Consider the following 282,480-nt stretch of genomic DNA (forward strand, 5'->3'; position numbering starts at 1 on the left):
ACACACACACAGTTTGAATGACATTAATTGAAAGTCGACAAATCGATGCAGCTGAAGCAGTTCAAGCACCAGCTACAACTAAAACAACAACAGCAACAACAATAATAATATGATAGGCCTGGCATGCGCCAAAGAGTTCAACTATATGCAATAACCTTGAAACCTATTTATATACAGCTAGCGGAACTGGGGCTGGCTTTGGCTGGACAGTTAAGTGCGACCTTCGCTGGGTGCATCAAGCAAGGAATCAAGATTCGCACAGACTCCAGCGTAGAAACCGTTGTTTAAGCCACATAACTGGATCTCTCTCGGTCTGTCGCTCTGCCTCTCTCTCTCAGAGGCATTGTGTTCTGTGCTCTATAATAAAAGAGCTAATACAGGGCATTACTGAATGCAATTATGCCAGCACAATTATGCAGCCACAGCGTAGCCTCAGCTCAGCTCAGTTCCCAAGCCAAGGCAAAGCAGTCTCTATTCTCTTCTACTACTACAGCTGAGAACTTGAGTCTAAAAGTTTTCAATTCGTGTCAAAGTTGTTTTTTATGTCGCTGTACTTAAACCTAAAATCCAGTCTAATAGAAAGTTGTCCAGACGCTCTTCTTCTTCACGAAAACATCTTTACTTCAATTTTAATAGTCAAAACAAAACATTTTATGGTCACAGTGAAACTTAGCCATGAAAAGCCCAAAAAAAAAGGTTGCTACAATCATTTGAATAATGTTGCTAAAAACCAAAATGAAAAAAAAACCATAAACTTATAATTTATTAGCCAAAAATTTTAACGTTTTGTTGCTTTTTATATTTATTATTTTTTATGTCCTAAACTCATTGAAAATGGGTAAACAGGGTACATTACTTTGGTTAAACTGTATGTGACGGGTAGAAGGAGGCGTGACGAAGACATAAAGTATAATAAGAATGTCTGAAGATTTACGACTGAAGCCTGAATCAGACTTTAGCTGTCTCCTCTTTCTCTTTCTCTCTCTTTCTCTTTATTTTGTTGTCTATATTCTAATGCCCTAGAATCAACATATTTTGGTAGACAAAAAAAAGTACATGAAGTTGTCCCTTTGAATATCTTTCTAAATACTTCTATAACTATAAAGATACTCATTTTAAATAGGCATGTCATATTCTTTAGGGTATCTCCTAGCACTCTTATTTTTTATTTAATTTTTGTTTTCGTTTTTATTGTCTTTTCTTTTTTTCTTTGAGTACTTTGCACTGTTTTCTTATTTAGGCCACGCGGCTGTCACCAAGGCTTGCGTTCAATTCAAATTATTTGGCAAGTCGAGCACGCAGCCCATTTCAAATTTTCAACGCGCGCGTATTCCCTCCACATAAGAAATACCCAAAAAAAAAAAAAAAATTAAATAAATATATAAAAGCCAAACAAAACTCAACTTTATTTGGTTGATAAATTCGGCAGCTGTTTAACAGTTTATATTTTGGGTGTCAAGCGGCAGCCACAGAAACAACTACTAACTGTTCCGCAAATCAATTAGGCATTATAAAATACATAAATAGTTTGGTTTATGGCCTCAAAGCACGCGCCACATTTGTTTGAATTCATTCATCAATCATAAGGCTTCTATCATGCAGTCTCAGAGCATTTAGCTTCTGCCATAAATTCGCTAGAAGACCTAAACTAAGACCTAATCTGTGAATCATATGATTATGTTTTCTATTTCGTGAGCAATGGGGATCAATATTTCCACGACCTTCTAGCATCGAGTGTCATAGCAATCAGCTTTTGTCATGCAGTTGTATTATCATTATATCTCAAACATTCACTGAAAGAGTTTAGCACAGTTTCATAATCATTCATAAGGCTATGCCTAGATGTACAGATGTACCGAGTGTCATATCATTCAGCTTTTGTCATGCAGTCTCAGATCATTTTGCTTCTGCCAGACATTCGCTGAAGAATCATATGATTTCTGTGAATCATATGAGTATGTTGCTTATTTCGTAAGCAATGAGGATCAATATTTACACAACCTTAATATTATTCAGTCTTTGGCAATGATGTAACTTTCAGCTAGTTTCATAGCAATCAGCTTTTGTCATGCAGTTGTATTATCTCAAGTTTCATGTTTTGTCTCTCAATCATTCTTCTGCTGAAGAATCATATGATTTCTGTGAATCATATGATTGTGTTGTCGAAATATTAGTCAATCTTTGGCATTTATGTACCTTCTATTGAGTCTCGTAGCATTCAGCTTTTGTCATGCATCTGCCTTAGCTCAAGATTCAAGTTTCGTTCGATAATAGTTATCGAAACCGATAAAAAGTTTTCGAAACCGATAACAAAGTTATCGAAGCCGATAACAAAGTTATCGAAACCGATAACAAAGTTATCGAAACTGATAACAAAGTTATCGAAACCGATAACAAAGTTCTCGAAACTGATAACAAGTTATCGAAACCGATAACAAAGTTATCGAAACCGATAACAAAGTTATCGAAACCGATAACAAAGTTATCGAAACCGATAACAAAGTTATCGAAACCGATAACAACGTTATCGAAACCGATAACAAAGTTATCAATATTATTTCTTATGGAACTCGATTGCTCGATTGCATATGAGAATGGGTCTATTTCGTAAGCAATGAGGATCAGTATTTACACAACCTTCATATTATTCAGTCTTTGGCAATGATGTAACTTTCACCTAGTTCCATAGCAATCAGCTTTTGTCATGCAGTTGTATTATCTCAAGTTTCACGTTTTGTCTCTCCATCATTCTTCTGCTGAAGAATCATATGATTTCTGTGAATCATATGATTGTGTTGTCTATTTAGTAAGCAATGAGGATCATTACAAAGTTATCGAATTACAAAGTTACCGAACTGAGGGCTTGATGGGTTGATCTAGCTTACATCAAGTTCATTCGCTGAAGAATGATATGATTATCAAAAATCGATAACAAAGTTATCGAAATCGATAACAAAGTTATCGAAATCGATAACAAAGTTATCGAAATCGATAACAAAGTTATCAAAATCGATAACAAAGTTATCGAAATCGATAACAAAGTTATCGAAACCGAACTGAGTGCTTGATGGGTTGATCTAGCTTACATCAAGTGTCATAGCAATCAGCTTTTGTCATGCAGTTGTATTATCTCTCAAACATTCACTGAAAGAGTTTAGCACAGTTTCATAATCATCCATAAGGGTATGCCTAGATGTACCATCCACCGAGTGTCATATCATTCAGCTTTTGTCATGCAGTCTCAGAGCATTTTGCTTCTGCCAGATTTCGCTGTTCATTCGCTGAAGAATCATATGATTATCAAAAATCGATAACAAAGTTATCGAAATCGATAACAAAGTTATCAAAATCGATAACAAAGTTATCGAAATCGATAACAAAGTTATCGAAATCGATAACAAAGTTATCGAAACCGAACTGAGGGCTTGATGGGTTGATCTAGCTTACATCAAGTGTCATAGCAATCAGCTTTTGTCATGCAGTTGTATTATCTCGCAAACATTCACTGAAAGAGTTTAGCACAGTTTCATAATCATCCATAAGGGTATGCCTAGATGTACCATCCACCGAGTGTCATATCATTCAGCTTCTGTTATATAGTCCAGAGCATTTGCTTCTGCCTTAAATTCGCTAGAAGATCTAATCTAAGAGCATCTATATATCAGTGATCATGAATATGTTTTCTATTACATGAACAATCAATTCATATTATTCGAGTCTTGTCTACAGTCTACATCAAGTCTTGTAGCATTCAGCTTTTGTCATGCAGAGTCTCGTAGCAATCAGCTTTTGTCATGCAGCCGCCTTAACTCAAGTTTCGAATTTTGTTTTTATTCACTAGAAGAGTTAAGCACAGATTAAGAAATCATTCATAGGGCTATACCTTCTATTTAGCGAGTAAATCTGATCAATATTTCCACAAGTTGCCATAAATTCGCTAGAAGATCTAATCTAAGAGCATCTATATCAGTGATCATGAATATGTTTTATATTTCATGAACAATCAATTTATATTATTCAGTCTTTGGCATTGATGTACCTGATCGAGTCTTGTAGCATCCAGCTTTTGTCATGCAGAGTCTCGTAGCACTCAGCTTTTGTCATGCAGCTGCCCTAATTTAAGTATTGTTTTTGTTACATTCACTAGAAGAGTTAAGCCAGTTAATCACACGTTTCATATGACTATGCCTTTTATTTAGCGAGTAAATTCTGATCAATATTTTCCCAAGTTGTAACATCTACAAGTTGTGTAGGATGTACCATTCATCGAGTGTCATATCATTCAGCTTTTGTCAGTTATCTTCTGCCATAAATTCGCTAGAAGATCTAATCTAAGAGCATCTATGTATATATCAGTGATCATGAATATGTTTTCTATTTCATGAACAATGAACTATATTATTCAGTCTGTGGCATTGATGGCATTGATGAGCATAACCGATAAAAAGTTATCGAAATCGATAAAAAGTTATCGAAACCGATAAAAAGTTATCGAAATCGATAACAAAGTTATCGAAATCGATAACAAAGTTATCGAAATCGATAACAAAGTTATCGAAATCGATAACAAAGTTATCGAAATCGATAACAAAGTTATCGAAATCGATAACAAAGTTATCGAAATCGATAACAAAGTTATCAAAATCGATAACAAAGTTATCGAAATCGATAACAAAGTTATCGAAACCGAACTGAGTGCTTGATGGGTTGATCTAGCTTACATCAAGTGTCATAGCAATCAGCTTTTGTCATGCAGTTGTATTATCTCTCAAACATTCACTGAAAGAGTTAGCACAGTTTCATAATCATCCATAAGGGTATGCCTAGATGTACCATCCACCGAGTGTCATATCATTCAGCTTTTGTCATGCAGTCTCAGAGCATTTTGCTTCTGCCAGATTTCGCTGTTCATTCGCTGAAGAATTATATGATTTCTGTGAATCATATGAGCATGTTGCTTATTTCTTAACCAATGAGGATTTTGTCTTTGATGTAACTTGCATCGAGTGTCATAGCAATCAGCTTTTGTCATGCAGTTGTATTATCTCAAGTTTCAAGTTTTGTCTCTCAATCATTTTTCTGCTGAAGAATCATATGATTTCTGTGAATCATATGATTGTGTTGTCTATTTAGTAAGCAATGAGGATCATTACAAAGTTATCGAAATCGATAACATGAGGATCATTACAAAGTTATCGAAATCGATAACAAAGTTATCGAAATCGATAACAAAGTTATCGAAATCGATAACAAAGTTCTCGAAACCGAACTGAGTGCTTGATGGGTTGATCTAGCTTACATCAAGTGTCATAGCAATCAGCTTTTGTCATGCAGTTGTATTATCTCTCAAACATTCACTGAAAGAGTTTAGCACAGTTTCATAATCATCCATAAGGGTATGCCTAGAAGTACCATCCACCGAGTGTCATATCATTCAGATTTTGTCATGCAGTCTCAGAGCATTTTGCTTCTGCCAGATTTCGGTTCATTCGCTGAAGAATCATATGATTATTATCGAAATCGATAACGAAGTTATCGAAATCGATAACGAAGTTATCGAAACCGAACTGAGGGCTTGATGGGTTGATCTACAAGTTGTGTAGGATGTACCATCGAGTGTCATATCATTCAGCTTTTGTCAGTTATCTTCTGCCATAAATTCGCTAGAAGATCTAATCTAAGAGCATCTATGTATATATCAGTGATCATGAATATGTTTTCTATTTCATGAACAATGAACTATATTATTCAGTCTGTGGCATTGATGGCATTGATGAGCATAACCGATAAAAAGTTATCGAAATCGATAACAAAGTTATCGAAATCGATAACAAAGTTATCGAAATCGATAACAAAGTTATCGAAACCGAACTGAGTGCTTGATGGGTTGATCTAGCTTACATCAAGTGTCATAGCAATCAGCTTTTGTCATGCAGTTGTATTATCTCTCAAACATTCACTGAAAGAGTTTAGCACAGTTTCATAATCATCCATAAGGGTATGCCTAGATGTACCATCCACCGAGTGTCATATCATTCAGCTTTTGTCATGCAGTCTCAGAGCATTTTGCTTCTGCCAGATTTCGCTGTTCATTCGCTGAAGAATCATATGATTTCTGTGAATCATATGAGCATGTTGCTTATTTCTTAACCAATGAGGATCAATTTACACATCCTTCATATTATTCAGTCTTTGATGTAACTAGCATCGAGTGTCATAGCAATCAGCTTTTGTCATGCAGTTGTATTATCTCAAGTTTCAAGTTTTGTCTCTCAATCATTTTTCTGCTGAAGAATCATATGATTTCTGTGAATCATATGATTGTGTTGTCTATTTAGTAAGCAATGAGGATCATTACAAAGTTATCGAAATCGATAACATGAGTATCATTACAAAGTTATCGAAATCGATAACAAAGTTATCGAAATCGATAACAAAGTTATCGAAATCGATAACAAAGTTAAACACAGTTTCTTAATCATTCATAGGGCTATACCTTCTATTTAGCGAGTAAATCTGATCAATATTTCCACAAGTTGACATCTACAAATTGGTAGATGTACCATCCATCGAGTGTCATATCATTCAGCTTCTGTCATATAGTCCAGAGCATTTGCTTCTGCCTTAAATTCGCTAGAAGATCTAATCTAAGAGCATCTATATATCAGTGATCATGAATATGTTTTCTATTACATGAACAATCAATTCATATTATTCGAGTCTTGTCTACAGTCTACATCAAGTCTTGTAGCATTCAGCTTTTGTCATGCAGAGCACTCAGCTTTTGTCATGCAGCTGCCCTAATTTAAGTATTGCTTTTGTTACATTCACTAGAAGAGTTAAGCCAGTTAATCACACGTTTCATATGACTATGCCTTTTATTTAGCGAGTAAATTCTGATCAATATTTTCCCAAGTTGTAACATCTACAAGTTGTGTAGGATGTACCATTCATCGAGTGTCATATCATTCAGCTTTTGTCAGTTATCTTCTGCCATAAATTCGCTAGAAGATCTAATCTAAGAGCATCTATGTATATATCAGTGATCATGAATATGTTTTCTATTTCATGAACAATGAACTATATTATTCAGTCTGTGGCATTGATGGCATTGATGAGCATAACCGATAAAAAGTTATCGAAATCGATAAAAAGTTATCGAAACCGATAAAAAGTTATCGAAATCGATAACAAAGTTATCGAAATCGATAACAAAGTTATCGAAATCGAGAACAAAGTTATCGAAATCGATAACAAAGTTATCGAAATCGATAACAAAGTTATCGAAATCGATAACAAAGTTATCGAAACCGAACTGAGTGCTTGATGGGTTGATCTAGCTTACATCAAGTGTCATAGCAATCAGCTTTTGTCATGCAGTTGTATTATCTCTCAAACATTCACTGAAAGAGTTTAGCACAGTTTCATAATCATCCATAAGGGTATGCCTAGATGTACCATCCACCGAGTGTCATATCATTCAGCTTTTGTCATGCAGTCTCAGAGCATTTTGCTTCTGCCAGATTTCGGTTCATTCGCTGAAGAATCATATGATTATTATCGAAATCGATAACAAAGTTATCGAAACCGAACTGAGGGCTTGATGGGTTGATCTACAAGTTGTGTAGGATGTACCATCGAGTGTCATATCATTCAGCTTTTGTCAGTTATCTTCTGCCATAAATTCGCTAGAAGATCTAATCTAAGAGCATCTATGTATATATCAGTGATCATGAATATGTTTTCTATTTCATGAACGATAACAAAGTTATCGAAATCGATAACAAAGTTATCGAAATCGATAACAAAGTTATCGAAATCGATAACAAAGTTATCGAAATCGATAACAAAGTTATCGAAATCGATAACAAAGTTATCGAAATCGATAACAAAGTTATCGAAATCGATAACAAAGTTCTCGAAACCGAACTGAGTGCTTGATGGGTTGATCTAGCTTACATCAAGTGTCATAAATCAGCTTTTGTCATGCAGTTGTATTATCTCTCAAACATTCACTGAAAGAGTTTAGCACAGTTTCATAATCATCCATAAGGGTATGCCTAGAAGTACCATCCACCGAGTGTCATATCATTCAGCTTTTGTCATGCAGCCATCTTAACTCAAGTTTCGAATTTTGTTTTTATTCACTAGAAGAGTTAAGCACAGATTAAGAAATCATTCATAGGGCTATACCTTCTATTTAGCGAGTAAATTCTGATCAATATTTTCCCAAGTTGTAACATCTACAAGTTGTGTAGGATGTACCATTCATCGAGTGTCATATCATTCAGCTTTTGTCAGTTATCTTCTGCCATAAATTCGCTAGAAGATCTAATCTAAGAGCATCTATGTGTATATCAGTGATCATGAATATGTTTTCTATTTCATGAACAATGAACTATATTATTCAGTCTGTGGCATTGATGGCATTGATGAGCATAACCAATAAAAAGTTATCGAAATCGATAAAAAGTTATCGAAACCGATAACAAAGTTATCGAAATCGATAACAAAGTTATCGAAATCGATAACTTTGTTATTTTGTTTTTATTCACTAGAAGAGTTAAGCACAGATTAAGAAATCATTCATAGGGCTATACCTTCTATTTAGCGAGTAAATTCTGATCAATATTTTCCCAAGTTGTAACATCTACAAGTTGTGTAGGATGTACCATTCATCGAGTGTCATATCATTCAGCTTTTGTCAGTTATCTTCTGCCATAAATTCGCTAGAAGATCTAATCTAAGAGCATCTATGTGTATATCAGTGATCATGAATATGTTTTCTATTTCATGAACAATGAACTATATTATTCAGTCTGTGGCATTGATGGCATTGATGAGCATAACCAATAAAAAGTTATCGAAATCGATAAAAAGTTATCGAAATCGATAACAAAGTTATCGAAACCGATAACAAAGTTATCGAAATCGATAACAAAGTTATCGAAATCGATAACAAAGTTATCGAAATCGATAACAAAGTTATCGAAATCGATAACAAAGTTATCGAAATCGATAACAAAGTTATCGAAATCGATAACAAAGTTATCGAAATCGATAACAAAGTTATCGAAATCGATAACAAAGTTATCGAAATCGATAACAAAGTTATCGAAACCGAACTGAGTGATTGATGGGTTGATCTAGCTTACATCAAGTGTCATAGCAATCAGCTTTTGTCATGCAGTTGTATTATCTCTCAAACATTCACTGAAAGAGTTTAGCACAGTTTCATAATCATCCATAAGGGTATGCCTAGAAGTACCATCCACCGAGTGTCATATCATTCAGCTTTTGTCATGCAGTCTCAGAGCATTTTGCTTCTGCCAGATTTCGCTGTTCATTCGCTGAAGAATCATATGATTTCTGTGAATCAGATGAGCATGTTGCTTATTTCGTAACCAATGAGAATCAATATTTACACAACCTTCATATTATTCAGTCAGAATCATATGATTTCTGAGAATCATATGATTGTGTTGTCGAATAATTAGTCAATCTTTGGCATTTATGTACCTTCTATTTGAGTCTCGTAGCATTTAGCTTTTGTCATGCATCTGCCGTAGCTCAAGATTCAAGTTTCGTTCGATAAAAGTTATCGAAACCGATAACAAAGTTATCGAAACCGATTATTTCTTATGGAACTCGATTGCTCGATTGCATATGAGAATGTGTCTATTTCGTAAGCAATGAGGATCAGTATTTACACAACCTTCATATTATTCAGTCTTTGGCAATGATGTAACTTTCACCTAGTTCCATAGCAATCAGCTTTTGTCATGCAGTTGTATTATCTCAAGTTTCACGCTTTGTCTCTCAATCATTCTTCTGCTGAAGAATCATATGATAACAAAGTTATCGAAATCGATAACAAAGTTATCGAAATCAATAACAAAGTTATCGAAATCGATAACAAAGTTATCGAAATCGATAACAAAGTTATCGAAATCGATAACAAAGTTATCGAAATCGATAACAAAGTTGTCGAAATCGATAACAAAGTTATCGAAATCGATAACAAAGTTATCGAAATCGATAACAAAGTTATCGAAACCGAACTGAGTGCTTGATGGGTTGATCTAGCTTACATCAAGTGTCATAGCAATCAGCTTTTGTCATGCAGTTGTATTATCTCTCAAACATTCACTGAAAGAGTTTAGCACAGTTTCATAATCATCCATAAGGGTATGCCTAGAAGTACCATCCACCGAGTGTCATATCATTCAGCTTTTGTCATGCAGTCTCAGAGCATTTTGCTTCTGCCAGATTTCGCTGTTCATTCGCTGAAGAATCATATGATTTCTGTGAATCATATGATTGTGTTGTCTATTTCGAAAGCAATGAGGATCAATATTTCCACAAGCGTGTGGAAATATTGCAAATCTTTGGCATTTATGTACCTTCTATTGAGTCTCGTAGCATTCAGCTTTTGTCATGCAGTGGTATTATCTCAAGTTTCTTGTTTTGTCTCTCAAGCATTCACTTAAAGAGTTTAGCACAGTTTCACAACCTTCATATTATTCAGTCTTTGGCAGAGAAGTTGTGCACAGTTTCATACGTATATATTTATATATAGTAAGTCAGGGCTTCTGTGAGTTTGAGCAGAGTAAATAGAGATCGATAAATGCAGCAAATGTCTGCAAATATCCATTGTATAGATGAAGGATGCACAGATCTTAGAGGAAAGAAAGTGGACAGCATTTGAATATATTAACTTTCTGTGACCTTACTTAATACCTTAATACTTAATACCTGAATAGTCCTCATCAGTATAAAATCCTCATTATTTTTTGTCAAACTCTCGTTGTCAATTCAGACAAAAACAAATTACAATGAATTACCTTCAATTGGCTTAAAACGTTGAACGCTAACTAAAGCCAAAAATATTACTTTAGTTAAGTTAACAATGCACGTAATGTCGGTAGCTTCGATTGAGCTGAGAAGTCTTTATGGTTGACATAAACCCAAGTTCAGGAAATTGTCGAACTGCATTTGATTTTATTTGTCTAGGGACTATATACAACGAGTATATAGATTAATAGCTATGCAAGTTGTTGGCTGTTTGTTCCGTTGGCTTGGCCAAATTGCCGCCCATGACCACGAATCCAATGCCAGGGCCCGCCTTGTAGCTCAGCTCGTGATAGCCCGCATCATCGTAGTATGAATATTTGCCCAGCACAATGCCAGAGTCATCCGTGTGCTGGCTGTGGGACATGTGTTGAGTGCTAAAATCAAAATTCTGTGGCTGCCGCGGCGCTGGTGAAGGTGTTGGCGTTGGTGGAGGTGCTGCATCAGGCTGCAGCCAGCCCCACTTGGCATTCCGGGATAACGATTGCGTGCTGGCATATGGCCATTGCTGGGATTGTTGTCGTTGGTGTTGTTGTTGCTGCTGTTGGTATGCTGCTGGTATCTCATAGTTGGGTGACAGATCGTTTGTTTGCACAGCAACGTCCGTGTTGTAAGCGTAGCTCTGGCCATTCAACTCTATGTAAACCTGTGCGCCCTGCACTAGGCACAGCCAGCTGGTCAGGCAGAGCAAATGCAGCGAATGCAACAATCGGCGGCTCATTCTAAAGACTGAAAGTGAAGACAGCTGAGTGCTTCTTTATATATAACCCACTGTAACCACAATGAGCAACCACTTGGCATAGACACGCACAAATGTATTATGTATTTAGCATAAATAGTGTTACAGTTACAGTTACAGCTGAAACCACGCGCAACCGCAGTTGACACCGTTTCAGTTACTTATCTTAGTTGCGAGCACTTACTTAACTAACAACTATTAGCTATCCAACTACAACTAGTTATTGCCTTCTAGTGCTCCCTGGAGGCGGCCAGCTCGGCCATCTCGTCCTGGCGCAGTGCCTCCGATGGTGACAATGCGACTCGTCCGCCAAGTGGCAAAATATCTATGTTCTGCACATGAGCTCGGACACTTTGGCCTGGTGGCAGACCCACATACCATTTGCCCACATTCCTAATGATCGTGGAGTCGCGATGTCGTTGCACCCACTCTCGATCCCGATCAATTTCCAGTATGCGATGATTGGTGGTCACCAGCGGGGGCAGGGAGCCACCCACATCATCATCATTCAGATTGTAATTGTCATCCGGTCCACTAGCTGCGCTGCCTGATCCAGTGGCTATGCCTTCAGCGGAAGCTAAGCCACCTATACCTCCTCCTCCTCCTCCTCCACCAGCCCCACTAAATCTATTGCGATTTCTTGATCCACTTGCATTGAGGCGATTCGTGCTTGTGGCACCTCGATTTCTGCTGCCTGCAGAGCTGCTCTCTCTGTATCCACCACCGCCCCCGCCAACTCCACCGCCACCTCCGCTTCTACTTCCTCCTCCTCCATTATATCTACCTCCTCCGCCTCCTCCAGTTCCAGAATTTCCTCCTCCATCATATCTGCCGCCACCTCCACCTCCAGCTCCGCCTCCATTTCCACCACCTCCATCATATCTGGTGCTGCCTCTTTGCGAGCTGCCTGCCGCATAGCCTCTTCGATCAGACTTCACACCATCTGCAGTTGCAGATCCACCGGAGTTGCTGTTCAATTCAATGTCATCTTCAGCATTATCTAACCCGTTTCCAGCTACTCTTATATCTGTCTTTCCTCCAGCTTTTAAGTAATCTGTGCCAGCTCCTCCGCCGCCAATTCGCCCTCTACCACCACCTCCACCGTCACCACTTGGTCCACTAGCTCCACTTGTTCCTGAACCACCAATACCACTGGCACCACTGCCACTACCACCAACACTGCTCCCACTGCCACCACCGCCTCCGCCCAATTTCCCGCCCGCTCCCCGACCAAAATCATTAGCCAATCGGAAATCCGTGTCGCTTAGTCGAAAGTCCGCTACGGAGGGATTTATGTGAGTACCAGGTCCCACTCTATTTTTCACCACTCGGTAGCCAATGCCCGCCCCAGCTATATACTCCACAGTGCGCTGCACGCCTTTGTCGTCCAGGAAGGAGTAGGTGCCGCGCACTAATCCATCTGGAGCACGACTCTCGGCACGTCGATGATCCGGACCAGCTGCAATCAGCTTGTAGGTGCCCGCCGGACCCCGCTGTACGGACATTTTGCCACGAGTCTTGGGATGCGCCTTGTACAGCGGACTGGAGTAGCCGACACTAACGGGATTATCAGGTACCGCATTGGAAATCTCAAAGCCCGTTCCAGCGCCAGCAGCATAACGCACGCTGTGCCGCTCACCCACATCATCCAAATAGGAGTAGAGACCTGGATGAAAGAGTCAAAATATAAATGAGAAGCTCTTGTGCAGCTTACTCTACCTACCTCTTATTCTATTGTTGGCATCATTCTCCTCGCTGCGAGACTGATCCGACGAGCGATAGCTGAAGCTGTAGGAGGGATCATCGTAGGGATCGGCGAGGGGATCATCGGGACTGCCACGTGGAAGTACCGGATACTGTGCCAAATCCATTTTACGATGTATTTTCGGTCCATTCACGCGAAAGCTGTGAAAAATTCGACATTCAATTAGCTGCTGAGCTATGATTAGCTAATTGCACTGGGAATCAAGATGCCAGATTGGGTAACGGCCGGGCTGACTGCTAAAATCGCTCGCCTGCTCCCATAAGCAATAACAATTCTGAATGCTATCTGATAATCGTGGCAATCGAACTGATGACGTCTGCTATTACCACATGCCTCGTCGGGTATTCTCTATCAATTTCCATTCTACTTTTTATCTTTCGGCTGTGCATCTTAATGAATTTTCCGATTGCCATGTTTCGCTTACAATTTGTTAACGGCTTTTTGTATACTCGTTCGACAAGTAAAAAGATGTGTATATCGGTTTTACTAGTAAGTTCTATATGACTGTACGAATACTCATGATCGAATCTTAAGATTCAACAAACGAAGAAATTCAATATGTCTATTGCTGTTGACCCTCTCTATAACGAGAACCACATATCAACTGTTTTGGAAACATGAACGAGTATCGCACAGTCGTTTACTGATTGATCTCGTCTTCTGTTTCATTTGTTTGTTTTCCCAACTACCGGAGATTGCCACAAAACACCTTAAAATTGTATCGAACAAACGGCAACAACAAACGTTTAGGCAACCGACAACAACAACAGTTGAACGTTTTTTATTGTTTGCACTTCCCCTGACCACCGTCTATGGGCATCTCAAATGCTTTTAGAATCGACTCTGAGTGTGAAGCCCTCCCCTGGCCCCTTGGCACGCTTCAGTGGCGCTACGCCCGCTCGCACCTGTCGTATCGCTGATATACGAGACCGAGCAGATAACTTAACTTGGCTACCACACTTTAATTTAGCCAACTGCCAGCCACCTCCTACTTCTTCTTCCTCATCTTGTTTATGTGTTCGGCTTACTCACCCACGTGGTCCGGCTGTATAGACGGTCTCTTCGATCTGTCCGCTCGCTGGACTACGCGAACCATAACGACCTCGCACGATGTTGTCCGGAGTGCCAGAGGCGCTGTGATAGTAGCCGCCAATGTCATCATTTGCATGTCTATCCAAAACAGTAATTGCGTATGTTGCCCATGCGTGGTAAGGCAGAAAGAGACACAGAGAGATAGAGAGGGAGCGAGAGAGAGATAGGTAGAATAATACACAGCAAACAGTTACTCATTGCAAAATGGCATTAAAATAGGTGTTAAAGCTGGCAAAAGGAGCCAGAGCGTGATACGAACTTTACCTGAGCTAAGGTGTAAAAAACTATAGACTAAATGAGCTATACACTAAATATGCTAAACCCGTTGGGTAAATGTTTATAATAACTAAATTATTTATTATAAGTAATATTTAAAAATATAGATATGCATATGTATCGTTGGCAAAAAAATTTAAATATTTATTAAGATCAATTATCAAATCAAATTATTCAGATGACTGACCCACTTTCGAATGAAATATACAAAGCAGTGGATAATATTATTATGCACTAATTATTCTTTTCCATTGTTTCTATCCAGAGGGACTTACGAGTGGAGAGCTGTCAGTTCAATAAGTATAGTAATCAACATAGCTGCAAGCTTATTTTCCCTTCTCATTTTGAGATCGAACCTCATAATCAAGCAAGGTTAAAGCTTCACTTTGTTCTGATTCCCTAATTTCTTCTTAAAACTCATCTGTCGCTCGAAGCAGTGGCATCATTTCTCAAAACGCATAGCCGAGGCATACGAGAGTAGTCAGAAGAATGTGGTAATTTCACTAGTTGTTATGAATCATAATACAAATAATATAATTAATATTAATATTTTATTCTTCCATCTAAATTTGGAAGATTTTCTCATTCAATAATTATTCTACAAAAATTGCTCACAGAATTTTCACCAGCTAAATCACATTTCATTAGTCCACATGCTCATCGCACATTCTCTATCTTTCATCATTCTTTACCCAACACTTGGTAGAATTTTAAGAAACTATTTAATTAACTCATAATATTTTTACTACATATTATTTAAATATATATATTTTTTAATTGTCCTTAAATTCTCTTCACAGTTTATGTATTTTGGGCTATACCGAAATTGAAACGATCCATCGGCATTGATGGTATTATATTCGATTTCAGCTAAGACAGGATCACTGAATTGGCCAAATGCAGCGCATAAAAGCCAAAGCAGGCGCAACATTTCCATAAATTTTGCAATTCAAATGGCTTGCAGCTGGGCTAAACAACTATAAACGCCAATTAGACGCGCATCCTGCAAAGACACACGCGCACACACTGAGAGGGACACTGGTACAGGTAGTCAGCTGTATAATGGAAGCACGAAATGCAGCGACAAGAACAACACGACGGCTGGCGACTGAATGCGCCAGAGCGTTAGATCTTTGTATTTAAATACAATTCTCAGGCGAGGCAGCCAACGGTGGCCAGCTAAGCTCAACTCGGCAGCAGCAGTAGTAGTAGCACCAGCAGCAGCAGCAGCAGCAGCAGCACAAGCAGCTGCCACTTGTCTCACCTGACCACCCACCCACAAAAGTGGCAAGCCACGAAGATGAAAACAACATTTGTGTGCAAATTGCGTTACAAGACAAACAGAAGAGAGCAGAGGAGGGGAGAAGAGGGAAGGGTGAGCAGAGATATTGCAGGTGAGAGAATTTGTTCTAATGATGGACACGCAAGTGGATTGTTCTGTTAGCTGCTAGCTGCAAGCTGTAAGCTGCATGCCCGTTGCTTGGCCAACAATGCCTCGTCGAGTGTGCCTTGTTCAGTAAATTGCAGAACAGGAGAAGATTGGCAACAAAATAGAAAGAATAGTCGTGTCCAGCTGTCCACCTGTCTCTCTGTCTGTCAATTAGTTCTACGGCTGTTGCTGTGTCGTGCTTTGGCTTCCTGCTTGTTGACAATTTCTTCGGTTGCACGTGATCTATGCCACAAGCATTTCCTGTGCATTGAACCTGCCGCTGGCTGAGCGGGCAATTTGCAGTTGGGCCACGCCCACTCAGGCAGCCTCCATCATCTTTGGCCATTATAAATTTGCAGCGCTACGGAGTCTAGGTCAGTGTCTTAGCTGCAATTTTCTTTTCGTCTTGTTGCAATTAAAGGCAATTACGCCTTGGCCAGGGCAGGAAGAGTCTAGCCGCTCTGTAGTTCAAACACTTGCACAGTGGGACCATTCATTGAAATAGCAAAGATTTATAGAACTCTAAAGCACAGTGTGCAAGAATTCAATTTGAAATTCTCGTTCTTAAATTTAGGGGTAATAATTCTTATGCAAAGTGCTCCACTGTGCGGCTATAGTCACAATTTCCGCCTAGGATGTGCCCAAACCGAAAAAAAAAATGTTTATCCAACCTTTTTTAATGAGTCCAATTAGCGAGTGCCGTAGCTAAAACTAGTTATTGGCCATTGTTCTCTGTCTTACAAAGAGCAGCAGCAAAATATGTCAAACATTTTGATTAGAACTTTGGGCAGAGGGCGCAGCTAGAACGAAAGACTTAAGACACAAACGTGGCATCTTGGTTCGCTGCTCATGATTTACTGACCCACAAGCTGTCCAAATGTGTGTGTTATGACTGCCGCATGCGAACTCATATCTTGATTAGAGTTTAGTACGAATTCCATTTACTCTAGTTGAATATGCTAATTTTTGGTATGCGGAAGAGTTTTTGGCTCCATCTATTGACCAATTGTGCAGTCAAATGGAGCAGCAATGGGGGGAGGCAACAATGTGAATTGAAATGGAATATGAGCAGTTGATGGATGAAACAATGGAAATGAAACAATCGACGCCACTGAACGCCGTTAAGGACAAGTTGTTGACTGAAATGAATGAAACATTTGGAGGCAATTGCACGCATGGGAAATGTGCAACCAGTTGCAACTGTTGTTGTTGTTGTTGCAGTTATTGCCATTGAACCACATACCCATAGAGCAAAACTGGAAATTCATATGCGTTTTCACTGCCAACAACAACAGCCAGCAGCTGCAATCGAGAGGAAGGCCATCAGCCAGCAATCCTGTAATTTCTCGGGAAAGTGAAAATGCTTTCGTTTTCGTTGAAAATTTTGCCAGCCAGTCAATAGACAGCGAGTGGCCGAGGCGTTCAGTTCGATTAGAGCGCATCAATCAAAGCAGCATGAAAATTACACAACTCCTGCATATGCTAGCCGTAATAGCGTCCATTACGTCTTTGGAGTACGTGATACGCTATGAGGCGAAGAAGAAGCGCTGCTTGAACCCGCCACGCACGGCCAGGCGAGTGGAGTCGGTGATCAGGGACTGCCAAGACGAGGTCAAGAATAAGCTGGTGACAGGTAAGGCTTGCAACTGATGCCTGAGCATGTTGAGTGATATGAAACGCACTCCAATAGAGGCCTATGAGATACTGAAGGAGCAGGTGTCACAGGTGCAGCCACCGCTGCATACGGACGATGACAGCGTGGAGTTCATTGAGTCGATAGACTGGCCACCCGTCCACAGCGAAATACACTTACAGCACAGCTCCGAAGAGGCGCCACCCAATGCCAGCCACTACGAGTACATTGTCTACGATGAGCCCGAGCCCCGACGTCGCATGGCTCGGCTCGTGCGCAGTATCAAGCGTCTGGACGTGGCCAGTGCGGGCATCTATCATCCCACGCTGGTGCCACTCGAAGATAAGCGCATAGCGGGCGTAAGTACTTCGGATTCGACTTTTCATTAACTCCAACAGATTTTTGCATTACGGCAATTAAGTTCAATGGCAGAACAGACGAAGTGCAACAAACGCCACTTGCCATTGATTTGCCGTGTGCAATTAAAAGCATGTAAGAATTTGGCAAACGGGTATAGCCAACGGGGTGTTACACTGCTAAGGGTACTCTCTATAAAAAAAATTGAGCAGGATGAAATTTCAGTGGCGATATTTTTGTCGAGTTTAGCTAAGAATAATACCCAGGAAAACTAAAATGAATCACAGTGGACCCATATACTCTCTTTTATTTGAATAACAGAGAATAAGGAGACACAGCGCCTTCTTCATTCTCAACTGCCAAAATGTCAAATTCCTTAAAACCAATATACCCTCCTCACTATGGAGTGAGTGTACAAAAGTCAGGGTTGCTGCTGAAGCTAGACAATTGAAAGAAAAGCGCAGTTGCAGTCGTTGCCGTTGTCGTTGTCGTTGCTGTTGCAGTTGCAACTTTTTGTTCTCACACCGCACGCTAAATTTGATGGCTGAAAATTGGATTTTATGTTTGCATTTAATACACATTAGCTGCATTTTATGCATCAGCAAATTGAATGCGGCTTACGAATACATTTTTTGATTGTGTGTGTGTGTGTGGGTTTTTTTTTTTTTGTAATTTTCTTTCAGTGTCTGCTGCACTGCGTCTATGCGAGGAACAACGCCATTGACAAGAACGGCTGGCCGACGCTGGACGGACTGGTTGGCTTTTACTCGGAAGGCGTACATGAGCACGGCTTTTTTATGGCCACATTGCGATCCGTTAATCTCTGTCTGCGGGCCATGACCAATAAATATCACGTGAGTCGTCGCGATCTCCCGCAGAAAGGCGAAAGCTGCGATTTGGCCTTCGATGTGTTTGACTGCATATCAGATCAGATAACAGGATATTGCCTGGATCAATATAGTAAATATTAAGTGGACATTAAATTACTAAATGTTGGCTAGTTGTATAAGTATTTTGTTAAGTTAGTCTGAAGATTATATCATTTTCTCCAGCTTCATTTATTGCATATTGTTGAAAGCTATTAAATTATTATAATGGTAGAGCGCTTCTAAAAAATGTTTACCGTGCTTTAATGTGCCATAACAGAAAATGCGCATACATTCTTATTTAATTTATAATACATACAAAATTCAGTTTAATATATAAAGAAACAATATTATTTACTGTTTCGTTGCTTTTTAGTTTTAAACCTGTCTGTCTTTTGCTAGTGCCATCTATTGTATGTTGCCAGCAACTGCATATTGCACTATTGTATACAAGCGTTAGATGGCGCCAGTGTGTCTCCTAAGTATGCATAGTTTGCCGTCTGTGAGCTTGCCATAATAGGCACCACACATGAAAAATTCCATTTTATTTCTGTAAATTATATTGTTCAATATGTTACTTATATCATTACACTAAACTCACAATCGAAAAAAAAGTACCGCCATTCAACAGGGTGACCATTTATTCTAGTATTAAATTGATATTTTTGGTATATTCGTATTAGCTGCGTACGGTCACATAGGGCCGCGAGTTGGAACGCGAATTGTTTGGAGCTGGATTGTACGAAAAAGTAATAATTATAATTAATTGAAAAAAGTGAAATATATAGTGCAATATAGAAAAAATAACACAATTAAAATTCTGTTACTACGCCCTTTAAAGTATATACTACTACCACTCCTCAATTTCGACTCAAATCTGGTATTCATCCAATTGAGGTCAAATTCGTGGAATAACTGTGAAACTTCAGCAATTTTTATGTCCATAAATATTGCTGCAAGCCTGTTAAAATAGTGAACTGGAATGGAAAATCAAAATTTCAAGTGCAATGATGCAGCTTTAAGAATAATTTTCCTTGGCCCTCTACATAGAAAGCTTATATAATGCAAGTGGGCGTTTGTTTTTTTGCGCGTGCGCTTTCTTAAAATCCAGAAAAAGTGAAATTTCTCAATTGGTTCAACTGCCGGCCAATCTACGTCACATGTTTTCATAAAAGTCGTCTGTGAATATTGCAATGATGACGCAATTCTGCGTTAGTCAAATCGCAGAGTGCCGCGTGTGCTTTTTGTGCCCGTGAATCACCATGCTTAAAGCATTTACAGTCGTGCTTGTTGCTACTGCTACTGCTGTTGTTGCTTCCTTTCGTTTTGCGTAAAGAGCGGCAGCATGGTCAGCATTTTTGGTGTTCAGTATGTGTTTCTCTTGCTTATTGGAGATGCGCAACAATTATATGGTTTGCTATTGGTTGTCACTGTGAATGATAGCAACAGGTAGCGTGATCAGTCACAGCCAAGTCACTGACTCAGCTCTAGTTGGTGTTGCTCAATGAACGCACGCGGTCTGCTAAATTACAATTGCTAGCGGCTGTATGTGTATGCATATGTGTGTGTGTGAGTGTCGGAGTCGTCCTCTTTCAACTGAAGTTGTTTTGCATGTGCGATTGTACTCTCCAATTCTCTTTTAAGTTTGGGGGCTCGTCTTGTCTCCACTTGCCGCCGCAGCTGCAATTTGTCTGACCAGCTGGTTTGTGTCTTTGCTAGCTGATATATTTCTCCCATTGCCTACAAAAAGCAGCTGGCAAAATGCGCATTTGAACTTGAAATTTTTACTGATTAGCACGATAGGCGCCTACATGTATAGATTCCTGCATAGCTATATATGTAGTTTAATCAACTTTGATTAATATACCTGCATAATTATAACATACGGCGATAGTACCCTGTCTGACTCCGCCCTCCCTCTCCCTCTCTCATTCTCTTTCTTTCTTTCAAGCTTAGGCGGGCAATTTCAAAGGGTGACGAAAACTTTCGAATGAAGAGCGGACTTTGAAATGATTGTAAACAAAATCTTTCGGTAGAAAATGGAACCTAAACACACATACACATATTTATCTATATATAGGTGTCTGTTGGCGATGTGATAAGGGCATATTGAAGTACGATAAGTGATTATTATCAGTATGCGCTTGGCCCCTTTTACACACACACACACATATACACACACAACACAGATATAATTATATTTATTTGAATATATGTACGTATGTATAGGCACTTTTATCTATATCTAGCTTAGTTGCTTTTTGCGCTGTCATGTGCCTTTTTATCGCTGATTGTGTTTTTCTAACGTTTCGTTCCAACGTATATAAAACAACAACAAAAATTCGATTTCTACAAAAATGTTTCGAGTGTTGTTTTCTACTCTCTTCACTGCATACAGTTCGAGGTCTGGGTAATCTTTCGGCTGCTCTGCGCCTCAACGTTTAGTCGACGCGTAGCACTCAACACGAACAAACCGTTTGGCAGCGTATCTCTCAGATACGACGTGACGAGTAAATATCTCTATATATTCCGTTCGTTTTTCATTCCGAAAGGAAATTTTTCGTCAGCTACGCATAATTAAAGAGCTCAGTACATCAATTAATATTCATATAGAAAAGTAGCAGTGCGTTTGCAAATCGGAAATATAGCATTAAATTGTCATTAAAGCAACTATAAACATATATATGTATATATATATATATATAATCTTAATTAGCAGTAAATATATATATACATAATATATGTATTGTTACGCTATCATTATAAAATATATGACAGCATTCTATTTAGCTCTCACGCGAGTTTTTTGCACTTATGTAATCAGTTTTCGTAACCGAAACGTTAGCGTTGACGTCGACGTCGACGTCGACGTTGTTTGTGCGACAGACAAAAAGGAATTGCAAAGAAAACGAATAAAAAAAAACATTTTGTATGTGAAAAATAAAGCAAAATAAGCAAACAGATAAATAACGGCACACAAACCAAAGCAAACACACTCAGACATTGCCAATGCTAATGCGAGAAAGAGATGCAACTATTCGTTGCCGAACTAATTACAATCGATTTCGTTTGCTTTGCTGCACTTTCAAATATCTCTTAAGCTCTTATGTGAGCGTTTGGTGACCGCCACACTAAACCGGTTTGCATATACATATGCAAAGTACTGCAATGTTATGTGTGTGTGTGGTAATCGCTGACAAATTCGAGTGCCTGTTCAATGATCTAAATGATGTTTTATGTGCCCAGACACAGAGCTCGAGCTTAAAGTCAAATCAAACCACGCGTCGCTGATAAGCGCATGTGACCTGACTTTCGAGCCTTGCCTTCTGTTGCCGCGACTATCGCACGCGTTTCGCCTGCCTTATCGGGTCTCAAAAATGAATTTCATAAATTAATTGAAACATTTGCAAATGCGAGTGCCGAAAACGTTTTCCATTTGACGCATTTTCTTCTACTTGGCTTTAGATAACGTATGGGGGGCTGGTATTGGGGGTTGATATTGTTAATCTTATCCGATTTTTTCTCAACCAGGCCAGACAAATAAAGCAAATGATATACGATTGTTGTTTCACAAAATTATCAGTCAGGCTGACAATTGCGCAGCACAAAAAACTGAAAAAAAAAAAAAACAGAAAAAACAAACCGAAACAAGCCCAAAAAATTATAAATATATACACCTATGTATATGTTTATCTATATAATACATATGTAGAACATTTCACCACAGTGCAGATGACTGCTTTTTTGGCCATCTATCAAAAAGGCGAAAGCAAAGCGAGCGAACGTCAAGCAACCTACGTCTTCTCTTTGAAACGTCATCAGCAACTCAGATTGGGTCACGTGTCTGACCGAGAGAACGAGAAAGACAAACAGAGAGCTGTGGCTATATCTATAGCTATAACCCTGGTCTGGCCAGCAGTCTAGACTTTTATCTCATACATTTACATGCACATATGTATGTATTTGTATTAATCATAGACTTTGTTAACTTGTTTTCTATTTCATAATCACCATTAGTTGGCAACAAGTTTGCGATTTTTTGCGTGAAATGACGTCAAAGCCAGACATATTTTGGCACTATATATAAATTTGTCACTTTTCTTGCGCCGGACTGTGCATTATCTTATCAGGCTTACAAAATACGTTCACTGTCTACTGTCTGCCGCCTCGCTGCCTTGACTGCACAGCACTTGTCCAAACACAACAACAACAATACACACAAACAGCAACGAGTTTTACATTAGCTATTTGTCAACAAACAAGCTCTCAGTGAAGCCTAATTGAAAGCTGTTGCTGTAATTGCCTTATCAATAGAGCAAGTGTCATGCTCTCAGGCCTATTGCGTGTGTCAGTCTATTAATATGCTCTAATATGCTATTATAATTTCTATTTCCTTTTGCAGTTATATTTTGTAAAGCCACAAAATGCATAGAGCACACACGGCCTTTAGTCTGGCGTTATCGCCCATGGCGCATAAAAACTTTGCCACATGGCTGCTCAACAGCAGCAGCAGTCAGAAGGTAAGCGAATAATCATATAGAATATTTGAATTTGTATATATATTAATCTAATCATTTGATTATTCAATAGCTGATCAAGGCCAGCGCAGCATCGGCTGTGCGCACCTACAATTCAGCGGCTGCGGAACCTTTTGCCAATGGCAGCACCGCATCCTACGTGGAGGAGATGTACAACGCCTGGCTGCGTGATCCCAGCTCTGTGCACACTGTAAGTGGGAAGTTTATTTTAGAATGCATGGCAGTTCAACAGCCTTGGATCGTAAATTAAACATGTTTCTTTGCTTCACTGAATAAAAATAGAAGCAGGTGGAATTGGGAATATTGAACAGTCGACTTGCAGCTGGGCTTTATAAACTAAAAGTAAATTAAGCGCTAGCTAATGGCTCTATTTATAACACTTTCTGCATTTGAATACTTGAATACATCATATGCAGAAAAATGCCCAATTAATTAAAGCTTGAATGTGAAATAATTAATGATTTACTTATATAAGTAAGGATAAGTGATCCGAGCTTAAACTCATAAAATGTGAATTTAAAGAGAAACATGTTTATTTTTATAACTCGGTTCAGGTTATTGAACACTTTTACGACTACCTGTATGCATTTCTATATATACTTTGATTACAACATTTGTATTTGTTTCCCGTTGCAGTCCTGGGATGCCTACTTCCGTAGCAACTCGTATGTGAGCCCGCCCAATTTGGCGCCCGTGCAGGCAAACACGTTGCCATTGACGGCCTTTAATTTCGGTGGCGCTGTCAGCGCTGCGCCCGACTCCAAGACCATCGATGACCATTTGGCCGTGCAGGCCATCATTAGAAGCTATCAGGTATGATTGTGCTGGATCCATAGTACAACAACTGCTACCCCCTATAATAGAGTTGAACAGTTGAGATTGCAGAGCAAAGCGTATCTATTTGTTGGCGCTTTTCGTTTCCTTTTGTTTCGTGTACATTTCGTTGTTCTATTATAATTTTCATTTAGGTCTTAGTTTAATGTTTACGTTTATGGTTTTTATTAGAGCTGCCCGCCCACACATTTTGGACCAGTTTTCTGTGTTTCATCAAAAGCAGAGTAACACGCACACACTCACACACACCCGCATACAAGTAGCTTGAGAACTTTTATGTTATTCCCCCAACTCATTCCGATGCCCTATATACCCTTTCATTATGCGATTATTGTTTACATCTCCAGTAGTTCTCTTCTTTTGTATGTGTAATTAGTTTGTTTGGAAAGTTTGAGTACATCAAGAGTTGGGCATCAAAACTAGTTTCATCTCAGTTATAACTTATCTACGTTCATGATTAGTTGATGTTTAGGATTTCAAGTTTTATGTTCTTTGTCATTGATTTAGCACAGTTACTACAGTTTGCTCAGATCTCTGATATGGTAATCACTTGGCTTTATTTCCTTCCTATGCACCACATTTGATTTCCCTTAAACATATATTTTTCGTCTATTGATGGGTAGTTAGTTGAATACAGAACGACTTAATAACCATATTAAACTCTACCTATCTGTGTATAATCAAATTATAAATATATCTATGTGTATGAACATATGCATATGTATATATACTATATACTATATATATATAGTCACGTGGTCATTTGGCATCTGATCTGGATCCGCTTGGAATTTTAACACGCGAAAAAACCGTTTGCAAGGATGGTCTTGCACGTCGTGCTAATGAGGATGTGCTCAGGCAGCACTCTGGGTTTTTGTTTGGTAAATTCTTTTTGCAAAAATCTATACAAAAAATCAATTGCTAACATAGACACCCATTCCACGCCCTCAGTTGCACCCATCCAAACCATTTATACACACAACACGCTTTGAAGCCTACTTAACCCATTCGTTAATATACTTAAATATTACATGAAATTCGGAGTTGATGAAAAAGGCACCTAGGCAGGGCATAGTGAACTCTGTTATCTATATTATAGATCTTAAATTAAGTCAGTTGTCTCTCTCTCTCTATATATAGTCGAAATACGTTCTTCTTAAGTGTAAGTGTATGTAACTACGTCGGTGTTTTGGCTTTTTATTCTCGCAGTTATCTTTATCTATATATCTATCTGTTGTCCTAGTGCACTCCATAGAGTTTCGTTGCTCACTTCGCTTTTAATCGTTATATAATCGAAGTCTTTCAAACCCAAACATAACTAAGAACAAAAAAACATTTGCTACGCTTTAAATCTGCTTTCTTTGTTTTCTGTCAGCAATTTAATTTGTTTATGCTTTATTTATTTATTTTTTTTTTCGTTTTTTTATGCTATATACAATTAATTAATTTTTATTATATTTTTCATTTCATTTTATTTTTAACTGCTTTCTAACCCGCCCAAAAATGCAAAAATGCTATAAATATATATACGATATATAAAAACTGCAATCGAACGCAATTCGTCTATTCGTAACAAAATCAAAATTGAAACAAATCAAACGTTTAAACAAATTCAAAATTCTTTCTCTCTCTTGTATTATGTGTGTATTGTGCAAATTAAACAACAACAACTACTACGACACGTACAAAAAAAAAAAAAAAAAAAAAACTTAAATAATACCCTGTAAACATACACACACAATCAAAATGTAAACTCACACACGTTAGATTCGAGGACATAATATTGCTCACCTTGATCCACTCGAAATTAATACACCAGATTTACCTGGCAACAGCTCGACGAAAACCATTTACGCTAATTTCAGTTTTGGTAAGTAAGGCTTAGAGGCTTAATAAAAAATAGAAAACAACAAACACAAATGAAAAGACAGGCGGAATGCGTCCTTAATACGCCTAATCCGCCTCCGAACAACAACACACACACACACGCCACACACAACAGATATAAACAACAAATGAAAACAAAGAAAACAAATCATTGTCTTTTTGGTTTCTTAACTTGTGTTTTGTTCCTCTTATTTTTCGTACTATATATATATGTGTATAAAACCTGCCAATACAACGTTGTCTTGTGTACCATAGTAAATCCCCTTTCATTTTGTACCTTTCATGCACACAACCAAATTAAAAAACAAAATCAAATCAAAAAACCAAACTCCCCGATTTCTAGAACCAAGTAAATATCCAATAAAAATTAAATATATATACATATATTTACTATTATATATTGCTCAAAGTAAATTCTCATAAATTATTTTCATTATTATCATGCAAAACTTTATTTGTTTTCCTCCTTATTTTCCATCTTCAGTTTTCCGATTAGATTGCATGTCGTCAATTGTTAAGTGCATAAATAAATATCGCTATTGTTGTTAGCTAAAATCGTGACAGAAAGTGAACAAGTTATGTAATCAAACGAAACAAAAACCAACCAATATAAATATTTTACAAGGAATATGATGTCATGCATGCCTTGGTGTTAATCAGATACATACAGACATATATGTATATGTGTATATAATCCTAAGAACAAAGAACAAGCAGAGAACTTAATAAATATGTAAATACTTACATATAGGACAGATCAGCATGTATCTGTACATAATATATATATATATGTAGAATCACAATTTACAGACAATACAAATACAATCATTACACTCCGAATTTCAAAAAACGCCTACAAAAACTAATCAGCATCATTTAAAGAAACGTATCAAATCAAGTTCAATTACTAATAGTTTTATCCTCTATAAAAACAAATCCCCAACCCAAACCAAAAAAATAAACAGGTGAACAGGATATGGAACGTCAGTTCAAGCTGCCCAGCACCACCTTCATTGGTGGCGATGAGGCCTCTTTGCCACTCAAGTAAGTCGAATCACTAGACACCACTTTATATGCAGTCATATTCATCGTCCTCTTCCTTTTCAGGGAAATTCTGAATCGTCTGGAGAATGTTTATTGCAATAAAATTGGCGTTGAATTCATGTTCATCAACTCCTTGGAGCAGTGCAACTGGATTCGCAAGCGCTTTGAGACGCCGGGCGTCCTCAGCTTCTCGCCAGAGGAGAAGCGTTTGATTTTGGCCCGTTTGACACGTGCCACCGGCTTTGAAGCCTTTTTGGCCAAGAAGTACTCCTCGGAGAAGCGTTTTGGCTTGGAGGGCTGTGAGATCATGATTCCAGCCTTGAAGGAAATTATTGATGTGTCCACTGAACTGGGCGTCGAGTCTGTCATTATGGGTATGCCGCATCGTGGACGTCTGAATACATTGGCGAACGTCTGCCGCAAGCCCCTCAATCAAATCTTTACTCAGTTCGCTGGACTGGAAGCTGCTGATGATGTAAGTCTTAAAGAGAAAGTAGCATTTGCCAGCATGTCTTTAACTTTCCCCTTTCTTTCAGGGCTCTGGTGATGTGAAGTACCATTTGGGCACATATATTGAGCGCTTGAATCGTGTTACAAACAAAAACATCCGCCTGGCTGTTGTGGCCAATCCTTCCCATTTGGAGGCCGTCGATCCTGTTGTACAGGGCAAGACTCGTGCCGAGCAATTCTATCGCGGTGACCAGGAGGGCAAGAAGGTGATGTCCATTCTCATTCACGGTGACGCTGCCTTCTGTGGCCAAGGCGTTGTCTATGAGACGATGCACTTGTCGGATCTGCCCGACTACACGACGCACGGTACTATCCACGTGGTGGCCAACAACCAAATTGGCTTCACAACAGATCCACGTTTCTCGCGCTCCTCGCCCTACTGCACGGATGTTGCGCGTGTCGTCAATGCACCCATTTTCCACGTCAATGCTGACGATCCTGAGGCCGTGATGCATGTGTGCAAGGTGGCTGCCGAATGGCGTGCCACTTTCCACAAGGATTGTGTTATTGATTTGGTTGGTTATCGTCGCAACGGCCATAACGAGATCGATGAGCCGATGTTCACCCAGCCCCTTATGTACCAGAAGATCCGCAAGCACAAGAATTGCTTGGATCTGTATGCTGATAAGCTGATTGCTGAGGGTACCGTTACCGCTGAGGAGGTTAAGTCTGTGGCCGCCAAGTACGAGAACATTTGCGAGGAAGCCTTTGCGCTGGCCAAGACCGAGACACACGTCAAGTACAAGGATTGGTTGGACTCGCCATGGTCTGGCTTCTTCGAAGGCAAGGACCCACTGAAGGTGGCGCCTACTGGTGTCAAGGAGGAAACTCTGATTCATATTGGCAATCGTTTCTCTTCGCCACCACCCAATGCTGCAGAATTCGTTATTCACAAGTGAGTGAACCACACAAACTAATCCGTATAACAATTACCAACTGTGCTCTATTCCTTATTCAGGGGTCTTATGCGTGTTTTGGCTGCTCGCAAAGCCATGGTTGATGAGAAGGTCGCCGATTGGGCCTTGGGTGAGGCCATGGCCTTTGGATCGCTGCTGAAGGAAGGCATCCATGTGCGTCTCTCCGGCCAGGATGTCGAGCGTGGCACCTTCTCGCATCGTCACCATGTGCTGCACCATCAGCTGGTGGACAAAGCCACCTACAATTCGCTGCAGCACATGTATCCGGATCAGGCGCCCTACTCTGTATCGAACAGCTCGCTGTCTGAGTATGCTGTGCTGGGCTTCGAGCACGGTTACTCTATGACCAATCCCAATGCTCTGGTGTTGTGGGAGGCTCAGTTCGGTGATTTCTGCAATACGGCACAGGCCATCATCGATCAATTCATCTCCAGTGGCCAGTCGAAATGGGTGCGCCAATCGGGCTTGGTTATGCTGTTGCCCCACGGTATGGAGGGAATGGGCCCCGAGCACTCGTCGTGCCGCGTCGAGCGTTTCCTGCAGATGAGCTCCGACGATCCCGATTACTTCCCACCCGAGTCCGATGAGTTTGCCATCAGACAATTGCACGACATCAACTGGATTGTGGCCAACTGCACGACGCCTGCGAATTTGTTCCACATCTTGCGTCGTCAAATCGCTTTGCCCTTCCGCAAGCCTCTAATTCTGTGCACGCCCAAGTCGCTGCTGCGTCACCCGGAGGCAAAGAGTCCGTTCAGCGATATGAGCGAGGGCAGCGAGTTCCAGCGCATCATACCCGATCGCGGACCCGCCGGTGACAACGCCAGCAACGTTAAGAAGGTCGTCTTCTGCACAGGTCGTGTCTACTACGACCTGACTAAGACGCGTGCCGAGAAGCAGCTGGAGAAGGACATCGCCATCGTGCGTGTGGAGCAGGTGCGTCTTTGGGTTATTGACTTTATATGCATTTGAATTTCACTAAATTGAGTTTTCGCTTCATAGGTGTCACCCTTCCCCTTCGACCTGATCAAGGAGCAGGCCAATCTTTATAAGAACGCAGAGCTTGTCTGGGCCCAGGAGGAGCACAAGAATCAAGGCTGCTGGACATATGTACAGCCCCGTTTCCTCACCGCCCTCAACCACAGCCGTGATATCAGGTGCGTAGTTAGCATTAAGCAACCATCCTAGCTACACAGAGAAACACAGAAATCCGCCCCATATGCCACAAGTTGCACTCTCTTTACTCTGTTTTACTCTTGCTCTGTCTCTTATATTTCTCTCTATGGATTTGTAAGCTGATTTGTGCAGCTTTTTCTTTTCTTTCGTTGGTTTTCTGTGATTTCAAATAATTTAATTTCAATCTACTGCACTTAATGCATTCTGGTTATTTTATTATTTAGTCACTCTCATTAAGTGCTCTGAAGCACTCTCTCTCTTTTGGTATTCTTTGAATTTGATTTGGTTCTCTCGTAAATTTAAACTATTTCCAGTTGTTGCCTTAATATCACATTTGTTTTTAACATTCCTCATGCTCACCGCACTCAGCACTGCCATCGCTTAAGCTAATCTTTTTTCCAGCTTTTACTAATTTTCATTTAAGTATCGTAGCGTGTTCAGAGTATATCTATCTTTACCTCTTAGCTGCGATCCTTCTGTTACTCTCTTTCTCTCTATCTCTGTTCGAGCAGACCAACTCTTAGATCTCTATACAAAACACACACACACACACTCATAGTGCAACAGACTGTTACAAAAGTGACTCACGTGTGAACTAGTTCATTGGCTTTGACTTAAACCAACCAGACACAACACACACACAACAACACACGCACTTGCGCACACTCTTATACATACACATATCTCGTATCATATATTTTATAATTTGCATGGCTTCTTTAATTGTTAATTTCTTGATTTTTGATCTCGAACTATTATTATTTAGAGTTTTGTTATCTTATCTTATTTAACTGTTGATGTTACCTAAGATCAAGAGTGTTCTATTTTTGTTCCTTGATTTCCTTATATATCCCTTCCGTTTGTTTGAGTACCAATTGGCAAAGCAAATATACGTAATATTCAATGTTGAACAAAGAAAAAACAAAAAATCAAAAACCAAAAACTTGTCCTCTCTTTCTCTCTCTCTCTTTCTCTCTCTGTGTATGTGTTATTGTTACAGCCAAAGCGATGAACAATCCACCTTCTCCAATACAACTAATACTAATCAAGAATCCGATACCGATTCCGATTCTAACTCCGACAAAAAATCGAAACCCTGGCTAAGTCGCATGTTTGCCAGCGATAAAACTGATACCGTTACAACGGGATCGGGCACCGTTACGGGCGAGTTTAATGCCGCCAAGCATTTCGATTTAAAGAACGTACGACACGATTTCAATAGGCCCGCAGGCATTGCGGCCGCCCCCGGCGTGCGCATAGCAAAAACCGGACGTAAAATTAGGTGAGAGGGCAGAGATATCTCGTAATACTACTGCATACTCGATGCGCGTCAATTGAACTACTTAACCTGCCTAACTATAACTATCTACGATATCTATATCTATCTATCTACAATTATCTATCTATATCTATCTGCAAAATATAACAACCAACAATATGAACAACTCCAAATTCTAACTTTAATAGCCTCGTTACGAAATTTTTGGAGTATCTGCATTTTGTTTTTAATACACAATCCTTCCCCACCATTTGTACCATTTGCGTTTCTTCTTTGTTTCTCGTTTGCCGTTTCTCATTCAAGCGCAATTTGGCATGCCTTTTAATTTCATAAGCAAAACAACTCTGATACTCGTTTTGCTCTTATACTACTATCATTCTGTACTACTAATCCACTCTACTTTAGCACCCAAAAGTTCGTTCTTTTAATACTTACTATCTAACTTTATGTTTCTTATATTACTTTTACTTCTGTTCCAAGCACGCGCATTTTTTGTATGTTTTTTATTCACTGATATTACGTACCCCCAAGCTAAAGCCTTACTGATCCATAAACGTTTGTATGTTTGTTCAATGTTTATGTATAACCGGAGCAAACAGACATACACACATATCTACCTACGTATACATCACAAAATACAATATCTATATCGTCAAGTTACAAGACAGATCTGCATAGATACTGAAAACCTATTCATAGACTGAACTTCATTCAAGCAAAAGATGCTTATTGAATAATTCATTTGTTATAGTTTTTCCTCATAGGTCCTATGTTTACAGGCTATGTGTATATATTTATGTATCTAAGGGCTGGGCTTTTATTATTGTCGTTGTATTACTTCTTTTGTGGGCAGGTGATCCACTGATTAGAACTACGCTCCATTAATTTTGTTAATGCATTATTTCTAATATTTTACGCTGGCTTAACAAACTCATTTTCTCATGGCCTTTTAACTGAACTACCATATAAACACATATATAAATATGGAAGATCATAAATCTAGTGCATGTTCTAGTCTAACCAAATCAAATTTAGTCCAATTGTTATGTGTACTCACTGACTGATGTCGACTGGCTATGTTTTTTTACTATATATATTTATGATCCCAACTATCCTACAGCTATGCTGGACGTGCCTGTGGCGCTTCAACTGCAACCGGATCGAAGGCCCAGCATATTCGGGAGTTGAACGCCCTGCTCAATGATGCGATTTCGACTTAAGAGGAACATGCAAAGAACTTTTGGAATGTGGATCAAGCTGGATGATTAACTAGAGATGAAGTGAAATTGAATATTAATTATGATTATATATTTTGTAATAGAAACGTCTTTGATACGATTTTTTCTGACGATGAAATTGTTAAGTGCATATTGTGTGAAAGTAATGAAATTTTAAATATTAGTTTAGTCAAATTGATGAAAGTGAGCAAAAAACAAACAAACAACAACTAGAACACAAAATGTTTACAAGCTTAGCAATTAAAACAAAAAACCAACTGAAAATCCACACACCAAACAAAAACTAAAACAGAACAATCTTTAAAGTGAAGAATTCAAATTCTAGTAGTTAAAATACACAGTCACATACAAATACACACATCAGTTCTATATCTATATAGAAGAAGATAAAGCAAATACATTTTCAAAATGAATGTAATTTTATTTTATTTTTATGCTTAATTATTTATTTTATTGTATTATATAGTAATTACCTATCTCAAAAAAAAAAAAAAAAAAAAAAAAGAAAGTCTTTGAAGAAGAGAAGAGAGAAATTACTAAGTGTTTTTGTTTGCCTTTTGCTTAAGTTATACAATTTTGTTTTTAATAAACGTAAAGAACATATATACTTTATATATGTATGATGTATATATGCATATATGTTAGTTGACTCACGAGGGGCAGATCAACAAGATTTATCAGGGACTATTTTGCATCAGTTACTAAGTATATGGAGTGTATCAGAGAATGTAATTGGGGAATGCTTTAAGTATTTTTACTGTCACAATTTTTGAATATACTTAGTATTAATTGAAAAATGCGATACATATACATACATACAAATACCTATATAAATATATACATATATTTTTTGTTGGGTTGGTTCACTAGCCCGCCTACACTCTTTTTGCAGCACTTGTGCTATAATTGATTAATCGATTTAGTACTCATATTGCATGACATATTGCACCATTTTGTCGCACCAATATTTGATATTGAACGTAGAGTGATACTAAAAAAACTTTAAAACTATTTTACTCGCGAGAGAGAGTATATAAGAGAGTATAAGTGTGTGTCAACAGAACGAAATTAACTCTTCTACTCTATAAACCTTTTAATATTTCTAATCTAAAAAAAAAAAAAAAAAATAAGAAGAAAAATAAATAAAAATGAACCCCTACTTTGCACCAGCGATAAAACTTGCTAAAAGTCTAAAGTATAGTAAGTAGCATGTTAACATTTAAAATTTACTAACAGTTAAAAAAGAAGAGTATATGTGTAAAGCGGATAAAAAATAAAGAATATATATACAATTAAGCATAAACAAATGACTTTGATTGGGATTTAAAATGCAATAAATACAGAGGATTCCTCGGAGAGGAAGTACGCAGCTAGGCGTTAATTCAATGATAAGAAACAAACTGGCATGTTTTATCTGAAAACCTCGAGCTAATTATATTATAAATGCTATACTGCTTAAAATGACTAACACTAATTATGATAACAAAAACTTTACAGTCATGTCATGGAGCATGAGAGTGTCAAGAGATTTGTCAAAGTTTGTGTGTGGGCGAAGTTAAGTCTTGCTCTAAAGAGACTTATAATTATACTTGTACTTAATCGACTATTCAGTTTTCCGTTTCTGACAATATTAAGTCTTACCTCTCTTACTTGTAATTTTTCCCAGCTAGGAGACTTGTCAGCTTCTGGCCCTCCTAAGAAATATATTTATATACACTTAAACTCATTCGCTTTATAATACGACTCGTTGCCCTCCGATCTCTCCCTTTAATTTATATTAGCACTACTTATAAAACTATACAGATTTAACCTAAGGTTATGCTTATAAAATTCGTACTTCTTTCAAGACTCGTATTTTCTTAGTTTATGTTAAAGCAAACAAGCTTTACAGCTTATCAGTTAGCCTAGCCTTTTGGCTACAACAAGTCGTTTGTCTCGTCTAGATTTTCCGATTTTCCATAGGAACTGAAGCACGTTGCATTTTCCATCTTTCCAGTTTCCATTTTCACTGTCATTCTACATTCGCAGTATATTTGTATTCTCTGTGCGCCTCACTTTCACATTAACTGGAGCCTCTGCTATGATCGTCTTCTTCTTCTTCATCATCGTCGTCTTCTTCCTGTCTGACAACTTAGACAACACAAATTGGGCAAGTAAAACGCTCACTTTTGGCCAATTTCACACAGGTGGGCAGCAACGAACACTAGCCTACGGACACACACACACACGCACATACATACATTTATAGTTGTATGGACAGCCATTAAAGCAATTCCATTGAACATCTTCGAGCGTTTTACTTTACTTTCTAATGTCCGGCGCAGCATTTCTTGTTTGTGCTGATCGAGCCCCTTGGGCGATAAAAAGGCGAGAGTACATTGGTAATAACATGTTTTAAATTCTTTATTGGGTGAAGATTTTTTTTTTTTGGTCAAACAAATGGGAGCATCTGGCATGCATTACAGTGCTTGGCAGTATAAGGATGAACTTAGCCTGAAAGCTCTAGCTGCGTCACTGCTCATTGGCTGTGCTCTGTACACCCATACATTCTTTACTTAGCAGAGAGCTTCGCTCGCACACTCCAGAAATTGGTAAAAGCTAATTTGCTTCGCATTCAACACCCTGTGCTAAGCAATTACATATGTATGCGCATACTTCTTAATGCATAAGCATTCCCTCTTTAGTAGCAAGACAGCTTCAGCGACAGTGAACTTCGTGTGAAAGCTCTTACAGCAAAGCACGATAATTCGCTGCATTGGAAGTATGTAATTGCTTTAATGAAGTCTCTCTTCCCACTGACGCACTTAGCTGCAGCGCTGAATTTCTCCTGCAACCGAATTTATATGTTAATTCGCTTCGTTGTGTTACAAATAGTCGCAGCTAATTAATTGTCTCCGCGCTTACTTCTTTATGCACACAGTTGCTTCCCACTGACCTTCGGGATGCGCCGCAGCAACTGAGAACTTCGCCTGTAAGCTCTAGCAAAGCGACACACTAAGTGACTACTGGCCAAGCTTTTCAATGCCCATTTCTTTATTGTAGTGTGCCTTCGTGCGCTCTGACCTCGTCGGCACTAAAGCTTCAGCAGGCAACTTCGTATCGTCGTCTGCCGTTGGCAGCATGCGCCGCTTTAGCTTTAGGTATCGCTCACTTTTCAGTCTGTTTGTGCCCGCGAACGCGATCGTAAGAAAGCAAATAAAGCAGAAAAACGGGTCGCATTCGAACTGGGATTCCGAATCGGATTCGGACTCGCCTACGTTTTACGGTTTCGGTTCGCTTTTGTTATCGAAACCAATTGGAATTGTGCAACTGCGCTAATGATTGATCGAATGTGCTACGTTGCCTATTAAAACAAAAGTAAAAGTGTGCGCGCCACAAGATGTGGCAAATGCTGCGATGCTCATTGAAAGTGTATAAAAATTCGCATTAAAAAGCTTTTGTTGCTTTCATCTCCTATTCATATTGCGCGCTCAATTTGTGTATGAAAGAAGTCGCACAATACATAAAGTCTTTATATAACAAAGCAATAAATAAACAGTGAAGTGTTAGATTATTCATATCGTTTATCAATAGCCGTTACAGAAAAGCCGTCAAAATGTAAGTGCATTGATAAGAGTTTACTTTGATGACATACTAAATATTTAATATTACGAGTTTAAAACAAAGAGAGTTCTTTTTCGCCCCTATTTTTACAACTCTTAAATACAGCTGATAAATAGCTGCTCTTATCGTGCTTCTACAGAAGCGCTCATGTATATATATATACATACATATATCTTAGCTTCCTCTGATATCAAATGTCAATGGAAATTCTCTGATTCATACGAATTTGTTGTTCAGTTTTGCTCTGCTTTAATCTTGAGCCAGAAGACAGCCTCTCACACATATACATACATACGCAGAAAATTGATTTATTTGTTTGTTTGTTTTTTTTTTACGCCCCTCTTTCGCAATTTACGTACTTTAGAAAGCTGCTAAAGACAAATAAAGGCTGAAACTTCTGCGAGATGCGCTGAAAGTTTTGCCCGCCGGCTAAGATTCGATGTCGAATTCGAAGTCAAGCCCAAAGTCGTAGACTACACGCAATAGATCACTTGAGATCTGACATAAATCTTTGTCGTTGACTCTTTTCTATTCAATTGTTTGTTTGTATGTTTTTTATTTTATTTTTTTTTCTATTTATCTATTTATATACAGTTGATATTTGCTTAACATGTGTCAGTCGCAATCATTCAGCGCTTCCCGGTCGCATATATCTTTATGGTTATTGTCTTAAGTAGCTGAAAGTTCACTTGCGACAGTTGCAGTTGCATTTTGCAATTACACTGCGCAACAGCAATTTTTATTGCAAGTCTCTGAGCGAATATGTAAAGCTCCAGGCAGCATACGAATCAATGGGAAGCGAATAGCATAGTAAACAGAATGAATGAGGAAAAGAGAGTGACAAGAATCTAATGAGTGATTAATTTAGAGAGATAAAATGTCGATCGTCAGACCTGAAAGCTTTCAGGGTCAAATTGTTACACTCTATCCAAGTAAAAGTCTGCGAAATGGAAGGCAGAAAAATAATGATAAATCATCAAAAAATATGCAGATATCGAATTTCGATTAATCAATCAAAGTGTTAATTGTAATTGAGGCCATGAGAATCGCATAGAAAAGAGCAAAGCAAATAACAAAGAATAAACAGTAAGCGCAACGGGTTTGCTAATTGGGAAAACATTTGTAAACAAAATAGAGTTTATCAGACTTCATATTTCTCTGCCTGATTGTGTAGCCGAGTGTTGCTTACTTATTTAACAATTTCTTCCTGTCTCATTTCAAAAATAATATAAAAGACAAGCTGAGCAATATGGCAAACATGGGCAAGTATACGATGTTTGTACATAATCCATAAAGACAAATACAGAGACGTAAACTGGCCTTCATTTGGATGTTGTTTGTTTGTTAATGTCAATGTAATTCTGTAATAAAAACATTTGCCAAGTCTCCGTTGCTTGTCGCTCGTTGTTGCTAACAAGTGATCATAATAATATAATAATATAGTTAATAATATAGTTATGCAGGCAAATGATATAGTATGGACACGCACACGATATCTGACAAGACTTCACTTTCCATTTCCATTTGCAATGAAAGTCTCTTGGGAATGAGCACACACCAAATTTGTTCACAGCCTCTTTTCTTTTATTTTGTTTTTGTTTTTAATAATTATTTGGCTCAAGATTTGCATAACTATTCATGCCTGTTGAGAAGGCATGCATAGGGTATATAATATGCGAGCAGAAAAAAAGCGTATATATAAAAGCGGATATATATATGGTATGATTGATCATTATCGTTAGCAGAGTCGATCAAGCCGTAGTTACCCTTGTCTGTAAGAATCAGAATCACAAGAATTATAAGAACTAGAGATATGAAATTGCACAGCAAACTAACAACTTTTTTAACTACATCAAACTTTTGTTTTTGGAAGTTTTCAGACCATCTTCAAACCTCGTAAAAAAAAAGACAATGAAGGTCGCATTTCCACCTTCTTCAGGGTATCTTGCAGTCGTGTATAGCCCATTACCGCACGTTCAATTGTTGTAACTAGATTTCTTAAAGCATTATTGTTGCCTTATAATTTGGCGATGCTGTGGGCGTCGCATATTCGCATAATTTTGTTGTATCTGCATCTATGTATCTCATAGATGCAAAATAATCTAATAGTGGGCGCGCTGACACTTTTTATTGACTGACTCAACGTTCAATTTAAGCTCGAATTAGCTTTATGCTAACGATACACTGGCCAAAAAGATGGCACTGAAATTTCCCAGAAATCGGTCGCATATATAGGTATTCTGACTTGCAAAAATAACTACACGAAAAATAAGTCTAAAATATTGTGAAACAGTCCAAAGCGAAATAGCAAAAGCAGCACGTTTTTGTATACCAAAGTTAAGATTAAAACCAAAAAGAAACATTTAAGTCAATATGTCTATATGAATAATATGAGTAATAAGTATGTAGAAATATTGTATGCTAAAGAGAAGTTGTAGAAGAAACTATAAATATTGTCTTTCATGTAGTCAAAGAACAGTGTATAGGCTTTGTGCTCAGTGTAGAGTAGAAGAGTCAAAGTAAAACATAATGAGAGAAGAAATATATTGAGATTCGAAATTTAACAATCGATTTTTTAAGTGAGGTATTACTTTCAGTTAGACCTGTTAAATGAAAATTGTATATGGATCCTTTTAAAAGTAATATCCCAAGCCTGTTGGCGATTCCTAGATGTCAACCAGTTCTTACATACTTCTACGGATGTAAGCTCATTTTTACAGATTGAAAATACTTGACTTTGTTTTAAGATTTACAACCGACTCTGCTGCAAAGCTCAGTTAAGTTTTCCCTACGCTTTAGTATTTTCCCAGTTTATGTTATTTCCTCAATTTCTGTTGTTTTAGCAGTTCTTTTGGTGAGTGTAGAGACTGACCTGTTTTTCCCCAGTTCAACTTTAGTTTGTTTATTTTTTGTGACTTTTTTATTTGACTGGGCATTCCTGCGGCTGTGACTCATGATCATGATCATGATCGTGGTGCCGAAGAAAGCGAATCAAGTGCTGCATGCTGGACAAACTGTTTGCAAACCGGTCAGTTACAGTGCCTCACAGAAAAGTTTAGCCACGCCATGCCACGCACGTGGCAGCTGTTTTTCCCGCTCTCGAATTTTAATTTCGGATCCGTAAGCTCGTAAATTGTAGTAGTTGCCCATGTATTAATCGCACTTGTCAGACAATGAACTTTGCTTTCGCATACAATTCGCGTCAGCAATTTTTTACTAAGTGTACAGAAATATATATGTATGTATAAAAGTCTATATACGTATATATATATATATGTATATTTATGTGGATAAACACGTAATTGCTTTGACTTTTAACTAGTTTTTGTTATTTTACGAATTCCTAAATCAGCGACTAAATCCGATCAGCTGATTAACCTTTTAGTGATCATTTGTGCGTCAAATGATCAGTTCGGATCAAAAATTATTATTAATTTTGTGAAGCGTCTGTGATGAAATCTGCGAATGACAACTGATCAGTTCCTCTACTGATCATTAATCACTGCTGATACGGATCATTGATTGATTCGGCAAACTAATCTGTGATCAACTCTAATGTGATGATCGTGTTGACCGCCGAGCCCTTTTATTATTGGTCCTTTTAATGATCAGTGATCAGTTCTTTCACTATATCAATGACCAATTATGGGACTGATCCCTAATAAGTTCAGCTACTAAGCATTGATAATTCATCCCACTGTTCAGCGATCAATTGCCCGTCAGATCACTGATCAATCTCAGCTTTCATCACGTCTTTCGCTCTTATTCTAATTAAGTTGTCAGCCCCAATGATCATCAGGTGTTATTTTTATTCCTTTTCACAGTACTCAATTGATTTATGTTTATTTTTTGTGAAATTCCACATCGAAGTGGATTGTTTTTTCTGTGCTCATTGTTATGCATTTGGCATTTGGTTTTGGGCCAGTCGTGCGACAATGATTTCACATTGAATATATATGTATATAGTATAGTATTCTATATAGTTCAATGTTGTACAATTTGGCAGCTCTGAAACGATGTCAAATCGTGGGCGACTCAACTGTGGTAGCCACTCAGCTGGCCCAGAGAGTTCATTCAACGCGAACTAGTCATAAAGATGAGCTCACTCCACATAAATGGACACATATGCCGTCTAATCTATAGCACCACTTGATAGAGACAGGTATTATAAACTTTATAATCTAAATGTGTGCGTGTGGGAAGCCCAAATCTCAAGGCCGAACCTATGAATTGATAAGAACAGCGTTGAAAAAATATAAATATATATATGCAGCTCTATACTATGTAGTGCTGCATATACGGATGACTTCTTTGATTTGTATCGGCGGCGTATTTTACTTCGAGTCATGCCATTTATATAGTTTTGAATTTATGTGCTCCACGCGCTAATTAGCTGATTTTCTATCAACTTTCTTCTGCTGCTTCTTGTTCTTCGTCTTCGTCTTCGGCTTCCTTTTGCGATTCGGTTTCAGTTAACTGATTAATCACGAATCATTGACCGTTGATCGCGTCAAGTACGTGGCGCACGGTCTCTCGCTTCGAATTGGACACAAATCACGTTTGAATTAGGTAAAGCCCCTGGCCCTTCCCCTGCCTGCTTGATTTACCAGAGACAAGGTCGAGCGCTTAGAACTCAGCCACAGGTGAAAATTTGCCATATCATATTTAAGATTTTCAGTTCTCTGATTTCATACTTCTATTTCGATTCAGATACCCTCAGCTCAGAATGAAGTTGATTGTGTATATTATTTTGGGTGCTGTTTCATGTGGCTGATTTAAAACTAAGATAAGTTAAAACAATTCGTGAGTGAAGACTAACTTAGATTTACTTAATATGAATTCAACGAAATGCTTCTCCAGTCGTGCATACCCCACTAATAACGCGCCAATTTGTTGCATGCGACATTTGGAAAGTTGTTTTTCTCAACACAGCTGAAAGCTCGGATATATATTTCACCCGCTCAGCTGGGCAGATCTGAAAGAGTCTAAAATTAGACACCAAATGGAAATTGTGCACTTCGTTAACTAGACCAATTAAAAATCCAATTAGATATTATGTTTTAAGAAGAAAAATATTATTAGCTAAGTTTGAAATCATTATAGATAAGCTCAAGATGAACTATTGCTATATGATATATATATATCTGATCTATTAAAATACTAAAAATGTAGCTAAATAATTATCTCTGTTTTAGCATTAGCTTTTGTTTTGATTAGGGAAAAGTTCACGTGGAATTTGGTAAGTGTTAACAAATGGCAATAATTAAAGCTCCATTTGAATGCTTGTTTTTTTCTGCTCTTCTTTTGCTGCGAATGATGAATTGGCTGTGCTTCACATGTGGCAGTCGAATGGGCGGATGGGCGTGCAGGGCGTGGCGCAGATGTGGCGCACAAATGCAAATTAGTGAAGGGGCGTGGCCGAGAGGGGTAAAGGCGGCTAGCGAAGAGTGTGCAACAAGTGTGTGGCAACTGCAATGCTAGTCGTACTTGTCGTTATTTCTTGCCACATGCTGTGCCCCACATGCCACGCCCGCCTGCCGCCTCTTAGGCCTTGTTTGGCTGCTGTTTTTGCAGTCTGTTTGAATTGAATGAAAATGAAAACCAGGTTTGCAGGTCGCTGTCGCTGTTTGAAGCTTTGCGAAATGTTCGCACAGTTTTTTTCTGGTTTTCTGTATTTCTGTTTTATTTGGCATTGTCTACGCTTTTTGATGGGCCTACTTTGATGCTTGGCGCTGTTTGAGCGCGCCTGTTAAGTGCATTCCAATATTTCGGCCACCATAATAGCTTTAACAGCTCGGTATGGTCACCCTAAAACATGCTCTCTTTCGCTGCGTCTCGCTCGCACACAAGAAAACACACGAAAAAGCAAAAGCAATAAACGTTATATTGCTTTTGCGTTTGCGTTGTGTTTTTGTTTTTTGTGACGTTTGCTTTGTGCAGCTGTCCGTTGAACTTGGCAAGAACTTGCAAGTCGAACGGGTATTCGATTTTTTTATTTTCTTATTTTTTGTTTTTGTCGAGTCTTTAGCGCGCTCTTCAGTGTGTGGGTCTGTTTGTGTGTATTAGTTTTTTTTGGTGTTTGGCTTTCGTCACAAAACAAATCCCAAACTTGTTTCCGTGCGCGTCTCTAATGGGATTTACGCCAATTGTGCAGACACATTCCACAGAGGTGTGGTGCTTGAGATGGCAGCAGCTTTAAATCAATTAGAGTGCCCAGCGACTTAATTAAAATTTGTTAAGTTAATTAAAACGCTGATGTCTACAAGGCAAATGCCAATGAACGCAACACCAGCAATTGCCACAAAGAACAAGCGCTGTTTAAGCAGCAGTGCAACTTGCCAGTTGCCAGTTACAAGTTGCATCCGCTATGTGGGCTGATGAAAAGGGGTTGGAGGTGGCGTCGCATATTTGCGGAGAAATGCTGCGCAGCCAGCGCGGAGAGCATAAGCATAAGAATCAGAATAAAATGCAGCTAATGCACAGAGGAATGCGCAACGACGCAAGCGTAGACGTCGCGACGCATCGCAGCGACGCTCACAGCGAAGTTGGTCGTGCTCTCTTTGCAGCAAAGTTGGCTCTGCTCTGCTTGCGTCGCTGCTCAGCTACTCAACGGCGGCAGCGGCAGCAGCAGCAGCAGCTTCGCTAGTCAGTTGGTCTTGAGTCGTCGTTCGGTGCGGTCGTCGTTTCGTCAGTTTGTTAGGTCCGGGTGTCGCTTTTATGCGTGTGTTCGTTGTCGAGAGCTGCGCGCGCATATTAAACTGTTCATTTGTGTTTAATGTTTGTCTTCGCTATTGAAAATGATGTGCAATAATCGATGTAATCAAAATTTGGCACACACGTCGTATGTGTGTGTGTAAGGTGAAACGAAAGTGGCTGGCAAAAGTGAAACGCCCACAAAATCAAATTGAGCCAAGAATCTAGCCAAACCACTTGGCCACAAAAGCCCACACATATAAAAATAGTTACAACAACAACACCAACAGCTTCTGCACTACAAATTTCACCAAGAACAGGCTGTGCGTGTGTGTATGTGTGTGCGAGGCTTGCCAAGCCTGCCAATTTGAGCGCCTGCAAAGTGTTTTTCTCTCTTCTGCGCATATGTTTTGTCTTCTTTGTGCCTAGTTGTGGATTATATATGGCAGCTTCTGGTGCTACTGCTGCTGCTTCTTCTTGCTCAGCTTGTACAGCTGTGGCCTGGCTTAATGGTAATTAAATGAAATGAGACTTTTGCATTTTGGTGTTATCTTTTTTCTTGCTATTCTTTAACTGTAAACTGCTTAGCTGTGACTTTTTTTGTTGTCGTCTTCTTATGCGTTTGGCCTCTGATATTGACCTCTGCCTGGCCTATGGCTAACGCTGGCCGTGTTGTGCCTACAGCACAGCTGAGCTCAGCGTTCGTTCATCTAACTGTTAGGCGGCAGTGGGATAGGCAGAGGCAGCGACAGCGACAGCGCAGCTACCGTTGTGCTAGCAGCAAGAAAGAGAGATAAGAATAAAGAACAAAAACTTTGATTCTTCAACCATTGAATACGCTTCCTTTAGAATTTATATGGTATTTTTAAAATTAATTATATAATATATGTATATCGTTGAATGTTTTATGGAAATAGATATATATACATTCATATATAACAATCTCGCACTCAAATAATTGAAGCTAGAAGTATACTCCCTTTTGTGTTACATGTTTGCTAACAAATTAATAATACCCATATAATATATGTATATAGTTGAATGTTTTATGAAAATAGATATATATACATTCATATATAACAAATTCGCACTCAAATAATTGAAGCTAGAAGTATACTCCCTTTTGTGTTACATGTTTGCTAACAAATTAATAATACCCAAACTAAGGTTTTCCTTTACAAGCAACGCTAAGTTCAGTTTGCCAATGCTACACGATAATTACACGCCTCTGTGCCTTATGCGGTCTCTTAGACTGCCTTCAGCGCCCACCACGTCCCCTGCTCAACCGGCGCTCCCCTGACTGGCTTTTGTTGCGGTTCTTTCGGAGTTTTTGCGAGAGCTAGTAAAATGCTTGGAATGCAGTTAACTATATAGTATATACATAAATACATACCTACTGATTTACACACACATATGCACATTAGATAGATGCCAAAAACTTCAACTACAGATAAAATGCACTGGTATTAGCCCACAGCGTGTCTGGTTACAAATTGGAAATGTGAATAATTAGTTTATATCGGTATGTATATAATGTGTTTCGAAAGCACAACAAATAAACAAACATGAGTAATCCTTCACAGCTTATCAGTCTGTTTAGCTATTATACAGTTGTTCGATATGTAGATATATATTCATAGGAACAGAGTCTGTTTATATATTTGGAATGCGGTTTTGCGCAAGAAATCGCACATTGGGTTTACCTTTTTGTGTCCTTGAGTATAAACCCAACGAACTTTGAAATTGGATAAGGTAGACTTGTAAAATTTAGCATATATAAAGTTTTATTAAATACATAAAACTATTGAGTGTAACATTTGTACATGCACAAAGAGGTTATCGTTGATAATAGATATGTTGAACGCAAGGAATATAAGATCTGTATATATGTTGATTGGAGTTCATTTAGTTGGCATTTTTATATTTCATATATCTATTAACTTTAAGAATCTAGCTGATTTTTAATATGTACTGTATAACCTATTAAAAATACATAAGATAGTTTCATAAAACTAACTATGGACTCTATATAAATGTTGTCTTTGAAGCATATTTCTATATGCAAGATGAACTTTAATTTTGTTGATTGAATTCGCTTGAAGCAAGGCGAACTAGCAGACATAAGATGGATGAATATATAGTGAAAACAGACACCGATAATACACATACAAAGAAACATACTTCACCAATTCCAAATCGCACAAAGGGAGCCGCAGACAAACAGCGAGACTTATGGAGAGGCCAGCAGATGTATATAATAAACGAGCAGATGTCATGCAAATAGGAACAAGCCCCCCGAGTGAAGGCAATAATGAAAACTATCGACCGTTGAGCCAGTCGCCCTTAACTTTTGATATTTGTTTACGCTAATTCAATGTGGTGTAAATCATACGCCGTGTTGACCAGCCCCAATGCGCGGCATTGACGGCTTAGGGTTGAATTTCCTTCACCATAATTTTTAGGGGTTGCCAACGGCCAGCAGAGTCAAGTTTTTTAGTTAGTCGGGTGGTTGGTGGTTGCATTCACCGTGGATCGGTTGTCGGGGCAACCAACGTTACCAAAAACAAATGCAAGTTTTCTTTGAATACATTAGACAACAAATAGTTTTCAGTCGAAGGTCTTGGTTAGGCAGTGAGTGAAATGTGACGTAAAGTGTGGTTAAACAACAGTTAAAATATGATAAATAAATGAAAGAGAATTTAATATCAATTATGTGGAAACAAGCAGTTGGCAATTATACGCTACACTATAAATAGATTTCGTCAACTAGCTTAAAGTTAAAGGTCAGATATAATGGATTTACAGTCAAGTGTGCCTTAAATTCTATTGACTATAAGCATAATCTTTATTTGTTTGTTTGTATTATAACGTATAACTAACGTATTCGGTAAGCCTCATTTATGCTCTATATAAGAAAAAGAAAATTAAATAATTATACAAACCATTCCCTTTCAAGAACTTTCCTATGTAGACCTAACGTAGTCTGCTAACAGCATATTGTTAAGTATTAGGAAAACTAGGGAATAGAAGAGTAAAAGTGAATGCTTTAATCCATTTTAAATAATTTTCTTAGTTTTATCTGCCTTTCTTCCTTCTGTATTACTTGGAAAAGAAATTAAGTTAATATTCAAGCATTTCGTTGGTTTCTTAAATGCAAGACGTCATCTACACTAAATCTTTAGCGAGACAGTTCATTAGCTATCCGCAGTATTAGTCAAATAAGCCGAAAGATAGAAGAATAAAAAACAAAACAAAAGGCCCTAAAGAAAAAGAAAAGTAAACTTTCACAATTTTTAATGAGTATTTCTTCCAGTCAAACTTAAGAGTTTCAGATTTGTCTCAGCAGCTTCTTTGCTTTAGTATCAATAAATTGTGCCTGAATTAATTTATTGAAATTTCTATATATTATATATTTATATGTATATAGATTAATGTGTATAGGTATTTGTTTTATCATGTTGAATAATTCATACTTATCTTGGCGCTTTTTCCGCATTCATTCCGTTGCACAAAGCACGCTTATCTAGCCATTGATTGTTTCATTAGCCACCGCGTGCCTAATCGTCGATTCTTGGGCATTTTCTTCTTCTTCTGCATGGAATGATGAACAATACGATTATCAGTCATTGACTAGACATTAGGCTGCAGCTTGGCATTTGCATTTAGCTCATTCACTCAGCTATTTTCGTTTATTTATCTTTATCTTTATAAAAAAAAGGTGATAATTTTTTTTTTTACAACTTTTGTCACTTTCACCCAGCCCAGCCTAGCCTTAACTTTTGAATTGGTCAAATGCAAGTGTAACTGTAAAAATCTCACTTAAATTATGATCATGTTTTTGTTTGTTGTTGTTTTTATAATGCACATCCGTCTCATCTGCGTTTGTTTATGGGCGCTGCATCTTGACGGAGTCATTTGCATTACGACTACAGCATGCAAATGCTGAAAAACTATATAAAAGCAGCTTAAAAGTCACAGAGCTTAAACAGCAAATACCCTGTAAATAGCTGACTCTAAATAAAATAGAAGAAATTGCAGTTTTATAAATTTCTCTTTATGCAATTGAAGAAGTTGAACTACAGATACCCTGTAATCTAACTATCATTTGCAAATATCAGATAAGGTTTGTTCTCTCTATGTTGCATACTCACTTTCAATTTCAACGTTCCTTTCCCTTTGCATATGCAAAAATTACAGGGTATACGTATAAACAAAAAATTGTCACAGCTGCAGGTGCAGCACTCCATATATAGAGAGTGAGTCTCTTTGAAATATCTGCCAGGCTTTTGTTTTCATTCACATATATTTTATATGTTAGTTTTTTTTATGCATTTTACTAAAACTTTTGCATTGTTTACATTTTCCATTTTGGTTTATCGCTTAACTTTTTAATATGCAAAGCATTTGTTGCTGATTTTTTCTCTCTCTCTCTCTCTCTCTCTGTCATTCAAAGTTGGCTTTATTGTGCGCTGCTGGCCGGGCCCAAAAAGCTGTTCACCTGGCCTTAGTTTGCAACAGGTGACAGCCGCTGACATTGGCTGATCGAGCGATCCAATAAGGCAGCGGCTAACGCATTAAAATATCCATTTAAATGTGTTGCGACTGTTTCGAGTTGAAAACTAATTGATTTTTAAGCTGATTTTGCATGCTAATTCGGAATAAATATTTATAGACAAGGGATTTGGATTTGGAATTTATTCACGAGATCTCTGAAATTCACAGTAGATAAGAGAGAATCACACATTGAAATGTTATTTATAAATGTATATCTAGAAGAGGGTATGGGAAAATGAGATTTTGTCTGTTTTAATGCTTGTTCATGAGGTGAAAATCGAGCATATTAGCTTATGTACGTATATACAATAATGAGATAATGATGATGATATATATATTTTTTTCTGGGTAGCTTTGATCGAGAATTATGCAGTTATTGCTTATTTTTACTTAATGACAATTAGATTTTAATGAATTTTTATTTTTGCTTACTTACGCACGTGAAATTTGATGATAATAGAGTTTTGAGGCCATATTTCTATAAGCCACAAATGAAGGCAGTCAAGTGAATATGTATATATATTTGTACATAATTTATATTGCATATTGTATACAAATTTATATATCTATTCATTTGACTGTTTTTCTATATGGCTAATAAGCGTTTGCGTAATCAACAAATTTAGCTTCTTATTTACATTGCAATTGTCTGAGCGAGTGTGTGTGTGTGACAGTGCTGGTGTGTGAGTGTGTGTGTGTGTGTGTGTGTGTATAGCTGACTCTTATTTAATATTTTGTTTAAATACCATTTGCCATAGCGTTAAATTATTTTTGTTATTCGCAACGCGTTTGTCGCCGCTGCTGACAAGCAGCTGAAGGAGCCATTCGGGCTTGAGGGCCAGCAGCGGGATGGCAAGGTGGTATTAGAAGAAGAAGAAGAAGAAGCAGACAACTATGGCAGCCAACAAAAGCGGCTTAAAAAACTATTTTACAGTGAAGCAAAGAAATTTGTTGTACGCTTTTTATGTAATCGCTCATTATAATTGACAATTGTGTGTGAGTGTTAGTGTGAGTGAGTGTGTGTGACAAAAACGTGAGCTCCGGCAGGTGGGCGACTGGTCGGATCGGTGTGTGGGGCTGGCAACTGGCGAACAACGTGTGCGGCTTTGGCAGTTGGGCAAGCATTTCATTATATATATAAATCTTGTTTTTTTTATATCTTTTCCTTAACTGTGCGCAAGTTTTGATAAGATCGAATTGCCAAAAAACCATATCACGCATACGCAATGCTGTGTGAATGTGTGTGTGTGTGTGCGTAACTAAAACCCACTTAGTGTGGCATAAGCAAAGCTTAGCTGCAGCCAACAAATTGCGCATACGCCACGTTGCTCGTTCCAAAAGTATAATTTTGATGATATTTTAGCAATGAAATTTAGCTTAGCCAGCAGATAAGAATCAATACTTTAAATTTTATTTTTAATCATTTTGAACAGGTTTATGTATAGAATTTGATTGCTCTTAAGAATTATGCAGTTGTTATGACTTTGTCTGATAAAAATGTTGTTGCAATTCAAAAAGCTGTTCTACAATTTTGATAAACCCTGCAAATATATTTATATCAAACTTGATAAAAACTTGAATCAATAGATATAATGAAATAATCTAGCATAGTTAATATTTTGGTATATTTATATATGTGAATTATATCCGATCAGCTCTTAACTCTATTTGGTTATATAGTAATATATTTCTCTATTTATATCATTTATATCAGCTGAATAGCATATCAAATTCATTTAGCCCTCAGCTCTTAGTTCTGTTTGCGCATTCGTTAGTTCGCATATCTTATCTGGCTTTTACTCTTAACAATTTCATATTATTATTATTATTTACGTTATAACCTGAATTGCATTATCTTTGTTTTTTATCAATATTTACGGCGCGTTTGTCTTCAATTCACTTTGATTTAACGAGCTGCTGTGTGTTTAATCCCAACTTGTTTTGCTGTTTGTTGTTGTTGTTTAAGTGGCTCATTTCCTGTGGCGCATGTTTCATTTAGGCCAGCATCGCGTAGCTGTTGCTGTGTGTGCATAAAGCATGCCACTGTAAATGCCACGCCTCCTTGACAGCGCCCCTCTCCCCGCAGCTAATTTGCATACACGTCAAGAGTTTTTGGCCACTCAATTTGGAGATATTTCAACAATTTTCATGCGCTTTCACCACCTGTTGCTGTCTCATTTAAAATCTCTCTCTCTCTCTCTTTCTTGCTCTTTGTCTTTCAGGCCTGGAGGCGACGGCAGCTTCCATTTGAATTGGCCATCGGCCGCTGGCCAAGAGAGACGTCGCCGCCGAAGGCTTAATCGTAGCAATGCAGTTGTCAGCAGACGCCATGGCGACCTCATCTGGATCGAATATGGATGCGGCTGCAGCGCGCAGCGAATGCAATGGAAATGCAACAACAACAACAACAAATAGTTCGCCGCGTAAAGAAAAGACAATACTCGGTTGGCTGGTGAAAAGTGCAAGTGCGAACGATAAAGCTAACGATAACGATAACAATAACTGTAACGATAACGATACGTCTAACGCTAACAACAATCGCGACACTAGCAATAGAATCAACAACAACAATTGTAATTGTGAATCGCGCGCGTTTCGCGAATTCCGCGGCGTTCAAACTCTACGTTTGCTCTGGAGCAAGCGCATCTACAGCGCCAGCGTCGAGGCAGCGGAGTCTCAGGTACAACGCCAGGGGCTGGGCACCCTGCGCAAGCTAAACAAGTCGGTTAGCTGTTTGGTAAATGCGTTTAATAACGCGCGCGACTGGCCTAGCCTGACAAACGCGCACGAAACGCGCGCAAAACGCGCGGCCAGCTTACACAATCTACAGGAGACGCCGTCGGAGCAACAGGTGCTGCTGCAATTGCAACGGGACAAGGACAATTTCTACAAGTACAAAAACGCCGAACAGGCAAAAATGCTGCGACGCAGCAGCGACGCTAACGGTAATACGAACGCGACTTTTATCGCTGTCAAAGCGGGCAACGCGGCGGGCGAACGTCTGCAGTGGCCCAAGCGCGAGGACGTCATGGCCAAGTGCAGTCAATCCAATAATCAGCATGAGCAAGCCTCTGGCTGTGGGCGACTGGGGGAGCGAGCGGGAGAGCGAGTGGGTGCGAGCGAGCAGGTGAATCTTATCAGCGAGCAGTCAGCAGCAGCAGCAGCAGCAGCGACAGAGGCAGCAGCAGCAGCAGCGGCGAATTCAGTTCGCATTAGTCTCAGCGCGGCGAGCGGCCACAGCGGCAGCAGTGAATCGCTGCAAACAGTAAATTCTACAAATTCGCTCACTTCCATTGCGACCTCGGGGATAACTGTGACGTCACAGACGGGCGCGAATCGCAGTGCAGGCACACGCCGCAAATACAGTTTCAAAACACATGCGGGCAAGTCGTTTCACCAGCACCACACACCACGACGCATGTCCAGCCACAGTCACAGTCACATACACACTCACCAAGGGGGCGGGGCTGGTGGGGAGCTCAGCGGCGGCGGCGGTGTGGTACGTCAGCTGACGCAACAATTCAATGAGATCATACAGAAGGACGCGCGAGTGCTGGAGCAGGTGAAGCGCAAGAATGGCGTGTGGCTGTCGCGTGGCTCACATGTCTACAAGATTGTGGAGCGATCAGCTATGCAGCAACAGCAGCAGCAGCAGCTGGAGCGTGCGGAGCAGTCTAACTCGCCATCGCAGTCGCCGTCGCAGTCTCAGCGTAGCTCCATGGTGCAGCGCAATATTAAGAAATTCGAGAAACTGGATAAGCCGCTGGTGCCACAGAAAACACAGCAGCTGCTGCGCAAGCACCAGGAGCTGATGAGCCAGCGACCCAGCACACTGAGCCTCAGCAAGCAGATGAGAAACAAACGCAGTCGCAGCCAACAGCAGTTGATACTGGAGCTGGAGCAGCAGCAGCTGAAGCTGGAGGTGGTGAAAGAGGAGGTGAAGACGCCCGTGGAGCCGAACGCCAGCACGGATGAGGGTGTGCAATCGGATCTAGACGAAGCTACCAAGCCAAAGCCCACTGTGGATGAGCTGACGCCCGAAGAGCTGGAAGATGTGGAGGCGGAGGAGCGACAGAAGCAGCGCAAGCACAAGTACGCGACGATCTATGAGAAGCTGCGCCTGCTGCCTTTCATTAAGAACAAGAAAGCAGCCACGCCCCCGAATACGCCCACCAAAGCTATAGCTGAAAAAGAAGCAACAACAGAGCAGGAGCAGGAGCAAGAACAGGAGCACCAGCTGGAGCAGGAGATGCAGCTGCAGCAGGATCAGCAAGAGCAACAGCCGCTGCTGTCCCCTTGTGTGGAAGCAGATGCCAAGATTTTGGCTGCACTCGAGGTGTTGGATCAAAAACTGAAAATACTCGGAGAGCCGGCAAAGACTAAGGATGGGGAGCTGGTGATCGCAGCCAACGATGACTTTGAGCAGCGCCTGTTGCCCAACAACTCCTTCATCTATCAGGCGGCCAATAAGCAGGTGTCCAACAATCAGCTGCTGCTCAACCAGGCAGTGAATGTGACACTGGTGAATGCCATTGAAGGCGAGCAAATGATCATGGAGCAGAAGCAGCTGGCCGAGGAGGAGGAGAAGCAACTGTCGAAGGAGCAGATGCAGGAGGAACAGGAGCTGGAGCCCATGTATGAGCCCATAACGCCCTCGACGGAAATCAAGACTGAGCCACAGGCGTCGAGCCTGTACAAGATAACAAACCAAATGGATAAAGAGAAGGAGGCATCGATGCCCGTGGAGGACATCTATCAGACGGTGGAAGAGGCAACAACAACAACTATAATAATAACAACAGCAGCAACAGGAGTAGCAGCTGGAGCAGAAACAGCTGCAGCCAAGAACAACTGGCTGGAGGGCTACGAGTCCATAGCCGGATCTTCGGGAAACAGCGATGACTATGAAGCCTTCGCTGCTCCGGCCACGCCCACTACCCCAATCTCTTCAAGCACCGGCACCCTTGGGCGCAATACGCGCGATGAGCTGCCGGAGCTGCCCAAGCCAAAGCGAGTGTTGCCCAAATCTCCATGCGTTCTGCGACCTGCCCCGTCCAAGCCTTCACAGCCAACTCGACCTTCGGGCAAGGCCTGTGCCGCTCCAGCCTCGACGGATGAGGATGATGAAAACATCTATGACACCATCAAAGGCTGCTACGAGTCGCTGGCACTGCAGCGCAGCAAGACGGATGCCACTTCAATCAGCTCTAATTGCTATGAGAGCATCTCCAATTACCGCAAGAGCAAGAGCTCAGTTGGACCCAGTGAGGGAGTCGGATCGGGAGCAACAGCATCCGGCGTACACCTGTCTAGCAGTGGCTCAACGCTCACGCTCTCCTCGGATCATCGCACGAATAGTTTATATGAATCGTCGCTAGCCACGGGCCACATTGTCTATGGCAGCGGCTGTCGTTCCTCGCTCGCCAGCAGCAGCGCCGGCAGTGGCGCTGGCAGCGGCGTTGGCAGCGCAGCAGGCAGCAACGGCGCAGGCAAGCAGTGCGATAAGCGATCCTCCATTGCTGGCTCCAGTGACAACAGCGATGCCTGGGTGGATATATCCGATGGCGAGGCAGAGACAGCAGCTGCGGCGGCTACGTCCACAGCCATCGGCGAGACGCAGTTCGTTGTGTAAGTAAAAGGGGGTGAAAGAGGCAGACTGAGAGGATGAAGGAGAGAGGGCGATAGGAAGTGGGGGGTATTTATAACGAATTCTGCGTAGATTGCTGATTAGTTTGTTTGGGTTGGGCTTATCTTATCGGCGACTGCGGCCCGGTTGACGCCAATCGGTGCAGCGAGCAGAAGGGCGAGGGTTGCCCCAAGATTGTCCACAGTCGAAAATATCATAACAAAGTTATGAAGAAATACACTAACCCTAAAGAGAGATTGGGTCAAGGCAACTGCTTTTCAAGCATTTCCAATAAGGTAAAGGCAACTGCTTTTCAAGCATTTCCAATAAGGTTAATGGGTTAGTGGACATATAGAAAATTATTATTATAGAAAATTATTAAACAGCTAGTTGCAGTTGCGCCTAATCTTGGGTAGACGCTGAACTTAGATCAACCCGTTGATTGTCCCCCTTTTCCCAAGTGTAGCTTTTGCACTTTTTATTCAGTTATTGCTTTCTATATACTATACATGTTGGGGGCGATAAGATAGAAATCGGCAGTGGTTAGCGGTTTCTATACATGTACGTATATATGCTAAATTTTGATTGTGTGTCATTCAGTATTTGTTTAGTTTACATGCGGAATGCGTTGTTTGTTTATGAATACCTTAGAATTACTATATTGTTTAAGATGAAATTATATTTAGGGTTGGCTGTGAATCATTGGAGAATTATCCGAAACGTCAGCATATCAAAAGTGACGCTTGCAATGATAACACACACTCTCTCTCTCTCTCTCTCTCATTCGTTCTCTCTCTCTGACTCATTTCAGTTATCAGTCAAAGTTTTTCGTTCTGAAATGCAGTTTTAACTTTACGAAAATAGTTTATTCACTTTACTCTGCCCAACTGCTACCTTTTGCTGTCTCTCTCTCTCTCTCTCTCGCACGCTCTCTCCCTCTCACTGCCTCTATTTTCCTTTGTAGCTCTCTTTCTCTATCTCTACGTGGTCGCTCACATGTTTGTATAGGGTATGTCCATATTTTAATAACTCTTCTTTTTCTTCTTCTTCACTTGCGTCTGCATTCACTCAACAATTTAACTTCGCTTTAGCACCATTTAAGAAATACTTACGACAATTATTATGTCATTTGTTCAATTATTAGGAAACCCAATCAGATGAACAGACAACAATTTCTTAACAATTAACAAATTGTCGAGTCACAACGTTTGAGTTGTCTATATAGATCAGTATTATTTACATTGCGCCCTCAGATCTTAACTGAGTAAATGAAATATTCCTTAGGCATTGCAACAGAAGAGCAAATGCAGTTTACTTATTGGTGGGCACCCACCCACATTAATTGGTTGACCCACAATTCCAACTGTTATCAGGCAGATAAGATTGGCCGACTTCACTTGGGCAACTTTGTAGGGCATCTAACAATCTGATAACTTCAAGCGCAGCCGAACTCAAAGTATAGACAGTTGAAAGCGAGACGCCCAACACTGAAGTACTCTCTCTCACTACTTCGGTCGCTGTCTGACTTGATAGATCACTATGAAGTACTATAGATAACCATCATATATAATTAATTGATACATATTTATTTATATTTACTATTATTATTTTCAGCGTTCGGGAACGTTTCAAGCAGCATCGCGTTCGCAGTCCCGATTGGTCGAAACGCATAAGAGACAAAAGACTGCAACAAAACAAGGCCAAAAGCTGCATAGAGGGTAAGAGAAGCAAATACTAACAAACAAACAGAAATATGTACTCATGGCAAAAACAATATCTGTATTAGTTCGCAATTTTCCCAGACTTTGCTTGAAATGCATACATCTTCATTCAGCTTTTGATAGCCTATAACAATGGAAAGTGGGTTAATATATGTGCATATGTGCTATATGCTATGTTAAAGCTTTACAAGTTGCATAATAGTTGAATATCCCCGAAGATATCAAAGCTTTGTTTACAGGGCATCTGCTATTCGTATACTTTTTGACATTCACGCTGTTGTTCTGCGTGCTATCGCTTAAATACAATGACAGCTGTTCCGTTTAGTCTATTTATTGTTAGCCTTGTTCCTCTTTGTTGCTTTATTTCAATTATAAAATATTTTCCTTGCCTTAACAATTTGTATTTCCTATATAAAAACGCGCCGCAAAAATACAAATGGAAAGCTTTCAAATGTTGAAGCAGCTGAAGCTTTTAAGTCAAACTTGCAATCGCAGCAGTTGTGTAAGTTATGGTTTGTGTCTTTGCGAAGCTTACGGTCCACATGGCTTCCACAGTATACTGTCGCTCGCGTAATCAACTTGACACTTAAATTGCCTTAATTATGTTTATTATAAATGTAGTTTTGGGTCCGTCAACGACAATTCATTTTGTTGATAAATGTGCCGTAATGATGCCCAAGTCAAGGTGGTTAAGAGTATGGCCTTAGGTGTTGCGAACACGAAGAAAATAAAATGTCAAATGAAATGGAAACTAATACGGCGGTAAACACAGCTCACAGTTAAATATGCCCAATGCAAATGAGAGTAAAGCCCAACAACAACAACACAGACACTCGCACACATACGCGCGCATACACATCAAGTGAGTAAGCACTGTGCGCACATTTCTCACAAAAGCAACGAAAATTGGAAGTGGAATTGGAATTGCAATTGGCGCCTGGCTGTTCGCGGCTGCATCGTGCGACAGGTTCCACACAAGGCAACAAGTAGAGAGGGCGCGCGCGCGCGTAAACAATGTCCATAAACTGGACGGTTGAGCTTATTGCTGTGCAATTTTCATTCCACAGCTGCCAGCAGCAACAGCAATGTCAGCCACTGGTATCTCTTGCTGTCTCTCACAGACCTACTCGCTCCGTTGCTTGCGCTCGCTCTTTGACTCGCAGTCAGTCTCAGGTTCTCTCCCAGCTGCCCAGTCTCGGCGCGTCAGTTTCCACGTTCGGTTCGTTTTGCGGACGCTGCCTGTCGAAAAGTCGCCCAACCAGTGGAATTTGTGTGTGTTTAGTGTGAAAAAACGATGCAATATATTTTCTATAATAATTATAATTAATATTTTTTGGTTTTTGATGTTGTTATGCGTACGTGCGCGCAACTGTGAAAAGTGAAAAAGAAAAGCGATTATAAGAAAAATGCATGCGGTGCATGCAAAATTAGCAAACGACTCCAGCGTCAGACGTTAGCGTCGACTGCGCAGCTAGCTTTGAATTATTGCACGCTGTTGTTGTTGCTATTGTTGTTGTGATGTACTTTTATGAAAAGGCATCGAGACGTCACGAACTAAAACCGAAACTGAATTCGCTCGTCTGCCTCATTTGCCCTACACCCGCAAACAAGCGTCAACTGAAAGCTTAATGTTTCACCGTTATTGTTGTTGTTGTTGCTGCTGCTTTGAGAGATGACGAAATTGTTAAGCGAAAACCAGTCTAGAAATACTATAAAGCGCACAACCTTGAAGAAGTTAAAAGCAGTTGAAAAATAAAAACACGGCGAGCAGCTTAAGGAACTCAAACTGAAAGAAAAAATCACTGCCATGACGGAGCGAAATTGAAGTACATAGAGAAATAGTAAATAGTTGAATAGGTAAAAAGCAAAGCGTGCGAAATTGCAAAATCAAACGTAATCCATATGCAATAAAGATGTGCATTCAAAAGAGGAGCATTCGAAACAAAAAGAAAATATCCCATAAATAAACAACAACAAAACAAAAGCTTTTGCAATATGGCCGCCGCGGCGGCAGCCGACAGAAAAAGTTCAGTGAACGCGAGCAGCGCAATGCAGCACAGCGACGCACCTAATTGGGAAGTTTAATGCAACAGACCCAACTGCTATCTACTAACAGTTAAATGCCTAAAGCAAACAACTGTAAAATGTTAAATGCGTTGCAATTAGAGTCTGGGGCGAAATTAGTTGAAAACCCCGGCAGGCAATGCGACGACTTTTAATTCTCAGCTCAACTTTTACACAGGGCACGTTCGCTTTTTATTTTTCCTACACGCGATGATTAAAGTAAAAAAAAAGAAAAGCGAAAGTGTAATGGAAAGACATAAAAAACGCCCAATTGGCAGGCACGCAATTGCGGAAAAGCCGCTATGAAAAATTGATGGTTTTTGCTGTTAACTCTCCGGCTTAAGCTGTTAAATCAAACTTGTTTCCATCTTCGACAATGACATCGTTTGGCTTTTAATCAGTTTGACCTCGATGCGTCAATCGATCAATCGAAAGAAACGTTTCAGCTGCATTGAAAATTGGAAATAATTAAAAATGTTTTTTTTAAAGCAGAGAATGTGATGAAGTAAGAGCGAGAGAGATAGATAGAGATAGAGCGTAGCAAGTGAACCGCTTCGCATGCACTTAGCCAAGGCTAAGAATTGTTTTCTTTTCTTGTAATTATAGACAATCTCATCAGATTTTGCAGTAATTGCATACATGTCTATACAGACAGACACTTATATACATACGTATGTCTACACGTATAGCTGTATCTGTTGTTTGTCTAGACTCTTTTGTTTAAACGTTGTGCGTGGCCCACACGCAAAACTTCAATAATTGGCCAAAAGGTAACCAAAGAGAACGAATTTTTCACATTTCCGCCTCACGCAATACACTGAGCACAAACATAGGCCTGGAAGTTATGTTAAATAGTGCAAACTTGTTTAAAGTTTCGTCCCTGGATTAAACAATTCTATCATTAAATTGAATAACTGTTTTTATTGTAGTTTAGCGAAGAGAACGAAACGGCCGGAAGCAACCAACTGTGTAATGCTCGTTCACGGTCCAAAAAACTGCTCAAATTTCGTTATATTGTGATTTGCAATGACCAAAAGGTAGAATAACCTATTAGGTTTATATAGAGCGAAGGTCAATAGCTATGTAAATGTGAAAATTCAGTAATAATAACTGTAGAAGATAGATAGATCGAATACGATCTTCGTAAAGGACCATAAAGTGCTAATGAATTAATATTAGAATGCTTTTTATAAATTTTATAATTTTATTTCGAGTTTGGTAGCCTTTCTTATTTTTTTTATTCATTTTTCCATGTACAATATAATCAAATTATATATTTTCAATCTCGCTAGCGACGCCGTCATTCCAGTTCTTACGCTCTCTTCTCCCTCTTCACTGCTCAATAAAAAGCAACCCATAAGATATCTATAAACGACATTTCACAGAAATTGGCTTATGAAATTAGCCTTTGGCGCACAATTCTGAGCAACTGACGGCAACTGGCAACAAAAGCCAAACAAGTTGCGTCCCACGCATCAGCAGCAACAACAACAAGCAACAAGTGTCGCTTTGTCCAGTCAACAAGCCCCACAAAATGATCATGTTTCATTAATGCCCACTCTCTCTCTATCTCTCTCTCTCTCTTTCTCCCTCTCTCTGTGTATATCCACATCCATTTTTTGAGCAGCTTTTAGCATCCAGCTGCCGCCGCCTGTCTGACCATATATGAAACTCTATTTTATTATCTTGCAGTCGAACCGGTTCGCTTCGCTGCGTATACGTAATATTCGAGTGTGCTTTGTGTGTCGCTGCTCTGGTTTTATCTAGTCTAACGCTTTTTTGGGTGCCCAATTGTACCTGCTGTTTCTGTTTTTTATGTACATTTTCGCCTCTGTTTAGTCTTTCCTTCATTGTTGTGTCTGCATTGAAGCATGTCTTTTCGTTTCATTATAATTCGCGCTATTTTGCATGCCTCCAAATCACGCATACGCCGCGTTGTTTCAATGCGTTTATATAGGGCTGGTCGCACAATACTATTGTGACACTTGAAAAATTTGCTTAATTAGCGTAAAGCCCGCGCAACGAGGGCAGTTCAATAAAATTGTGCCAAAATTTATAACTTCAATTATAAACAATTGTTGCTCTGGGCTAAGCCGTTAATTAGCATATTTTATTATTTTGACTGCGCACACAAAAACTGAAAGCAAAACTTTTCTTATTGTTCTATTGGAGAATTCGAATTCGAAATGAAAGTTAAACAGCTAAAGCTGTTTCAACAGTGCCATAAGTATGATAAACAAGCAAATTCTTTTCGAAGTTGGCATTGAACTGCTTTTCGTGAAGTAGAACCTGTATAAGAAAGGTTTTCATTATCATATTGATTAGCTTCATTTTATAAATTTGAATTGTTAATTAGATATATTTGTTATGTGAATTTCTATAGTTGTGATATAGCTTCTGATAACAAATATTTCTTATTAACAAAAGGCATAGGTTATGTGAATTTGTATTGTGGTGATAACAAATACATTTTTAAATAACAAATATAAATTATTAACAATCCAATTTGTCTCAAGACTAGGCCAAGGTTATTCAGAAGCAACCTTCTAAAAGCTATGGCTAAATTTAGTAAAAGTATAATTGATAAACTATAAATTTTAAAAAATATATTTGTCTATTATGAAAAAATATAAATAAATATAGAATAGAAAATATACCTAAACAATCAAATATCAGCTGAGAAAATACTTTGACTACTAAAATTAAAAACATAGGTTAACTGTCGAGGCAGCCCTCGCACATAGCCAACTGAAAACTTCCCTTTGCCTTAATGCAGCCATAAAAGGGCAATGAAAATGGTCGTTTCGCGCGCATTTAATTGCTTTCAATTGAGAGCGAGCAGCAGCCAATGCGACTGCAAAGAGAGTTCAAGAGTTCAGCTGCAACAACCGAACAACAATAACAACAACAACAACTCGCAGAACGGAACATTGAATTAATTCTTGGTATTCATTATTAGTGCAGTAGTCGATAGGAGAGCAAACGCATCGAGTGTCTAAAATATGCTGCGATGGCAACGCGCCTCACTCACAGTCAACGTCTCAGCTGCACGAGCAGCCTGAGCACAAGCAGCAATCGCAGCAGCCACGCCCACGCGCAAAGCGCCGCTTCAGGCGAACAGCAGCAGCTGGTCACACTGCCACGCAAGCGTCGGCCGCGCGCTGTGGGCGAGGTGAGCATCACCTGCCCAACAAGCTGTGTTTACCTGAATGCCGAGCCGAGCTCCAAGTCGGAGCCGGAGCCGGAGCCCATCTATCAGAATGAGGCAGCCGCCATCAGTCAGCAGCGACAGCTGCAACAGCAGCAGCCGCGTCGCCTGCCACTGCATCAGACTGTGCTGCGTGTGCGCCACGTGGAGCCAGGCGACGCGAGTCGAGAGAGCGTGCTGGTCAGCAGCTTTGTAGGTTCGTTTTGGGCAGCCGCCGAGTGCAGAAGAGTTTTCCCGAATCGATTGTGAATCAGCTTTAAACTAATTCCCTTGTCACTCCCCTTTATCAACTTCACAGATGACTCGGATCACTATTACGAGACGCTGTCGCCACTGGGCAACAAGCGCCACTCGACGCAGCTGCTGCCCGGGCAACATCACAAGCGGCATCAGGAACGCAGCAGCAAGCAGCAGTCGGCATCGGCGCATGCCCTGGGGCAACACCAAATCTACTCGGATGACTACGATTCGTTTGAGACAGACAGCGACGAGCCTACGGAGCCAGAGCAGCGCCTGCAGCACGTAAGATTCCCCCGATGCCTAAGCGTACAGACCAGATCTAATTCAGTTACATTTGCAGCACAATGATAGTGGCGTGGACATGCGGAATCATCGGCTGCCATTGCCGCCGGCGCCACAGAATCAAGTCTATGCCATAGTGCGGAAGTTTAAGGATTTCATCTCGAGCAAGAAGTCGCACAAGGGCAGCCAGCAGAAGATCTACGAGAATAGTGGAGCACAGTTCTATGTGGAGTGCCGCAAGCGGGAACCACAAGAGCCGGCCGGCTCGCTGAGCAGCTCCGAGCGCAATCTGGTGGCCGGTCAGGGTCAACAGGATCCGCAACAGCAGCAGGAGCAGCAATTGTCGTCTGCCAGCCTGCTGAGACCCAAACAGAAGAATGGCAAGAGTCTCAGATCGAGGCTACGCAAGAGCCTGGTTGGTGCCTCCTTTGATACGAAGCAGCTGGCGGCGCTGACGCCAACACGCAGCACATTCTACATTGAGGATCCAGCGACGCCGCAGCAGCACGAACAACAGGAACACCATGGCTCTGGTGAACTGGACTCGGGCTTCTCGGAGAAAGCCTCTTCTGGCGATATACCCGTTATGCCGTCAACGCCCAGCGCGGAGTCACAAAAGTTCTCGACAGTCGCACGGAAAACCAAAAAGGAGGCGAAGGCCATGCGACGTCGCACGACCATTGGCGTGCGTCCACACGATCCGCCACCACCGCCGCCGCCTTCAGTGGAGCTGCGCAACAGCAGTAATAGAACGCAACTGGAGCCACATTCACCCACCTCTTGGTATGCTGAATGCGGCGTCTTCAAACAGTCAACAGCAACCCTAACCGCTCCACATGGAACTGACGAGCCAACCACGCCTACACCAAATACCCCTGGAGGAGGTAGCAGCTCATGGTATACCGAGTCGGGACTGTATCAGACCAGCGGCATCTCCGTGGCCAGCTCGAGCGGCAGCTCCGGAGTCTCCACGGGCAACGAGGCGGGTCTGGGTGATGAGCTGCAGCCACACAGCTTGTTCTTCAACGAGCCCCTCTATCAGGTCTACAGCGCTGCTAAGCTGGAGGTAATTGAATTCGTATTGTAACCCAGTATATAAACTCAGCTTTAATCTGGTTTCCTTCCAGTCCATTACACGTGATCTGGAGGCGCATGAGAGCTCAACGGATGGGTATGAGGAGATTGGGCAACATGCGCATGCCAAAAAGGAACCAGCGCAGCAGACCCAAAAGACTCGCCCCAGCGCCTTACAGCTGGTGGAGCCCAAGAATGGGCCATCGCGAACGCTGTGGAGCGAAATACCAGAGGTCATCCATTCTGGCATTCTACGTAAGCATCTGAATTTAGCACTCTGGCAATTCCGATTACTTATATCTTTGCTTGCAGCTACGTTGACACCGCGAGAACGTGGCCTGCAGGAGGCCAAGTTCGAGATCATGACGTCGGAGGCGAGTTATTTGAAGTCTCTCAATCTGCTGCGTCGTCACTTTATGAACAATACCGCCTTCTGCGATAGCTCCGTGCTAAGCACGAAGGATCGCAAGGCGCTCTTCTCCTACATTGTGCCCGTGCACGAATGCTCGGAGCGCCTGCTCACGGAGCTGGAGTGCTGCTGGCAGAACAATATCATGTTGGTCGGACTGAGCCGTTGCATCTACGAGATTGCAGAACGGCATTTTCATGTATACATTACATTCTGTGAGCATCAGGGACGCATGGATCGAACACTGCGTCGTTTGAAGGAGGCGAAGAACGGAGCGTTCCAGCAGCATCTGGAGAAGCTAGAGGCCAGTCCCAGTTGCTGTGGGCTCAATCTGCATTCGTTCCTCATGCTGCCCATGCAGCGAATCACGCGTCTTCCACTGCTCATCGATGCGGTGTTTAGCAAGGAGTCACCACACAATACCGAGGAATACGAGGGCTGGAAATTAGCCCTGGCACTCGTGCAGAAGATCGTCGCCCAGTGCAACGAGGCAGCCAATCGTTGTGAGCAAGCCTACGAGCTGGAGCGCATCTCCAAACAATTAGAATTCCCCAGTCATATACGCGCCCTGGCCATTGCACCAATGGGTGTGCCCAAGCAGGGCGCCAAACCGCGTTTCCTGGTCAAACGGGGTGAGTTGACTCACCTAATGTGGCGCGGCGATGATGCGAAGCTGACGTTTGGCAAACGCTTCACCAAGTCGAGCATCTATGCATTCCTCTTCTCCGATCTACTGGTGCTGTGCAAGCGCAAGGGCGAGTCCAACTTTTCGGTGTTCGACTACTGTCCAAGAAGTATGTTGACTCTAACATCGGGCGACAATCTTCCCCAGCTGCCTACCAAAGACATCAAGGATCCGACTAGCAAAAATCTCATGCTGATGACACTGCTGGAGAACCATGAGCGCAAGACAATTGAACTTGTGAGTCCACTTACTTTACTTTATCAATTGAATACCTGCTTATCTGTCGATTCCTTTATCCAGGTGCTGTCGTGCCCATCAGTGTCTGACCAGCAGCGCTGGCTGGAGGCCATGCGTCCCCCGGAGGCGGAAACGCCTGGTGAGAAACTGTACGAGTCGTGGGACTGTCCGCAGGTTATTGCCAAGCACAGCTACGAATCTGATGAGCCAGATGTGCTACAGCTGGAGCTGGGCGACGTGGTTAATGTCTCACGCAAGCTGCCGGATGGTGAGTGCCATTCACCAATGGCAATTCTTACAGAATTGTAAATTTATGCTCCTTTTTTTCCTATTTAGGTTGGTATCAGGGTGAGCGGATAAGAGACGGAGCTGTCGGCTGGTTTCCCGGCAGCTATACGGAGGAATTGAACTCGTCCCACGTTCGCGCACGCAATTTGAAACAGAGACACCGCCTACTTACCTTCACCGCCACCTACTTGGAGGCGCAAAAGGGCAAATGATTCTCGACGCCATCTCCAATTACGGCTCCATTTAAATGGGCCGAGTATTCAAATCAAGTAGTCCATCAATACAGTTTGTATAAGTACATTATATATATATATATATATATATATGTCGATTTAGAAAATGTGATAATTAATTAATTGTTTACACGGCAAGCAAAGAAATCATAATCAGTTACTGCCCTATAAATTATGTGCATTAGTTATAAACGAAGCAATCTGCAATCTGTATGTATGTATGCATGTTAGTTATGTTAATGTAAAATTATATATTCTTATGTATATATATGCAAGTTAAATAAAAACGAAATATTGAATTGAGAACAAATTTCACTGAAGCCTAAAAGCAGGCAATAAATTTTGGAGGCAGCATCGCTTCAGGCACTACCAGTCTCATTGGATATCATTCCATGTAAGTACCTAATAACATATGGTATGATCTATAAAACTTACTTCATTCTTAGATTACTTTTAAATAAAATACACTTAGCAAATTTCGTTTTTGTAATTTGTTATTTCTTTCCAAATTATTTATACAAACTTATTCATTGCTTACGTATACAGATTGTGTTTACAGTTAATTCCCGAATGCTAACCGATGCCCCCACACTTAATTTCAGTATATACTTATTTATACTTCTATTGTATGATGGTATAATATAATTAAATCAATTAATAGATTATTGCTGTCATAAATTATTAAATCTAATACAAACACTACGCATAGCTCGAGCACATGATACAGTGGTCGGTCGGTCGGTCTATCGATCGATCGATCGATCGATAACAGACTGGAGTGCTACTAAATCGTGAACATATAATCACGCTAACTAAATCTAGATCAAATAATTTACAATACTTCTTCATGTGACTGCGATGAGTGGGTTCCCTAAATTAAAACGTTGTATGGTATATATAGCTATAAATGTTATTAAATGTTCTTTATGCAGTGATCGATGTGTTGAGTGTGTGAGTGTTTCTACAATATATTGTATGAGTGTTTGATTGTTTATGTTTGTTATGTTAAGCTGCCGTACGTAAGACCCTAACTAAACGTAACCTGTTTTCCCTACACGCTATATTAATTATATAAATATATATCACAAAGTCAGTGAAAAGAAAATTCGCTGGAGTATTTGCTTGTTTCGCTTTGGATGGTGCGTGAGATGATGAAGTTTGATGATGGATGCTTGTTATACTAAATATGTTTTGGCAATGATCGGGCTTGCTTCGACGTGATTGTCATCTGAAGCTGATGCCGCATTTTCGGCTGATCTTCGGCGTATGAATGTAGGCGATGGACAGCAGCAACGGTATATCGTTCTCCGAGAGCTGCAGCGGAGTTGTTATGTCCCCCAGTCGGCAGGGATCTGTTTCCAGCAGAAAGGCGGCTAGAGTCTCAGATTGCATATAGATCTCCTGCAACTTGGACTCCAGAAATGATAAACACTGCAAAAGGAAGAGCTATTAGCTGAGGCTGTGAAAAGTCTGGCCTGCTATGAACCTACCTCGTAAGCGGGTATGCCGCCTGCGTGCATGGCCTGCACAGCTTCCAGCATGCTGGAAACCAGCTGGGACATGCCCACCGGGGAGCTCTGGCCGCCGGCATACGGAAACTGCTGTGCCTGTGACGAGATTAGGCGTACATCCCACTTATCCATGTCCGCTACAATGGCGATATTCTCTGCTGGCTGTGAGATGAGTGAGGCGGAACGTGCGGCCAGCGCCAGATCCTCGCGTAGATTCAACTCCCACTTACAGGGCGCAGCACAGGTGCCCTGCAGCACCATATCGGAGACGTAGTGATCGTTCACGCTCAGCATTAGCGATGGAATAAAGCCGGCGCGCAGCTTGTCGCCCGGTGGTTCATCCTCCTGTGGCAGCTCCTTGATACCCGGCACGGGCAGCTTCAAAAGCTGCTGGGATTCATTGACAGCCGCACACTTGGCAGCCACCGAGGAGACGGAGCCGCGCTGGGAGGGCACACGTTTGGGCTGCGCTCGTCTCGTATAGCTGGGCGTACTTGGAGGCTCCGGCATCGATTTCAGCGTATCTATAGAGGCAGCCGAGTTGACAGACTGCAGAACAGCGGAGCTGTTGTTGCTGCTCTCGTTATAGCAGTGCACTTCATCTGTTTCGAATTCCAGCTCAGTGGCATTGGAGGGCGTCTGGTAGGTGCCACCACTGTTGCACAATATGCAGCGATCACTGCCCACAACTGTGGCCGAGCTGCTGCTGGCCGCCAGTTCCGCTTGATGCTGTTGCTGTTGTTTCTGCAACTGTTGCTCCTGTTGCTGGTGGAGAGTGACCGTGCTGTCGCTGGACTTCAACGACTCATTGGCCTCCAGCTTGCTGGCCTTATCCATCAACAGATCATAGTTGGACATGACCAGATTCTTGCTCTTCATGTAGTTGGTCACAATCTGCGGATATGTCGCGAAATTGAACTGTATGCCCGAGTTTTTCTTGTTGGCCATGGAGGCGTTATGGGTGTGTTGATGCTGGGCGCACAGCATTGCTGGCTTTGCATCATCTGTGAGATCCTCGTTGCTCTTCTTCAGATTGATCAGCGGCTCATTATCACCTAATACAAAGACAACGCCGTTGCCATTGTCCGTTGAGGTCTGGCGGCAAATGCCGTGGTCCCGTTCGATGAGTTTCTGGGAGAGATCAAAGTGTATTTGCTCCTCGAGACTGACATTCTCCTTGATGGGCTCAATACCCCATGTCATGCGATCGCTCTTGCCCATGCTATTCTGTGTGATTAGATACGAAAGCGACAAGTGCGAGACTCGTCGATCCTGGCTAACTGGCTCTACCAGAACATTTCCACCGGGCAGGGTATCGCTCTCCACAGAGTAGCTGCTGCAGCGGCGCTCCAGTTTTTGGTTAATGATCTTCGCGCCCTGCTGCAGATCACTGAGACTGAGTCCCTCCTTGACTCCAGCCGTGGGCACAATGTTCCAAAAGAAGTTCCTCTTTCCCGGCAACACGGGATTCTGCTCCTTTTCTACTGCTGCTGGTGTTGTTGCTGCTCGGCTCTCGTCAAACTCCAGAGCTTCGATAGCGCCATCATCGATGCTACCGCCAGTGCCGACAGAGCCGGCATTCGAGTCCTCCTCCATGCACAGCTCAACGTTCTCCGGCGTCGTTACCGTCAATCGTATGCGTCCATCCTTGCCGGTGCGCAGATACTGCTGAGCCTGGCGGGCGAGCAGGGTCTTCTTATCAATGCCCGTGTCCATGAGGTAGTTGCCAATGCGGAGCTCCTGCTGCACAAAGTGCGAGTCGCGAAATGCCAACACATTGGGAATCTCATTCTTTTTCATAGTGCCAATAAAATGGGTATCGTCCTGCTGCACTCCGTCCAGCTCCTCATCTTCGCCGCTGTGCAGTTCGTCCAGCTGCTGCAGCTCCAAATCGGCATCGTCCACAATCGCATTCAGATTCTGCTTGCAGGTGCTAGTGCGTGTGAGCCCGGGGCCAGCTCCAGCCGCGCGTCTTCGCAACGTGGGCGGACTCTTATACCGCTCCTGATTGCTCTGGCTAATGACCAGCTCATTGATGAGCTGCTTGTTGAAGTCCTCCCGCTTGGCTGCTCGCCGCACTTCGCTGCAGCGTATAAAATACGTGAGCACATTCAGCAGCTTCTCTACCCACATCTTCTCCGAGCCATAGATGATGGTGCGCGCCAGCCTGGGCGGCATGCCAATGGCGCCATACAGATCACCCAGTTGTGCCCACAGCGCATTATACGGGTGCTTCTGCGAGACCTGCAACAGCTTCGCCCTTTGCTCAATGGCCGCCGCGGAGGCGGAGGCGCTGGAGCGACGCGAACGTGAGCTATTAAATGCGGACACGGTGGCCACCCAGCCCAGATGGTAGGTGAGTATGCCAGTCAACATGGTGCTGATAAAGCTGCAAGCAAGAAATAGAGAGAGAGAGAGAGAGAGAGAGAGAGAGACATTTATAAGCATATCTTGAAGATGATAGAGGAGTAGGTCGTATGACTTACAAATTGGAGTCCTTGGTGTCGGCAAAGGAGAGCAGGTCGCAGAGCTCCTTGATGAAGCGCTCGGCCACAGTCTTGGAGTATTTGCTGCCGCTGGTCGTAATGCTCAGCCAGACGGGCGTCTTGATGCGGGGTGCCGTAAACAGATCGCTGAACCATTGCTGCGCATCCTGCCAGGCCTGGAACATGATCTGCAAGGACAAAGATTTCGTTATTTGGAATACGAGAATTATGTGAACCGTAACTCACCTGGAGAAAGTTCTTGTAATTGATGTATGCGTGCTCCGTGCTTGCCCTCAACCGACTCAGCATCGACTCCAGCAGTGCAATATGTTCGCTGCAGAACAGTTCCATCTCCTCCTCGAAGGATTCGCTCATCGTAATGCACACAGCCAGGCCAAGCCTCGGTCTCCGTTTCAAGTTCGCCGGCCGGCAACCCATCTCCGGATTACTGCGCGACTCGTTCGCACAGTAGCTCGCCCGCCTGTACTGGGGTGGAGCCATGCCGCCGCCCTCACTGCCGCCAGTGCCGTTGGCAGCTCCCGCTGGGCGACTGCCATTTGCCTGACCTGTGGTCGCAGCATAGTTGTCGCTGAAGAAGCCGATGAAGTCGTTCTTGGAATGCTCGTTCTCGAAGGAGGTGCGCAGATTGCGAGAGATTCGGCGCTGCAGGCAGCCATCGCTGGCAAACTCATCCAGATGGGGCGAGCTGGCATAGATCGCCCAGTCGTCGAGGCTGAGCTTGCGCATCGCATCCGACGGATCGGAGAGGACGCTGCCAAGGCTGCTGCGCGTGGAATACTGATACGACCACTGATCCCCACTGGAATAGGGGCCGCCTGTGCCGCTGCCACTGGCGCTGGCCGAGTAGCCCGAGTCGGTGGCGTTGCTGTACGTGGAGGAGAAGCGTGGTCCGCTGTCCGCAATGGACAGCGACTGCTGATCGGGTGCGGGCACGTCCAGTGGCGGGGTCAGACTCATATGCCTGCCCACGCTAACGCTGAACGGCATGGAGAAGGAGTTCATGGACAGGCCGTCCATGGAGCCGTGCTCGCTGCAAATGGAGCTGCGAGGCGTCAGGCTGTTCATGGAGACCGTGGAATAGGGTGACTGGCTGCCCGCACCCGCGCCACCTGAACCACCGCTCGCCGACGGCGTCAGATACACCTGGGAGCAGAGTATCCTTGCTGGCTGTGGCAGCCAGTGCACCTTGAGCGCCGTGCCACAAAAGGACATGGCCAGCGAGCCAAAGACCATCTCGCCAATGGGCGTAAGATCAGTGCCAGTTGGTCGATTGTGCTAAGAGAGAGAGATAGAGAGAGGGGGCAAGGGAGAGGGGGAGGGGGAGAGAGAGTCGGAGTTAGCTAACTGATGTATGATTCAGTTTTGAGCTCTGCTCACCTTGTAGCCATACTCGGCACACACTTCGATAAAGTTGCTGCCGTTGCTGCTGCCGGAATGTGCTTTGGCCTGGATCTTGCCATTCTGCAGCGATGTGAATTTGTCATTCTTGAGGAACTTGCCCCCACTGCGGCTGCTGCACTGGCTCGAATCCTTCAGCATCACCTTCTGCAGCGCATGCGAGTCGAAGAGCAGACGCCTGCCATGACTGTCGTCCTCTTTGTACAACAGCACGCGCACCTGGCTACCATCGAAGGGGAATTGGCTGCAAAGAGAGGGGGAGAGAGAGAGAGAGAAAGGGATAATCAGTTGGTGTGCAGTCCACAGAAGCAAAGGAATGGGCAGAGCAGAACAAGCCAAGGGGGAAGTAGAGCTGTTGACACTTTGTCTTAACTCTCACGTGAGAATGAGGCAACGGCTTGTGCTGTCTGCTGATGTCATTCGTAAACTTTAATTAATAAAGTTAACAATAAAATAATTCAAGTTAATCTTAATATATGATAATCTAGCTACTACAATTTTGATATGCAAGGAGCTTTGTAGTGCCAGATAAGTAAAAGATCACTGCCAAATATACCCTGTACCTAGCCATTGCCAGACTAGAGTGTGCGATCACTACCAGCAGATACCCAGTACTTGTTTATGAAGATCACTCATGACTAGATCTTGATACCGTAAAATACCCTGTAACCAGCTTAGCTACGCGTCAAGTTCAAGTTTCCCTCAGTCTTGTAAATAATTGATATATAAACATATGTAAGTAAATACAAGTTATTGATCATTTAACAGTGAACTGATATTTCCTTTGAACTCGCTGCTAAATTTAGCAATCATATCAGCATTTCCAATTGAACAGCTCAATCTCCAAGTTTACCCAAAGTACTAATAACTTGAACATTTCTGTTGATCTTGCGATGAGCTCAAGTGCTCAAGTGCTCATGTGATTTAATATCTGACGATCGAAATGTGATCCGTGACTCAGATACCTTCTGGACAGGCAGCAATTGCTCATCTCCAACGCAGCGAGACACAGGGACAAAGCACTCAATTACAAATTCTCTCCGACTGCCAATGTCTCGCTCTGTCTCTTATTCTCCATTTCTGTTCTATCTCTCGATCTATCTCTATCTCTGTCTCTGTCTTTGTCTCTGGCTATGCGAATTGCTGACGACTTTCATATAATGCGCACATCTTAGCGCTATTTTATTGTCGAGCGGGTCATTTGGGTAAATGTTGTCCGCTCTATAAATAGAATCGCTCAGCACGTGACGATTCGTCACGATAAAATGAAAATCTGCCCGAATTGGCTTCGATTGCTACGAAGACTTTTCGCTTTTTATGTTCGTTTGTTTCTTTTTTGTTCTTTCAATTTGACTTTGCTGATTGGGGGCAAAAGTTTTTACGATGCTACTGAATGGCAACGCGATAAGATCTAGGCAGTATGACCGATTATTGGATTGCACATTGGAACTATCTGCAATGGGTATTAAGGGAAATCTAAATTATGCTTGACATTCCGTGGGCTTGTGACTCTTCCATTAGGCATTTCGTCACATCCACTCAAATTTGAGGCATCGCAGATTTGAGCTAAATTATTTTTAGTGGGGTTTATAAATGGCTCGTCTAACAATAAGTAGCGTTAAATTGAAACTGCGCCAACTGCCTAAATTAGCGCTATAATTAACGAATTTTTTCTGTTTGCTCTATGACTGCCTGTGGTAAAGTTGCCGTTGGGGGCGACGGCGAGGGCGGGGCCACCTGTTTTATTGCTTCATTTTGTTTTATGCCACCGCGATAAGACGGGGGAAATTTTTGTGTACACATACATTCATAGATTAGTTAGTGGGCCCGACTGGATCACGAGTGTGCCCCCGTCTTTCTATCTAAGTCTATAAGCGAGCGAGCGAACATTGGCGTGTGTCCGTGTGTGTGTGTGTGCGTGTGTGTGTGCTGGCGTGTGCTTGTGTGCCCGCTTTTTGGTCGGCCCGTTTGTACTCAAAGACTTAGTGGTCACCTAACTGAAATCCAACCTGAATCCAGCTGGAATCTAGTCGGAAACGTACCCATAGTGAAACGGCGCCGTATGCATACGCATCGAATCGATATTAATCGATATGCTGCTGATCAGATGCCACCAACTAGCGAGCGTAATTGCATTTACAGTTGCACAAACGTATAAATTGAAATAACAAACAAATACGAAAGTAACGCGACGTTATGGAAAAACAATCTTAATGGCCGCGATGCTGGACGACAAATGAAGTTCAAGGCGCTACGAACCGTAAACGGTGTCTATTAGGGAATCCGAATCCGAATGGGAATCGGAATCGGAATCGCAACCGCAATCGGATCGCATCGGATCGTCCCGGTGTCGACTAAATAAACGACGATAAACAGAACGAGTCTGAATATGAACGGCAGTACGAACAAGTACTCGCATGATCGATATAAATACATATACATATATACACTATTATATCTTATATATATATACATTTTATATATATGAACATGCATATATAGTTATGCAGATAGGCAACGATTTGAGCTGGGGCTGCGACTGCGGCTGGGGCAGGGGCAAGCGGCATCAATTGAGGAGCGCGCGCAGCTCACATGATTCCCGTCCAGCTGCGCGAGCATCACATGTACGGCGCCCCCCTGCTATATATGTATATATACGTATATATATCTAGTCTGGGGAGTGTCAAACGATGTGATGTGTTAATATATTGTGTTTTGAAAATACTTCACAGTCGAGACAATTCACGATGGATTTAGCCTAGAGCCAGCAACTGCTGACGCCCAAAGTTCACCAAGTTTGAGTTAGCGCAAAAATAATGCTCAACCTTTGCACCTGGTACTTGGGGGCTACGTGAGCTGTGAGCGATGGAGCTGCCAGCAAACTATCACCTGTCACCCTGTCAGCTCGTCACCTGTCGCGTCGATCAGCCAAAGCGAAAAAAAAGAGATCAATGAGCGCATATATAATTATCGAGCGATCGCTAAATTTTTCGACTTATCAGCAGGGTCTACGCACTTTCGTTGGCTATATGTGTATATGTGACTTTTTTTTACCGTTCAATTGACTTTTATTTGTTTATAATAAATGCTTAGTTGGATAGCTTGGATTATATTTGATAGCGTATGCGATCTAATTGATTATATGGTAGTAATGTATATATATATTTATCTACCATATTCTTTATCAGTGCAACGCAGCTAGACATTTCAAAAAATAAAACATAAAAATTCCAAGTTTCCTTCGAGAAGCTATAAATATTTATGGAAAATTTTAATATAACATCAAATTTAATGTGATATATTTATAAGATGTTTTCATATATATATATATATATATATAGAAATGAATTTCACTCAGTATTTTCTATAAATAATGATATAGTGATTGTGGATCATAAAGATTGTTTGGAAATTTCGTCTAATTATAAATTGTTGCTATAATAAAGCTCTTATATATCATCAGATTTATAGCCAGCCTAGCCTAATTATTATCTGCTCTGTACTTCAGTTGATAGCTGCAAAAATACGATTTTTACTTCTTTTTGATTAGTTTAGCAGAACTTTGTCACCTGACTATAAATCGTAAAGTCAATTGTGAAATTTAGAGTTTACGAGCGAAAGACACTCTCTGCTATGTCAATAAAAATGTAATATTAGGCTATAGATAAGTGTAAAATACCCATTAAATATGCATTTACAGAGTATTCCTTCAGCTGAATGCCAAAAGGTAATCGAACCCAGCGCGACAAGGCTGTTGGTAATGATTATTTACAAGTGCATTACTCTATAGAAGAAGAAGATGAAGATGATGAAGAAGAAGAAGAAGTGGTGCAAGGGTATCTGCTGTTTCGGTGCACCGTCTGCCTGCAGAGTGAAGAGCACTTGAGCTGCCCCTGCTGCCTCTATTGCTATCTCGCTCCTGCGCCCACTGCTACGCTACGAGAGATGTTGCCTTCTGCTTGTTCTTGGCATACGCCATGGGATCACATGCTTTATTTATTTTTTTTTTCTGCTACGCAAGCAAAACAAAAGCGAACAAAATAAAATTAAATAAAAATAAAAAGAATAAAAAAAAAAAAAAAAAAACAAGGCAGCAAGACTAAGCAAATACACACAAGGCAACACATTAAAGTCATATATGCAAAAGCTTGTGTATGTGTGTGTGTGTGTGCGTGTGCAAATGTACGCTTGAAGAGCCACTCTCGCCACCACTTGAGGCAGATTGTGGCCTCCGCCACTCCCGTCGTCTGCCAGTCCCCTCGACAACCAAGTCTATGGGCCAAGGCGAGCAGTACAATAATTTTGATTGATATGTTGCTGCCTTATCAGCCAATGCGTTGAATTATGCATTGTATTAGCCCTTTGGATTAAATATGAATCGATAAATGTATATACATATATACGTATATATTACGGCATTTGGCATTATAGATGTATATGGAAATATAATTGGTGGCCCCTAACCAAATCAAGCGGCAACATCTGTTAATCATATTACACAGAGTGGACTCTCTTTCTCTATCGTGGGTCGCTGTGTGTGTGTGTGTGCGTATATATGTATGAACGAGAGCGTGCAAATAAAAACAGATTTCCAAAGCGACTACAGCAACAAAAACAATAATAATATCAGCAGCAGCAGAAACAACAACAACAACCAGTTGCTCCGTACAACTCGAGTCACATGACCAAACCAACCAACAATGGCGACGATGGCGTCGCTGCCAGCGCCAGCCAGCAACCGACAATGAAAATGACAACAAGCGGTTTCTGCTGCTGCGGCGGCGGCGACAAAGGCGCAAGAGCCAGGCAGCGACGCCAGCTGCGACGTTAACGTCCACGGCGAAAAGCTTTATTATTTTATACCCCGTGCCTATTAAGAAGGGGCGGGACAGATTACAGAAGTGCAAAAAGAAGGGGAGCCTAAGAACACACATAAATACATATATATTTAATTATTCTTGATCAGTAATTACATGTATGTTTGGATAATATTTGGAATTTTGCCATTGAGCTCACTTACTAGAGAGTATCAGTTAGTCGGTCACTCTTGCGACCTGCACACCCTAATGGCTGTTTATTTCCTTTCTGTTTGTGAGCTACAACAAATTGACTATCATTATCATGAGATGCAGCCATTATAAGTACAGGCATACATATAAAAAGTATATACATACATATATACCTACAGATAAACACACATAGATACATACATACAAATATTTAAATAAATAAAGATAATGCTGACCTTCACCCTCGCCAACAAAGCCCATTTAAGTGCGCAAATAATCGAATGTCAAGTTCAAAGCAAATTGGCAAAAGGCTTTTACTGCTGCTGCCGCTTTTGTTGTTCCTGTTTGTTGTTGTTGTTGTTGTTGTTGGCAGTAATGGCAGCGTTGTCATGTCGCAATGCAGAGTGGGCCCAGGTAATAGCCCCATAACATGGGAATTGTATCTGGCAAACAAATGTACAACTGATGACGAAGACGACGCGGACTGATTGCCAAGTGACACTTGAAACAGCGCAAATACAATTAAAAATCAGCGCAAACAATGCACGAGGCGAGGACGAGGCAATGGCAAGAGAGCGAACAGAAGAGAAGAATAAGCAAACACACACACACATAGGCTCTCGATTGCACTCACAAACACGTGCCCCCAAACGATCAATGAATGAATAAAACTAAAACCGAACCATCAAAAGTAAAAAAGATGAAAAAGAAACAAAAAACGACAAATGCGCAAAAGAGCGAAAAACGCAAACCAGAAGCAAAAAAATCGAAAAACTTGTTTAGCAAATAAGCAGATGGGGGGAAGGGTGGAAGTTGTCTCTTCTACCTTTGAGAGTGTAACATGTGGGATTAGTGTACAATGTGAGTCAAGACTTGGGTACTCTCAAAACAAAGATGACGAAACGGAACAAAAATGATGAATAATGGGGGAAAAAGGTGCTTGTTGAAACGTGTTAAAAAGGCGGCGAAAGTCAATTGCCTTTGTCTCTCAAACATGCCAGTCGCTTGCGGCGAAAGCCAGCGGATTTTGTGTAGATGAAAGGAAATGAATTGTAGCAACTTTACGCTGTGTAGAAGCGGCGAATTCGATTTGCTTGTAACTGTATGCAAAACTGCGTAAGTATGGCAGCCTTTTGAGCTTGTAAAGTGCGGCGAATAACATGATGTAAATAAATAACTCAACTGTGGCAACGCTTTAGGCTACGTCTTTGCAATTATATTATAAGAGCGACCTTATGCATTAGCAAATGAGTGTGTGAATTCAGGCAACTCTTTATAGTTTAATTAATGCAAGGCAGTGTAATAATGTTGTGTAAATGAACTTCATGATAAAACGGAGTTAAAATGTGCTCTCTCCCTCTGTCTAGTAGGTCTGAGCTTAGCTTATGCTTACATCAGTACAACATCGGCTTACAATTTCACTTCCTGCATTATGATTCAATTATATATAAAATATATGCATATATACATAAACAACATAGAGTCGCAGAAAGAAAAATAAACACTATCAGCTGACAAGTAGAATACCCAGTAAGTAAGCTGAGCTCGGTTTCTTAATAAATGAGGGTACATAATTTTCCTATTGATATTGCAGGCCGTGTATTTATTGTAATTCGTTGAAGTTGGCGCTAGCGAGGGATCGCAGTTACGGAATTCTTCGAATCCCAGCTATAAACATAAACATATATCGCATTGATTGTCCAAAGTGATTGATATATAACTCTGTGTGTCTGGAGAGAAGCCCCTTCTGACATGCTCGGAGCTTAGCAGCTTTATTTACAACTGACAGTCAGCAGCACTTTCTAATTTTTGGGCATTATGTCTCTAATTTGACGTGTTGCTGTTGCTTGTTGAAAAGCAAAAGCAATTTTTGTTAACTGATAATTAGCGGCGACGACGAAGACGGCGACAGCAGTAGACAACACAGCGCGCTTTTAGCTCTATCAGTTCCCAAACGCAACAACAACAATAGCAGCAACAACAACAACCATTGCGACGACTCACTCATATGACTTGGCAGACCACGAGACTTCAACACATGGAGCCACAGTGGCAAAGTCGACAACGTTGGCATTTAAATATGACTATACTTTGCTAAATGCAAGGGGTATATACAGCTATATTCTATATTCTACATCTATATTCTATATTATATTTAATTAGATTAAGGCTGTGAAATTTCTTTCTGATTAGCATTTAAATAGGATTATACTCTGTAGAATACAGTGCAAGCTGCCTTTAATGCAAGCTACATTTTCTATTATAGTTAACTGATAAGCCATTAGAAAGGCTTTTAATCTGCTTTGACCATGACAAATAACTGTTTCTGTAATTAAGCCTTAATCCAACTACTTAAGCTGTTTTTATAGTCAACCTTCCAGGATCGTTAGCATATTCATTAGTTACTGTTTACTGATGGCGAGACTACACCTCAAACACACACACAAAGGAAAGAGAGAGGCGCCCATTAACTGCATATATACCCACATATAATAATTAAGGTAGGGTAACTATTTGCTGCTGCGACGTAAATGTTCAAGGTGCACAGAAAGCGTTTTAAAAAATAATAACAACAAAATATATATACATTCAAAAAAAAAAAAAAAAGTTTACACAATAAACAACTAATAATAAGATATGTGGTCAAAAGGTTCGGCAAAAGGCCAGACAGCTGGGCGCCTCATTAGATGATCTCGTAATGGGGCGATGTAAATCACACGATAGTTATTATATATACCATATAAGCCAGGGGGATTACGTACGTAAGCGAAGCGCTAATGATTGATGTGTACACACGGCTATGCACCCGTGTGTGTGTGCGTGTGTGTCTGTATTTGTTTAAACAATTCGCGCACACTTATCAAGTTTTTAATGAATTTCCAATTTACAATCAATTTTGGCATTTGGCTAGCCTAGAGAACCCCCACACACACAATAGATTTGAAAACCGAATTATTTATAACAGAGACTCGATTGATTTATATTTATGTGACGAATTTGATTAGCAATCATATGAATCGACTATTTCACACGATATATATATACATATATACGTCGTTTATGCAGACAATATACGCGAATTGGCATAAAATTTCCACAATCGAGTGCTAATTGCAACATAGACATCGAATTATATAGACATACATATGTATATATGTGGGTATATAGTACAAATATAAATATAGCCACGTGCTGAATTGAATTCCTTTGTGTGAAAGTCGGCTATTCACTAAATAAATAATCAATATATTTATAATATATATACAGATATATAAATACCTATGTATATGTGTGTATAAATTTATTAACCACGTGCTAATTACAGCGCATACATTCATTTATAGTTAAAATATCTTTGTGTGTGATTTATTTAGCTATGTGGGTTAGGCTTTGGTTTTACCAACTCATTTATTTATTTATTTCACATACCCTATATTGGAAATATTCACACAGGGTATGATAAAATATACGAATTACTGGTAAAAGTATGTAAAATGGTACTATATATAGCATATCAATGATTGGTCTTTATTAATATCAAGCTCTGTCTGCCGTTCTTTCTAGATGCAGTGATCTAAAACACATTAGATATATGTATATTTACAAATTCTTACAATCAATAAATATCCATATTACAACTTGATTTCTTATACAAAAGTATAGAAATCTTAAGCTAGAGATGCCAAATATATATAAATCCCATATTAAACGCTCAGATTTAGACTACTTTATTCATTCACCCATTATAATCCCGAATTGTGAAAATAAATTCGTACATTTAACAAATTATCAAGAATTATTTCAAACAGAGGTATAGTCAGGGTATCTGCTATTTGATCATTTGTTTATTTTATAATATTTATTTATCTATCTCAAAATATTTCGCATATTGAATGCGTGTCTGTGTCATATTGGTCATATGACTATCTGGTGACTAGCGAATGCCTAACTATGGACACGACTTGGTCATGAGTCAGTGTGAGGGGATTGGCATGGATGACTGACATTCGCCAGCTAAGTAAATAGACACACTTCCCTAGCCATGATTATAATTATGATGATCGCACGCTTGAAATAGGGCTGTTTCTCTTTGCCAGTTTTGGCAATAGATAAAAGGTTGTATAGATAAATAGGAATTTTCTAAGGAATTCAGTCGCAAGCCAAATGGAAATAAACGATAACAAACTCATCTGCAAACACACACACACGCACAAATGCACACTCACCCACACGCCCGCGTATACACGTTCATATAGGCGTGTGGAATGGAAATTTACTCAAACGTGTCGCCTATACAAACAATTTTATAAATTAACTGTTAACTGTCAGCAAAAGCAAACACAATTTTATTTAGTTTACAGCGCCCAAAACCTGACCTATCACAATATTATGCTACCCCACCCGCCCAGCGCGCCACGCCCATCAGCTGGCAGCTTTAACAACAATTCTCAATGAGTTTAACTGCCAACAATTTGAAGTTTACATTTAGCAAAGTGCAAAAACCCCGCGTTTAATTAGCAGAGTACAAAATTTATCACGTGATGGTGAATTGAGAGAGTGCACCAATAGCTCGCTCTCTCATCACTCTCTCCCTCTCTCACATACATTTATACGCTCATGTACATCTGTGTGAATGCGCCTTGGCCACGAATTGGCCAATAGCCACTTGAGTGTGCCAAAAGGCCGTTGATATATGGTATATTTTAGGCCTTATCGGCCATTTCAGGGGGCTGAAGGCGGGGCATGAAGCTGCCTCTATTAAATACCCATTTAGACCAACACTCCACACACCTACAATCATTTGTATGTGTAAGCTGATCGCGTTAATCGATTGCTGTGTAAACGATTTGCTTACGTTGTGAATTGAATGGGGAAATGCAAATTGTAAATGAACAATTGGCATAGCTGCTGTTAGTAATATTATTATTATGATTGTTGTTGTTATTGATCGAGTCACACACACGCACATGCACACGCACACATTCACACAATCAATATACAAACAAACAAACATACAAACAGACAAACAAAGAGAGACCGCAATCAGAACAGTTGACGGCGAGTGCAAGCGTCAAAAATCAACATTGTTAACGCGCACACAGTTCAACATACATAAGCAAATAAACAGTAATAAATAATAATTAAATGAATTAACAGAAAACCCACAAGCGAACGAACACTAGATACCCTTTCCAAGAATACATTCTGAATCATATTATGGTCTAATGCTCAAGAAACAAGCTCAATTTCAAATATCCTACTCTTTAAGGGTATTTATATATATACACAAACATACTGACGCATATACGCACACATTCATACCTATGCGCACCCAACAGTGGCGAAGCCAACAACAAAGTGTGTATGACATAATAATCACGAGAGCAAGCAGCGACTGTGAACGCCGATTAGCAAGTCATGTGATTCGTTTTTATTTACATTTGCGCCTTACGTCCGCCTTCGCCGCAACCGTCTCTCTCCATTCACTGCCCACACACACTCATATACACACATACAAATATGCAGACGCCTACGGCACCCCACTCTCAACACTGATCGATAAAGAGAGAGCGCGAGCGAGAACGGCAAAATGAAACCGCGTCGCAGCAAGCCGAAACTATCCGAACACACTATTAAGAGCGTTAGGCGAAAATAGTAGGGCGAATAGAGAACAGAGAACAACAGAAGCGCAGTCGCGAGCTTGTAATTGTGTTGTTGGATGGGGTCGCACCTTTGATTTGCACTTTGACTTCCAACAACAGAGCGACAGATATCAGACCACACACACATATATATACTCAAACGAGTACACACCAAGATAGAGAGATGGAAACATAGAGAACATTGCATTTTGGCGTACGTGACGATAAATAAAGCATTTGCCAAAATGTTTGTTGGGTTATTGTCCCCGTTTACGCTCGCCAATTTGCGTACGAAATACAAAGAGGAAGAGATATATAGCACCACGAGCTGACAGCGACAAAAGCAAGGCAAAGCCAATGGAAATGCTTTCATTCTATCTGTATGCATAGGTATTTATTTTGTTATTTCATACTTCTTTTTCACACACGCTGATTGCATGGACAGCTGCCTAATGTACACTATAGGGGTTGTGTGCCTTTGTTTTTGCCGTCCTTTTACAGGCGACTTAACGCCAGGTGTTAGGCATTACACACAGCAGCTAGAGATGAGCGCGTGATCCGTGCTGTTCCTACTTATGACTAACTATTACGACACGTGCCTGTCTACAATAGTTGTATACAGTTCTACATATACTAGCTCGCGTGTTTATGAGTTTAAGTGTTTATACACAAACATACAATACAACAAACACTTACCTTAGATAATTTCTGGATGTTTGCGTAGCTTTTGCGGACGCCGAACTATTGTTACCGGCTGAGGCGTGAGTACGTGATGCCGCCTCAGCTACTGTTGTTTGGCCATAATTTAGCGTCGGCTGCGCTGTTGTTGGGGTTGTTGTTTGGTTTGCAGCGAAATGTGCTGCCGTTGGCGTCGTTTGCGTGGGTGGAGCTGCTGCTGTGGCTGGTGGTGTTGGTACCGACGGAAAGAACAGTTTATTCAACAAGGCCATAATAATATACAACTGGCGCAATCGCAATCATTTATTAAACACATCTGGCCAGCCGACACAAATTATTGCAATTCACTTGAACACAATTGCTCTGCCTTTTGCTTTTCCGTTTGCCTTTAGTTTTGTTGCTCTTACTCTTCTCGTTGTCGTTGTCGTTGTCGCTGTTATTGCTGCTGTTGTTGTTTTTGCTGTACATGTGAATCGCGGATGGAAAGCAGCGACGACGGCAACGGCGACGGCCCGTTGCAACTGCCGTTATATTTTTCTAACACGCTCACAGTCCGAGACGCACGAACAAAAACAAATACGCAGGCTAAACAAACAGTTGACGCACTCAAGATTTTACTCAATTGAACTTTCGCTGTGCACTTTTCTTTTTATTCACATTTACTTATATGTTCACACACATAGAGATGTTGTTTTTCTCTTTTTGGCGAATGATCTCTTCCTGTCTCAGCCAAAATACACACGCGCTGTTGTTCTTTTGATTGAATATTGCTATTTCTGTGATTATCGTCGGACGCGATGGGCTTTGCCAATTTCACAAGCGATCAATATACATACAAACACTTGCATATACGTATTCTGCATTTCCTCGCACTCTTTAATAATAAAAAAATAACAAACTTATTTCGCGCTCCCACATACACACTAATCAGATGGGTATCTAAAGTTTGCTTCTTATATCTCTTTTAATTTTTTTTTGAAAGGCACAAAAAATGTATACGTATGCTGCATTCAGTTGTTTAGTTTTCTTTTTCGAAACAATTGAATTTTATTTTCATTTGATGCGCAGCTCCGCGGCATACATGCTACCTCGACGGCAAAACAACAACAAATGTTATTCTTTAATGTTAACGGTTTAACAGGAACCACCGCGTCCACTTTTTCGTCTGTTAAGATTTTGCTTAACTGGCAAAGCTATTGCTCAAAAGAGCTGTGACTACTCAAATGAGCTGTGAGGTCTAACAGTTCTGCTATTGCTTACATCGATAACTTATCGATATTTCTTGAAATTTAGCCAGTTAATTTCAAATTTTAAATTTAAATGTTTTTAATATTCAGAGATATATTTATTTGATAAATTTGAATTGTTGAACTTTATTTGTTGACTTACATATACATACTTCAAAAAATTTGTAGACCCACATACATGCGAGGGAAAGTGGGAAATTGGTTTTACATATGCTGTAGTTTTCTTTTGCGTTTTGCTTACTTTCTTTCTTTGTTTTTTTCAATTTTAAGTTAAGTCGAACCAAACATACGTAAAAAAGTTATTTCATTCTTAGACATTAGCGCTAAGTAATTCGTAATTCCTGCCACCAAAGCATGTAGGAATATAATAGATAATTGAAAGTGTTTACGTTTGTTGCCATAACTATAGAGATTTTGATATCAAATAGAAATAAATGGTGCGACTTTGAGCCGCTCCATAGAGAGAGAGAAGCTTACATCATAAAGGTTTAATGTTTTATACTTTCGTTAAACTGGTTGGTTGCTATCTTGTGTGCCTAGCTGTGTGCTGTATGCGTGTGTGTGTGTGTGAAATATGTTGGCAGCAGAGCCTAAGTAACTAACTATTCCTTGCATGCGGAAGTGTCCATGGGACTGGCCGGCTGTATAAACGCCGTGGCTGCACCACTTGGCTGGTTGGTGGGCGTGAATGCCGATAAAGAGGAGTTGCTGCTGCTGTTGATCAAATTGCCGCTGGACGAATTGTTCATCAAATTGGATGACGAGGACGAAGCGCTGCTGGATGTGCCCGTTAACTGATTATTCAAAGACAATATCCCGCCGGCCACAAATGTGCCCGCACTGCAGGCGGCGACGTTACTCTGGCCTAATCCAGCACTGCCAAAGCTCAGTCGTTCGTTGCTCAAATTTGATAGCAAGCCAGCCATAGAACCACTTGCCATGCCCGTGTTACCAGCACCTGGAGCAGCTGTGCCGCTATAGATGGCAGTGGGTCCGGTGCCCATCAATGGATTTGTGCTAGTCAACACATTCGGTGCAGAAGTGTTTAGCCCCAACATGGGCGTAGGCAGTGCTGGCTTTATAAAACGCTCACTGGCGCGACGATTCTGCAAGATTACAAATACATATATATATATATATATATAAATCAGGTTCTTAGGAATCTCTAAATAATTGGCTCACCACAAGTTGCCCGCAGGCATAACAACGATTTTGTCCGGCTGTGCCTGGACTGAGTGGGCGACTGCTTGAGGGACTGTGCGAAACGGGGCTGCTAATGGTGCGTTGTCTTTGAGCATTGACGGCAGTTGGATTGCCAGCCATAATATTTTCGTTATAGAAGCGCTCCTCATCCATTTCCAAAGACGATTCCGATTCAGAGAGATGACGGCACAGGGCCTCACGGCGTTCCACCTCCTGCTTAAGTTTACGCTGAAGTCTAGCATTCTCCTCCCGTATGGATTTCTCCTCCTTTTGGGCGGTTGCGAGATTGGCACGCAGACGTAGCACCTCGGAGCGCAACGTCTGGATGTGTGCGCTTAAATTTGTGGCGGTGTCGCCGTTGGCATTATTGGTGATATCACGTGGTGTTGTTGGATCAGAAACCGGCTGATCAAGTTTAATTTGTAGTGAACGCTTTTCTGTTTCCAGTTTATCCATGCGCTTCCACAGCTTATTGACCAACGCCTCCTGCTCCTGTTCGAGTGTGTTCTCCAGCTCGACCATTTCGCGTCGTAGCTGCTCTAAATTTGTCTGCTTATTATCTGTTTCCGCTTGAAGCTTCTCAATCTTGCGCATTAGCTTGTTGACTAAGCACTCTTGTTCCTGCTCCAGCGTTTGCTCCAGCTTACATTTTTCTTGACGCAGCTGATCCAACTTGCGCGATAAGTCATTTGTGAGGCACTCCTCCTCGCGCTCATAGTGATGCGCCAGTGTTTCCTTTTCCTTCTTAAGCGCTTGGATTTTCTTCAACAACGTGTTGGATATATACTCCTCCTCCTGCTCCGCTTTCGCTTGCTGGGAAAGGAGAACAATTATATCTACTGCTGGAATATGTATGCCAACTACTCACGATTATAACCGATGCCTGTTTTAAAAATCGATTCTCCTCTTGCACAACTTTGCATTTTGTCTTGAATGTGTCCAGCTCTGCTTTCAGAACTCTGCAAAGAGGCATTCAAAATTATAGTATCGTATGGATGTTAATATTATTAACTTACTTGTTTTGTTGTGTGAGCGATTCAATGCGTTTTTGCAGCTGCTCTCTGGACACGGGACTCGGTGGCAGCATGGTGCCACCATCCAGTGAGCTCTCTGACTCACAGGGACTTTCCATAGCTCTGAAAAAATAGAGAAAATAGCCACAATGCTGGCACATTTAAATGAATACCTCAACGTTGCTCTGCTTTCCTTTGAATTTCAGTACAATAAAAAAAAGACATGCAAGAAATGAAATGAAAAACAGCAGAAGACAACAAAGAATAATGTATTCACTTCTGGGACTCTGATCGCAATTGTTGTTGTAGCTGTTCTTCTTTTATTTCTTACATATTTCGTTGTTGTTATTGTTGTTGTACTTTCAGCAAACAAAGAGCAGCGTCCGTGCCACAGAAAATTGTTTAACCTTCACTCGTGTGCAGTTTTGCCTCTGGTGTTAGGTTTTAAATCATTTTCTTTTTTTTTGTGTTTGGCTTTTTATGCAATTTTTATAAATCGATAACAGAACAAGGTCAGGCATTGACATTGTACGCCAGAGACATCTCGCATTGCAGGCGGCTCCAGAGAATCGACACCATGGCCATCACAACCACCCCCCACCTTCACAAGGGGCGGAACAGCGCCCACCTTCTGCACAGTGGTCCCACTCAACAACAGCTGGCGACAAAGACGTTGCAGCTCAGGCGTTGGTCGAGTGATTTTTAAATTGAAAAGTTTGCGTTGCACACTTGCCAAGCATGTCGCTATGCCTTTACACGTAATTAACATTTACCTGTACGTCGTCCTCTCCTCTGTTCGGCGCCCTATAAGACCTTTTTTTCCTACGCGCCGCCTTTGCTACTACTGCTGCTGCTGCTGCTGGTTGGTGTTGGTGCTGCTTCTTGCCAGTGTCAGGGCGAGTATTGAGCTTTTGTTAATTTTGACAGCGCTCTGTCAGTGTTGCTAGGCGTGTGGCGTACGGAGGACGTGTATATGTGTATGCTAATTACTTGGACCTATTTAATAGGTTTTCGCTTTGCCAAAACGCAAAAGCATTTTGCAAGTTTAACTAAAAAGTGAATAATGCGAAAAAATTGCTTTAGCAGCACAGTGTGACCGTTTAGCCCGCAAAACTAAAATGCAACAACTGTGTGACCGAAATATTAATAAAAACAAAATGGCAAAAATTACATACACTACTTTGGTATTTTAATACTAATGTGTTTTACTTCACCACTCGCACGTGTAGCTCGATTCATAAACGGCAGCGGAATTTATTTTTGTATTATCATATTGATCGTAAATAATGTCTGACGATGTTGGCCAGGATAAGCGAAAGCAACACCGTGCCCGCCAGTCTGGAGTCAAGGCGGAAAAAAAGAAGGTAAAGGCCAAAAGGGATTCCAATCAAAAGGAGCCCGAATTGACGGCGCGCCAACGAAATCCAAAAGCGTTTGCCATCAACTCGGCGCAACGTGCTGAGCGCAATTTTCGACGCAAAGAGGATCTGACGGCCAAAAAGCAACATATCCCCTTAGTTGACCAGACACCCGACGAACCGCCACCGGTTCTGATTGCCATCGTGGGTCCACCCAAAGTGGGCAAAACAACGCTGATCAAGGATCTGATCAAGAGCTTCACACGCACAACTGTTACGGATATACGTGGTCCTATTACTATAGTCACCTCAAAAAAACGACGTATTACCTTGCTTGAGTGCAACAATGACATCAACTCGATGATCGATGTGGCCAAGTGTGCGGATCTGGTGCTTCTGCTCTGTGATGCAAGCTATGGCTTTGAGATGGAGATCTTCGAGTTCCTGAACATTTGCCAGGTACATGGCATGCCCAAGATCATGGGCGTGCTAACCCATTTGGATATGATCAAGAATCCAAAGCAACTTCGCAAACGGAAGAAGGAGCTGAAGCATCGATTCTGGACAGAAGTCTACGACGGAGCTAAACTCTTCTATTTGTCTGGCCTGCTCCATGGCGAATATTTGCGTAATGAGATAAAGAACCTGGGTCGCTTCATATCTGTTATGAAGTTCCGTCCACTGCAGTGGAGAGGAACGCACAGCTACCTGCTGGTGGATCGAATGGAGGATATCACTAACACGGATGTAGTGCGTCGGGATCCCAAGTGCGATCGTGAGGTCGTCCTTTATGGCTATGTACGTGGTGTGCCGCTCAAGCAAGAACATATGGTACATATTGCCGGCTTAGGAGATGTACGCATCGACGAGCTAGGCGTTATACCTGATCCGTGTCCTCTGCCTGGCACAGAAAAGAAGCGCAGCTTGCTGGAAAAGGAGCGTCTGCTCTATGCCCCCATGTCGGGGGTTGGTGGCATCGTCTATGACAAAGATGCTGTCTACATTGAGCTTCAGGGCTCGCATTCACATAAGGAAAAAACAGCTGAGGCCAGTGAGCAGGAGGCGCTGGTCACCAAACTGATCGACAAGAAGACCACTATGGATGAGCAAATTGAACAGCAAGAATTCCGACTCTTCTCCGATGGTGCGCCCATCATGTCCAAGGATTTTAAAATTGAGGAACAGCTGAATTCCGATGAAGATCAGGAGGAAGACAGCGATGCAGATGATTCTGGTCTAGAAGCAGCCTCTGACGATGAAGAGCAGCCTGATGAATTCGCTGCCGATGATTGGCGTGGCGAGGATAGCGATAAAGAGGAGGAACAAGACGATGATGATGAGGATGCCTCCTCCGGAGATGAAGAGTATCAAAGTTTGGCGGATGTCAAAAAAAGCGCAGCAGACAGCGACGAATCCGACGAAGCGGATGATGAAGCACGCATTCTGGCCAGCAACATGAGCTGGAAAACCAATCTGGCACAAAAAGCGCGTGATGCTTTCCTGCAACGCCACTCGGAGTCCCGCAACCTGATGCGCATTGTCTATGGTGTTTACAACCAAGGCGAAGTCAACAAGGAGAAACAGGAGGAGGACAATGCCGAGGATTCAGAAGAGGAATTGGGCGGCTTGTTCCGACTAGCTGCCAAAAAGCAAACGAACTTGCACCAGGACAAGGACATTCGCGACAAGGACGAGCGTTGCTTCTTCGAGTATCAAAGCGGTATTTTTTTTTATCTTTTATTTAATGCATGGTTTTATTCAAGTTTATTCTATTTTAGATGCTACTCGCGACTGGCTATCCGACGCGAACAAGGAGCTCATCAAGAACTGCTTTGTGACAGGCAAATGGAAAGCCTCAGAGGATGCCGAAAATTTGCTTAAATTAGACGACATGAGCGACGCGGATAGCGAAGTCTATGGCGACTTTGAGGACCTGGAGACCGGCGAACAGCACAGCGGTAAGCCGAAAGCAGATGAGGAGAAAGCAACCGTTGATGAGAACGCCGAAGGTCCACCTACCAAGCGTAGAATGACCCGCGTGGAGGAGGAAAATCTGACCAAGGCTGAGCTTATGGCCAAAAAACTGAAACTAAAGGCCAAATTCGATGCAGAATATGATAATCATGGGAAGGGGGAAGATGATGGACGCATCACCGGTGATCACTCCTTCTACGAGGACCTCAAGGCGGAAGCCCAAAAGCAGAGTGAGCTGAACAAAAACGAATTTGCTCAGCTGGACAATGAGCTCCGCATCCAAATCGAAGGCTATCGTGCTGGCTTATATGTGCGCTTGGGCTTTAAGTCTATACCAGCTGAGTTTGTGGAGAACTTCGATGCTAGTTATCCAGTGCTTGTGGGTGCACTCAACATGACCGAGGAGAATGTGGGCTATGTCAATTGTAAGGTCAAGAAGCATCGCTGGTACAAGAAGATCCTCAAGACTGGCGATCCACTAATCATTTCTATGGGCTGGCGTCGCTTCCAGACGGTGGCCATCTTCGCAAAGGTTGAAGACAACTTGAGGCATCGCTATCTCAAATATACGCCCAATCATGTGACCTGCAGCATGACCTTTTGGGGTCCCATAACGCCGCAGAATACAGGCTTTCTGGCACTGCAAACGGTGCGCCAGGATCAGGAGGAAATGAAGCGTTTGGGTTTCCGCATCGCTGCTACGGGCTGTGTTACAGAACTGGACAAATCCTCGCAGATAATGAAGAAACTGAAGCTAGTAGGACATCCCTTTAAGATCTACAAGAACACGGCATTCATTAAGGACATGTTCAACTCTTCCCTGGAGGTGGCCAAATTTGAAGGTGCGAAGATCAAGACAGTCTCTGGCATTCGTGGCCAGATTAAAAAGGCCCATCACACGCCGGAGGGCTCATTCCGTGCCACATTTGAGGACAAGATATTATTGAGCGACATCGTGTTCTGTCGCACCTGGTTCAATGTGGAGGTGCCACGTTTCTATGCTCCGATTACTTCGCTGCTGTTGCCCCCAGAAAAGAAGAGTCAATGGCAGGGCATGAAGACGCTTGGCCAACTGAAGCGGGAGCGGGCACTCCAGAACGAGGCACAGCCTGACAGCATGTACACAGAAATCGTGCGCAAACCGAGGATCTTCCGCCCGCTGGTCATACCAAAGGCACTACAGCGTGCCTTGCCCTACAAGGATAAACCGAAGCTGGGCCCAGAAAATTCAAAGGAAGCTCTCGAACGCGTTGCCGTAATCAATTCGCCGTACGAGCAGAAGGTGGCCAAAATGATGAAGATGATCGAGACGAACTACGAGGACAAGCGCCGTCGCGAGCAAAGGGAAACGAAGCAGCGTTTGAAAAAGTTCCGTGCCCAAAAGCGAGCTGACGAAGCATCCAAACTGAAGCGCCAAAAGGAACTGCGTAAAAAGGTCTCCCGGGCCATCAGCAAGATGCGTGGAAAGAACAATAAATGATTATGAAATAATGTAATATATAGATCCTAGGGTAAACTTAAAAATACATTTGTACAATTTGAAACTGCTGCTAGGTGTTCCACACATATAGTTTTTACTTGCTCAACGGCGCTGGAGCATGTGCAGCAAGAAGCTGCACTAGACGCTGGGTCATGGGAACGTCATCCATGGGTACCAGGGAATTTGTGCAGCTTGTGCTGCACATGCTTCAGCTGACCGCTTATCAGAGCTCTTTACTTTGAATCAAATAAAAAATATAACTTAACGCTTATAGTCTGAAAAACGCCTAACTAATCCTCATCCTTGTTGTCGTCGATGACCTTTAGAGCGGCGAGCAGAGCATGCTTGCGACTGGCGACCAGTTGGCCAGCAGCGGGAGCTCCTGCTGCATGGCCTGGACGCTTCTTCTTGCCTGGATCGTCGCGCGAATTGCTGCCCGAAGTGGGACGACAGTGGATATCCAAGAAGTTCTCGCGTTCCTTGTAATCATCTGAGATGAGCTTTCGAATGCCAGCCATGTTTTCCTTCATATTGGGCGCACGCAAGTTAAGCTTCTGCTGCTTGGATTGGTAATGGTTTAGGACTATAGATGAATGGACAGTATGTTTTATCATACTTACCACAGCTTTGCTTGGGGGCTGCGGTGATTGTAGATCATCGTCGTCATCTTCGTACTCCTCGTCCATTTCCAGCATTTCAACCAGTTCACACTTGGTGTCCAAGTATGATACATATTCATCTTGGCCGTTATTTTGATTTTCCTCCTCATCGCTTGCAGCATCGTCTTCTTCGTCCATTTTGCCATACTTTTTATCATCACTGTCCTCATCCTCATCACGGTCCGAATCCTCTTCATAGTCGTATTCCAATGTCTTTGCCAGTGCCTCCAGCTTCTCAGCAGCTGTATCTGCAGCAGATGCTGCTGCTGCTGCTGGTGCATGCTTGGAGCTGGGTGCCTCGCTCTCTCGGCGCTTGCCAGGCAAACTGCTGCGTGCATTGCTGCTGGCCAATGTGGTTATGCTGCCACCAAAGCCGCCACCGCCGCCGGCACCGGTACGCTGACGTGAGTTCGATTTGCTAGAATTGAGTTTGGACGGAATCAAGGATTGGCCGAGCGAAGGACGCGATGCATTGGATTGAGCACTGGACAACGGCTTGAACTGGTTGTTGGCTGGAGGTAGCGTCAATTTGGCGCGTATTGGTTTGTTGTCTTTGTTATCTGGACCCTCTGACGCTTGAATGGCATTCTTCTCCTCATCATCGTCCTTTTCGAAATCGAAATTTGAGTCTGTGTCTAGAACGTCGGTCAGTGCATTGAGTTCACTTTGATTGTTCTTCTCAATGGCCTTGTCCAGCATTTCGAGAGACTTCTCTAACTTTTCAATCTTATCTGTTTCCTCGACAGCATTCAATTTAGTGCGTCGACTCGCGGACAAGGGATTAGACTTGTCAATCTACAATTAGGAACAACACATATATATTACGTATATCGATTTGAATGCGTTGACTCAACTGTGAATTCCTCCAGCTTGCGATAGCCACTGATTTCCAACTTGGCCTTCTCCAGTTTCAGCATCACCTCCTTGCACTTCTTTTGCTCGTTGAGCAGCTGCTGGCGGAAGTTCTTCGATTCCAGCTGCACTTTGCGTGCCATGAGCTTCATATCGTTATCCTTTTCCTGCAGGCGCTGCTCCAGGACACGCAGCTTATCCTGTAGCTTCTGTCGTTCATCTAGATTTCTATAAAGTAAATGTATGTAAGCATATAATCCTCAAGTGCCACCCCAACTGCGACTTACTTGTCTCGAATCAGCTGACTGAAGTGTCTGTTCTGGTCGCTTAGAGTCAGGATTTGTTGTTCCTTCTGCTTAAGCTTCTGCTCCAGCTCCTTGTTGGCCGCCTGTACATTGCGATGTTTGGTCTGCCAGACACGTAGCTCCTCGGCATGAGAGTGCAAAAGCTGAGGCAGCTCCGCACCCGTATTCTCATATTTATTGAGGGCCATCGATTGGCGTTTGTGCATGGTGCGCAGCATACGGTTCTCGTGGGCCAAATTCGAAATCTCGGCTTGGGCATCGGCCAGCTGATTCTGGAAGGTCTTCACCCGCAAATTGCGTGCAGACATCACCCGTTGGTGGATGTCGCTGGTGGCTTTGTTGTTCACCATCGATGGCTGGCGAAGGCCATTAGATGCCTTCATACCGCGCTGCGGTTGTTTCCGCTGATAAATTTGGCTAGCAGATTCGCGAGAGCTAGCCGAATAGAGGCTTTCACAACTTTTTGCCGGCAACCTGTGAGTTGCGAGTTAGGGGGATGAGGGATAATGCAGTGATCCACTGGGATACTTACGACATGTTATTATCCCACCGAGGTTCTTCTGTTATGGGGGATGCGGATCTGCGCGGCGATACCATTTAAGTGCACACGAGGGCACTTTATTTTATATTTTTTATGATTGCGCAGAAAAGTTAAAATTTATTTGTTGAGTTGTTTGCTCTGTGTAAATATTGTTAATGATGAATTTGAATGTTGGTGTAATATTGTTGCCGGCTGGTACAGCTGTCGGTTTCTAACTGAAAATTAAACGGCTGCTGCTCTGGTTACGAATTTTGTGTTTGCTTGTTTGTTTACTGTTTGTTTGTAAAATATCATAGAAAAGTTTAGCCTTGGGGCTGATTTTTAATTTGGAGTTGGTTGCCATGGTAAAACAAATATAACGGTACTTGGACATCGTCAAAACAATACAATGTGATTTTGCCTATCGATAAGCGGGCGCTGGCAACTTGATGTGAATGCTCATTTTGCAGACTGACATTTCGGTGGGGATTAATAATAATCAATTTAATTGTTAGTCGTTGACATTGAAATGGTAAAATCAGTGGGTGCTAAAGCTTAATCTGAAGTTCGTTGTCATGGCAAGCGGTAGGTAACGGTACTTACGCATCGTAAAATTTAAACACAAAAGTCTATCGATTACAATAGTGCTGGCAACTTATTGCAATTGCACATCAGTTCTCGACTGGTTCAGCAGTGAACATCACAGCAGCTATTCATTGAACAACGAACGTCGCTTTCTATTTCAATGCATTTTCATTAATTGCTCCAGTTTCTCAAGTGAAAATCAATCAATGAAATTGTGCGCATCCGGAAGTATTACGACATATGCAGCGTGCCCGCATTAAAGTGTGTAATTGAAACTTCAAGAATTCGTTGAAATAACTGTATTCGTAAACAGATGCAGCACAAACTCATAAGATTTTCATCTTTGTAGGCGAAGCGAATTGACGTAGGCGCCGCCACAAGGACGTTTACAGAAAGAGTGAGTGAGAGAGAGAGAGACATAGACAGTGGCTGCAGATTAAAGGGCACATCTGACATCAGCACGCACAAATAAATAACAATGATTCACGTTGGTGAGAATTCATGGAATTTGCGCATCTTCATAACGGATCTGTCTCTGGAGCGTACATTGCGCGTGCGCGGTGACCAGCATTTGGGCAGCATAATGCTGCAGCTGGTCGATCCAGAGAATCCGAAAGATTGGTCCGATCATGCGCTCTACTGGCCAGCCAAGAACATTTGGCTTACACGCACACGAGCCACACTAGACCAATGTGGCGTCCAGGCGGACAGCTTGCTCCACTTTACTCCCATGCACAAGATTCTGCGCGTCCAGCTGCCAGATCTACGTTACATTGACTGCCGCGTGGATTACTCGGCAAAAACCTTTGCAGCTGTTGTGAATCTGTGCAAACAGCTGGACATACGCTATCCTGAGGAGTTGTCCCTGTGCAAGCCACTCGAGCCGGAGCATCTGAAAAAGAACTTTGCCCAGTTGCCGCATCTGAAGCGTGTGCCGATTGCGGAGCCAGACGGCACGACTTACCTGCAGCCTGCCCCAGATACCAACTCTTTTGTACCCATCAATTCGAGTTTTAATGGCGGCAGCAACGGCAGCCTTGACAAACCATCCGCTCCAGGGTTGTTCTTCTGTGCACCGCTCTCTCCACATCATGTGGCAGGTCGACGCTCTCCCACGCCTCACACACCCGGAAACTGGAAGCCCAGCCATACAGGCTACGGCACCTATGACTCCTCCTCCTCGAGTTTGGGCGACTTCCAAGAGAACTTGGCCAGTTCGCCGCATGCGCCCAGCGCTGATGTACGCGCCCGTCTGTTGCGTCCCAAATCGTTGGTGGAGAAGGCTCGACTGAATGTTGGCTGGCTGGACAGTTCGTTGTCGCTGATGGAACAGGGCATTCGGGAATATGACACTTTGTGCTTGCGCTTCAAATACTATACGTTCTTTGACATGAATCCCAAGTACGACCAGGTGCGCATCAACCAGCTGTACGAGCAGGCCAAATGGTCAATTTTGAACGAGGAACTGGACTGCACCGAGCAGGAGACGCTGATGTTTGCAGCTCTTCAGTTCCAGGTGAATCATCAAGTGGACATGCAGCCGCTGCCCGCCGTAGATTCGGGCGTTGAGACGTCCAGCCAGGAGAACGACGACGATGACATCGATTCGGCGCTCAATGAGCTGCAGATCACGCTGGAAGGTGGTAATGCCAACGATTCGGTTAACATCACCCATATACCGGAACTCTCGGACTATTTGCGCTTCCTTAAGCCGCAGCGCTTCACGTTGCGCGGCTACAAGCGCTACTTCTTCACCTATCGCGACTTGCATTTGCACCTGTACAAATGCGCCGAGGATTCGCGACGCACTGCGCCCGTAATTAGTATCAATTTGCGTGGCTGCGAGGTGACGCCAGATGTGAATCTGGCACAGGGCAAATATGCTATACGGCTCGAGGTGTCACCGGAGGATCGCCATGGACCCAACAGCGAGGTCTGGGTGCGCTGCGAGAACGAGCAACAGTACGCCAAGTGGCTGGCCGCGTGTCGCCTAGCGGCCAAGGGACGTTCCCTGGCGGACAGCACATACGAGAGCGAAGTCGATGGCATTCTCTCACTGCTGCAGATGCAACGACCCGTGCATGGCATCCACGTCAACATCGATCCACGCAGTGTGGATCCTGTCGACTATCTGTCGCCGAAGATGCTGCGCAAGCTGTCCGGCAAGGCTGTACAACGCATTCTAGAGGCGCACGCCAATGTGCGGGAGCTGTCACTGCTAGAAGCGAAATTGAAGTATATCCAAGCTTGGCAATCTCTGCCCGACTTTGGCGTCTCGCTGTTCATCATCAAGTTTGACGGCCACCGCAAGGAGGAGCTGCTGGGTGTGGCCCACAATCGAATCATGCGCATGGATCTGAGCACGGGGGATCACATCAAGACCTGGCGCTACAATAGCATGAAGGCCTGGAACGTTAACTGGGGCATTAAGTGCATGATGATTCAGTTCAACGATGAGAACGTCGTCTTTTCTTGCCTCTCTGCTGACTGTAAGGTGGTGCACGAATTTATTGGCGGTTACATTTTCATGTCGATGCGCTCCAAGGATAACAATCAGACTCTCAACGAGGAACTGTTTCATAAACTGACGGGCGGCTGGTCCTAAATTCTATAACCCTTATCGTATTTATAGAGGAATCTCTTATTGTTGACAGTGGCCTTATTTAGAGCCCATTTTTAAAAGCTGACGAAAGTGCCTACTCACAATTTTTAATGCAATGTTATTTGGGTTAGTTTAACCAATTCTTCGACGATTGCCCCTTTTTAACTAATCCAATGGATTTTTACTGATTTTAACTCTATATACTATATATACGCTACAATACTAGCCAAGGGCACTTTTGCCCGCCTAATAATATTAATATTACAGTCTTTATACAACTAACTCTTAAGCGCGAATAAAACATTTTAACAATTTCGGAGGTCTTTTTTAAGTTAATCGAAATTCAATTTGCGCGCCTCCTCTTTTTGTTATCGATACATAGTATTGGTGATATCGATTACTCTATCAGCTGATTGCTTGTAAACAAACCAATTGTCAATAAATGTATTTGGTTCTAATTAAAAAATGGCTAAAACCTCGCACGGTAAGCGAAAGCCTTGGGTAAAGAACCTCTACTCAAATCGTGACTATCCGGACAACTATACGGATGTGAGTTTTCTGAAAGATTTGCAAACGAATCTTCACGTACGACTTTATACGTTCGGTGAGGCTGTTGCCGGCATCACCGTGCTGAACAATCAAATATCCTGCATAACTGGCTTTCTGATACTCTACTATATGATGCTCAGCGATAGCGTTGGACCGACGAGTATACTGGTGCCCACGTGCATCATCACTGGCATCGGATATTTATATTATCGGGGCAGCAGTCTCAGCATGAAACTGCTGGGCGAGGACTCGAAGACGCTGTGCACGGTGCTGCTCTTTGGCTACATTTTCTCACCGATGCTGCATACCCTGACACAGGCCATTAGTACGGACACCATATATACAACGACATTCTTTGTGATGCTCTTCAATCTAATGTTCTCCGACTACGGCTTGGACGTGGCCATGGTCTCCAAAGCCGTATCCCTCAATGCAGCCATATTCGGAGCTATATGCTTGGCGTCACGTCTGTCTACGTCGTATCACGCCTTTGTGCTGCTCGTGGAGGCGGCAATCTTCTTCGTGCTCTATCCCATCATAACAGCGGCCACATGGCACGCCCTGTGCATGGTGCCCATCTTCTGCATATGCTGTGCGGCGCTCTATTACATATCGCGGCCCGTGCTATATCTATATGCCTGCACCACGCTTTTCATTAACTTCGCCTGTCCGCTCATATTCGTGAGGAACCAAAGGCATAAGTTCAATATTCACGGACCGTGGGATGAGGCGATTGTCGAGGAGAACACCGACAAGAATCTGGATGAGAACTTATAGCGTCAGCTTCGCTTCTCAGAGATGCAATGCATTGATGACGGGGAGCACGAGCCAGAGCAATAAATATTTTCTTTATTTCAAGCACACTCTTTTGTTTGTTACATTCCTTTGAAAGATCTAATTTATTTTAGTTTTAGTTTGCTTTTCAAATTTAATTTTCATTAAAATTCACACTTAAAGTCGATTGTAAATATACAGGAAAAGTTATCTACTCTGTAAATAAAATGCAAATACTTTGTTTATTGTTTTAAGTTGTTATGAAGTGAATTAAAATTGCAAAACTATAATAAAATATATTATTTACAAATGAAATTTGGAAGGGCTTTGGCTTTAATCAAAATCAAATAGAATTATATATTGTTTGGCTTTCATTTCTCGTATCATTTAATTATATAATGATTTATGTTTGATGTAGGCATATTTACAGACATATACGTAAACACAGTGAAACAATCAGATAGGATAATACAGCGGCATAGCAATGATAAATATAATTAATGATATACTAATTAGCATAGCGCAGCAAAACCCTTTTCATACTTTAGCATTATTAATCAAACTACTAAGAATAAAAAATTAATGCCTAATTATAGAATGTATATATAAGTTTTTATTTTACTTTTTTTTTTTTTATATAGAATTTGCAAAAATTTTAATACGCTAGGTATTCGTAATTCTTTTAACTTTTCTCTAAACAGTCACAGCTGTCACTGTCTTTGATCATTAACTATATTATGTATATATATATATATCTACTAAATATAATGTGTTTTTTTTTTCATCTCCTTTTCATGTATAAACTTTTTCAAAATGTAAAAAACGTACATATATTCTTAATTGTTGTTGCGCTTACGGCTAAGAATTAACTAATCTTTTGTTTCATTGTTTTTCATTTTGTTCAATCTATCAACATTTCATATAATTTAAATATATTATATGAATAAGTGCTAAATTGCTAAATCTAAACATTTTGATTTCAATTAAACTAGCACATAAAATATATAAATGAATTATAGTGCGCTGTTAATGTTTGTGTTTATGTTGTTGTAGTCGCTTGTTGCACATAAGCACCAACACTTTAAAATAATTCTTTATCTGCTAAACTAGACAACGCTGAGAACCTGCACTTAACCACGAACTAAAAACAAAATATGTGTGTGTATGTATTTTCTACTAAACAGCTTAGGTTGCGTCTCCTTCTACTGCTACTGCTCCTTTAAAGAGCCACCTCATCGCCGTTCCGGGTGCAGGCACCGCCGCTGAGTTTCACTTGCTCCTTGGACTGCTCCTCGGCACGCAGCTGCAGCTCGCGACGTCTTTGTGCAGTTAGCGAGAGACTTGGGCTGGCATCGCTGGCAGCGATGACTTTGGAAGTTTTTTGCTTTATTATATCACGTGTTGTTGATGATTTTGTGGTTGTGGTTGTTTTAGTGGTTGGGCTTGTATCAAAGTGTACTTGATGCTGTTGTGCTGTTGGCTGCTGCTGTTGCTGTTGTCAGACTATTTCATTCTTTGGCGTTGGCTCCGCGGCTGCTGTAACAGCACTGCCATTGCTTATCACCGGGTTGATGCCACTGGCTGCGGCCTCTAGCAGCGAGCCAGCCTCAACATCGCCCGCTTGGCGTGCCGCGTTGCGTTGACGGCACATGTAAGGTGAGCTTGAGGGTGAAGGCAGCGGATTCTGTAAACGAATATCGATTTAACTTTCTCTTGTTCATAAGAAATTTATTGCAACGTACCAATTTGTTGTTGTTTTGGCAGCAGGTGGCTTTCACGCAGCCCTCCTCTGTGGTGGGACAATCGAGGGCACAGCAATCGGAGCCACTCATATTAATGCTGGAGGTACCATCGGACATATTGCAGCCCTCGATCTCACTGAACTCTGGCTGTATGGTGGTCGAGTGTATGCCTTCATTGTGAAAGAACTCCTTGACCTTCTCAGCTATCTTCATGTACTCTGACAGATTGCGGCAACTGCAAGGCAACTCAAACTCATTAGCTAAGAGTATTTAAGGGTATTTCGATTAACTCCTACCGTATGTGTGCAGACGCAATGATGCGATCACCGGCCAACTGCCAGACATGGAACTCGTGCACTGCCAGCACGCCATCCACTTTCTCCAGCAGACGTTTCTGTATGGCGTCCACCTGAATGTGCGTGGGCACCGTTTGCAGCAAAATGAGCGCCGATTCACGCAGCAGCGGCCACACAGAGTGCAAGATTAGCGCTACCAGCACAATGGACAGCGCTGGATCAATGTACAGACGATACTCCCAGTCACTCTTCCAAACAACCAGTGCACTCACTACCACAATAACGCTGCCCAAGGCATCGCTGAGCACGTGCAGAAAGGCGCCACGCATGTTCATCTGGCCGGGATCATGGCTGTGTCCATGGCTGGACTTCTTAACCTGCTTTTCCTTCTGCTTTTCATAGGCATAATCGTTTGGCTCATCCTCACCCTCGTCCATGTTGGCCAGCTCTGTAAGCCGGCTGTGATTGCGTGTCAAACCACCGCCATGCGAGTGTCCATGATGACCGCCATGCTCTAAAATCAATTAACCTTGTTTTATTTATGAATTAAATTAACTAATATGTAGCATACGCACCATAGAGTAGACACAGGCCCACCATGTTGACCAGCAGACCGAGTATACCAACAATGAGCAATAGCTCTGGCTGATGTATGGGCTCCTGCTCAATGAACCTGTGACAAAAATGCAAGATAAAATTTAAAGAATTGTTCAATCCAGCAAATGCATAACATTCGCTTTAAACTCTATCACAGGCATGTTATTAATTACATATAAATGTTAATAAGAAAGTGCGTAAATGTTAAGTTTTATAGCTCTGTTATACTGCAAAGTCAATAGCATTAGTTCTGTTATGCTGCATGCAGATTGCTGTTATTAACATGAAAATGTTACCAAATAAATATTTTATACTTTTACATGATGAATTTTTATATAGTAATACTGAGAAAATATATGCATATGCTTAACTGCATATATTTACTTAGCTAAACTCAGATCTTGATCAATTCTATTGAACAATAAAGGAGCAGCCTTTGCACGTTTATCCAATCGAATGGCGTATAAAATCGTAAAGTGGGAAGAAATAAATATGCACGCGGCATGCAAATTGAAACGTTGCGAATAGCGAATGACAAAAAAGATCGAAAAACGCAAATTCAAACAGCAGCAACAACAACAAAAGCAAAATACAAATTTACAAATTAAACGAACGACTAACAACAACAACAACAACAAAGTGGTCAAGAAAATGTGTAAGCAGACGTAATGGTGACAAGGCAAACGGTTCGGATTGCGCTTTGGGTGTGTGTGCCTGCGTTGTGGAGGCGTTGACCACAGCAACAAAGAAACATAAATATATACACTATATATATGTATATAGTATATATACGGGTACAGGTACAAGTGCCTCACCTTTTGCAAGCCTCAATCGTGATGCTGAAGCAGAGCGCAACCAGAAACACCGCATTGACCAGAGCTCCCAGCACCTCGGCTCGTGCCCAGCCAAAGGTGTTCTTCGACCATTTTTTGGGCGACATCTGTGAATAAGAATATTCATATATTTACATATTTATTATAGTTTTATGTTTATCATAGGGTTATGGTGCACTCACCTTCACTGAGAGGAATGATATGACCAGGGCAGCAATGTCGCCCAACATGTGAAAACTGTCCGCCACTAGCGCCATCGAGTTGGTCACATAGCCCACGATGATCTCCACAAAGAAGAAAAACGCCGTCAGCCACATCATTGAGAGCAGGCGACATTTTTTGCCCGAATATTTGGACATCTTGGAGAAGCTGAAAGAAAAAATTTAGATAAGTGATTTAATCAGATATATAAATAGTTATATATAGGTATATTTGTATAAAACTTAAGTATTTCAAAAACGTTCTTTTTCTTATAGATATCATGTATTTGTTATGTTAATTAATTTAGTTGCTCTATAGAAACTAAAGAAATTATAAAAGTAGCTTTATACATACACGGATTTCTGTATATATATAAAATAGACTAAAATTAAGTAAAATCAGTATATATGGCGGTCCGCAGACCGCGCGTTCAATCACCTTTCAATTCAGTGCATAAATTGAATTCGTTTTAAGTGAAAAATCTTTGAAAACAAATTAGTAACAAATTGAGTTTATTCAATTGTCACGGAAACTTTTTTTATTGTCGGAAAAGTTTTACACACGAGATTTAATTGAATGAAAATAGATAAAATTGAAAAACGCTTTTGGCTACGCTTGAGTGGGTGTAGCCCGCCGAAAAACAGGGGCAGGTATGCCAATTGGGACTGTTACCTGTCCCTTTTTCTCACTCTCTCTCTCTCTCTCTCTTTCTCTCTCATTCCTTCAGTTTATGGTTGACTGCTCTTTGAGCTTTGCTTTGATTGACTTACACAAAGAAATGCATTTGATTTGCTGGAATTACTAAGTGAAACAAATTTTTTTAAGTGCATCTGCTGCAATTTGTATATGGTCTTGTAAGTACGTATGGGTAACGTCCGGTTTAAATGAGATGACATTACATAGGCACTATCATCAAATCAATTGCGCTAACGTGAGATCCCATGTGAATAACATTAGAATGTTATATTCTTGATAATAGAACGGTTAACAGATCAAGCACGCATAACATACGCTATACACTTGTAATGATATTAACATTGAAATGTTAAAGGATTAACAGCTAATCATGGCTAGAGCACTCTTTCTGCCAATTGACTAGATAGGTGAATATGTTAAATTCATTCGTGTTCACATTTACATGTTAAGGGATTCACACATAATCAAATTAGAAACACACAAGCCAATTGGATTTGTGGTTATTTATGTTCATATTTAACGACAACGGCTAATTATTTTCACTAACACCAATGATTACTGTGAAGGGTTAAAGGATTCACAATAAATGGAAGCACTTGGTTCAATTGGATTTCTCTTGATATTCAACTGGAACTGGCGAATTCGTTTCACTTACACAAAAAACTGCATTTGATTTGTAGGGTTTGTTAAGCTGAGTTGATAGTTGAATTTTTAATGCAGCTATTGCTGCTGCCGGTACCGTTGCTGCTGTTAATTGAATTACAGTTATGTGAGAGCACGAGTTGGCCGGCAATTTAAAAATGCCTGTATGCAATGTATTTACATATAGATAGCAATTGTTTTTTACTGCGAAGCGCTGCAACAGCACTTGTTTGTTTTTTTTACGTAAACATAAATAAGGTATACAAAACAATTTCAACTGAAACGAATATAATACAAATAACGACATTGGATTCGTCGTCAAGAGGGCGAGCGACCGCTCGCCAAGAGTTGGGGGTGCAGCTGGTAAGGGATGGGGGCGTGTAGTAGGGTGGGACTAGCTTGTTGCTAAGAAAAACAATTTGCATGCTCTCGCATTTACTTTCTCGTATATATATATATATATATATTACTATGTATACTCGATCAGCTTGTTGACTAAGCAACTAAACAAACTCTCTTCGCCCCCGCTGCAACTTAGGGCAGCAGAAGCAGCAGGCGTGGCCGTTGGCATTGGCATTGCTCGCTGCTTCATTCAACAACAAAAACAAAAGTTCCCTCAACAGCAACAACAACAGCAACAACAACTACAATAGATTTCACAATCCCTTTGTGGCTTTTCTCCTGGCTTTATCTCTCGCCCAGTCTCGGCACACGAGACGCCAAAAAAGTGATGGCAAAATATTAAATGAGAATTATTTGTGATACACCCGAACAATGCGTAAGCTGCAGGCCTTATCTAAAGACCAATATTTGCTTTTATCCCCTTATCAGCGGGCGCTTACCATAGATAAAGATCTGCGACAGCGTGCGATAAGCACGACACAATACCGTTTTTTAATGAATCTGCGTTGGCATGTGCAAAATAGAAGAGGAAGTGTAGAAGAGATTAAACCAATATGTAGATACCCTTACGCTATATAATATGGATTATAAATAAATCTATTTATAGACACACATGTTACCGGTGCTTAATTTTTTTGTGAACTATAACTTATTCAAAAAATGTTAAGATATTTCGCTTATATAGGTAATACAATATTATAAAATTGTAGACATACAACATTCGAAATTCATAATACCCATTTGATGAGCAAACAGTCCATTCTTATCATTTTTGGTCAGATTGGAAACTACGGAAAAGTGACAGTAAAGAGATACGAAAATTATATATGCACAAAAAATAAAACAATGTGAATACAGTGTGTTTAACTAATTGTGTGATAAGTGTGGTATTAATATCATTTATGACCCTATGTCTGCTCGTATTTATATAGATATTATACATAAATATATATAAATACATCAAAATAACTATGGAATTGATTAGACTGTTAAGAGGCTGTAGAAACTTTGATCTGTATGATTTCAAGTATTGTGTTGAAATTTTTTTACATTCAATGACATTTTTATAATCTAATAATGATAACTAACGCCAAAAATCAGCGAGATATTTGATAAGAGAGCTGATTCATGTATAGCAAACAGTTCTCTGGCTCTTTCACTCTCTGAGTATATGTGTACATATAAGTAGAAGACTAGTCAATGTCTTAAAAGAAAGATATTAATAATTACGACGCAGTTCGCTTCCTTCTCTCACTAGTCTTTGTTCATTTTTACAAATACCAATAAAACAACAAATGAGAACAATATATATAATATAAAGCAAGAATATCTCAATTCATGTGCCATAGCCATAGGGCCTACATGCTCCATTGATATACAACTTGAGCTGAATTCACTTGCTCTATGCATGCGCTCAGCTGTAAATTGCTAGCAGTTCTCACCCTCACACTTTATTGAACACTGGTCAAGAGTGTTTTAGTTGGCCTTATACCATGTCATGCCTTATAGACAGGGCTTTAGCTGATAGCATAACATAGCATTGATTGAGCCTTTGAGCCACTCTCTGATAGCGGCATTGCCAGCAAATCAGTTGATCCAAACGTGTCTGGCAAGAGTAAATGGGTTACCTCAATCAAATGACAAGCGAATCGAAAGCGTAGGGGCAGAAAGAGAGAGAGCGAGGGGCAGAAAAAGACAGTTAGTTAGGTAAAGCTCCTATCCATAAAACAGTGGCTCTACTAACATATTTCGAACGACGGACGAGTTCAATCCGATTTCATGGTTATGTCAGCGAGTTAACCAGTTTTAGGTTTTTAGCTTGTCCAGGAACGTGCTTGTAATAATTAAGTTAAGCTATAGCTATATAGAATTAGTGCTGTAAGACCTCGAAGCCCATGATAACGAAAAACAATTTAATAAGCTGTAATTACAACAATTTCGAATGCCTACAAAGAAGCTCGAGTTATTTTGACTGACGCTAAAATTGTATAGTAGTATTATATATGTGTATGATAATGTTACATAGGAATAAACTAAGCTAAGCTCACACATTCACTAATGCCAATAGAATCATATCAGGAATATTGGAATGCATAATGAAAATATATAAAATAAATATATACATTTATAATGCATACATATTTATGCATATATATTTTATTATCGTATGTTATAGTCCAGTCTATCTCAGATATATATATATATATATACTAAGCATTGTCTAAATATCATTTCCGTGACTATTTATCTATATGTCTCTATATAATTAATAAATCTGTTGGAATTACTATATCATAATATTGTTGTAGAAACGTTAAACTAAAACGAATTGACCGAAAGAAACGGCAAGGGTAAGCGTTGGCACTTAAAAATAATAAATACATATATTTAGTTGATATATAATATACATGTATGTATATATACATTGCATATATGCATGCTTCGTTTGTACATAAATATCTATAGCACGTGATGTGCCTACGCATTTATTACGACAATTAAGCATGCAGCACACATGCAAAGGCTACACTCACTCAGTCAACCACACAGCCGCACAGATACAGTGCACATTTAATACGCACACTTACACACACATACAGCTGCACAGCTGTGATTTAAGCCGAGTTGGGGCACAATTGGGTTACAATATTCTAGGTCATGTTGCTTAATTGGCCGCACAACATTTGCATGTGTGTATCTGTATAGTCAGACACAGATATATATATATATATGTGTGTGTGTGTGTTAACAGAGTTTCGTACATGTTGAGCTTTTGGCATATGCCATGTTGACTTTATGGCCTTTCTAGGTTACTCCTTCTATCTGCCGCCCACTCGCTTATGCTGGCCAACATCTGATAGGCCGCATGGCAACACCAGCATAATCTCATATGATCTCTGATAAGAATTTTTGAGCGTTTCTAGACCTAAAACAAAAACATGACCTACAATTTCATCGAAGCCTGCAGTATAAGTTGACCAAGAACTAAAGAAAACTCTGGGAATAATAGAAGTATGTAAGTTGACAAATATAACGTATGTTATTCAAATGACCATGGAAAATATTATCGATGTACATATTACTCAAGTGAGTATGGAGGAATGATACTGGAATTTCTGTCATATAAGCAATCAAAAAGGAAGTGATCACAGAGAAGCGATGAGATATCAGAAGAGAAGAAATCAGACAAGAAGATATCAGCAGTAAAGAGAACTTCAGTGTAAAGAAAGGTGAACATGCGGGACATTGAAGTTATCATAGAACAATTGGTATTCCCATAATGCCAAAGCAAATAAATTGCTAGAAAAGTGAATAAAAAAAATATATATAAAAAAAAAAACAAAAACCGAATCAAATAATTATTTTAATCACAAAATTGCATTTGCGGACAATGGCGGAAATTGCGCCAACAACAATTTTATTTTACCCATTGAAAATCGGTAAATAGGGTATATTGGCTAAGTGCAGGCATGTGAAACAAGCAAAAGAACTTGAGTCTGTATATTAAATTATCAATAAATCTTAATTAATAAACAGGAAAAGCTACAAGAGCAAACAAATATAATTCCAGAAATTCGTTAGATTTTTTTATAAGAGTTAAAGCCAAGGAAAGAAGCAGCTGAGGGCAGCATTTAGGGTATTGGGCGGTCGCGCATTGCCGACGAAAACACTTTTACTTGTAATTTTGCCTTTTTTTGCAGAAACTAAAAGCAAAGAAGCGCCATCAACTGCGCAGCTGACAATTAACCCGGTTTTCCTGCGGCCCCCAAAGGCAGGCGCGGAAAAGCACAAAAAGGCGCAAAAAACCAGCAACAACAAAAGCAGATGAAAAGCGCCGGCCTGAGGGCAATAGAGTGAAGAGAGAACGCGTAAAGAGAATGTTGAGAGAGGGCATGGGAATAGGTGTGTATTGGAGAAAAGTGGGACAGGTAAGTGAGTTTTGATTTATTTATGCAAATTTTGTGGCACATTGCAGGGCCCGAAAAGAAAAAGGTAAAGGGTCGCGGTTGGGTATGTTTTGGTAGGCGTGGCATTGGCTGAATGCTATATATAAATATATATTACTGACCCAATTCGGCTTACAGGCAGTCAGCTGGCCTCTTATCAGCAGGAAGCAATACTTTTTTTTTTTTTTTGCATTAATAGCCAAAAACACTTAAATTTCAGTTAGGTACACTGTACAACAACATTTATGCCTTGCCTTAAAACTATAAAGATTCTATATATTTATCATGATTATAAAATACAAAATATATATAAAATCAGTTCTGAATCTCTAATAGACCAGGAACTAGATAGCATTGATATATATGTATTATTTATAGGATTCGTTTATATCATGTTATATACCAGTTCTCAGACTAAGCAATCAGATTATGTTGCTTATATAAATGCCTATTCAAACACTTTCACTTGGCACAGAACTAATGTGAACAATATCAAAGTCTGATTATCTGAGATGGGGTCTTATCTGGTCTAGCTAATTGTGCTTATTATGGAGCCAGACCAAGAAGGAAATCTAACCCACTTTTGCTCTAGTCATAAATCATAATACACGCGGGCAAACATAACCCAGTTCTCGTAGTTCCAGTTTCCACATTATTGAGGTTTATGAATTGCAAATATTTAAGTAGTTTTAATATTGATGAGCGGGGCGAAACAAATACATAAATAAATAAATGGAAAATCATATTTGGTTCGAAACTTAATTAACACTATATTGATTTTTTGTACTCGATGTCAATCAATCGGTATTTAAATAATTGGTGGAGGTAGGGAGGTAGACAGGGAGGTGGTTGAATTGGATTCTACCGTCTGAATACGGGGCATGACCTTTAAACGAATATCAAAGGCGAAATCCCGATGCACAGCGCTGGCTGAAAATGTCACACGCCAAAGCATCCAGAAGTTAATTGCAGTGGGGTACGCCCAACTGCGGAATACTCCTTACCAATATATAACGAACTCTAACGCTTCACTAGTGAGCTAAATTATAAATGACTACATATATAAATATCTGCAACTCTGCATACATCCCAATAGCTGTAGCAACATAACGCTGATCTTCCAATCTGATCTATGTTATCAAAAAAAATATATAAATTAAAATATAAATATAGTATATAGTGATTTGAAAAGAAGAATCACTGAGGAGCAATCACAATGCTATAAAACTAATATACTCTCTTGTTTCTCGCTGAACGAGCAGAAAATATAATTCTAGTGGGCCGGCCAGTCAAAGTGGAATTGCCACTACATTATAATCAAATTATAATTAATTATAAATATTAATTGAATAACGACTGATAGGCTGATATACTATATTTTAATAAATATAACGGAATTTAGAATTCTCTTGCGAATTGTATGAATTCATGAAGTTAAGTAATTCTCTTTAAATTTCAACAAAAGGGAATCAATTTGAATCAAATTCCCAAAGAACAAATTTATTATTTTTGCTGAACTTAAATAGAATTTTTAAAACTTAATTTTTAGTGTTTAATGTACAATATTCCTTCTATATACTCATAAGAAAATCACCCATAAAGTAAAAAAAAAAATTTTTTTAAATTATAACATGACTCAGAATTATTTCAGATAAGCAAAAATGATCAATAATGACTAAGACATTGGAAACTGGGAAGTTCGGATCGGATGTGTCGATTCATAACCGGTTCGCAAAGCCGGCAATGTGAAAAATGCAGTAGACAGCAAAAACAACAACAACAACAAAAACAACAGCAGTAGCAAATGTAGAAGCAGCATGAAAAACAGATTTAACTAGATACCTTTTTCAGGTAAATACATGTGGAGATAAAGCAAGACAAAGAAGTTTTTCGCGAATGTCAACAGATAATCAAGGCGCATTGAAAATGATTTTCAGTTACATAGGTTGTTGCTACCTGCGACCAGCTAGGCATGTAGCTCGCGAAAGTTCGGTGACCTAAGGACCTGCATGCTTAGACATGTCCGCAGAAGAGGTTTTCCTTAAACCTGACACGCATGTGTACAGACTTATATAGTATAAATAATCAAGAATAGCATAAGTAGGAGACCTATTCAATTTTCCATCATTATGTTCCAACTGGATTCTAATTTGATTTTCATGAGAGCGAGAGTTAATGAACTTACCAAACTTGAAAAGCTAATGCCGCCGTTTAATTTGAATCAGTTCAATTTGATGAACTTCAGCACAAATAATTTGTCCGACGACAGCGTTGGCCGCAGGAAGAGCGCGGCTTTGATTTTGATCTACAGACAACAAAAGTATAATTGTTTATTTATTACTTGATTTGCACTAGCAAAGACTCTTTAGCAACAATAGAGCTGCTGCGTCAGTGTGTGTGTGTGTACGTGTGTCGCTCCCAACTAATATACATACGTACTACATACTCGTACATATGCATGCATACATACATACAAATACACATGTAGCTGTGATAAAAACAATAGCAAGAGCCGATAAGTTGACGTTGATACATTATTTGGTTTTGTAACGCGTGCAAAATATTGGTGCCGTAAGCAGTGTTAGTAAATATTTATAAACAATTTGTGAGTGCTAAAGCGGCGGTGTGCATAGTTATGTTTTGAATAACAGCAACAAATTCTGCACACCACGCTCAAAATTCCTGCGCTCTTCTTTTCGAGTGTAGTGGGAGGCGTATGGGGCGCCTGATTTATATACATTCACATGCACATACATATTAATATATATATAGTTAGACATGTATGTATATTGTTAATGACATCGCTACACGTTAACACGCACACACATACGCGCATACACAGTATTTGGATATTCGTATGCCAATTTACACTTTTGCATTTAACACGTGCACTTGCTAAATGTGTCAATTACTCATATTTCAAGCGACGCATTACCAGTTTGTTATTTATTTATGTATTTTATTTTGTTTCCGAAACTGAACTGCTAGCGCTGTAAACTCACGACTTTATTAAAATTTTCAAGACGACTGACGGCACTGACCAAGAGAGGCAAAGCTGAAAATACTATGAAGCACTTTTAGCAGTGTGACCAAGTTTAAGCAGACTATTTATTGACCGCATTTTTCATCGATATATCGATACATGCTGGGGGCACTCCTGTCTGAAACCGACGAGAACGTTTGTTTCGTTGGTATCGACGAGTGCCGTTATAGTATAAAATGGGAGCATAGACTATTCAATGAACAGTTTGCAAATATTCTTCCGACTAAGTGGGTTCGCAACATGTCTTTCGCCTCGCACTTACCATCTGTTCTTGGAGAACTACAGATTAAAGATGCTGAGCGTAGCAAATATACGTTCCATGCACAGACTATCTGCAACGAGCTTATGAGATCATTGCAGCAAACTGATAAGGCTTTTAAGAAGGCGTTCGATGGACTGAGTTTGACTGGTAAATATTATCAAATTATTTTCTGAGCTGTTGAATCACTCTGTATGCATTTATAATACATTGCAGGCAGCTATTTGGATCGTCTTAAGCTAAAGACTCCCGACGAATTCGATTTACATATGAAACTGAAGCTTCCATTCCACATAATACCCAAACGCGACATTCTACGCCCTGGCTTCGTTTTTTTGTTTACATCAGATGCAATTGACCATCCACTTGTCGAAAATTCTTACGTGAATCATAAGCGCTTGCAATCATGGCTACGTGATGGATTTACCCATGTATTGCTTCATGAATGTAAAACAATTAACGTTGACGGTGAGACTTATACGCTTAAATATGGGATGAAAGGATATGGCTGTGCCCACACTATAGTTGCTTCGAGCAATGCTCGAAAAATCTCCTTTGATTTAGTGCCAGCTTTTGAATTCTCCTACAAGGATTGGCCATTAGATGATCCACCTGTTACGCCACAGGTGCGAAGAGATTGGCCCTGGTTCGCCATACCACAGACCAAGGCCCCGAGTGATGACAGAAGCTTTATGGTCTGCGCACCACACTGGGAACGTGAAATGATGACGAACAAGTATAATTTGAAGAACACGTTGCGCCTGATGAAGGCAATGCGCGACGTTCACAAAGACCAGTTGCCTCATCTGACCAGCTATATGCTAAAAACCGTTATCCTACTAGAACTGTCCAATGCAACCGATAATTTGTGGCAACAGAATGAGGGAAAGACGCTAGTTCTCATGTGGTCCAAATTGGTACAATATTTTAAAAAAGCAACTTTACCATATTTCCTAGCCCCTAATTGCAATCATTTTGATCGCATGAACGTTACAGATTTCAATGAATGCCGACAAAAAGTTGATCAGTTGTTAACCAGACTCACTAGTTTGGCTAACAGTCCCAGCACCCGTAAAGCCGTACGTAAACTGTTTATTGATTAATCATTTCTAATAGTTTATCTAATAAACGCTAATATGTCTATGTAAACATTTATATTTTGAATCATGTATACTCCAATAAAATACTAATCGTTTTGCTGATCATATGATTTCCCGTTTTCTGATTATAATAAAAAAATTTATTATTTTATAAAATGACAAATTTATACTTAACGTATATATTTTATAAGTTACATGTTTATTTCATTATATTTTCTTTCCACATGGCAACCGTGACATAAAAGGCGACTATTTTCTTTCTACAATACATATGTATATTCGAAGCATTTGTACAAACTTGATTTCAGCAAGAAGCTAACAATTACCGGGCAATCCCCTTTATGTATTCCACTAAACGCTCATGGCGTAATTTGCTATCCATGCATTCGCTGCGAAATTTAATCTGTTGAGGGAATTCACACATAAATGCTATCAACAAAACGAAACTCGTTGGTTTAGAAGCAGCGAGTAACCTGCGCGGGAAACTCAAATTTTAGCTTTTGGCGTGAAACTTTTTGATTTTCGCCCGAGCTAGAGATGGTTGCTGCTTCTCACGATTTATTTCGTGTTTATATCGCTCATCCCAAATTTCAACATTAATTAATATTATGCCAAGGCACGAAAAGATTGGTTTGATGTTGTCCCTCTGAATTTATAGAGAATAGAAATATATATTTTCTTTTATACTTAAGCACTATAAACTTTATTAAAATATATTTATATAAATTGCTTGCGCTTATAAATAAAATTTTACGCATGGAGTTAAAACAACATGTATTTAGATATTATGCATGTCTGCTTATGTTCTACGACAAATAAATATATACGCACTTTCGCATATACATATGTATAATTACTATATATATATATGTTTATATAATATGCACATATTTTCCAATTAAACGAATACGCGTGCACTCCTATTATAAAAAAAATTAACACTTGAGCAAAAATTTGTATTGCGAATTGCATGAAAAGCGAAACATTTAAAGTACACAATTAAGCATACAAATAATATTTACGTTTTAAACTAGCTTTGATTGAGACAGTGAGGAGGGTCACAAAGGGATAGAACGAGAAAGAAGGAGAAGGAGAACGAGAGGACAGTGAGAGTTGGATATGGGGCAGCCATTGTGTAGCATGCCGCCAAAAATGCATTCATGCCACCTATCGTAATGGCCTAGCTTTCCCAGACCTCGTCGCGCTGTTTGGCAGCTAAAAGTTTACGTTCTACAATACAAATGGATAAGATATAAAACAAATATTATGGATATGGATAAGACAGTCACCTTTGGCTTCACGTAGGACACGCCTTTCATTCTCCCTTTCCTCTGGTGCCGTAGGCAACTTAACACCCAGAGCGCCGGACACCAGACGTCGCGCTAACGCTGTACAAGTTTCCGGTCGTTGTCGATATGGCTGAAGCGATGTGGCGCCCGCCTTCTTCGCCTTGAGACGGGATTCCAGTGTGGCCTCGGCCAGTGGCTTCAACTTAACAAATGGATGACCCATGGTCAGTACCTCAGCAGCTACCAAATAAATAAAAATTAAAGTTTTTGGTTGACTTTGACAAGCATACCTTACGCTTTCCTCTACTTACCAATACGGGAGCTGCTAAAGACAGCCAGAGCGTGTGTATCATCCACCCATTTGATATCGAAGCCGGCACTTTTGTACTGCGAGAAGAGCATTAGCAGATCCGGTGTCTTGAATTCCACTGGGAAATTCGAGATCTCCAGCACATGCGGAAACTCCTCCTCATTGAGCAGCGACTGCTTAATGTGATAAAGCTGAAGGATTACAAAATAAATAAAATATTGATTGGAACATTTATGCAGCTACATTCACTTACGCTGTAATCCATTTTGGGCAATTCGATTTTGCACTTGCCCACCGATTCGGTTAGCTCTTGCAGAATCTTTGGATTCAAACAGTCGCCGTTCTCATCAAACATATTCTCCCAATCATCTTCGTTCTCGTCATCATCATCCTCGGTGGTGCTGTCGGCAGGTGGTGTCAGCGATGTAGCAGTAGCTGCGCTTGCTACCGCTGTTGTTGTAGTTGCTGCTGTGACAGTGGCATTGCTAATCTGAGGTGCTGATTCAATCTTTTCGGGTATCTCAAGTACATCCGATACAAAAGTTTGTTTCATGATGCGACGATTGCTGCGGTTGATTTCCTATAAGCACCATCAAATTGAACTGAATGTACCCACAAAATGTATTCCAACGCATTTACCTTAGAGGCTCGCTGCAGTTCGCGCACTTCGTTATCACATTTGTTCACATCCTCAGTCGTTGGCGCATTGCTGGCTTTTGGCGGCGCAGCATCTTCGATGCGCAACGATTGCGGCTGTTGCTGTTTGTGGGTTTTGCTCGTCTTTGTTCGCATTGTCTGAAAAATTTTAGGAAATTTTAGTTTCATTTCGGGCTTAGTTTGGCAAATTTACAATATATTTAATTAATTACCTCTTTATCACAGTTGCTATCTGGCGGTGGTCCTGGCGTATCTGGTATTTGGTTAGCTTGGTTTTCGCTAGGCGCAATCACAAGCAACGTATCTGGCTCAATAATTTTGCCAACCGATTTCTTGCCACGATCTCGGCGAGATCTTGATTTTTTTGTTTTCGTTTGTTGATGCTGCTGCTGCCCGTTACCGTCGTCTGATTTTGACGGGTTTGTACTTACAACTGGCATGTCCAATGGCTGTGACTGTGGCTGTGGCTGTGGCTGTAGCTGTTGATTGCACGTAGTCGGCGCTGCTGCTCCGGTTGGCGTTGGCATCGGCATTGTTGTCGTTGTTGGAGGCGTTGTTTGACTGCGTCGTGCCCTTGGCACATAAACCGCGCGATCGGGACGCCGTTCACGACGCGTTGCTGCTGCTGCTTCGGCCGCGGCGGTGCTTGCTTGCTCTCTGCGAAGCAGTTGATCAAAACAAAACAGAGAAAATAATGACAGCGGTTAACACAGACACACACACATCAATGCACACACACACACACAAATACAGACAAAAAGCCACATAAAGAAGAATTTCGTAAAAAACAGTTGTCAAGTGCAAGCGCCATACAAAGAATTGCAAAACAATAATGCAATAAAAATAATGCAATCAAACACATATGAATATGTTATCGAAAAAAAAAAACTGCGTTTAACTATGATAATAAAACTCGTGTGTTTACTACATAAATAATAAGGTTGCTGGGTTTTAATCAATGGACAGCGCGTACCTGCCTGGCGACCTTTTGCGTGCGACTGAGGTAGTTGTCGAGATTATTTCTGTTGCTGTAGTCTGTGGTGCTGCCTCTGACTCTGGCACCGTTTCATTCGTTGCACCTGCTGCTGTGGCTGCTGCTGTTGCTTCCTCGCTGCTGTTGTGCCTGAGTGCGGGCGGCCTGTAGAGATCCACAGAGTTCGATTTACTTACTGCAAAAGAAACCAACAAAAATTTAACAGAGTAAAGCGAAAGAAATACAATAATTGTTAGCAAACTTTAATCAATTCATCAGATGAAGTAACGCATGTGGCAAAAAGTATGTAAACCGACATATACATATATAAATATACATATACATATATATTTACACACAAGAGCTATACAAAATTCACTAATGTTGACCTAATTTTACGTTCGTTCGCTTTGGGCACTGCTTCGTGAATGTCAACATGTCTCGCTCAAACAGGGCGCAACAAGTGAGCAAGCAAGCGAGCGAGCGGGAGAGCAAGTACCCAAAACGAAACAAGAGAGAGGGAGAGCGAATGAGCTGAGAGCTGAGTGTGATGCAACCTGAAAGGCAGCTCGCGAAAGAGGACGACCTTGAATAAGCTGCGTGACCCGAGCAAACAAAACGAACTGGCGCCCGTACGTTCGCCGGCGTGTTTGGCTTTATTTTTAGTCGTTTGCACACAAACACACACACACATACGCACAAACTTAAATAATTAATTGGTATTCATTTAATTTTATTTTTGTTGGGTTTTCTTTGTTTTTATTTTGTCTATTTGCAAAATATTTTCAAGCTTGCCAATTGTGCCAACTTCCATTGCATACAAAAACACTCACGCACACATACATGTGTATATATATATTATAAATACGTGCATATATGTAACACATACTTGTTATATGTTTATGCTTAATAATGGTGTGGCCATAATATTCGTTAAATAAATTCAATTTTAAATACTGAATATAATTAAGTAGTTTACACTGCACTGGTCATTAAATATCGATTAACATAATATTAATGAGAGCGCAAGAAATACGGAACAGCATTATTATGTTATGATTTACTTACAAGGTGTCTCGCTGATATGCTTCTTAACGCCCATTTTACACAGTTCCGTTACGCGTTTTCTAGTTGCGCTGCTGCTTCTACCGTTGCTTCGCCAGCTCTTCACTGGTTGTTGGTGTTGCTGCTGTTGTTGCTGTTGTTGCTGCTGCTGTTCCTGTTTACGGCTGTCACAACAACATTAAGAATATGAAAGAATTGCATTCGTATATGTATGTGTAAAGGTGCGCTACTTACGATTCAAATCCGTGCGGATCGATAAGCTGATTGCGAAAACAGACAACTGTGCGTCGATGCGGGCCTTGACCCACGGAAAACGTTAGAAGATCGTATTGCTGGCGATAGTTCTCACATGTTTGATGTATGAGATAACGGCGATAATTGTTCACAGGTGGAAAGAGCAGCACACTGTGAAAGAAAGAGGCCAAACTGAGTTAGCGCTTTGTACATATGTATGTGTGCGTGTCTCTCGTTCGTTCACTTTACCCCCTCTCTCTCACTCTCTCTCTCTCTCACGCTCCCTCTCACTCACTCTCTCTCTTTCTATATATTTTGTTTCTTTACAGCTAACAGGTTGTTGCTAGCGAGAGAGAAGAGAGGGACAATAAGAAGCACGCAAAGCCTGACTTGTAAATAACTTCTTATGCAACAGAAACAATAGCGCAATGTAACAATTAACATACATACAATAACAGCAACAACAGTGAATAATAATAATAATGAAAATATTACACGAACAAACTACTGATGGTGCGAGTCGATGTTGTTTATTGCATTGCAATTAATTGTTTATTAAACGCGTCTTGCATTTTAAACGCCACAAAACCGTGTTACCAGCCCCAAAAGCAAACGATGCAATGCGGAAAGCTATGTTGCATGCAACACTGGTGTTGTTATTATTACTGTTACTACTGCTGCTGCTGTGGGGCAGCTGGGAAAACTCGAAATTGTGGCATTTGCAAACCGGTAATATTACATCGAGGCCCCACACTGAATTTCATGTTGTTGTTCCAAACTTCCGCGTTGTTACGGACAAAAATAAACAACAAACGAGAAGAGGGAAGAGAGAGAAGCGAAGCAGGAGTAGAGTAGGGATACCAGGAATCTAGTGCCACAAGGAGTTGTTTTTATTGTTGTTTTTATCACCAGCTGCTGCTGCTTACGACCGAAGCCTTTTTGAGCCACAAACACATTTGCACACACAGAGAATCACATAGTCACACACATATACTTGAATTAACACATAATATACATCCACGCATACACACATATAGTCGTGTGCTTAAGAGGTTCTAAGAGTTCTTACCCACTGCTCAGACGCTTTTTTAAAAACAATTCAATATCGACTCCAACATTATAAACGAATTCTTGATCGATCAAGCTTAAACTAGCTGTGAACGTGTTTTTCCGTTCGCCGTTCTCCAGCTTTTTATTAAATATGCGACAATGTCGCCACACATAAATACAGTTTAGAACTTTTTTCACGTTTCACGAGCTCAGTGTGTACACATCAACTGATTCAATATACTTCAATAATCGATGTGTGGTTTCTACGATAAGACTACTACGATAATAATAATATCGATACTTTGATATCAGATAGCTAGCCATCGAAAATCTGTTTATTGTAATATTGAAATAATAGTTAGTGATTACTGGCTTTAACTAATTTTATTAAATCTATAGAAAGCATTGTCATGCGATTTACTATAGTTATAAGCAACAAGTAATTCCTGCTTAAATGTGTAATAAAATGAATGAAAAGTGGGTTACATTCTGAAAAATATTGCAATTTTTCATTAAAATGCAGTACATCTGTACTTTGCATGTTTACAAAAAACGTAAACAAAAATCAGCTGTTCTTGATTTGATTCCATTGAACTAGTTATCGAACCTAATCTTTACAAGCTATCGACAAAATCATCGATAATAAGGCAATCGCAAAGCAAAAATAATTTTGGAAAGTGCAAATTGCGAACAACGGTAATACGCAAAGTTGTTTTGTTTGTGCTAAAAATGTGTACCATAAATTCAAACACATAAGTTTTTTATTTCTGGCTTGATCCAAATCGCAAGTGTATAAAATTTGAAAAATTAAAGCACCTGACCAAGGTTACAATCATTTAGAAAACGAATGCGTCTTAAAGCAGTGTGTGGTGTGGGGGTGAAAAGCAGACAACGACAACTGTGCCATTGGCATAGAATTTTCGCATGTACATACATACATACAAGGCAATCAAAAGGGTCACAGTTACACACACACACACTCAAATAGTGTCTCATTTTGACGATTAACAATAATATATTTGCAGACAAAACTGACACAGGGCCAGGGACGTTGACGTCGTCGCCATCGTCGTGATAATTGGAAAGTGGCAAAAAAAAAGCAACAACAGTAAACGAGCGCACAACGGTAATAGCACTCAATACACACACAAACGAACATATGTGCACACACAAGCACGCACACATGGAGGCGTTTGTTTGATGTACAATTTAGAGCAATCGAGCAACGAACAAAAGACAGACAAACAAATTATGACGGCGCGTGAAAATGTTGCCAGCCGCTTGTCCAAATTGATGCTCAGCAATAGCAATAGCAATAGCAACAGCAACAGCAATGGCAGCAGCAACAGCAACAGCATCAACGGCAGTTCAGCAGCCACGACGGCAGCAACGATGTCCATGGTGCAATCACCGACGTCGCCTGGCGAGCAATCCGAGTTGAATCAATTGAAACGCGATGCGGATCCGCAGTTCTCACGATTTGCCGATTATTTTGTGATATGTGGCTTGGATTTAGATACGGGCCTGGAGCCCGATCGTTTTGCTGGTAGGCCACATCAACAAGTAGTTGGAAAGTTTTCAAAATATTAACACGCATTTCTTTTTTTTTTTTTTTTTAATATTTGTTTAGGTGATAATTTGCACTGTTCGCCGCTGGATCGCGCCTACAAGAGCAAACCACTAGCCCATTATCCCGAAAATGTACCCTGGAATCCATTCGATGCACACGGCATATGTATGGTAGGTGCAGCCATTTAATAGACATGTAGCCACATGGGCGAGGTCTTCAATTAAGTTCAATTGCCTGCATGATGATGCAAGCAAGTCTAGCCCTCCAATCGCGCACAGTCCGAGTGCCCTGAGCACACAAATATGAAATTCATGCTTCACTGACTTGCTGCTCATTGATCATGATGATGATATGACTGCGAGCTGCTTTTAATTGATGCCACATCAACAGCGACGACTGCGCTATCGATAAGCAAACAGCCACGCGTAGCTTATCATACAACAAAATCTTCACTTGTATATACTTTGAGAGTATTTGAAGTGCCCAGCAATGTATATATTTGTATCTGTGTATACATCTATATAGATGTATTGGGCATCTGCTTTAAGAACGTTTTACAGTGATTGCAATTTATGGGGCACACAAATGATTTTCTTATGCACAGCTTAACGACAGCTGATAATTGAAGATTTATAGATTCATTAGCATTATTACGAAAAAGCACATAAGTAGATCTGATTGTTAGCAACGAGTACAAGTCTATTTTCCCCTTTACTCTTTGCAGTTGTCGCTGCCGCAGGGCCTGCGCTTTCGCACCCAGAAACACAATATTGAACCAAAGTTCCATTCGTTTGCCACAACGAGAGAGGATGGCAAACGTTGTTATGGCTTCAGTTTGGTTTTCTACGAGGAGATACGCAATCGGAACATCTGTGGCGCCATCCACACGCTGCAGTCCATGTTCATAACGGAGCTATCGAATGGCCAGCAGACGCACTCACTGAGCCGCATCAAGCAGGATGGACCGGTCAGTCGTTCGCTGCCGCGACACTTCAAAGTAGCCGGCCAGGCGCCGCAGTCCGCACAAAGCTATTACGACATTAGCAAGGACAAGCTATATGTGGCCAAAAGTATCTCATTGATTTGTCAAGCGCCCTATGCATTTGCCGCAGAGTTGTTCCTCAAGAATCTGTACCGGTAAAATGGGGTTCTTACTCAATTGTCTTCATCGCCTTTAAACTTCATCTATCTAGACTCTATATTATATTATATGTATGGGCATATCTAGACTATATAATACTATCTAGTCTATATATATTATATTATCTATGACTTTGTACTTAAATATCCTTCACGCTTATATTATTTTAATTTCACATATGTGATATGTCACTCAGCTCAATTTTATTTATATATTCGGTTCGATGAATTATACCAGACGTAATGATAGCATTTATTATCTAATTGTTGATAATTCATATATATATATATATATATATATATACATATTATTAATTATTTTTGGTATTATTATTAGATTTTTTATACAAATCAATTGATTATATGTATGTTCTCTTTATCTGTTAAGATAAGTTTCTGTTTCTATTTGCACAACTGTAAATGTAATTATAAATTTACCTTTGCAGTTGTCTTCCACGACAGCCAGGCGCTGGCATTAGTCTGGAGTCGTATGTGTATAACATACTCTATGAAGTGATGCTACCTCAGCCGGGCAAATCGATACGCATCTATTTGCCACCCACGGAACCACATCTGCCAGCTATTGCATTGATCCTGCAACGTCCTGCGCTCGCCACTGAGCTGCCGCTGCTCGACTTTCCATTGCGTTTGCTCTTCAGCTACCTGGGTGTGGAGTGCGTCATTCAGCTGCTGACCTGTGTGCTGCTGGAGAGCCAGGTGCTGCTGCGTTCCACAGGTAAATAGCGAATCAAATGCATTTTTTCCCCTAAATATATCTGTATTCCCCTCGGTAGACTACCAAAGACTCATGATTGTGGGCGAGAGCATCACATCGCTACTGTTTCCGTTCATTTGGCCGCATGTCTATGCGCCTATTTTACCCGCTGCACTGCATCATTTTCTGGACGCGCCGGTGCCGTTTGTGATGGGTCTGCACGCTGGATGCGAGGCAGCACATAAGATTGGCAGTGAAGCAGCTTTGTGTTTTGTGGACATCGACAAGAAGCACATCCAGCTGCCCGAGGAGCTGCCGGTGTTTCCGCACAAGATGGACTTTATGGCCGAGATCATCTCGGTGCTGGACAAGTTCGAAATCGAGCGCGATCGCGCCCAGGAGCCCAGCCTAAAGAATGGCTACTCCATGCGTGGCGGCGCCGATGCTATGATCTCTAGCTGCACGCTGCCCAACGGTGTGCAGGCAGCGCGTCGCAGCAAAGAGCGCTTCCAGCAACTACAGGAGACGGTCTACACGTTGTCCAATAGCGGTGGCGGTGGCTCGCCCTCACAGATGCCAGGCGTGGACTATCAGCCATTGGTGGCGCATCCATCGAAAATCGACCATGTGCCACGCATTGCCGACTTTCTGCGTCGCAAGGGAGGCATGCGAGCTGCCCAGGCTGGTGGTGGCTCCCCCGTTGGCAGTCCCACTCTGTCCTTGTCTTCGTCCCCAGTGGGCATCTATCAGGATGTCGATGCCGTGGATTCAACACTGCCGCCCTCTCGCATGGGCTCGTTATCGCGGCGCGCTGAAAAGCCAACTTTGTCGGCGGTGGAGCAATACTATCAGGATTTGCGCATAAATAACTCGTTGCGAGAGATATTTCTGAATCGTTTCGTTCACATGTTCCAAGCCTACGAATACTTTGTCATCTATCCCAATCAGGCCAAGGACGAGTGGCTCTCGAATCGCGAAACATTGCAAAATTTCGACAAGTCGTCCTTTCTCTCCGATCAGCCAGAACATCATCGCGCCTTTCTCTCGCGCTTCCTTGAATCTCAAATGTTTGCCACGCTCATTGACAACAAAATTCTGGCCATGTGGGAGCCACAGCCGGATGAGCAGCTGCAGCTATTCGATCAGCGCATTAAGCTGCTAAGGTAAGCTTCCATTTACTGTGATGTGGCTTGGGTTAAAGTGAGTTTCTCTGTTGCTTCACAGGCGTCGACATGGCGAGAATATGATCTGCGCCACCAGCTATGAGCCATGCGTGCTCAGCCAGGACTCGCAGCAGTGCTTCGAGAAGCGTCTTAATTGCATTGACATTGAGGTGACGCCGCCAAGTGAGATTTTATCTAATCGTGCCGCCTACTTTCGCAGCTTTCCGCTGCTTGAGAAGGGTGTGTTGAATCAGGAGTGCGCCTCGAGGTAGTGTTTAATGCACTTGTACCGAACTCTATGTACCTACACTCCAAACCAATCCAATTCCCAAGCACGTTCCCCTATCCCAACTCCCTTTGATTAGTCCATTCATTTCGCACTTCCCCCCACCACGTCGTTGAGCCTCTGTTCCACCTGTTCCCCCACCTAATGTCGTTGATATTATCTAATTGTGTTAGAATATGTATTATATAGTTTCTGTATTAGTGCCGATGCTCGGTCCGTCTGGTCTTCCAATTAGAATTTAACTCGTACTGCTTTTGATTCTGTTTGCCTTTTGTACAATAATTTATTGATTAACAATTATTTAAGCCAATAAATTGTGACAACAACAAATAATTCATAAACTGTTGTTAAATTTTTCGTTTCTTTTTTTTGCATTTTTTCTCTCTCTCTCTCGTTTTGTTCCTTTGCACCGCATGCGCACCCATCCTCTGCATAATTTGGACTCATTTTTAGTAACTACAATTAATATAAATCTTTCTCTCTCAAAATTTCACTAAAACTCTTCAAAACCATGCCGCTAACCATTCATTAAAAAAAAAAACAAACAAAACCAATCCTTGAACAGAGGCAACAGCTTGCGACGGGTTAAGAATGGAAACAAATGGCGTGCCCGGGAGATATCGCTGGATCAGAAGCCGTCGAACAGTGCTAATTGCAACTCGAATGCGGCCATCAATCGACTCTCGGCCAATCTGACCACAACGGACGTCAGTCCCGCTCTGATAGCGCAGGCCAACTGGACATTTGTGGAGCGCTTGCTAAAGGTAATAGAGCACAGCCAAGCCAACTCTTGACAGCAGTTGTAAAAGTCACAACTTTCTACAGGACATCAAGTCGAAGACGAAGCGCATGCTGCTCGAGAAGATGGGACACGAGGCGGTGGCCCTAGGCCTCAAAGGCGACGGCGTCGAGGAGAACACACTTATAGCGAGCATGTGCGATTTGCTGGAGAAGATCTGGTCGCATGGCCTACAGAATAAACAGGGCAAGTCGGCGCTATGGGCTCATCTGCAGGCCTATCTGGAGCAGCAGGAGTCACGCAGCGTGGAACCTGCAACGCCGGTGTCCAGTAGCCCCAGCAGCAACAAGATGAATATTGCCAGCGCCTCGCCAGCGTTGGCCTGGAATGCCATGCGCAAGCGCATGGATTGTAAGTGCATCGAATTTGTTCGGCAAGAGCATCTAACTGAAGCTTCACACATTTCGCTTATCAGATTTGTCCACATTCCAAACGGATTTCGAGAGTCCTCCCAGTCCGAATCGTAGTCGTTCACGGGATCGCAACAAATTTGTGGGTCTGGAGCAGCTGTGCCCGCTGCCCGAGTCGCTGGAGTTTGATGTCAAGTGGGTTTTAGCTATTGCGCGAGTGAACTTTATATGTTAATCAATCTCTCTAGAAACGTGCTGGCCATGGCGGACATCAAGACACACATTGGGTATACACGCGCCTGGGTGCGTCTCTCCTTGGAGAAAAAACTCCTGTCCCGCCACTTTCGCACACTGCTCTCCGATGAGAGTCTGCTGCGTACACTCTACAAGCGGTCTGCCTTCCTGCGCTGCGAGGAGGAGAAGGAGCAATTTCTCTATCATCTGCTAACGCTCAATACTGTGGACTACTTCAGCTTTACCAACATCTATCCCACAACGAGTAGGTTGAGCTGAAACAGAGAGACGCGTATATTTATTTTGTAATTAACATTCATTCTCTGCCTTCGTTTAGAGTTGCCCTATCGCGTTGTCATCTTTCCATCACGTAAACACGGCTCCTACCACACCTCCAGCAACGTGTGGATCATGGTCTCCGGCACCATGAATGAAACCCAACGTGTGCCCGTGCCCAAGGGCTCGTTGGAGTTCATCTTTCATGTGAGTCGAGCCAATTTAGCATTCTATTCACACTCACTCAATACGTTATAACTGATTGCAGTACAAGAATCTTGGCTTGCTGACCACCATGCGCATAGGACATGACAACTCGGGGCCGAGTCACAAGTGGCTGGTGGAGCAGGTGGTAATGAGGAATGAGGTCACTGGTCACACCTACAAGTAATTTACACCTACAAGTAATTTAACCCATTCGAATATCAAATGACACGCAATTCGTAATTTAGATTTCCCTGCGGCCGTTGGCTGGGCAAGGGTGTCGACGACGATTCGACGGAGCGCCTGCTGGTGGGTCAACGTGTGCTCACCAGCGTTAAGAATGCCGAGCTGGTGCCACCTACACGCACACCTCCACGGACTCGCAGTCCCAGTGTGCAGCGCCAGGAGTCGGTGTCGCCCTCAGAGATTCAGCATCAGTTGGGCAACTGTGTCAACGTGATTGTCAAGTGGCATTACAAACCGAGTCGGGATCGTGATGTGGGCACCCTGACGAATCTGTTGTGTGGTGATGATGGATTGGTTAAATGCCTGGAACAGGTCTTCCTTTGCGGCTTTCGCTCATCCCGTTTCTTCGGACGTAATCTGTACATCTGGGATTACTTTAGTAGGTGGTCTATAATTAAGACTATACCTTAAGCTAATGAAAAATGTATTTTCCAGCCAAGATCAAAGAGCTTTTCGAACAGAATCTGCAACAGGAACTGGATGATTCGGCATCCAGTCTGGATTCCTCCTTCAGTAATGGCAGCTGCAACAGCTTGCAAAGGCGTGAAATTTCCAGCATATGGCGTCTCTATGTGCAGCTCATGGACGAGATCAATGGTACGGCCAGCACACTGGGCAAAGATGGTAAATTTCAGCTGCTCATATGCCTCAGTTTAAGGTATGATAATCTCAATTAAAGGAAATATGTGTATAACTAAATTATAAATACTGTTTTAACAGGGAGCATCTGCTGACACGTCTTATCAAACCCATGGCTTTGACGAAGGTCACCCAGGAGATGTACGAGGAGGAGAGTTTTTTGCGTCGTCGCAATCTTTTAACATTTCTTATACAAATTTTGGAGCCGCTCGATGACTGCCACATCGTGCTGGAGAACTCCATTACACAGGGCATACGCATTCCATCCCAGTGCTGAGAATATAATTTGATAAGGTATCTCCCAGCCAATCACTCACCCACAGACATATGCAACCAGTGACCTAGAATACTCATACATATGCCCTTAATTAGTTAACGGGGAATCTCTAAAACTCGAATTCGTTGGTAGTTTGATCGAAGCTAATAAGACTTGTCATCCAATTTTAATCCTAATCCCAAACACTTGCCATCCAACTCGCTTGCCAAGTGTTCACGAGTCAAAGTGTGAAGCCAAAGTTTAACAAAAAAATTCTGTGCAATTATGAAATTAATCCCAAATAATTCTAAAAAAATGTTGTTCAATACGAATTATTGTGTAGAATTTAGCATTTAAGCTCCTCCAATAACTTGGTCAATTTTTGCCCTAAGTTAGTGAATTTATTTTTTTTTACAACGGTTGCTTTTTTTTATTTAGTTGATGTACCAAAGAGATTTTTTGTGACTTGAATATTGTGTATATTTTGATATTATTGAAATTAAGTGATTAAGATTCATGGTGTTTACGTTAATATCAAGCTTTATTTTGTATTTTATTTAGTCAAAAAAAAAAAACATTTATGAAGTTATTGAGTGTCAATAAATATATACAAAAGACAGCCAAATTATGGCAAAAAATATTAGTTGTTTAATTCAATTAAAATTTAAATTATTTTGGGAATCCAATTTAAATTGCGTGCGGATAACGTAAGTAATTGCCATTCGCTTACGAATGACAACGTACTATTAAACTATCGATATACTTTTGTTTAACCGGTGGCATTGATTAACAGTGTGGCAACGCTTAACATAAGTTACACTGAGCGCGATTTCTACTCGTTTTGTTGCGACGGGCAGACGCGGACACACATTAGCTTTAAAACATTTGCTGTGGTTGAAGCATCAACAAATAACAACATCACTAAGTGAATCAGCGACGATTGTTAATAATTGCCACTCAGGCGCACAGTGCTACAAAAACAAACAATTTAATTCATGGTGCGTCATTCTGTGTGAAAAAATATAATACATATATAATACAACGTAGCACCACGAGCACTCATCGATTTTTAGCCGAAATATTAAAGCTAAATCAAGAGAAAAGTTGAAAGTAAGTTGGCCTAAATTTTCTATGGTAAATGGTGTTGTTGTTGTTGTCTGTTGGGTTACAACAAATATATACGTATGTGTGTAATATGTACAAAACGACGCAGTGCCGCGGCTGCTGCTTCTCCCCTGCCAATTGGCGATGACGTTGACGCGCTGCCCGTGACGTGAGCAATTCTCCTATTTCTTTCCCTCTCTCAAGCTGTGACCGTGCTCGTTTTTTTTTTAGCAAATTAGCACTCGATTTTGATTTGTTCTTCATGCGTTCCATATCCGTCTTTCTGGATTGGTTTTTCTACCAAAGCTCAGATGTTTACATAACAATGCTGTTCAGGTCCCAGATATTTGATGCACTCGCACAACAGCTGCTGCTGCTGCTGCGCCATCGATTTGTGCTACAACCGGCGTGGCGTCGCCAATTCCATTCTTTCCTCTCCCCCCGTTAATCCTTACGATGGGTCGTCGCCACGTCATTCTCTCGACATCGTATGACTTTTATGGGTTTGTTGTGGCACATGCAACGCGCAACGCAGCTCTCTCTTATTTATTTTATATTTCGCTCTTTGTCCCTCTCTCTCTACTACTAATCGTTCTGACCTTTTCTCTCAAGTGTAGCACCTCTGTTAGCGAACTTTGTGCTCTGATCGTACGATTTAAAGTTGGCACCGTCACTGTTGGTTGGCATTGCAAAAATTAAAAAAGTATATCTATATATACAAAAAAAAAAAAAAAAAAAACAACAAATTTAATAATAACCAGCGCAATGCCCATTATTACTCATGCTTGACGCTGACGTCGCTGCCAGCTGCGCTCATGCTCCACTTTCCCAAGCGACCGTTCGTTTTTTTTACCGTTGCCTAATTTTGACTCTAGTCTCAAAGCTATGAATGTACATACCAAAACGCACCAAAAAGAAACGGTAGTGGGAGAAGCAGAGCATAGTAAGAGAGAGAGGGAGAGAGAGAGAGCGCGTTTGATCGTGGCGTACGCATATGAAGCCCACGCACAGTTAGTCAGCTGTTTTCGTTACTCAATGAAACCGTTTATCGACATTCATGAGTGGGGGTGCCTTATATATGTATGTGTGTGTGAGTATTTGTTTGTAGTGGACTTATTTCTCAGTGGGATCAAACATTTCAAATTGAAATTTCGGCGAGAATTCGCGCATTGAAGTAGTTCGATTAGCTGCTTATCAAGCAACTATGCCAGCAGGTGGTGTTAATTGCACAAATAGTTGTTTAATATAACTCTTTATCTATATTTCGACGCAGTCTGTTCAAGTGTGATAGTTTTCAGGCGAAACATAAGTTTAATTGGATTTTAATTAAATTATACACGCAATATATGCATATTGAGTAAGTTGTGCTGTTTCACGGGTCAAATTCCAACTTAATTTTTATTTTTGGGCAAATTATTGAATTGCGATAATGGTTGGGAGCCAACTGTGAGGTTATCAATGCAACGCATATGTAATACAGAACATGGTATATTTTTGCTCTATATGTAGAGCAAGGCAAGCAGCTTATCAATGAATAACAGCGTTCCTAACTTATGTTAACGTGGATTCTACGTGTCAACTGTACTTTAAAGTCAGACTGACGAACGAAAATTCCCAGAAAACGTACAGCGAAAACATAAAGTTAATTTTTTGCCTCTTGGCCTTTCCACATGACTTTTTTTTTTTTTGGCAGAGAAAGAGAGAAACGCGAGCCACGTACATTAACCCCGTATTCGAGCTCGGCTTAGAGACGTTTCAGATGACGAAGTGAATTATCGTTGTTTGTCGGGGAATTTTGCGAGGTTCGCTTTTTTCAAAGTATTATGTAGAGTAATTTATTTAGTATACACAATGTATAGATCCGTCTCTGTTATCGCTCTGCTTATCATCGAGCTCGTGCTTGTATCAATATACTATGTATGTATGTATATACATATGTATATATATTACACTATATGGATGTACATATATATTCCTGGTAACTGCTATTTAATCTGTGTACTTAGTTCACTTCGTCATTCGGGAACTCATTAAGTTATGTGTACAGAGTGCAACGGAAACATGTTTCAAAAAGATAATGGAAAAGAAATGTTAAGATTAGACAGAACAGGTAGCTACCTCGCAGGCGGTTAATTTTATCAGTGCTGACTATGCCGTCTACCCATCTGCCGATGCGGTTTGCATTCTTCTTCATTTACCACGTACCCATGTACTCGTTTTTCTCTTCGTATTTTGTTTACGTTTTGAGTCATGCACACACTGACAGGCCATACATATATGTGTGTATGTACATACATATGCAAACGCGTTTGTGCCTGTGTGTGTATTCGCCGATCGTATGATTGTAGCTGACGTTCGCATGTGACGTCACGTGATGAGCGAAATATTGCCGCAGCTGCTCTTAAACCGCGTTACGATTCTTCTGGCTGCCTGGCAACCATTTATTATCAAGTGTTTTTTGATTTTGTTTTTTTGGAGTCTTTATTTCACCATTTCTTCTAGCAAAAATAATGATTACATCAGTGGCATATATCCAGTTTTGTGTAAAACTAACTTGAACTTGAACGAACAGGCAACGTGAGAATTCGCAGGTTCAAAGCCGGTTTTGCATGTGCCCAATTGGATGAGTCAGCTGTGGTAGTATAACCCGCAACACCGGCGTCAGCAGCCTTGATCGGAATACCCTGAACACATAGTAAATTTTGGTCTCCGGGCCAATATTTTGTATTCCTATTAACCTTATCGTCGCTACACGATAAGAAATGTTTAGGTTCTCGCATATATGTATGTATGTATACAAAAAAAAGAAAAAGCTTTGACGTAATATGGCTCGTGAAGGCCAGGCAGCGTTCTAAGCAAACTACATAAATATTTTATGAGCACACAGCATTGGATAAATTTAAAAATTTGTAGAAAAGCACGCAACAAACAGCTGATTGTGGAGAGCAGCGCGTGTGTTCGCGAGAGACAGGGAAGAGAGAGGGAGAGCGATCTAAGGTAATAGTTTCTTTACGCTCACAGAGGGCTCACGTGCATTATTGGACTTTAATTAATAAATTGTGTGTTTATATGTATTGATTGAATATAAATATACTTATACATGTTCGTTGCTTTATCATCGAACTTGACAATAACGGTGTTTGTTCAACTGCTGTTTGCTTCAAGTTTTACTTTCTATTTTATTCACTCGTAATGAACTTGTCATCGTCAAGCAGAGAGAGAGAGCGGATTCTCTCTCTCTCTCTCTCTCTCTCTCTCTCACTCTCTCTTTATACTACCTATGATGAACGCTGAATACGTGCCAGAATGTGTTGTTGTTTTTGAACATTCTTCACCTTCTGCTTTTTTTTTTTTTTTTACTTTTTATTATTATTGCTTTACTGCATTGTGTTTTGTATCAAAACGCGCGTGGCAAAACGAAACGAATGTCAATTAAAGCGAATTGATTTGTCCATGGCATCCGGCAGTAATTTAATGAAAATGTCACGTGTCGCATCCGCCACAGCCAGCAAGAAGAAGAGCGAGCATCAGTGCCACAAATGAGTTTACATCAGATTACAGACGCGTTTTTATCTGTGCGTGTTAATTTATTTATGTATACACTTGTTCTCTCTAATTGCAGATTTTCAACAACAAGAACAACAACAACGAAGAGCTCTTTCTATTTTAGTGTGTACAAGTTTTTAGAGTAAAATCAGGAAAACTGCCGCGACCGCTGCAACAGAGACGCTGCGATGGCAACTTCATCGGTAATAGCCAATAACACTAACAACACAATTAACGCCGGCGCAACTGCCTCAGCTGCCGCAGCTGCTGCCAGCGCCGTTGTGGTCACATCGACGTTAAGCACTCGCAAGCGCACCTACGAGACAGCCATTACTATGCCCGCTATGGACGCCAAAGAACTGACGACAATGCAACGCACAAGCACAGCCACGCCCCCCCCGGCTAAGGCGAGTACTCCTAGCCCTAGCCCGGATAAGGCGGTAATTGTGGACATGGCAGAGCCACATGCAGCGACTACATTGCGCGACATCACGCGCACAATCTCACAGAGCGATGCGGATGATAGCGTCGAGGCCACCGCACCGGATGACACCTTGCCCGCCTGCTCCACGACGGCGGCATCCGAGGATTATCTCAATGGCAGCACTGGAGTCAAGCGCAAATATGTTCCGCCCACAACTCCACCACTTCTGCTGCCGTCCCCACCACCAATGTTACTGTCCACACCGACTCCAACTCCGTTGACGTCCTCAACAATGGCCGCATCCTCCACCCACCAATCTCTCAACAGCAGCGGATTTGCAGATCTAGCGGTAAGTGTGGAAGCGAGATAGCTACCGAAATGTTTTGTCTTTCACAAGGTCATCTCATTGAAGATTGCATCATCAGTGGAGACTGTAAACAGAAAATCGCAGTTTGGAATCATTTCTATAAAAATACATCTTTGTTCTATTTTATCTTGCCATTTTCAAAGAAAATGAAAGGGGAAAAACAATTGTTGATGCTCAATAACCGGGAAATAGCTTGCATTGTTATATGTTTAGATTGGCTATTATTATGATTGATTATGGATAGAAGACTTTTATAAGTGTTAGATAACTTGTGGTCGGTTACTAGTTCATACAAACATCCATTCATTACTCATCGAGGAAATACGAATATACAAGTGTACATATATCTATATGTTTATAACTATTTTAACCTATTTATTTTTTATGCATATATATCTTTAATTTAATTTCCTCGTGCCAATGATTAGTCGAGCGTGAAATGATTTCGATACAAATACACATATTTATTAGTGTATTCATATACTTAGACACATATTTATAAGTATCCGTATGTATGTACATTTGTATGTGTGCATGTCGAATGTGTGTGTGTTTTTTTTTTTAATTAATGTTTTTTTTTTTTGTTTTTTTTAATTTCGCTTGACACAAGTTATTAACTTTTTAATGAGCTACATTCGTGTCAAATGTTTGTTTAGGAGGTCTTTTTTTTGTAATTTGCATTTACACAATATTTTTTTTTATATTTAGCTTTTAGCCTTTAAAAATAAATTAAAGTAAACCAGGGCTGCACACCCACAAAGAGCAAATTGACTCCATTTCTGGGTTAAGGCTTGGCTCGTGAGACTCCACAAATTGAGCAATTAAGCTTGAACTTGTTAAAAATAGCTGAACCAGGGCTGCAAACTTCAAGGCTGTGAACCAGCATCCTGCCCTAAGGCATTATTCATTATTGATATTCATTTCTTCTAACTAACGGTTCAGCTTGACTTCCAACATGCTGTCTGTATTTTGACTTTGAATCAGTTTAGCTGTAAGTACTGTTAGTTCGTTTATCGTTTAAATTTCATTATATTTTCTGCAACATGTCCATTTATAGACAAGTGATCTGATTTTGATTCTTTATTTTTTGGCAATCAGTTTGGCTGCGCTGCTGCGAATTTAATTGACGACACTTTGATTGGCTGTTCGCGCTCACCATTAACTGAGGTCGATATCATACGATATCGCCTGATGTTGCTGAGAGCAGCGCCTTGTGTCAAGTCGTGCCAAGTCGTGTGAGGCTAGTGCCAGGCATTTTTCCTATGTAAATATAGAGGTGCACACATACACATGCATACGTGTGTATAATCATCGTCATATTTATGCGTTCGTTCAATTTGAGTCAATTGAAATTTGTGGTCAGGTTTCCATCTCTCGGCCGTCCTTCCGTCCGCTTTATTGTTGACAATTGACAATTGTATTGATTTGGAAGCAGTTGCCGCCAATTAATTGAAAGCCGCTGCGCAATTGAATCGGCCAATCGGAATCCTCGACAGCTAGTCGCAGTGAGCCGAGCGTTTGTTGTGGCTGCCTGGGTTGGCAATGTGGGAGCAGTTACCGCCTGGAGCTCTCAGTTAGACAGCTGTAAGCAAGCCAAGCAGATCGTATTTTCACTGTGATACGACAGCTATAAACATATATATATATATATATTTATACATATATTCGATACAAGTATATACAACCATAAAAAAAATTTTAAAAAATACAAAGAAAATTCTTTAAAATGTCCGATCAGGAAGAGGCACCGGTGTCGCCACCGATATTTGAGTACAAAATGTTACCGCTGCACATGGACTTTAAGGAGTTTGTAAGGTCTTGAAAAGCTGTTAAAGATTTGCTTGACTAAGTACGATTTTTCGCTTTTCTTTCTCTTCGACAGACAATTTGCAAGCCAGCGCCCTTCTCCTCCGATGAGGAAGCTATATTGGAACGCGAACGTTGCGATTATACTCAGCGGATCACCTATCAGATGGCCCGCTCCGGCAAGACGAATCGTCGGGTACGCGTGTATGCGGATGGCATCTACGATCTGTTCCATCAGGGCCACGCCAGGCAGCTAATGCAGGCCAAAAACATCTTTCCCAACGTCTATTTGATTGTGGGCGTTTGCAATGATGAGCTCACGCATCGCATGAAGGGACGCACTGTAATGAATGGCTTCGAGCGTTATGAGGGAGTGCGTCATTGTCGTTACGTTGATGAGGTAAGTGCTACAGGGACGACCTAAATTGCCGAATTCTCTCATACTCAAGTCCTTTCCATTAATTTGCAGGTTGTTCAGAATGCCCCATGGACCCTATCCGATGAGTTCATTGCGGAAAATAAAATTGACTTTGTGGCTCACGATGACATTCCCTATGTACATGATGGCCTGGATGACATTTATGGTCCGCTGAAGGCACGTGGCATGTTCGTCGCCACGGAGCGTACCGAGGGCGTATCCACTTCGGACATAGTGGCGCGCATTGTTAAGGACTATGATTTGTATGTGCGTCGCAATCTCGCACGTGGGTATTCTGCCAAGGAGCTTAACGTTTCCTTTTTGTCCGAGAAGAAATTCCGTTTGCAAAACAAAATGGATGAGCTAAAGTCGCGTGGAAAACGCGAATTGACCAAAGTCAAGGGCGACATTATCACCAAATGGGAGGAAAAATCCCGCGAATTCATCGACACGTTTTTACTGCTTTTTGGTCGGGAGCGTCTGAATCATTTGTGGAACGAGTCAAAGGGCAAACTCATCCAAGCACTCAGCCCGCCTGGCAGTCCATCCGGCTCGGTAAATGGCGATGATTTGGACGATGGCAATGATTCCGATGAGTATTTGGAACTGCCCGCCGAGTACAGCGGAGGCAGCACAAATTCCCTGAATGGCAACAGCCAGAAGCGTTCCTCGCTGGCCAGGCCTAGCTATCAGAGCCGCTCGGCGGTTGCTTCCTCGCCGGAGGATTACGATGACGACGACGACGATGACGATGATGCCGTGTACGATGCGGAATTCGTAGAGCGGCGCAGCAACTGATTGAATTAGCTAGTTGTAGTGGGAATGCGTTGCAAGCAACTATATATTTTAGATTTCAGATTTGGCTAGTTTCACTTTCACTATCTATTGAAGCTATTGTATATTTATTAAATTGTTCTTTCGTGTGATTAACTCGTGTGGCATTTCATTTCCCACACAACACAAACTGTCGCAATATGCTTTAGGTGTACTAAACTAAGTGGTATTCTGTCGTCGTGTTAGCTTTAGTTGCACCTGCACCTGCACCTGTTTACCCTTAAGACTATCCTGTAGCCAATTTTTAGCCAAAAGAGAAATGGAAACGAATAGGAAGAGAGAAGCAGCAAACATTTTGCGAAGAGAGAAATGCTGTGTAGCAAAGGGATAAGAAAAGAAAATCCAATACAAGACTCATTTTATAGTATGAAGCCTTAAATGAATTTTTGCGTCAAAGGATAAATGAAAACTATTTAGAATTATTTATATTAAATTATTTCGCGTAATACCTTAACTATAAGTCGAACACACAACACCAATATGAATACAATACAAAATAAAATACATACATATATACAAAATGGAAAAAATACACATTCTAAGAAAACAAAAGAAATAAAAACTAGATGCAAAAATAAGTTTTGCAGAACATCAAATATAAAATAAACAAAATGCTTTGTTGAATATTTTTTGGAGAAATAAAATGAAATTGAAAGCAACGCAACATTTCCGATGCATTTTCTTGAAATATGGGGGAATAATTTTCAGATATTTGCCATGCTCATCTTTATTGATTATATATTGTTACATATATTAATGCGAAATACATATGATATAATTAAATTATAAAGGTTTGTATGGTTTAGAAAATAGTTATTTGTAATAACATTGAAATAGTCTTGCGATCTTGACGCTGTTAACAAAAAATTTCTTATGACAAATGTATTATGAGTGTTGAATTAATAACGTTACGGATATATTTGGGCCCAACCTACGGGGCTCTGTTCATGCCTACGGCAAAGAGCGGTACCATTTTCTTGCCCTTCGCCTTTTTCTGTTGCTTCTTGCTGGCTACAGCATCTACTGCAGTAGTATTCGGCCTGCCTGCACGCTGTTGATGCTTCTGTTGACCCAATGCACCCACAAGCAACTCTCCCAGGGCCCAGGGACCTACAGCACGCAGTTCATGATCCTCTTCCGAAGTCACACGACTGGCTATAGTTGATTGAATTACTGGCGGTGCCGGTGCAGCACGACCCCATGCGCCCACCTGAAACTCTGGAGCACTCTGACGCAAGCCTGCAGAGCCGCCAGGCGAGGCTGCTCCAATGGTAGGCCACAATTCTTGCTTGGGACTGGCAGCCACGCTTGAGTAACGAGGACTGGTCGTAGCCTGGGCAATAGTAATGGGCGCAGCACCGCGTGGTACAGGCAAATCCTCCTCGAAACCACACTGCAAAAGTAATTGAAATATTAGGTTTGTGTTTATACTGGTAGATATATAACTAATTACGCACAGTTGGAAATTCATGAGTGGAGTTCAGATTTAAATTGGCTGAACTGGCAATAAGTTTGCCCATCTGCCGGTCATTTATCTCATTGATTTGTTGCTCACGTTTTCGTTCTTCACGCTCGCGACGCTGACGCTCCTTCTTGCGATGTAATATATCATCTAGAGAATCGAAGAATGAAATGAATCTCTTTGCATACATATCTCTCCTCCCCACTTACCTTTGAATAACTTGAGTATGCTGGCCGATATAATTGGAGGCTGCAGCTCCACTTCGACCACAGCGAATTGACAGGTCAAAGGCAAATGACCCAAGCAAGTGAATTTGCGGCGATGTTCCTCGTCCATGGAGTGATACTCCTTTTGTATGATCTGTGCATTGATGAGCACTGGAGCTAGATCCAAGCTGCCATAGCATGCCTGCAGCATCTTCACATTCAATGGATGCAAGTAGATGTTTTGTCCATCATTCGATTGATAGAAATAATAATATTTAGTGCAATTGTTGATGTTGGAGCTGCTGCTGCTGCTCGCTTCGCCCAAGGATGAGACGGAAGCTTCGTCTAGTTTCTCAATATCAATATCTGGAGTTTTAGCTTGCACTTGCTCTTCTTCCACAGCCTGTATGATGGATTGCTGCTCCTCAGGCTCCAAGCCAAGTTTTTCGCAACGTTCATTCAGTGTTAGCAGCGCCTGCTGGATAAAAATATCTTCTGGACAGGATACATCGGACTCAGCCGATAGCTCGCGACGTTCGCGCTCAATAATAGCCGCAATGTCAGAACGCTTGGCAATTAAAAACTTCGAGAAATGTTTGGCCTCATTTTCTGCGCTGAGCAAAGGAAAGCGTTCGTGTGGCTCTAGAGCTGAGTCGGCTGCGCCTGCATAGCGCTCAATGTACATTGAACCTTTGCGTCGACGCATCAAATGAAAGCTGATAGTATCGTTCACATTCATAGCATGCTGCTGCTGGATGGTGCAGCTCTTCAAATCTGCTGCATGGATGGCATCATAACAGATAGGACACTTGCGCCAAGTCTTATCGCTCAACGAGAGATAATGGAGCAGACAGGGCCAGCAGTAGGCGTGGCCACAGCGAGTCAGCTTGGCGGCCACCGGCGGATAGAGGCAAATGGGACACTGCGGCTCCTCGGTGGTATGTATATTGATCTGCTCGATAAGATTCCAATCGATCAACGTGTCCGGCGAGCCATTCACCTGCGCCTTGGCGCTGCTGCGTATAACAAACTGAAAGTTGGCCTGCAAAAATTGCTCCTTGTTGTAACGTGGCTGGCGACGAGTCGACACCACGCCATGTCCACTGGCATGCCAGTCGGATGTACTCGACGACTCGCGCGGAACGCAATGAAAATTCAGCAGATGGTTCAGATTCTGCTTCTTGCTGCCGTGCGCATACACAGAATTTAACTCATAGTCAAGATCACTACGAATGTAGCCGGCGCCAGCAGATGCTAATCCGGCGCCGCCATAAGTGTTATCCGGACCGGTGCATGCAATGCCATCCCCGTTGTCAAAGCCGAAATTGTTGCTGTTGTTGCCACCGCTTCCGCCGCCACGAGCACGTGGACGCTTGTCCACATTGGCGCGTAGTTTTCCCGGCTGCTGTTGCTGTTGTTTGGTGCCGCGTTGTTGCTGCTCGTTGCGTGGTGTAGGAAGCTGTTCGCGACGTCGAGAATTGCGTGTTTTGTTGACATATAAGTCTGCACAAAAAGAAAAACAAATCAGAGCTCTAGTGACTACTCATATATAAAAAATGCCTAAATTCCAACTAGAGCTTTCCATCTCTATCTCTAATCAGAAAAGAAAAACAAATTCCCACACCAGATAACCAAAATGACATAAAAACAACTGCAGAATTCGATTTGCTCACCACTAGATTTTCGTTGTGCTTCAGCCGATGATTTATTTGCACGTTGTTGTGGTGCCTGCTTCTTGTTGTTGTTTTCCATTGTAATTGATATTATTGGCTGCGCTAAGGCCGCAGAGCTCGTTGAAGGAAGTATAGAAGAAAGCGGAAGATTGTGCGTTGACTGTGTGTTGCTGCCAATCGACAGCAATTTGCGTCTCGCGTTGACGTTCGTCTCCACAAGGAGTGCGTTGCGCGACAATTTTTCGTTGAGGATTCATTTTTACTGAGCCATGATTATTAACAAATATACCCAGAAATAATACTTGCGTAATATTTCCAAAAGGTTATGCGAGTGGTTTTCGGTTTAAGTCGATAATCGAAAGCGTTAAAAAGTACTAGATTCAGTACTTGTGCCTTCTTATTTATTGCTTCTCAATAACACTTTTTGCTTTTGCTGAATTTTTGCTGATTTGCCGTCCTTTTCTAAAATTGTCTTTGTTGATGGTATTGGTGTGTGATTGCTGTCCAAAGGTGTGACGACTGCGGTTTTACGCTGCGTAAAATGTCGATCTTGTGGCTCAAATTTCAGTTGTCGAATGTGCAAGCACAGACTTAAAAGGACTCCAAAATGTTGGGGAATATTTTTGGTGTTGTGAAAGCAACTAATTTTGATATAAAAACCAAAAAATCCTCGGTTGGAAAAATCAGCATCCGTGCTGACCTATGAAAAACAGTGTGACTGCACACGTTTAAGTGTAAAATTACCATAAATATCTTAACAGACATGCGAATGGCAATTTAACTACCTCAAAATTCAAAGTAATTAAATAAACCATAACTTTATAATTTTATTTTAATATGGTATTTATCAATTTTATTTAACAATTTCTGCTAAATTATATTCGCGTTAAAAAATCTTATTATATTGCACCACAAGCATAGTTAAGTGCGCAGTTTTCGTTATTAGTGGACTATGTTTATGCATAAACAAATATCGATATTTTGTGATATCGATTCAAGCCACACAGTCGCCATTTTATTTTTGTTACTACTACAATTGAAGTCACCTAGGCTGTGTTGCTGCGAGAAAATTCACATTTTCATATTGATAAACAATAGAAATTGACAAAATAAATATAGCGTTTGAGCTAAACAAAACCCCCGAGCTCTTCTGTCTTTGTGCATTGGTCCTCAATAAGTTTGCGTTGCGTTTTTAAGGTTTTCCATTGGTGAGTAAAAGTTCATTGATAAAAGTACAGACATGCACGCATACATATGCAAAAATGTGTGTACTACATAGTGCAACGACAAAACACATTTCGTAGAAATCAGCGCCAGCAACCAATAACACCGACTCCAAGAAAGTTTTCTGTATTGGAATCATAGTTAATTAACAGCTTGGCCCAGCTATACAAAGTGCTTATCATCGCGTTTCATATTGATTGCAATTAAGTGGATCACTGGCAGCGCTATTGATTAATCCAGCCTGTACCTTCGGACATGTGTGTTACGTATGTGTGTCTGTATGTGACTCTATGTGAGTGTGTGTGGTATATTTAGGAATACGTTTCATACATATAAATGCATAAACACAACAGAAGTCTTAAAATATCTATTAGTTATAAGATTACACAGTATTTTAATATTTTAAGCCACGCGATCGAAATGTATTCGGACGATTGGCGCCATATGAATTGGTAGGGTAGCCACCATTCACATTGCCTGTGCTGTACGATGGCACAGCAGGCGGTTGCGGTGTTGAGGGGCCCCGATTTATGCCCAGACCATTGTTGCGTAGACTGGGCGCGACGTAGGGGCGCTGGCTAGTGGAAGCTCCAACTGCACCTACACCTTGAGTCGGTGCCGCTGGCTGTTGCGGCTGCGGCACATTTACTGGATAATTAGTGCCCTGCGGTTTCGGTCCAATAGGCGGCACAAGTGAATTAACCGTGGAGAAATTCGGCGGCTGCTGTGGCTGCGGCTGCGGCTGTGGTTGAGCTGGCGCTGCTGGCTGTATCTGCGTTCTCTTGGCTAAAGATGGTGCCAGGTAGGGATGATTTGCACCTCCGTTGGTGCCACTACTATTGCTCTGCGGTATATTGTAGCTGCGTCCCGATGGCGTTGTCACCTGTATGCTATTTGGAGGTGATGGCAGAGCGCATGGCTGTTGCGGTTGCTGTGGCTGCTGCGGCTTGGTGTAGTCATAACCGTTGGGTAGCACCTGGACATAGTTCTCAAAAAACTGGCTAACCGAATGCATGGGCGTCGAGTAGTTTACATTGATCAGAGATTCGCGTGTGCGATGTCGCTGGTCTGGCTGCTGATCCTGTTCCAGTTGCTGCGGTTGCTGCTGTTGGTGCTGCTGCTGCTGCTGCTGTTGCTGTTGCTGCTGCTGTTGTAGCTGCAATTGTTGTTGCTTTCTCACAGCCAACGCTTGCAGTCGCAATATATTCGCCTGTTTGATATGTGGTAGCAGCTCGGCATCGCCTTTAATCTTCTCCACGGTCGCCTCGTCACTGTCTTCTGCATCCTCTGCATGCTCGCTGGTTGCTTTTGTTGGTGGTGGAGGCGGTGGCGTTGTTGGTGTTGGTGGCGAGGCCTTTGTCGTGCTTTCTGTAGGCTTCGGCTCTCTTTTTATCTCTTTTTCGGACGGCGACGTAACCTTTTTCTTATTCACGAAGTCAAATAGATCGTCTATGTCTGGCACTTCGGGCAATCCACCATACGATTCGAAGTTATCGCGAAAGGCATTCGCCCACTCTTCGTTTTTGTGCAGCTCGGGATTGATGGCGAGCTTCTGTTGCCTACTGCTCGCCGCACTCGACTCTCCAAAGCCGCCTACATTCTTGATTACTGTGATCGTTTTGACGCGTGTGCCTTCCCTTGAATCAATATTTGTGGCTGCATAGCTTAAACTTAGATCTCTCTTTGCCGGCTGTGTGCGATCTAGGGACTTGGCGTCGGTGCTCTGTGGAGGATACTTAATGCTGATTATGGTTGTGCCCTGGGCGCCGACAAGCAATAGCAGCCCCAGTGCCGACATTGTCTAGAATAAAAGAATTAGTTACAAATATCATTAGAGTACTTAGTTCCTGAATCGCTATTATGGTTAGTAAGGCCATTGAGCGATTATTAAAGCCTAATCAGTATGTAGGAGATATATATACATAGCAATATTAGTCTAAATACGTGCTTTTTATAAAACCATAACAAACTTGGACTCTAATTAAATGAGATTTATGTTCAATCGTGTCTTACGTTTAGAATCTAAGTCATATGCTGGTATAGTCCGAATTTCGATGTATTTTTTTTTTATTATTATTATTTTTTTTTTTTTAGTGTTTTAGTTAAATTTGGTTTTAGTCACTGAATAAATCTGCTATAATTATAATTTGTGTGCTCTTATAAAATTTCGTTTCTTATAATCCAAAAATATTAAAATATATTCAGCAACTCCAAAAAGGATCTAGTATTTAGATGCTGGATAACTAATTTATGTTAACAGTCAGACTGTACTGTAAATACTAAAATATAAATATCTAAGATATCTTTCTAATAAAATTGCTAAAGATCGGAAGTATATATATATCTACCTTGGAGCTCTCTATTTTTATAATAAAAATAAATAAATATCGTATATTGATCATGTCTTAGTGTTAAGCTGCTCTTGGCTTTCTACATGCTTTAAGATTCCAATTTTGTTGTAGTCTAAATTTCAGCGTGGAAATGGATTAAAGTATATAATTGCCAATAAATGTAGCTGGAACCACAAATTTCGTAGAATTCAATGATCGGTGCTCAATAAAATAGACAACAGTAACACAAACCGATTTGCGTAATCAAATATGTTAGATAATAAGCTAAATAAATTCTTTAAAAGCACTTACGATCCAAAGTATTTATATTTGGCATATAAATACTGAAATTTACTCACTGGAAATTAAAAAGACTCATATGCTGTTAGGTATGTAAATAAAATCGCTTAATATCGAAAATATTTAAATTTGAGCTAATGTTAAGCTGCTGTTGTCGTTCTAATGGCATATCTTATATGATTAATAAAAAATTGCCGGAGTCCCAAAGTAATCGCGAAGACTTTGTTGCTGTAATCAGCTATGTTGCTCTGTCTATACTATAAATATATCTCAACTAGGGCAGATTATATTTAGAGTATTTTCAGTGCTTATATCACTCTGTCTATGCCATGCATCAAGTAGAGCTAATTGTATCTATTATTAGTATTAATATCACTCACAATTGCGATTTTCATTTCTTTTGAATGCTCAACACTCGATCAATGATCGGTGATCGGTGATCGATGATCGACAACGACGAGGACGACGGCGACGACGACGACAACAACGCGATCAAATGTTTGGTGTAACTGCGGCCCAGTTGGCGCAACAATGGCTTTTTATATAGCCAAGCGGAAGGAGTTGGCGTTAAGTTTCCTGTTAAAGTTTTCGCGTTAATCAGCTGCAACAAAAAGAAAAGAAAAGAAATGAAATCAAAAACAAACAAACAAATGTGGAGACAAATGAAACAGGCCACCAGCTCCAGCTCCAGCTCCTACTCCTGCTTATTTTTCTTTTATGTCGGTTGTTGTTGTTGTTGTTGTTGGCGACGGCGGTTTGGTTGTTGTCTACTTAGTTGCACATGTCAGTGCCACAAGCGGCGGCCGCAGCGCTGGCGGCATTTGCAACGCGTATTAAATTATAGCTGCATAATCGCTTTCCCATTTACGTTCAATCTGATCAACTGGTTTTTATTTTTGGTATAGTCAGTTTTAAATTCAACAGGTAATTGAGTGCATCTAATGAGGAAATTGAAACGTGAAACACTATCAATTAGCAATAGGGTCTGCTCAATACCAGTAGCATAGTTTCAGTTACATCTCCTTTCCTGCGGCGTGTGACCTTCATCGACGACTGGAAGGTCGCAGCTCTGTCTCTGTCTGTGTGTGTGTGAGCGACTAGCGCCAAATGCGAAAATCTTTCTAATTGTCATTCGAGACATAATCTATCGCTTCATTAGTGGCATTAGCGACGCAAACTGGTCGCTCTTATGCAATGCCCCAGACAGACAGTCGCCCGACTTGCCACAGTTTGTTGCACACAGTTCCAGCTCTGTTTGAGAATCTGGCTCGTGTTCAAATGTCAAAACGATTCAGATAACGCAAGAGATATTATTGATACAGCTATGATATAATTGATAATTGCGGGCAATACCTTACACTCAATATAAATGCCAAAGGTAATTAGAAAATCAACTAATAGGTAAGCTCTATATCCTGGATTAAGCTAAACACGTTTTGGATTTGATCGTTGATCGCTTAACAAATGTGCCTATTGCTTTATAGTTATAGCTTTCATATATAATGTATATATAGAAGATTTATATACATGTTTTTGTTTTCTGTTAGTATTAATCGACAGTTAATACTTGTACAATGCCCAAAAAAGAATAATCTTAATTCAGAAATGGAATATATAGACGCCCCTAATGGAATGTATACAAAAAATAATTTTTTTTAAATGATTGCTTACTCAAATAAATAATACAAATTTGTAGTATTTAGCTTGAAAAGATATAGTCAATGCCAATTTCATTTTATTAGTTTAGATATCTCAAAACTCTACATGTATGTTTTTTTTTTTAAACAATATATACAATATATATCTATGTATATGTATATATAATCATATGATCTTTGATTTTCGTTGAACGGCTTATTCAAAATTTTGGTAAGTTTTCTGGTCAAAAGTAGCTTAGAAGGCAATGCGGAGCAAATATCCAGATTTCTTCAGTTCCATTACAAAGTTTTACTCAGTAAACTTTATAAGTTCTATAATAGTTGCAAGGTAAATATGTTTTAAGCATGGTGCCAAATTTATTAAAATGAATTTGCATAATTGGAAAGAGTAGCTCTTAGCTTTTCAAACAATAAACTACTTAAGGGGCCAATAATAATCGCAATTTTTGACTTTATCTGATAATATTCTAGAAGAAAATGCAATATTTACTGATGAATTTATTATATAAATATTTATAATAAAATAAAAATCATCTTTAAATACTCATAGATAACATACGAATATACTGATTTTATTGCTGATGATACTGAACCTCAATGTTAACATCTGTGCGAGCCAATGGGATCCAACATATTATTTGCCTACAAGAAACATATACTCATACATTGAGCGATTAGAAAATAAATAGAAATGAATAAATAAAATATATAACTTACATACACCCTAAGTCTTTTCTGAAGCTCTTAAACTGCGTATCCATCTTCAATTATAATCTCATATATATAGTCTATGCAAATTGTTAGCGTATTCTCCATAAGCCTATGATTCTCATTTCAGATGATTGAAAAACCTGCTGGGACTCGGCTGGAAGCAACTGAAGTTAACGCAAATGAGGGATTCAACTACTTAGAAAGGCTGTGCCCGAAGCTTTTTAAATTAAACCACAAAATCAATAAAAAGAAACAAAACTGAAAATCTGAAAAACTATAAAAATAAATAGCAACAACAGGGTATAAAAAGAGAGTCTTGAATCAAGATGAGTGTCATTATACGTTTGCAAAATCTGCCGTGGACGGCAAATGCTCGAGATATACGAAATTTCTTCACGGGCCTCTCGATACCGGAGGGCGGTGTCCACATAATCGGTGGCGAAATGGGCGACGCATTCATCGCTTTCAGGTAGTTAGAAAAAAAAAAACACTCTGTTAATATCTCTCTCTCACTCAATCTGTTAAATGTAATCATATGTAGAAAGCAGAGTTGGTAAATCTGGCTAGAGGCAGAGATTGGGGCGCAGGTGGAAGCCAAGTCTCTTAACATAGTTCTGTTTGTTACGCATTTGACGAATGATATCCTTTAACTTTAAGCCTTTGCCCTTCTCTCTTTCTTTCTCTTCCTCTCTCTTCCGAACATCCAACAGCACCGACGAGGATGCTCGCTGCGCCATGCTCAAGGATCGCGAGAAGCTGATGGAGATTCAAGTGCGGCTGCTGCTCTCTTCGCGTGCCGAAATGCAAAAGGTCATCGAAACGGCGCGCAATGTGAGTGCAGCCGCTGTTGCCACGCCTACGCCCACGCCCATGCCGATGCCCACGCCTAAGCCAGTGGCGGCGTCGGTGGCAGCAGTAGCAATGCCGCCGGTGCCACAGCCGCCAATTATTGGTGGCCTGAACAGTTTTCTGCTTGGGCAGCAGCAGGGACAGCAGGGACAACAGCTCAAGCAGCAGCTTGCTTCGGTGGCTGCATCTGCGTCGGCCACGCCCTCATTTTTGGCATATCAACAGCAGGCAGGCATCTCATTAGCCGATGTCGGGGGCCTCAAGGCCGCCGTCGACAAGCCAGCAGCGGCCGATCTGGGGCTCTTTAGGCGCAGTCGAAGTCGTTCCAGTAGCTCCGATGATAGCGATCGCAGTCACGATCGTGGATTGCGCGATCGTGGACGCAAGCGTCGCTCGGAGCTGCGCAGCGATAGCAGCGAGCGTGAGCTTAAAGTTTTGCCAAAACCCCAAACGCTGTCCACAGGCGCTGTGTCCAATCTGTCGCCCTGGGCGTTGGGCGCCACAGTGCCACCGACAGCAGCAGCAACCATAGCAACTGCTGGTGCTGCAGCTGTGTCGCCCGGACTAAATGCTATGCCCGGTCTGCAGCAGCAGCTAGGCATGATGAATGTGCTGCCGCCCGTGCTGCAGAGCTATAGCACCACCAGCAATGTGACCACCAATAACTACAATCTCAATCTATCAGCTGCCACTCAGCAGCAACAGCAGCAGCAGCAATTGTTGCCACAGCAGCAGCTGGCCAAGCCACAGTCACAGCAGTTGCCACAGGAGCCGATAGCCTTTGCCAATGTCAATCCTTATGCTCAAATGTATCCGCAGCTATTCCAGCAGCAGCAACTGTTGCTGCAACAGCAGGCCGCAAAAAATGCTGCAGGCAATTCGCCAGGGCAGGCTGCCTCTGCAGCCGGTGGTGTTGGTGCTAGTGCTAGTGGTACTGGTGCTGGTGGCGGTGCAGCGGGCTCGTCTGCGCCCATAGTGATCGCCGAGACGTGCTACATCAAGATTAGCGGCATGTGTCCCAGCACCTCGTACAGTGATCTACGGAAATACTTTGCCGGCCTCTATATACCGCACAATGGCATCAAGATTGTTAGCGGACCGAATGGCACACGCACTGGCGTCGCCTACATTGAGTTCTCGCGCGTGTCCAGCGCCCAGAAGGCGCTGCTGCGCAACAATACGCTCTTCCGTGATCGCCTGGTGCAGATTGTGCCCATTTCTGATGAGGAATTCGAGCAGGTTGATGAGCGTTCTCATCGTGGCAACAGCAATAGTCACAGCAGCAGCAGTCCGGCTGAGCGTTCGACAGCTGCTCCGGGTACCTTGCCGCCAATCAGTGTCCTATACGTTGAGGACTTGCCCCAGCTAACCACCGAGCAGGACATAATGAAAATGTTCTCGGCGACCTACACCATTGTCGACATCCTGCTAGCGCCCAGTCCCAACAATCGGCGTGAGTTTGTGGCCTTTGTACTGTTTGCTCGCGAGAATGAGGCACGTTCCGCTCTCGAGGATACCTCTAGGCATTACATTGGCTTCCGTAAGTTACGCGTGCGCGCCAGCAGTCAGGCAGAGATGCAGAATGCTAGAGATAAGATGCGACGTGCTAGTGAACAGTTGCAGAAGGAGGAGCAACAGCAGCGTGAGGAAGCTGAGCGTGAGCAGGTGAGCAAACAACAACAACAGCAACAGCAACAACAGCTACTACTACAACAACAGCAACAACAACAGCTACTACAACAACAGCAACAACAACAACAGCAACAACAACAACATCAGCAGCAGCAGCTGCCTTCGCAGGAGCTTTTAATGGCCATGGCCAAATTTAATAACGACCCGCGTAGACGCAATCACGACCAACAACAACAACAACAGCAACAGCAACAGAGTACACACAACAACAACAACAACAATCATCACAATAATTTGCAACCGTTTGCCAACACTGCCATGCATAACGGTAATATGCCACCTTTTGCCTTTCAGCAGCAAAATAACGGTATGAACAATTATGGCAATGGCATGCATATGATGAATAACAACCACAACAACAATATGGGCCCCTTTGGCATGCTGCAGAACAATTTCAACAGCAATCATCCAATGCATCAGCAACATCAGCAGCAACAGCAACAACAACAACAACAACGCCGGCCGGAGGACGTCTTTGTGCGTGTTCACAACTGTGAATATGCAACGCGAATCAATGATTTGGGTGAGCTATTCGTATCGGAGAACTTGCGGATCGAGCACATTGAGATGCTGTTCAATGATCGCAATCAGAGCGCTGGCGAGTTTATTGTCGAGTTTGCTGATGCAGTTAATGCCAAAAGGGCCATCAGAGAATTTCACAATCGTCGCTTCCGTGGACGCGGGCTGCGTCTGACGTCCATAACGCCGCAAGAAATTGCGGATCGCATGAATAAACCGTTTATGGACTATTTGCCAGGCGGCAATGGACCCAGACAGCTGGATCCAGTTGCGCCCTTGTCGCCGCCCATGCAACAGCAGCAACCGCAACAATCAAGACGTCGTGGTCCAAGTCGTTTTGATGATGCCAGCAATTGCCAACCACAACAACAACAACAACAGTCGCAGCAGCAGCCGGATAGCGATGACAGCAGCAATGTAAAGCAACATTTTAATCCCTTTGCTGTGCGCGGTGGCCCAGAGCTGGGTAGCAATGAAGTACCTGTTAGTCCGCCTATCATTGCACCCGCCATCAATGCCAACAATGGAAGCAGCGAGCCAGAAGAGAATGGCATACCAGATAAGTTCAATCGTGCGGGCTGCGTCGTGGCCATGCGTAATGTGCCTTTCAAGGCGGATCTTAAGGATATTCTGCGCTTCTTCAGTGACTACAAGCTCAGTCCGGATGATATTATACGGCGTTTCAATGACGAGGGTAAGCCCACAGGAGATGCACGCGTTGCTTTCGAATCGCCGGCGGAAGCGCGTTCAGCTTTTGAGTCGCGTCGGCGTAAGCAAATCTTCAATCGTACAGTTTACTTAGATATTATTTAAAGCCAAGGTTCAGGCACTAAAATCGAATACAATTTGTAAATAGTTAAGATTAAGTTAGACTTAGAGAACAGGGTCAGTGAGGGTTTATACCGTCAAGTAGCAGAGTACCGCCAAAGCTGTTAAATACATATATCAATATTATTATTATGTAAAATGTACATCAATCAGTTCTTCAATAAATTACTATACAAAAGAAGCGCATACAAATTTATCCTTAAGCATAATTCTGGAGCTGGATGACCTGCGACTTTTTCAGCGACTCACGGCACAGCGGACACTCATCGCGTTCCTCCAGCCAGTCGAGTATACAGATCCAGCAGAAGAGGTGGCCACAAGGTGTTAGACTGGCATTTTGCCTTGGCTCCAGGCAGAGGATGCACTGCGGCACATTCGCCGTCAACTGCTTTGATTGTTTTTCTCGCTGTATAAATCCTTTGGCCGCCTGCTTGAGTGCCTCTAACTGCTGGCGCTTGTGTTCCTTCCATGCCTCCCAACCGCCAATGGCTAAGGAAACAGTGACTTGTAGGAATGTAATGATGCCCAAAATCTTGTAGCCATACAGCGAGAATTCTGGCTGCAGCCAGTGTCGGATGAGTACGTAATTTATGCCAGTGGTACGCTTGGACAGCTGGTACTTGCCGGCGTCCAAGTAAAAAAGGGACTTGTGCAGCGCCTTGATATAACTTGGCGACTGTCGCATGTACTGTATAAGCTTTTGCAGCTTCTTCTTAGCATCTGGTACAATTTCATCATGAGCAGCTATGTGCAGCTCCAGCTTTTGCAGCACACGCAGAAACAAAGCATCGCCGCCAAATTCCAGTATTATAGCAACCAATTGCAGCTAAAGGTAAGTTATGAATTAAGAGACAGCTAAAATGAAATATGTTGTACTGCTCACCAATCGACTGGGTATTTGCTTATAGTCTCCATCGACCTGTATAATGCCAGTATATTCCTCGCCTAGTGTTTGCAGATTGTTCAAAGAGGCAAACCCATGATAGCTCAACTGCGCTATCAATTGGCACAATTGATTATATTTGATCCAGTTGCGTGGTCCAGTCAATCTTAGTATATCGGATAAGTCCTCGGAGAGCTCATTTGCGTAACGTGCATCCTTTTGTACCGAACGTACAATTTCCGGTTGCCGTGCTCGGGCGTTACGAAAGTCCATTTGCTTTGGTAGCCACGATGTGTTTACATTATTTAAGCACTTGCAGCAATCTGCGACAGCAGTTCAAAGTTCGACACAGATAAGTAAACAAATGAGAGTTCTGATTTTCCATGCCTGAACCATTTATCGAAATAAATACGATTCCACAGTTGTTTTACAGCACTGCTGATCTCATTTGCACAGCTGAAATTATAAAAATATCGATACTTGATAATAAAATGTATCGCTGATATATCAGTATATGAACAAAGTAAACATCGCAAATATCGATAAGCTATCAACAATCCTAGTTCGCACGCTAGTGAATGTAAAAAATTGCTAAAATTTGGTTGAAATTAGATATAAAAATCAGCACGTAATTATTTAAAAAATAAATAAATCCTGTGTTTTGTATTTTCGTTATGACCGCGTTTGCGTTGTCTCTCTTTTAATCAGCAGACGAGCACGAACGTCTGTTCGCGTCGCAGCGACGGAGAAAAAAATTGAAGTGGTTATTGTTGGAGTAAAATTAAACGGAATTTCGAGCTGTGAAAACTACACGCAAAAGCAAATCGAGAAAAATTACACTTATAAAGAGGTAATAAAGTTGCATTTACAGTGTGTGTGTTGCAATTTGTGTATGTGTAAAAGTTGATTTCCCTGAAACGGACAAGTAGCAAGTAAAATACCCATTTTTGATGACGAAATTTGATGAGTATATATATTAGTATGTACGTGTGTGTTTTTATTTTTCGCATTTGATAAGCAAGTGTGTGTGAGCTATATTTGTAGGTTTGGGCATGTGTGTGTGTCGTTTGATAAGCAGCAGTCATTGGACAGGTATCTTCTACAACAGAAAGGTCGCATATGTTGGCATTTAAGCCGCGTATTTATTTACAGTGTATGGCTTATATTTTGGACACAGGCATGAAAATCAATTTGACTGTTCAACTAGAAGCCACACAAAGCAGACCAAAAATGTAATTAGCGCTGGCTTAACGAAATTGTTGCTGGTTTTGATTTCGGCCCATACTCCCACAAAATTTACATACACCTTGCATACGCACATGCATATACATATGCACACACATACATATAGTATTTTCTTCGTATCTGTCAAAAACGCTTCCGTGCTGCTACTTCAATTTGCAGAGTGGAGACTTGTGGAGACCTTGCTTTGTGCCAATATATCTCTGTATCTTTAGACAGCAACTTGTTGTTGCTTTTATTTTTCGTTCGCTTCTATCTGACATTTCTCTTTTTGCTAGATATTTATTCATATGTATGTATGTATTTTTCTCAACAGCTTTTAGTAGATTTGTTTATGAGTTCACACTTTTTGGGTTTCAGTGTTCACAGATTTTGTTAATTTGTTGCTGTTGTAGTTGTGGAGAAAATATTACGCTTTACTTCAGGCTCAGTAAGATTTTGAGTTTTGCATAAGACTGAGTCACGTCTGTGTTACTTTTGCATTTAGCGCTCTTTTCTCTTTGTTATATATAATAAAAAGAAATATTCATAATAAAGAGTGATTATTAATATAATATTTTTTATTGTATTACAAATATCAACAACCTCAAGCACTGGCATTTTCTAAGGTCGCCTATTAATTTTGTAGGGCAACACTTAAACTGTTCGCACACTGATTTTGTAGAGATTGGCAATGAACTATCTTGCAATCCGCTGCAACCCGTGGATTTTGTAGAGTTTTTGAAAGCTAACCCGCGTTTTCTTAGTTTTACGCTCAGCAGAACAAGCTTAACTAATATATTTCATTTAAATGTTTAATTACCAAACGATTTCAGTGGAATGAACTACCTGGAAGTGTGTGCCTAATTGTCATTTACGTGCACATTAATGCATATATAATTGCGTCAATTTGCGTCGCCATTGAGCAGCTTCGCGTGCATGCAGCTTGTTTCACACTCGATTATTGATTGATACACAGCTGTATTTACCTACGTTGCATAGTTGTACATAGAACTCGAGTATAGAATCGATATAGAGCAGTTCGAGCTGACCCTGAGAGAAAACTTTTTCACTAGCTAGCTAGCTAGAGCGGCCCCCGTAAATATATTGCGAGTCCATTTAATATAATGTTGCGTGTCAGTCTACGCTTCGTTCATCGTTCATGATGATGTTTCTGTAGATAATGATGATCTAATGCGTGCTTCTCTCCATACTGCTCCACATTTTGCCGTTGACCCCATTTACTGAGCATATTGCAAGCTGTCTCTCTCATCATTTTAAATTTGTAGTTGAAAAACTTTTGTGGGCACTGTCAAAAAGTAAACAAGTTTGTGTACCTAATCATAGTGTTTGCCTTTCTCTCTTTTTTCCTCTTTTTATTTTCATTTTTATCTAATTGCTAACTCGATTTTGTTGCGACAGAATGAGCACAACGCCGGCCAGTCTCATTGAGGCGGCTATAACTGTGAGCAGCGTCGCTGCTGTTGCTGCTGCTGCGACGGGTAACGGAACTGCTGATACTGCTGCTGCAGCGACGACCCTGAAACCGAATACGAACTACGTTGTGAAAATGGGCGTGGCATCGGAGCCATTGGACCCCCTGCTTCATGTGGGCGATGGCATATTCCTGCAGACCAAAACAGCACAGGTGCTGGCGGGCGTGTTTGTTTGGGCAGCGCTGTTTGTCACATGTCAACAGGTGAGTGGGCACTCAAATCATGAAATTCAATAGATATACATACTCAACTAATCACATATATCACTTACAGATCTATCAGCATTTACGTTGGTACACCAATCCACAGGAGCAGCGCTGGATAGTCCGTATACTGTTCATTGTGCCCATCTATGCAACCTACTCATGGATTAGTTTGCTATTCTTCAACTCTGACAACGTTTACATTTACTTCTTCACGGTGCGCGATTGCTATGAAGGTGCGGTACTCTCGTAATCTCTTATTCCCCCGCGTAGTCCGTTCTAATCTCTGTGTAAATATGCTTTTACAGCCTTCGTGATTTACAACTTTCTGTCGCTATGCTATGAGTATCTAGGCGGTGAGGGTAACATTATGTCTGAGATACGTGGAAAGCCCATAAAGACCTCCTGCTTGTACGGCACATGCTGTTTGAAGGGCAAGACATACACCATTGGATTTTTGCGCTTCTGCAAGCAAGCCACGCTGCAGTTCTGCTTGGTTAAGCCACTGGTGGCATTTATAATCATCTTTCTGCAGGCCTTTGGACATTACCATGATGGTGATTGGAGGTTTGTTGTGTGGCAGCGTACTTAGTAATCAATCTGAAAAGTTTGCCTAATCTATTGTTTGTTCTTTTACAGCGCTGATGGCGGCTACATTTACATAACCATCATCTATAACATTTCCGTTTCGCTGGCTTTGTATGGTCTATATCTGTTTTACTTTGCCACTCGTGATCTGCTGACACCGTTTGAGCCCGTCTTGAAATTCTGCACCATCAAGTCAGTCATCTTCTTGTCATTCTGGCAGGGCGTAGGTCTGGCCATACTCGAGAAGGCGCAGGTCATATCACCCATTGTGGACAGTGCTGGCACTGTCACCTCGGCTGGTACCGTTTCCGCTGGCTATCAGAACTTTTTCATATGCATTGAAATGCTGTTTGCTGCCATTGCGCTGCGATATGCGTTCCCCTATCAGGTGAGTACGATATGACAGGTATAGCGTACGATAAGATAAGTTGGAGCTCGCTTTGGCTTATCTGTAATTTGTGCTATGCTTAAATGACTGACTACAATATTTTCGCAATCAAAGGCAATGCTTTAACAATTTGACTATCAGCTATCAGCCATGCCTGGCATATGATTCATATTGTATATTCCCTATTTGTGGCATAGGAATTCTAATAGGGGCTCAATTTTTAATAAAAATATACGATAAGTAAAGGCATATTAATCTGGGTAATTGATTTTAATAGACCGTGCGACTACTGTTAGCCTAAAGCATATCAGTATTTATTTATAAATTTCTTATCTCTCCATTTTAGGTCTATGCGCGCAGCTGCATTGGCGATGGACACGGACGCTCTGTCACTATGCAGTCTATTTCCAGCAGTCTCAAGGTAAATCTCTTTAGCATTGTTTTTCTTAGCAACTCCCTTACATTTTCGTGTTTTTTTTTTCCAGGAAACCATGAATCCCAAGGATATTATGACAGATGCTATACACAATTTCCATCCACAGTATCAACAATACACACAATATAGTTCAGGTAAATTCTTTCCCTTATTCTTTTCTGCTTTCGATATTTTTCGTCTCTCGTTGAATGTTTGTTGCCTGCTCGCTGTAGCTATTGATTGTTGAATCTTATCAATTTTACTTTGCTTTTCATTCGCATTACATTATCATTATGTTTTACACTTTTGTTTTCTTTCTGTTTCTTATCTTTTGCAGACGTAACCTCAACTCAGCGTTACGAAAAGCTCTAAAACTCTTAAAGCAAATACAAACAAAATACAAAATAAAAAAAAAACTAGCGATGCCCGCTACTAAACACTAACTATAATTCCAAAACAAATGGAGGGAAATAACAGCATACAAATAATGATTATAGTAAAAACAAGCAGTTTAAAGACAAATCAAGTGTACTTAAAGCTAACAATTGACACCACAGTTGCCTTTTGTTGCCGCTTAAATATAATTATAAAGAAAAGATTATGCATTAAATACGTATTAGGCCTAGTTACTTACAGAAAGCGCGCACTCGAAAAACCGATTACCACAAAATTGCCTAGCTGCCTTAGAACATTATGTAACTGAACGATGTACTCTGAAACACTTCACATTACCTTGTTTAACGTTCCCTCTCCTGCTGATTTGTGTGTATTTTTTTTATATATTATGTTTACGTTTACGATTTAAGCCTTATATCAACTTATTTAAATGCTAGCAATTTATTCTACATACACTATATATAAATTGATAATATTGTACAATATTATACATGTATGTGTAAACAAAGATTTTATTATTATACGTATGTAATTATTTGTATAAATGGCAATATATAAACAATGGACCCCAAACAGATTAACAAACATTTTCCAGACTCAATAGGGATTTACAATTTTAATCTTGGCAAACCTTTGCGGAATATTCTTATTCAATAAATTGAGATTCTCACAGTTCATGTTCTTAGCTTATTATGCATTTAAATGTTCAAATTTACGAATATATAGAAATCTTTCGATACAATATAACTTTTAGCTCAAAGATACCAAAAAAAAAAAAAAAAAAAAAATTAAAAAAAAACAAAACAAGAAAAACCATTTGCTTTTTGATTTTCTTTTGTGATAGACTCAAATCGAAAGCTCTTGCTTTTTATGTTTCTTATTTTTTTTTTATAAAACCTTTTGTAAATGTTTAAACGAATTGTATAAACTATCTTTAAATTAACTGTATTAAATAAATGTACGATAAGCTTAACTGCGTCGCCTTTCCTTTGCTTGCAATGTTCATATATATCTAAATATATATACATATCTTATATATAGAAAGCCTGCATTTTGCATGAATTTCGAATCTCTTGTTAACTCCCAACACTATGAAACCTTCTAAGTAAATAAAACCTTCGTGCAGGTGGCAAGAATTCGCGTGGCATTCGCGTCTCCAGCTACGATCCGGATGATCCAAATAGTGGCAACCAAGCTGCCACCACGGGAGGCACCACAGCGAGCAGCGGTGGATACAATGCGGTGGCCACTGGAGGCGGCAACAACAGCTGTGTTGCATCCAAGACGCTGGGCAACCAGCGTAAATTCATTCCGGGCGGACAGCGTGTGGCAACCATTAGTCAGAACTACAACGAGAAAACAATGCTGCTTAGCAGCGACGATGAGTATCAGTAGAGCGAGGCAGCAGCAGGAGCTGGACAGGAGCAACTGGCAGAGAGAAGAGGGAGAACGTTTCGATGATCAAGTGGTTCCGAATGGTTCCGATTTGGTTGGTTCCATGTTTTGTTTTAAGAATTGTTCGTTGTAATCTGTTTCTTTTCTCTTTGTTTGGAAATATTGAAAATGATTCGTTTGACACTGGACCTCAAATGGTTTTGATTTGCTTGTACAATAATCTTAAGTAGCGCAACAGCAAAAAAAGAAGAAAATAAATATAATAAAAAAAAAAAAAACAACTAGAAAATGATTGATATATTTATATACATAGAGAAACAGAAGATGTGTATGTAAACAAATGACTAATCAATATGATTAATTTGTATTTTTACACCACGTATGTAAGCAGTTTAAAGGATGAGCATTTTGATTCCATTTTCTTTTGTAAATCGTTTGAAAAACTTTGTATAAATCAAAAGAAGAACAAAACTTCAACTCTAGCGTCTAAAAACCGTCGTTGAGCAAATCTAACAGGCTGCTTATACAATAAAATTTCAAGAAAAATAAATATATATTTAAAAATATATATATTATGTGAAAATAAATTAACAAAATAGCGAGCAAAATATCTATCAAATAAGCGAAAACAATTTTTAAACAACATTAGCTACAACATTAAATAGCGCAAAAGTGCTGAGTCCGGCTAAAGCATGTGAAAAAATACCTAGATAAATCTATAAATATATACATACATATGTACGTATGTGTAACCAGTTAGAGCTATGATAATTGAAATATTATAACGGATTTGTAGACGAACTCCCAAGCAACAGAAATGTGTAAAAATCTTTTACCTGTACAGAGTATGATAACTGTAAGAAAATTTTCCAAACTTCGACTCACTCGAAATAGCTTCTTAATAGAAACGAAAAGAAATAAAACACGTTTAATTATCAAATAAGGAAAGTGAAATTGAAGAAATATTGCGCTGAACGATGGGGCAAATAGGCAATGTCAAATTATATATGTCTTATGTAATTTAATGGTTAACTGTGCAATGCGAGCCAACACAAAACAACAAAATAAAAGTCTTTTATGTACAACCATTTTGTTAACCCTAAAAAAAAAAAGAAAATAAAGTACATAAATGTCATTAAAATATAACACTAACGATTGAATGTACTAAATTCTAGTTTTGCGGTAATCTCAACTACCTTATTACAAATTTGAAAAGCTGTTATTGTTATCGATTATTAACTATTTGAGTCTGAGCTGTATTTGTTTTGTTTACCAACACTTTTTCAGCGAATGGATATTGAATTTTTAAAAATTTTGTTGCATAATTTATTTAAAGAAATTCCCACAAAGTGTATATTCAGAATACTATATAAAAGGCAAATTTTTTCAGTTCTCAGGTTAACTAACTTAGAAGTAACAGTTCCAGCTGCTTCCAACAATTTATTCATTTAACTAACTTGGAACCATGTTCAAATCTTTCTTTTCTTCTTGGGCGGTGCATCTTCATCATCTATATCCTCTGTTCTAGGCTTGAGAGTTATCTGTGTGAGTGCTGGTGTGTTACGCACTGCATCTCGCCTGATGGGTTTCTTGTCAGTCTTCTGAAGAATTGGCATTGGTAGTATAAGGGATAGAGGCATTACCAATTCCTCCACAATATAAATATCAACATCCTCTAATTTTTTGACCTCGGTTGTCTCTATAATTGGTTTAGCCTCTGGTACTAAGGGTCTATGGATATTTTCCGTGCATTTAGCAACGGTATAATTGGAGCGTATGACAACTAGATCTATGCTAGAGCCAGATGACAGGTCATGGTCGATCCCGGCACTAACGGCATCGACAATCAGTTCGCGTGCTTCATCCTCGGTCATGTCCGGCCTCCAGCGACTTTCCATGATACCCATAGCGCTGTACTGCCCGCTGCCAACGGAGGTGTACTGGCTTATCTCGGTGGTGCCATCGAAGTGCACACTGTAGAGGTGCACACCCTCGGGATCCACACCACCCAGCACAAAGCTAATCATCATGCGGCCCATCGCGCTCATTAGTAGCGTCTTGGCCACCTGCTTAGCACAGACTGCGGGAAGGATACGCCCATTTGTCGCCTCACGTTGCATTGCGCACTGTTCTTCCATCAGTCGCGTCAGCCTAGACAGATCGCTGGCATAGCCACTGCCACCACAACTGCACAGAAGGAAGGGATAGTCGCGCAAGCGCTATCTGATCAATCGGACACTTACTATATATTACGCTGCAGTCGACAAATCTTTGGGGTTGCATTCGAATTAACCAAATTGCTGCGCGTTGCTCTGGAATCCGTGGCAATCATGACGCCCGCATTAAAGAGTAAGCCCACCACAGTGGTACCAGTGGTGATGGCCAACGGTGGCTTATAGCCCATCTTTAGCATCTCATCATTGCTGTGGCCGAACTCTTTCTCTTAGCTATGGCTCAGGCTGCTGTCCAAACAACACTTACCGCAAAAAATTCTCATAGTTGAAGCCCCCATAGCAGTGGTTCCTATTCCTGTTGGATAAGTTGCCAAACATTGTGATTAGCGTATTTGTATGAATGATAATTGGATGTGAATGTTGGAATATGCGTTAGCTTTTGATATGGTATATAGTATGGTATTTAATTGTATATCAGAAAACTATGCCAAAGGCTACTTGAGATAGGAAACTGACTTCTATACCATTGACTGCTGTGGTTTTACTCCATCGGGTAAGTTTAAGTAGTCGATGACTGTTATTGATAATCGATATCATGTAATCGATTAAATATTTATTAATAATCTATACGTATACTTTTGTCTCATACTATAAAATTTCTGGTTTAAATGAAAACAAAACATTTAAAATACATTTTAATATTCTCTTTATATTAACTTCCATGAGCACATATAATTATAATCATAAAAAAACAACAAAATCTAAACTCTTTAATATTTCAAGGCAACCCAAGCCACAAGGCTGCGATTGAGTTTGGCTCCAAGCAATAATATCATATGAATATCATAAGTTACAATGATATTAGCCCAAATAGACCCATTTCTATTCACATACACAAACACACACACACACACACACACAGAAACACTTACACGCGCACACACACACACGCTCATGTGCTCGAGTTTTGAAAACACAAACGCGCCAGGCTCCATTAAACAACCCACTGAACCTCCAACTCCAACAGCCCCCCGAAATGTGAATGGGTCGGTTTATTGGGTTGGTTTCGGGTCGCTGCAAGCCAAGTATAAAAGTGTCAAAACTTTCTGTTCTGAGTTTGTTGTATCCTTTTGTTATTTGTACTCCGAGTGTACATATATACAAACACACACACCAACACATAGAGTCAGACTCAGTGGCTTATATACCACGCCAAGCTCCCACACAAAAAAGAAATCTAACAAAAATCAACCAGTGAGCCAGAGAGAGAGAGAGAGAAAGAACACAGGAGTGAGAGGGAGAACACAACAAAAAGGCAGCAGCAACAGCAAAAACCATAAGCTTTTCCTTTATTTGCTCATTCTTTTTGTATATACATATATGTATGCCTGTGTGTGTGTGGTTGTTCAGGCTGGGTGTGAGTTGGCGAAAGCTGCGCCCAGTCAACAGCATTTGGATTTCGCCTGCTTTCAGCTGCTGTGCGCCCGTTCAAAACACAAACGGAATGATAATGATGTGCGTTAAAAAATACATGGACACATTGGCATAAGGAAAATGAGAGACGACAGGGAGAAAGAGTGCGAGAGAGAGAGGGAGGGAGTGGTAGGAGAGAGGGAAGCGTGACGTGAGAGACGCCAACAAACATGGCGACTGAGCCAAAGTCAAACAAGTGTCTGCACCGCCCTACGGCACTGCTCCGATTCTTATTTATAGCTCAGTAAGTGTGTGCGTAAGTGTGTGTGTGTGTGCGTGAGTGTGTAGAATATACACGGGAAATGCCTTAACACAATTACAATAACTTTGACATGAAAAGTGGAACAATAAACCAAACCAAACCGAACTGAACTGAACCAAAACCAAATGGCATCGTTGACACCGCAGGCGGCGCCCAGTTGTCCAATTGTCCCTTTTTATATGATTGTCCCGCTGCCGCTGTCGTTGCCGCTGCCGCAGTCGCTGTTGCCGTCGACGTCGCTGCCTCAGCCGACAGCACACGCGCGCGCTGCTCACTTCCGCCTTAAACGTGTGCGTGTGAGAGTGTGGATTGCGGTGTTGTTGGTGTGTGAAACGAACCGACAGCCGTCGGCAAATGTTTCATAAACAACAACAAAACAGTTATTAAATAAAATTACAACAAGGCGCCCAACACGAAGCAAACATTTATTGCTCTATAAGCGTTGCTGGAGGGTCGCTTAGTTCACTCTTGCGCATTAGCAGGAAATCTAAGGTCAATACTTAATTAAAGAGGTTTATTGGGTGTTGAAGAGTAAACATGATACATTGGAATGGGCTTTGAAAGCTCATGAAGTCATAGGATAAGCATTAGTACGAGCTTTAAGCTTTAGGAGATGATCAAATAGAATAACTGAGCCACGAATCGATACAACGTGAGAGAGTTTTAAAAATCCAATCATTATAGCATATATAATAGTGTAGATTGATATAATATATAATAGACAGAATTCGAAAAGCTATAAGCAATGAGGTATTATTTATAATAAATTATTTTTAGCATACCATATGCATGTATAATCAATTTATTTAGATCTAATCAATCTAACCAAACTATATTGCTCTAGCTAACGTATAAAGCTCACTTGCTGAAGGGCATGCATGTAAGGCATTATAAGTAATAGCAGTAAGTTATTTCCTGGGTATTACGCATACACAAATCATACAAACACACACTCTCACACACACACACACATACACATTCATATTCACATTCATATGTTGGCTGCGCAGCCTTTTATTAATTTAGGTTAGTGACTTAAGTTTAGCATTTGCCGCAATTAACTTAATTAGAAATGCATTTTGTGGACCCAAGAAGCAAGAACGAGCCCACACATACTTACTCAACTGTGTGCGAGTGTGTGTGTGTGTGTGTGTGCGTTCGTGTGAATGGGTGTGTGAATGTGAATGGCTGTGTTTTGTGCGGAAGGCAGGAGCAAGTGGCTAAAGGACCTGCCACTGCCTGACAGGGCTATAAAACATTTGTGTCATTGCCTTTGGATTGAAGTGACTGCTACACACACACGCACACACATGCACACGCGCACACATGAGTGTACATGTGTGTATGCTTGGTTTATTGGCTATTATGACAACAAATATACCCAGCGAGTAACATATTTATTAAAAGCATTTGTGCGATTAACTAAATGTGTTTCAGCATTGCGGCGAGCACTGCGTATACGTAATACGCATTACTGATACGTGCACGAGAGTGTAAGTGTGTGTGGGTGTGGGTGTGATGGCTGTGCTATGCGAGTGCAAATGCGCGAGGAAGTCTAGCGAACCAAAAAACGAATTTCAACAGTTTTAAGCCGGTTTCTTTTAGGTTTCAAGTTTTATTGTTTGTTTTTTCGTGAACATTTCTTGAAATAACCAAGTTTCGTGTGTTTTTTTCAAGCCCGACCTACGCAACGCGCCGAAATGTGTCTGGGCAGCAGCTGCTGCAACTGACAAACGTTTGAAATTTTAGTTTGTTTTTTTTATTGCGCACATTTGTCAACTGGTTTGTTTGCCAAAAAATTAGTAATACAGGCCATATGACATCTTTTATGGTCTTGCCTCGAAGCGAATCGCTTTTATGTGATCGCGTTTGCAATCTAACTAATTGTTAACTATATGTTATTAATGTTTCTTGGAGAGAATATATGAATATGGAAACAACTTGAAGAGTGACAAAATGAATGAACTATTGACGGCTACAGGTTGACTAATTGATTGAAGATCAAGGGCACAGTTCAATATACATAATAGAAATATATATTACTCTTTATATATTAGCTTTCAAATTAGTATTATCAGTGGCATTAGCAATAACATTATTATTGGGATTATTATTGGCATTAGTATAAGAACTACTTTTAATATTAGTGTAGTATATTAGTATTAGTGTAGGTATTACTCTGACCATTCGAATGAGTATTACTATTAGCATTAATAATAGTAATATGAGTACCTCAACTAATAACCTCATAATAACCCCAAATTCCCAAATATATCTCAAGCGCAGCGACACTTCGGGCCGCAAGCAGCTTTCAATCTTAAGAGGTTTTCATTGAATCATTACATTATGGACTGGGTCAGGCGAGCGTCTTTCGCTGCTTAGCGCTTCCCATGCCAGTCGAGTGGCTTGGAGTGGAGCGAGAGAGACGAGACGGCTGGGAGGCCTTAAACAATAGCAACTTCTGCTCCCCCGCAATGCGGCCTTTTGTGGCAGCAGTTGCTGAATTAGCATAACTTGTCATAAGTTGAAAAATCTCATTAGGCTAAATTTTGTGGCTCTGTTCATTGTTGTTGTTGTTGTTATTGTTGCTGCTGTTGTAGGTGATGTTGTCTTCATGAACGTTGATCATTTTTTTTATTCGAAATTAACATTTATGGTCCATTGAGAGCTGGTGATACTCGATGCGAACTCCCTTCACTTTCAGCTGTTGTCTACTTGGCTAAAGGCCAATTAATTAGCATATATAAACAGCCAGAAGAAGAAGTAGAAGAAGAAGACGAATAGAGTATTTGATTTTAATTGCCGTTTCTATGTCTAGGCCTTGTTGCTTCACATTCCAATTTTATGCTCTGTGGAGATTTAAGTACTCACTCCCTACTGCTACTCGTTCTCCTCCTCCTCCTTGGTTTTCTTCTTCATAAACATCAAATGCTACCGAATTCTGTGCTGGTGGGCGTCACATTAACTTAAACGATATCGATTAATTTGCATTTCGCTTTTACAAAAACTTTTACGTTTTTGCGTAATTAAAACGCCAAAGGTGCCACGCCCAAAGTAGCAGCTACTCACCGCCTGCTCCCACCCAGCTGAGGCTTTTATAAACTCGCAAACTGTAGAAAAGAAACTGCAGAGAACAACAGGCAAACCAAACGAGGATACGACAGCGTCTGGCAAAAGTTGGCAGCCGAAACGAAAGAAGTCAACGCCGAGCTGAGGACAAAGTTTTATGCCAAAAAGTAATAGCCTATGCCTATGCCAGACTCCGAGCAGGACGGCTGAGGGCGGCTGTGGGCGGGGCGCTGCCCTATGGAATATGAAGCAGCCGTAAGTAGCATTTAACAGTCGACTTATGGCCACGGCCAGTGGCTGCCCAGGGGTCGCAGACAAGCTAGCCAAGCCAGCCAAGCCAGCCCAGCCATGAAACCACACCCATCGCACCCAACAGCCCCACGAATGGCCTCCACACCAATGCAATTTGAACTTAATTTTGAAATGATTTTAATATTTCAGAAGGCCAAGCAAACTGAAGACTGCTGCGAATTCCATTTTCATATTGTTTTTATCTCTTTGGTCTTCAACTTTTATGAAATTAGCTGTGTATAGGTATATATGTATATATTTATGTATATGCAGCTATTTATTTTTGGTTGCTTTAGAGCTACATAGGCTCCAGATTATTGATTATATAGTAAAAATACTTGAGGCACATAAGAAAGACTTCTTATCCACTCAGGGATCATTTCTTTCTTCAGCTAAAACTAAACTAAACGTAATATACTCCTCTCCCTTCAGGAGTAAGCAGCTTTCGTATATTATCATATACGTTATGTTAAATGTCTAATTTACTATCTTAGCCTTTTTTAAGAAAACTTTTAATACGACAAATATGGTTTTCAATTTATTGATCTCATAAAAAAATATACCTTTATCTTAATATACATATGTATATGCACTCCATATATATTTCTACAAATTATTATTAATCAGATCTCTGAGCTGCCTTCTTGACTTTTTAATTAAAAGAAAAAACTCGTTTTCTTTCTTATAAGTACTACCCTGATGAAAGCAGACTTCTCTATAAGAATTCGCATACGTTTATTTATTTCGCTTGCTTTTTCATTCTCAAGTTTTTCCTCATTCTCGATTATTCTTCTTCATCTTCTTTTTCTCCTTTCGCTGGTTCACTTTTTGAATGCAGCATGAAAATTTCATTTAGTTGCTTTGGTGCAAAACTTTTGTTGTGGATGCTGCTCACGGGCTTTTGCCTTTAAATTTGTCTGGATTTGTTGGTGTAATTGCTATGGTTCTTGCTGTTGTTGCTGTTGTCGTTGTTGTCGTTGGGGTCCTTTACATGGAATAAAGCGTTGCAATACCCGGCACAAAGTTTGTCTGCATCTTTGAAGGAGCTGGGAGCAGGGGCTGGGTATACGTTGCAAGAAAACTTTTGCATTTCTTGCCGTTGCTGCTGCTGCTGTTGCTGCTTTTTGTCATATTAACAGCCGCTCCAATGGCGCCAAGAAAGGTGGCTGATCGAGGAGGGAGCGGGGTCGGGGCGGGGGCAGGGCCGGGGCAGTTGGGGCTGCTTTGAGTGGTCTTCAAGTATTTGCTTTTGCAGCATTATTGCAAAGTTTTTCAACAAACTATTTTGCCTGCTCTGCGGAGGGGCCTGTGGGGGCTGTCCGAGACGCGTGGTGTTTGCCACTTCATCAAGTCGATGGTCGATGCCCAAAAAAGCAAAAGAGAGAACAAAAATTGATCACTGCTCGAGCTGTGTATTGACATTTAAAATGTTGCGTGTGCCACTTGAAAGCAGCTTGCCACAAATTGTGGATAGTGGATAGTGGATAGCGGACAGCGGTCGAGCATGCAACATTTCGTTGCAAGCAATTCAGTAGCTCCCTCGTTGATCTTTCTTCTCCTATTTGTTTTTTTCTCTTTTACGTGTTGCCAGTGGCAATGTACTTAGCTGCTGCTCGCATCTCTGCTTGAGTGCATTGGCGTCTACGTGTCCTTGCTACAGATATGTATATGTATTATATATATATATATGTGGGTATATATATATAAGGAGACAGCAGACAACTTCCTTGGCTGCTGTTCATCCCATGCAGTTACTTTTTGTTGCAGTTGTTGTTGTTGTGGCATGTGAATGTACTTCAACCGTTTCCGTTGTGCATTACGTTGACGCTGACTGCGTCGCCATTGTTCACACACACACACAAGCATACACTGTTCTGACAGACACACACATACTTACTTTTCGCATAGTTGTGGAGTCAACTTTTTGTTGTTGCTGCAAAAAAATTATCAATTTAATTTTGTAACTCAACTTCCGCTTGCTGCTGCTGCTGCCTGACACGCCCACAGTGCAACCACCCACTTGCACACTCAGCCCTCTCAGCCTGGCGGCTCTCTCTCTTTCTCTCTCTCTTCTGTTTTTCTTTGCTGTTGAACTGTTTCGCTTGTGCTCGCTTTTCTCGCATTTTCCGCCATGCAAAATGTTGACACTAAAGCGCTGCCTTTTGCTTGCTGCCGCCACCCCCACTGCCAGCCCCCACCTCAGCCACTCACTTTGCTTACATAAGCCATGAAATATGTGTGTGTGTGTGTTGAAGTCTTGCTGCATTATATGCCACATGCTGCCAACTTTGCCGTTGCAACGTATATGCAATATGCGAAAATTACGTATACGCCGCGCTGGCAAATATGTTTTTTTTTCTGCTCCTTTTTTTTAGTTTCTGTGTGTTTTTTTCATGTCAGAGCGTCTATTAAAAATGCATGGACGCAAGTGACAAGTGGGTGAGAAGCTTCGACTCAAATGAAAAGAAATGTTTGCTTCTTTGGCGCGCTCTTCTATGCTCTGTCTCACTCTCGCTCTCGCTCCGTCTCTGTCTCTCTTGACTAATCCTCAATTAAAACGTCTGAAATGTGAAATGATGTTGCAAAATATAATATACGAGTTCCATACTAAAAGCAATTATTAGGATAAAAACAAGCAGCGAATGAAAACTTGAAAAGTATTGAAGCATTTCTGTTCGTTGAAGCTTGATTTTAGAGTCTAGAGTCGAGAATTGTTAAGTTTTTGTTATGATGTTTGTTCCCTCTTACTAAATAGGTGATGCTATTGGATTTGAGATGAACAATTAGAATAGAAAACCATCGCGAGCTTGATTGGCTTAAGCTCTCTTAGTATAATCTGTATTCATATAAGCCCAGAAATAGTCCAGAAATAATTGTAGGCAGTCTAGTAACTCTTTGTATATTATCGCTTATTATTCCCAAATATATACAATTTGCTACTTTAATTCCAATTCCAGCTTTAATCTAATCTAATTGCATAATTTAATATATTATATGCATAGATCTTATATCACTTCATTATAGTTCAGTTTTACGGCTCTCTTGGTAACATCTTGTGCTTCTAGCCCAGTTTTTGCGCCACACTTAAATTCCGCCCCGAACGCTTTATGGCATTCGACTGTTGTTGGCTGAGCTGCACTTCAAAAATCGCCGGAGCGGAGACAAGTTTCGTTTTTCATTTATGGCGCTGAGCTAAAATTTTACTGCTGCAATTTGAACATTTTTGCTATTTCAGGCGCTCAACTGTTTTGTGCGCCTTTGCTTTTCGTTTTATGTGCTCGTCAGGTGGAAGCTGTATAGCAGCAGCTACAACAACAGCAGCACCAACAGCAGCAGCAGCAGCAGCAGCAACAACAACGACAATTGCAACAACAATGAAAAGCTGCGCCACACGCAACGACATCAACGCAAGATTTTTAAAACCCACAGCATAAAACATCAGCTAGCTGTAAGCGTTCTCTCTTGCCACGTCCCCCCCACCGCCCACCACTCCATGGCCAAAAAATCTCACTAAACTCCCGCTGCTTCTCTCCTCCTGCTGCTGCCGCTGCTGCTGCTGCTGCTGCTCCTCCTGCTGCTGCTGCTTCTACTTTACGAGCACTGAATACGAAATGTGTTTTTCGGGCGCACAGACGCTGGCACAGAGCTCCGTTACCCTTGTTGCCTGTTGTTTGCTTGCCACTCGCTGGGTTTCGTTTGCCGCGTGAAATGTGCCACTTGCTGCACGCGCTTGTCGCCTGTTCAACTTGGCCTCCGTCACCGCGTCGACGTTGCAAAAAAGGGGCACCTACATGGACGCGACGCTCCATCCCGGGGCTGCCTCCTCACGAACTCCTCTTCCGCTGTGCCAGCGAGTGGCATATAAAGTTTATTTCATTTTCGCGCACGCTGCTGTCACTGTGCCCGTTTCACAATTCTTTCCGCGCCCTCTGCCCCTGCAGCACCCTGTTCCTTATCAGGCAAAAACAAAGCATACGAAAAGGCAGCGTCATCGTAAAAAAAGTACGAGAAAATAACTGAAACTGAAATCATTTTCAGCAGCAAATTCTGGGGCAGAGGTGGGAGGCAGTAGGAACAGGAGCAGGGGCCAAAAGGGAGCTGGCGAGCACCAAAAATAGTGTTGTGGGCGTGGCAAACTGCATAAAATGCAAGACGAGCTCACTTTTCTATTTGGTTGTGTGCGTGCTGCATGAGATTCATTCGCTCGTTCACTCGCTCGCTGCCTCTCTCCCTCCCTCCCGTTTTTTCATAGCATACTTTTGTGGGCAGAGGGCGACAGCAGGCGAGCTGTGAAGGGGCATTTATCGCGCTCGATCCCATGAAATTGCTCGCAACTCTCTTGAGTATACCACATTTAACCAACATTGAATGAAGCAACAAAAATTATATGAAATTCAAGCAGCAGCATATACTATGTACTCCACACACATACACATATACATACACTCAAAAAGAGAAGAGAGCTGTGAGAAATGAGCAAAAAATAAGAGTAACAAACCAACCCGCACGTAAACAGGCGAACAGGAACAACAGACAGTCAACAGGAGCAGCAGCAGCAGCAGCAGGAAAAACAGCCACACGCAATCTACATCCACAAGACAGACAATTGGACTGGGGTATAGGCGACTGCGTAATGCTCTGTTTGATGTAAAAATATGGGTGAGATATATAAAAGGAAACTCTTGTATGTATAATCGAGGATACCAGACAAATTTGTCTTATATTTTAGACTCAAAGTCTATTGCTGTTGTAGAGGGAGAAGAATAGCTTCAAATAAAACTAATATACTCTGTTTTAAGACTGCACACAAAGCACTTATTATAAAATCCAAGATCAATATCCTATACTAACAATTGAGCTATTATACATACATAAAACCTGAACAGTTTACTAAATAAATGCTCAAAACAAATTAAATCTGATATGAAAGTAGTTTTTATATATATTAAATATATAAGAGTTTGTTTATTTTTTGTTTTTATGGCCATTCTAAGAACCAGTATTTTAAGGAAATTATTTTCAAAATATTTCCTAAATAGCTTACACTATAGAACTCTGATATGCAGCTCTACAACATTCCCAACTGCCATTGCTGGAAATCCATACACATGCATGCATACATATATATATGTATATACTCACAATGTGAAGTAATACAAAAAAAAAAAAAAAAAAAGCTGAAAAAAGTGGCAAAAGAAAATGAGAAAAATGGCAAGAAAAGCTAAAGCCAAAAGCTGTGCAACAACAACAACAACAAGTCGAAAAAGGCAACAGTGGAGTGGCTAACAAAGAAAAATACATAGCCAGCACAGAGAGAGAGAGGCAGAGGGGTAGAGAGGGAGGGAGAGAGAGAGAGAGAGAGAGAGAGAAAGTGAGTGAGAGAGCAGGAAAGCAAGAGACATAGTCGTGAAATGTTTTTCGTATGTATTGTACCACTGGGGCATTATAGCGTTATCCTTCTGGTTATGTTTCCGCTTGCCAGGCGAAAGGGAAATACAACAACAATGCCTGACTGACTGACTGCCAAGAGACATACACACAGACATACACACACATACACGCACACACACTCCCACACAGACACATGTACAGCAAGCAAACAAATGCCAACACCCAAGCAAAGTTTTTTATAGCAAGTGGCACAAGCAGAAGGAGCAGGAGGTGGAGAGCAGCGGCGCACGAAATGTGAGAAAAGCGTGGAAAACGTGGCACGAGTGCAGCTTATTTTTATGAGCCAACACACATACACACAGCCACACACACACACACATACGTATAGATACACTTATACATATACAGCTGCTGCTGCTGCTGCTGGCAAGCTCATAAAATTTATAACACAACGTCCTTGCCGCTCCTGCGGCTTTAGCTACCTCACTGTGTGTTTGTGTGTCTGTGTGTGAGTGTGTGTGTGTGTGTGTGCGACTTATGTTTGAGTTTATCTGTCTCTGTCGCTATCTTTCTCTTTCACTCCCGTTCGGTGTGTTGGCTTGGTTTGCTTTTTCATAGCATTTTATGCGCTCGCTTCTTGTTTTTGTTGCCTTTGGCTGCGCTTGTTAAAGAAGATTTACCAAAATGTCTTAGCAGGCGCTGTGTGGGGAGTGCAGGAGGGGGTGCGGCACAAGCAGGCGGCGTGGGCGGCTTGCGGGCATGTGGTGCGAGTGTTGGGCACCCACAATGCCGCCCACTTAAATGCTAAGTGGCGCATTGGGCGGCGTGGGCGGCAAACTGAACCAAGCACCTGTCGTCCCCACTGGATTGTGTATGTGTATGTGTGTATATGTGTGTATGTGTGCGAGCTTTGTGTTTATGTGCGCTTGTGTGTGGACATCTATGGCTGCCTAATAATGCACACTTATGAATTTCTCAACCAAATAACAAAAACGAATTTTAACTTTAAATGTCATAGTGGGCGATATATTTATAAATATGTATATATATTTAATTAAGTTTATAAATATGTGTATTTATATAAATATATCTATTTAATATATTTTATAGATGTATATATTTAAAGCAACAATTCGCTAATGAATAATTAATTAGAATACAATTTGATTATGATTTGAAAAAGTGTAACAAATATGAAAAGTGTTTAGTATATGATAGGACTTATATTTCCAAGCTGAGCAGAGTATACCCTGTAATTGTTCAATGCATTAAAATAACTATAGGCAGTATTCTAATCAGACCTCCTTATAAGCTCTGATTATAACACTAAAGTTTCCCGGAGGCAACAGGAAAGAATGAACTCAATTCCTAGTTTGGCTGCGCAGTACTGGAAGACCTGAACTGAAATAGTCTTTTTATCCAAATGACAAGCTATACTTATACAACTACTACTATTATCCATCACTTCACATCCATAAGCCATAAACAGAGTAGTTGACCTACAGTAAGTAAAAGCAGTAAAAGTCAACAACTAACCAACTAACCAGTTGAGTGCATAAAAGTCTATTCGATATGCGCACTTTTATTGCCCAACTTTAATTATTTAAGCTTCAATTTAATAACATTTAAAAATTGATCGAAAATATATTTTAATACCAAGTAAATCATAAATCTGTAAAATAAATTTGCTTTGAAATAAAATACGGAAAGAAATATAAGCAAATGAAATTGACTATTTTGAAACACGCAGGGCGAGACAACTGGGCAAGTGTTGGCAAACACACACACACACACACACACACATACATACACGACTGCTTATGCTAGATATGTACACATGTACACACAAGCTAACGTATGTACAAGCGTACACACGTGCACATGTATACATGCGCATGCAAACATGTCTGTATATGGAGGCAAAATTTAAAAATTTGCTTACAAAGTGCCAGGCGAACAGAAGTTAAGTGCACAGAGCAAATGGGAAAACGGACAGACGATCAACATGGCACAGCATATCCTTCCACACACACACACACACAAATATACATATATACACAAGCTGGCACGCTAGTACACACAGGACATGCAGAGGACATATATAGGTAGCCACCCCGACTGCTCTTTGATGCCAAGAGGCTTTTGTGAGTTTTGTATGCGGATTTTGTGTGCGATTTGCGGGTCATGATGGTAATAAAAGTTGACCTACCCAGCGCCCAGCTCCCCCCAAATCCAACATCCAACACGAACCCCAACCCCAACCCTTGACTGAGCCATCAAGTAGCTGTAGCAGCTGCGGTATGGCATTTGTGAAATGCTAAATACTTGTGCGTATTTGCCTCACTCACTCACACACTCACTCACTCACTCACTCATACATACACACACACACACACACACATTCGCATACACAGAAATGTAAGGCCACTCTAAGGCCTCAAGTTTTTGAGGTAAACCCATCAATCGGTGAGTATGTGAGGACAATTGGGAATTATGTATACATGATTTATCAATATATTTATATATGCGAGTATATATGTGTGTGAGTGTGCGTCGATTATGTGATAGAATACCCAAGTTGTGTGATGCATGAATGTTAATACTTGATGTTTTGTAAAGGCACTTTGAATTATCTGCTTTCTATGCGCTTCTCATCAATTATTAACTATATAGTTAAGCTCAATGATGTTTTATGAAAATGTTCGTGTGCTCATAGTTAAGATATGAGAAATATAATTTTATTTAATAATAGACAAAATACAATACAAGGAATCTATTAAGAAACATATTTGTACAGAGCGGCGACAAATATGTTTCTTAATAGATTCCTTGAAAAGTTTTCTCTTTATGATCGTCACATTTTATTTTTTTGAGAAGTAAAACAAGTCTACATAAAAATTTGTTCAAAGACTCGGATCTCTATGCAATTCTCATAAATTATAATAAATACAATACTTTTATATAAAATTTGGTTTTCCTATAATAAATACTACGGCTGTCTCTTATTGTAGGCCAGATTTTCAGACTACTGATTGCCCTCTGTCTTTCAGCTGTGTTCTGTTCTTCAATTTGCCTACGCTAATCGCATTTATATACAAAGAAATAAATATATATACAGACATATATATATATTGTCAATTCAGTCTCTGCCATGGCTTATTCAATTAATGTGCCCACTTAAAGTTATATATATATATTTATATACATATATGTTATATTAACTTAATAGACATAACAAATGAAGCAATCATTGAGACTCTCAGTCTCATTCGCTTACCCTTACCCTCGCTCTTCACTCCTGCACCGCCGTCTGCATTTGCCATGCAAATGTTTGCTGGGCCGTTGTTGTTTTTGTTAGGGCTGTGGGTGTGGCAGTCGAGCATAGCAAATGCATTGTCAATGTCTGTTTTACCGTTACACTACTCACACTCACTCACACACACACACACACACACAGTGATCAACATATATGTGCTATAGTATGTGCGTGCTTTTGTGGGGCCACAACCGCCGTCACTTTACGGCCACTGCGAAGGATACTCGCTTTACACACTTATATACATGATATGCACATGTGTGAGTGAGTGTGCTGTAACGCAGTTGATATACAAATTGTAACTGTCTGTTTAACACACGTGCCTGATGTGTGTGTGTGTGTGGTTATGTGTGTGTGCGCGAGAGGTGGGGGCTGGGTTGAATTGCCCCAAGCTTCCAAACGAAATGCCCATTTTCAGTTGGCCCTCAATGCGTTGGCTTACGTGCTCATATCTCTCGCTCTGCTCCACATCTCTCTCACTCTGTCCCTGTATCCCTGTCTCTCTCGCTCTCCTTCGCTCTGGCAGTCACATATGTGTGTGCGTGTGCATGTGTGTGTGTGTGTGTGTTTGCATAAATAGACAATGAGCAAACAGCTTGCACGCTGAATGATAACGTAGGAGCCGCACAAAACCGAAACGGGAGCTCCAACAACAATCGCTCCATTGTGCCATGTGGCAGGCAAAACAACAACAGCGACAACACACTTACTTATACACAGCATCGCATATATATACACACACGTGTGTATGTGTGCGTGTCATCAAGTGTTGCCGAGGTCCTACCCTGTAAATGGGGCCTAACCTCAACTCAACTCAACTCAACTCAACTCAACTCAGCTCAAACTCAAACTTGGCTGCCAACAAACAACTTTTGCTACCTTTTGAGTGTGGCACGGTGTGTAACGATTTGAAAATACCCTCGAATAGATATAAATACTGTAAATAATATAATATTCAATTTTGTAATAAACCATAGCAAATATAGCATAAATTTTCTTTTATATCCATTTATTTATTTATCTCATATATTTATAATATTATCAATTTCCCATATTTAAATAAACCATTTCAGTCTTAAATTTCGATTTCGACTCTGTTTTTTCAGCAGCTTAAAAAGTATCTCAAATGCTAAAGCGAACTGTTTCCAACCATTATATTTGCATATAAATTTTTTGCATAACTGCATATAGTATATATAGTTTTTCGATACTTAGCTGGCTAAGCTTTAAGCTGTAAAAAACAACTTCTGTAGCATCCATTAAAATAAAATTTTACCAAAAATATGTTGGCTGCTCGACTGACGTACGAGGAAAAAAATTTATTCTACCCTTTTTTTCGCGTCGGTTCTTTCCCTTGATTCTCCCACTCAACCACGCCTCCTCGCTGCTGTCAGATTTGCATTGTCTTTTTTGCTTTAATTTTCATTTTCATAGATTTTTCTTGGTATTTATTTATTTTTTTTTTTTTTGTATGCTGTTTTGCGCTCGCTTTTTGTGCCATTTTCTGTGTTGAATGCTGTGGAAACTTTTTGGCATTTTTGCGCTGCTTAAACTTTTATGCGCTGTGTGTGTGTGTGAGAGTGTGCGCTGGTGTGTGTGTGTGTGTATGCGTATTTCCGTGCAAAATTGTATAAATGTTTTTTGGCAGCCTCTAAACGGCAGCACAGGAAGCATCACCAGCAAAAAGGACGAACGAGCAAAGCACAATTTGCGCCTCTGAGTAGGTGGTTGGGCGCGTGTTTATGGAGCAAGAGCTAAAATGAGAGAGAGCGAGAGGGAGCAAGAGACAGAGAGAGAGGGAGATAGAGAGAGAACGAGCGTGCGAGGGTGGGAATGGTGATGGGTTTTGAGGTTGGGTATGAGCGCCGGGTTGCCTGTGTTGACTGTGCTCAACGTCCTTCGCACAATGTGGCGTATGCGTAATAATTAATACGCTTGAATTCATTAGTTGAGCAGATTTTGCATGCCATGCCAAGGATATGTACACACACACACACATAGACTCTGTGATATTTTACTGTGTGTGAGGATATTTATGTTTGCGTGTGTAAGGGTGTGTGTGTGTATAAAAGTTAATACAATTGTTGAGCTTTAACAATTGCTAAGGTCTGCAGGTAAAAAACAAAACGAAAACAGGTGTGAGTGGAATAAAACATTTATACACTAAACATACATAAAAAGTTGCTGTTACTAAACCTAATTAGTTCTAGCTTCCTCTAGAAATATTGAAGTGTGTGTGAAATAGATATACAGAAATATATACGAATATATATCTTTATTCTGAGAGAAACTAAAGTGCTCTATAATTTTATTTAGATAAGCAAAGATTATTTCTTAGTCAAATATATGCAAGGTAAAATTTGTATATATTTTTATATATTCAAAATATTGAGTGTGGGTAAGCATAGGAATATTGCACCCCATTTATAATAGTATACACGTATTATTCCCATTCCACAACTTATGTTTCGCATTATAATAAAGTTCTCTTTGATCTAATATGCGACTCGAATTTATAATCAGGCGCGACATAGTCAACGTGTTTCACACATTACGTTTACGCCATGTTGAAAAGCGCGAAATTCAAGTAAACATTTCCTCATTAGCTGAAACAATCTGCTCACACCTCCGGCCCTCACTTGTATTTCCCATTTGTTTTCGTCTGTTTTGTTTTTCTGTTTTTAATGGGGGGTAGCACAAATCTTCATTGAGGGCGCTCGCAATGAAATTATTATTTAAATGAAAACAGCAACAGAATGACAGCAGGCAAGAACCAAAAACCAGAGGACGCCCACAGTGACAATGCCGGGGACAAAAGAACAACAAAAATAGCAACAACAACAACAACAGCAGCAACAACAACAAAGCTTAGAAGCGAAAATGTTAATAATTACATAAATAACAACTAAAAACAAAACGACGAACAAAATGTTTAAGGGAAATGGAATGGTGGGTGGAAAAAGAGAGAGAAGGACAAAGAAAGGGAGAGAGAGAGAGAATGAAAGAAAGAACGTGTACGGGAAGTGTAACACGCTGTCTATGCAGCTGTATGTAGATAGGTATATAAATATATAAATTTCTATATACATATGTATATATGTATGTATAAATGTATACATACATACATTTAACGAATGACAAACAGCAGCAGAAGGTGAAATACTCTGTGGTGGGAGTATCTGCTCTGAGGGTTGGAGTAGGATGCCAACGCGGAGCGCCAAAAGTGACAGCGCACAATATGTAATTATGTTTCAAGCATAGCTACATACAAGACTGTGCACACACACACACTGAGACAGGCAAGCAAGAAATATGGCAAAGGATGCAAAAACGTTGGCAATTTGTGTCGCGTTTAAAGCGTGCGAGCGAGCGAGCATTATTTCAAGGGAATAAAAAACAGTCAGTAGACATTGGCACTGAATGGAATGGGCCCACACACACACACACACACACACACACACACACACACACACACACAAGAGGTGAGGCAAATGAATGCGTGTGGCTTTTATTGCGCGCCTCGTCAAGGAAGCGGATGGGTCAAAAAGGTAGAGTAACTGGCGACAGGCTGCGCGTGACAGTGGAAGCCCTTAAAACATATAAAACGAATAATTTAATTTAGACTTAAATCATTTATTGATTATTACATAAAAGACAAGGCGAGTTGTCCTAAGTTGTGCCATCAATTAAGCATTTGCAGCACAATCAAATAAATATAAAATTGCTAGACATTCTATCTCACTCTATCAGCCACTTTCAATCTCTCTGTCTCTCTGATATGATGAGCTAATTAATTGAAAACGTTGACGTCGCTTTGCAAAATGTCAATTACATTACAATTCCGATGCGCTACCTTTGACCTTAGCTGGCGCCCACAGCAATTGATTTCCGAGCGCCACAGAGTATGCAACAGAAATGTAAAAAGTAAAACAAACGACAAAACGAGTGGCAAAAAAGAAGGAGGCAACAAAGCCAGCGGGGTGTCAGGCAGTGTTGCCAGCTGTTGAGCTTCAAAATAAGTTGGCTTGTGGTTGAAAGCAGGTAAAATCAGGCTAAAATGTTTTTAAAAAAATGCTGAAATATCGAGCGAGATGATAAAATGGAAGAAAACATCACAAAAGTAGCCAAAACAACCGACAAAAGTAACATGTGAGCTAGTATTTCTTCTAAGTATTTTCACTAAGTATTTCATTTCAGTACTTACTCTAAGTTTTTCCTTTTCAGATTTCCTCTAAATGTTTCTTCTAAGTATTTCCTCTAAGTTATTCCCTTATATATTTTTTCAACGTAAGTCATCAACATATTCCTCTAAGTATTACCTCTAAGTATTTTCGCTAAGTATTTTGCTCCAACTATTTTCTACAAGTATTGCCTCTAAGAATTTCCTCTAAGAATTTCCTTCAAGTATTTTCTCCAAGTATTTCCTGCAATTATTTCCTCCAAGTCTTTAATGCTGCCTCGAACGATCATTGAATATGTATACACACTTCACTTCACTTTACTGGACTGCACGACTGACCCCCACCAGGCCTGGGCAACTGAAGAAATGCTGCAGCTGATGCCCTTTATATAGGGCGACTTTCACTCAGAGCCTAGGTCGCGCTCAAATGTTATGCCCGGCGCCAGGTAGAGATCATTGCAATCGAGCTTTAAATGACCAATGGGAACTCTCTGCTGCTCTCTCAAATGAATATTGCTGCATACACATTGATATTAAATGATATTCTGTAGTTCTTAACCGTCCCTTGCTCTTTCTAAGCAAACAGAAAAACTCTGAGATAAACAGAGAGACAGACTGAGAGACAGATACACAGACAGACAAACGATCGGTTCTCTTAAGGAATAGGTCTTCTGCATAGTGCATACTCCATCCCTTACTCAATTTCAATAGCCTGAAATAGGCTAAACTGGCAACACTGGTGCCAGAGACAGCTGCTATTTATGTGTCTAAGGGTCACAACGTTTACTTTGTGTGAATATGTGAGTAGGAGTATGTGTATGTGTGGGTGTGTGTGTGGGCGTTATAAATGCCAATTGTAGGCGCCTTTGACAAAGGCAAATTCGTTTGAGCTGTGAGTCTCAAAGTTTGTCTGTGTGTGGGCAACAGCTAGTTACGTCATAGCACGTTAATGACGTCATCGAATTAGATTTATATATGAATAGACTCTCATATATATGTGTATTAATAGCATAAAATGTATAGGCAAAATCTAAATGCTTAAGAGGGCCAAGCACATTTCTTAACCTTCAGCAGCGACGCGGCGTTAGCCTTCGCGAGTCCCTCTTTTAATTGGGAAGAGCTAAGCAACAACACACACACATATACACATACACAGAGACGCACTAACGCACACTCAAACGTGGCTGGAGGCTATGTGGCTGCTGCCCCGCCCACTCAGCGCCAACCTTCGGCTCTGTGCGAGTAGCCTCGACCCATAAATACAAAAACCTGCCAGCCAGTCAAACAGTCTGTGTGAGTGTGTGTGTGTTGATAGTAAATGCACCGGCAAACTGAACTACCAAATAACATTCTAAAAGCGCTCACAAAGGCCAAAAAACCCTCCACGCACCGAGCCAAACGTAGGCGACGTAGAAAAGTCCTTGTTGCCTGCTGCCTTCGAGTAGGAAAAGCTGTGCCAAGTACATGGGCACAGGAGGTGGCATTACACACAGCCACGCACACACACACACACACACACACACACATACATAAAAACGAAAACAAAGCCAAGGCCAGTTCGGCATTGTCGCCAGCACAGGTGGCACAGGTGTAAGCCACCTGGCTGTGCGAAGCAGGCGCCATCGCTCGCCCAACTTAGTTGCAAGTGAATAATTTTCCTGGCACCAGCTAGAATCAGGCTACAAATTGATATTCATTTTTAGTGGACATATGGCAATTGAAGCTAATATAGAGGATTTGTGGATGTGAGAGTTGAGCTTGTGATGTGAAAATTGATTATGGCCAGGTTAGCAGCAGAGCCCGATTAGAACTCGAATCGCTTTCAAATTAAGCTCTTAAGTGGCTTTAAGATTTGCAATATTTGAGAAATATGCGAAATTACTGCTTCAATATGCATATGCAGTATATTAATTGACGAACTAATACCCTGTAATCATTTGTGGTTAGTTAGACTAGACGTCAGCTGCCTACCATCACTTCCTCGTTTCAATATAATGAAATTATACCCTGTAAGTATTAATTAAATTGTATCGCATGTGAAATGTAAAGGATATCTATACTGCACAAACAGAGTAGATAAATTAAAGGGTATTTAAGTAATGTATTCAGTTTCGTGTTTACATTTTAATTGTTCAATTGATTACCCACCGAAATCAAGAAGTTGACCCATTATCAAAATCAAATCAATTCATTCGATTGTCATTTATTATCGATAACTTTGGCCTGCTTTAATAAATCGATAAAACTAACTGTTTATTAGCAATTCGCAAACGAATTAAAGTTGAAACTCGAGATATTTGAGCAATTTTTGGCCCGCTGTGGTCAGCCGAGGCATTGAGAAAGATACTTTTTGACATGGGAAACGGTTTCACAGCTCCTATCTAAATTTCCAAGTGAACACGCTTATAAAACGCACAACGCTTATCGCCACAAAGCGCACTAATTCCAATATAAATAGCCGGCCAGTGCGAGCCGCAGAAGGCGCAACCACAACCACAACGACAACGACAACGGCAACGGCAACCGCAGGCAGCAGAGTCGCAGCGGCAGCCAACGAAGCCAAGGCAGCCGCTACACATAACAAATGCTACCCAATAAAACCAGTCCGATAACTGTTCATAGCCGATTAACCGAGCGGCACGCAAAGCGAACCAGACCAGAGACCAGAGACGTACCGACGGATGGACAGACGGACGGACGGCATCAGCCAGAGGCAGTTGCAACAGTTGTCGCTGGTTGTTTGATGAGCGTGAAATACAACAAAGTTGAGAACAGCAGCAACAGCAGCAGCAGCAGCAGCAACAACAAGTGCGATAGCCTATGGAGAGAGAGACAGAAGAAGAGCGAGAGACAGAGAGAGAGAGAGAGAGAGAAGGTGAAGGTGGCCACTGGCCAGGCCACTGTCTCAGTCCTCGCTGTCTGCGTCCAGTTCTGGCTGACAAAACGATCGTAAATAATTTTTATTTCATCTTTAAGATACGAAACTAGTCTGCGCTGGCAGCGCAGTCGGCGTCACCGTCGCCGTCGCCGTCGCCGTCGACAGCAGCTCAAGAATTTAAGAAAGTTTTTCGCAAACAAAAGGCGATGATGCATATAAAAACAAAAGCCATTGGCGGTATCTGGTAACAGAACGACAGAGCGGACTCTTCTCGGGCCCCGAGGCAGCCACTAATGATAGCCCTGGCTTCAGCTTCAGCTTCAGCTCGAGCTCCAGCTCCAGCTAGAGGATCAGCTCAGCAAAGGTAGCACAGGTGAGCGGCAAAACTTGGGCATAGATCATGCAACCAAATGACGTTTGGTCTGCGTATCAGCTCAAGAACTGTTGCTGTGGCTGTGGATGTGGATGTGGCTGTGGCTCTGGCCTTGCCTTTGCCGTGTGTGACCTGTGTCAATGGCCGCAAACGCAAACGCAAACCCAGATGCAGACACATGGCAAGCCAGGCCAGGGCAGGGCAGGGCAGGGCAGGGCAGGGCAGGGCAGGCAGACCAGGCAGCCAGTCGAGCTCATCCTGGCAGAATGCGCGCAATTGAAATGAAAATATTCGCAAATTGGCTGCGCCCTGCGACCGCTGCGATCTGTGCCTCAAACTCTTTCTTGCTCCCCACCTCGCCCCATATCGCCTCCAACCGCAACGCCAACAAGACGGCGATCCCTGGCTAAAGCCACGCAAATCCCAACCAGCTTTTAGGCTAACTCGACAACGTCGCTGCCTGCCAACTGTGGCTCCCAGCGATTTGCTCTGGCTCCGATGGCTCTACAGAAATAGTCAATGCAGCGGGAATACTTAGAGTGGATTAAGTAAGTAGAATTCGAATCGTAAATTAAGCTGAAACTGTGTTGGAAGACTGGTAGAGCATAAGAGAATGCTTATACTTATAAAATAGAAAATATTTATTTTATTTTATATTTTATATATTTCTAGAAATTCTATAAGAAAATACTTGCACCTGTAATTATATTTTTATACAAATCCATTGTTTATGTTAAATTGTATATATTGATTGAGATGATTTAAATAACAGTTTACATATTTTTTTCAGTGTTAATTACATTTATAATGGTTTCTAACACTTAAACACTATTAAGGAAACTTTGATTATTTATAATTTGTTTATCTATATTTTTTCTTTGATCTTCACATTTCGAGTCATATTCATATGTTCGATTACCTATGCTTGATTCGGGTTTCAGTTTGTTTTGATTACATTCCTTTATCCACTTTTTAGCTCACATCCTTTATCATTTAAAAAATAATCTAGTATTATGTTGATTATAAGTTGTCAAGGAAGTTATCCAAATTATTCGCAAAATAAAACATTGTCTTAGTCGAACTGCTCCTATCTTAAAATTTATTATATATGAGTTCTAAACTTATTTCTATAAGCTCAGCTTAGATTTTACAGGGTATTAGCACGTTCAGCTATGCTTACCACCACAAATAATTTATTTCTCATTTTGCTTTGTCGCTGCTGTTGTTGTTGTTGTTATTGTTATTGTTGTCGCTTGCTCTGTGAATGTTTTCATTTCCAGGCGAGCATGTCGATTTATTTGAATTTAATCTCTGGCTTAACATGTTGCGCTCTGCGGTTTAGTTCGATTTTACTCTTGGCTCTGTTTAGTTTTTTGGTTTTTTGGGTTTTGCTTGGCTGCTGCATTCAGCATAGACCGAGTTGATGGAGTCCTGGGTCTGGGTGTTAGTTGTGGCAGGTCAAAGAGCTGAGTCAACTGCCTAAACAGAGTCAAAATAATTGCAAAGCCCTATAAGAGACAATTGCAGATACCAGTTGGCCCCCAACTCGAACATTTACAACTAATAGATGCATTTTATGACCGACTATGTGTGTGTGTGTGTGTGTGTGTGTGTAGGAAGGTGTCCGGCATTTCCTAGGCCTCACTGTGCTTAGAGCTGAACTTCTAGTCGACGACCGCAGTGGAATTTGATTTATTTTATTTGGCGTTAAAAAGCCAAGCTGAATGATCATGTTTGGTGATCATCGCACTCGATACGAGCAGAACCAATGAACCCAACGGACGACGACGACGACGACGACGACGACGACGACGACAACAACGAAGAGCAACATGTGTATGTATCTGGGCTTTGCAATTGGACACGGATAGCTCAATAGACACAGCAACAGCAACAGCAACAGCAACAGCAGCAGCAGCAGCAGCAGCAACGAGCAGCAGCAAGAGCAACAGCAGCTCGTTGCCTTCGCCTCGCTTGGCTTATTAGATGAAGGCATATAATAAAAGTGTTGCGGCTGCCGTGGAGTTGCAAAAATCTGGGAATCGCAAGTGGGCCGGGAGGGAGGAGCTGGCAATGCCACAAACCAGTTGGTAAAAGTTGGCAAAAAAGCAAAGCAGCTTAGATGCATTTTTACAGCCAACAGCCAAGAGGCTGTCCCCCCCCCTTCCAGCACGGCCCATCCCGCACCGAGCCGCCGACTCAAACACCGATCTGTGCCCCGTTCAGGTTTACGTTGCGTTTGTTGCCTCGTTCGTTGGCTTTAATTTTTCCATTTGTTTTGGCATTTAAAAATGCGCTTCCTTGTGTGCCCATGAGAGCATTTCGCTGCATAGACACACAGTGTAATAGAGATAGTGACAGAGAGAGAGAGAGAGAGAGAGAGAACAAGCGAGAAGGAGAGAGAGGGAGAGTATGTGGCTGGCCAGCAGCAACTTCTTGCGACTTGGCCTTAGCTCTTGGCCAAATGCAAAAAGCATTGAATTCCATGGATACTATTGACCCCAGAGCTCTGGACGAGCACAGTTTTGGCAGTGGCTTCTAATGATGTTGTTGTTGTTGCTCTTGTTGTTGTAGTTGTTGTTCTGGTTGCTGCTGCTGCTGTCTTTTGTGTGTCTCATTTAAATTTATTAAATTATATTTTGCAAACGTTGACGGTGGCTGTTTAAGTATACACACACATCTACACAAATGCAAGAAGTTGTTGTTGTTGTTCTTGCACGGAAAAAAAAGGAAAACAAAACCAACAAAATAAACGCAGCGAATGCGCATTTCCAAGAATTTCGAGCAGCTGCTTCCTGTGCTCCAGCACAATTTTTGCAGCAGTTGTCCACAGTGCTGTGGCATGTAAATTGCAACAACAGCAACAATAACAACAGCAACCAAAGATACAAATGCACAGATACAAAAGCTCAGAAACAACGCACAAAATGTGCATCAGACACGGATCTTAACATTTAATAAGCACAGATTGAATGATTTGTGATATGTGAGCAAAGAGACGTAAAAGGAGATGCGCCGAGCGTGTGAAACGTGTTAGCAGCAGCAGCTAATATGCCTTACAGCTATTGTTATTGACAGGGTATATTGGTCAAATGGAAATATATTGCTATAGGCTGATGATTCTATAAATTCAAAAAATTCAACAAAAAATAAAAACCAAAGAAAACAAAATAATTCTAAATTTAAATATCTGTATAAAAAATTAAAATTAAAAAAAAAAATAAATAAATAAATAAAACATACAGTTAATATATATTAAATGTAAGTTTTCAATATCATATAAAGTTGCATGTAGATTAAATTGAATTTCGTTTCATACCATTATATTTCATTTCACTTCATACCATTTTAGTTACAGAGCTCTTACGACCTTCAAAGATCGTAGAGATCATCAAGCTAGCTCTTTTTATCCGACTGGTATTTACAGCAATTCGTTATTCATTCTTAATTATTATTTTGTGCTCAGCAAATCGATTTCCACTTCAGTTTGACTGATGTACAAAACGGATTCCTTTAGCTGTTGAAGTGTTGTGCTGAATAGCCAAATGTTTGTTGTTTGTTGCTCGTTGTTTGTTGTTGTGCATCTGTTTGATGGATATAATACAATGTGGCATGAGTTGCATGTTGAGTATGGTTGTCTATCTGCCTCTCTCTCTCTCTCTTACTCTACCGTTTTTTGTTGCGCTTTGCATCTCATTCTGTCAACAGCTGTCAGTCGACAGTTGAAGAGCGAACAAAAGGGAAGATCACTGTCAAAATTTGTATTAAATAATAATATTAAATAAATAATAAAAAAATGAAATGAAATGAAACAACATGTATATACATATAATATGTGCGTGAGCTTGTCCTCGACTGGCAATTGTTGTTGTTGTTGTTGTGTTGTTGTTTGCATTTTGAGGGCATTTAATGACTGAGCGACAGTGCCAGGTGAAATACGAACAGTTGCCAGATACCCAGACAGACCCAGACCGAAACCGAAACCGAGACCGAGACCGAAACGCGGACCGACAGGACAGACTCAAAGAGCTAAGCACAGACAGGTCCAAAAAATAAACATATATATATATACATATATGTATATAAAAAACAACAAAAAAAATTATGGAGGATGCGGCCCTGTGCACAAGGCGAAGGTGGAACGCGCGCGCCTGCCTGGAATGTCGTACCAGTCACAAAACGGAGACGAAGACGAAGATGAAGCTGCAGTTGGCTGAAAAGGGGAAGGAGAACGAGAAGGAGGAGGAGGAGATGCAGAAGGCCTAAAGCCATGCCAGGCCGCAAGAGCTCAAGACTTTGTTTTAAATATTTAAACTTGCTGCAGGATCCAACCTCAACGCCAACTCTGAGTCCAAGTCCAAGACCAAGTCCATGTCGACGGATCTTTGATGTTTTTTGCTGCACTGCCGATTAAAAAAAAAAAAATTTATAATGAGCGACGACGACGACGACGGCGACGACGACCGCACTCGTATTTTATATTTTTGCCTCTCGATTTTTCGTTTCGATTTCGCATTTAGAGACAGAAGGAGAGACCGAACGAGGCTCAGCTCAGCTCGGCTCAGTTCAGTTCAGCTGAGCTCTACCAACTGTTCCGAGTCCCTCGCTCCATTTCCCCTCCCTTGGGTAACCCTTTGGCACTTAGTCAGTCATTTAGTCATTGGCCCGGCGACGACGTCAGATTGCGTCTGTTATTATTTTTATGTGCTTTTTCTTTGTCTTTTGCACCAATTTCTGCAAAATTTACTTAAATGCCACAGATACACACATACACACTTACACACACACACGCGCACGCAACTTGTGAAGAGGCAAAGCTAACTGCAGCGCCTCGTTCTGGCCATGCACAAAAGATACAAAAGATACCAGAGATATACATATGCATGTACATGCATGCACCTTATATATATATATATATACACATATATACATATATACATATTTATATATATATATTTGTGTGTTTATTTATATGTACAATCGCTCTGCTCATAATCCACTTTAATTTGTCTTTTGGCTGCCGCTTTTGTGGCTCGCTTCTTTTTCCCATTCTTTCTTTCTGCTGTCGCTGCCTGCACGAAGAATTTTAATTGAAACGAGTTTCAGACTTCAGTACTCAACTAAACGTAGGCCAAGTCCAAGAGTCTGCCACTAATAGTGGCTCTGCCTCAGCCTCAGCTTCAGCCTCAGCCTCTGCCTCTGCCTAGACCTGGGTCAAGTTTGTCCAAATAAAACTCCCACAGTCAACGAAACTGGTCACAGCTAGCCAAGAGGTTGCCTCGACTGGCATCCTCCACGCTGAGCCTTTACCCTGAGTTGGTCTTTTTTCTTTTGCTCAGATGTTAGAAATTGGAGCGTTAGATTGGCTCACAGAGATAGAGTTTCATGTGGATGAACTAGATCGGAGATTTAGGATAATTATTTGGGCTAATGCTGAGTGCTACTATTCTTTATATATTATCCACATACTTTAATATATACAATTTTAATTATATAAAAGCTAAAATTCCAATAGCTTATTTGATCGAAATTTATGCCTTGTGAGAATCACATAGTAAGGCACAATATGAAAGTAAGGCGCTATTGCGCTTGGATAACTTTAAGTACCTTAGGTCTAATCGTTGCTGCTGCAAGTCTTTTTAGCTAGCTTTTGAGCATTATATAAAAGTCTTTATATGCATTCTTTAGAATTCTGTTTATTCTTACTGCAAACTTTTTAAGTATTCTTTAGTAAAAAATTTTCCGCTAATGGGATCAACTTTGCAGAGCATTAAATAGGTCGTCAGCAAGCCAAAACTTTGGCTCTGCGACTTTTCACCGGTCTTCTGATCAGCTTTTGGGCTAGAGAGCAAACGAACTTAACCGGATTCCATTTATTTTGACAATGGTGCTCGCATCTATTGAGCCTCAGAGCAGAGCTCATTGCCGTTTAGTGAGGCCAAACGCAAATATTGCTGACAAAACACTCGACACCTGATGCCATCTACTGGTATTCGAGCCCAGTTGTGGACGTGGAGCAAGCAATTTGTCTAGAGCTGACCAAACTGGTCGAATGCACGTGCAACAGCCGACAGAGTGAGAGAAAGAGAGAGGGCGAGGACACTTCTAAACTGGTCAAGTGCAGGAACAGGGACAGGGACAGGGACAGGGTCTGGCAGTGGCACTGGTGCTCGGACTGGGTCTGGATTGAACCTGAGCCGGTTGCTCAAAAACGACAAACAACAAACAGCAATTTGCAAAAAACTATTGACCTCAAAGTGGCAACGGCAGCAGGAGAAGCAGCAGGAGCAGTAGCAGGAGGGGCAGCGGCATGCGATTGGCGGTCCCTTCATATGAGTTAAGTGCCGTCTGCTAATTGAATTCCAATGGCAATACAATATTTTTGGGCTATTATGTTATTACCAAAAGATCGGCGCGTTCCATCGTCCACTGTGCATGCTCCATGGCTGGAGCCCTTCACTTGGTCATGGCAATTGGGCCGAACTTTCTTCGGGAGCCCACGTATCATTAAATTCACACCCGAAAGAAGAAAACCGAAGAGCAGCACAGGACTCAATTGGGAATTATGTTGTAATGCGTTGTGGTAATTACAATTTGTGGCCGGGTTAATGCGCATGTGCAACAACACGTCAACAGACGCACACGCAGCCAGTGCTGAAGTTGTTTGGCTGCTCACAAACAGAGCGAGGCAACACGGAGAGTGTGAGCGAGAGAGAGGGAGAGACGTGGCGAAGGGAGACCTGGGAGTCTGTGGCAGCAGGAATGTAATTTGAAACTGGCTATGCTTGTAAAATGGCCCAAACATGCGCCAACAGTGGCAAAGCAAGCTGATCAAGCGACAGTTTTTGTGGATAAGGCAACAGGAGCGCAGCGAGGGGGCGAGGGGGCGAGTGGGCCTAGATGAGAACAGAAGAGGGAGCAATGCATATGTATAAATGTTACTCAAGCCGAAGGTGCCAGCTCTCAGTACTAATTTAGTTTTAATTGTATGTTAAGTGTATTATATAATAAATAAATAAATATATATGTTTTGTTTATTTTAGCTAAGGCTAATAACTAGCAAATGATTAAAATAAATGCTTAAACATTATACATAGATGATATAAGATGTTATCCAACTATCCATAACGTCCAACTACAACTGGCGCCCAAACCCGCACAGCGCTCCTGTTGCAGCTGCTGCACATGGCCGTGGCGCAGGCGCTGTTTAGGCAACAGCAACAGCAGCAGCTGCTGCAGCTCGAAGTCAGCGCGCACGCAGGTGCTGAAAACTTAATTATTGTATAACGCACGACTCGTGCAGTCGGAGGATGAAGATCGGAGGATCTGGTTGCTATAGCTGCTGCTGCTGCTACTTGGGCTACTTGGGCTACTGAAGTATTCGCGGCAGCAGCCACCGTAAGTATTTGAGTTAATTAATATTTTTTGCCTGCTGCTCGACTTTGACGTCTTGTTGTTGTTGTATAAAAATGTTTTATTAATTTTGTTAATTAATTTTATGCCATTGAGCGCTGATAAATGTCAAAGCATATGAGCTAACCAGCTCTGGCCCTCTTTCTCTCTCTCTCTCTCTTTGGGTTTTCACCTTTCTCATTCACTCCAGCTGTTTGCTATTTCATTCGCACTTGCTTTCACTGCGTTTGGCGAACTGGTTTCTGTGCGCGCAGGCGCCAAAGCGCATGTTAAGGCTAATTGCAAACACCAAGAACAACAACAACAACAACAACAAACAGGACACTCGGCAATTAGCGCACGCGCCTAATTAATTAAGCCAGCAACAGTTTTTCTTTTCTTCCAGCTTTCGCCCTATTTCAAATCATCGGCCAAAGTTGCTTAGGATGTGTGTTGGCTGTGCATACCCGGTTTGCATACATACGAAAGCACACACACACACACACATGCACAGGTTTAACTGTCACTGAGTGTAACTATTTATGACTTAAACGAATTCGCCGTTGCATATTCTCACAGCCTGCGCATCGAGTTAGCTGAAGAATGTGGCCAATGCCGTTGTTGGCGCACAGTGGAGCAAGACTTGTTAGCTTGCGAAAGTCTATTACAAAATATTTAGAGAGTTTGAAGAAATTTAGTAATTGAATGCGTTTCTTAAAATAGGAGAATCTAGAGCAGTAAATTGACAATCAAATATTTTTTTAATATTTAAGGGATTTTCTAAAAGGAAAGAATTAGTACAATTAGATACCCTTATAAGTCTTTTTTCAAAATTTTTTATAAAATTTTTGAATTAAAAAAAGTTTTAATTTAGAATACTTCTAAATGTTGATAGCTTCAGATACGGGTCATATTTTTAACTTCCAATATCTATAAGCTTCTGAATTATATTATATATATTCGGGAATTTTTTTACCCTCACTAAAAAATGTGCAAGTGCTTTGCTATCTCTGCCCCACTGTGCATTGTCGTCGAGCTAAACAAGTTTTCCCCCCCAAGCAGGCCAGACATGCATGATGAAAAAAAAAGAGTATGCAATTGAATGATTGATTACTTGACTGATTGATGATTGAAGGTCTTGGCTTCGCTTTAAGTGACTGCCGACATGTTCACTGGGTGTTTCGGTGTTAATTACAGCGACAACTCGGCAACTGAGCAACTGAGCAACTTGGCTGCTTGGCAAGTGCCTTCGCCAACTCGAATAGCTGACATCAATTAAGCATAAATAGCGCATAAATAAATAAGCAAATCAACTACTAAATATGTGCATTCGACTATAATTAATCGCTGTCTAATACTGTCACTCATTCACACGTATTTCTCAACGCTCTTGCATGACTCTGGGTTTTCTTGTGGGGCGGTTAGCTTTCGATTGTCATTGAGAACTTTTACGCAACTCTCAATTGCTTCAGGCACATTAAATTGACTGACTGATGTAAACAATATTAAATAGAGCATTTGAAAAGACAAGTCGGTTACCAGTGTAGTTAGTAATGATGAAAGATATTAGTCTGAAATTGTCATAGATGTCAACTGCTTTTCACTGATTGACAAGGCGACTGACTGATGGGGTGAAATAAATTAAAGTCTACTGCTATTGATTATTAATGGATTATCACTAAATTTGTTGATTGATTGACTAATCGCTTGACTACCTATAATAGTCTAATTGAATATTAAAATAAAGCAAACTTACTGACTGACTGGTTGAATGGCTGAGTAGATTTATTTGTCGACTGACTGAATGATGGGGTGGATGATTGACTGACCAGCTTAGCTGATTGAGGAACTAAATTGCTCAGTGGTTGACTGATTGATTGAGCAATCGGGGATGTAAACAATTTACAAATTAAATTGACACAATTAAAAAGCTGTAGAAGAGACTGTTGAAATGAATCGCTGAGTGATTGACTGACCTAAGTAACTGAGTGCCAGACTCATTGATTTTCGACTGCTTGATTGATGGACTTGCCAACTAATCAGGTGGTTGATTTGTAGGCAATTTAATTACATGTTTGAGCTTCTTAAGGAGCTGCTTAAATGTATAATGATCTAAATTGTTGAGTGATTGATAGACTAAGCTGATTGACCGATTGAGGATTCTGTTTAAGTGACTTTGGCATGAATAACTACTTGATGAATTGATTGACTTACAAACTAAATAATTGGCCGAATAAATAAATCAGATTGTTAATCAACACACAAGCCATAATTTAATAAGTCTACAGCCTAGTCGAGTATTTTCAACTGCCAAGTTGTCAAGTACCCATATGCCCTGCAATAAATATAACGATTTCTTACAAAATTTTTCTATTCATTAAGTTCAATTGAGAATCAATTGCAGAGCATTTGTTAGTCGATAGTTTAGTTAAGCTGCATTGAATATTTGTTGTTGAACGCATGCCGTTGATAAAAGCATTTGCACACACTCGCAAAAACACATTCAATACCCACACACACACACACACACACTGGCACACTCACCCACAGGTATTTCAATAGCAACACGCAGCTGAATGTAAAATGCAAACAGAAATTGCATGATGCTCGCTGCTGTTGCTCCTCTTGCTGTTGCTGTTGGTGGAGCCCAACTCATCGTTCGTCCTGCCCCCTGTGCTGGCTCTGTGTTTACACGTATGCTGTGTACAAATACGAGTTTTATGTATGTTATTTACTCAAACGGTGCAGGCTGGCAGCCGCCGCAACTGTGAGCACGAAGGATGCATCCAGCAACGAGGCAACTTTGTCATTTGCATAACCTCTGAGCGGAGACAGCGGCAGAGTGGGGAGTGGGGGGTGGGGGGTGGGGAGTGGGAAGTGGGGTGCCAACGCTTTATTTTAAAGCAATTTAAAATATTTAGTTGCAATTACATGTCAACAAATACGGCAGGACACAGGATAGCGAGCCGAGCACAGAGAGGACAGCAAGGACAACAGCGCCAGCTCGTTTTATTTATTGACAAACACGAATACAAATACAAATATAAATATAAACACAAAGGAGCTATAGCTATGCTCTTTAGCATGCTAGCCATTTGAGTGATTCAGTGGACACATGCTGCACTTTGAACTCGATGCAAAGCAAAAAACAAAAAGCCGAACATAAAGAATTGAGAGATTTTTGTATATTGCACAACGGTGCGTATGATTATTTTAAGTTTGCCATGGCCAAATATTGCGCATACGCAGCTCGGGCCAGACCAGTGGCAAAAACTAGAGACGAGAGTCTAGACAATGACAATGCCAAACGGCAGACAGCACAGTTAAAGGCAAAACACACACAGAGACAGAAAGAGAGAGAGAGAGAGAGAGATAAAGAGAGACAGTGGGAGAGAGAGGGTGCCAACGAGACGAGACGTCGCCGACAAATGGACAGAAGATTTAATGGAAAAGTTGCTTCTGTTGTGGTGGATGGCAGGCTGCTGCAACAAGGATCCAGCTCTAGCTGAATCAGGCAGGCAAACAAACCAAACTGGCAACAAATAAACGCCAAAGGAACACCGGGCTCAGCGAGCAATGCGAGGATAGCGAGCAACGAGCACTGCGAGCACCTTTAGCCCATGTTGTCTGTTGGCTTAACGTTGCCTTTCATATGCCTGCCACATAGCCCTGTACATAGAGGCAGGCATTTACTTAATGTGCGGCTCGACTCCATGTTGCATGCCTCCTACTGCTTCTGCCCCTGCTGCTGCTCCTGCTCCGTCGTTGCATGCAGCCACCTCGCCAAATGGCAGGTAACATTCAACGCAATTTCGCCGACAACAAAACATGAAACGAAAACCAATGAACGCCGCCAGCAGCGTATAGTTCGCCGTAGTCTATTGTAGCTCTGCCTGCCTGAGTACGCTGCCTCCGCTCATTGTCTGCTTAAAGTTGGCCTGCGAACCTAAGTTAGTTGAATTTGCAACTGAGAGCCGAGGCCGAAACTGTTAATTATTAATTGCTGCAACTGATCGATAAAGATGCCTGACTACTTGGCTGCTTGACTGCAATCTGCTAACAATGGGTGGCTAAGGATAAGGCGCTTTAGCCTTTAATGAGAATCGCATTGAAAGGCGATACGATGATACGATGGCGTAGAAATAGATTGAGCTTGGATTAAATAGAGCAATAGGGATTAAGAGAGTGATAGAGCAGCAAGTAGAAAAACTTATAAACTGTAAAAGAGAAAGGGAGAGAGAGAGAGACAGAGCAGAAATGAAGAAGGCAAGAGAATAAAGTTAAAGGATGATTAAGATTCAAAGACGATTGTGATCAAATAAACTTCTACGATATATGAGTGGAAGACATAAAATAATGAGCAAGATGGAATAGTGAGATGGAATAGTAGAGAAGTGAGACAGAGAGCAGATGAAAAAAAAAGAAGGGAAGAGTATTCGGATATAGAAAGAGGAAGAGGAAGAAAAATATAATAGAGAGCTAGATAGATAGATAGCCTTAGAGATATTAGATATCAGAAATTATTGATGAGCAGACCAGAATTACAGAGTTAACGAAAAAGGAGATTTGTAGCTGAACGAGAGAGAGTGAGAGAGAGAGAGAGAGGAGAGGGAGAGAGAGTGGGAAAGAGAGTGAGAGAGAAAGAGTGGGAGAGTAAGAGGCACAGATAGACTTACGGCAAATGCGAGCATCAGCTTCTGAGATAAGATAAGACAAAAGTAAGAAACGACGAAGAAAGAGTAGTAGAGAGCGAAGCAGATTGAATACTGAAGATCAGATGCAACTAGAGTGAAAAGATGAGCAATAGAAATCACTGAAGAGTAAAAATATGTATATGCTAAAATATCAGCACTCTGCCAGTTTAGCGATCGAGAGTGAGAGAGAGCTATCTCTATTCACTCCTTTATTTATTGATATTTCAGTTTATAATTGCAGCTCTTTCCACGTTAATTAACTTATTCGTGTCTGCAGTGGTAAATGGCTCTTTTCATTTAGCTAGTTTATTTATTTAATTTATTATCAAAATAAGCCGAGCTACAAATAAACAAACAAATGAACGAACAAAAGGGGGAAATACGGCGCCCAGCCGAGCAACCCTTTGATTACGCATTTACCGAATGTGTTATTTTAATTTATAGCCCGTAATTTGCAACAAAACAGCAGCAGCAGCAGCAGCATTGGCGGCAGCGGCGGCGGCACATGTGACACTTGCAACAGCAGCAATCAACAAGAAGAAGAAGAGTAGTTAAGCATTTACAATTTTGCAATATTTGAAACCGCAGCCGGCTAACCGACTATTGGGGCACGTTGTGATGTAGATGGCGGTCGGCGCCACGCTGTGCACATGTCATTACACTGCCCATTACAGTGTGAACACCTCTGTCTCTCTTTATCTCTCTCACTCTCTCTCGCTCCTTCAGCCACACCACATGCCATATGCACCCGAACAATACTCCAAACAGCTTCAATCAACAGCTAACAGCAAGCATACAATATGTGGGTGGTGGCAGGATATCGTTGATTCGAGCCATTGTTGTTGTTGTTGTTGCGCATCAACTCTGTTAACAGCAACAACAGCAACAGAGACAGCAACAGAGACAGCGACAGAGACAGAGAGACAGCAACAACAACAACCAGCAGCACGTCGCATCATCATCAGCCGCAGCATTCAGAGAGACGCAGACTTATTATGTGAATTTATACGCTTGGGCAAACGAGATGTGTGTGTGTGTGTGTGTGAGTGTGAGTGTAACATCCTTTGCATATATACATATACATATATGCATGTGTGTGGGTGTGCTGTTGCCCGGGCAAATGTTATGCAAATTTGCAACGAGCGCGTGTGTAAATTGTTGTATGCATTGTTACCTTATAAAAACAGCGTAATTTTTAAATGGATTTTTCGCAAAAAGTGATTTTCCATACAAATTAACAAAAAACAAAGGATAGAGAGAGCGTGTGCGGGAGAGAGAGGCACAGAGAGAGAGAGAGAGAGAGAGAGAGAGGTAGAGAAGAGGAGAGAGAATGAAGTGTATATGTGTTATATTTGTGAAAATGTTGTGGAAAATGCGGTGAAAATGTTGCATTGTGATATGCCATAAAAACTGTAAGTGGAGCATAAGCGAATGCTTAATGCTCTACGTAGTAGATACCCTATACAAGTTTAAATATACACTTGAAATAACTTATAGAACTTAAGCTCATATTATGTGGATAAGCATTTATACAATATAAGCTAATATTTCAAGAGGGAGGATTTATTTACGTTTCATTGGTAACTCTATTTGTCTCTTGACTATTATAAGAACAAAGGCTTAAAGATACTAAATAAAATACCGAAAATGAGACAAAATACCCAATAGTAAGCGAAAGCTATTTTGTTTGGTTTTACTGCTATATTGCTGTAAATACCGTAATATTCTTATATAGCCTATAACCCTATCTATTAGGATCTCCTGTCAATAATTTTTGTTTTATATATTCTTTAAAAAGAAATATATCCTGCACAAAATGAGAAAGTTCCAATAGAAAATATTGAGATTTCATGGAAGTTGAAGCGAGACTATTATAATAACTACTGTATTCCCAAATACATAATAATTATAGCAAACAAGAGACAAAATATAATACCTTATGACAAGCTTTATATATTAACTAAAGGACTCGCAGCTAACTATAAAAGCGATTCAAACTATTGGCATTTTACCTTTCATCAGATTGGCAATTGGATAGGTATACAAATATGTATGTGTGTATGTATTGCTATAGAACATATACATATGCATATATCGAGAACTATAGTGTATATGAACATATGTATACAATGAATGATTGAGATATTTGTATTTGCATACATTGCATTGTATATTATTATTTTTTTATGTTTTTTTTTTTTTCAGTGTATTTGCGAGAGCGAACAAACGTTTATTTAAGCGAGTGCATTGTAATTATTTTGAAATTTATTATTAAATTAATTTTAATTGTAATAATGCGCATGTTAAAATGCAGCTGCGCCTTTTTTTATTTTGATTTTAATTTATTTATTCAACACTTATGAAGGGGGAGACAGTGAGAGAGAGGGAGATAGAGATGGAGGCGTGTGCAGCAAGCGTTAATCATTTTCATTGGCAAAATAAAATGAAATTAAAAATGCATTTAATGCATAAAGAGAATTTGCAATGTTTACAGTTAAGCACACACACGCTCACACTCGCAGCAGCTGCTGACCACATTTTATGCCTCATCTAATTGCAGCTGTGTGTAAGCGTGTGTGTGTGTGCATATATTTTAATTAACCCAAAAAGCCAAAACAAATGTCGCCTCAGCTCCGAGTGGGCGTGTGCTCAACACAAGTGGGCGTGCCCGTGTCAATTGTTATTACGTGTGATTTGTAAACTAATACAAAGGCTTAAGAGTGCGTGTGCGTGTGTGCGTGTCTCTCTGTGTGTGTGTGTGTGTATGTGTGGTCTTTATATGTAGGCTGCAAATTGTTGAACAGATTTCGTTGCCTACTTTCAGGCGAGACGAAATGACAGCAGCAGCAACAATAACAACAGCAACAATGGCAGAGAGCTGCCGAGGAGTAAACTGTAAAGAGTGATGGAGTGTGAGGGGGAGAGAAGAGTGGAGTCAAGTGAAGAGATTCAGAGCAGCAGAGTGAAGAGTGAAACGTAACTCGTTAGAGACCAAAACGGACGTGCTTAAAATTTCACAAGCTAACACACACAGACACGCACACTGGCACACACACACACATACACACACTTCTACATGCGTAAAGAGTGCGTCTGTTTGGTTATGTTGGCTTGTGTTTGTGCGTATCCTTTATGGATTAAATCCGCATGCCTGCGGTTGGCCACAAGATCAACTGTTGGCAGAAGTATGTCAACACGAGTGCACGACGATGAGCTCACAGCAAGTGGTCATAATGGTTGACCTGTATGTGTGTGTGTGTGTGTGTTGTGCTAATAATGACGCATTAAGTGAGTTTGTGTGTGTGTGTGTGCTACAACAACAAGGATGTGGCATAGTGCGTCATTTACACACTCGTTGCATGCCTTGCATTGTTGCACAGACATTTGCAACAGCTTCTTCAGCTTCTGCCTCGACTCCTGCTTATTGCTGTTGCTTAGGGCAATGCATTGGGTAATTGTAAGCGTGTTTAACTCAACAATAACTCAATTAAAATGCAATGCCAGTTGAGCAAATAACAATTTGTTGATTGTCTAGCCAATAAATTGCATAACAACTATTTCAGTGTGGCCCACCTGTCGTATGCGCAATATGATTTTTGTCATATTTCCATTGCATTTGATTTTAATTGAAATGAATTAGCATCTAGGCAGTTGCTGGGATTACCTTGATTTACGCTGTATATACATACATATATGTATATTAATATATGAATTTGATTGTCAATTTGGTTATAATTTGATCTCATTTGATTGGAAAATGTGTGAACTAAATCAAGCGAAGATAGCCAAATTAGTGTGACTGAAAGATTTATGAATGCAGCTGAGATAAATAACATGTTAAATATGTTATAGTTTATAGATATAGGAATTTCAATTCTAAAGTCCAGCTAATAGCTCTTATATATCTTAAATGACTAGCTCAAAGAACTATGAGTCTATGACTGGTACCGGAACTATTCAAATGAACAGCCGAACTGAAAAAAACGAACGTTGGGGTCTGCGATGATTCGTTCTGCTTGTTACATACTTTTCACAAAACCATTATACCCTGATTTCCCATTTTCAATGGGTTCAGGGTATAAAAAAAGGTTTATCAAATTATACATTTAATAAAAAAGCATATTGCAAATATCTCTACACTTGCAGATCGAGTTTATTTCAATAAAATCCCATTTAAATGGGACCTTGAGTCTACATACTTTGCTTTTAGAGTCATAGAAATTTAAAATTAGCTACAATTTGTTGTTTTTGAAAACCGTTTAGTGTGTGACCTAAGCCAGTTGGCCTCTTTTTTTGATTTTTATAATTTGTTGATTTTTTCAAAATTTTGGTATCTCTTTGTTTTCACAAATCTATTATCATGGTCTCGTTAGCCATTTTAATAATTAATATCGGCCTATTTTATCTCTTTTTACTGATGAACAGAGGTAAGCCCTAACAAACCCAAGTGCACATGTATAAATATGTCGAGATTGCTCGACTATGGATTATATCGATATATACCCTATATAAGTCATTGTGCTTTGAGTGTTATTCTGATTGGAATATCAGTTGATGGCCCGGCTTAAAGGATCTCCTAATCGAGTAGTCTTGACTTGAGCAGTCTTCGACTTACCATTTTTCATTTCCTTTATTCTTTAAAGCCGAAGCCCAAGAAACCAGAATTGTCACCATTGAGGAATTTCCATATTTGAGCTCAATACGTATCCGCAAAAACGAGTCTAAATTGGCTGGCAGTGGATACCTATGTGAGGCGGCTCTTATTCATAATCGTGTTCTTCTCACAACTGCCGAATGTATAGAAGGGTATGTGTGTGTATCTGGGGAGAATCTGTATTCTGATATTCGGAAATTATACTGTGCAGAAGAAAAGCAGAGGATGTACTGGGTGTAGTAGGGGCTACGTGCCTGCAAGGCATAACTACAACATCCAAAGTACTGGCAATCGCAACTTTAAGATGGCATGGCCTGTATAAACGTGGCGCATCAACCTACAATATTGGACTGGCCTTCGCTGATGAAGATACACTACCCATTAAAGGGAAACTTGAATATATACCGATTGCCATGACGAGAACAAAACCATTCACAAAATGTCTTGGAGTCGGCTGGGCTGTAAATACTGATGTAAGCAAACAAATAATTATATTCACTATGTAAATTGATTTAAACTATTTGCGTTTTGTTTTTTCTACTTTAGGCATTGAGCAATTGGCCAATTGAACTACCAAACTATAGTGCCTCCGCAAAAAGTTGTTATAGAGACACACGTACAATTGGTACGTTTTGCACCTACCAAAGATTTCGCAGAAGTCCTTCAGCGGACCATGAAGACTCTGGTATTCCGATAACGTGCAACGGTAAACTTGCGGGAGTATTCATCTTACATCCATCCCATCGATTTCATGTGTTTACATCTGTGTACGCATTTAGAAAATGGATAAACGGAGCCATTTACCTCCACTTCAAAAAAGATCTGCCAGCGATCGAAGCGATGGCATCGATGGATGGCTCGATTTGCTTCCAGTGGCTATTTGTTTTGGCCATTAGCATTTATTTGGTTGGCAGACCCTAAAAACGTTAATGTGTATAGTTCCTATATATGATTTTAATTTTATTTCTACATTAAAAATTATTTACCGTGTCCTGAAAGTCGGGAGACGACTTTAAAAAATATAATTCCAATAAAATATGTACAAATAATAATAAGCTAAACTATCTTAATAATAATTAATATAAAAAGATAAAATATAAATATTGCTTAAATAAAATTTTTAGAATGCTATAAATATTTATACTATTTATAAATTCAATTTTAAATATATTACAATAAAATCTAAAAAATAAAAAAAAAAAAAAAAAAAAAATAGCGCCGACCCACTTTGACTGCATATCAGATTATATCACTTTTGTAAGTCTTTTTCTTTTATGAACCTATTTAATAATAAATATAAAAAATGTAAAAAACGTAATTTTAAAAATATATAATACATATATTGTAAGTGTAAAATAAATAGAACAAGTAAAAGTTTCCAGTCGAGACTGCGATACTTTGACTGGGAGATACTTTGAACCCTCTAAGCTGATATTCTACTCATTCTGTTACATACTTTTCGCAAAACCATTATACCCTGATTTTCCATTTTCAATGGGTTCAGGGTATAAAAAAAAAAAACAAATAAAAACAAATAAAAGGCCAACAGACGAATGAAATGATTGCCTTTGATTATTTATATGCATAATCTTACACCAATTATTGTACACATATACAGATATTAAGAGATATTATTTATAGCTATGTATGCATATAGCTACATACTCTATATGGGCAATATTACGCATACGCCATGTAATCGTATATTATAGCATCGCAGGCTTTAGTTTGTTAACGGATACATTGCCGAATGGCAATCATAATTGAGGTTACGGCAATGATGTGCATTTCATAAATAATACAGCAAAGTGCTGTGGCAAGTGTATGCATGTATGTGTGTGTGTGTGTGTGCTGTGGCATTCGTGTATTTATGTGGCTGTCAGTACGATAAACTCGTATTCAATATGAATATGCGTTGAAGTCCTTGAGCAGGAAACGAAATACACGAAATACAGCCCACACACACACACTCACACACACACGCACACACATACATGCAGACATGCATATCCTGAATTGATGGCCAATGCATTGAGGCAAGTAATAAACTTATTGGCCGGCCCAACGGCTTTCCGTTGATTATGCGTATGTGTGGCTCAATATGGCGGCACGCAGTCAAACAGTCAGTCATTCAGTCATTCAGTCAATCAGTCAATCAGGCAGCCAGGCAGCCAGTCAGTCTGTCAGTCATCCAGTCAGAGGGTTGGCCTATCCATGACCAGGCAACATTGTTAATGTGGCACTGTTAAACAGATAATGAGTGGGGCATGCGACATGGACACGAGCATTGTGGCAGGATAATGCGAATGATAAAGAAGATAATGATAATAATGATGATGTGAATGTGAATGTGGGTGTGGATGTGAATGGTGATGATGATGATTGTTGGTATTGCGGCATGGCAAGCGCACAAATGTCAGGCTGAAATTCTGTTGTATGGAAATATAATTATTGGGAAATGTGCGATTGTCGTACGGTTTCCGTTTACACACACACACACACAGAAAGAGGGGGACACAGAGCGCGAGAGAGATAGAGTATGACAGGCAGTGTATCGATTATGTTTTACACACGTACACACACTCGCACACGTGCTTCCGTTACATTTGCCACATAACATCATAATTTATGCATGCAAAATGACATAACAGTTGCAATATTATAAACTCACACAGATACACACACACACACACATAAACATATACAATGGGCAGGCACAGTAAGAGATACAGTTACAAATAGAGTAACAGTTGCAGCAAAAATATCATACAAATATAAAAATACAACCAATTCGCCGTGGGAAGAGCGGGGTGAAATGACAGAGGCAGAGTAAACAGTAATTCCGAAATGAATTTCATTTAACAAATATATTAACAAGTACAACAACAACGACAACAACGCCAAGCAAAAGCACAGCCAACATATGGAAATGGAAATGCGACGTCGCTTCGCTGCAGCCGCAGACAGTTCATATGTAAATACACAATATCACACACACACTCTCACATTTACATGTGTGCGTCGTCGCCCCATCGCACTTGTAGGGCAGGCAGCGGCAGAGCATTTATGCCAGCAGCAGCGCCGCCGGTAAAGCAGAAATACAAAACAACAAAAAAAAGAAAAAAACAAAAATGAAAAGCACAAAAAGCGTAACGCGACGACAGCGACGCCAGCAGCAACAGCAGCAGCGGCAGCGGCAGCAGTAACAACAGCAACAACAATCAATTGGCAATCTGTCCCACTGAAAAAACAATTGCACACACACACATTCATATACACGTGCGCCGTTACTTGTGAGCGCTCAAGAGCGCCGCTCAATTTCAGTGTTGCCGTGCTGCCCATAGCAATGTTGCCGTGCTGCCAGTCAGTTTGGTTCTCTCTGAGACACCACTACACACAAAAAAACTCGTTCTCGCTCTTGCCTTGGCTCTCTCTCTCTCTCTCTCTCTCTCTCTTGATTACGCTCTCACTCGTTCGTGCGCTCCCGCCCGGCATCCCCGCGATAAACTCTACGCATAACAAAAAGCCAATTTTGTTACTTAAATGTTTACGCTTGTGTTTATCTTTTGTATTCGGTTTCTTATTAGGTTCTCATCTCGTTCTCATCGTTTAACAATTTGAGATATGATGGGAGCTGCGTCGGCAGCGACGTCGTTGCTGACGATTGTGCTTGTGTGCGTGTGTGTGTTTGGGTATATGTTGCTTTTGCCTGTGGTTTTGATTTTTGTTCTGCTGCCATTGCTTGCCGAGGCAGCGGCAGCGCTGGCTGGCGACGCTAAGCGACGCGACGGGTGCTGTTGCTGTGCGTTGTTTTTGGGGGCTTTTGCTAATGAGTGTGATTTAGACTTGTCGAGCTGGTTTATTATTTTGCGGTGTTTGCGCTCTTGTTGCTGCTGTTGTCGTTGTTGTTGCTGCTGCTGCTGTTGTGTGTGCGCTTTTGTGTTGCTCTCCTCCCAATGCCTTGATTGATGTTGTTGCTGTTGCGGTGCGGTCCGCGACGCCGGCAGCGGCTCGACTGCGGTTTTTTGTATTTGGATTAAATAGTTTTGACAGCTTCCCAATTGTTAATCCATGCGATTTTTTGTCGATTAGCGAGCTTTATTTAATTTTAGAATTTGCTAATTGACAACTATTAAATAAATATTTTCGGGTACCCATATTATAAGAACTATAAATAATTTTAAAAATATTAATTTTAGGTAAAATGTATTATTTGCATAATTAATTATATAAATTATCCCAATTATCAATAAATTTAAAACGCAAAACCTACTCCAAAGTCAAAAGCGCCGAACGGAATCAAAGAGAACACAAAAAAATAAATAAATATGGACATACATACATATATATATATTAAAGTCAATTTGCAAAATGAGAACGTTCGTTCGTGTTCGGTTTGATATGTTAATGTGTACAAATGTGCATAAACACACGAACACACTCAAACTCACTCAAACACTGTCACACACACACCCGTACTCGCACTCAGTCGTACACACACGCACACACACATGCATACGCGTACTTGCGCGCATTGTAAGCTCTGTGTGAAAAACATGAATCCAGCGCTTTGCGGTCGAACGGTGTTGGTAGGCGTCGGCATCGGCAGCGGGGGCGGGGCTGGCCGGTTCGACGTGGAGCATATCAGGCATGAACACAAACACATCAATACTCACTCTCTTATTGTGGGTCGACGTAGTCGTCGTCGTCGTCGACGGCGCCGCTGTCGCTACAGGGATTAAGCATGACAACGACAACGACAACAGCAACAAACAGCAACAACAACAAAAACAACGTCAACACAACGATGACGATTGCGTTGCCGCTGCCGCTGCCGAATGACCAAATGAGTGTTTGAGGTGAAGTGGGGGCACAAGGTAGCATGCAAAAAGTAATTGGGAGCAGAAAGAGCAAAAACAACATCACCAGCACTAGCACCAGCAGTACCAGCAGTAGCAGCAGCAGCAGCAGCAGCAGCAGAAGCAGAGGCAGTGGCAGCGACGCGCAAGGTGGCGGCAGCGTTCGACACGCAACAAGTTCGATGCAACCTGCTACGACGCCAAGCTCTCGCGCTTCGGCTCTCTTTATTGCTCTCTCTGTTTAGTCTCTCTGTCTTGCTCCCGCACGGCCTGTCTCAATTTGTTGCGCTCTCTTTGCTTTGCTTGGTGCGCTCGGTTCGCTGGTCGCGTGTTGCTTCATAATTTCTAGCTGTTTGTTTGTTTGTTTGAGGGAGCGAGCAATTGGGGGTCACTCACACACACACTTACGCACACATATACATATATGTATATGTATATTCATACATATATAAAGGCAGAGAGAGGCATGGCGGAGGCACCAACATACTGTCAGTCATTATTTAGCGTACAAGAGTGGGTGTGAGCGAGAAGGAGCAGCAGGCGAGAGCGGTGGGAGGCACCATAAAAGCTTCGTGTCGCAGTCGTCGGCTATATCGTGTCTATGCCTGAGTGTGTGTGTGTGTATGTGAAACATATTGAGCAAACAAGTTCGCAGCTTCTGAGCGCTTTTCGGAGTACGGGCTGGGGTCGAGACCGGGACTGTGGCTGCGGCCAAGCCTGAGTGGGTGTCGAGCGGGGCGGGTGGGCCGTTGGCAGTCATCGGAAGTCAATGTAACAACAAACATGCAAACAGTCGCACACTCACACGCTCACACAAAGCACCGTGCGAGTGTGTGCGACTGTATATGCACGCTCTCGTGTGGAGTTATTTAAGCTCTCTTATTATTTCATTTGTCGCTTTTAGCTTTTGTCTTTCGTGTTGCCTCTCGTTGCTGTCGCTGTTGTTGTTATTGTTGTTGTCGCTGTCGCTGCTGTTGTTGTTGTTGTTGCTGACTGGGTGGCTGTTTGGCTGCTTAACTGCTTTGTGTGTTGGCCGGGTCGCTTGGTTGGCTACAAAAAATGTGGTAATGTGCGAAAGTCCTTTCGTCATGCTCACCGCGCCGTCCGCTGCCCGCTGCCGCTGCGCCTGTCAAAGCTGCAGGGCAGCGACGTCGTTGACTGCGTTGGCTGCGTGTGCGCTTGTTTGTTGTTGTTGTTGCTCTGCTTGTGAATTTGATTTTGCTTATACGTTTTTTTTTCGCATACTTTTCTGCCTTTTTTTTGTATTTTTTATATGGCCAAATGGGAGTTGTGCCCTGCGTTTGCTTTGTTTGTTTGCGCTTTGCGCTGCTGTCGGTTGCCGGCAGCGACGACGACGACGACGACGTCGACGTCGGGTGCAGCGGCCGGTCGACAATTTGGCTTTGTATACAGGGCGCATAAATATGTCCATATGCAAGAATGTGTGTATGTATGCATGGCTATATACAAATGTATGTGTATGCAAATATGTGTTTGTGTGTGTGTGTGTGCGTGATGGGGGCTTGAATATTTGTTAATGTTTTGATTGTTAGGCAATTTATTATGACAAAAGCTTTTAGATGGCAGCGCATGCAGTGCGCAAATTAAGTTGTTAGACACCCTGTAATTGCAGTCAACTGTGAGTATAATAAATTTTAAATATGTCAACAAAGTTATTATTGTTTATATATTAATAATCTCTTGTGTGGGCTCCATATAGCCCGTAGAGACAACTAAGATGACGCCCTTCAATTTATAGGGATATATTTAGATATCCTTTACGTACAATCACTTTAATTTATTTACTATTTATATAGACACCCTGTGTGGTATCAGTTACCATTTTATTTCTGTTAGTACTTCTATATTTCTATAATTTATTGTAGTTCACTAGCCACCCTGTACGTTTTGCTCTTACTTATTTTTTCTCTTACCTATTTCTAATATTTTGTGATTGATTTTATTTCAATTAGACTACGATAAATTCACATAAATTCCAGATTTTCTAAATAACGCCTACATTTCCTACACTCTCTTCACTTGTTTCATGCCTCAATGCACACCCTGTATCTGAGCTCAAATCAGGTGTGATGCGGCATGTAATGCTCCCTAAGCGCAGGCTGCGTGTCTACACACACACACACACACCCACACACAGACAAACACACAGACGTTGGCTATTTCGCTAGCACGCAATTCAATCGACCCCCCAACCCCAAAGCACCCAGCCCAACCCTTAACGCGCCAAGGCCCCCAGTGACAGCTCAGTTGCCCCAATCCTACCTAACCCACAAAAATCTGTCAGATACCACAAAAAAAAAAAAAAAAAAAAAAAACTGTTAGCAAAGCTTTCCACGTATTGTTAACGCATTTTATCGCCAACGCGTGGCTGATTGGATTCCAAAGGGGCGGACAAAACAACTGGGCGGCATGTGTGTGGGTAGGTGGAAGGATGTATGGATGTGTGTGGCTGTGCGGGAGGGTAGTTCTCGTTGGAGTTGGGGTCGCATTCATTTCATTGCTTTTTGTGGGTCATTTTGTGTTGTGCTGCCTATCAATTTCATGCGAAGCAGGAGATATGAATATACACACACACAAACAGACGCACACACATTCATGCTCACACACACTCACACAGTTTGTGAACTGTTTATTGATCAATTGGCTGGCTCTGTTGAACAAAAAGTACAGACTCACGCTTAAGCGCAGCTTGGCGCTCCACTTGCCGTCATTGCATTCGTTCTCCCTCCCACTCCCACACGCATGCAATCTCTCTCACACGCTGTCGCTCTCTCTGTGTGGCTGGGCTAACAGGTTTTGAAACAGGTCTCTCAGGTCTTCATTGCACGCGCTCTCTCTCTCTCTCTCTCTCTCCCTGTCTGTCTCCCTATCCCTCTGGGTGGCTGCTGCTGGGCGAGATCAGCCGCCGATATTGTTCACACATTTGCCTGAGCTGCCGCTGCCGCTGTCGTCGTTGCCTCTGCCTCTGCCGCTGTCGACGCAGCTGGCGACAGCGCAGTCAGGGCTTCTTGTTTGCTAGTGTTTACGTTGATTTTATCGCAAGCGTAGCGCGTTTCATTGTCTTAATTTGTGCGCTTGCTCTCTTTGATGGCTGCTCTCTTTGAGCTTGCGCTCTCTCATCTCTGTTTTGATCTGTGGCGCTTTTCTAATGGCTGAGCTGGGCAACAGGTTTGCGGCTTGTCTCAAATGACAAATTGCCGCCCGACACTGATCATCTGATGATCTGTCTTTGTCCCGCTCTCTAATTGGCAGCCACGCGCCGACCCGACTGCGTGCAATTGCTAGCGCTATTGCAGGCTGCGTTCCTTTAATCAGTTTTGACATCAATTTGAGTGGACGATTCCCTTTTAGCCGGCCATTCATCAGTTGTTGCTGCTGCTGCTGCTGTCGGGCTTCTGCTGCTGCTGTTGCTGCTTCTTATGCATGTCAGGCGGCGCGATTATCCACTTAAGTGCTGTCCACCCCAGGCGACAATTGTTGCCGTTGCCGTTGCCGTTGCTGTTGTCATTGTCTTGCTCTTTGCTCTTCGTTGTAAATCATTGAATTCGCTGTGTGTTTTGACAGCCCGCCGAATGCTTAATAATATTTAACAATAATTGTCTGAAATTGACTCATAAATTATACGAGACGTTGCCATGTGTCAGATTTTCGTTCACTTTATGGATATAAATGCTCACTTTAGCAACTGCAACGGAGCGTGAGAGAGACGGCGAGAGTGTGTGTGAACGAGAGAGAAAGACAGAGCGAGGGCGGCTGCATAGCGTGAGATAGAGCTTATTCTCTCATCATCCTTGAACGAAAGAAAAGCAAAAAATGTTGCCGATTGCTTTTTGACAAGGCGCCGACATCTCGCGCTCAGATTTGATTTCAATATTTCCATTCGCTGATTGATGGTAAAAAAAACCGAACGAGTTGAAATGCAGCGCAGATTGATCCTACACAGATATTTACAGTGTAAGTGCGAGTGAGAGGGAGAGTGGCTGTATGACATAGAACTTTGCTCTCTATAGCTGATCAATCCATCAATCAAATCGATTTTTGCTATGCCTCTGCATAGTAAACAATTCGGCGAGATTTACAAGAAAATATTTTTGAATGAGTGCGTATGATGAATGATATAAATATAAATATATATGTACATGTGTGTATATGTGTGTTTAATATATTATGAAAGAAAGAAAAGAAATGGAATTAGTCTAGAAAGTTATGCAAAATATTAATTTATGAATTATAAGAGATGAAGGAATGGAAGAGGACAAAGCAAAGTTTTAAAATGATTAATTTCCTTAAATTATGTGTTTTAAAATCTGTTTACAAATTAATTTTGTATGCACATAAATGTTACAAATTAAATAAATTCTATTTAATAATTAAATATATATTGTATTATTTATAAAAGCTAAAAAAAAAATTCCACGCAAATTCTAATCTTAATATATATTACCAAATACAATTCCATTTCGATAAACATACAATAATAAATTCTACTTAAAGGCTAACAGACCAAATTTGGTATAAATTGCTTCTCGAACAACCGAGTTCCATCGATCACTTTTTGAAATAATTGGAGGAAACAATGCGAAAACAAAAGCCAAATGGCTGCAAACAACGTCAAGCAAATGCCAAACAAGCATTCATAACGATTCTCAATGTGCAGCAACAACAATTCAATTGAGTTTTTGTTATTATCAGCAAAAAGCGAGTCCAAAGCGTGTGGAAAATGTAAATGACAAACGAGCGGCGACAATGTCAACGATTCAAGACGATTAGCGATTTGTAAATAGGCTTCAGTTCAGGGCCTACACTAATTAACAGGTGAACTGCACGGGCTGCCCTCGCAGGTGGGCGACAAACAGCATGTGGTGGGCGGTGCCAAAGTCATATTATGCAAATGATCGCGATGTCAGAAGTCAAACAGTTTATCGCACATTAGGTCAAACGGCGGACATACGCCCACATGGCGCCATCTAGCGGCTGCAAATGGCATTAAATATGCGATTTTTAATCAAACGAAACAACAACAAAAAATTCGTTGCAAATTCCAAATAATATGGAAAATGACTGTAAATAAAATGAAATAAATATATAATCAAACGTGTATCTGTGTGTGTGTACATGTTTGTTTATGTGTATATTGTGTGAGTGTGCGTGTGCGTGTAATATGTTAATGCGGTCAGCACTAAATCATAATTTGTCAACAATTTTATTATGCTAAATAATTTACTTTTGTGTTTTGTTGCGGTTGAAAGTTTCGACTATTCAATTGTTATAAGATACCCTGCAATTGCAGTGGCCATAAAGGGTAGCTATGTGAGCATTATAGGGGACTGCTGCAAGTTGAGTATATATATATTGATTTTATTTCTATATAGCTTGTAAAACAATTCATGCTCGTCTCATTTGAAATACCTTGGAATATTAGTTAACTGGGCAGCATAAGCATTTCTTAATGGGTATCTGCTAGTCGCCTCGCCAGCAGCTCTATGTGCATGGATTTTCCGTTTGGCTGGCTGCGAATCGCTTTTTGTTAGACCTTATAAATTGTATCTGTCAGATATGCGCTCATTAGCATTGAAAACGCATCCATTTGGCAGCCCCAGAATCGCAGCTGATGTGAGCTTAGGAAATTGTTCAACACGATCAATTCCAAGAGCAACAAGAAGCAAAACAGAAAAAGGCAAGAAGAAGAAAACCTTCAGAGCAAATTGCCAGAAATTATAGAATATGTTATTTTGACACATTTCTCGCTTGTCACACAAGTAGAGTTAATAATACATGAATAGCATTTAGAACAATTCCGAGATGTATCTAAAAACAAACAAAGATGAAAAATCTATCTGCGCAGCATCTCGAAATACCGCAAGAAATTGGGACACGTCAAAATATTTCAAATCAAAAGAACCTGAGACAATAAAGAACTAAAAATGAAAGCGTCGCGTTCTTAAATTTTATATCTATCTATACCTACGAGAGTATCTCTGTATCTGTGTATCTATCGCTTCGTATCTGTATCCGTGACCAATGCGCATTTTTCTAAATGATGGCATTATTAATATAGAGACAGTTTAACAATTTCACAGCTTCGAAACAAATCTTCACACAACGGTGACACTTTTTGTTCTCTCCCTCCGCTTCTCGATCTTTCACTATTGCCATCTCGCTCCGCCCTGTGGCAGCTAAAAATATTTGAATGTTTGTTTAATTTCGTTGACAAATGCGTTCCATTTAGAGTTATGGCGCGTGTGATTTGCCATGCCACAGCGATTGATATAGAATCGTTTTTATGATGGATTATAATCATGTATGAGGTATAATAATATAAAGTGTGAACGAGTGTGCGTTCCTTTTGCATATTTTGGCTATGATGGCGACAGTTATTTGGGGAACTGTGGAATCAGATATAAGGCAAGTGTATCTGAGAGATATCCCAGTCGAAGGCCATTCTGAAATTATATACCTATTTTTGGGTAAATTAAAATGAGAATATGCATGCGAAAGAGAAATAGATAGAAATTGAATAGGAGTGAGAAAGATGTAGGTATGAGAAAGGGTATGTGAAAACGAAGCAATAAGAATGAAAGAAAGGAAGCGAGAGAGAGAGACAAAGAGAAAAAGCGAGAGAGCAAATGAACGTCAAAGGGAAAGAGGGAGAGAGAGAGAGACTGGTCAGTGAAATATAAAGATTTATATTCACAACATTATCCACCATCTCTCAAGTAGTTTTTTCACTACAGTCTTACACAGAATATCTTCCATTACCCATTCTATTTTTACATAGCTTAAATAATTTATTTAGTGTATTATTTATAAACACAATAAATTTAATTGCATCGCGTTTAATAAATCTTTAACTTTGAATGCCGTCTTTAATCAATTAATTTAAAAGCTCTGCACTCTTTGGGGTATTTATTTTGGCTACTCAGCCATTAATATCTAAACAATAATCAAAAGGCTTTATTGTAAACCTTGTGCCACTTCAATTCCACATAAATCCCCAGTCAATATTTCAAATACAATAAATCGTTTGCAAATCGCAATTTTCAATCCGAAAATCACTCGGAAAATTCGCTCCGGGCGGCATATTTAAAACATTTATTTATGCCCCAATGAGTGAATATGTATGTATATGTGTGCGTGTGTTTCGTCTGTATTTTGTATGGTTTATTCTACTCTAACATTCAATGTCTAATTCATAATAGATTCATGTGCTATTCAACGATTTAGACGAATTTCTGCCTCGACATACACGGCGTATAAGTAATAATTTTTATTTGGCACTTGCCTGCCAATGGATGAGTTGTTGTTGTTTGTTGTTGCTCAGGCTGGCGTCATTTAATGGCTAACCAATACGACATGTTTATATTTAAGCTAATGTATCCATTGCCATATATCGGCATCGGTATATATAGATTTTTTCTGTATCTGTATCTGTATCTGTATCTGTATCTGTATCTGTATCTGTATCTGTATCTGTATCTGTATCTGTATCTGTATCTGTATCTGTATCTGTATCTGTATCTGTATCTGTATCTGTATCTGTATCTGTATCTGTATCTGTATCTGTATCTGTATCTGTATCTGTATCTGTATCTGTATCTGTATCTGTATCTGTATCTGTATCTGTATCTGTATCTGTATCTGTATCTGTATCTGTATCTGTATCTGTATCTGTATCTGTATCTGTATCTGTATCTGTATCTGTATCTGTATCTGTATCTGTATCTGTATCTGTATCTGTATCTGTATCTGTATCTGTATCTGTATCTGTATCTGTATCTGTATCTGTATCTGTATCTGTATCTGTATCTGTATCTGTATCTGTATCTGTATCTGTATCTGTATCTGTATCTGTATCTGTATCTGTATCTGTATCTGTATCTGTATCTGTATCTGTATCTGTATCTGTATCTGTATCTGTATCTGTATCTGTATCTGTATCTGTATCTGTATCTGTATCTGTATCTGTATCTGTATCTGTATCTGTATCTGTATCTGTATCTGTATCTGTATCTGTATCTGTATCTGTATCTGTATCTGTATCTGTATCTGTATCTGTATCTGTATCTGTATCTGTATCTGTATCTGTATCTGTATCTGTATCTGTATCTGTATCTGTATCTGTATCTGTATCTGTATCTGTATCTGTATCTGTATCTGTATCTGTATCTGTATCTGTATCTGTATCTGTATCTGTATCTGTATCTGTATCTGTATCTGTATCTGTATCTGTATCTGTATCTGTATCTGTATCTGTATCTGTATCTGTATCTGTATCTGTATCTGTATCTGTATCTGTATCTGTATCTGTATCTGTATCTGTATCTGTATCTGTATCTGTATCTGTATCTGTATCTGTATCTGTATCTGTATCTGTATCTGTATCTGTATCTGTATCTGTATCTGTATCTGTATCTGTATCTGTATCTGTATCTGTATCTGTATCTGTATCTGTATCTGTATCTGTATCTGTATCTGTATCTGTATCTGTATCTGTATCTGTATCTGTATCTGTATCTGTATCTGTATCTGTATCTGTATCTGTATCTGTATCTGTATCTGTATCTGTATCTGTATCTGTATCTGTATCTGTATCTGTATCTGTATCTGTATCTGTATCTGTATCTGTATCTGTATCTGTATCTGTATCTGTATCTGTATCTGTATCTGTATCTGTATCTGTATCTGTATCTGTATCTGTATCTGTATCTGTATCTGTATCTGTATCTGTATCTGTATCTGTATCTGTATCTGTATCTGTATCTGTATCTGTATCTGTATCTGTATCTGTATCTGTATCTGTATCTGTATCTGTATCTGTATCTGTATCTGTATCTGTATCTGTATCTGTATCTGTATCTGTATCTGTATCTGTATCTGTATCTGTATCTGTATCTGTATCTGTATCTGTATCTGTATCTGTATCTGTATCTGTATCTGTATCTGTATCTGTATCTGTATCTGTATCTGTATCTGTATCTGTATCTGTATCTGTATCTGTATCTGTATCTATCTATAGCTGAATCTGTTTCTCATCTACAGTTGTCACAGTATCTTTAACTGCATCAATTTCAGTAGATATACCTGTATGTATATCTCAACATGAATCTGTATCTAGATACATTTCGTTATGTATCTGTTGATCTTTGTGCTAAAATTAATTTGTAGAAAAATGCGTGCGCTGCCTGTCGAGGCGTTTGCGGTAGCAAATTACGAGAAAATTAAATGTTGATTTAATTTTGAAAAGCAATTTTTCATTTTTAGCGTCGTCGGCGACGCAATTGACGTATGTATCTGTATCTGTAGCTGTAGTACTTGCTCTAGCTGTATCTTTTGCATGCGCTTCCGCTCCCTTACCCTCTCTATCTCTTGCTCTCTCTCTTTCTCTGTCTCTCTCTCTCTGGGTGTCTGTGTTTGTGTTTGAATTACAATTTTGTTTCGCTTCGTTTTCGCTACGGCAATAAATTGCACTTTGCACGTCGTTGACGGGTTCGTTGCCAGCTGCAAAGCGACTAAAAAGCATTTATATATATTTTATATACTATGTACATCTATATGTACATTCAGTTTAAATTTGTAATAATTTTATTTGTGCCCAGCACAATTTGAGGTAACATTATGGCCATATGTCGCAAATGGTTAACGTCTTGAAGCTTGTAAAAACGAGAGGTAAAGAAACCGGATATAAAAGTTAATTAACACAAATCAGAAGCGTAATATGCTTTTAAACTAAAAGTAGAGATAAGTCCTTAAATGAGGGGCAGTGAGTAAAGCGAGAGCTTTTATTGGACTGATGTTTATATATTTCAATTTAACTTTTAATATTTAGTTAAATCAAGAAAATCAAATGGTAGCAGAAAATACGCAATCAATAAATAAATAAATTTATTGTTAAACTTAACTCTTTTTGTATAAATGAATTTCTAAATACATATATTTAGAGTTATATTCAGCCATCTCTTGACGCTTTTATTTATTTTAGTTAGCCTGTGAATTGATTTCCATTAAAACACTTTTCACAAAGTCGAAGGTAGAAAATGTCTGCAGCATGCAGGAATTACAAGTGAATAAAAATGCAACGATGAAATAATTCACTGCCTACTTCCAAGGGCAAACATTTGGCATCGCTTCCTTTGATCCAGGACTTGCAATTGGCATTCCATAAATTTTATTTGAAAATATTGCCAAAATAACAATTAAATTAATTGTCAATTTTAATTTAATTCACATATAAAATGACTATATTTTGATATTGCAATTACATCAAGAGATTCTCTCTTCTTCCTAAAAAAGCCTAAAGATAGTTTTCGACTGATCTCTAGCCTTAGCCGTAGGATCAAACAGCTCGCCTCGAGGCATTTAGAATTGTATTTCCCATCCCATCGATTTCTTGTTCAATTACAGATTTTGAGCTGGTTTGCGCTGCTTGGCTCCAGCTGCTACACAATTTATCTAGTTAGCTAGAACCGAAACGGTAAATAGATATTTCTGCTAACAATGAACTCGAGAAGTTGAAGCTCTGTTGCTGCTTTCAGTGCTTTTTTGTTTTTTTGTTTTCTTTCTTTTTTCTTCTGTTAGCTGATCTATTGGCAAAGCGCAGAAATTGTTTGCTTGGGCAGCTACAACACGTCGAATTCGACACGCCCACCTGTGGCTGCTGTTGTTGCCGTTGCTGCTGGCGGCATCCGCACGGCCAAAGTCAAAGGCCAAAAAAGGCAGCAGCTACAGTTGATCCATTGGCCGTTGCCCCAACCACATTATGGCTTTAATCGGGTTTTTGGTAGAACTTGTCGGCGGGCCGGACTAATGCCAATTAGTGTTTGGCAGATCAAACAGCAACAAAAGCTACAAAAGATTTATGACACCCACTCAAAGGCGGCTCAGAAGGCGTAACGCTGGCAACATGTTGCACTTAATTGGAAACATGTTGCGGGCAACATGTGTCCACAGGCCAGAGCCTTGGCTGATGTTAAGCAATATGTGAATTACTGTTATTGTTAATGCTTGTTGTTGTTTGTTGTTGTCGTTGTTGCTGTCGTCAATTTGTCAGTCGCTCCATTTGGCACAAAAATCCAGCGTCAGCTTTAAGTTCTTGAATGAAGCTCAACGGGAGTTGTTGTTGTTGTTGTTGTTGCCCGTTGCACGTTGTTGTTATTGTTGTTGTTTTCTTACAATTTATATTTGTTTTGGCTTGTTGTTGTTTCTGCTGTTGCGTATAAGCGCGAATTCTTCATTTAGCTTTTATATATTTTTTAATACTTTTTTTTTTTTTTTTTTTTGTAAATTTTAAACTTTTTATTTTAATTTTTTTTCTCATTTGTTTTTTTGCTTTGCCAGCACAGAAGGTGTTTGTGTTGTTTGTTATCGTTGTTGTTGCTGGTTGTTGTTTTTTTTATTTCGCTTCTGGGTCATCGCTCTTAAAATATTTAAATTGTTGTTGCTCACCTTTTCGTTGTTGTTGTTGTTTGTTGTTGCTGGTTTTTGCTGAAAGTTGTCTTTGGGCTTTTTTATGCCCCATCACATAGAAGACAGAGAAGAAAAAAATCACAAATATATATATGTATGTGTATGTATGTATATATATTCGCATGTAAAAAAATGAAAAGTACAAGCCACACTTTTTATTTTATTTTATTTTGTTGCTGTTGTCTTTTGGGTCCGTTGGTCGTTGATCCGAGTTTGATTTTCAACTGAATTTTTGGTTGACAGAGTTCTCGTCGGATTAACAATTTCTATTTTTAAAACCACTAATGAGTGTATGATGTAATAATTGAATGGCCTAACATTGCGTACACCTTCAATATACACAAATTAAGCGCTGGTTAAGCTAAAGAGTAAAGTTAAGGGCCTTAAGCTTATTTAAACAGGTTATAAAAAGCCGAAACAAGCAAACATATTTCAGGACTAGACCAGAGTTGGGTTCAAGCAGACAGAGAAGCAAACGAATTGCCGACAGATGGTTAGATTAGATTGGTATACATACAGCCAGATAGGCAGGTAGATAAAGACATATAGATATAAATAGAAGTGTAGATAAATATATTACAGTACATAGATAGAAAGGCAGCAGGAGAGGCAGACAGTCATAATACAATAGACAGATGCGTTGATTGGCAGACAGATAGTCTGCAAACAGATGGACAAATGGATTTGGTTGAGTTGAGTTAGCTTCATCCTTAATCAAGATGAGAGATAGCAGAAAGAATAAATTAGTTTTGGAATATATATTGGAATTACTATAGAAATATATAAAAATCTGTAAATCCACTTTTACAGTACAGCTAACAAGGAGTAGAGATAACTAAATAGTTAAATACTTTTAAACTTACAAAGCGTTGAACAAATAGTAGGAGCTCTATATGTATATCATTTCCTCATATCATTTCCTCTTACAAAATTTCGTTTATTCCTATAGACTGCATCCCACACCAATTGCCTATTGGACTTTTCAGAACTTCTTTATATATCCCATATGTATATATATAGGTAGACATCCCTGCAGTCTCACCTCACCTATCTTGCTTTGACTTCAAAATAGTTTCGATTTCGTCAAACTTGGCGAATTTGTACGCCTTACGCTTGGCTGCCTCAATTGATGCGGAAGCATTTGAATGCGGCGTTGACTTCTTGGAAAAGCGATAAACTGCCATATAGCACCTAGAGCAGACCGCAACAGTGAAGGAGCAGCCTCCACAAGCGGCAGACAACGGGCTGGCAACAGGCTGGCTCCCCTATTGCAAGTGAATGCCATATATCATGCCATGGCTGAATTCGCCAAAATGCGTGCCCAGTTCATTAGGAGCATATGTAGGCAAGGGGCGTGGCACATGGGAGGCTGGAAACAGAGACGGCGACGGCGACTGCGACTGCGACTGCTGCTGCTGCTGCTTGGCAACTACTTTGCACTTTGCCAGATACTTAACTTGCAGTTATTTACAAGTCATGCTTGCTGCGAATTCGCTTGAGTGTGCAGCAGAGATAGAGAGCGAGAGGGATAGGGAGAGCGATAGAGAGAGAGAGAGAGAGAGAGGGAGAGGGTGAGTGGGGGACAGCAGGATTCATGCTGCTGCTGTTGATGCTTCTGATGGGGTTGATGATGGTTGAGCAGCCGAAAAAAAAGAGAATCTGTTTTGTCAGCATCTTCCACCTATTTATATTCGCATTTATAAATAAACAACGTGAACGAGTTGTCGCTGTAATAAATATATTGCGACAAACAAACAGACAGGCGAACTGCGAGACAGCGAGACTGCGAGGCAGTGAGGCTGCAAGACTCACAGACTCACCGACTCGGAGACTGAGAGAGATTGGACGATTGGGAGACGAGCAACAGACATGCACAAATATATTTATATTTAGCCAATTTTCAACGCTTGTTGACAAAACTGTCAACAAAATGCAATGCAAAGCGTAATAAAATTGTCCCAAGTAGCTGAGGCCAATTGAAGCAAAAGACGATGCTGACGCTGACGCTGACAAAGACACGAAGGCACACAAACAAAGTTGCAACATGCGTGACAGCACGGCAAGGAGGAGCAGGGGGGGTAAAAGTGATTGTCAGATTACGTATACGGATCGATAGACATGCAACTGACAGCCCGAGCCTTAAATACTATATATAAATCTATGATAAACAACTGCCTTAGCACAAATTCGCATTCTATTATCTATTAGCGCTGGATGAGTCGTCTGGCCCACCTTGGCGCCGCTTCTAATGAACCGCCTTAAATCACTTTTGCTCCGGCTATTTATTTCCACTCAACTCGACTCGACTCGACTCGGCTCGGCTCTCGACCACTTGACACATTTGGCCAAAAGATCAGTCACCTTGCCACACACAACAAATCTTCGTGCACAATAACAACAAATCTTGAACAGAAAAACAAAAAGTTCAAACTGAGCTAATAAATTTCTATGCACACATACACTCACACACACACACACACACATGTATGTATGCACATGTGTGTATACAAATATTTGGCTGGCAACGAGCTCATAAATCTGTAAATAAATAAAATAAATTTTCGTATATATCAAAATGTATCAATAAAAATGCTCAACAAGTTTTATTTGCGTGGCCGCATAGAAAAATTTACATTTATCATAAAGCGATCGGTTGGCAGCGACTGCGACGCCGACAGCGACGGCGATGGCGACGCCAGCTGAAGCGGCGACTGCGCAGTTCGCTAATTTGGCGTGTTAATTGCCGAGTGGAAGAGAAACGAAATGAAACGAAACGCAACGAAATGAGAATCAGCACTCGATCAGATCTTTTTTTCTCTCCCTCTCTCTGTGGCTGTCTCTCTCTCTCTCTCTCTGTGTGTGTTTGTTTCGCTCTTTTGATTTGGCTGCTCATAAATTTGTTGTGCTTGGTGGCAGAACGAAACGTTTAAGCCGCAAAAATGACAAACAACGAATTAACAAATTAATAAATTATATTTCTCTACGCCTTTTGGCGCCGTCAAATGAATTTTTAGATAAATGTATGCAAATGTACGCGACGCGAGAAACTTTATGCAGCGCGGCTGCTGCTGCCAAGTTGCCTTCTGCATATTAATGCAGCTTTAATTGCCCCCCCCACTATCAAATGGGGCGTGGCTAACAATGACGTCAACACGTTGCCGCCCACCGAAAGGCAACGACGACGGCGACGGCAGCCGCAACAGCCACGAATCAATTTGCAACGCCCGTCGCTGATTTTGATCAAGCTGCAAGACATGTTAAGTGGAGGGAAAAACGCTTGTGCCACAATTTGTGGCACAGCTTGTGCACGCGGAAATTGCACACAGATGAGCTGCCCCAAAAATAAAATTAAAAAAAAAAAAAGGAACAGAAAACTTGCACCTATCAAAAATGCAACTCGATGCATGTATCTGGCGATTCATATGTATGGCTAATTTGCTGTCAATTGGCAAATATGTACGAGTGTGTGAGTGAGTTTTCGAGTGTGTGTTAGTGTGTGTGTGTGTAGTTGTAATAACATAAATAAGATGCCAGAGCGGAAAAAAACACTCGCATCATTTGTAACCCACTGTGACGGTGCAATGATCTCCCTATGTGTGTGTGTGTGTGTGAGTGAATGTGTGTGAGTGTGTGGGTTTATGGCTGCATGCCAAAAATAAATACAAGCAACAACGATTATATGGCAATTGATGCAGTTGGCGTTTTTAAAGAGCCAACCAATAATTGTAATGGAAAAATTGAATAAATTAAGAGAAATGATTTCACATTTAAGCAGGGCAAACTGAAAATAGCGTTAAATCTATAAACTAAAATATAATAAGCTATATTTTACTATTAGACTTTTTTGGGCAATATTATTAAATTTGCATATTTCTATATATTTACAAGAATCTATAGCTTTCTGTTTTATTCCAAATATTCAATTATTTTAATTTTTTAAATAAATAAATTAGTATTTTTGTGAGCTATTAATTAATTTAATTTTTGTTTTCTTATAAATTCTAGGAAAATGTTATTTTCGCGCTTTACAATTATTGTTTATAAGCTTATTTTGTTTCCGAAAAATCCTATTGCCGCCTATTTAACATTTCAATTTATATAAGCAACAAAATTAAGCATACGCCATGTGTGCAGCGCTACTCAATGAGCCGATTAAATATGGCCAAATGATTACAAAACTGAATGAAACAATTGCGTTTGCAAGATGAAAGTTGGAATACCCTTGGGGAATATAGTTCTGTTGAAATTAGTAATGTTTTTCATAAAAATAAATATATATTATTTAAATATGTATAAATATTTAGTCTATCCTGTGTCAGCTTAACCCTGCTGAACCTCAATCGGTTTTTTGTTGTTGTCTTAACGTGAGTATAGATGATATTTTGATTTCCTTAAGGTAAGGCAATATCTCTATCAGCTCTTCAAAAGAGAGACAGGAGAGTGAGGCAGATGCAATTCATTCAATTGATCAAAGTCTTCCACATTGATCTTCACTCTACTTCAGTAAATTTACCTGATTAGAGTTACATAGTTTCCTATGCTGCACATACATATAAATATTATATATAGAGGGATGCCAAATGGCAAATAGCAAATGCAATTTCATTATCTAGCCATAATTTTTGCGCTGTTTTCCAAAATTTCAATTGCCTTCAAAATTTGCCAAGCAATCAATGCAAACGGCAATGTGCATCATAAAATTGGCAAAACTATTGCTGGTACACACAAACACACACACACACACATATAAATTTTCACCTATATACATATATATACACATATGTAAATATATGTTCATTTGTAGATCAGGCTAAATGCCTATCGTCTATAGACGAGAGTAAAATTTAGTGCAATGCGAATTTGAATTTTCAATAAAATATCTGCTATACACACAGACACACACACACAGATGCATGGTAACAAAACTATGCAGCAGCAAATAGACAAGTGGACACACACACATGTATACAACAAACACACTTGAAATGCAATAATCATATTAAAATCAACTATGAGGAAAAAAATCTCTCTAAAGGCAACAAAATAGTTCGTTTTTAAAGTTATTATTAGCCGCAAATGTGCGGCAATACAAACACACACACACACACACACACACATGCAGACACATGTACACGTACATATAAAAATATATTTATATATGTATTTATATATGTTTATATATGTATGTTGTAGCACGAGTACAATCAATATATTGTACATTGTTTATGCATAGCCTCTATTTGTTTGTATCTATATCTGTGTATTTATATACATATACATGTATGTATGTCTGTCTATATAGGTATATATATAATATATACAATATATGTATATATATTTATTTGCATTTTGTATAAATCATTTAAGCGGCCGCAAAACAAAATCAAGTTGAAAATATTCAATGAACTACTTTTCTCTGTTTGCAAGTGGCTAAATGTATGCAATGTATATAAATATATATGTATGTATGTTTATACACACATACATGTGTATATATATATATATATATATATATATATATATATATATATATATATATATATATATATATATATATATGTATAAAAGTACACATCGAACACATATAAATCTCTACCTATAGTGTGTGCGTATGTGTGTGTGTGTGAGGGTGAATTTGTTGTTGAGCAGCTGAAATATTTGCACACACCACAATGAAAATATAAACTGTGCAGAAATTGACAAACATCTCTCTTAATAAATTTTTAAATGAATAATAAATATATTAGAGGCAAACTAATAAAAGCTATAGATTATTGCTATGTATATATATATGTACATATATTGAAAGCTCACAAAACTGAATAAACAAATTTGAAGCTATTTTGCACTAGATTTATATTTAATAAAAATAGTTTTTAATATTTGTTAAGTGATTAAGAAAAACGAATTGGAAAATGAGTCAGTTCGGGGAGGAGAAAAGAATTTTGTAACTACTTTGAAATAGTTTTAAGACAAAATGGAATAGTCTATAAGATATTTGTGAACTAGCTATAGGCAAATTGAGTTCTGATTGGAATCAGAAATGAATCAGTTATGAACTGTAGATAGCTCAGATGCTAACTGTAAATAATACATATTCTCAATTAAGTAAGGTAGCTGTGAATTAGTTGTGAAACAAGTCGAAGCAAATTTCGACCCTTTTAAATACCATTAAAATATAATCAGTCTCTGCACATTGGCCATATAAAGTGCTGGCCTTATACATTGAATTAGCCAAAATTGCAAACAAAAAGCCAAACAGAACAAAATTATTTTTATACAAATTTATCTAATACACACAGACTCATAGGCACACACATACACACATTTGCACACACACACACATTCGCACACTCACACACACTCTCGTTCGCATACACACATACACAATGTGTATATCTTAATATTAATTTGGCATTTATAAATTTTGCAAAATTAAAATCGCAAATTTCAACAATTTCAGGCGTCAACGCAATGCCAAAGCAGCGCATCCCCGCCCAATACTCTACCTGTCCGCCCGCCCCACCAATCGACTCAATCGACGGTGGTCGTTGTTGTTGTTCTTGTTGTTGTGGTAGTTGCTGTGGTCGCCTTTGAGGCGAGTGCCCCCGAGTGTGGCACATGCACACTGCGGTCTGCCTCGTTTTTCTTTTTCCCTTTTTTTTTTGTGTTTTTTTGTTTTTTGGTCCAACCGCCTTCATTTGATATGCATTTAAATTGCCTCACCTCAGTCCTTCCCTGGACCTCAGCAACAATTTATGCTCTACGAGAGTGCGTGAGTGTGTGTGAGTATGTGTGTGTTGTTTATTTTGCTTTTCTTAAAAATAAGTTTTTAATTGCCAGCCGACGCGACAGAGGCTGAGGCAGCATTAGCAGTAGCTGCGGCAGAGGCAGAGGCCGAGTCCGAGGCAGATTATTCGCCAAATAATTTGGCTCTTGAGGCAGAAAATGAAAAACAAGAAACAAAACTGATCGCAAAATTTTGCAGCTTGAGCGAAAATCGTTCTGTTGGCTAAACAGCGCAGGGGCAAGCAATGTTGTTGTTGTTGCTGTTGCTGTTGTGGCATGCCATGTGGCGCAGCTAATCAGAGAGGCAGCCCCCCTTCCGGCCTGCCTGCCTGAACGCCGCCCTCTGCGAATAGTTGGCGAAATAAATTATTGAAATGAGCAGCGCTGAAATTAAACAGGTTGGTCAAAAGAGAGCGTGCGAAAGGAGGAAGAGAGTAAGGGGAGAGAGAGAGAGAGAGAGAGATTTGTAGGTGGATGGGTGGGTGCTTGGGTGGTTCAGTTCAGTGTGTGGTGTGGTGCGCTGTCTGTTTATTTGTTTGATTTGCCAGCGCATTTGCCGCAGCAATTTTTACTGAGCGCTCATAATTTGTATATTTGCGATTTTCAATTAAGCAGCCAGCAGCGCAGTCGGCAGCGCAGTCGCAGTGAACGTCGACTGCGGCAGGGCGGTGACATATGCGCCACAAATATGCCACATGGCCAGAGAGTCCATTGAATGCAAGTTATTGAAATTTATTAATAGATCGCCACCCACGCGAGAGATGGCAGCAATGCGGGCTCTCGAGTCGCGACGGGACTTGGCTGGACTCGAGCTGACTTGATTTCTGGTGGCTTTCCAATGCGCCCCCCTCTCGGGCACGCCTTTGCTCAATAATTTACAATTATTTCAAGGACACTTTGCATAGGCCCGACTGTGGTTTATTGCGAAACGGGTTTTGTGGTCCGAAAGAAACCCACCTCAACCACTTGTCCTGCCTGGCCATGCCTAAATGACTCCAGCGCAGAGCCTCTGAGTCCGAGGCATGTGGCATGTGGCATGTCTAGCGGCGTTCATCGTGCGCTCGCACCACGCAATCTTCTTGTTGCCGGGCATTAAGTGAAAAATTGCAATTTTAACGCCCGCGTTAATTTACAGCCACACAGCTAAAGAGCGCTACAGATACAGATACAGAGGCAGTTCCAGTTGCTGCCGCAGTGGTTGCTGCTGCTCCTTGGCAGAAGTATCTAGTGGCAGAAGTATCTTTGTCTTTTGGATGGCTGTGCATGGATCGCGTTGTTCTTGCCCGAGACCTTTAAGAGTCAGGAACTATTGCTGCTGTTGCTAGAGGTGTTGGTGTTGTGCCTGTTGCTGTTGCTGTTGTTCTTGTTATTGTTGTCAATGGTGCTACTGCTGCAGTTGTTGCTGCCGAAGGCTTAAATAGTCGGAAGGAGACAGCAACTGTTGCTGTTAATACGTCATTGGTGCTGCTATTGCAATTGTTGCAGTTGCTGTTGTTGCTGCTGCTGTTACTCCTCCTGCTGCTGCTATGGCTGCCACTTCTGACCGACCTGAAGGTAAACCAGTGCGTTGTCATTGTTGTTGTTGCCATTGCCATTGTTGTTGTTGCTATGAGTGCTGCTGGCATCGAGCCTCTGCTCTGAGTGCGTTGTCATTGCCAAGGCTTTGCCTGCTGCTCCGTCTTGCTGGCCTGTTGGCCCTGACATTGGCGCGCGTCCTCGCGTTCGGCTCTATCGCATAACATTCCTTATAATTTGTTAACTTGCTATGCATAAAACTCGAGTGCGGATTTATGACTTGACGCGAAATTGATCGCGACTGATCGAGTGAAGGCTTCCGTGAAGACGAAGCCTTACCACGGCACTCAAATAAAAAAAAAAAAGAGAAGAGAATAGCGAGAGAATATAAATAAAATAAGAACAAGACAACAACAACAACAAAAAATAAATAAAAAAAAGGGAGAGCAACGGACTAAAGCAAGCGAGACGTGCAATGGGTCGAGCGAGGGTTTTGCAGAGGATCGCTGGCAGATCGGTCCAAGTATCTTTGGCAGGGGCTCCGGCTTTAGCTTCGGCTCCACTCGTATTGAATTCCAATGTCAAAATCGCAGCGCATGATTCAATGCCAAGCCAAGGTGGTCAGGCCCTATATCGTATTCTATCCCGCTTCACATTCTGCAGGTGGAGACAGTTTTTTTTTTTTTTTTTGCTTCTCCCTGCTTTGGATTGGGTCTGGGGGCTTCTTGGACCGGAAGCGTGCAAGTGGCGCCAGACGCATTTATGTGGATGATGCTGCTTCTTGCGCTTTTTGTGCGGTTTCAGCCCAAATCTTAAGGGATTAATATACATCAGATTAAGCGCAGGTCTAGAGCTGCAAGTATTTCCATTGCTAAATTGGAACGTGACGAAATTTAATGTGAGGGATAAATTGACATTTGGATAAATAAATCATATGTTTATGATACTTAATGTTAAATTTGCTCATCTATCTATCTATCTATTCAGTCTGTCATATTTGATCGATCTAACTATATTATGATCGATATTTATGTATCTTCTCAAATTTCATGGATTTCTATTAGCATTTTCATATTAACAAGATCTTCTCTAAATTTCCATTTAAAATTATAATGCTTATGGTATTCGCATCTCACTATCTCTGTTACGATTATGGACATAACTTTTATAGAGGTAATCATTGTTTGTTTTTTATGACGCCATCTAAATCATTTAGACAATTTCCATTGACAGCTCGTAAGAACAGAGCTTTATACTTCGTTTACAAGCTATCGCTGGCTCTATAAAACTATATGGCTGCCAATTCGGTTTCAGATTCCCCCAGTTGGCGGTGCCTAAATGACAATTTGTGGTCGGTTTTATATGCGATCGAGCCAGTTGTGTAAACAGCTAACCGATTGGCAATTAAATGTTTATGTCGTTTCTCACACTTCGAATGCAATTTGAGATTTTTTGCTGTTGATCGAAATCGAAACAAGATTCGAGAAAGCGTGTATAGTATATATCTCGTGGCCAGAAACGATGTAGATAACAGTTTGGAACCGTTTGAGTGGCCATAAATGGCGCGTGCAGCATTAACCGTTATGTCAACTCAAAATTTAACTGATTTATAGCGCTGGTCCAAAAGAACGGTTTTCATATAAGCCCGAAAAGACCAAAAGCCGTTAAAATCTGGAATATAAATTAAACAAAGATGCCAAAGACAAAGGCGATAAAAGTACACCAAATACATAAGAAACAAACTGCAAAAGCAAATGAAGTACATATAAATATATGTATATGTATATAAATGTGCTTGGTGTATGTATATATGTATATGTATATATTGTCGGTAGCTGTGTGTACATAAGCAGGCAGCCAGACGCAGAGCTGGGCTAATTTAAGCGAGGACAACACCTCAACTCATATTTAAGGCCAGCTAAATCAGTGTCTATACAAGCGTGTATGTATACGTGTCTGTGTGTGTGTGTGTGTAACTTCCAGTCGCGTCCAAAGTCACCCAAAGCGATGTGGATGACGCTGACGTCGTCACCGTCGCCGACGCCGTTGTCTGTGCCTGCTTTTGGTTTTGTCTTTGTGTCTGGGCCGCAGCGCAATAAAAAAAAAAAAGAACAAAAAAGACAAAAAAAAAGAAAAAATTAAACACATAAGTAACGAAAAAAATACAATAAAATAAAATTAAAAAAAAAAAAAAAGAAAACATAAGAAGAAGCAGCAACCAAATCGATGCAGCAGCCGGCAAAAAGAATCGCAGTGTAAAGCGTGGACGCAGAGGAGCAGAGCGACGGCAACGGGGCGTATGAGTTATATCACAGAGTGAGAGAGGGAGGGCGAGGGCGAGCACACACACACAGCAGAGGCAAAGGCATTGGTGCAGTGCAGCGAAATTAAGAAACCAACAAATTCATCCAGAAAAGTAGTCAATAAAGTGTCGACAATGCGCAGAACAACAACAGCAACAACAGCAGCAACAGGAAGACGACGCAGCGACAGCAACAAACAGCGAGAACAAAACCAACAGCAGAGCCGACAACAGCGACGACCACAACGAAACCGTCAAAAAGCAGCAGGCAGGCAGGCAGGCAGCAGGCGATGCCATAAGGCAAGACCCAGACTGAAGAGGCTGTCCGATGTCGGTCGCAGCTTTTGCAACTTCGAGTTGGAGTTCGAGCTCGGTCGCATGCTCGGGTTCGCGTTCGTCTACGCATTCGGTCGACGGGGCGACGGGGAGAGAGAGTGAAAGAGTGCAAACTGGCCGCCGTCAACTCAAGTCGCGGCGAGCTGAGACGCTGGCGAGGCGAGCCGAGCGTAGCCGAGCTGAGCTCAGCCCGCCGCAAAATCAATTGAGCGATCAAGTGTCTTGAGGCGAAACAGAAGGTGGAATAAATAAAACAATAACGATGATAATGAAGTTAAAGTGAATTTTGATGAATATGCCGACGAGGCGTGGCCCAAAGAACGCCAAACACAGGCACAGACACAAACACACGAAAAGTGGACAGTCAACAATAGGGAGTTGCCCAGTGCCCAGTGCGGGGTTCCCAGTTGCCAATTGGCAGCGACCAACTGCTCCGGACATCCGGGCAACTGCTTGGCCACTCGAGACATCAAAACGGGCAGACTGCAGCGCGGATCATTGCAATTAGTTAAGCAGCCGGCAGAGTAAACCGAGAAAAGTTTTGTATGCATAAGCTGAGCATAAGCAACTCAGCGAATCAGAGAATTTCGCGATGCGGTTCATGGCTTGTGGAACTGGTTCGCTTCATGAGCAAGCAATGAGCACAGCTTTGGTCTTCTTTCCTCTTCAATGCAATAATAATAATTGCAATAATCTAAGCAGCTTGTAGAAGAAAGTGATTCACGTTCATGGAACTTGTTCACCAAGTGAACTAAGCTTTGCTGTAATTCTCTTGTAGATCAACTAATATCTAATATATGTAAATAGAGTATTGACAATCTTCTAGCTCCCAGTGTTTGTACAGATTAGATTCTCTTTTCTAGCAACTCATTCCATTCATTGTTCAAATGAGTCAATATACCCATGCTGGTTCGGTTCAGCACAGTTCATTGGCAATATTCAAATGAATGCACCTTTAAATAGCAAAACAATGAAAACAACAAAATGTGCCACAAAAACTTTCTTTGATAGCATTAGCAGCTAGTGGAGTAGCGGGGGCGTGGCAAGGTGTAAGTGAAAATGGCAGCTGTAGAAGTTTTTCTTTCTGTAATTTGAAAAGTCGACAGAGACAGCGTTAAATTTTCAATAGCCCCGCACATGGGAAAGTGTCAAAAAGTTTGTGCACGACAAGTTTTTGTTGTACAACAAGAGCAACATCCGAAGTTGTTGTTGTTGTTGTTGCTTAGCTAACTGCATATTTATAGCTCGGATAGAGAAGGGTATTTGGCAAGTCTTCAAGCTGAGCTGTTTAAAACATTTTAATGAAAATTGTTATCAAACTTGTATCACTCTGACTCTTTTAAAGTATTTATATAAAGTATTTATAGGAAATTTAACATCCTATACCATGATTACAGTTCATAATATGGGAATAAATATTTATTGGGTAATTCCCTATTTACGGGGTATATTAATATTAAAATTACTTATAGCTTAATTGCATAAATGTATACATATGTTATGTAGTCTCTTATGAAACCCTTAGGGTATTCTATGGTCATCCCGATTATTTGAATAAATACAATTTAATTAAGTCATATTTCCAGGGTATTTCATAGTTGCGTTTGCTGTTGTTCCAGTTGTATAGACAACACTCAAAGTTCGCTTGGCGCATCCTTGTCTATGTTTGGAGCGCAGCGGCAGGGTGGGCGTGGCAGCGAGGCGTATGACTTGTGACAACTTTCAAAGCTTCGAGGTCACCAAATGCACCGAGTCCTGGCTAAAGGAGAGGGCGGGACAGCAGCAGTGGCAGCAGCAGCGGTAAAAGAAGCAGAACAAGTGCAAAAACTGAAGGCATGCTACGATTATACGACATACCCATATATACTCTGCATATGTATGTGTGCTAATGTGTGTGTTTGAGCTTGTGTGTGAGCGTGTGTATAAGAGGAGTTTGATATTTCCTTTTATTGAAAATGCACTTTGGTGCCATGTAAACTTTGCAATCAAAGTCAACGGCAAAGCAGGGCGAAACGAAGGACAGAGATAGAGAGCGTGAGAGGCGGCCAAAGAGAGACAGAGAGAGCGAAAGAGGTAGAAAGAGGTGGAGCAGGAGCTAGCTAAAAGGTTGCATCTGGCAATGGACTCGGCTCTGGGGCTGGTGGGTCTCTGCCACCTCTAACGATATAATGGCAACGACCATGGCCAGACATTAGAAGCGACTGCAAATGCTGCAATTGTTGTTGTTGTTGTTACTGTTGTTGTTGTTGTTGTTGCTGCTGCTGCTGCCGCTGCTGTTGTTGTGTTGTTGTTGTTGTTGTTGTTGTTGTTGTTGCTGTCGTAGTTACAGAGACAGACACATAAATAGAAGCACCCTGACCATTACGTGGCTGGCAGTTTTGCGTTTTTGGCCTGGCTTCCTATTTTTAGTTTGCATTCCAAAACGACGTCGCCTTGCACCTACCTGCTCCTACCTGTTCTCACTGTAACTCGTTTTCGTTTTATGACTGTACTGTTGATGTTGCTGCTGCTGTTGCTGCAGCAGTTATTGCTGGTGCTGCTGCTGCTGCTGCTGCTGCTGTGGTCCTTGTCAACGTATGCCGCTTATTGCGATTGCCTCGATCAATGCTGGGATTTGTTATGGCTGGCCATGATGTGCTCTCTCGCTCTCCCTATCCCCCTCTCACCTTCTCCCTCTGTCAGCTGTCACTGGCTGCTACTGTAAATTCAATGCGAAAGCAACCCACCCACCCCTAGAACTCAAAACTCATTGAGTTTGGCTTTTGTTCAAGCTCTCGGCTCCTCCTGCTGGCTGCCTGGTGAGAAAATTGTGTTGTGTTGTGGCATTTTTTGGTTGCGAAGGGTCGCCTCGCTACACACACACACACACACACACAAAACTGTTGCCTACTCTCTCTCACTCTATCTATCTTTACCTCCTCCTTCTACTTGACTGTTGGCGCATTAGCTGGCAACCAAAGCCAGACTCAGCTCTACTTCCAGCCATATTGCTGCTGCCTCTGCCTCTGCCTCTCCTACTGCCTCAACTCCTACTACTGATGTTGTTGTTGTTTGCATTTTACCTGCAACGTCGCTTCGCATAAAATGCAATGAACTCGCAATCGGGACTGTCAAGGATGTATGTGTGTGTGTTGTGTGTTTGGCTGTGTGCTCGCCCAATCGCTGTGCATTTTTCCCTATTTTCCGTCTATTTGGCTTTATTTAGACCACACGACTCCCGCACGTCCAAACTGAATCCTGAATGTTGTCCCTTAGCCAGCCACCAAATGCATTTCCATTTAACATGCCAACATTCGAGGGCAATGCGTGGAAAGTTGAAAGCAGGAGCAACGACTGGGGCATGAGCAGGAGCATGGAGCAGCAGTAGCAACAGGAGCAGCAGCGGGAGCAGGAAGAGAGTTGGGGACGGGGACAGGCGCTTTAGCTGGTTGTTAGTTGGGGGAGTTTTGTCTACCGCCCACTTCGCTTAACTTCCACTGCACAACAGCAACAACAATAGCGGCAACAACAACAATACCAACAAATCGCAACCACTTGCAATTGAATTGTTTTTTGGCTGTGCAACAGTTTTATGCAACAATGTAGTAAACTTTAATTGAATTGAAATTTAAATGTATTTACTTATTTCACTGATGTACTTCCTGGTTTTTAGTATATTTAGTTGGTGTATTTTGCTGTATTTGCTTTAATTATGCCTGATGCTCAGTGCTGGAAAAGCACTTAAACAATAAGCGCTGTGCGACAGTGTTAATTAATGCCAGTCAACTAATTGCTGTCAGTGTTGTCTAAATGTAAATGGATTTGTTGTTTAGATCATTGTTGATTAACAATAGATTTTTATTGGAATTTTAAACAATGTTGTTTAGGACATTATTCTGAGCCAATGCATTGCAATGTTAATCAACAAAGTTTGCAATTGTAGACAGTGTTAACAGTGCTGGAAGTGGGTAGTCTCAACCACGACTGATGAAAAGTAAGTAGATATTGTCAAACTTTCGTGATTATTGATAAATAGTAATTAGATATAGAATTTACTAATAGAATTTACTATTTAGCAAATAAGTCAGAGATATTTAAATGAATAAATTTTGATGAACACAGTAGTAGACAGTGTTGGGAAATCAGCAAGTTGAACTTAACAGAGCTCGATGTTGATAGGTAGTAAATAAACCGAATGGCACTACTCAACAAAGTTTTGTGCTTCACGTATTGCAAGTGACGTAAAGAGTGCAAAGGGGTACGTTAAAAATGTAGTGCTATAATTTATATATATATTTTTTTAAATATTTATCACCCAGTTTTTTTGCTGTTGTAAGCGACAATTACTTTTTCCATATACCCGAAATTTACAAGCAGCTGTGCAAATGTGGTTAAAAACTAAGCGAAACTATAATGAAATATTATACAAATGTGTGATGTATGTTGTTACTGTAGCAATTGTTGTTGCTGCTGTTGTGTGTTGCTGTTGTATATACATTGGAAAGTTGCTGCTGTGCGAGCTGCGTCCGCACTGCCCGACTGCGCTTCTCCAGCGGCTGGCTGTCTGTCACCTCTCTTGTGCACTGCCCCGACGTAGCCTCAAACCCTCTCTCCTGCCCCTCACTGACCCCGCTTACCTCTTCGTGCTGAGCAGCGCGGGCGGCTTCGGCGGCTGCCTTTTGAATGATGCTTTGGTTTCATAACTAACCGTTTTTTTTTTTTTTTGTCTTTTTGTATTTCTTTCTCAGTTCCCATTTCTCGGCCCGCCAGCTCCCCCACCGCCGCCTGCTCCACTGTGTGGCATGTTGCAAGTGTAGAGGTAAAGGTACTGTTTACCATTTCCGCTTGTCGCTTCGTCAGACGTCGGCGTGGGTACAATGAAATTTTGGAACGTGAACGTGAACCGAAAGACGAGTCGCGTAGTTTGAACTTTTTTTTTTCTATTTTTTGTAGTTGGGTACGCGTTATATGAGATGCATGTCAACTTTTGGGTAGCTGCCACCGAAATTCATTTACCTAACGGGTTTTTATTTTATTTTTTGCTCGTTTTTTCGGTTAGGTTTATTTTTTTTTCTTGGCTTTTTACGAAATGCGTGCCAAGGAAATAGAAAGTACATAGACCATGAGGGCGATAATAAGAAAACTGTAAAGTTGTAAAAGCCAAAAGACAACTAGAAATTGGCATTATATGGGAAGATGTATGAGTGGGGAGATTGTGGAGCTAGATATCTAGAAATTGCCATTAGATAACAAGATATGTTGGAGGGTGGATGTGGAAGAGGAGGGACAGCTGAGAATTTGAATCATTTAAGAAGAAGAAAAGTGAGGATATAAGAGATAATTTCTAGAAGTTTCCTTTGGATAATATTTCAGGAATTATATGAGTCGGGTTGCAACTGACGAAATTATAAATTAATGATAATTTAGCAATATGAAAATATACTATATGTTTAATTTTCTATTCTTCTCATAAGACTCAAAATTAATATCCAATCAGGAAAAGATTTTGCAAAAGAAATAAAGCAACAAATTTTCAGAAAGATTTACTAAAAGACTTTTAAAGAGATAAGAAAAAGCATGTTAAAGGTGTTGCTGAAAGCATTTGAATATTATATAATAATATATGTATCGACGTGCATACATGTATGTATGTATGTGCACTAATGCACGTTTGAACTTAAGATTAAAAACTATCTATCAACATGTAAAATATAGCTATAGAGCTGCCTAAGGTCTTATTTTTTAGCTTAGGGTGAACTAAAGCGAGCTTAAAGCAGCTTAAGAGTTGCAACAAATATGCTAGCGATTGATTGCAGTTGCAAAAGCAACAGCAACAGCAACAACACTTTTTGTGCTATTGCTAATTGTATCAAATTTTCATTTTGATTTAGATACAGATTACGTACTCTAAGACTTTGCTAGATGCTGTTGTTGTTGTTGTTGTTGTATCTGTTGTTTTTCGAGCGACTGTTGTTGCTTGCATTGCCAGCGGCGGCAGCAGCAGCAGCGGCAGCAACCTGCAATCATTGCAGTCAGAGTTGGAGTTAGTTCGTCAGCAACAGCTCTGTTGGCCTCATTATGTTCAAACATATTTCATATGCCAGCAACAACAAAAGTAACTTTGCTACGTTTTTGCTTGCAGTTGTTGCTGTTGTTGTTGTTGTTGCTGCTGCTGGCTCAGCAATCGCTTGACTGTTGCTGCTGTTGTTGTCATAACTGTGTTTTGTTGTGCTCAGACTTTGGTTGCTGTTGCTGTCCGGTGAAAGTAATCATCAACAACATTAAGCGAGGTAAACAAACTACATACACACACACACACACACACACACATAAAAAGAGGAGTAGAAATAAAAGAGTAGTAGAAAAAAAAAGAAAGAAAGAAAAAGAGTTACACTCGCCAAAAGACTATTTGAGGCGGTGAGTCGAGCTGAGTCGCGCCGAGTCGAGTCGAGTCTTTGACCAGAGCCATAGACAGAACGCGGCCCTCTGTCTGTGCTAGGGAATTCCAGCAGCTGCAGCGCCGCCCCCTCTTGCCGGTGCCCCCTGCTGGAAAGGTTGAAGAACCACAAAGAGATACGATTATGATGATTTCTAATTGAAAAACTCAGCAGCGCGCTTAAATGTGTCCAGCAGAGGAGACAGAGCAAGCGAAGATGTTGGAGCACAAAGAAACAACAAAACCAAAGAAGAGAAAAAGCGGAGAGGGAGAAAGAGAGAAAAAATGAAACGAAATTTCATTAAAACGTTTGCACAAATAAAATAAGTGCTGCAAAAAGCAAAAAAAAAAAAAGAGTAGCAAAGCAGCAGCAGCAACAGCAACGGCAGCAACAACAACAACAACAACAACAACAACAACGACAGCAAAAGAAACTGAAACGAGGTCAACTGAGGTCAACACATTTTATGTACCGAACCCGAACTACTTCATACTCTACTAAATATTTGTATGACGACGACGACGGCGACAGCAGCGACGCTGGCAGAGATTCAGATTCAGTTATGGCGCGCTTAAGTGTGTAAGTATGTGTGTGAGTGTGCAAGAGAGGGAACTGCAGCCAGCGTTGGGCTTGGAAGGCAGCGTCGCTCGTATGCATAAGCCGAGGGCAGGGCTCGGCTCGTCAACGGGCAGCGGGCAGCGGGTAGCGGGCTGCAGCAACTAAATCAAACAAAAGGCAAACAGCAAAAAAAAAAAGTGGAGCGAAAAGGCGACGGGGCGACAACGCGTTTGGGGAGCGTTCGCTGCGCTTCAATTGAGTTTTACATACATAGATTTCAGCTTTAGACTTGTAGTAGTTGCTGTTTGTTGTTGTTGTTGTTGTTGTTGCTGCTGTTGCTGAGTTGATTTGATTTCCAACTATTTGAGGGCAGCGACGGCGACAAAATGGACACAGCAGCAACAACAACAACAACAACAAACAGCGCAAAAAACTCGTTCGCTGCGAGTCACTCGCATTGACTAACTGAATTGTTGTTGTTGTTGTTGTTGTAAATTCGCCTCATGACTTGGCAAATGCGCTCGCCAACATTATCGTCTTGACCATCTCGTGAACTTCATTTGCAAACGTTTCGAGCAACATTTGTGTGGCTTACATGTGGGGTGGGCGCAGCAGCGGGGCGAACGCTGAGCGCCGTGGAGTGCAGAGTGAAGGCTGCTGCTGCTGCTGCTGCTGGGCAGCCAACATAATTCATTTGTATTGCTGGTGCTGCCGCTGCTGCTGCTGCTGCTGCTGTTGGCACAGCAAGTGTTGCCAACTTTATGGCATTTACAAATACAATCACATTTGTAGTTGAGCCGCTGTTGTTGTTGGCTTCTTTGGCATTAGCTTTGCCGTTATTTTTGCAATTGCCGCGCTGCTAGAGATGAGCACTCACAGCTAACTGTTGGCCAAGTGCGCAACTAATTTGCATTTGTTGGGCGTCTTCAATAGCTGGCTGCTGCCTCTGCCGCTGCCGCCGCAGCTGCTGCTGCTGCTGCGAAAGCCAGCTAAACGCAATTCAATGGCCAACAATAACAATTCGGACAGTTAAGCTGTTACGCTAGAAAGAGTTTCAGTTACTATGCCCTGCCAAATAGTTGAAGCTTATTTGTAGAATGCTTACATAATATAAGCGGAAACAATGGAAAAGGTTTTCAATGTAGTCGAAAGAGACAGAGAGATAGCGAGAGAGACTGAGAAAGAAAGGGAGAGCCAAAGAGTGAAGATACGAGTGACATTTTTGATTAAACAGCTTGTTATGATATTATGAGCAATAAAAGGAATTGTAAGTTAATCTAAATGCCTAAATTTGAAACTCCCTGTTCATAAGTAACAACGAAACAAGTAAGAGAAAAACACACATAATATTGGTAAATATCTCACTCAATTTCTATAGCCCTTCAATCGAAACACACTCGAGCTGATCGCATTATGTGTGAGTTAGTCGTTAAAGTGCGGCAGCTGATGCTCGAGGCTCCCCAACTGCACAATTATTGACACGTGCGCGCCTCCACATCGAGAAGGAACAAATGTCCTGGCCACAGATGCATTTCCGGCGAATTCAGCTGTTGGTCCTCGATGTGAGAGTCGGGTCTGTGCCTGCCTGCTGTTTGTTGTCGATATTATCTGCAATTAAATACTCAATGCACAAAGCAGCAAGCGGGACAAAACAAGTAAAAATTTCAATAACTAAAAACGCACATGTCCTGCGGCCAGGACATCAACAATGATCATCATAATCATCGTCATGAACATGTCGATGATCATCCAGTTCGAGCAGATGTTACAGTGACTCGCACAAAAAACTGTTGGAGCGCGTCCTTTTCCAGTATCCTGCGCCCTTTTTACTTTTTTGTTGTTTCTTTCGTTTTTGGCTGCCTACACGCTGCGCCTGCGTCATACTTCATACTTCATCCATCGTCCTGAGCCGTTTGTCTCTCTTCTTTGTTTTCCGTGCTTGTGTTTTTGGGGGGCAAACGCTACACATGCCCCGAAAATTATCCCCTAAATACCGCTTGTCAATTGGCAAGAAGCTTCCTGCACAGTTTGCGGCTCATCAGTGTCATGGCTAGGGTAACTAAGTACACTGAACAAAATATAAATGCTGTTTAGAAATTTATTTATTTTGTGGTTACTGACAATATTTTTTACTTATTTAATAACACATTATTTCCCTAATTAAACATGATTTTGAAATACTTATTTTCATTTCTTTTTACTTATTTCAATTATTTACATATAATTTTCAGAATTTATCTGAAATAAATTTTAATTTATTTTAAATTACTTAACAATAAGTTATTAATTATTTTCCATAGACTAATTTTAATTTTATTGTTCAACGCATAAATATATTGTGGCTGGGTTATTAAAGAACACTGAAGAAAATGAGAAGCATATTAAATTGAGCTGAAAATTACAGAAGGGAAAATTACTCTATTCTATGCTTAACATATTTTATAAAATCAATTAGCTATTTCGCTCAGTGTAAACTCAATCATATTTGAAACTATTTAAACGGTTATGCTAGTGTTTTTCTCTCTGTGTATTTAGATGCAACCCCTATATCGGAAACACAAAAGGCTGCACAGATACCGCAGAGTCTCTCTGCTAATTGGTTGCCCCTGACACGCGTCATGCAGCACGTCCAACTGCAATGGCAACTGCAACTGCAGCGGCAACTGCTGAAGGTGAAAATGTATATCACTCATAGCGTGCCCTCTCTCTTTCTCTCTCTCTCTCTCTCTCTTTCTCTCTCTCTCTCTCTGTCTGTTTCTCTTTTTATCTCTGTCTGTCTTTCTTTAACCTAGTTGTAGCAGCTACCTACGCAAGAGCCGCTCCGTGTTTTCTTGTATCTATTTGAAAGCGCATTTGGGCTCAACCTTTGCCAGTTCCCAGTTCCCAGTTTTCGTTTCTTGTTGTGTTGATTTTTCTAAGCGCTTCCAATCAACACACCAACACACACACACACACACAAACTGAAAGAAAGGTGCCACATAGAGTGAAGAAAGCAATAGAATGGCATTTTTATGAATGGTTCGGTTTTGTTCTCTCCCTCTCCCTCTCCTCTCTTTGAGTGGCAGTGGAAAATTATTTTACATTTTTTTGAAAACGGGGCAGAACCAAACACTCGAGGTCACATGATTACTGTCACATTAAAGAGCCACAATGCAAGTCCTTAACATCAGCTGCGGCTACTTCAAAGTAACTGCAGAATTTATGTACATATGTAAGCATACATATTTATGACATATTTTCGCAATGGAAGTAATACCCCGTAGCAAAATGCAAAAGCTACGAAAAGAAGTGCAAAAAGGTAGACGACTTTAAATATTTGCTCACTGTACTTACAGAACGAAGCTGAAATGATCTTTTCAATTAGCTAAAATTGGAAATGTGTGAAATTTCGCTGACTTATATAACAGAATAAACAAGTTAGAATCTAAACAAAATCGTTAGACAGGAAGGTATCAAGAGACCTGTGCCTAGATAGAAGTTAGCAAATACAAATACTTAAACGACCTTTCTTATATATAATAGCCATATCGTTAACAGATCTTCTGTTTATGTAACTACAAGATTAGCTAATTGTAAGTTAAATATATGCTAAACTCTCAATTACTATCTTCTTATGCATAACTAATTGAAGCGTTACAAAGTGTGGCTGAGCATGGGCATGCCCCATTTGCAAAGCTAAGCATGAGCTGCAGTTGTGGTTGCAGCGGCTGATGTTGCAGCAGAGTGGTGCGAGTGTCCTCCAGGAACCAGCCGTGACAGATGTTGCCGCATCGATTGCCAGCTTGTCGAGTGGTTTCTCGGCCTGTCGATCCTTCGCGCTCTCTCTCTCTCTCTCTTAGTGAGACTCTCCCTGCCTCTATCCAGCTACCCCTTTTCTTCGCAATTTTCGATTCAGGGTAGTTTCTGCTTAGCTGTCGGTGGCTAATCAATCGCATGCCATGGAAATCATGCTGCAGAACAACACAGAGTAGAAAGCATTCAGTGTGAAAGAGAGAGACGAGGAGAGTGGAAGAGAGAAAGAGAGAGAGAGACCACCAAACAAGTTAGAAATCTATCTTTTTCTTCTTTCTTTTCGAACTGCATTGACGACGCATCATTAAAATATTTTCCAATGCTTGTTTGGTTGTTGTTTGGTGTTAAATCAAAAACCACTTGAACGAAATAAAATCTTTCTCACAGTCGGCGACGTGAAAGAAGAAGAAGAAAAACAAAAAAAAATATAAGAATTGGGAACGGGACTGAGAGTGGGAATCGAGACAAACAAATTATGAGAACGAAAAAAGAATCTCAAAGAATGTCTGGTTTTTTTATTTTTTTTTTTATTTTGTTGCCTGTTGTTGTTGCTGCTGTTGCTGTTGCTGTTAAATTGATGACAACAACATCAAAACGGACAGGCGTGCGCTTCAACTGTATCTGCATGGGCTCGAGATGCTTCGAGAGTAAATTTTATTAACCGAATGCATATTTACAGGCTTGAGATAATTCTTTAGTTGATGATTAAGTATCTGCATACTTCGGAAGTATCTTTAGCTAAGCAAATGTACCTGATTGATTTAGATACTCAAAGAGTGTCTTCTTTATGATCCTATGTATTTATGTTCTTCGAGAGTATGTACATTTGGGTAACGGAAATAAGTGTAAAAGCTTGAGATACTTAAAAGTATCTCTTACTAACTGTCAAATTATGCAAAGATATTTTATACGTATCTTCATAAACTTGAATCCGCTTCAAAAGTATCTTTTGTTGACCGTGACGATATTTTTGTTTACCTGGCGACGATTCGAGCACAATAAGTCAATAATCAGAAAGAGAACGACAGCCAGATGTGTGCACATTTATAGATACAAAGATACTTTGGTATCTACATGTTTGTACTCGTTTGGATTGGCTCAGACCGGATGGCTAGATGGATGGTTGGCTGGTTGGTTGGTTGGTTTGCTGCCTCGTTGCCTGGCTGGCTGGCTGTTTCGCTGGCTAGCGGTTAGATCGCTGCTTATCATCATTATTCAAAGCTAGCCACCAACGCGACCATAGAAATAGAAAACTAATAATAATAACAAGAACAGCAAACAGAGACGAGAAATAAAAAAACAGAAAACAAAACAAAACAAGTTTCGCTTTGTGGGCGAGTGCATGTGGAAGAAGAAGAGATATATGAGAGCTATATATGTTGTGCTTGAAAAATAAAAAGCAGAAATTCTATGCTCATAAAACAACAAGTTCTTGATTTCGATGTCGAGTTCCTATTGAGAGCCAAAGCTCTAGTCTGAGCTACCATTGCTTCACATGTAAAGCAGACAACATCAACATTTTAATTCACACTCCGGAGCAACCTTTCATCAGCGTCATCGCCATCGTCATCGTCAGCGTCAATATCAGGTTCAGCTTCGACTTTCGGGTCCAGGAAAGACGCACGACCCACGCTCGAGTTATGATTTTTTTCTTCTTTATTTTTTTTTTTTTTTTTGTGGCCATTTTATAACTAACAACATTCCAACCACGGCGCCGCTGTTGTCGTCTGTCTCTTGACTCTGGTTCTGGCCTGAGCCGTTGTCCGCTGACCACACACGTCGCTGATGATGAGGTACGGCGACATAGCAAGAACATTTTCAGCCAGAGTAAGAATCAAAGTTTGAGCTGCAGTTGGAGTTGGAGCTGCCCGGCCCAGGGGCATTCAATGAGCGGCTGCTGTTGCAGCTGCTTGGTGACAGAAGCTCTGACTCGACTGCAGTTGTAAAAGAGCCAAGAGACCCTGGAGCTCAACCGTTTTTTAGTCCATTAAAAGTTTTTGAAACGCTCATAAGAGTAACATCACACAGCTGGGTTGTAAAGGGATTTGAGTTAATATTGTCACTCTTAAAGAAGATTTTATTTGTCTTTAGCTAATGTTAGTGCTACAAGGCAATAGATTGAGTAGGATGAAAAAGAGCTTACATATAAAAAACTAACTATCTGAAAGGAGAGAGGAACACAAGAGATGAGAGATTAAGAGAATATTCCTCGGCCTTCTACAAAATATTTCAAATATTTTTTAAAGAAATTCACATATTCTGTGGATATTCTTTAGCCATCTTCGCACTTGCAGTGGAACTGCTTAAAGGGCTTTGGGGGCCTGCGTCTCTTTTATGGCTGACCGTAAAACGAATGCAAATATGCGGGATCATAAAATGAATTATAATTAGCCAAATGATTGCGAGCATTTATAAACAGATAAAAATGAAATTGATAAGCCTTTAAGGCCTGACACTTTGCCAACATAAAGATCGTTCACATTATTATTCAAAAGGTTATCAATTCGCCTTAAATTTCTTGTTTATCTTCGTTGAATCTGATAAGAAGCCCAAATTGAAAATTTTAAGTAGCGAGAAATAATGCTCAAATGGCAAATGTATCTAAAATAGAGTGAGTGAGTGTGAGTGTGTGTGTGTGTGCGTGTGTATGCCAGCAATCACTAGCTAGGCGTATCTATTCTAAATGCTTATCAATTTCTGTTGTATGCGCAGCTAACTTCGGAGCTTCGAGCATTGTTTTGTATAATTATCGTGGTTAATGTCTCGACCAGGTTTTTTTTTTTTTTTGCTTTTGTATTATTTTCTGTGTTTTTTCTGCTGTGCTGATAAAAAACGATTTTTTTTATCAGTTTCGTTTTTTTTCTTGTGTGTATTTTTGTGTTTTGTTTGCCTTTTAATTAAGTGGAACACAGAAAAAAATATAATAATGGAATGCCAGACGACAAAAGTACAATTTAACTATTGTTTGAACTGCCAAAATGACCTTGAAGTACCCAACAACAACGGCAGCAGCAGCAGCAGCACCAGCAACAGCAGCAACAGCAGCTAGACTGTAGCCAAAAACAAATCAACTTTCTTTTGAAAGTTGTGGCTAATTTTTGAGATGCGGCCATTAAATGCAGCCGAGCCTAGGCAACAATTATAAACAGCAACAACAACAAGAGTAACAGCAGCAAAAAGCAAACAAAAAATGAAAGTAGACACAAAATTTAGTTGCAAAAATTTCGTAATGCTCACCCTTGCCTGGCCCCCAGCGCCCACCTGGCTGCAACTGCACCAACGGGCAACTGCAGCGACTGCAGCAACGGCAGCAACTGGCATAGGCCTCGAACTGGCCAAATTGCATGAAGCTTGGGCCAAGCTCTATCTTGGCCAAGATGCCGCATAATTAGGCATAATTTATGACTAGAGCAAATATGACTGCCGCATGCAGCATCAGTGGCAAGCTGCAAGTTGCAAGCTGCAGCCAGCTAGTTGCAACTAGGCAACTACCTGTCCAAGTGAAAGTGCCGCAGCATTCAAAATCTGCATGCGATGCATGCAAATTGGCCAATTAGGTGTCATATGTCAGAAGGACAGCCGAGCCATGCACTAAGAGAACTTTATGACCACTAATCAGGTATTAATTACCAGCTTAATTGAGTTTGCCTCTGGCAAATGAAGGACCCATCTATTCAAACCTTATCATTTTCAATACTTAATCAGGCAATGCACTGATTGAGAATTGAGTAAGTGATTGCCATATAAGTAGGGCTTACTTTTTCATGATCCTTCATGCTTCATCATCGTCAGTCTGATCCCCAGTCTCATTTCATCATCATCATGATCCTCATCCCCATAATCATTTATATAATTATTCTGATCACTGTCAACTACATAATCCTCATTGTCATTCTCATTCTCATAATCATTAGCTCCATCACCATCATCATTATTCTCATCATTTTTAAGATCATCAGCCATTTACATTTGAACTACATCGATGCATTTGTATCCACATCTAGCTTCATAGACTTTTGGTATCTTTTGGGTTTCTTGTGTGGCAGTTGCATTGTACAGCTATGCCTATGTGTATGTGTGTGAGTGTGTGTGTGGCATCATTTCAAAGCTTGCCGTCTATCGCTTGTCAGTTTGTTTATGGCCCTGGCTAGGGTTAACGGTAAATGCATTTTTACACGCCCCAATAATAGAAACCTCTGCACAGATTCCGAATCACAATGTCACCTCTCTCTCCTTGCCTTTCTCTCTCTCTCTCTCTTTTCGGAATGGCAGTGACTCTCTGCTAGAGCTAAGTACAACAATAAATCGCCGCTTAAAGAGCAGCGCAACTGACAGCTGGAGCCAAGTCTGATGAGACGCCTACGCAACCCGATTCCAACTTCATAACTCACTCAAATCAAACAAGAACAACTTAAGCGGCCTGTGTGTGTGTGTGTGTGAGTGGCTTAATATGCTTGTAGTCGTGCAACAAGAGTTTTGTGTGCATCTAGAAGTTGTGCTCAATTTTCACGCAAAAGTCAGAGATATGCACAGACACACACACACACACACGCAGTCACTTACATTTACGTGCGACTGAGACAGAGACCGAGATGTGGCGGGGCCTGAGTCTTATCAACACAGAAGCATCATCTAGCACAAGATGCTTTTATCTCTCTCTCAGTTTGAGTCGTTTCAGAACAGGCGCACAGCAAGCGGCAGAGAGCACTCCACTCAGCAGCACAGCAGCTGCTCGGACTCGGATTCGGACTCGGCCACGGATACGGACGGGCGCAGGGCATAGTCTCAGCAGCAGCAGCAGCAGCAGCAGCAGCAGCAGCGACAGCGGCAGCGAATCCGACTCGTTGACGGCAGCTGAGTGCGCACAACTTGCCAAATATACACAATGGGCGAAATGTGCGAAAAACGACAGCGAACAGACAGCAGCAGCAGCGTCAACAGCAGCGACAGCGACAGCGACGCCAGCAGCGGCACAAAACTGGAAATTGAGGAGCCAAAGAAGATATGGAAAGCGTACAGAACAACAGCAGAGTAGAACAGCCAGGAGCGAGACGGCGACGAATAGGCATGAGAATGTGTGAGCAGGCAGAGAAGGCATGCGACTGCGACAGCGACTGCGGCTGCGACGAGCGCAAATGAATCGAAATGAGGCGAGTTGCAGTCGGTGCAAGCCAGTCAACAGCCAAGAGCCCAGAGCTATAGCCAGAGCCAGAGCCAGAGTCGGGCCACAGCCCTGGCCATATTCATAGTCATAGTCATAACTATAAGCATGCCCATAGCCAGGCACTTGGCAGCTTGAAAGCGATGCGCCGTCTGCCACTCGCTGCGCCCTTTCACGCCGCTCTGGGCGTTCTCCCAGTTCGCCCAGCTCTCACCCAGCTCTCATATGCTCAAAGCTCGCATCTAATGGGTGCCGCGTCGAGGCAGGGCGGAAGTGCGGGGCGGGCGTAATAAGCGCAGTTTGTGTTTGCTTTTTGCATATTAAAATGAAAAGAAAAAATGACAGAAAAATATAAAAAACATTAGAAGCAAAGTACCGAAAGAGAGGAGAGTAGAGAGGAGAGAGGATAGAAAAGAGCGCAGTAACTGTTTGCCTAGAACAGTCAAGGGAAAGGGGAGCCCTGGGCGGGCGGAAGCACTGGAAGTCGGGAGTGTGCAGTGTTGATTGCACTTTGTGCGAGAATGAATCGCAAAATGCGCTTGTTTATGCTCTACACTGTTGAACGTGTGTGGGGTATGATAGAATCAGTCAACAGGTTGAGCATTTGAGAGCAAATAAATAAAAGGAGTTTGAAATAAATACTTATATTATTATTATTTCTATGAATATTTAAATATTAATAAATATATATATCATAATAATAATTATTATTATATTTTTTCTTGTGCGACTCTCTCGCACAAGAAAAGTGTATTACTATTAAAATTAATAAAAATTATTGTGTTATATTATATATCATATTCATATTCAATAAAATAGTTTTTAAATACTAATTTGCAAATTCTCTTTACATTTCCATCACATATAGAAAGAGTACTTAAGCTTCGCTGCAACTGTGCTCTCGCATTTGTCACTAGATCCTGTGTGGGTGGACAACAGTGTGAGGGGCATAAAAGAGAAGAAGAAGAAGTTAGCATCAAGCCAGAGCACTGACAATGAAGCCATCATTGTTGGCTGTGCCTGTGCATCAATTGCAACCCCCAATGGAGCTAAGCCGCTGCCCAGTCCATTGCATGCACTTAACACAGTTTTACAAGGGACACACACACACACACACACACACACACACACATACACAGACACAGGGAGAGACACGCAGAGACGCACGCACTCCCTCTCTCTTCCTCTTTCTCTCACGCTCTCTGTCACACTTTCTCTCTCATTTGATGCGTCGCTCAATCTCTCGTTCGCTGCTATCTGCTCGCTCTCAGCGGCTTTGTGTGTCGCGTTTTGGGGCATTGAGAATATCGCTCAATTTCAATAAAAATAGCTTAAAATTCGAACAGGCGTTCAGCAATGAACGAACGCAGCAAATTCACATACACAATACATGCATACATTGCATATCTATGTATGTATGTGTGTCTGTTCTTGGCTGGAAATGTTCTCGCTGCGACGTCTGCGTCGGCTGCGACGCTGCTGCGTTGCTGCGTTTATTTTTGGGGCCAGGCCAATTTGTAGTGCGACAACGAAACCCAGCGACAACTTATTGAAAATGTGCTGAGCTCTGCTCGCTGCTTGCTGCGAGCGAGGTTTGTAAACGCCATTTTGATTGCAACAATGACGACAAGCCACATCTGTCGGCAGCCAAGAACCTGCCACCTACCGAGCAGCCAGAGCCAGGCAACCAAGCAGCCCAGTCGAGAATGCAGAGACTGAGACGCAGCTTGCAAATCGACTTGCACTCTCTGCTGTTGGCCTGCTGATGCGAGCGCCGCAGATGCAGATGCAGCAGCAGCAGCAACGCCAGCAGCAGCAGCAGCAGCAGCAGCATCCAAGCCAACCTTTGTATTTGTGTTTTACTTCCGGTTCGTGGCAACAGACGAGACTCTTGGATGGGGCATGTGGCATGTGGCATATAGCCAGTCGAGTGGTTTGTTTGGCTGCTGCATTTTTGGAGCGCTATGCTTCTGATGCTGCTGCTGCTGCTGCTGCAAGTTTGCGGTCGTTGGCTTCAGCTTTAGCTTCGTTTCGTTTCATTTTTTGTTTGCTTTTTTTTCAGCTTGCTCTGGCGTCGCTTGCTACACACCCCCTCTCATATTCACTCATGTGGCAGTCCGTGGGTGGCTGCAACTTCGCCGTCTACTTATGTGCAACAGCAACTACCGCCGCCGCCGTCGTGTTTCATAACTGCAAAAGTGCTGATTGAGTTCCTGAGCGAGAGAACTTATCCTACACAAGTGAGATACGAGTATGTGTGGCAACTTGGCTGGGGCAGCATCAAGAAATTGAGCTGCAAAGATTGCCGCAGGGCCAACTTAAGCTGCCTGCTTAGACTTGTCTTAGACGAGTCCAGGAAGCACAAGTAGTCGGGCAATGCCTTCAATGTGTTGCATCAGGGTGAGATTCCAATGAAATTTCTATTACTTACGAGACTGATTTGCACGATGTTGAGATACTTATGCAGGCGAATTGTTGAGCATAAGAATTTCTGTATAGAGTCTTGCTCGAGCTGACATCTTTAGATGATATTGAGCTCGAAGGATTATAAAGTTTTATGAGCTACCCATTTGTTCACACCTGACTGACTTAAAAGCCATTCTGATCATATATAACTCATACTTTCCTGTCTTGATCGTTTGCAAATTTATGGAAATCTCTTCATATCTAACTCACTTGGATGTAAATTTTCACCTGATACACTGCTCAGTTTATTATTTGTGCATAAATTTAATGCACTTATCGGGCGACAGCGATCTGATATGCAGCTAATTAACAATTTGCTTAGTCAGCGACTGCATAGTGGTTTTGCATTGATATGCTGACAGTATCTGGACAGATCGCGCGATCAGCGGCAGTCTATATCACATATGCATATCGAGCTGCTGTTCAATTTTATTAGTCATCAACATGAGCTGAACTAATTTTGAGATGCTGACAGGCTCAATTTGTATTTACCACACCTGTCGTATACGTAATATTTGCCATATATTTATCAGCTGTACTATCTGTGGACTATTGCCAAGTTGACAGTCTATTAAATATTGCTTTGTTGCACAAATGGACAAGCTTAAGCAGCGGCTGCTGCCACAGATTGATTCTCACAAGCCGATTGGCCAATGCGGCGTATGCGCAATATGCTATAAGCCAGTTCTTTGGACAACCAAAAAAAGCGAACAACATAATTAAGTATTTATTTATTTACAATTTTGGGCAATAGCTCCAGCAACAACAATAGCAACAACAACAACAGCAGCAATTTGAATGCAGCAGCAGCAACAATTTTAACTATTGGTGTTGCAGCTTTGTTGCCTTTGCAGTTGTTGTTGTTGTTGTTATTGTTTGTGTTGTTGCCACAATTGCTCATTTTGCTGCCTGCTGCAACCTTGTGCTAAATTTTCCAAAACGTTGAACGCTGCTGTTGCTGCTGCTTCGGCTGTTGAGGCTGCTGGTGTCGGCGACTCTCGACTGTTGCAACCAGCGATAAATGTCAGTCAAGCCACGCCTCCCGCCTCCCTTAGACCCCTATCGTGCCCCTCCCTGTTGGCCGGTCAAGAGGCTGACGCATAACAGCAGCAACAACGACAACAACAATAACAACAACACCAAGAGCTAAAATAAAATGTTGACAAACAGTCAACAATTTCCATTAGAGCGCATTATTGATGCTTATGAGCAAATGTATCTTTGAGATACGCTTGCGCCTCACACAAACATCACGCCGCTTTATTAGCTGTGCGACTGACACCATTTGCTCCAAAAGCAAAGCAGCTGCACCAAATGGCTTCCGAGTGGAGCCAAAGATGACGCCAACAACGGCACAAACAAAAAGCTGTCGCATTTTGCGTGTCAAATCCATTCGCAGCGAGGCTAATTAAAACAATTGCTAAAAAAATAAATAAAAAAGACCCCAAAATAAGACAAAGAGCGAAGAGCGGTAAGAGTGGAACTCACAGCTGTTGGCATTGAATATAGATACCATTATAGATGGTTGTAGAGCTATATATACAAATAGAACTGAATAACAGAGAAAAATTGACATAGACAGAATATACAGATACAGATACAGATACAGATACAGATACAGATACAGATACAGATACAGATACAGATACAGATACAGATACAGATACAGATACAGATACAGATACAGATACAGATACAGATACAGATACAGATACAGATACAGATACAGATACAGATACAGATACAGATACAGATACAGATACAGATACAGATACAGATACAGATACAGATACAGATACAGATACAGATACAGATACAGATACAGATACAGATACAGATACAGATACAGATACAGATACAGATACAGATACAGATACAGAGATACAGATACAGATACAGATACAGATACAGATACAGATACAGATACAGATACAGATACAGATACAGATACAGATACAGATACAGATACAGATACAGATACAGATACAGATACAGATACAGATACAGATACAGATACAGATACAGATACAGATACAGATACAGATACAGATACAGATACAGATACAGATACAGATACAGATACAGATACAGATACAGATACAGATACAGATACAGATACAGATACAGATACAGATACAGATACAGATACAGATACAGATACAGATACAGATACAGATACAGATACAGATACAGATACAGATACAGATACAGATACAGATACAGATACAGATACAGATACAGATACAGATATAGATATAGATATAGATATAGATATAGATATAGATATAGATATAGATATAGATATAGATATAGATATAGATATAGATATAGATATAGATATAGATATAGATATAGATATAGATATAGATATAGATATAGATACAGATACAGATACAGAACTATTTGTATAGTCATAGCAGTAGATACGTTTATCCAGCTACAGCTGTAGTTTTGACTGGATAATTTGGTACACTGCGCTTGGCATATGAAAAGTCGCAATTAACGCGATATATAAAAAGAAAAGAAAATTAAATAAGAAACTGAAACGTTTGAAGAAATGCTAAAGAGAAAAACAAGAGCAGAAGTTGAAAACGTTGCGGTAGGAAATTACTTTAATTTGTTGTTCCCATTGTTGTTGTTGCTGTTGTTGGTGTGGTTGTTGCTGTTGTTGTAGCTGAAAACTTGGCTAAATGAATGCCTGACTGGCTAGCTGACTAGCTGACTGCCACATGTTTTCACATGATTTCCACACGATGGACAGGTGAAAAGCAAAGCCCAAGTCCGAGTCGCAGCTAAATTCACTGGAGCAAGAAAAGAAAACGTACCAGGAGTAAGCGAGATGGTGGTACAGGAAGAGGGAGAGCGAGACGAGGGATGGCGAAGTCTGTCTCTTGGCCAGGTTAACAACTGACAGGCTGAAAGTCAAGCACAAGATTTGAGACGTTGTCTGGGTAAATTTTAACTGGCAGCGACAACAGCTGCGGGGGAAGTTTATCTCCAGCCCCCCCCCTCTCTCTTTCTCTTTGTCTGTGTGCTTCTCTTTCTCGTAGAGCTTTCTCACCTGCACTCAATTGAACTATTTGCCCAGTCTTCAGTTGCTTCTTGCAATTTCTATTCAAGAGCACAAAATTTCTTAATAGCATTTTGCACGTTTTTATTGTTTTTTGAAACTGCAAACATGAATAATTAAATGCGAGTATCCTAATTACTTGACTGACTAGCAGATACTCTACCTTTTAATGCCAATTGATATTTCTATAAATAAAATTGCTAGAATTTTCAACTTAAGTCATGACCACCAAATATATACACACACTGTACGCCCTGCCACGCCCACACTCATGAGCTCAATTGGTTTAATGAGTGTAGTGTGTATAGGCGCACCAAGCCAAAAACAAACCCAGTACACAGAGCGAAATAATAGAGTAGAAGGTGGTGGAAGGAGAAATCATACAAAAGGCGCATAAATTAGCAATGGTCTGTAATTTCGAAAAAGGGTCGTCAAAAGCTCTTATAAATGTAACTGGGGTGAGGGCTGTGTGGCAAGTGTCTTGCAAAAAGTAAAAGAAAAAGGCGAGAAGGAGGCGTGGCAGGGCAAGAGGAGGCGTTGTGGGGTTCAGTCACAGTCGGCGTGGCCGCGACGCATTCATTAGTTTAATATTAAAATAGTCATAATAAAAATTGTAGATAAAAGTCTGTGAAACAATGTGCAACAACAGCAAACAACCTGATGAAGAATAAGAAGCAGAAGCAACAGAAGAAGAAGGAGACGAAGAACAGCAGCAATAGCAACTCAAAACGGAGTCCAAGTCGCGCCAGTCGAGTACAAAGGGCCAAGATTTATGAACTGCACTGAGTAAGACTTGTGTGTGTGTAACTGTAGACGAGACAGTGCTTGTGTGTGTTTGTGCATGAGGAACTGTGTGTGTGCATATGCGTGTGTGTGTGTACTCCCCTCTCAGCACTCGCATTCTCATCCCCATTTCCAGTCGCGCTCTAAGCGGAGCAATGAACTATTTACGAATATGCCCAACTGCTCAAGACATATACATTCACACACTCACACATATGTATTATACATATACATGTACAATACAATCACATACTCATAGTCGTCTCCTACTTCTAGCTGAACTAGGCATTCACTCTCGTAGGCGTGAATATGAATGTAAATGTGAATGTGCGACTGCCGAGACGCGATTCTTGAGATACATTTGTATCTTATGGCAGGCATATAATAATATTCACTTATAAGCCTGCATATTTATTTATGCACTCGACAGCCGATAAATGACCTTGAAGCGCTTGAGGGATCTTTGAAGTTTATATGAATAAAACAGTTCCCAGGCGCACAGAACAAATTGCTTGAGCAGCTGGAATATTAAAAGTGTTTAATAAATGCTAAGCCTAATTGCTTTATCTTTAATAAATGCAGACATAAATAAAGAGTTTGTATTAAAAAACATTTTTATTGTAGATTTAGGACTTAAGGAATTTAAATTTATGAATTAATAAGTTATTAAATTGGCTCTAGAATATTAATTTGAATACTATAAGCAATAACTTCATTGTGTACAAGGAAGTAAAGAAATGTGTCTGTTATTGGCTGTAGATTATTAAAGACTTATAATTACACAATATATTTTATAAGTAAGCTCTTCTCTTTCTAGAATATGTTTGGAATATTACATATAATTGTTGCGAATTGTTTTCCGAATCTTATGATTCAATCCATATATATGAGTGTATATTCATCCAATATTGTTCCTTAGCTTCTCTGAGCAGCCATCAATCTACCTATACGCACACAGCTTATCTACCATATGCAGAAGTTCTTTGACTTTTCGCGTTAGTTTACATTTCCTTGTGTATACATACATATGCATATATGTATATGAATTTATCAGATGCTGTCATCTTTGACATTTGAGTACAAGGGAAGCGAGAGGCTGTTCTTAATGCTTATCTATATATCATATATTTTTAATTATATATACAGATATGTATATAAAGTCAGCCGACCCCTCTGAGCACAGTTACAGCTGCGATTTATTCTTATGAATGGTATTTGTATCTTTATATATAAATATAAACATATATTATTGCATTTCACTCTGTGCTAGTATACTGTTTGCCCTCGCTTGAGGAACACCCTTCGACCAAATAGACTCGTGCGACTTGTGGCAAGTATTTGCTTCAACAACAACAATACTAACAGCATCAGCAATAATATCAAGAGCAACTGCAACAGTTTCTTCCGTTAACGTCTCCCTCTTCTTACTTCTCCACCTCATTTTCCCTCTCATACTTCCTCTTCCTTTTTTCCCCACATACCTCGCCTTCTTCCTCGCTATTCCCCCCACACACCCTTCGCCCTGTTTGGCTCATTGGGGGCTGTTAAATTTAGTGCCTCCACTTCAATTTTAATTACGGGCATTGTTGAATGCGCGACCGACCCAGACCGTAGCAACTGCAGCGCCCTCAGCAGCGGAGACTGCTCTCCCCTCACTCTCTGGGTTTCAGCTAACAGATTTCCATTTCCATTCGCGTAACTGTTGCACACATGTTGTTGGGGGCCTTCGTCCCAGCCCCGCTTCTCTTCGTTGCGATTCGTTTCTTTGTTTGGTAGACAATTTAACATATTTGGGAATTCATTGCACTTTCTTTTATTAATACGCACTCGAGAAGTCGAGCAACAGTACCCCCACTCGCTCTCTCTCCCTCTCCCTCGCTGCTCACGCATTCTGTCTGTTCCTATTTGTATGAAACATGTGTAAATGCATGTTTCTTTGACTTCGACTTTCCCTCTTTACGCCCTCTCACTTCATGTGGCTCATTCTCTCACTGCTTCGATTTCTTGTAAACTTGAACATTTCTTCTCTTGGCCTCACACACACACTCTCTCTCTATCTCTTTCTCTCACTCGCCCAGTCTTCGATTTGCTGTAAATTTGAATAGTTCTTTTGCTCTGGCTTTGGCTCTGCGCCTAAATTTAGTCGCATTCTTCACTATTTTTGTGGCACGCATCTGCGGGCTGCCGCTTGGCTTTTTATTGCTCCAATTTTGGTATGCCATAGCCATAGCCATTGATAAATATAGATCCCCTACAAGATGTCAATGGAAATGGAAATGGGAATCCAAATGGAAATGGATCCGCTGCAGTTCTCAATGCGCTCAGTTCTCAGTTCTCAGTTCGTGACGGCGAATTGAAATTCATCTGTTAATCGGCACATCTGCTTGTCACATGAGCAACGCTTCAGAGGGAGCTTGACTATAAGGGGGCGAGCGCAAAGCGAGAGAGAGAGAGGGGTGCAAGAGGCGCACAGTCAGCTGCCACGTGTGCCGGGGTTTGGCCTTAAGTAGCTGCATTTAGCATTGACAGCATCTACAGCAGCCAACAACTTTTAATAGACGAGCAATTTCGCAATGCACCCGCCCGCCCGCATGCCACGCCCCCTCCAGCACTCATAAATTGCAAGCAAAATGAGCAGCGCGCGCGCCAAATCAAAGCGATGACAATAACAAATAGATGCATAGATGCGAGAGTTGACCCATGAGTTGTGAACGATCAAAGCGAATGCAAGAAATGTTAAATGGAATGAATCTAAAAGCTGACTCCTTTTATTTTAAAATATAAATAACTTAACAGCAGATATATATTTAAATAAATAGGTTTTTATTTGGCTTACATTTAAATTTTATTCATATGTGTCTTAGAAAGTCTCTTGGCGCCCCTCGCATATTGTTGTTAAATATTTCGCACAATCTTTTTATTGTTGCTTTTGAGTGGCTCCAAAGCAGCTTGTGGCACCGCAAAGCAGTTGCACAAATTGCGCAAATTGGTTTGAAACAAATGTAAATATTTATTAAAATTGCACAAATGCTAAGCACCACCCAACCACCCAGCCACCGACCAAGCAATCAGTCAGCTTGATGATGATAAAAAAAAAAAAAAGCTGATCGAGGCATGTTCGGAGTGGGCGTGAGGCAACAGATCATGTGACTGTCAAACGGGCAGTTCATAACTGGCAAATGCAGCCGCTGCCTCTGCCTTTGCCTTATCTTCAGCCCAAGCTCTGTCTCTCTCTCTCTCTCCCTGTCACATTGAATCGCTCTTTGCTGCGTCTTTGTCTTCTCTGATTATCGCTCGATTCAAAAATATTTGTGCGTATGACTAATCGATGCAAAACGTTCGCATTTATTTTTTTATTATTTTAAATTTTTGTTTGTTTTGTATTTTTTGTATAATTTTTGGTTATATTTTTTATGGTCTTGGTATGCATGATTGTGATTTATGTGCAAGTTTGGAATCGGAATCGGAATTGGAATGGGGAATTTGGAATTGAAATGCTCATGAGTCGGAAAGTTTCACAAGTGTGTGACTGACGACAACTGGGTATTTTTATACCATAGACTCAATAAGAAATGTATAGCAGGGGCATACTTTGGCTCTGATTCCAAATGCCTCAAGCTGAATTTGTAAAGCACATCTCATGAAATTTTGGTAAAAATTTTTAATAACAGCATTTTAGACTGCCGGTTAACCGTTGATCGATCACCTGAATCGCTTCCACAGGGCTCTCGAAGTCGACAGCAGAAGTCAGCAATGCAGAACGTCTCGAAATGCTGAAGCAAACCTGAATGACACTCTCTGAAAGTTGAGTGTGAATAGATAGTGCCAATTACAATATTATATAGATCAATCAAGATATCAAGGTATTTATATATATCTATATTTATATCTACATCGACTTTCAGCTGATGTCATTGCACTGCAAACAATGAAGAGCAGCTTGAAGTGTTCTCATTTACTTAAAGTCAATTTCGGTGCCCAAAAATCTGTATAACGCTGACAGCAAAGTCGAAGAAATTGTTATTGTGTTGTCGACGTCGTCGTTGTTGTCATTATCAGCAGTCACACCAACAGCAACAACAACAACAGCAACAACAATAAAATGAACTACAAGCTAAAAACAAAGTCAATGCTGAAGACGCTTCAGCGATTTTCACATTAGATTAAATACTTTTTCGACTTTTCGTTTTTTGAGGTCAAACTGAAGAAAACGCCCCAACAGCAGCAACATTTTTGTTGTTAATACAATAATTGTCGTTGTTGTTTTTGTTGTTGCCAAGAAGAAGCGCTGCGGAAGCGGATGCAAAAAAAAAAAAAACCAACGACAAGCTGGAAAGCTAAACATGAAGTGCCAGGGCGAGTGACGATCGCAAATAGATACGCCTGTCCAGCTATAGCAGCGACAGCAACAATAACAACAACCACCAGCAACAAACAACAAGCATAATAATAATAACTGAAGCAGCTAATTTCTCAGCATAAGAGAGAAACGAAGCAACAAACGCAACAACCTTGCCAGCAGCTACAGCAACAACAACAAATGAATTTCCATTGTCTTAAGTTTCAGACTCCTCGAGTTGTTGTTGTTGTTGCTGCTGCTGCTGCTGCTGCTGCTTGCTGTGGCACCCTAAAGGCCAAGATCGTCGTCATATTAACGTCCAAAAGTCAACGTCAACGCTTGTCGGCGGCTTTTCAAAAGCCCAACATGTGTGTGTGTGTGTGTGAGTGTGTGTGTGCGTATAATGTGAATTCCGCAAAGTGCGATGGACAAGCGAGGCTTGGAAATTAAAATAGGGTCATTAAGCGAACTCTTCGAAGGGACAGAGGCAGCGGCACACGCAGAGGTGAGAGCTATCAGCTGTCAGAGTCAAGAGACGAGAAACGATAGACGGGAGACTAGAGGCGGCAGACGTAAAACGCTGTCTCGTCTGGAGCCAAACGAATTTCTCAACAATTATTTTGAAATGTTTTTCAATCTACAACAACAACAACAGCGACAGCAGCAGCAACAACAACTTCAATAATCACAAAGTGTGCGACCTGCATTAGTTTTTCCATAAACAAAAGTGTGAAAAGCGATCAAGCAACAACAACCGCTTGAAACCGACTCGAGGCAAATTTTATAATTATGATTGCAGCACTCAATGTATCTGCTGTTGTTGTTGTTGCTGTGGCTGTTGTTATTGGAGTCTGCTTGCATTGGCCTGACATTGGTTGCATTGTAATATAATTATTCAGACAGCACTTTAAAGTCAATACAGCTTAAGGCGTTGAGCCACTGACGTCTCATTGCTTGTGTGCTAATCCAATGGCAAACGCCAACTTATAACTTTACTTATACATATACTCATACTTATACATATACTTACATTTATACATATACTTATATATGTATGCTTGCATATACTAAAGAAAACGAATATACTCTTTTCACTTTTATAAGGGGCATCAACAGACATATCCAGCTATTTGGGTTAACATATATTTGATTATTTTACAAACTATAATTGATCTATTTATATTATTTATGCATAATTCCACATTCAGTTTATCCTAAATACCTTTGGCATTATTCAAGCTATTACTCACTCGAAATACTTCAATATCAAAGAGACGAAAAAGAGATTTTTTTAAATCTTTTTCGAATATTGCTGAAATTGTCCCCAATTTGACAATGGGCAACGCGCTGCAAACTCGCAAAAAGGTGCGAAGCTGCCAAATGAGCAACACGAGGGCAACAAATTTGCAGCTGTTGTTGTTGTGGTGGCTAATGTTGCTGTTGCTGTCGCTGTTGCTGTTGCTGTTGCTGTTGCTATTGTTGTTGTTGTTTTCGCCTGTTGCCGGCCGAATAAAAAACCAGTAAATGATTTCACAGCCACAGCCGCAGCCGCAAGAGAGTCGCAGTCGCAACTTCGACTCAGAGTTCGAGTCCAAAAACTAACAAAATTTGTAACATATTCGGCAGCAAAATATTTAAGTTGTTCATGTTGTTGGCGTTGCTGTTGTTGTTGTTGTTGTTGTTCGTGTTGTTGTTCGATGCGTTGTTTTTGGTTATTGTACATAAAGGCAAAGCGACGCGGCGTCGGTTCATTGAACCGTTCGCCGCTGACTCTGACTGACTTATTGAATGACTGAGTCTCAGCCACTGCACCAACAACAACAACAATAATAAGAGCTCCATCGAAGGCTGCACAGATTATGTCACACATTTTCAAGGGGGGAGTATAGAAGCGAAGGCGGCGGCGGCGGAGGAGGTGCCACAGCTGCCGAGTGAGCCAGAAGGGGGGCAGGCAATGTTGCACTCGTGGTAGCCATGTTACAACATCAATTGCGCGCGCCAAACAGCAACAACAGCAGCAGCAGCAGCAACAACAACACCAGCAACAACAACAACTGCAAACCGAAACCGAAACTGAAAACCTAAAAGAAATCGTATCTGAAAGATACGGCACTCCAAGCTCTGGCGCTGCTGTTGCATTGCATCTGTATCTGTAGCCGAAAAACTGTTTATGCTAAATATCTGTGCTGAATCATTCGACAAGCTGCTGAGCTGCTTATTGAATTAGGTACTAGAATTAATTGGTTTCCTTACCAGTTAGGGCAAACGAAATATGCAACTTTTGACATTTACAAAAATGCAACGAAAAAATAAATTGTAAAGCTGCATATTAATCAAATTTGATAGTTTGTTTGCATGTGTACATAATACATAAAGATACATTTACTTTTATTCTTTTTTTTTTTTTTTTGTAAGAAATGCATTTAAATGGAAAGGTCTTATAGCAGCTGAAGTATATAATATCAATAATTTCCTGCTTATTTCTTAGTCCATTTTTCATAAATCTTAAACATACATTCATAAGATAGATTCATTCGGCAGGAAAATCCTATCAAGCTCCGATTTTCTTAACATATCACAGATCCATATCAATATACAAATTACTTAAATATCTCGAAATTACTCCTCGACTGCATAGAGCCACAATTTGTTAGCAATTTTATCATTTCAAGTATGTATCTCATAGATACATTTGGCTGCATAGATACTCAGCAATTGAATATCAAACTGTAGCTATTTGATCTGTAAATATTTGCTCAGTCAATTGCATAATGAGCTGGCAAGTTGACGACTTTTCTTTGCGTTGTACACAAAACGTTAGCTCCATCTTTAGCTGCCAGTAGTCCTCCAACTCCGTTAGGCAGTGATGGGGCAGCTGGAGAGAGAGAGAGAGAGAGGAGGGAGGAGGGAGCTGCAATGGGTCGCATAAAAATAAGTGAAAGTCAAATTGTATTGACGCATTGAGCGCATGAACAAATTAACTGCGCAATGAGCCACAAACAGAGAGACGGACAGACCGACGGACCGACTGAGCGGCACGCATATGTATCTGTGTGACGGTGTGACTGTATCTGAATCTGTATCTGTATCTGCGCCTTTGTATCTTTGTTTAGCAGCCGCAGCAATGGCAACAGCTACACTTTTCCGTGGGCCTTTTGCTATTTGGTTTTTGTTAAGCGAATTAATTTTAAGAAAAAAATTATTAAATGAGCTACAACAAATGGACAACAAATAGCGAAACAAGTTTTGTTTGTTATTTATTCATATAGAGTGTGTTTGCGTGTGTGTGTTTATTTTCGGCTGTGGCAGACACTTATGCAATGCACCAGATTGCCGTTTTAGTATAAACGGAGCAGCAGAATATTCAGAGACTCGATAAATGAGTTGAGTCACAGCTATTTCGACTCTTATCAGTCGAGTTGTAGATAAGCTCTGTCTAGTTCTCACTAAAAATTTTTCGATGAGTAATTGCTTCAATGATAAGAGCGAGGGGGAGTGAGTGAGAAAGACAGAGAGAGTGAGATAATAGAGGAAGAAGTGTATTTGACAGCCCAAACAGCTCGCACAGCAGCAGCTGTTGCTCTGTTAATAGGAGCGTGAGAGAGTGAGAGCCAATTAGTTTATCAGCGTGACAGAATCGTAATCGAACTCGAGTTCGACTTCGAAAACGAAGCACAATTTGAAATTCAAATGTGGCATGCTTCCAGCTGGCTGCTACGCAACGCTTTGAATTTGGGAGTCCGAGTTAAGTGTGAAAAGCGCGCACAGCAGGTGCCCCAAACGCAGTCGAAATGGAAGTCGACTTCGAAGTTGGAGTTAAATGTTGGCTGGCTTATGGCCAGTGTGGGCGTGGCAAAACTTTCACAAATTAATAACACTCGAGCTGGCAGAACGTACGCGGGCAAGCAGAAGCCACCGCTGGCGAGTTCAACAGACGAGCTGCTGAATTGAGCTTTGGCTGGAGTCGGCACAATAATTGAATGTACGAGGTGAACGGCGAACTGAAGAGATGGCACAGCGATCGGCAGCTGGAAGAGAATACAAGTTCAAAGAACAGACTCATAAGCGATATAGATACACGTGATTATATATAAGAGTAGCTAATGAGAGCTGGTAATGGGTGTTAGCAAGTGGAGCACGTTTGACGAATGGGAAGCAGTATTTCCTATTCATAAGAGCGAACAATCAGCAGCTGCAAAGGTCGATTGAGTAGAAGCTATTCAGCTCGTTTAACAGGTCGTATGATTGATATTTAATATAAGAATTCGCTGAGATGCGCAAGTAAATCATATTTGAAATTTAGGCTACATAAATTCTATGAAATATCTGATAAATGAGAATAATTCAAGAACTATCCACCTTCAAGCCATCTCTATAGGCATAAAATATTTTAAGTATTTATATATTTTTTCCTGTCAAAATCAACTTTTTTTTAAAATTAACTTATGAGTTATACAGATAGTCAATAAAAAAGTTTGGTCAAATAGTTGCTAAACTAGCTTTAAAGCTAGATCATCACAATCCACACACACACACAAATACAGTTGATCGCAACCTATTGGGCCGCAAAGGCAGATGACGAATGGCCACAGTAAAACGAAGTAATAAAAAATGAAAAAAGAATATAACGTAGTCTCAATACGAACGGCAAGTGCAAATAGCTCCGCTCCGGCAACGGGGTTCGAGGTTCGTTATTTGGTCAATGGCCCGCCTAGAATGGGGCGTAGCTCAGCTCAGCCTTAGCTTTGATCGGGTCGCTACACCCAGAACGCAGAGCTCAGTTAAAGTGACTTTCCAACTCTCTGCGTCTGCGACTGCGACTGGTTCTGGTTCCCATTCTGGTGCTGGTTCTGGTTCTGGTTCTGGTTCTCACTCTTGGGCTGTCCGCGTGCGCTGGTAATTTGTAAATTGGTTCATAATTCGGTTTCATCAGCGCAGCCCGCCCGCACAGCTCTCTCTTTCTGTCTCTCTCTCTCTATTTAAGAAGCTAAAGTAATTTTTATATATATTCAACTTTTTTGTTGTTTTGTTTTTCAGTTTGTTTTTTTTTTTTTTTTTTTTTTTTTTTTTGGAGACAGCGGCAATGCGTTCGTTGGCTTCTCTTTTGTCTGTCTGCTGTGCTCGTGGGGGAAAACAATCCAAAAGCTCACAAATGAAATGGGTACAATCAACTAACTGTAAATAGTTTTTATTTCTGCCTCTGCTTCTGCTGCTGCCTTCTCTTCGTCTTCTTCTTGCTCTTTCATCAGTCTCTGTTGCTTTTTGTTTTGGACGCGCTGCTGTGCCAGTTTTGCTTATGAACCGACCGACGCAGAGACTGACGGACAGACAGACAGCAGGCAGACAGCGCGTTATAATTTTCTATTTTCTACAAGCTACGATTGCCTCAGTCGCTGCCCCGTTGCTTCGCCCGCTCGAGCGCCTAATGCGCTCTCCCTCACCCTTGCCCACACTTCCCCCTTGGCCAGCTTGTTCGTCTAATGCGCTCTTCTCCCCTCCCCTCTGCCCCAGCCGCTCCCTCACACCCTTGAGAATTGGTCTAAACATATTCGAAGCTGTTGATTCGCGAACATCGATTCGCATTTGGCATATGCGAAATTTGCATATTTGGTCACTTGTTAATTAATAAACTTCGCTAAACGTAAACAAGTAGGTGGCAACTGTCGATAAATGATGAACGAGGCGATGCCCTGTATTTCGAAAAGTTTTATAAGATCTAAGCCTTGCAACATATTTGATTCATACACAAAAAATTGTGGACAGAACTGAGCCTGATATAAGGAAGGAAAAAACGAATCTTTCATTTATATTTTATAACGGATTCATCAATAGGAATTTAACTTATCTAAAACGAATCAACCCAAGTTCATCACATCTCCACTTACAGGGTATACAAATATTTCTTCTAAATGAATCAAATAAATCCTAAGTGTTGACATTATCGTATCTGCTAAGCTAAGCGTATGTTTTGACAGTTTATTGGTTTCCAAAATTCTTAAATGCCAAAAGTTAAGCATAAAATATATCAGGTGATAGCCGAATAGATTGCCAGACAAACATTAAGGAATTGATTAAGCATAGTATGACTATTTAATTGATTTCAATAATTTAAATGCTAACGGTTGTTTGTGTACCTTCCCATACGAATAATGACTACAATAGCGTATAATTATTTAACAGAGTTGACTTTGACATTTTGTGCGACAGCTAAGAAAAGAGAATGATAGATAAATATGCATAGCTACCCTACATACGTATGTACATGTGTATGTATGTATATGCATAGATACACAAACTTCAACTACAGCTATTATTATGTACGAATAGAAGGAGGAGAGGGAGTGGGGGCCCGGTGTACAGGTCGAGTCTTGGCTCGGCTAAACAAGGAGGTCAGTGCATGAAGGTTAGCGGCAATTTGTGTCGACAACATCGTCAGATGCTGCATCCAAAACAAAAGCAAAGCTTGAACCGTTGCTTGCTCGACAGATCGATGAAATGGCAACAACAGCTACAGCAACAACAATGGAAAGAAATAGAAGAAGCAGAACAACAACAGCAACAGCACCAACAACAATAAGTCAATTGCATTGGCAATAATAAATAGAAGAGAAACTGCAGCAGCAAAGGAGAACGCCTGCTAACTCCCCACTTCTCCTTTTCACCAACACTCACCTCTCCCTCTCTCACACTGCTTCGCACTCGTCTTACTCACCAAAATCCCCTCGTAGTCACACGTCGCAGCAGAGATCGGCAACGAGCTAAACAAAATGCTTCCTCATCATCGCCGTCGTTCGGCCTAGCGGATTTACAATGGATGCGCTTTGCCGGCTAGGCAGTGTGAGAGAGAGAGAGAGAGAGAGATAGATAGAGAGAGGGAGTAGGCAGAGCAGGCGGGGTGAGTTAGGCTAACCAGTTAGGCGTTGGAATTGGAATTAGGCGAGCACTGGAGAGCGAGAGAGACAGCGGCGCATCGAGTATCAGTTGACGGTCGATGCGTGGTGGAATGCTTCGCTGCTCGGGTCCAGAAATTGGCAAACAATAAAAGCCTTCAAAAAAGTGCAGCAACAATAACAGAGTGAGAGAGACGGAGAGAGAGAGAGAGAGAGAAACAAGCAGAGTAAAAAACGCAAAACGAAGCATTAGGCGAATAGAAGAAAAGCGAATAGAAAAAACAACAGTTTGAAAAGTTGATTGTTTAGTTGAAGCGAAAAAAATACTATTGTTGTTGTTTGCTGGCTCTGAAAAGTGGAGCGTCGATTGAAGCAGTCAGAGAAACAGCGATGAGGAAAAGAGAGAGAGAGAGGGAGGTTGGGTGGGATGGGGAAGTTTATATGCAGTTGCATTTGCAGTTGCAAATGAACTGAGGCTAAGCGCCGAGTGCACATTCTGACTGATTTGAGCGAGTGTGTGCAAGAGAGAGAGACAGAGCAAGAGCGAGAGCGCTTGCGATCTTAACTGGTGAAAGATACATTTCAACTCTTGTCAAAAATGAAAATCAACTTCAAACTTGTGTGTGGCAAACAGACAAATGTGTTGGAAGAAAGCGCACAGGGAAAACAAATTTGTAGAAAGGGGTGCGCATGCGGCATGGGGCATGCGGCAAGCGGCACGACTGCGCAGTCGCCGTTGACTGACTGACATTTTACGGCATTTTTTTTAAGTATTCTTTTTTTTTCGACTGGAACGCAAAAGGCGCCCGAAGTGTAGCCTGACAAATGCATAAAACTCGAAGCTGGAAGTTGCCAACTGCCAACTGCCAGTGGAAGGCTGCAGGCTTCATCACAGAGATGTATGCAGCAACAACGGCAACAACAACAACATCGACAACAACCACGAATGATGATGACGACAGCAGCCTCGACGTTGACGTTGTAGCAATTGAATTTTTGCACGTCGCCCATGAAGTTGTTTGTTTGCTTGGCATCCGTAGCTCCACAGCTCCACGGCTAGCCAGCTCTCCACCTCCCACTCCCCCGCCCATCAAACGCCGACCATTGTTGTTGCTGCTGCTGCTGCACTTGGATGAAAAATAGTGGAAACGGTTAACGAAAAAAAGAGTAAAATGTTTGTGTGTTTGATTTTTGTTGCTGTTGTTATTGTTGTTGTTGTTTCTGCTGTGCGCATATTTATGTTTGCTTTGACTTACCGTTAGACGGTTATATGGCGGATTACATTTGGCACTGCTGGCAAATTATCTGTGCCGAGTATCTTTTTCAAGCTCCAACTGAAGCAAAGTGTTCGTTGTTGTCTGTTGTTGTTGTTGTTGTAGTTGTTGCCGCGGCTGCTGCTGCTGCCGCTGATGTTGTAGCTACAAGTTGATGGCACTTGGATAAAGCCTTTTGTGTATAGCGAGTAGGTTCTCAGGCCTGACATACACAGAGAGAAATTTTAGAAGTCTCCATGATATTTGCTTAAAGACGGGTCTCAATTTTTACATAAGACTTATTTATATTAGGGAAACAAATGAGCTATCTAATATAGTTAATCCAACCTATTATATGTAAACTGATTAAAAATTATATTTGGAGTAATGAAAATATATTAATATAATTTTCCAGCATTAACTTCCTTAACATGTCTTTATTTTAAATCTTCTGCAAGCTACAGTTTCTCGCCTGTTCTTCAGCAATTACCTATCCATCCATCTGTCTATATACTCTTTCCAGGCCGTGTGAATACATTCACTTCTATCCCGCTAATTGTCGCTTTTGTTGCTGTTGTTGCCGTTTTGGACCTCCTAGGGATATTTGGGTATTTGCTAATGATGATATGCTATCGGCTTGGAGGCCTAATTGTTCGTGTGTGTGTGTGTGTGTGTGTATGAAATACAGCGTCCCGTTCTTTAATTTACAGTTCAACTTTCAACTTGCCGGACTTTCGCAGCAAGTGACACACACAAACAACAAAATGAAATCAAAACAACAGCAGAAAGGAAAGGAAAGGCCCCTCTGTTTATGTAGCTGCAGCTGCCCACCTGTCCTCCAGCCCAGCTGAACCGCCTCTCTGCCCCGCCTCCCCCAGCAGTTGAGTGGCCAGCGCTTAGGCAACTGACTGACGCTCGTTTCGCACAACTTTCAAATGGCCACTGCGATCATTGGGCGAGTATCGAGTATCGAATATCGAGTATTTGAGTATTTCAGTATTTTGAGTCGTTTTGTTTTGGCCAGTCTTAAAGCCATTGGCGTTTGGCATAATTATTGTTGTTGTTGTAGCTGTTGTTGCGGGTAATTGTTGGCGTTTTTTGCTTGACGGGGCAGCATCTGAAAAGAAGGTCGCACAGGGTGGTCCATGTTGATTCGCTGGCCTGAGTGTTGTTTTTGTAACTACTCTACATTGCGGTTCGATTGACTATGGAAGCTTCCAAGTTTGATTGAGGAGGGAAGGAAGATCGTATAGGGTAACTGGAACTAATTAGCTAAAGTAATTCGTGTCTATACTACTTTTAGGGTGATTCGCACTTTTGACAGTCACACAAGCTATTTATCGACTAACACAGTAAGCCATGCTTTGTTTGTCAGTGCTACTTTCCCATTGCTAATCATCACACATATGATTTTATTGTCAAGTAGAATTTTATTCAGCACACATCTACACAATTTATCAGACGCTCACTGAGTACAGTTCTTCCATAATATACAAATTGAATACGTTGATTTAAATTTAAATATTTTGTAGATTGTTCCGTTTTATCGTCCGCAATTATGTTCGACTGGTTATATTCGCCAGCTATGCTGGGTGTGCTTATTGCCCTCTTTCCCATAGTCGTTGCTCTCAGCAAAATCATACGACAACGGAGGAGGACTCGTACAATGCGCATCAGTGAACGCCTATGCGATTCGACTTTACCCGAATCGGTGGCAGCCGAGGAGCCCGAGAAGTCCGAAAAGAAACGGCGCAAGTCCAACGCTCTTATCGATGATCAGCAACTGCTGCTTATGAGAGGCACTGTCGACCTGATCACCTACCGTCTATCCCTAATCGAGTCCAGCATCTACAAGGATCTCAATCCGAAGCCACATCTGACTCACGAGGAGTACATGGCCGCAGCTAAGCAAATGAAGGATCTCGTGCGTCTCTTGAAGCATATGCCAAAACTCCCATTGTCAATGATGGAAGAATCCATGGACATATCTGAGGGAAATCTTTGAGTAGAGCAATTCGATAGAACACAGGGTCGTTTCATTTGCAATTTGACAGGACGATGAAATTCACCCTGATTTTATTTTAAAAAAACCTTTCAATAAAATACGAAAAGTATTATTTATATAATATATTATATGTAGTTCACATATCAAAGATCCTCATATCTGGTTTGAAGAAGTGTATTCAAGCGTCGGCTGTCTGGGGCTCTGCTGACTGATTGGATTATTTTCGTTTCATTTGGCTTTAAATTTAATGTGCCAGATTTGAAAAACCTGTAGCTGAAGCTGGAGTTAGAGCTGGAGTTGGAGCTGAAGTTAGAGACGGCGCAGATCGCCTGAGGAAATGGCTGAGGCATTGCAATCAAAGCGCTCTCTTTTTCATAGCTTCTCTGACTGCTTCTCTCTCTCTCTCTCACTCTCGCTCGTTTGTTGCTGCTGCTATTGATTTTCACCAAGGCAACAGCTCGCAGTTGGATCTCCTCTAGCATCTACGTTTGTGTGCATGCAAAAGACTTGCCCCGTTTTATGGCTCACATGCCAGACTCTTGTTGCTGTTGTTGTTGTTGCTTTGGCATTGACGTACTGCTGGCGCAGGGGGCGTCACACTCTGATATTTGTCGCTGTTTATTGTTCAACAATTTCGGCAATCGATTCGACTCTTGAGCCGACTCTTGCACAGCATTTGCATTTCAGCGCTGAACTTTAATGTCTGTGGCACAGAAGTTTGATCGGAGAGCTGTTGCCGGATCGGCACAGTTGTCAATCAAAAAGTCAAATTCCAACTGCTGGCAATTTGTCTGCACAATTGAGACGAAAAGCGAATGTGACATGGCCCAAAGAATGCGACCAGTGGCCGCAGTCAGGTATAACAATTCGCATATTGCGCATACGCCGCGTGTGCGCCTTCAACATTTAATAAGCCGGCGAGTTACGAGTACGGGGCACGCGAATCGAAACGCCAATCGCCTATCGACAATCGACTCAGCCCAGGAATGCAGACAGCCGGCCAGCCAGCCAGTCAGACAGATAGACAGACGGACAACAAGCAAGACAGATAAACATGTGACAATTCACAATTGCAATTACAACCATAATATACTGCTCGAATGGGTTACGGCTTGAAATTAACCCAAGGCAATTAGACGAACAGTCCATAAATCGAAGAGAGGGAGCAAGAAAAAACTTGAAATGCTGCTGGCCAAAGAGAATGTGTAGCATGTGCCAGATATATATAAGGCCGAGATATTATATAATGACAGTAATGGTCCTACCTAAAAATTAAAATGATGATTATTTTATTAGGAAAGAGAGCGGAATATTATTTGGATTCAAATTGAGAGTTGATCAAATAAAATTGTAGCGAAGTTCAAATATATATTTAGAACAAAAGTTAGATTAATATATAGGAGGAGAAATGGAAAGTAATATATAAAATTCCAGAGATATTGAAACATATAAAGATTTTTTGTATTTTTATCTGAACTTATATTCAATTTTTCGTATCTCTTATATACGCGAGAGTCGCATAGTTGGGCTTCATTTCTATGCAAGTTTCTGATGTATTTATTCTGTGTTCCAAATGGAGCTATCATTGATCTAATAGTTGTATGCATTATGCTTAACCCATCAGCTTCCATAACTCCGCTAGTTGAAGGCCGCATGCAGCTTTACCTCCACATGCGCAAATAAATTAAGTCTTTAATCAAATTCCATTTGTTTTATTAGATCTGCCTTGGCTGGCCGAGGCTCGTAAGATTGTTCCGACTGTCAAGTCCTTGGCATCGCCCGTTACTGCTGGCCAACGAAATCTGAATGGGTTAATCGCAATGTGCTTGACAATTACGAAGCCAAGCAAATGCTTAACAATAAGCGAATAATTTTTCACATGACATGCAAATTTAAGATCGGCAAGGCAATTGGGCAGCCGGTTTAAGCATTTGTGCAGCATGTTGCATGTTGCACGTTGCTTTGGCCATTCGGCCGAACGCATTTTACCGATCAACTTGGCAACGGCCACGCCAAACGGTCAAACAGCCATGCAAGCACATGCATGTACATGCTAGGTACTGCCCCAATCACAACAGCAACAACAACAATCACATATATATTATATACATATATAACTCTATAAAGCTATACGATTTCTATGCTAATCGAATAGCAAACGCAGACAACTGAATAATGAGTTGGCCGCTTGCCGTTTGACTTACATGTGTTAACAGTATTTACTGTTTGAATGCCCTGTAATTGCTGCTGTTCTAGGGTACCGCAGACTATGGCGGCTGAAATCCCATTCGCAATTATTTCATGTTTTGCATAAATTAAACATATTGAAGTAAAGTTGCGTTTCTTTGCTAATAATATAATAGACAATGCTTAAAATAAACATAAATATATAATTTTAAATATATTTTTGCATACGTTACACTAAATTCATATAAAGGCACAATTTTAATATTTTATACAGGGTACAATTAGAGCTGCGCACTCTCTCAGCCTAAGATAAGCTGGTTCTAGTCGGGCTTAACAGGTCAACTACAGTGTGTTGTATTTAAATGCCAACTGTTTCCAGTTTGAACCCTATATAAACTATAGTTTAGATCGCATTCATGACATAGGTAAAGCTCGTTGAGGTGCGCATATTTAGGGCTCAGCTATCGCAACAAGTGAATCGTTTGCCACAAATTGTTGCAACAGCAACGTGTCACGATCCCAGCGCCCAGAAATCGCAGAGAGCAAAAAAACGGACAGAGCGACGGATAGACGGGCAAATGAAACGTTTTGAAAAGCTGCCTCACATGTGAGCCAAAGGTGCAGAGTTATGGTTATGGCTATATGAGCTTATAAGTGCTAACAACTAAAGTTAGACTCGACCAACAGATGCCCTGGAATGGAAAAATTATAAATAAATAACAGAGTTCCAGACTGTCCAAGGCATTGAAGGAGACAAAATAAACTTCTTAGTATAAATCAAATCATAACTATCTCATTGGTTATGTATTACAGGGTATTCTGGTTTTTCTCGTGCTATGTTTAATAGGCTTATCAATAATAATAGCTTGAAGATACCCTGGAATAGCAAATGTTAAATATTTAGCAAATAGACTTTGCCTGCTGTTGCATTACAGGGTATATCACTAAATGCAACACTTGCCACCTAACAACAATCGCTTGAAAATCGGCCACAAATGAGCTGCGCGAACGACTGTCGAAATTGTGTTTGGCTATAAAACTAACCACAAAGTAGGAGCCCAGCTAGCGAATTGGACAGACTCTGGTGGTGGCTGTCATAAAAGCCTTCAGTCATATGGAAGCTGGGAGCCGCGGGAAGCTGGCTTGCCACAGGTTGCAGCCGAGCCCAGCAACATTTTGTGGCAATTGCAACTTTATTTTGCTCAAACACAAAATATTTGAACGTCGTCAGAAATGTCAGCGTGGCAAAATTTAATAAACAGCAAGCAGACAAACAGACAGGCAGCTTTTTTTATTTTTTGGCCATGCAACATGTTGCATAAAACACAAAATAAAACATAAATACATATATAAACATATATGTATATATAGAAAAAAGGCAGTCAAAATCTGACAAGGAAAATATGTTGCACGCGTCGCTGCTTCGATTTTTGTTAAATTTTTCACATTCCCAATTTGTGAGCTGCAACAGATAAAAATGGGGTGGGCAAGCCAGGTTGAGGGGTGTGGCAAATACATATATGTGTGTGTGTCTGTTTCTTGTGCACCCAAATATTCCCACGATTCATTTATTATGCGTGCCTTGCAACATATTATTTAATTGAATTTATTTGCTTGAATGGAAATGCAAAAAGATAAAGCCAAAATAAATCATTTATCAAAGTGCTTCACTCTTGCTGTTGTTTTCAGTTGTTGTCATATTTATTGGCAATACAAATTGATTAATTATCGAACCCAATGCGCTAATTGAGAACTTTCTTGCCTGCCCGCATGATCGATCACATTTCTCATTCAGTTGCACGCTGCGTATGCGCAATGCGCAGTACGCAAGGACAACGCATGCAGCGTAATTCGCTGCAGTAGCCGTCTGCTTGGGCTGACATCATTAACCATGTCAGGGTCAGTCGCAACGGCTCTTCAACTCTTCTCCTCTCTCCCTTTCGCCGCTCGCTTTCCACCAGCTCAGCTTAGCAAACACTCATTAATCATCTGCCCTCATTGATCGTCGCGACTGCAGCTCATTCAAGAGCTGTCCATGCGCCAAAAAGTGATTGTTTTTGCTTATTACATAATAGCGCCGGCTACCCACAAGAAAGTGAAGCAAAACAAAGTGAAATAAGTAAACAAATAAGTGAGAAACATAATGAAGCTGGGAGTACCCTAACCAAAATGGAAGAGCATGTAGCTTTAGTTCATTTTGTTGAGGCACGATATTTAAGGGAATTTATTCATAACTGAATTTGTTTCCATAAGAAAATTCCCTGTATTTGAAGTTGTTGATAACATAAGATTTTTCAATTATCAATAAATTATAAATTTTTTTTCTTTAGTTTCAAATATTATTGAATTAATTTTTGTTGGTAATGAATGGTTCCAATCTCATATATATCTTTCAAGCAGTATATCCTATATCATAGGTAATATTAAGCTCTAATTAAATTAATTTTTTTGACTATTTGATTTTGTTGCTAAACTGTGTTTATCTATCGCAAGTTCATACTTTGCAATAAATTGTAAAGTTAGCTAATATATTTGGTATTTTTCTCCCCCGCTGCTTTTATATATCAAAGGCACGCAGCCTTGTATCCCACTTCAGCTTTGTTCTTGAGAAAGGCAACTTTAAAGTACTTTTCACATTCTCATTCAAATTTTGCCAAGGTACCTCAACTAGTATTAGTTCCAACCCTGATACCATTTGGTATTACCCCAAATAAGCTTCATCTACCATAAAAGCCACTTCACATACTCTTTTATGTTTGGTCCCTCTTGCAAATTGTATGACATAATCAAGCAAACCCTAACTCAAATCAAAGCAAGGCCCACTTCCAAATGTGAACCAAAATCGTAACAATTCGTGCAAATGTGAGCAGCTCAATTGACTCTCTAGTTACGAGATGCGAATGATGTTACGAGTGCGTCTCTATAGATGGGACAAGAGCATCTCTCTCCGAGGGCGATGCTTTCGCTTTGCCTTTCCACCTGCCGTGGCCGTTGCCTTTGCCTTTGCCTGCTGGCCACTTGAGCAAACACCAAAAGCAATCAATTGGTTGTTGTTGCTGGCGTTTGCTTCCGGCGGCAGCAGCAACAGCAGCTCATAAACGAGGATGGAGGCGTTTAAGTTGCACATAGCCAAGGCCAGAGGAGCACCTCTATAAAAGCTGTCGATTCACATGGTAATGGCATCAGTTCAGCTCTTTAGTTCATATCAACCAGATCAACGATCACTATGAGAGTCTTCCTTTGCTTGCTGGCGATTGTCGCCGTAGTCAACGCGGGCTACATTGGCGGTGGTGCTGGTGGTGGCGGTGGAGGTGCTGGCGGTCATGGACATGGACATAGTGACTCTGGCGGCGGACCCGAAGTCAAAGTTTTCAAAATAATACACGAATCGTCGGGTGGCGCAGGCGCTGGCGCTGGTGGCTGGGCAGCAGGAGGCGGCGGTGGTGGTGCCTGGTCATCAGGCGGCGGCGGTGGCGGCTATGGCGGTGGCTCTCAAGGTGGACAGGATGTTAAGATTATTAAAATCATTACGCAGCCCTCAGAGGGTGGCTATGGAGGTGCCTCTAGTGGTGGCTGGTCTGCAGGTGGTGGCTCCAGTGGTGGCTGGTCTGCTGGTGGAGGCGGCGGTGGTGGCTCTTCTGGTTGGTCGTCCGGAGGCAGCGACACCAACACAGCTGTAAAAATCATCAAAATCATCACAGAAAGCGGTTCAAGCGGTGGTGATGCCGCAGGCTGGTCCGCTGGTGGTTCAGCAGGAGGCGGTGGTGGCTGGTCTTCGGCAGGTGCGGCAAGCGGTGGCTGGTCCTCGGGTGGCTCATCAGGCGGTGCCGGTGGCTGGTCGTCGGGTGGCCTTGCAGCTGGCGGCTGGTCCTCGCCAGGTCCTGTCAGCGATGGCTGGTCCTCCCAGGGCGGCGGCGGTGCCAGCGCCGGTTGGTCCTCGCAAGGCGCCGGCAACGGCGGCAGCTGGTAAAACTTTGCTTAACTTGTGATAAGCTCAAATCTCATGCAATTTCATCTCTCATGCGCCTCAATTCATTAACTTTGTCTTATTGCTCGCCCTATTTGTTGAATAAAAAACTCTTTATAATTTCCACAATCAATATTTAACTGAAGAGAGGCGAAAAATCGTCTCAAACTTTTCCATTTAAGGCATCGAAAAAGAGAAAAGAAAAACTGCATTTGAAAGTCGCAGACAAAGGAGAAGGCAACCAAACTTTGTCTACCTCTGTCTCACTCCCCCTATCTCTCTCTTTTTGCCATATCTATAGCTTAGCTTAAAAAGAGAGAAAAAGAAACACACTTAAGCGTAAAGTAATAAAATTCAAGCAACCAAAAAAATGTCGACGAAAAAAGCAGAAAAAACTGAACGAAATGAAAAGAAGAAAAACCAAAATAATAAAAAGGAAAATATGTAAAATATCACTTTGAGGCGGCGCCAAGGATACCAAGGATACGATGGATACGAAGGAGCCTCACACTTAGCCAGCATAAAGGCCAAAAGTGCAAGAAAAAGCTTTTGCCCGCGCAGAGGGCATCGAGGGGTTGTCTGCACACTGAGCGAGCCGGGTCAGGGGGAGGTTGCTGGGGGCCACGAGTTTTTTCTTCTTGTATAAAAATATTTTCCATATAAATCTAACAAAGAACGTGTTCGGGTTACTTGATTAGGCGCCCAAAAGTGTGCAAATTGTGGGGGGCGGGGCGGCAGAGCGACAACGACAATGCCAACTACAGTTGCAGGAGCCACAGCAAGAAGAGAGACAGCGAACGACTACGAAATACCCTGTACGGTTTGCTCTACACTAGAATAGAGCAGTCGGATATAGAGAAAAGGAAGTATAGACAATTGAAATAGAAATATTGTTAGAATTCTTTCTTTCAGACATTCGTACATGCTAATACGCGCCTGTTACATACTCACTCATACAACGGGTATATCCATAATCATCAGAGCGAAATAGGATTGGAGGAAGTGTGTATAGCTTCGACGACTTCTCGGTTTCCTTAACGCTTTCAAAATAAATACTTATATAGAAATAAAAGAGAGCTAAAAAAAGGAAGGCGCAACAAATCCAATTTGTTGTTGTCGCACCCAGCACCAAGCCCCAACCCCCATCTCCCTACCACCCACCCTGCCGCCCTCTCTTTGTTGTGTGAGTGGGAGTGTTGGGCGCAAAGTGGGCGCCAGCTTGGTTTCTATATTGATTTATTACTCAATAGCCAGAAAGGAAGTGCGCTGTATATTATTTTGGGAACGATTGCGCAAAGAATTTGATTTGTTCGACGAGAAAATTTGAGAACAACAAAAAAACAATCATTAAAGATCGATACACGCCGTTAGATCTCATCCACAAATCCAACTTGTTGCGCTGAATAAACAAACAGGCGCACACAAACACACATAATTTACTTAATATTTGCTGCTATATATACCATATATATCTATATCTACATATATATTTATATCTCTCTAAAAGTGAAATCCGAATATGTGAAATTATTTGGCTGAGTTTATGGAAAATTTTCCAAGCACAAAATGTTCGCAGTTTGAATTGTTTTATTTGTGCTTTGCTGCTTACCAAATTTGTTATTATTTTAATTTTAATTTTAATTTTGTTGATTGATGTTGTTGTTGTTGCTGCTGCTGCTTTTGTTGTTGCACGTGCAACGCCAAATTGCGTGTTTGCCAAACAACAATAACAACAAAAGCTAAAGTTAAGTTATCCGTGGACTCCTTTCATATTGACACACACTGTCCTCCTCTCTCCCACTTACTCTCTCGTTCTCTCTCGCTATCTCTTGTCCGCGTGTGTGCTTAGCTATGTTGACAATGGGCGCGTGTGCAGCGGCAGCATCGTAAGCACACTCAATGAGGCAAATGCAAACAGTTTATGCGACCCTCGCTGAAAATTCTTTTTAACCGTAGTCTTAGCCAACCCCAAAGCGAACAACTTGGGGACAATTGAAAACACTTATCTTTATATAATTTCAATACAGACAGAGAGTTGACAGAGAGATGAAAGAATTAGTTTCGAGTGGCTGAAAAGCCCGACCAAATGATTATATCTCTAAACAAATAATAATCAATCGGTCAATCAGACTGAATAAACAGTTGATTACAATGTGAATATATATGTATATTATATATACATAATAGCTGATTAATTTCGCATATCGCTAACTGAAAATTTGATAGTCTGGTTGAGCGACTGATTAAATAATTGACGTAATGATTGACTGGTTGGAGGCTGTGTACAATCAAACCTTAGATTGCACAAAGCCTCCAACTAGTCTTGTCTTATATGCAGTTCAATCTAATAGATCGGACGGAATTTCTGTGTTTGATTATCCCAACAAATAAAATTCTGTAAAATCATATTTATTGATCAATTATATTATCTGCAAAATCATTTCAAAGTCTATTTCAATTGGGCATCTTCACCGAATTGAACTCGAGTTTGTTTAGTTGCCCCAGCACCAAAATCTCCTCGATGGCCTTTTTGGCCAGCAGCTTGTTCTTCTCGTCCAACTTGCGATAGGATGTGGCCCAGCCCTCGGCATAGATGGCAGCCTCGTCTCTTGAGCAGTGGCTGACGCTGCACATACGCAGCGGCTGCAGCTGTTCCGCAGGCGATGTCTGTTCTAATTGTGCTGGTTCTACAGGCGATCCACTGGACGTCGGTAGCACGTGATCGAACTAAGCAAAGGAAGTAATCTTTATATATTTCTCACCTTGCCTGTAATATACTCACAACTTTAGTTTCCGACTCGGACCAGTGATCCATGTCCTCATCGTCTTTAAATTCATTCATCGACTCATCCGGCTTATCCCAGATGCCATCCGTGATTTCCGTCCCAGTTGCTTTGCCTACTTCGTCACACAGGAATGTCAGTTCATTGAAGTACCACAAATGTGGCACATACACCTTGTTCATTTCCTCGTTGTACTCCACTTTACGCAGTTCGCGCCTGAAGCAAGTTCGAATCCCATTGATCTTACGCCGCATGGTGTCCATATTGGCTTTCCCATCGATTTTCTTATAGCACTGCAGCAACTTCTCATATGCTGCCTTTCTCTGCTTCTGATTTTTGTACTGCTCGTCCGATACTCGCCATAGCGCTGGTAATTGCCGATATGTATCGAAGAAGTCTTGCCAGCGATCCGTTTGCGGTATGGCGGTCATTGCAATCACACAGCCAGTAACGTACTAAGCCTAGCAGAGAGAGCGTTCGAGAGAGAGAGAGAGAGAGGGAGGGACAGAATCAGAATCAAACATGTTCATGTTTGACGCTCTCAGCACACAGAGACGCTTCACACACGCATGCAACTTAATGCCAGGCCTCTTTTGCTTGAGTGCAACATGATGGACTGCAAGCCTATGGACGTTGTCAAACATGCTGCAAACGTTTGCTGCTGCTGCTTAAAGAGTGTGTACGACCGTTTGACAACTCTGTTCAATTGCTCGTCTTAAATTCCCCCTTAAATTCCCCTGTTTTTGTTGTTGTTGTTGCTGCTGTTGTTATTGGCGTCGCATCGTCGTTCGTTGTCGAACGTAGAGCCATTCCGTCCGGTCGTCGACACTTCCAGCAGCTACAGCAGTAGCAGCAGCAGGAGCAGACGTGCGTCGCAGTCGACGCCATTAACGTCGCGACGTTCGCCTCATCGATTTGGCGGCGTCGTCATCTTCTTCTTCTTCTGCACTCTGCATGTTTGTCGCCAAGTACTCAAGCACACACACTCACACGCACACGCACACAAGCAAGGCAAAAGAAAAAGTTAGCAAACTATGCACGAGACCAAAATGAGCGCAAAAGCACAAACAAAATATTATTACTAATTCATTTTGTTATTTTGTTTCATTGCACCCTTTGCTTATATTGCGCTGTCGCCCACTAGCGGCGCGTCGTCGCGATGTCGCCTTGCTTCGCCTACCTCTCCCTACCCCCCCTATATAAGCGCTCTGGCAGTCGATTGCACTTTTGCACTTCATTGCATTAGCCCACACGCCGTGCCGAACATCTCTCACTCACTCTAAAGCGCTCTCCTCATTGCCATTCGTTTACTGTGAGCTTTTTGTGCTGTTGCTGTTGTTGCTGCTGCATTTGCTTTGTTTTCGTTTATCGTTTAAATGCTTTCAGGTGGCCGCTTTGCGATTCTTGCGCTTTTGCCGCTGCGGCGAATGTCTGGGGGCCCAAGTCATAAGTAATTTATCATCATACAATATTGAAGTGCGTCGACGCCGACGTTGACGGCAACTGCGACTGCTACTACGACACCGACAGCGACAGCGACAGAGACAGCGGCATCTGTCAATGCCAATCAGTTGTAAATGATATGACTGACCGATTCTTGGGACTTTCCTTTCCAACTATTGTCGTTGCTGTTGCTTCTGCCGTTGCTGTTGTCAGGTGGTGCCAACTGCCAGACACCGAGCTGACTCCACAACAAAGGAAATCGATTGCTTGAGGAAATGTCTGGTAAACAAATTAAGAGACCAAAGGGCATTATTTATACTGGTCGTGTATTTAGGAAGTGAAAACATATTTCTTTACTTTGAAAATGTTAATATTTGCAATTTGGTTCTATTTCTAAATATATTACTTATATATTATTTTTTTTAATATGTGTATAAAAAATTAAACAAGAAGTTTTCTTTTAATCATTTATTTGTTATGCATATTTGCACTTTTCTATGCATATTTTACCCTTAACGACCACCTGTCGGAGGACACGGTGGCTCAATGCACGAGATAATGAATGCGATCGCTAGCCACGGTAGAAGACCAATTTCCTTGAACTGCATTTTGCTTGATTCGTTGTTTTAACAATAACATTTTTCTCGCCGTCTGAGCCTCTTTTATATCAAACACGGCGTTAAAAATCGCATTAAGAATAATAAAGCGATTTTAACCGTTTTTGAGCTTTGCCAATCGAATTCTTCTCAGTTATGTCATTTGTCTAACTTAAGCGTGAAAATATTTCTTCTCTGTTATAATTTATAAAACACGAAATTTAAATATCAGCTATTTGAAAATATAATTAAGTTGCTTCGATATAAACACACTTCTTAGAATCACAGAAGTAGAATCACAAAACAGAATAATACTCATTTTAGCTTATTAGCAGTTGAGAATCTTTATTTCATATCTACTCCAAATTTTTGGAATTCTCCCTAACAGTTATGCTATTCCTTACATACATAAATGCAACATATTTCCTTTCAACTTTAATCCCTCGCTTTAATCCATTGTACTTGATACTTGGTTTATGATTCTAGCCACACATGATTCTAGGAAGTTTAAAACGATATTTGATTATTTTTTAAATATTATTTGGATAGCTCCTTTAATTACACTACCCGAAATTGTAGCTGGATTTACAAATCACACACACACACAGATGTACACACACGCACTCAATCAGAGACGCACATACACTCAATTACAGTGCAAACTGCCCAGCAACAATGGCTCGACAGAAAAATGCGATTTCCGACCAAAAAACTTACATTCACACACACACACATACACACGAACACGCACACATATTTATAAAAGTGTTTTTTATTTTTGTTTTTGGGTCTGTGCCTTGTGCTTTGTTTTGTATGTGGGTCATGTCCTTATGAAATATTCAAATGTCCTGAATTAAGCATTTCTGCCATTTCCACTCCTTTTTTATTGTTTGTCCAATTTTCCATGCTAGCCTCAACTCTCCCTGCTCCTGCTTCTTCTCCCTAGCTTACTCTCTCTCTCTCTCTCTATCTGCTTCGGTCTCGCTCTGCAGTTCCATTGTAAAACAAATTGTAAATGTGCCTGATTATGTGTGCGTGTGTGTGCTTGCAGTTGTGTGTGCGTTTCAATTTATTTATTGAAAATTTGACCAAACATGCTTGGCGAACAGAGCGAGTGCAGACAGAGAGCGAGTGAGTGGGTGAGATAGAGAGAGAGAGACAATAAAACAGAAACGCATAAAAGCAAATAAATTGGTTACATTTGGTTAACACTCAAACACACAAACCGACAGACACGCACACGCACACACACACACGCACACGTTTGTGTAAATCCGCAACGGAAGTTTGCTTTTAAATCGATTTTGATTGATTTTTCTCACTGCCAAACAAAAATGCCTTTTGGACAAAAATCAAAATACATGCCCGCATGCTCTATAGGTGTGTATATGCTCTCTCCACATGTGTGCGTGTGTGTGTGTGTGAGTATAAATGAAATCAAATTGTAAATAATCGAGTCGGAATCGTCGCCTGTTTGTATTTCGCCAGCCCTTTGGCGCTTTTCACTTGAAATCCGTTTGGCAAAAAAAAAAAAAAAAACAAAATACAAAGAGAGAGAGAGGCAGAGAGGGAAATGAAGAATTTAACAACAGATCGAAAACACGAAATACAAATATTTTTACTAAAATTATATTCAATATGGTTGTTGTTGTTTAACTTGGTCGCTCGCAGCTCGTTATTTATTTATATTTATTGAATGTATGTGCAACGCTTTATTTCAATATCGTAAAAAAATGTGAAAAAAGGAAAAGAGAAAGAAAAAGAAAAAAATAAACTAAAAGCCAGCACTTACATTTTTAATACAAAATCAATAAATATAAAAATAAATAAATATATACACATACACGTATGTGTACGTATGTATGTGAGTCCATATATTAAAATATGTTGTTCCATCTGAGTGCGTGTTTGTGTGTGTGTAAGACACTTTTTTATGGCTGCGGGCTCATAAAAAGCGCATAAAGTGGCTTTAACATAGCATAAAAAATGCAGCCAAGAGTGCCAATAGGTAAGCCAGTGTCGAAGAGAGGGGGAGAAAGTAGGAGTGGTCGAAAGAGATATTGGGCCAAAGGTCAGTGAATAAAGGAAACTCTCCAACCTCTACGAAGCTCTATCTCTCTCCCCCACATTTCACTCTTCTCTGTGAGCAGTTTGGGTGGTCCGATTTGAACAAAATATTAAGCGATAAGAAAAAAAATGAACATGTGACAATCGACGTGTCACTAGAAGGTGTGAAGAAGAGAGATACTGAGTCTATGAAAGTATGGAAGTATATAATGTATACATACTTCCATACTTTCATACTGCTTTTCAGTTATACACCTAATCATACTTTCATGCATTCATGCCCAAAAGCATTATTAATTTCATAAGATTCGTATAGAAGAGCAAAATAAAATTAATTATTAATTATTAAAATATTCTTTCTTGAAAGTTAACCTGGACAAGGCTGATCAATGATACATATAATGAACGCCATTCTCAAGAGAGCAAAGAGTTTCTTTGCCAATTGCATTGTTCTCAGTTGTGAAATATCTGTTGCTTAAATATACATATTAATATTTATTCTCTTTTAAATTTTATGAAATTATTTTCATATAAACTAATAACAAAATTAAGAAGCTTTGATATTAGTAAGCTTTTAATTTACCAATCATAAGTAGCACATGGGAATGAGAAGCTTATAAGCTTTCCTTATCTACATAAGAAAGTCAGTCAAGCATGTCCATAGCGACGTGCAGTAAGTCGTAATTAAAATATCGCACCCATGCTAAAAAAGATTGCCAGACAAAATACCCCATCTGTTTCCCTCACTCACAAAATAATCTTTAAGCTCGCTTTTTTGTTTTTAATAAAAAGGTCTTTACAAATATGTTAAGCTGCTCAGGCAACTGCCATCTAGACCTTTTCGACACCCCTGCACACAGCTTCTCGTCTCCCATCGTCCCTCAGCCCTGCTCTTCGGTTTCATAGCTCAATTCCAACTCGATTCGTCCACGTCTACAAATCAGAAAAGCGTATCGCGCACGTGTCTGCAATATGCATTAGCACCAAGTAATGCCCATTTTAGCGTTTTCCCGCTAGATTCAGCTTGTTCTTAAATTCACTGAGCAGGCCAATGCAAAAACATATTTCTTTACTTTGAAAATGTTAATATTTGCAATTTGGTTCTATTTCTAAATATATTACTTATATTTTTTTTTTAAATATGTGTATAAAAAATTAAACAAGTTTTCTTTTAATCATTTATTTGTTATGCATATTTGCACTTTTCTATGCATATTTTACCCTTAAGGACCATCTGTCGGAGGACACGGTGGCTCAATGCACGAGATAATGAATGCGATCGCTAGCCATGGGAGAAGACCAATTTCCTTGAACTGCATTTTGCTTGATTCGTTGTTTTAACAATAACATTTTTCTCACCGTCTGAGCCTCTTTTATATCAAACACGGTGTTAAAAATCGCATTAAGAATAATAAAGCAATTTAACCGTTTTTTAGCTTTGCCAATCGAATTCTTCTCAGTTATGTCATTTGTCTAACTTAAGCGTGAAAATATTTCTTCTCTATTATAATTTATAAAACACGTAATTTAAATATCAGCTACTTAAAAATATATTTAAGTTGCATCGATATAAACACACTTCTTAGCAGCACAGTTATGCTTTCCTTACATAAATGCAACATATTTCCTTTCAGCTTTAATCCCTCGCTTTAATCCATTGTACTTGATACTTGGTTCATGATTCTAGCCACACATGCAGCACCACACACAGCTACAACCACCGAGAAAAGACTATATCTGTTTAGTATTGATTGCAGAAATCGAGACTGACCAACCCTCGAGTGGCTGAAAATTGATTTGGAAATCTTTTGAAGAGTTGTACACAACATTTATTTTCCGGAACATCCAAAATTAGAAAATACAAAGCCTAACCTATGCATACGCATACATATGGTATATATAATCATGTTTGATCCATTTACTTGCAGTCCTTCATGATCTCCCCAATGGCGAATGGCAAAGTTTTGGTCTTGATATAATCCAAATGTCGAACGGCATCAGTGAATTCACCCATGGATAGTGGGGGCACTGGTTCGATATCCTTATAGATCTTCGATTCGATTAGTATCAATTGAAAGTTGATCAAGTCCACAGCTGATCGCATCTCGTCCACATCCACATTGATTCTATTGTTATTATCGACACGTTTATTCGAAGTCTCGATTTTACTTTCTTTCTCCTTGAGCATCTTCCGCTTCCGCAGATTGAGGAGCTTCCTCAAGAGATACAATATTGGCAAGATTATGAATAGCAGCCCATACATTTTGCTTTGACTAATCCATTCCAGCATTTTGGCTGACGTTTAGAAAATATACGAGTACATATGACTGGGTAAAAACTACTAAAACAATTATTCAGCTCCATCAAGCTACGTACTACCAAGGTTATAATTATGTCAAAGAGTACTAGATCGACATTATATAGGAAAACAATGCCTGTCGCTTTCAATTAAGTAAAGCGTATTGAATATGATATTCAATAGGATACACTTGTTCCACTCTGACACAATTCTGACTTTTCACATAAGCCGCCCCACGCCCTATGCTCCTCGCTTCATGGCTCCCTGGCTCCGTACCCCTTGGCTACCCGGCTGTTCGGCTGCTTGGCTCCTGGTGTGCTGCCACTTGCCCCAGTCACTCGCCTGGCAGTCAACCCCTTATGCGACACGAAACCAAATCCCCGACCCATGTCCGGAACGCAAATAAACGATAAAAGCGCAGTCGTTGCGAATAACACTAACAATAAGTAGCGAGAGGCGAAAATGAAGGGGGCAAGGCGTGGAGGTGAGCCGAGACGAGGCGACAAACGAGGCGAAAGCCGACAGGCGTCGGCTGCGAGCCGAACGAACCAACGAACTGTCGCACTCGCCGACATACTCACTCACTCGCTCACTCGCTGTTGGGCCGGCTCGTCCGTCGTCTGCTCGCTGTTTGGCTCGACAAACGCGGGAGTTGCCTGGGCGCCCAGCAAATGCGGCAGCTGGATGTCTAGAATTTCACAAGGGATGGCAGTGGCAGAGTGTAAATGACAGAGCGAGAGCGAGAGAGAGAGAGAGAGTGCGCGCCAAAGTTGAAAGTTAAATTGATTTGAGCCGGGTGGCTATGGCCGAAGGGTTGGCTTGGCTTTGGGCTTGGCTCCACACACACACACACACATACAAATGACTTTCAGCATGTGGAAGCCGCTGCTTAGCATGTTTCCTGCCATTAGATGGCGCCACGTGCGCAGTGAGAGAGCGTTCACTCGATGTGTGCTCTCTCTCTCTCTCTCCAACACACAGGCACTCATACACAGACACAGTTTCGCCTGGCCGCTTGGCTGAAAATGAGGCGCAAATTTTGTGGCAACCAAAAAAAGGTTCAACAAATGGTTTGGCTCGATACCAAAACCGAAGCCGTAACCGAAACTCCTCACATCCGCTGCCCCCAGCTCCCAGTCCCAAATTTTCAGCCACCACGTGCCACCCACTATTTAGTAATGACACAAAGTTGTAATAGACGAGGGGCAGGCGGGCGTAGCTTTTGGTGTGCATAAAAACGTGTGGCATCATTTTTCAGGCTGGCCACGGGGGCGGTTCAGGGTGTTTTCTGGCTTTTTGGGCGCACAGCAATGCACGCAGCTGAGCAGCAGGAATCCCACTGAAGCGGGGCGTCCATTATGATGCCCATGCTCCTCCAGTTGGCTGGCTCTAGCGCTATCTCTGTCGCACGTGCAGTCGTTTGAAAATTATGTCAACGAGCTCTGTTGATTTTCCATTTTGCCTGCTTTCATTTTAGCCTGCTTCCTGCCTGCCGTTCGCCCTTGTTGCTGCTGCTGCTGCTGCTGTTGTTGTTGTTGTGCCGTTTGTTTTTGTTGTTAATGCTGATGTTATTTGGCATTTGCCGTTGCCGTTGGTGCTTTTGTTGCTGTTGCTGTTGTTGTTGTTGCTTTTGCTTTTACCGCCGCCTGTCGCTGGTTAATTACATTTTACAAAATTTGCTGTCAAGTAGTTAAGTTGGGTTAAGTCGAGCGCGCAGCGCAGCGCAGCTGACGCCAGCAGCGACTGAGCGACTGAGCGACTGGGCGGGCGACTGTGGCTGTTGTTGTTACGGTTGTTGTTGTTGCTGGTAAATTTAATATTCGATTTTATAATTTTTATACGCTGACCTTTTTGCATTTGTGGCATTTTCTTTTTAATTATTTATGTGCGGGACCGTTTTGGCTGGGTAGGAGGGGCGTGGTGCTTGTTTTGCTCTGTGGCAAATTAAACGAAAATCGACATATTTAATTATGCAGACAGGTGCCTGTAATGCGGCATTGTAATACAATGCTCGGGGCAGGAGCCAAAGGCATAAAGAATTAACTAGCTGAGCCAAGGCATTAATATTTCCATTTCCACAGCTGAGCTGTCAACCACTCAGATTAAGAATTTAATAGGACAGAAATCAACTTGAGCTGAAATAGTTACACATACACACACACATACACTAACACACAAGAAAGCTTTCTAGACTCTACGTAATTCCAGCAGCAATAAAAACTTTCATATAATTTTTTACTACTGTATAGATGTGTGTGTGTGTTAGTATGTGTGTGTGTGAAAAATTCAACAAAAATATTTTTAAAAGCTCAAGACGAGCAACACAGACGTTAAGTAAAAAACTGCACTCTTACACTAAAGTAAGAGAGAGATGCATTTAGGGACAGAAAGGAGAACAGAGGGAGATAGCTAGAACAAGTAAAAAGGACAAAGAAAACAGTAGATAAAGAAAATGTACAAAAAATCATAGAAAAATCGACTAACGAAAAATTTAAATACGACTTGCGAATTATCTACAAGAGAAAAGTAAAGTAAAATATTAAAAATATATATAATATTCTAAATAACTAAATTATATAATTAATGTATGCTGGACTTGTACATATAAATATTCAAATATATGTATATTAGCTTTAATTAAGTTAAGTTCAGCTTACCGGTTTGCCTAGTCGTCTATGCCTGATGTGTCCTGTTGCGCTAGGGCATGAAAGCTTGGAGAGCAAAAGACAAGCAACGAGACAAGCAAAAATGAAAATGAAAAGAAGGCAAGGAAATAAAAAAAGTAAATAAAAAAGAAGGAGAGAAAGAAAAAAAAAAAAAAACGATAGCGCAAAATGTTACGCTTGCATTTCAGCCGAAGTGAGCTTGAGGGGATAGCCAAAGAGAGGGTCGTGGAGTGGGCTGAGGTGGGATGCGGTGTTATTTGGGGAATTGTTGGCCTGGTGTTGGAGAGCATGTGGCTCCTACAATGACAGCAGAGGCAGCCGAGTTATTGTTGTTGTAGGTGTTGCTGCTGCAGCAGCAACAGCCGGCGAAGGACGAAAGCGATGAATGGGAGGTGGAGGAGAAGGTAGAGCAGCAATAGCAGCAGCAGCAGCAGCGGTAGCTTGATGTGGAGCAGCAGCAGCACGATGAAGGCATTAAGCTGCTACACACAAACACACACATACGTGCACCCACGCAGATGGCAGACATTATGGGCAGCAGAGGCGAAGGATGCGTTTGCCATGAAATACGCACACACACACATACACACCAACACCAACACCCACACAAACATACACATACACACCCACACACACACCCACACACACATAAAGAACTTGGCAAGAAACTTGCGCGGCTTTTCACAACGGGAGGCAACTGGCATATCCATGCCAAAGCGATAGAAGAAAAACCCAACCAGCCAGAGACACACACTCACATGAATGCACACATACACACACGCACACACACATTGGCACTCACATGCCAGGACAAAATGGCAACATAACTGTAGTGAAAATGTCAAGAGAGAGAAAAGATATTAAAACGTATTTGACTTCTGCGAGTTTGCGGATGAGGCGAAGAAGGAGACGGAGACGGAGAGGGAGAGGGAGCTGAAGAGAAGACGCAGACGTAGACGAAGGACACGAGCAGGATGTGCGCCAGTGTGGCACAATGAAAAATATATAAAGAAGCCGCACATACAAACACACTCACACATACATACACACGCACACACTCGTATGCACATACAGCTTATGACAAAAATAATAAAAATGGCTCAAGAAACGAAGCAGCTGAAAAGCAAAACGAAAACAGCGCAAAAATATAAAGCAAAGTAAAATAAAAGTAAAGCAAAAGCAAAAAATAAAATAAAAAGCGAAATACAAGTATAAAAATGAATTTTAGATGACAGTCAAAGTGCTTGTGGAGCGCCGGAGGGGTGCGGTGCGGTCCGAAGGTTTGTCTTTGCAGTTAAGCAGACGAGTAAATGTTGTCCTTATTGTTGTTGTTGTTGTTGTTGCTGCTGCTGCTGCCGTTGCTGCTGCTGCTGCCGTTGCTGCTGCTGCTGCTGCTCCTGACGAGGCTGTCGTGGCTGCTATTTTATACCAAAGACGTTGGGAAAAACTGTGAAACGGGGCGGTGGGCAGTGGGCGGGCCAGGGAGCAGCAGCAGCAGCAGCAGCATTGCATAGCAGGAGCAGCAGCAGTAGCAGCAGCAGCGGCAAAAAAGTCAAGAGAAGCGACAAAAAGTGGAAAGTTTTATGGGCAACAGCAGCAAAAATTGCAATATACCATGGCGAGGACTACGACGAGGACCCTCCTGACGTGGATTGGCCATGTGCGTTGGTGGGGCAAGAGGCGCTTGGCTAGCCTTGTTCTCTGCGGGGCTGAGGTGATGAGGCAGCTGCCTGATGTTGATGGCGTTGCCACTGCTGAGGCCCTGACAACCAACACGAAAGCTGAAGACAGTGGCGCATCGAGAAAAGAGAACTGAAGGGAGTTTTTTCTTTCAAATGAAAAATCGCTAGATTAGCTAAGGTAGCAATCGTTTTATTATGAGGATGAAGATGAGAAAAACAATGAATTAAGCATATTGTAAAATAAGCGAAAAGGCTGAACATATAAGAAAGAGGTAGGAAAATCTTTAAAAAACCGTCATGAAAAGGCAAGAAAGAGAAAAATCCAAACCGTTCGATTGGGCAGATAAAATAGATAATGTTAACAAATACCCAAGGACGTTCAAGGACTATCCAAAAATACATCAAAAACAAATAAATATAGCCAATATAAATAGCTTTATTTAGCACAATACGCCTACATTATAAATAACTCTGTATACCACCTAGCTATTTTAATATAAATAGATTCCAGCTACGTTAAAATAACCAGACAAGTCATTCTCCTTTCTGCCATCCCTCTGCAAAAGTCAATTAGCCTGCGCTCCTGACCTCTGCTCTGGCTGTGTATACATCGATACCAACACTCATGCCACACACATAAGCTCTGGCATTCACTCTGGCAAACACTTCCCACACCCACAAAAAAAAAAAGAAAAAAAAAAGAAAAAATGAGAGACACAAAATGATTTCGTTTCTTGGCACGAGTTTGGGTAAAACTTCGACAATGCTGATGGGGAAACGTTAGCAGAGCAACTTACAAATTAAGGCTTAAATAAGATGCCGTCATCCCAGCCAACGTGCCCCGCTCTTTCTCCAGGGACTGCGCTGGCAACATATGTTTGTCGAAATCCCTCAATAAGTATATTTCCCAGCTGCAGGAAAAAACCGAGAATGGTAAAAGAATACAACATAAAAATAAATCATACGCCTCATCAGGCCCAAAAACGAGCCAATACCGTAAACATTATTCAACTGCAGCGCACCACTGGCAGCTCCATCCGACCAACTCCAGGTCACCCACCGCCCAGTCGCCTGCCCGCTTGCCCGCCAGCCCTTGCCCCTGGCCGCTCATCCTTGCGCCTGGCGCTAATAAATGCTTATCGAAGACGCATAAAGCGAGTAAATTCGCAGCCATTAAACGAGCATAAAACTCAATGCCCGTTTGGGTACTAGGCTACTAAAATGTGGGGGTCGACAAATCAAAGTACAAGCAAAACAGCCCCATGAAAATCCGCCCCAGCCCCAGTCCCCCCTCCCTACTTTGACACTCCCTAAGGCCGCAAAGAGCTGTGAAATAAAACCAGGCAAAGCACCGACAACGGCTACAATGAAACCCAAAGCGGCTCCCAGGCGATTTTAATGCGGGTTTGGCGTTACGAACTGAATCACACAAGGCCCACCCAGACCCACCCGAAACCGCCCAACGTTGACAGCATACAAAGTAACTTAAATCGAAACAATAAAGCGGCAACTTTGTTCGAGCAAAAATGCAAAAAGGAGCAAAGCATAAAAAATGGGGACAGCGGGCAGTGATCGGGCAGATGCTGAAAGGAGGATGGCGATATGGTGGCAAAACTTGCCAAAGACGGCGAGAAAAATGACAACAAAAAAAAAAAAGAGACGATGAAGAGAAGAAAAAACATGGAAAATGCGCAAATAAATGAATGAATAAAAGCGAGCCAAGGCACAGAGCAGCGCAAGAGCAGCAGAAGCTTCTACAAAGAAATTACAAAATTTCAGAGGAGAAAGAGGTCCACAGGAGCAGCAGTAGCAAAGGACTTGCATGATAATAGGGAGAGAGAGAGAGAGAGAGAGAGAGGAAAAATATTAATAAATCGCAGCTACTGGAATGCTTGCAGCTACTCGACAGTGGATATGGCCAAGTGCTCTGGGGGTGCCGCAAAGTGCGCGTACAATGCGGCGTATGCGTAATATGCCAAGTGCTAAAACAAAATAGCAGAAAGCAGCTAAAAGTGCTGTGCAGATAAGTAGCCAAATAGAAAATTGAGGAAAAATATATATAAATTCAGAGATAAATGGAAAGATTTTATTTAAATAGATATATTAATACTCTAATATGTAGATGTTTCAAATAGATACATTAATAATAATTTTATATAAATAAAATATGAAAATAAATAGCGATACAGACATTTTAAGAATATATAAATGGGGGCGATCTATATAGATAAACAGGAATATAAACAGACAGTAGATAATCACATAGATTTTCAATAAACCGGTAGCAAAATAATCAGATAATAAATAAATAAATTGTATTTCCTATAAATCAGTTTTTTAAAAATTTTAACTCACCCATATATATTGCATATACATATATACATAGTAATCTATATATAGCTGCAGCTAATCTTACCCTAACTTTCAATTTGATTGAACCACTCAACTGCTTTATCCCATTTAGCTCAAACCAAACGTTATTCAATATTCCAATTGGTTAAACTGAATTGAACTAAATACAAATTATTGCCCATCTGTGACATTAGTGGTACGTGAAGGACTTGTTCACTATTTCGAGTGCTACAAAAATAATTGATCAAATTTCGAGCCCAATTCCATTCGTGGTGTGGCACTTGAGTTTGAGTTTGAATTGAATTGAATTCAATTGCCGGCCACGCTCGATGGCTCAATGCCCGTGAGCCCAATGACCGCTAATCATAAGGATAACACCTAATCAACCGCAGAGCGGACGCCCACAAAATCGAAACCGAGAGGTTTTGCGCCCAAAAATTAAATGAAACGTTGATAAGGCGCAAAAGGGCGCACTAAACGATTAAATCGAATGAGCGAACAAATGAGTGAGTGAGTGCCCCGATTGCCCTTCATTCAGGCATACACTCGCACACACCCACAAACACAGCAGATATATACAGTCGTGCATTCATGCCAACCCCCGGCAACACCCTGTGCTTGCGCTGTGGACGTGCCCGACTGACTTTCGGCACAAGTGCGCAGCGATGGCGAAAAGTGAATTTTCCGCCGTGCGGTTGTCAGGCACGCAGCGGGAACGACACTGGTAGGTGGGTGGGGCGGCCTTTTGGTTCAGGAGGTGCAGCAGTGGCGGCGGTAAGAAATTGCTAGCTGAATAATTTCAGCAGCGACGCTAACAGCAGCAGCGACTGCGACGGCAACTGCGACAGCATAGCTATCAAGCATGTCAGCTGCGAGAGTGTGAGCGTGGCCAAAGTCAGCTTAAAGCGCGACAGAGAAGGAGAGCGCAATCGAAGCGAATGGCCAGACGAGACGAGACGAAGCCGAATGCTGTATTGGGTGCTCGGCTCTCGTGTTCGGTTTGAGTGCGAGGTTCGGTCAGGCAGACAATGTTTTTCACGTGCCATTGCATGTGCACAGCCAGTCGCACTCATACAAATCACTTAGTGTGTGTCTGTGTTTGTGTGTCTGCCTGCGTGCAAGAGAGAGCAGCACGCGTTTTACTGCTTCTGAGCGCCTGATCTGCAGGCAGCGTGTTGCGTTCGTGTGTGACGTTCTGTGCGGCTAACTGATTGACGTTGACTGCGATGCCGACGCCGCTGTTTTGCTATTTGTTGCCGCCACGCGATGAGTGAGAAATGACTAAAGCGGCAGAGAGGGCGTAGGAGAGCGGGCCAAGGGGGCGCACTTGTAATTGTTGTTGCTCTGTCCTGGTTCGCTCTCTGTTTGCTTAACTGGGCTTGATTAGATTTTCGAGGTTAGATACATTACGAATTATTCAGCGCTCAGTGGGTGGCAGCACCAGCCCCTTGCACCCGTTGTCCCTCTCGCTATGCAGGGTCTGCCACTTGTTTCGCTGGCTGGCTGGCTGGCTGGCTCCTGCGAGGGCTGTTTATCGAATTTCTGACCAGAAATTCTTTGATTGTGTTGTAATTGTGTTATCCTTGTTGGAACGCCGGCTGTTGCTGTTGGCTGTTGGCTGTTAGCTGCCTGCCACTGTGGCACGTAGCACATAATTGTTACTATTAATATTTCATTGGGTGGTTGCTTCGGGACATTTATGGACTGTTTTTCCTCGCCTTTTTAGCAGGGGGGGTGTGTGTTTAATTAATCGACTTGCTGGCACTGAGTGCCAAATGTTCCTATTGTTTTTCGTTCGCCAGTCAAAATATTTGACTTGTAGATGTGGCTCTAATTGAGTCCCAGTCTCTCTGCCCTATCAGTGGGAGTAAAAGTTTTTATCGCTGTTGTTATTCGTGCTGCTTTTGCCCATCTGGCGTTAACTTCACTAAAATGATGTAAACCTAATTAAATTTCCAATAGCAAATGACGCTGTCCGCCCCCAAGCTGCCCCGCTCCTGTCCTAAGATTAGCCAATGAAACTTTGACGCAGATAATTGCGGCATTGCGTCATGCACAGCAAATTTTCCACAGAAAGTTTTCTGAAATCTATTGAGCTTTAAGTAGATTCTGGAAGTAAGTAGCAAACAAATGGGTGGGCTTCAGTGGGTATAGATAACTGTAAACTGAATTGGCCGTAATTCCAGGAAATGTATATGACGATAAGATAGAATATATCATATAAATTTACAAAGTAAATCCTATATTCTATCTTATATCTTTTATCTTCTATCTTCTATCTCCTATCTTCTATCTACTATCTACTATCCACTATCTAAAATCTACTATCTACTTTATGCTAGATCATCGATTGCTAACAATGTGAACCAGAATGATCGATATGTGAAACCAAGGGGACAGCTCATTCCCCACTTCACAAACTCACACACACACACATACATAGAGAGGACAAAGATGCTGGGTCATCGTCGACTGTCGACTGTCGTCTGTCGCCTCTCGTCGGTCCTCGGTCGTCGGTCGTTATCCTCATTGTCAATATCGAGAAATTTTTACACCCACGCACACACACAAGCGCAAATTGAATTATCCCCAACAAATAGAGCTTGAGCCGGAGTGTATGTGTGTGTGTGTGGGTGTCTATATAGATGTGTGTGGTTGTTGTTGCTGTCGTTGTTGGTGTCAATTGGGTGTCTGTGCGCTGGCATGTTGTGCTTTGTGTTGTCTTGGATTGTCTTGTGCTCTGTGCTGAGTTCACTCTGTGTATCTGCGAAACGTCAAAGTATCTTAATTAAATTTCATCCCTTAGCCAAAACGTAAAAATGTACAACAATTTCACGTAGCCCGGACTGACTAATAGACAATTTACGCCCACACACATACAGAGACTAGCAAACAGTCAAGACGCGACACAAAATGAAACGTTGAATGAACTGTGCGACAAGGACACTCCCCACAAATGTCCTAACCCATTGGCCGTAGACACGAGTGCACGAAATACAATTTCGCAAACATTTACACACACACACACACAAAGGGACAAACAACATGCCGTTTAGCAACACTGCCGGGCAGTGTGGGGTAATGCCAGCCAACCAAGTAGCAGTCAACTGTTATACCATTAAATAAAGTTGGCAACACTTAATGCACAACGACAACAAAACCAACAACTGACCCCCCCGCACCCGGCCAAGGGGTTGGGGCTGTAGTTGTTGCTGTCGCTTTACTTACTTGTTGGGGGAGCTCGAAGAGGGCTGCAAAACGTTTACCGATTTGTTGCTAATATTAAGCAGCCAGCCAAAGCGAAGCCTTCACTTTGAAGCACTGACATGAAACTCGACACAGAACCTATAAAATATGTAATGCAACAACAACAACAACAACAGCAACAACGACAACTTCACAACTGTTTTCGTTTAGACACGTTTATACGGTTGCCTTGATGCTGAAAACATATTAAACAATTACAAAAGTTTCAAATAAAACTTTGCTGGCTATAATCGGTTTTAAATCTAAGTAAACAGAAAGCTTCAGCTGAGTAGTTGTGCGGCAACTCTAGTAGATCCCATTGAGACTGCTCTGTACCTATATTTCACTTGAAACCTTAAAAACTTGGCACTTAAGCATCTCACTTATTCCTGGCTTTACTCCATTCAGTTCTTACTCTGCACAGTATTGTATCATGGACCCTATAAAAGTGAATCAAATCTGCTTAATAATAATATATTTTCGAATACTGTAAAACTGAAATGAATCTAGCAACTCTGTTCTTGGGCTAAATATTCCATATACACTACAATTTTTGGTAGACTATATATTGTATGAACGGACAGCATAAATTCAAACAAACTTAATCGGGCAACTCTGTTAAATAAAATTACTATATTAATATAAGCAACTGTGGTAACCCTGTTAAAATAGACCCTACATGTATTAATTATTTTTCGCTTCTATTTGCATACTCAGTTAATTAGACTGCGAGCTAATTGACTTAGATTACATGTAAAGCGTTGTCACCTGGCAGAAAATTGCAATAAGTGTCGCATAAACGAGATAATAGTCTTGCATGTATTAGCTCCATATGTGTGTGTGTGAGTGTGTCTATGTGTGTGTTTGTTAGCCATTTGTTTTTGTCGCTCGCCTCTGGCATACGTCTGTACATATAAACACGCCACGTTAGGCGACGTGCCAAGTTTCATGTGCAACTTCGTACCCTAAACAACAGCGAGCGAGGCGAACCACCCGACAGCCACCAAACCAAGCGATCCACTCGAACCACCCAGTTACTGGCTCCATCCAACAATTTACTACATATGCAGCGACAACAAAGCGCATGAATTTGTTGCCAGTTTGTGCCACCCGCAGCTGTGATGGCCACTGCGCTGCCTCACACCCACTCGCTTATCAGCCCCCCACTGCCCCTCGGGCACCCTTCAACCCATTCGCTACGCCCATGTCGCCGACTGTCCATGCACCGCAATTTGCGCGCAACAGCAACAACAATAGCAACAGCAACAGCAACAGCAAACAGCAACTGTTGGGCGACGCGTGATATCCTTTACACACAGACACAAGCCACGCCCACCGCTGTCCGACGCCCACAATCCTGCTGCTGTCCGGAGTTTTACTTATCCATAGGAAGCCGGCACTCACAGCTACCGTTCCGAATTGAATTAAACTCAAACTTTTACCAATTTACAAAAGCAACAGCAGGCAACACAGCAAAAAGAAAGGCCAACAGCAGGAGGTGGGCTTGGTGGGGGTGCGCTGGTGGTGCTGAGACGACGGTGAGGTGGTGGTGCAGCCAAGCAGCATAAGTGATGGGCAGGCAAGGAAGGCTGGCAAAGTTTTCGTTGGCAAAGCCAAGTCGAAGCTTATTTTCTGCAGCGCCTTTTGCCTTTTTGTTCTTTTG

The 282,480-nt window shown here is 41.1% G+C and overlaps 26 protein-coding genes and 4 long non-coding RNA genes across 52 annotated transcripts; 15 read left to right on the forward strand and 15 right to left on the reverse strand.

Annotated features, from left to right (window-relative positions):
* Positions 1 to 10,981: 10,981 nt before the first annotated feature.
* Positions 10,982 to 11,572, reverse strand: LOC6582309. Its single transcript, XM_002007976.3, has one exon. It carries the CDS (start codon positions 11,570 to 11,572, stop codon positions 11,039 to 11,041), a length of 534 nt encoding a protein of 177 aa, XP_002008012.1. The 3' UTR covers positions 10,982 to 11,038.
* A 73-nt stretch (positions 11,573 to 11,645) lies between these two features.
* LOC6582310 (fibroin heavy chain) lies at positions 11,646 to 15,823 on the reverse strand. The gene is made up of 4 exons (XM_002007977.4): positions 15,545 to 15,823; positions 14,388 to 14,525; positions 13,314 to 13,495; positions 11,646 to 13,256 (listed from the first exon to the last, which is right to left on the reverse strand). Exons 1-4 carry the CDS (start codon positions 15,658 to 15,660, stop codon positions 11,821 to 11,823), a joined length of 1,872 nt encoding a protein of 623 aa, XP_002008013.2. The 5' UTR covers positions 15,661 to 15,823; the 3' UTR covers positions 11,646 to 11,820.
* A 1,748-nt stretch (positions 15,824 to 17,571) lies between these two features.
* LOC6582311 lies at positions 17,572 to 19,478 on the forward strand. Its single transcript, XM_044010402.1, is given in 2 exon segments — positions 17,572 to 18,144; positions 18,826 to 19,478. Coding segments are annotated over 2 exon segments (825 nt in total). The 5' UTR covers positions 17,572 to 17,607; the 3' UTR covers positions 19,114 to 19,478.
* Positions 19,479 to 19,675: 197 nt separating this feature from the next.
* Positions 19,676 to 32,844, forward strand: LOC6582312 (2-oxoglutarate dehydrogenase, mitochondrial). 6 transcript variants are annotated; one of them, XM_015162376.3, is made up of 12 exons: positions 19,676 to 19,757; positions 23,411 to 23,528; positions 23,599 to 23,736; positions 24,183 to 24,359; positions 25,132 to 25,261; positions 27,233 to 27,311; positions 27,375 to 27,786; positions 27,848 to 28,716; positions 28,780 to 29,674; positions 29,741 to 29,895; positions 30,915 to 31,196; positions 32,314 to 32,844. In XM_015162376.3, the coding sequence occupies exons 2-12, from the start codon at positions 23,433 to 23,435 to the stop codon at positions 32,411 to 32,413; spliced, it is 3,333 nt and encodes a 1,110-aa protein (XP_015017862.1). In that variant the 5' UTR covers positions 19,676 to 19,757; positions 23,411 to 23,432; the 3' UTR covers positions 32,414 to 32,844. The 6 variants fall into 6 exon arrangements, with proteins under 6 accessions (XP_015017862.1, XP_015017861.1, XP_015017860.1 ...); XM_015162375.3 differs by lacking the exon at positions 19,676 to 19,757 and adding an exon at positions 21,417 to 21,518; XM_015162374.3 differs by lacking the exons at positions 19,676 to 19,757; positions 25,132 to 25,261 and adding exons at positions 21,417 to 21,518; positions 26,148 to 26,250.
* A 690-nt stretch (positions 32,845 to 33,534) lies between these two features.
* LOC116804316 lies at positions 33,535 to 35,602 on the reverse strand. The gene is made up of 2 exons (XR_004364280.2): positions 35,336 to 35,602; positions 33,535 to 35,258 (listed from the first exon to the last, which is right to left on the reverse strand). It is a non-coding gene; the product is annotated as an uncharacterized LOC116804316 (long non-coding RNA).
* A 7-nt stretch (positions 35,603 to 35,609) lies between these two features.
* On the forward strand, positions 35,610 to 63,642 carry LOC6582314 (ephexin-1). 5 transcript variants are annotated; one of them, XM_015162378.3, is made up of 9 exons: positions 35,610 to 36,028; positions 49,504 to 52,909; positions 54,522 to 54,625; positions 60,199 to 60,422; positions 60,481 to 61,488; positions 61,550 to 61,751; positions 61,809 to 62,827; positions 62,891 to 63,095; positions 63,164 to 63,642. In XM_015162378.3, exons 2-9 carry the CDS (start codon positions 49,590 to 49,592, stop codon positions 63,325 to 63,327), a joined length of 6,246 nt encoding a protein of 2,081 aa, XP_015017864.2. In that variant the 5' UTR covers positions 35,610 to 36,028; positions 49,504 to 49,589; the 3' UTR covers positions 63,328 to 63,642. The 5 variants fall into 5 exon arrangements, with proteins under 5 accessions (XP_015017864.2, XP_015017866.2, XP_032586948.1 ...); XM_015162380.3 differs by lacking the exon at positions 35,610 to 36,028 and adding an exon at positions 42,677 to 43,239; XM_032731057.2 differs by lacking the exons at positions 35,610 to 36,028; positions 49,504 to 52,909; positions 54,522 to 54,625 and adding exons at positions 55,804 to 55,900; positions 59,657 to 60,096 and having other exon boundaries at positions 63,164 to 63,633.
* A 182-nt stretch (positions 63,643 to 63,824) lies between these two features.
* LOC6582315 lies at positions 63,825 to 81,211 on the reverse strand. 2 transcript variants are annotated; one of them, XM_002007982.4, is made up of 6 exons: positions 80,112 to 81,211; positions 68,744 to 69,008; positions 67,592 to 68,641; positions 67,346 to 67,533; positions 64,839 to 67,248; positions 63,825 to 64,779 (listed from the first exon to the last, which is right to left on the reverse strand). In XM_002007982.4, the coding sequence occupies exons 1-6, from the start codon at positions 80,363 to 80,365 to the stop codon at positions 64,573 to 64,575; spliced, it is 4,374 nt and encodes a 1,457-aa protein (XP_002008018.2). In that variant the 5' UTR covers positions 80,366 to 81,211; the 3' UTR covers positions 63,825 to 64,572. The 2 variants fall into 2 exon arrangements, with proteins under 2 accessions (XP_002008018.2, XP_043866257.1); XM_044010322.1 differs by lacking the exon at positions 80,112 to 81,211 and adding an exon at positions 70,807 to 70,908.
* Positions 74,285 to 76,090, forward strand: LOC122757614. Its single transcript, XR_006357715.1, has 2 exons — positions 74,285 to 75,303; positions 75,368 to 76,090. It is a non-coding gene; the product is annotated as an uncharacterized LOC122757614 (long non-coding RNA).
* A 226-nt stretch (positions 81,212 to 81,437) lies between the features above and the next one.
* Positions 81,438 to 84,682, reverse strand: LOC6582316 (coiled-coil domain-containing protein 6). Of its 2 annotated transcripts, XM_002007983.4 has the most exons (5): positions 84,330 to 84,682; positions 83,560 to 83,679; positions 83,412 to 83,502; positions 82,523 to 83,356; positions 81,438 to 82,446 (listed from the first exon to the last, which is right to left on the reverse strand). In XM_002007983.4, the coding sequence occupies exons 2-5, from the start codon at positions 83,673 to 83,675 to the stop codon at positions 81,943 to 81,945; spliced, it is 1,545 nt and encodes a 514-aa protein (XP_002008019.1). In that variant the 5' UTR covers positions 83,676 to 83,679; positions 84,330 to 84,682; the 3' UTR covers positions 81,438 to 81,942. The 2 variants fall into 2 exon arrangements, with proteins under 2 accessions (XP_002008019.1, XP_032586949.1); XM_032731058.2 differs by lacking the exon at positions 84,330 to 84,682 and having other exon boundaries at positions 83,560 to 83,708.
* A 66-nt stretch (positions 84,683 to 84,748) lies between these two features.
* LOC6582317 (ribosome biogenesis protein BMS1 homolog) lies at positions 84,749 to 88,633 on the forward strand. Its single transcript, XM_002007984.4, has 2 exons — positions 84,749 to 86,634; positions 86,693 to 88,633. Exons 1-2 carry the CDS (start codon positions 84,843 to 84,845, stop codon positions 88,366 to 88,368), a joined length of 3,468 nt encoding a protein of 1,155 aa, XP_002008020.1. The 5' UTR covers positions 84,749 to 84,842; the 3' UTR covers positions 88,369 to 88,633.
* Positions 88,457 to 90,955, reverse strand: LOC6582318 (lebercilin). 2 transcript variants are annotated; one of them, XM_002007985.4, is made up of 5 exons: positions 90,717 to 90,955; positions 90,167 to 90,658; positions 89,882 to 90,107; positions 88,989 to 89,822; positions 88,457 to 88,928 (listed from the first exon to the last, which is right to left on the reverse strand). In XM_002007985.4, exons 1-5 carry the CDS (start codon positions 90,779 to 90,781, stop codon positions 88,659 to 88,661), a joined length of 1,887 nt encoding a protein of 628 aa, XP_002008021.2. In that variant the 5' UTR covers positions 90,782 to 90,955; the 3' UTR covers positions 88,457 to 88,658. The 2 variants fall into 2 exon arrangements, with proteins under 2 accessions (XP_002008021.2, XP_015017867.1); XM_015162381.3 differs by having other exon boundaries at positions 88,457 to 88,925; positions 90,717 to 90,954.
* A 420-nt stretch (positions 90,956 to 91,375) lies between these two features.
* On the forward strand, positions 91,376 to 94,205 carry LOC6582319 (unc-112-related protein). The gene is made up of 2 exons (XM_002007986.4): positions 91,376 to 91,550; positions 91,639 to 94,205. Exon 2 carries the CDS (start codon positions 91,768 to 91,770, stop codon positions 93,892 to 93,894), a length of 2,127 nt encoding a protein of 708 aa, XP_002008022.1. The 5' UTR covers positions 91,376 to 91,550; positions 91,639 to 91,767; the 3' UTR covers positions 93,895 to 94,205.
* A 77-nt stretch (positions 94,206 to 94,282) lies between these two features.
* Positions 94,283 to 95,468, forward strand: LOC6582320 (phosphatidylinositol N-acetylglucosaminyltransferase subunit C). Of its 2 annotated transcripts, XM_032730833.2 has the most exons (2): positions 94,351 to 94,440; positions 94,581 to 95,468. In XM_032730833.2, the coding sequence occupies exon 2, from the start codon at positions 94,669 to 94,671 to the stop codon at positions 95,215 to 95,217; it is 549 nt and encodes a 182-aa protein (XP_032586724.1). In that variant the 5' UTR covers positions 94,351 to 94,440; positions 94,581 to 94,668; the 3' UTR covers positions 95,218 to 95,468. The 2 variants fall into 2 exon arrangements, with proteins under 2 accessions (XP_002008023.1, XP_032586724.1); XM_002007987.4 differs by having other exon boundaries at positions 94,283 to 95,468.
* Positions 95,469 to 95,572: 104 nt separating this feature from the next.
* LOC6582321 (zinc transporter 1) lies at positions 95,573 to 99,051 on the reverse strand. The gene is made up of 6 exons (XM_032730832.2): positions 98,865 to 99,051; positions 98,665 to 98,789; positions 97,828 to 97,925; positions 97,253 to 97,766; positions 96,957 to 97,191; positions 95,573 to 96,898 (listed from the first exon to the last, which is right to left on the reverse strand). The coding sequence occupies exons 1-6, from the start codon at positions 99,039 to 99,041 to the stop codon at positions 96,713 to 96,715; spliced, it is 1,335 nt and encodes a 444-aa protein (XP_032586723.1). The 5' UTR covers positions 99,042 to 99,051; the 3' UTR covers positions 95,573 to 96,712.
* An 8,715-nt stretch (positions 99,052 to 107,766) lies between these two features.
* Positions 107,767 to 109,079, forward strand: LOC6582322. Its single transcript, XM_002007989.4, has 2 exons — positions 107,767 to 108,022; positions 108,089 to 109,079. Exons 1-2 carry the CDS (start codon positions 107,854 to 107,856, stop codon positions 108,973 to 108,975), a joined length of 1,056 nt encoding a protein of 351 aa, XP_002008025.3. The 5' UTR covers positions 107,767 to 107,853; the 3' UTR covers positions 108,976 to 109,079.
* A 650-nt stretch (positions 109,080 to 109,729) lies between these two features.
* On the reverse strand, positions 109,730 to 114,750 carry LOC6582323 (flocculation protein FLO11). 2 transcript variants are annotated; one of them, XM_002007990.4, is made up of 10 exons: positions 114,570 to 114,750; positions 113,501 to 113,671; positions 113,270 to 113,430; positions 112,202 to 112,397; positions 111,441 to 111,885; positions 111,211 to 111,366; positions 110,825 to 111,151; positions 110,573 to 110,762; positions 110,262 to 110,501; positions 109,730 to 110,202 (listed from the first exon to the last, which is right to left on the reverse strand). In XM_002007990.4, the coding sequence occupies exons 3-10, from the start codon at positions 113,301 to 113,303 to the stop codon at positions 110,153 to 110,155; spliced, it is 1,638 nt and encodes a 545-aa protein (XP_002008026.1). In that variant the 5' UTR covers positions 113,304 to 113,430; positions 113,501 to 113,671; positions 114,570 to 114,750; the 3' UTR covers positions 109,730 to 110,152. The 2 variants fall into 2 exon arrangements, with proteins under 2 accessions (XP_002008026.1, XP_015017869.1); XM_015162383.3 differs by lacking the exons at positions 113,270 to 113,430; positions 113,501 to 113,671; positions 114,570 to 114,750 and adding an exon at positions 112,591 to 112,654.
* A 393-nt stretch (positions 114,751 to 115,143) lies between these two features.
* On the forward strand, positions 115,144 to 122,960 carry LOC6582324 (DENN domain-containing protein 5B). Of its 5 annotated transcripts, none has more exons than XM_015162388.3 (16): positions 115,144 to 115,246; positions 115,576 to 116,096; positions 116,181 to 116,290; positions 116,845 to 117,257; positions 117,707 to 117,996; positions 118,055 to 119,138; positions 119,200 to 119,406; positions 119,990 to 120,188; positions 120,250 to 120,574; positions 120,639 to 120,768; positions 120,822 to 121,072; positions 121,145 to 121,290; positions 121,352 to 121,470; positions 121,536 to 121,912; positions 121,969 to 122,191; positions 122,254 to 122,960. In XM_015162388.3, the coding sequence occupies exons 2-16, from the start codon at positions 115,751 to 115,753 to the stop codon at positions 122,447 to 122,449; spliced, it is 4,416 nt and encodes a 1,471-aa protein (XP_015017874.2). In that variant the 5' UTR covers positions 115,144 to 115,246; positions 115,576 to 115,750; the 3' UTR covers positions 122,450 to 122,960. The 5 variants fall into 5 exon arrangements, with proteins under 5 accessions (XP_015017874.2, XP_015017872.2, XP_015017871.2 ...); XM_015162389.3 differs by having other exon boundaries at positions 115,226 to 115,375; XM_015162384.3 differs by lacking the exon at positions 115,144 to 115,246 and adding an exon at positions 115,453 to 115,476.
* A 295-nt stretch (positions 122,961 to 123,255) lies between these two features.
* LOC6582325 (choline-phosphate cytidylyltransferase A) lies at positions 123,256 to 131,023 on the forward strand. Of its 2 annotated transcripts, XM_002007992.4 has the most exons (4): positions 123,256 to 123,538; positions 127,155 to 127,851; positions 129,752 to 130,075; positions 130,145 to 131,023. In XM_002007992.4, the coding sequence occupies exons 2-4, from the start codon at positions 127,267 to 127,269 to the stop codon at positions 130,889 to 130,891; spliced, it is 1,656 nt and encodes a 551-aa protein (XP_002008028.3). In that variant the 5' UTR covers positions 123,256 to 123,538; positions 127,155 to 127,266; the 3' UTR covers positions 130,892 to 131,023. The 2 variants fall into 2 exon arrangements, with proteins under 2 accessions (XP_002008028.3, XP_015017876.1); XM_015162390.3 differs by lacking the exons at positions 123,256 to 123,538; positions 127,155 to 127,851 and adding an exon at positions 129,519 to 129,679.
* LOC122757615 lies at positions 123,401 to 124,751 on the reverse strand. Its single transcript, XR_006357716.1, has 2 exons — positions 124,291 to 124,751; positions 123,401 to 124,205 (listed from the first exon to the last, which is right to left on the reverse strand). It is a non-coding gene; the product is annotated as an uncharacterized LOC122757615 (long non-coding RNA).
* A 602-nt stretch (positions 131,024 to 131,625) lies between the features above and the next one.
* On the reverse strand, positions 131,626 to 135,002 carry LOC6582326 (RING finger protein 10). Its single transcript, XM_032731927.2, has 4 exons — positions 134,269 to 135,002; positions 132,599 to 134,098; positions 132,385 to 132,539; positions 131,626 to 132,320 (listed from the first exon to the last, which is right to left on the reverse strand). Exons 1-4 carry the CDS (start codon positions 134,345 to 134,347, stop codon positions 131,859 to 131,861), a joined length of 2,196 nt encoding a protein of 731 aa, XP_032587818.1. The 5' UTR covers positions 134,348 to 135,002; the 3' UTR covers positions 131,626 to 131,858.
* A 243-nt stretch (positions 135,003 to 135,245) lies between these two features.
* LOC6582328 (alpha-protein kinase 1) lies at positions 135,246 to 144,560 on the forward strand. 2 transcript variants are annotated; one of them, XM_032731925.2, is made up of 4 exons: positions 135,246 to 135,476; positions 140,619 to 140,960; positions 141,202 to 143,005; positions 143,072 to 144,560. In XM_032731925.2, exons 2-4 carry the CDS (start codon positions 140,818 to 140,820, stop codon positions 144,362 to 144,364), a joined length of 3,240 nt encoding a protein of 1,079 aa, XP_032587816.1. In that variant the 5' UTR covers positions 135,246 to 135,476; positions 140,619 to 140,817; the 3' UTR covers positions 144,365 to 144,560. The 2 variants fall into 2 exon arrangements, with proteins under 2 accessions (XP_032587816.1, XP_032587817.1); XM_032731926.2 differs by lacking the exon at positions 135,246 to 135,476 and adding an exon at positions 138,687 to 139,046.
* Positions 135,801 to 138,592, reverse strand: LOC6582327 (ATP-dependent helicase brm). Its single transcript, XM_044010280.1, has 3 exons — positions 138,503 to 138,592; positions 136,676 to 137,293; positions 135,801 to 136,573 (listed from the first exon to the last, which is right to left on the reverse strand). Exons 1-3 carry the CDS (start codon positions 138,515 to 138,517, stop codon positions 135,887 to 135,889), a joined length of 1,320 nt encoding a protein of 439 aa, XP_043866215.1. The 5' UTR covers positions 138,518 to 138,592; the 3' UTR covers positions 135,801 to 135,886.
* LOC6582329 (peroxisome biogenesis factor 10) lies at positions 144,482 to 145,725 on the reverse strand. The gene is made up of 2 exons (XM_002007996.4): positions 145,263 to 145,725; positions 144,482 to 145,205 (listed from the first exon to the last, which is right to left on the reverse strand). Exons 1-2 carry the CDS (start codon positions 145,533 to 145,535, stop codon positions 144,579 to 144,581), a joined length of 900 nt encoding a protein of 299 aa, XP_002008032.1. The 5' UTR covers positions 145,536 to 145,725; the 3' UTR covers positions 144,482 to 144,578.
* A 297-nt stretch (positions 145,726 to 146,022) lies between these two features.
* LOC6582330 (transmembrane protein 184B) lies at positions 146,023 to 151,642 on the forward strand. 2 transcript variants are annotated; one of them, XM_032731929.2, is made up of 8 exons: positions 146,023 to 146,112; positions 147,906 to 148,182; positions 148,253 to 148,418; positions 148,491 to 148,749; positions 148,822 to 149,158; positions 149,505 to 149,579; positions 149,644 to 149,728; positions 151,096 to 151,642. In XM_032731929.2, the coding sequence occupies exons 2-8, from the start codon at positions 147,907 to 147,909 to the stop codon at positions 151,362 to 151,364; spliced, it is 1,467 nt and encodes a 488-aa protein (XP_032587820.1). In that variant the 5' UTR covers positions 146,023 to 146,112; position 147,906; the 3' UTR covers positions 151,365 to 151,642. The 2 variants fall into 2 exon arrangements, with proteins under 2 accessions (XP_032587820.1, XP_002008033.1); XM_002007997.4 differs by lacking the exon at positions 151,096 to 151,642 and adding an exon at positions 149,911 to 149,978.
* Positions 151,643 to 152,666: 1,024 nt separating this feature from the next.
* Positions 152,667 to 153,970, reverse strand: LOC6582331 (proteasome subunit beta type-2). The gene is made up of 3 exons (XM_002007998.4): positions 153,846 to 153,970; positions 153,608 to 153,787; positions 152,667 to 153,551 (listed from the first exon to the last, which is right to left on the reverse strand). The coding sequence occupies exons 1-3, from the start codon at positions 153,914 to 153,916 to the stop codon at positions 152,834 to 152,836; spliced, it is 969 nt and encodes a 322-aa protein (XP_002008034.1). The 5' UTR covers positions 153,917 to 153,970; the 3' UTR covers positions 152,667 to 152,833.
* A 24,066-nt stretch (positions 153,971 to 178,036) lies between these two features.
* LOC122757560 lies at positions 178,037 to 222,644 on the reverse strand. Of its 2 annotated transcripts, none has more exons than XR_006357635.1 (3): positions 222,418 to 222,644; positions 178,442 to 178,520; positions 178,037 to 178,355 (listed from the first exon to the last, which is right to left on the reverse strand). It is a non-coding gene; the product is annotated as an uncharacterized LOC122757560 (long non-coding RNA). The 2 variants fall into 2 exon arrangements; XR_006357634.1 differs by lacking the exon at positions 222,418 to 222,644 and adding an exon at positions 178,598 to 178,770.
* Positions 191,078 to 192,566, forward strand: LOC26528511. The gene is made up of 4 exons (XM_015162397.3): positions 191,078 to 191,284; positions 191,501 to 191,663; positions 191,723 to 191,984; positions 192,058 to 192,566. The coding sequence occupies exons 1-4, from the start codon at positions 191,218 to 191,220 to the stop codon at positions 192,430 to 192,432; spliced, it is 867 nt and encodes a 288-aa protein (XP_015017883.1). The 5' UTR covers positions 191,078 to 191,217; the 3' UTR covers positions 192,433 to 192,566.
* Positions 222,645 to 254,899: 32,255 nt separating the features above from the next.
* LOC6582334 lies at positions 254,900 to 255,652 on the forward strand. The gene is made up of 2 exons (XM_002008001.4): positions 254,900 to 254,996; positions 255,057 to 255,652. Exon 2 carries the CDS (start codon positions 255,083 to 255,085, stop codon positions 255,527 to 255,529), a length of 447 nt encoding a protein of 148 aa, XP_002008037.2. The 5' UTR covers positions 254,900 to 254,996; positions 255,057 to 255,082; the 3' UTR covers positions 255,530 to 255,652.
* A 5,263-nt stretch (positions 255,653 to 260,915) lies between these two features.
* On the forward strand, positions 260,916 to 261,809 carry LOC6582335 (loricrin). Its single transcript, XM_032731031.2, has one exon. The coding sequence runs from the start codon at positions 260,943 to 260,945 to the stop codon at positions 261,684 to 261,686; it is 744 nt and encodes a 247-aa protein (XP_032586922.1). The 5' UTR covers positions 260,916 to 260,942; the 3' UTR covers positions 261,687 to 261,809.
* A 2,267-nt stretch (positions 261,810 to 264,076) lies between these two features.
* On the reverse strand, positions 264,077 to 265,448 carry LOC6582336. The gene is made up of 2 exons (XM_002008003.4): positions 264,466 to 265,448; positions 264,077 to 264,410 (listed from the first exon to the last, which is right to left on the reverse strand). The coding sequence occupies exons 1-2, from the start codon at positions 264,895 to 264,897 to the stop codon at positions 264,138 to 264,140; spliced, it is 705 nt and encodes a 234-aa protein (XP_002008039.1). The 5' UTR covers positions 264,898 to 265,448; the 3' UTR covers positions 264,077 to 264,137.
* Between the last annotated feature and the right edge of the window lie 17,032 nt (positions 265,449 to 282,480).

This window comes from Drosophila mojavensis, unplaced genomic scaffold, assembly GCF_018153725.1.
Source record: "Drosophila mojavensis isolate 15081-1352.22 unplaced genomic scaffold, ASM1815372v1 contig_74, whole genome shotgun sequence".
Taxonomy (NCBI): domain Eukaryota; kingdom Metazoa; phylum Arthropoda; class Insecta; order Diptera; family Drosophilidae; genus Drosophila; species Drosophila mojavensis.

What these genes read in the sequence shown, in the direction of transcription:
- LOC6582309 (XM_002007976.3), bottom strand. Translation starts at nt 11,572, where the DNA reads ATGAGCCGCCGATTGTTGCATTCGCTGCATTTGCTCTGCCTGACCAGC.
- LOC6582310 (XM_002007977.4), bottom strand. Translation starts at nt 15,660, where the DNA reads ATGGAAATGTTGCGCCTGCTTTGGCTTTTATGCGCTGCATTTGGCCAA. An exon ending in TATACAGCCGGACCACGTGG is followed by an intron (nt 13,496 to 14,387) that starts GTGAGTAAGCCG and finishes AATTTTTCACAG; the next exon opens with CTTTCGCGTGAATGGACCGA. An exon ending in TGCCAACAATAGAATAAGAG is followed by an intron (nt 13,257 to 13,313) that starts GTAGGTAGAGTA and finishes TCTTTCATCCAG; the next exon opens with GTCTCTACTCCTATTTGGAT.
- LOC6582312 (XM_015162376.3), top strand. Translation starts at nt 23,433, where the DNA reads ATGCATAGAGCACACACGGCCTTTAGTCTGGCGTTATCGCCCATGGCG. An exon ending in ACAGCAGCAGCAGTCAGAAG is followed by an intron (nt 23,529 to 23,598) that starts GTAAGCGAATAA and finishes ATTATTCAATAG; the next exon opens with CTGATCAAGGCCAGCGCAGC. An exon ending in GCAGAATTCGTTATTCACAA is followed by an intron (nt 28,717 to 28,779) that starts GTGAGTGAACCA and finishes TTCCTTATTCAG; the next exon opens with GGGTCTTATGCGTGTTTTGG.
- LOC6582314 (XM_015162378.3), top strand. Translation starts at nt 49,590, where the DNA reads ATGCAGTTGTCAGCAGACGCCATGGCGACCTCATCTGGATCGAATATG. An exon ending in GGCGAGACGCAGTTCGTTGT is followed by an intron (nt 52,910 to 54,521) that starts GTAAGTAAAAGG and finishes TATTATTTTCAG; the next exon opens with CGTTCGGGAACGTTTCAAGC. An exon ending in CATCCATTCTGGCATTCTAC is followed by an intron (nt 61,752 to 61,808) that starts GTAAGCATCTGA and finishes CTTTGCTTGCAG; the next exon opens with CTACGTTGACACCGCGAGAA.
- LOC6582315 (XM_002007982.4), bottom strand. Translation starts at nt 80,365, where the DNA reads ATGGCCTTGTTGAATAAACTGTTCTTTCCGTCGGTACCAACACCACCA. An exon ending in GTGCCGAGTATGGCTACAAG is followed by an intron (nt 68,642 to 68,743) that starts GTGAGCAGAGCT and finishes TCTCTCTCTTAG; the next exon opens with CACAATCGACCAACTGGCAC. An exon ending in GACACCAAGGACTCCAATTT is followed by an intron (nt 67,249 to 67,345) that starts GTAAGTCATACG and finishes TCTTGCTTGCAG; the next exon opens with CTTTATCAGCACCATGTTGA.
- LOC6582316 (XM_002007983.4), bottom strand. Translation starts at nt 83,675, where the DNA reads ATGGAAAGTCCCTGTGAGTCAGAGAGCTCACTGGATGGTGGCACCATG. An exon ending in TCGCTCACACAACAAAACAA is followed by an intron (nt 83,503 to 83,559) that starts GTAAGTTAATAA and finishes GCCTCTTTGCAG; the next exon opens with AGTTCTGAAAGCAGAGCTGG. An exon ending in AACAGGCATCGGTTATAATC is followed by an intron (nt 83,357 to 83,411) that starts GTGAGTAGTTGG and finishes CTCCTTTCCCAG; the next exon opens with CAAGCGAAAGCGGAGCAGGA.
- LOC6582317 (XM_002007984.4), top strand. Translation starts at nt 84,843, where the DNA reads ATGTCTGACGATGTTGGCCAGGATAAGCGAAAGCAACACCGTGCCCGC. An exon ending in CTTCTTCGAGTATCAAAGCG is followed by an intron (nt 86,635 to 86,692) that starts GTATTTTTTTTT and finishes ATTCTATTTTAG; the next exon opens with ATGCTACTCGCGACTGGCTA.
- LOC6582318 (XM_002007985.4), bottom strand. Translation starts at nt 90,781, where the DNA reads ATGGTATCGCCGCGCAGATCCGCATCCCCCATAACAGAAGAACCTCGG. An exon ending in GCAAGCTGGAGGAATTCACA is followed by an intron (nt 89,823 to 89,881) that starts GTTGAGTCAACG and finishes TCCTAATTGTAG; the next exon opens with ATTGACAAGTCTAATCCCTT. An exon ending in AGCCCCCAAGCAAAGCTGTG is followed by an intron (nt 88,929 to 88,988) that starts GTAAGTATGATA and finishes TACCAATCCAAG; the next exon opens with CAGCAGAAGCTTAACTTGCG.
- LOC6582319 (XM_002007986.4), top strand. Translation starts at nt 91,768, where the DNA reads ATGATTCACGTTGGTGAGAATTCATGGAATTTGCGCATCTTCATAACG.
- LOC6582320 (XM_002007987.4), top strand. Translation starts at nt 94,357, where the DNA reads ATGGCTAAAACCTCGCACGGTAAGCGAAAGCCTTGGGTAAAGAACCTC.
- LOC6582321 (XM_032730832.2), bottom strand. Translation starts at nt 99,041, where the DNA reads ATGTCCAAATATTCGGGCAAAAAATGTCGCCTGCTCTCAATGATGTGG. An exon ending in TATCATTCCTCTCAGTGAAG is followed by an intron (nt 98,790 to 98,864) that starts GTGAGTGCACCA and finishes TCTTATTCACAG; the next exon opens with ATGTCGCCCAAAAAATGGTC. An exon ending in GGGCCTGTGTCTACTCTATG is followed by an intron (nt 97,767 to 97,827) that starts GTGCGTATGCTA and finishes AATTGATTTTAG; the next exon opens with AGCATGGCGGTCATCATGGA.
- LOC6582322 (XM_002007989.4), top strand. Translation starts at nt 107,854, where the DNA reads ATGTCTTTCGCCTCGCACTTACCATCTGTTCTTGGAGAACTACAGATT. An exon ending in CGATGGACTGAGTTTGACTG is followed by an intron (nt 108,023 to 108,088) that starts GTAAATATTATC and finishes AATACATTGCAG; the next exon opens with GCAGCTATTTGGATCGTCTT.
- LOC6582323 (XM_015162383.3), bottom strand. Translation starts at nt 112,639, where the DNA reads ATGTTGACATTCACGAAGCAGTGCCCAAAGCGAACGAACGTAAAATTA. An exon ending in CGCAAAAGGTCGCCAGGCAG is followed by an intron (nt 111,886 to 112,201) that starts GTACGCGCTGTC and finishes ACTGCTTCGCAG; the next exon opens with AGAGCAAGCAAGCACCGCCG. An exon ending in AACTGCAGCGAGCCTCTAAG is followed by an intron (nt 111,152 to 111,210) that starts GTAAATGCGTTG and finishes TGGTGCTTATAG; the next exon opens with GAAATCAACCGCAGCAATCG.
- LOC6582324 (XM_015162388.3), top strand. Translation starts at nt 115,751, where the DNA reads ATGTACAATTTAGAGCAATCGAGCAACGAACAAAAGACAGACAAACAA. An exon ending in ATGCACACGGCATATGTATG is followed by an intron (nt 116,291 to 116,844) that starts GTAGGTGCAGCC and finishes TACTCTTTGCAG; the next exon opens with TTGTCGCTGCCGCAGGGCCT. An exon ending in TTGTGGAGCGCTTGCTAAAG is followed by an intron (nt 120,189 to 120,249) that starts GTAATAGAGCAC and finishes AACTTTCTACAG; the next exon opens with GACATCAAGTCGAAGACGAA.
- LOC6582325 (XM_002007992.4), top strand. Translation starts at nt 127,267, where the DNA reads ATGGCAACTTCATCGGTAATAGCCAATAACACTAACAACACAATTAAC. An exon ending in GCGGATTTGCAGATCTAGCG is followed by an intron (nt 127,852 to 129,751) that starts GTAAGTGTGGAA and finishes TCTCTTCGACAG; the next exon opens with ACAATTTGCAAGCCAGCGCC. An exon ending in ATTGTCGTTACGTTGATGAG is followed by an intron (nt 130,076 to 130,144) that starts GTAAGTGCTACA and finishes ATTAATTTGCAG; the next exon opens with GTTGTTCAGAATGCCCCATG.
- LOC6582326 (XM_032731927.2), bottom strand. Translation starts at nt 134,347, where the DNA reads ATGGAAAACAACAACAAGAAGCAGGCACCACAACAACGTGCAAATAAA. An exon ending in CATACTCAAGTTATTCAAAG is followed by an intron (nt 132,540 to 132,598) that starts GTAAGTGGGGAG and finishes TCGATTCTCTAG; the next exon opens with ATGATATATTACATCGCAAG. An exon ending in CCACTCATGAATTTCCAACT is followed by an intron (nt 132,321 to 132,384) that starts GTGCGTAATTAG and finishes TTACTTTTGCAG; the next exon opens with TGTGGTTTCGAGGAGGATTT.
- LOC6582327 (XM_044010280.1), bottom strand. An exon ending in TATTGCGACTGCAAGCGTTG is followed by an intron (nt 136,574 to 136,675) that starts GCTGTGAGAAAG and finishes CAACTGGAACAG; the next exon opens with GATCAGCAGCCAGACCAGCG.
- LOC6582328 (XM_032731925.2), top strand. Translation starts at nt 140,818, where the DNA reads ATGAGTGTCATTATACGTTTGCAAAATCTGCCGTGGACGGCAAATGCT. An exon ending in GACGCATTCATCGCTTTCAG is followed by an intron (nt 140,961 to 141,201) that starts GTAGTTAGAAAA and finishes AACATCCAACAG; the next exon opens with CACCGACGAGGATGCTCGCT. An exon ending in AGGAAGCTGAGCGTGAGCAG is followed by an intron (nt 143,006 to 143,071) that starts GTGAGCAAACAA and finishes CAACAACAACAG; the next exon opens with CTACTACAACAACAGCAACA.
- LOC6582329 (XM_002007996.4), bottom strand. Translation starts at nt 145,535, where the DNA reads ATGGACTTTCGTAACGCCCGAGCACGGCAACCGGAAATTGTACGTTCG. An exon ending in AGCAAATACCCAGTCGATTG is followed by an intron (nt 145,206 to 145,262) that starts GTGAGCAGTACA and finishes ACTTACCTTTAG; the next exon opens with CTGCAATTGGTTGCTATAAT.
- LOC6582330 (XM_032731929.2), top strand. Translation starts at nt 147,907, where the DNA reads ATGAGCACAACGCCGGCCAGTCTCATTGAGGCGGCTATAACTGTGAGC. An exon ending in CTATTTCCAGCAGTCTCAAG is followed by an intron (nt 149,580 to 149,643) that starts GTAAATCTCTTT and finishes TTTTTTTTCCAG; the next exon opens with GAAACCATGAATCCCAAGGA. An exon ending in ATACACACAATATAGTTCAG is followed by an intron (nt 149,729 to 151,095) that starts GTAAATTCTTTC and finishes ACCTTCGTGCAG; the next exon opens with GTGGCAAGAATTCGCGTGGC.
- LOC6582331 (XM_002007998.4), bottom strand. Translation starts at nt 153,916, where the DNA reads ATGTTTGGCAACTTATCCAACAGGAATAGGAACCACTGCTATGGGGGC. An exon ending in AACTATGAGAATTTTTTGCG is followed by an intron (nt 153,788 to 153,845) that starts GTAAGTGTTGTT and finishes GTTCGGCCACAG; the next exon opens with CAATGATGAGATGCTAAAGA. An exon ending in CGACTGCAGCGTAATATATA is followed by an intron (nt 153,552 to 153,607) that starts GTAAGTGTCCGA and finishes CCTTCTGTGCAG; the next exon opens with TTGTGGTGGCAGTGGCTATG.
- LOC26528511 (XM_015162397.3), top strand. Translation starts at nt 191,218, where the DNA reads ATGGTCTCGTTAGCCATTTTAATAATTAATATCGGCCTATTTTATCTC. An exon ending in ACTGCCGAATGTATAGAAGG is followed by an intron (nt 191,664 to 191,722) that starts GTATGTGTGTGT and finishes TATACTGTGCAG; the next exon opens with AAGAAAAGCAGAGGATGTAC. An exon ending in GCTGGGCTGTAAATACTGAT is followed by an intron (nt 191,985 to 192,057) that starts GTAAGCAAACAA and finishes TTTCTACTTTAG; the next exon opens with GCATTGAGCAATTGGCCAAT.
- LOC6582334 (XM_002008001.4), top strand. Translation starts at nt 255,083, where the DNA reads ATGTTCGACTGGTTATATTCGCCAGCTATGCTGGGTGTGCTTATTGCC.
- LOC6582335 (XM_032731031.2), top strand. Translation starts at nt 260,943, where the DNA reads ATGAGAGTCTTCCTTTGCTTGCTGGCGATTGTCGCCGTAGTCAACGCG.
- LOC6582336 (XM_002008003.4), bottom strand. Translation starts at nt 264,897, where the DNA reads ATGACCGCCATACCGCAAACGGATCGCTGGCAAGACTTCTTCGATACA. An exon ending in CCGAGTCGGAAACTAAAGTT is followed by an intron (nt 264,411 to 264,465) that starts GTGAGTATATTA and finishes TCCTTTGCTTAG; the next exon opens with TTCGATCACGTGCTACCGAC.